General features: G+C 40.7%; 8 protein-coding genes and 1 long non-coding RNA gene across 20 annotated transcripts; 4 read left to right on the top strand and 5 right to left on the bottom strand.

Moving 5' to 3' along the window:
- Positions 1-5036: 5036 nt before the first annotated feature.
- MCUR1 (mitochondrial calcium uniporter regulator 1) lies at positions 5037-21435 on the top strand. Of its 2 annotated transcripts, XM_048308331.1 has the most exons (9): positions 5037-5394; positions 6456-6569; positions 8023-8126; positions 10233-10334; positions 12005-12046; positions 13758-13829; positions 17317-17370; positions 18550-18664; positions 19972-21435. In XM_048308331.1, exons 1-9 carry the CDS (start codon positions 5151-5153, stop codon positions 20025-20027), a joined length of 903 nt encoding a protein of 300 aa, XP_048164288.1. In that variant the 5' UTR covers positions 5037-5150; the 3' UTR covers positions 20028-21435. The 2 variants fall into 2 exon arrangements, with proteins under 2 accessions (XP_048164288.1, XP_048164293.1); XM_048308336.1 differs by lacking the exon at positions 17317-17370.
- A 1870-nt stretch (positions 21436-23305) lies between these two features.
- LOC125328094 lies at positions 23306-44149 on the top strand. Its single transcript, XR_007204533.1, has 4 exons — positions 23306-23635; positions 34392-34554; positions 35368-35479; positions 40903-44149. It is a non-coding gene; the product is annotated as an uncharacterized LOC125328094 (long non-coding RNA).
- A 19579-nt stretch (positions 44150-63728) lies between these two features.
- On the top strand, positions 63729-102802 carry RANBP9 (RAN binding protein 9). Its single transcript, XM_048308282.1, has 14 exons — positions 63729-64432; positions 72758-72869; positions 83620-83672; positions 85450-85617; positions 88690-88712; positions 90641-90825; positions 91620-91732; positions 93062-93170; positions 94572-94762; positions 96458-96605; positions 98318-98439; positions 100517-100668; positions 101348-101459; positions 101821-102802. Exons 1-14 carry the CDS (start codon positions 63973-63975, stop codon positions 101949-101951), a joined length of 2079 nt encoding a protein of 692 aa, XP_048164239.1. The 5' UTR covers positions 63729-63972; the 3' UTR covers positions 101952-102802.
- A 382-nt stretch (positions 102803-103184) lies between these two features.
- Positions 103185-107403, bottom strand: NOL7 (nucleolar protein 7). The gene is made up of 8 exons (XM_048308308.1): positions 107185-107403; positions 106619-106679; positions 106473-106528; positions 106261-106292; positions 105222-105336; positions 104465-104586; positions 104307-104384; positions 103185-103548 (listed from the first exon to the last, which is right to left on the bottom strand). Exons 1-8 carry the CDS (start codon positions 107364-107366, stop codon positions 103475-103477), a joined length of 720 nt encoding a protein of 239 aa, XP_048164265.1. The 5' UTR covers positions 107367-107403; the 3' UTR covers positions 103185-103474.
- Positions 107404-107516: 113 nt separating this feature from the next.
- Positions 107517-117041, bottom strand: SIRT5 (sirtuin 5). Of its 2 annotated transcripts, none has more exons than XM_048308295.1 (9): positions 116956-117041; positions 116284-116422; positions 114040-114173; positions 112344-112569; positions 110893-110980; positions 110451-110504; positions 109445-109568; positions 108082-108197; positions 107517-107707 (listed from the first exon to the last, which is right to left on the bottom strand). In XM_048308295.1, the coding sequence occupies exons 2-9, from the start codon at positions 116396-116398 to the stop codon at positions 107632-107634; spliced, it is 933 nt and encodes a 310-aa protein (XP_048164252.1). In that variant the 5' UTR covers positions 116399-116422; positions 116956-117041; the 3' UTR covers positions 107517-107631. The 2 variants fall into 2 exon arrangements, with proteins under 2 accessions (XP_048164252.1, XP_048164245.1); XM_048308288.1 differs by lacking the exon at positions 116956-117041 and adding an exon at positions 116665-116825 and having other exon boundaries at positions 107518-107707.
- Positions 117042-118878: 1837 nt separating this feature from the next.
- KIF13A (kinesin family member 13A) lies at positions 118879-223499 on the bottom strand. Of its 4 annotated transcripts, XM_048308269.1 has the most exons (40): positions 223350-223499; positions 223033-223123; positions 183517-183529; positions 177410-177470; positions 169953-170045; positions 169279-169459; positions 168186-168273; positions 166749-166883; positions 166124-166236; positions 161027-161138; positions 160405-160617; positions 158611-158721; positions 157450-157584; positions 156162-156292; positions 154317-154403; positions 154059-154225; positions 148699-148909; positions 143984-144146; positions 143215-143355; positions 141417-141566; positions 141101-141265; positions 140369-140542; positions 139700-139851; positions 139453-139585; positions 139216-139362; positions 138217-138255; positions 136824-136923; positions 136609-136735; positions 135520-135575; positions 134293-134417; positions 133083-133259; positions 132608-132700; positions 131625-131777; positions 131133-131210; positions 130556-130603; positions 129977-130088; positions 128885-129036; positions 128258-128341; positions 121797-122904; positions 118879-120934 (listed from the first exon to the last, which is right to left on the bottom strand). In XM_048308269.1, the coding sequence occupies exons 1-40, from the start codon at positions 223402-223404 to the stop codon at positions 120648-120650; spliced, it is 5961 nt and encodes a 1986-aa protein (XP_048164226.1). In that variant the 5' UTR covers positions 223405-223499; the 3' UTR covers positions 118879-120647. The 4 variants fall into 4 exon arrangements, with proteins under 4 accessions (XP_048164226.1, XP_048164196.1, XP_048164215.1 ...); XM_048308239.1 differs by lacking the exon at positions 128258-128341; XM_048308258.1 differs by lacking the exon at positions 128258-128341 and having other exon boundaries at positions 121905-122904.
- A 20667-nt stretch (positions 223500-244166) lies between these two features.
- On the bottom strand, positions 244167-247177 carry NHLRC1 (NHL repeat containing E3 ubiquitin protein ligase 1). The gene has a single exon (XM_048321380.1). It carries the CDS (start codon positions 247175-247177, stop codon positions 245783-245785), a length of 1395 nt encoding a protein of 464 aa, XP_048177337.1. The 3' UTR covers positions 244167-245782.
- Positions 247178-250315: 3138 nt separating this feature from the next.
- On the bottom strand, positions 250316-260341 carry TPMT (thiopurine S-methyltransferase). Of its 7 annotated transcripts, none has more exons than XM_048308226.1 (9): positions 260259-260341; positions 259637-259797; positions 258775-258867; positions 257573-257705; positions 257042-257094; positions 253058-253132; positions 252250-252335; positions 251226-251270; positions 250316-250450 (listed from the first exon to the last, which is right to left on the bottom strand). In XM_048308226.1, the coding sequence occupies exons 2-9, from the start codon at positions 259774-259776 to the stop codon at positions 250335-250337; spliced, it is 741 nt and encodes a 246-aa protein (XP_048164183.1). In that variant the 5' UTR covers positions 259777-259797; positions 260259-260341; the 3' UTR covers positions 250316-250334. The 7 variants fall into 7 exon arrangements, with proteins under 7 accessions (XP_048164183.1, XP_048164172.1, XP_048164142.1 ...); XM_048308215.1 differs by having other exon boundaries at positions 259637-259794; positions 260259-260339; XM_048308185.1 differs by lacking the exon at positions 260259-260341 and adding an exon at positions 260082-260235.
- Positions 260342-260345: 4 nt separating this feature from the next.
- Positions 260346-287960, top strand: KDM1B (lysine demethylase 1B). The gene is made up of 22 exons (XM_048308157.1): positions 260346-260424; positions 260610-260676; positions 263157-263259; positions 264106-264230; positions 266043-266132; positions 266945-267056; positions 267721-267837; positions 268816-268854; positions 269962-270166; positions 271255-271439; positions 272313-272489; positions 273398-273472; positions 274048-274185; positions 275686-275857; positions 276669-276796; positions 278223-278354; positions 278748-278822; positions 279683-279799; positions 280649-280774; positions 282267-282389; positions 284325-284477; positions 285030-287960. The coding sequence occupies exons 3-22, from the start codon at positions 263170-263172 to the stop codon at positions 285111-285113; spliced, it is 2463 nt and encodes an 820-aa protein (XP_048164114.1). The 5' UTR covers positions 260346-260424; positions 260610-260676; positions 263157-263169; the 3' UTR covers positions 285114-287960.
- The last annotated feature ends 398 nt before the right edge of the window (positions 287961-288358 follow it).

Genomic DNA, 288358 nt, shown 5'->3' with positions numbered 1-288358 from the left:
GATGGTATTTATCTGTTCATTCTACAGGAAAAAACACATCCAATGAGAACATAGCAGGATTTAATATTCTAATATAAATACCATTTCTTACTGCTGTCAACCGTAGCACTTTAATAAATATTATACCTCCTTCCTTCAAGGAATCACAGCAGGGTTATTTCTGGCAATTGAACCAGCTTCCAGGGAGATGCACTCTACTGGTGGTTTCTGCAAGGAGTTCGGTGCACGACCCCATTTTAAGATCTCTGGAATGGCTGTTCAGCGACTCAGAGGATCAAGTCAATTGGTTAAAACCCTGTGTCCCAAGGCTGAATTGGAGCGGCACTGACAAGCAGCATCAGCAGCAGTTACTGCTGCCACCTATGGGTAGGATCATTTTGGCTTTATTCCTCAGCGATCCTTTCTTCCTTCCAAGCCATGAATACCTGTTCGCGTGCGTAAACAAATAGAATGGAAGGAATCACATACTCATCACTGATTTGTCCCCTAAAAAGAAGACAAAATAACAGCGGAAGGACTTCGCCTATGCATCCTCCTGAAAAGAATCGGAGAATATTTTGAGTACTTAAAACTATTATCTGCTGTAGATAAGGAAAACAATTATATCTTTTCGTTTTCTGCCTTCAGTGTTTAGGGTGCTGCCTTCACTTTAAAACCACTGGGGCACACTCATCCCTGACATAACAGCACTGAAATTACTCGAAATGCACCTTATCATTTGCATATTTATTCGAAAGCTGTTATAGCCCTTTTCTTCCATTCAACGTGGGAAAGCATTCATGCTCTGGTGACTCTCATTCTTTTCCATCCTGGGAGGTTTTTAGCTTTTCCCACTTAGAATTAAGAACAGTTTAGGGCATTCATCACCCCTGACAGCTGTTAATCCCTCTGAACTCTATACAATTACTGGGTTAAAATATTTGAAGTAAGTACCAGTACTAGTCAATGCTATTTTTGATTGTACTTGTGGTACTTTTAGCTCATTAGTCTTTCTCTGACAGTGGCTAGTCCCAGATGCTTGAGGTGGAAAGCAAAGAACCTCAATAGCAGAGAATTAATGCAAGGGCACAGGAACCAGGCTGTTGGTATTATAGGGAACTGCATTGTAAAAACCCTTTCACAAGTGAACCACGCTCATCTGAGAACTGATTTCAGTTTTTGATCCCTCCTGACTCCTGTGGAGAAGCTTTTCACAAGCTGTACTGTTGAGCAAAAACCTTTTAATTTCCAATCTACATTTATTTACAGCCACTTTACACCAAATGTTCTTCTACCAGTAATGTTCTTTCACATAAACAGTAGTTCTTTTTTCTTTTCTTTTCTTTTTTCTGTTTTTACTCTTCCATTTTGCTTACAGACGGAAACAAGAACCCCTCTCAAGTTTTGTTTTGCTTAGTTAAACAAGCCAGTTTCTTTTTAATCACCTGTGATTGAAAGGATGCTTCGCTCCCCTTTATTATCCTGTTTACACAAGGGTCTCAGTTTGAATATGGATTCATCTTTACTGTACTGAAGTGACCAGAATGGTATTTCATACTTGAAATTACATTATACTCAAGGGTCAATGAAACTTGCCAGGTGAACCACTGAAAATATCCTACTTGATACACCTTGGGGTTACATTTGCTTTCCTTGCAGCCATAGCACATTGGTGGGTCAACTAATATGTCCCAGAGCTCACTTTACCCTCCTTCAGTTTTCACTTAAAAGTACAGAAGATGTTGTAATTAGTCCTTATTTTGCACTTTGCATTACTTTGCCATTTCTGTTACCCTAGTTTTTAAGGTCATTCACCACTTCTTCTTTCTCTGCAGATCTCACTTTTACAACCAAGGGGGTTGTAACTTCATAGATCAGTGAATGCTGTGTGCCTGCAGGGATGAAGTTTTCAGGACACGAAGCATTTGCTTCATTTATAGTCTTTAAGCAGGGTCTATCAACTTTCAAGGGGTAATGGATAGATTAAAGCCAAGCATTAAGCAACTTAGAATCATGAAATAGCAGAAAGTTTTTGTCCTGTCCTCTCCTGGCTTGCAACTGCACTGTTGATGCCTTTTCATGCAGAAACTAGTCCCCAGTGCCCAGTTACTGAAGCTACTGTACCCTACTGAAGATGCCTCCAGAACTCAGTGAATCTAACTGCTGGTTAGTACACAACAATCTTCAACATGGAGAAAACGATCAAAAATGGGATATGGAAGATCATAGAATCATGGAATGGCTTAGGTTGGAATGTCTTGGGGTGACCTTATGATGTGTATCCCATATCGCTGCCCTATGCCCAGAAATTAATTTCTGTGCCTTTCTATGCCTCTAAACTGAGCCTGAGAGGGGGAAGGAAAAAACTGAGCAAAACTTTTTCAAAGCAGTTTGCAGCTTGTTCAAGGTCACACAGATAGCAATTTGTTTCCCAGCTGCGGCAGGGGAGGGAGGAAGCACCCAGCTTGCTGCTCCTGGGACAGTTTTTTTTGGCCACTGGTTCAGCTGCTTTGTTCTCTGGAGAGAGACTGAGAGCTGAATTTTTCCTTCTCTGGAATTTCGGATTTTCCCCCTTTTCTACTGGACTGCTTGATTGCTTTAACATCAGAGCACATCGAGAGGACTTTCCACCAGGCACAGAGAGCCTGGCCCTGGGCCAAGCCCCAGCTCTGAGAAGACCAAAGGGAGGACTCTAACATTTTCCCAGGTTTTTCCTCCACAGCGAGAGATTTTATTATTTAGCATTATTTTCCTTTTCATGTGTGTCTGTTAAATAAATAGTTTTATCTCATTCACTTTCGTTCGAGGAAAATTTATTTTTCCCGAACCTGGTGGGCGAGGGATGGTTGTGCCTTCTCTCAGAGGATATATTTCTAAATTTGGCCAAACTAGAACAGGACCTTAAAGAGCATCTAGTTTCAGCTCCCCTGCCATGGGCAGGGACACCTTCCATTAGACCAGGTTGCCCAAAGCTCCATCCAACATGGCCTTGAGTACTTCCAGGGATGGGGCATCCACAGCCTCTCTAAACAACCTGTCCCAGTGCTTCGCTAGCTCTCAGTAAAGAATTTCTTACTAATATCTAATCTAAACCAACTGTCTTTCAAGTTTAAAGCCAGTCCCCCCTGTCCTGCCACTACACACCCTTGTAATTAGAGTCTCCCCATCTTTCTTGTAGGCCCCCTTTAGGTACTGGAAGCTATTACAAGCTCTCCCTGGAGCCCTCTCTTCTTCAGGGTGAACAGTCCCAATTCTTTCAGCCTGTTCTCCTGTAGAAGAGGTTCTCCAGCCCTTTGATTATGTTCGTGACTGTACTCTGGACTCACTCCAGCAGGTGCATGTCCTTCATCTGTTGGGGACCGCTTAGCTGGACACACTACTCCAGGTGGGGTTCCACAAGACCTGACCAGAGGGAGAGAATCACCTCCCTCAACCTGGCAACATGACACTGGAAAGGGAAAAAAAATGAAAATGTTGATCTCTGACACAAAGATAGAAAGTCTTTTGCCCTAGGAGATGTCTGTAGCTCGTGGTAGTGGCTTTGTTTTCATTAGAGAAGATGAAAAGGGCCACTGTGTGATAGCCAGCATGTGTGGGTGCATTTGACCCTGAATGGGCTGGCTCAGGTTGCAGTCAGAGCCTCCATCTGTACAGCACTTCTTACACACATTATCTGCCTCATGTCCAGGCACAAAAAACCAACTGCAAAATGCAAACTGGCAGATGATATAAGAGAAGATAACTTCAGTAGTCAAAGTTTTTCCCTTTCAATTGCCATAGCAAGTGCAGGGCTTTGAAAGGGATCATCGAAGAAAGTATCAAAGAAAATACACTGCACCCGTTTCTGAATCATCCATAGAATGAAAAGACAACTGCCTGCAGACTCACAAATCTCAGCAATTAGTGCCGTGCTACTGCCAGGCAGTGTGCATGGAACAACCAAGCAGATGCAGTGAACATTAGGCATATTTCTACTTTTACTTACAATGAAAACAAACACGGCTGTGCGAGTCAGCCCACTGATGTCCCTGACCATCAACAGTGCCAGTAGTTTGAGAAATGGCTGTTCATGCAGTCTGCAAGTATAATAATATCTCTCTGGTACACTGAAGTAATATTTATAATTTATTCTGTAAAAGCATCAATGGCTTCCACTGTTCTGCTTTATCACCACAGCAGCTGGAGGCAGGTGCTGCTAAAGACTTGCTGGCCTTGTGCACATGCAGTCTCAGCTGCAGTGACACTGCCATGTGCCACGGTGGGTCACCTACCTTTGCGTTTATATAGATACACCTAAATGATGCCATCTTCATACTGATTTGCTGTAATTATTGAGTCTAGCAGGAAGAAGAAAAGATGCTGCGTGCTTTTTTCTGTGAGCTTGTATCTAACAGAAAAAGTATCAACTTGCTCTGAAATAAGTGCTGCCTGGAGAAAATGGCAGTGGGATAAACCGACCTCTTCTCCTATTAATTTCTTACAAATATTGTGTCTTAACAACAGCACCTAAGGAAAAAACCTTGTTTTCCTGTATTTCCCAGAAACCTCCATTTTTGGCAGAACGAAACACACAGCACAGTTGACCCACTCTAGTGCTTAGGGCACCTGTTCAATGGTTAAGGCCCCAGACCTAGCCAGTTGCCCACCCCTGCGCATTACTCGGTTAATAACTTCAAGCCCCGAAATCTCAGTTCCACTGCACAGCGACAAGTTTTGTCTGAAATTGTTTGTCTGGTTTGGTAGTTATGGGGTTACAGTGGCCGTGCTGCACTGACGGTAGAACTAGATGATCTCAAAGGTCTCCTGCAGCCTTGACGATACTATGACCCCACGATTTTCCGATTCCATGACCGGGGGACTGCCCGTCTCCACCGGATCGAGCCCGCACCGCCCTCGCAAGCACCGCCCCGCAGAAACCCGGGCCCGCCCGCGCCGCTCTTCTCGCCGCGGCTGCCGCGTGAGCCGTAGAATCAATCGCCGTCGCTGGCGGCGTCACCTGCCGTGTTCGGCTGCGTCCCGGAGGCGGAAGCGGGACGGCGCCTGTGGCGGAAGTGAGACGCCGGGGCGGCGTGTGCTCAGCGATGGCATCCCAGTAGTGGCGACGGCGGCAGCGGCAGCGGTTTCCGTCCTTCCCCTCCCCTTTTCCGCCGTCGGGACCGGGTGGCGTGGCCATGGCCGGGGCCCAGGCGGCCGCGAGCGGCGGGGGGCGGGCGCTGCTGCTGCTGCTGTTGCGGCCGCGGCCGCGCGGCTCGGACGGCGCCTCACGTGACGGCCGCGCGCCCGCGTCCCCCGCGCGCCGCTGCCTCGGCGACTGGCGGTGCCCGCCCGCAGCGCAGCCGGGCCCCGGCGGCGGCGCCGTGTGGGGAAGGGGCGGTGGGAGCGGCAGGGGGAGCCGGCGGCGCCGCGGGGAGCGGGGTGAGCCTCTGGGAGTGAAGTGTCCTGAGAGCACAGAGAGCTCGGGCAGTGGGCATGGAGAAGGGTCTGAAGCGCAGGTCCCATGCGGAGCAGCTGAAGGAGTTGGGGCTGTTTAGTCTGGAGGAAAGGAGGCTCAGGGGGGACCTTATCGCTCTCTACAACTACTCGAAAGGAGAGGGTTGCAAAGGGCAGGTCGGCCTCTTCGAGACAACCAGCGACAGGGTAAGAGGACGTAGCCTCAAGCTGCGCCAGGGGAGGTTTAGGTTGGACATTAGGAAGAATATCTTCACAGAAAAGGTGACTGGACTCTGGAATGGGCTGCCCAGGGAGGTGGTGGAGTCACCGTCCCCAGAGGTGTTTAAGGAAAGACTGGACGTGGCACTCAGTGCCATGGTCTGGTTGACAAGGTAGTGCTCGCTCGTAGGTTGGACTCGATGATCGCAAAGGTCTTTTCCAAGCTAATTGATTCTCAGATTCTGCCTCTTGGCGACTCACCTCATGCCCCACCTCACGTTAATTCTGTCAGGGTGCTTTATACACTACATATTCCTGTGGAAACAACGCACTGTCTTAGATCGGCATTCAATGTTGAAAGTATTTTCTGCAAAAACAATAAATGGCAAATTGTGAGCGATTACTTTTTTTTTCTAAATGGCAAGTGATAAAGGTTCACTTCTTTAACAAAGAAGGGACAGAGCGTGTGGATTTAGCCCTCACAGCTTTGAAGTGCTCACAAGTCCCATCTGCTGAGGTGATTCCAGTAAAGGAACCAGATGCAGGACCCTGTCACTTGGTGGGATTTTTCCCAGAACACTGTATTCATGGAGAGCATCTTGTAAGGGCAGCAGTAGTGTAGTGTCCTGTTTTCTAGCTCTTGCACATAGAATTTATTGGTCAAATGTCTTTTGACTTCCAAGCAGGCTGTGTGGTAATCTCAACACAAAGTATTTTGTCATTAAGTGAAAAACATTCTGGGTAGTAGGGAAACTCCTGGAAAGCAAACATGTTGATAAAATAGTCTTAAGAAATAACTTTGATTTTGTTTTGGTTTTTTTTTCCAGATGTAAGCATCTCTGTGTCGTCATCTCTACAAAGCAAAGAGAATATTTCCTTACTGGGAAATAGGAGGCTTTATTTTGACACTCATGCGCTGGTATGCCTCTTGGAAGCAAATGGTAATTTGTTTGAACAAAGTAACTACTTTTAGTGTCTTTCATGAGTGGTTTTTTAGTTTACAAAGTTTGTTACTTTTCCTTGACATGTAGTGTTATATCTTGTTTCTGATGGATCTTTTGGGGCTTATCTATATACTGGGTAAGGACATACAGGGTTTTCTTTCAAAAAGGAAACAGTGAGCCTATATAACTTTGTTTGGAATTATTTATTACCATATTGGTAGTTACAAATACTAAGAAAAAAATGAAATTTTAAGAACTGAGAGCAAAAAACTCCAGAGTTTTCAAGATAGTGGTTTAAAATGTATTAATTGGATTCCTTCATATGTAGTATATTGCACCTTGAATATGCATCAGTGTGTTACAATCAGATGGAATACAGGCTACTTTGTACAGTGCAGCTTTTAGGATAGAGCATAGGATTCTCTATAAAACAGTATTATGCTAAAATATATATAGGGGAATAGATTATTTTGGATTCAATGCTGAGGTGGGAGAGGTACCCTAAAGTGAAGCTCAGTATACTGAAGAGTCTTGTAATAGCTCTCCATTCCTAAAACAGAGAGGTCCTAGTCCCCTTCCCCCTGCCAGGTGATTTCTTCTTTTTCCATGTGCCAGGAACTTCTTAGGAAACTCTCCAACCCTTTTGCTTGGTTGATATTCTGAGACACTAATTTAATGAGCTGCTGGCTCAATTGAGTGAGCACAGGTCAGAGTGTCAAAAGGAAGGATAAGTGGAGAGGGAGCCTTTTGGTGGTAGTAAACTTTTATATCAGCTCAGTTGTTGAAAGTGACTTGCTCTCAGCTGTGCTCGCTGATGCTGAACTGCTGGTTAGTTTGAAATAATCATGCTTTTGAAAGTGTTTCTTTTCATAATGATTAACTTTTGTTCGTGATATTTTTATTCCTACATTATGAGGGTGGAAAAGATGAAGGTATATTTTAGGGACAGTGTTTTACTATAGTTTCCAGTACATTCAGTTTAAAAATTTTCTGATAAGCACTCAGAAGCTGGCAGACCTAAAATCAGGGCAGTTGGCTTTGTTTTTAGTTGTTGAGTTTTGTACATCTTCAGTGGTACTGAAGTTTTATAGTATAATGAAGTAAGTATCTGCTTTTCAGAGTCAGAATTCTTGCTTGCTCGTGGAGATAACCACATGTGAGAGGTGACATTCCACAGTAACTCTAGAAAACTCCCTGTTTATCCTTGTGATAGTATAACAGTGCTGCACTACGGAAGCAGTCATCCTATGTCACAGACTTAGTTTTGGGGTGGGGAAACTTGGAGGTACTGACTGTGTTCTTTTGTTAGTGCTGGATCAAGAGGTCTGTGTTTTATTATCTTTCATAACTGACATTTGTTGTAATTTGGTGCTGAGTATCAGCAAGTGGCGTTTCTGTAAACTGTCCAGATTTGGATCTCTGTCTGAATGTCGCATTTTGTTTCGCTTAGGGTTCACTACTCAGCAGTCGGAGGTCATTGTATCTGCGTTAGTGAAAATCATGAACACCAACCTGGATATGATTTACAAGGACATGGTCACCAAAGTACAGCAGGTTAGATCAGAGGCAGTGGTGGAGTTAAAGTAAATTAAAGCCTTGTATGCCTGCTAATGAAATATGTGTTGCTATTTGTTACTGTTAGACACTGCATTTTAAAAGTTTGAAGGTGAAGAGAAAACATTCCTCTGCATCTATTGACTGGTTCATTTTGTATTGAGTTTATCAGATAGTTACCAAAGTGTTGTGACGGACCTTGAGATTTTAGTACTGTGTGTTGGTATGCGAACCACAAGTAGTTTTTTAGTTTCAACCTTACAGTATGACACAGAGTTACTGAGAAGGCTTAGGCAGGCATAAGAGGTATTCAATGCATGGATTTTAATTTCTACATGTATTCTTTTGTAGACTTGTAACAAGGAAGTACAGATCCACTCAGTTATTTACCACCCTGTTATGTGGGACTTTTTTATTTATCTCTATGTCTCACAGTGACATTTTGTTGTATTAGAATCGAGCTGAAGTACAACCGCTGGGGCTGCTCTGTGAGCCTGGGGTTCCCAGTCCCAGGTCACCTTCTGAACTCAAGTAGTAACTTGTTTCATAGTAACAAGGCTGCTGTTTCGAGACATGAGAAAACAGCAGCTGCTGTGCCTGTAGTATAATAGTCTTGGCAGAAGGGTATCTCATTAAAAAGTGGAATACTGCAAAGGTGGATTTTGTGCCACTTTCCATCTAGGGGGGTTTCAGGCCATCCTTACTAGCATTTAGATTGTAGGCAGACCAGATGTGGGAGTCCTTCATCCTCTTGTGCTGAATTTGTTCCACAGTCACTCAGAGAATGCCATGTCAAAGGGTCCTTTTCTCCCATGGTTAGCTGTATTTTACAATAAACAGTCTCAGCCTCCTTCTGTGCCTAGCTTTTTTTAATGAATGTTGTTTTTTGTTGAGTTTAATGTTGCTACTGATAGTGGAAGTTTTCTGAGACTGTTAGATTTGACCCTCAGGTGACTTTCTGCCATTAAGATGCAATGTGTAGGTTTGTATGGCAGCTCGGGAAGTGTGTGTGCCATCAACACTGGGCCACATGATAAATCTGTACTTCCTATAGTCTTTGCACAAGGGCTTCTGCAGAAAGAGAACAGAGAATTGGAAGAAAGATACGGAATGTTGTGGATGAGCTATTATCAAAGTATTACCTTGGTTAGATAAAACCTTAGGGTAAAACAGATATGCATGTGTGTGTATGTATAGACATGAAGAGGAGAAAGAATATGGAAGATTCTGGTCTCTGTTTGCTGAGTCCACTGAGGAGAAGAGAGAACAAGAGCCATCTGGAGACACTGAGGAGTAAGAAAAGAGGTGTCCATGCAGTACTCTTTCTGTAGACTTTTTGTAATGTGTCCAGACCACTGACCCATTTTTTTTAGTCTTGTGGTCAGGTAGCCTGGAGAGGCAACTTTAGATGCTACTTCGAAATAAAATGCTGCAAGGTAGAATAGCATTTTGTGACAAAACTGAAGCTAGAGTGCTGTGTCAGGTTTGTAGGGTCTTAGTCCAGAACCAAAAGCAAGGGACTACTTACTGGAGGAAGATCTTTAGTAGAGCAGGCAGTTGCTATTTGCACGTATGGGTAGTGTAGGACCTAGAACAATGTCTACAGACTTTTCCATTCTTGAAAGTTGCAGAGAATTCTTGTTTGTCTTCTGTCAGTTCAGTGTAATGGACCTAGAAGAGCAATTCAAAGCATCAGTGCGTGATTCTGAGTAGTGAGGCAGAGTGACTTCCTTGCCGGGAGAGGCAAAAAAGGAGGTAATTACAGAAGAGTATGGTTGTGCTGAGGAATTTTGGATTGAAGGCCAGCTTTCCTCATTTGGCTCAGAGACAGCTGAGCCAAAAGCAAATGTTTCCTAGGTTAATAATTGAATTATTCTGATCTGTGTTAGCACTGCCAGTTTTGTCAGACATTACCAACGTTTGAGCCTAACTTGCTTATTTTGTCACTGTCACTCTATCTTGCTTTCTGAAACTTGGATAATCAATCTGAAATTGCTGAATTAAAAATTTCCGGGTACCAAAATAGTCTTTCATATTTGTAGGCATAGATGAGAAAAAGCATGATAGTTGTGATATGTTCTGAGATTCTTCTTCCATCTTTTAAAGGAAATTGCACTTCAGCAAGTAATGTCCCATATTGGTGGTGTGAAAAAGGACATGATTATTTTGGAAAAAAGTGAATTTTCAGCACTTCGCTCAGAAAACGAGGTAAAAGTCACTGTCTTGGAAAGTGCTACTCTAGAACTTGCCTTTGTTTTTTTTTTTCCTAATGATGTAGAAAAGCATCTTGTACCTAAGGAGATGACTGGGGCTGGGATGGTTTGGTGGCCATTCACTAGTGGGGTCCCTCAGGGGTCTGTGCTGGGGCCAGTTCTGTTCAATATTTTTATTGGTTACACGGATGAGGGTACTGAGTCTTTCATTAGTTAATTTGCGGATGACACTAAGCTGGGAGCATGTGTCAATCTGCTGGAAGGTAGGAGAGCTCTGCAGAGGGACCTGGAATGGTTGGATGGGTGGGCAGAGTCCAATAGGATGAAGTTTAGTAAGTCCAAGTGCCGAGTCCTGTGTTTTGGCCACAGTAACCCCCTGCAACGTTACAGGCTGGAGGCGGTGTGGCTGGACAGTGCCCAGGTGGAAAGGGACCTGGGGGTATTGGTCAACAGCCGATTAAACATGAGCCAGCAGTGTGCCCTGGTGGCCAAGAAGGCCAAGGGCATTCTGGCCTGTGTCAAAAACAGGGTGGCCAGCAGGACCAGGAAAATCATTCTTCCCCTGTACTCGGCACTAGTGAGGCCGCACCTTGAGTGCTGTGTCCAGTTCTGGGCCCCTGAGTTCAGGAAGGACGTTGAGATGCTTGAACGTGTCCAGAGGAGGGCAACAAGGCTGGTGAGGGGCTTGGAACACAAGCCCTATGAGGAACGACTGAGGGAGCTGGGGTTGTTTAGCCTGGAGAAAAGGAGACTCAGGGGTGACCTTATCACTCTCTACAACTTCCTGAAAGGTGGTTGTAGTCAGGTGGGGGGTGGTCTCTTTCTCCAGGCAGCAGTTGATAGAACGAGAGGACACAGTCTTAAGCTGCGCCGAGGGAAATAGAGGTTGGATATTAGGAAAAAGTTTTTCATGGAAAGAGTGGTGAAGTACTGGAATTGTCTGCCTGGGGAGGTGGTGGAATCACCATCCCTGGATGTGTTTAAAAAAGATGGGATGTGGCACTCAGTGCCATGGTTTAGTTGAGGTGTTAGGGCATGGGTTGGACTCGATGATCTCAGAGGTCTCTTCCATCCTGGTGATTCTGTGATTTAATGACCTTGTTGACGGTGCAGAGCAGAGGGCACCTTCAGCAAGTCTGCAGATGATCCAAAGCTGGGAGTAGCAGCTGATACATTAGGCAGTTGTGGTGCCATTCATGGGAATATCAACAAGCTAGGAAAATGGAATGACAGCAATCAAATGAAGTTGAATGAATGGAAATGCCCAGTCCTGTCTCTGGGAATACCCTCAGCCACCAGGACAGGCTGGGGGTAACCAAAGGGAAAGCAGCTTGGCAGGAAGGGCCTGGGTGGACAGCAAGTTGACCATGAGCCAGTGATGAGTCCTTGTGGCAAAAGCAGCCAATGGCCTCCTGGGCTACATTAGGAGTGGGACACTGCTAATTTCTGCCTTGTGCTGTTGTTTGGAAGGGCACAGTACTGAGTAAACAGGCATGTGTATTCATCTATATGCATACTGAGGACATAGAATAGTGCTTGGTTTGCCTGCCTTTTCATATTATGGATTATAGTCACTGTTACTGATCATGCAAATTCAGTAGATTTCTAGATTGTGTGGTTTTATATACAGTAATAAAGTCTACAATTTTTTTTGTACTCTCACAGAAAATAAAACTTGAACTCCAACAGATGAAGAAGCAAGTCATGGTAAGATACCGTACCAATATAATTAAGAATTAACACCTGTCTAATTAGCTGGAAAAAATACAAAGTGTTCCTTTCAGAATTTTATTTTCTAAGCTGTGCTTAATTGTTATGATACATGTGATACTGAAATTGCTGTTGACAGTACAGTGTGGGCTGCAGCAAAGGCACTTTCATGCATACTTCATTTATGGGGACAGGAAACTGTGACTAGTACAAGAGGTGAACCAAAATATAACTGATGATATTTTTACTTATATGTCCTTAATTTAGATTCAGAAAGTAGCTGCTGTGTCACAGTTAAGGCTGAGGGAAGTTCTGCATTTAGGGCTGCCTGTACATTAAAGATGCAGCATACATTTAAAATTATAGTACTTACTAATTGTGGGAGTTTGATTGCTCAGTTTGGTGATTTTTTGTTTCTTTTTTCTCTGAAGGCTTACCTGTTACCTGTCCAGAATTTAAAACAGTCAACAAATGTAACAATTTAAAATGGGTTTTTAAGGCCACCAAGTTTGGGACCATTATGTTTGGTCCTGTTTGTTTGGGAGCAAATGACCATTGCACGAAAACAGGCTCTGTGTAGAAAACTTATTTTAAAATACATTTGGCATCTAATTTTTGAATTGTAACTTATTTTATGCCTTCAGTTGCATGTAAATGCGTTAGTGTAATCCACTGGTAGAGAGCATCAAGGATCTGAGTCATCTTTTCTCAAAAGCTAGATGTCTTCATAGTTTACTTTTAACTGTAAATTTAATTCTCACAAGGGCAGGTTGTTCTATGCTTGCTCAAAAAGACACAACATAAATTTTCAAGGAAAAATATTTCTATTTTTTTCTTTATCAAACTGTAACGTATTCTGTTGCAATGACAACTAATGATAAACCAATTAAAAGTTCAAAATTCAAGCATAGAAATTGAGTCTAATTATTGTTAATGCTAACCTAATGAGTTGGCATTGGCCTACTTGAGAAATGCTTACTTGGTTCTAGCAGTAGAATCTCCCAGAGCATCAGCAGTCTTTTGCTTCTCCCACATATTCATCTGATCAGCAGTTTGCTGCATGACAAACTGTCAGCTGGCTGAAATTCCTGCCAGGAGGTTGCATTAAAATGGCAGCTGTCACTGGGAAAAGCAGGAGTAGCTCACAGCTATTGATAAAGTCAAATGCAAGTGTATAACTTAATGGTAGTTTTAAGAAGTTAGGTGTATAAAAATGTAAATAAAAGTTTCCTGACTTTTAAAATGTCTGTAGCTTTTTCTGAAAACCCTAGATGTAGTCTTTGGAAACAGATTTTCTTTTACATTGGAAGGTGAGAAACTGCTTTGAAAGTTATTTTGAGCATCAAGATTGCTTTGTGGAAGAAATCCAACTTACAGGTGTAGCCAGGCATGTGTTTCTAGATATCAGAGAGAGTTACAGGGTATATGAAACATGCTCTGCATTTATAGAAGGATGTGCTCTCAGTTAAGTGCTGTTCTCAGGGTTAAAAGTATTTTCTAGTTTTTGATTTTGAGATCCAATTCATACTATAGAACATCATATTTCCCAGGCGAAGAATAGAAATACTTCTGAAAATTATATACATTAATTGGAGAGAAGCTCAATTCATGAGATACATACATAAAGATACAATATATTTGTCTAATTCTTTCTGCTTATGACTAAACAGAAAATCTTACCTGCTGCTTTATCAATTTTTTCCATTAGGATGAAATTACCAAAGTTCGTGCAGATAACAAGTTAAACCTAAACCTAGAGAAGAGCAGAGTAAAAGAACTGGTAAGTTTTGGTTACTTTCTTTTAGAAACATCTCAATACTGAGTAATCTCCAAATCTGGGTAAAAGCATCTTACCCAAAGAGCATTTTCATACTAACCTATTGCATCACTCAGCTTCAAGATGGTATTAATCCAAGTTAGTCATCCTTATGCTGGTTCATGCAAGGTGCCATGTTTGGGTATGTATGTTTTCCTTATTTTAATCTTGTTCTAATATCAGGATTAACATATTACACTTAAATATATTAGATATTTAATCTAATATGCTGACTAGCTGCCTAGAGGGTTTTCTATTTTATTAGTATATCTCTTTCTCTATTTTCACACTTAATAAACCTTTTAACTTAATTCAACATTTTGTTGAATCATCATTGAAAATATTTCATTTCCCTGTATCTAGTTTGTCAGGAAATACCTATTGTGGAACTAGTTGTAGTTTTAATTGTAAGTTATCCTCGTTCATACTGGTTTTGAGCTTTGAAATACCTGGCAGATCTGAATTGATGTAATCTTAAATTAGGATAATGTAGATGTAAAATTAGAAGATTAACAAGTTTTTGCATTATACACAGCACTCTAAACAGAGTTCTGTTCTCATAGATTTTTTTTCCAGTAGCTTTTATGATCTCAGTGAAATGGCATCTTCTAAATTGAAGGATCTTTTAATGACTTTTTCTGTATTATTATTATTTCTTACTCAGTCCTTTTTCCCAGGTGCATCATAAAGATGTAATATTTATCTTCAATCCAGGTAGTAAGAACTGTTCATGTAGATATCATTTATCTTCTGTGTGTGCCCCTAGAAGTTTTTCACAGTGATTAGTTTAGGTAACAGCTGTGTTGGTGATTCAGTATAATGACTAACAGTCTGTTAGCCTGTGGTAGATGCTTGAATAAAGTACAATTTGAGCAGGTACACTTCTTGTTTAAAGGTTAATACTTCATGCTAATGTTTTAAAAAAACATCATATGAAATGTAGTCATTGTGTATTTCATAAGATTTGCAATACTTTGGGTTTACAAAACCTATATGAAGCCACTGCAGCAGTGATAAATTAGGCAGCAGTGTTTTCTTGTATATTCATGTAGGAATCTGGGCTTTTGTCTATTGTGCAGAACACAACTTTATTTTGCCTCCCAGGAAAGGCAAACTGTGCACGTCAACTTTCTCTTTAAAAAGTTGACCAACTTTGTAGTCTGTTGTGCAACTATAATTTCATAGTTTCTATGGAGACTGCTCTTCTTTTTTTTCCTCCCTCCACCCCACCATTTAATTGCCAGCTCTGCAGTGTGTGAACAGAAAAGGAAAAAGGCAGCTGAATGGGGAGCAGGTTGTAGCACATATGCTGAGTTGGGGGAAAGACATAGTCCAGTATTTTCTATAGTAGGCACAGCATCATTGTTATATTTACTTCAATTGTAATGTGACTGTGGACTGAATACTCAGCTTTCTAAGAATAAAACTCAGGATAATTGAGGGTTACTGTGCATTCTTACTAAGTTACTTTTCAGAAGAGAAATGTCCAAAGTTTTAATTGTTTTAACTTGAAGCAATAAGTAAAATGTTCTTATCCTTCATTTTTACATGGAAAAAGTGCTGAAAGAGAATTTCACTTATGTTGGCAGTCTCATGTTTCAAACTCCAAATGCTTTATCTTTTGTTTTTTGTAGTTTATTATCTTACAGCTTTATTTCTCAGAGAATCCTACATTGCTTAGTGCACATCTTTTTATGCTGCGACTTATATCTTCAGTGTACAGATGTGATTTAAAAATGTGAAGTACAGTACAAAAATTTATATATATTCATGTGTTCATGCATCACAGTGCCTCTAAGTTTGCTGTTAAAAAACTCAAGATGTATCTGACAAAATTGAATTTTTTCTGCACTGTGAAAAAGCGGACTTCAGGCGAAATCTCCCTGTTGAATTGCAGAGGGGGAGATTTAGCCTTGTCCTTCCTTCTTTTGTTTCTATGCACTGTTTATGTTGTTGTTACAGACGTGGTGATGGCTTGCAGTAAAATGTCAATTTCACTGTCTTAAACCTAAGATTAAAATCCTTGGGTCTGACTTAGAGAGTTCTAGACACAAAACAAAACTTTAAGAAACATCCAGAAAGAAGCTCGTAGGATATAAATAATTCAGAAGATGTGTATGTGGCTAACTGCACGTATTTAAATAAAACAGACAAACTATTTCAGTCCATAAAATTATTTTAATTCTCATGGTTCTTTTGGTACTGATCAATTCATTAATGTGAGGTCCAATTCTTGCATTTCTACCCAAACATAATTTTGATTAGATTATTTTATAAATACTCTGGCATCTTGACACTTTCAAAAATGGAAATTTATATAAAATATCTGAATTTCTTTTTTTATCCTTCTCTTCATTTTGCAGAATCTAGTGACTCTTTCATTAATTGTAGACATGCTGTTATTTGTTTTTATGTAGTTTTCTACATTTGTAGCAGCCTGCTGTCTTTTAGCTTCAACTTGAGATCAGTCAAAAGTCCAAACAGAGCTCTAGATCTTTAAGGAGTGTTTTTCAGTGCTGAGGCATTTCTGTAGATTAATCTGATTTTAATGTTAAAATGAAATAAGCTTCCAGAGTGACAGAAAAATAAGGTGACTTTCCACATGGGAATGTCAATAGGTAAGGTTATTGCTGTTTAACTCAGGATTCTGAGATGGTTGCCTGATGACCTTAGTACTCTTCACTGGAGACTGGTGCTTTATCCATTGTCTATGAATAATTTAATTGCTCCAGTAGTGGGGCAGGAACCATTATAGGTGTCAAGGTAAATCAAGCCTGTTCATGAGTCAGAAAGGTAACCTGCTTTAAAGGCATGCTTCCTTATTTTGGATTTAACTTTTCCTTGAACCCAAATAGCCATAACTTAAAAATAAGCCACAACTTCTGATGATCCCCCAACAAAAGGCTTCATGTGTGATACAAATGTTCTGTTTTTGACAAATACACCATGAAATGGCAGAGGTCAGAACAATTCGAATTTTGAGTGCATACAGTGCTGGCTAAACATTTCGTTAATAACTGAGTTTGATGTGATTTAAAAGTGTTCTCCCCTTCCTGAAGGCAGCAGATGGTTGTGTCTTGGTTGTGCTTGTATGCTCAATGGATTAGTCAACTGTTCCAGAGTTACTGCTCAGAGTCATAGGTCCTTGTTTTTCAGAAATGCAAATCTGCCAGCCTTTCTTCCAGCTGCTTACTAATATATACAGTCTTTGTGAAAGGTGGGTGTCTGAAGAACTTGTTGCACTTCACATTTCTGAAGTGTGCTTTTCAGAAGGACAGCAGGTACCCTACAATGCTGTCTGCCAAGTGCTGCCAGGCAATAATCTTGTCCAGATTATGTGTTCTACGTAATTTGGAAACAGAGAAACATGCTTTTAAGTGGGAAAAAAAAAAAAAAAGGAAAAAAAGTTTAAGGACGGTATCATGTTTAACTTTTTTTTCCCCTCTTCTAGTATTCACTTAATGAAAGAAAACTACTTGAAATGAGGACAGAAATAGTGGAATTGGTAAGAACTTAGTAGCTGATTATAACACAGCAAATCTTTTTGTACTTGTGTTATGGACCTGGTATCCTTTATGGACTTGGTGATGTCCTTATGCACTTTAACTTAAGTGTCTACAGAATAAAAATTCATATATATTATTAGACCCTCTGCATGTATATATAAGCTGTTCAGTAGTCACTTTATTTTGAAACCACATGCATGTAGTATTTTCTGTAAATGAAATTCCACTCATAGCGTGAAATTAATTCTTTCCACCACATTCAGAGAGAAACTCATTGCTAGACTGATTTGCCTTCATTTTAGAGGAGGTTTTTACCAAGCACTGCTACTTCTCTTTGTTTCCTTCCTGTAGTTTAGGGAATTATCCTTATGAAGTCATCTAGCAGTAAATCATTAACTGATTCACAATGTTTCAGTAGTGCTGATCTGAAACTATCAGCAACTCAGCAGCTGTTGTTCTCAGTTTACAAGTTGGATTTTTCAGTCTCTTCTGTAGTAATTCTATCCCATATTTTTTAGCAGAAGTCCTGTCTTCTATCATAATCAAATTCTGAATTTGTAGCTGGTTTTGTGGTAAAACTCATTGCAAGACAAAGATGTGCTTTCCTACAACAGAAGACCAATTCTCAGTTTTTAAATGATCCATAAATCTCTCTGCTCCAGTATGATTTTGTCACGAGAGGCTCTTAGGCTTCTCAATAGCTCTTACAATTGAGCAGTGACTTTAGTCAGTGGGCTGAATGACAGATTGAAGTTAATGTTTATGCTGTTAGATTGAGATAAGAAGGCATCCAGTTCTGCCAGTTTCTAGATTACTTGTTAAGGAACATGTAATCACATACATTTCCTGAGTTCACCAAATTACTCAATTCCTTGGATATAAGCAGCTAAGAAGGAACTTCTTCTCTTTGAATAAGGTCTGTATTATCTCAATTGGTTAGAGCATGATGCTAATGACACCAAGGTTGTGGACTCCATCCCTGTACAGGCCATTCACTTCAGAGCTGGACTTATCTTTGTGGATCCCTTCCAACTCAGAATATTCTGAAACTTCTGTGAGAATGCAAATTAACATGCATTTAAGGAGGAAGCAAAAATACAACTTGAAGGGATGGGTTAAATTTCTAAATAAACTAGGAAGTGTTCAAATTGCATAATTTTGTGGCTTTTGCTTTTTAGCATGCACAACAAGACCGAGCTCTGACCCAAACAGACAGAAAAATAGATACAGAAGTTGCAGATCTGAAAACAATGCTCGAATCACACAAACTTGATAATATTAAATACTTAGCAGGTAAGGAATCTGGGGTTTGTCTCTGATGGTGAAACTGCCAAACACTGTTAAATGTTTGGCAAACTCTCAATTGACTCTATTCATAAAGGCCCTGATTAAAAAAAACCCAAACAAACAAAATTGAAATAGTCTTAGGCAGAATTAGCAGCCTTATTTCTGTACTTAACACACAGTTTTCTGTGATACACAACTTTATTTTGCATGGGCTTATTTCAGGTTTTTGCCCTTCTTTATACTGTTAATAATAATATGTGTGAGAAATTTAAATGTCTGCCTGTTAACAAGGACCAAAAAGTTCTTCTGTGCCTGACTTAATTTATGTAAGCAGCCTGCTTTGTGCCTTACTTCTTCATCCATCTGATGGAGATCTATGTGCAGAAAGGAACATTTCAGCTTTTCTGACTGTTCAAGGCCACATATTCTTTAAATTTGCATATTTACAGAAGTGCTTGGAGAAAATATTATGTATGTGTGCCTACTATTGCCCTAGGTAACTTTAATATTTTGACATTTTAGTACTGAGCGTGCAGTACTATTAAATGAGGTTTGCGGTAGAAAATTATTATTCTTCTGATTTAGATTTTCTGATTATTTTTTCATGGTGGGTTTTATCAAAAGTACAATCACATAAGCCTATTCATAGTACTATATTTCAGACAAATCTTTTAAAGAGAACGAGTAAAATGGAAAATAAAAGGTGCTTTATTAAAATGAGAGGAAATTCTTTTCCCTGCCATTCCTACTCAAAACCAAGTTGAACTCTAAATGGAAGAAAAAATAATTAAAAATCATTTGCATTGTGTTTGAAGTACTGCTGTTGCAAATAAAGGCAAAAATATTTTGTGTGTATATCTTGAAAGAAAAATGTGATTTCATTTAAGTAGAAATTTTAAAATTGGAAAAGCCTTGTTAAAAATGGCTTCCGTTTATTTGTTTGCTAAGTACTTGTCTGTGATTTATTAATCCTGTTACTTATTTCCTCATTTTACATCTGTAACTTGCTATATTGATCTTTTTGGAATGGTAAGCAAGTAAGGGTTTCTTTCAGCCTTTTGATAGTTTTCCAGCATTCTCTTTTGTTTTTTTCTCTCCTTATTTGTCATTTTTATACTCTTCCTACCTTGAAATGGTTTGTTCTAAATGAAAAAACTTGATTTCTCGCATGGGGGTGGGGTGGTTGTTGAACATTTAATATTGTAGTAAGAGGTGTACCTAGCTTTCTGAAGAGATGTTTGAGAGTTATTGATTTAATGTTATTTAATGTCAATATTAATGCCATTTTCCTCCCCATCTTTATTTTCTTTCAGGTTCAGTATTTACATGCCTTACTGTAGCACTGGGATTTTACCGTTTATGGATATAACAAAACATGAATTTAAAGGGACTTCTTCGTCTGAGTTTCTGAAAAAAAGAAGTTTTTAATCATTGCCTGGATTTTAGCCAAATCGTGGCTGTTTTATTTATTATTTTATAAAGCAGACTGTGTTGAGAATGTAACCAAAGACGTGCCTAGAAACAAACTGTGCACATACCTTGCATAGGTTGAACCTTACCTCTGACAGAAGCATTCTGCTGTTTCCCTCTGTTCTGAGCTGCAGGGCACCTGCTGCTGCCAAGTGTCCTGTATAGGCAAAGACTGGCATTCATGCCAGTTGAGTGGGCCTGCGTGCTGTAGAGAAAACCAATGGAATTATGTTGCTTTGCCTGCTCAGACACGCTGGCCAGACTCAGTTGCATGTATTGGAAGTATTGATGATTAGTGTAAAACTGAAGCTATGCATTCTGTGGCTTGGAGGCACTCTTGTATAAGTGGAGTTCGTGCTAATTGAATCATGTTTACTTCTCTCGCTCTAACACTTGTTCATACAGTTACTATGATCAAATATTTGTTTGGCTATTTCTGTAACACAGCTATCAGCTTGTTTTCCAGATGGCTGCCCAATCAGTTGTGTTCATGAACAAGTTCTGTGTAAAGATAGCAGTGTTCACTGCTAGTTTTGTTTGTAAGGTATTTGTAGAGATTTTTGTGACTAACTTGCCTTTGGTACACGTAAGTATCTGATACTCATTCCATATGCTAATTGCTAGACTTACCACTGTAACTGGAAGTTTGAAACACAGTAACATACACTAGTTAATTCAGAGTTAGTTGATACAAACTGTCTCAGGTGCTGCCTTCTTGATGCTTCTAGAAAGGAAAGAGATTTTCAATGATGGTTATGAATCAGGCTCTCAGGCAAGAGAACTGCAACAGTCTTCTGGGGGTTTATTGTTTCATTTTTTAAAAAATCATGTTGATTCTTCAAATGTGGAACTCCGATAGTGATTATAATAACTGAAGCAGTAGTGGACACCTGTAAAGATGTTTAATCCAGTTCTGAACAAACTCACGTGAATCAGTAAGTGCCACTGAAAGCAGTGAAGAAAGATGTCCAGTGTATCCAGGTATCTGTCATTCTTCCACTGATGAAATGACTGCTTTAGCAGCAGAGCTGCCATCTGTGTTCCTTCAGTTAAGGGAAATTTCCCTTTCCTGCTTGCTCTTAGGAGGGGCGATCAGTTTATGCACTGGTAATAAATGCTGTTAGAGCACAATAATGGCTTTGCTTGATGAGTAAAGCTTTTTGGCTACTTTGTGCCTGTACTGTAATAACTATTTAACATTTTTGTGGTTGGAAGTGCCAACTTTGATCATGTGCAAGTGCAGAGGAAGAAATGGATGCTTGTAACAATACTGGTCTGAAATAAAGAATTTTGAGTATTTCATAGAATATGATGAGTTTTCATTTTGAAAGCAACTTTTTGATTTGAAAATGGTCTCTTTGGTTGAAGGTAAGTCACTGCCCATAGCAAGTCTTTTAAGCTAAGAATTCACAAAGTCAACAGCCCTTCTAAGATGCTGAAGAGGAGTAACATAAGGAAAATTATTATTGTAGACTAACTTAACAGCCCCTCTAAATTAATTAATTTATACTCAAGAATTCCACTCTTTTGTTTAAAAATTATTTTCTATACTAAGTTACAGGTTTTGACACCTCAAATTAGGTAAGCAATAATTCAGTTTTTAGAATGACTTTGCTATTGGTCTTATCTTCCCAAGGCAGATGGTTCTATATATGTCCATGCAATCAGTACACGTTGGCCTGCAGGCTTGTGCATCTGACAAATAGTTGCTAAAATAACTATTTAAGACTAATTTTAAATATAGGATCTATCCTGCTAAAAACAGATACTGTGCAAATAAATTTCTATTTAGGGCAGGTGGAAGGAGGAAGTGAAAGATTATAGAGCACCAGCATCTTGGAATTACTGAGGTGTCAGCAAACCAGTACTTCTTGGTGAGTGTTTAAGCCAGGAATAAAGTAAATGTGTCGTTCAGGAAAAATACACTATAAATAGAACATAATTATTATCTCCTAGCCCATGAAGTCTTCAAGTGTTGTGTAAAAGCTTTTTACTCCGAGTCTGTGTGCATAGACGCAAAATCTCTCATTTCCTCTGTCTTTCTAACACTGTCTCATCATACATACCATGAGTATTTATTGGCATTCCAAAAATAAAGAAAATCCCTCCATATATTTCCAAACACAAATTTGACAGAGATTTAAACTCAAGGAATGAGCATTTTGGTACAGGTGAGAATATGTTATAGAATCACAGAATGGTTTGGGTTGGAAGGGACCATAAAAATCATCTAGTTCCAACTCCCCGCTGTGGACAGGGACACCTCTCACTAGACCAGGTTGCTCCATGCCCCATCCAACCTGGCCTTGAACACTGCCAGGGATGGGGCATCCACAGCTTCTCTGGGCAACCTGTTCTGGTGCCTCACCACCCTCACAGTAAAGAACTTCTTACTAATACCAACTCTAAACTGACCCTTTTTGAGTTTAAAGCCATCACCCTTTGTCCTGTCGCTATGTGCCTTTGTGAAAAGTCCCTCTCCAGCTTTCATTACAGAATAATTGCAGTTGCAAGGGACCCACAAGGATCGTCAAGTCCAACTCTTAGGTGAATGGTCTGGATGGGGATCAAACCCAAAACCTTGGCAGTATTAGCACCATGCTCTGACCAACTGACCTAATCCCATGTATCTGCCCATTTCTTGCCTGGCATAAAAAGAAATAAAAAAGGAATAAAAGAAAAAAAAATCCAGAAATGTTAGATCTCTCAGGCTCTCTCCTTAAGTCAATTTGCAAGCTGAAGCTGAGCTCCAGCCCTAACTTGCTTTCAAGAAAAGTCCATTTTTACTGTGAGCATGTAAGAATAAGAGTCTGTCTATACTAGCACTAGTTGTGGGTTTTTCCTGAGAATTTCCCCATTTACATAGCAAAGACGGGATATTCTTTAAGAATTTTTTTTCCAGAGAAGGAAATTGAGAATCATTCCATTTGCTGGAAAACCTAAGTTGCACCAAAACTTCTTTGTGTTTTGCAGAACAAATTGAGATCCAGAGTTCTTACAAAATTGTATTTACTTGTGATACGTTAGTGGGAGTATCCTGAGTTTGTCTATTTTGCTTTCCTTCTTGTTTTCAAGTAAAAATCTGTAAGGGAGCAGTCTCCCTTTCACTGGTATGTATTAGACAAATTGTTTGCTTCAAATATTTTATTACTATTAAATCCCATGCAGTCTAGTCCCTTCTCTATTGGAAGTGTTGCTTGCATCATTCATTTCCCAGAATGTTGTAGAGTTGTACTTAAAACCACAAGCTGACAAATGGAAACATATTTTTAATGTAGATACGAAATCTGCTTCAATTTTACTAACCACAAATGTTTTCGTTTACTAGAATAACACTTCTCCTAGTTGTGAATGTTCACTTAAATGACCTTTCCAAAAATGGTGAAATCCTAGCTCTGAGCAGCTATTAAAAGTACCTTCAAGATGTTTTGAGTCATACTGCTTTAGTGGACTTTTCTCGTCTTACTCTTGCTACCATCTGCAGGCCTTTCCTGCGCAGGAAAACTGGTGAGGTTTTTCACGTGGTTTGGGTTTTTTGGGTTTTTTCAATCAGCAAAGTTAGGTAAATTCCTGTAACTAGTTCTCTTGAACTACTGCAAGATGTGAACAAGACTTAGTCTTGCATCTCCTCATTGAGTTTTCAGGAATTAGGTAAACTACCTTTATTATGATTTCTAAAAATTATCAAAACTCTGCAGGACAATTTACTATTTAACAAAACTGCTATTTAAATTCTCTTTTCAAGGAGTAAGTACAAATAAAATTACTTTTTAATGGTTTAATATATTTTAAAATTATTTATTAGTTTGACGATGTTTTCTTTTTAATGGTTTTTCCTTTATTTATATGGACATAGAATTTAAAGGGTTTTTTGTTGTTGAGGTTTTTGTTGTTGGGTGTTGTTTATTTTTTTAATTTTAGAATAAAGATTTCTGTATAAACAATACATTTCCTTTAGTCTCTAAACAGAAAGTTCATTTACAATCAAATATGTGCCTGGAGTTTCGGGGGTCGCTTTAATAAGAAACAAATGCATACACCCATGGAGATAGATGGCCTGCTGTGACTTTGTTAGGAAAGCTTCCTTTGGCTTAGAACATATTTTTTACCCCATTGCCAAACATTTTAAAGCAGTAGTGTTGATTCTTTATTTTACACTTAAGTTCTCTGTCAGAGCAGTTGTCCCTTATCCTCAGCATGCAGTGTTGTAACTACATAAAGATCATAGAGGAAAACAGACAGTGTTTGCATAATGTTCCTTTGAAATCCGCCCGTTCCAAGGAAGAAGATTTTGGTTTCCTTGGGAGGGTGCCCAGCTGGTATCGAAAACAAAATACTGGAAATGAGTAACAAAATATTGCAGCAAATATCAACCTTGGGCCAATGTTTATCTCCGTAGTGAGGCATGTCAGTGTGGTGTAATATTTCAAATACCCCACGTCCGATATGCACGCTGTCAAACTCTTAGAAGTTCATTAGGCTCCCCATTGTATTCTGAAGTTATATCAGCTTGATTCGAGTCATGAGTAATACTACTCGTGAACTGTCTCTTCTTGTTGCATGAGTAAAAATGTAGTGAGGGAAAAAAAGAAGGGTGGTGTGTTGTTTTGATTGTGGTTTGTTTTTTTTCCCTGCGGGGAAGTGGCACATGTTCTGTGAGAACTTTAAACAGAGCTGTGTGGTACATGAATATAACAGTGGCATATTTATAGCAAGCAACTGAATTTGGTCAAATCAAGCTTGTATACAGGGCTCCAGGGTTTGCATCAGAACCGACAGAGACAGTAATAGTTGTCTTGGCAGGGGTGGGGAAGGGGAGCGGGGCAGGTTTCTCAGCATGAAGGGAAAACAGCATTTATACTGCTTACACTTTAATCTCCAGCATACTTTGGTCTTTCTCCATTGTTAGAAATCCTGTAGTCCCCTTATGCAGGACTGTTGGCAATGCATGTTATTTCATGAATAGGCAGCTATTAAATGTGTCACTTTTGACTGTGATTTTGTGCAGAGTAATTTGTGTCACTCCAAGTCATTCTCTTCTCTTTATCCAGGATCAGTTTTCTTGTGGCAAAGGTATACTATGCTGTATACACTTACAAAGTTCTCCCAGTGATGCAAGAAATGAATAAATACAAAGGCACTTCTGAAGCTCTTTTTAAAGGCTACTTACCACAACCAGGTAGTGGCAGGAGATTTTAAAAATCTTTTATATGGTGGCTTTCAAAGAAGTCAACTCCATTGCCTCATGATTTACATGCAGAGTTCCCTTGTGTTCCTCAACTCTAGCTAAGCCAAGGACCTAACCACCTCTTGTCTGAGCTACCAAGCTCTTCACTGAGCATTTGAGACCAAATAAAGTGACAGGACTGAGCCTATTCAAAGAGAATGACCTCTGCTGGTTTTCCGAAGAGACTGAGCATGCCTAGTGTGGATCTTGCATGTTTTACATTTTTGTTCAGTGGGGCTTTTTTAAGTAGTTGGTTACCTTGTCTCGTGTGTTACATTGCGTCACCACTCAGAAGGACTGAGCTCTGGGAAGCTTTTTAAGAACAAGCTCAAATTGTGTGCAAGTTGAGAGGGGGGAAGTGCAAAATACAGCTCACACTTCCAAAAGTCCATAGGAAAATTATTGCAGAGATGTTAGGTTTTTTTATTTTTTTTTAAAAATGAACCATGTTTAAAAATAAACCAAGATGATTTATTTCTTTAATCCTTCTAGCCACCTTCCAGTCTCTGCATTGCAGCATGCTCCTCTATGTGAATTGTTTCATTTTTAATAATCTGGTTGGTCATACCCAAACTACAGGTCTCAAAAAAAACTATGCTAAGATATTACTCTCTTTTTACTACAGTAAGGATGCATTCAAGACTTCAGCACATTTAACAATGTATTGTCTGGTGAGCTGCTTAAGCAGTTAACATGTCTTGTTTGCAACAGGGTCCCAGTTTGCCCTGAGGTATCAGACCACGCCTGACATGTTATAAATTTGGTGATTCATAAGGTGCAGCTAACTGGGGGGTTGGGAATGTCTAAGGAAGGTAATCCTGTTTGATAAACAGTGGTAGTCGTCAGCTAACAAAGCAAAAATATGCTCACTGTGAAACGTAAATGTTTAATAGAAACCTCATCTCAATTTACTTAAAGGCCAGATTTTTTAAAAGTATTTTCTTTCTCTGCTGTTGCCTAGCAGGAAAAAAGAAAAAAAAATCCATGGCTCTGTACTTGGGCACTCTTACCTCATTTTCCTTTGCAGTTTCTATCTTCAAATTTTCAATATGTCATTTAATAAATTATTTTGGATTTTTTATATATGCCATTTGTAGTTTCAACACTGTTCTCAAGCTTTCTTGTTCCTGCCAGGTTGTATAGAGATTTGGAGGAGGCAGGGGGTGTTTTTCAGTGTGTTCTTAATGAGGGATTTAATGTATTTCTTAGTAAAACAGTGTTCAATGCATTGAAATATGACCAAAGGCTCCCTTGCAAGCCTTTACTTGTTGACTGAATGTCTAGGTTTTGAAAGACAGGTGTCTGCTAAGGAAGGCAGAGGCCCCCCTTGAAGTGGCAGATATAACCCCTTTTCCCTCCAAGTTATTATATTTTGAAATCAAGAGCCTTTAGGCGAAGATGTGGGAAATAGGAATAACAGTTCTTTACTCTATATATATATGTATATAACCAGTCAAACAAAACAACAACAACTATGGCAGTAACAGCAATCACAAACCCAGTGCCAGCCTTCTCGGCTGTCAGGCCCTTTCCCCTCGGGTGCAGTTCCGCTCGCAGCCGGCAGGGGCGCTGGCGGCTCCCGGTGAGCAGGGCAGGTGCGATGGTTCCCCCGCGGCTGCAGGGGGCGCTCCGGAGCGAGCTCGGGAAACCCGCGGCACCGGTGCCCTGGGATCCCGGGAAGGATGGAACAAAGGCTTCACAAACCGCTGGGCAGTTGATCCCGGGCTCTCAGGAACAGCAGGCTGGAATGGCAGGGACGAACGGCAAATCCCGGGTGGCAGACGAGATGTATCCAGATGGGAAAAACCCACGGAGGCCCAGGCAGGCAGGGCGAGCAGGGCTACAGCGTAGCGAAAACTCGAAGCAGCAGCGGAGCAGGACAGCCACAGCTCGGTCTCCAGCAGGGCAGGGAAAGCGGCTTTTGGGGTCCCGGCGTTGTTTCCAGCAGGAAGAAAGAACGGCCAAAAAGAAAGAAGCAGCAGCTCCTTTCTCTGCAGCTTCTCTCTCCGGACGCTCAGAGCGAACTGTCCCCACACCCAGGTGTAGACAAAAGAGTAGCCAGGCCCGCCCCACTCCCCTTTTTGTCTTTCTTAAGTACAGCTATTTGTCCCCTAGCAACATGCATATGGGAGAAAATTCCTTTAACAGGAAAACCTAAGACTAAACTAAAACCCCAACATTATCCACCCCGAATTTTTTCCCATACTAACATGTTACATGAAACTTAACTTTTTTAACCATATAAATCTATGCATTACCCAAATTATATACAAATATACATGCTGATACTGATACAAATACAGAGCCATGGGTAGTTCACCCTAAAACAAGGTCCTCTTGAGGTAAGCATCGGGTCTCTCCATCCTTTTGCATCACCCACCAGGTAGAGAGGACTCACGATCTGGCTGTACTCGGGAATGTGCATCCTCCAGAAACCTATAGCGCCTAGGAAAGCTTGTGTTTCCTTCTTGTTGGTCGGCGGAGACATTGCTGTGATCTTATTGATGACCTCAGTGGGAATCTGACGTCGTCCATCTTGCCACTTTACTCCCAGGAACTGGATCTCTCGGGCAGGTCCCTTGACCTTGCTCTTCTTGATGGCAAAACCAGCTTGCAGGAGAATTTGAATTATTCTCTCTCCTTTCTCAAACACTTCGGTTGCGGTGTTCCCCCACACAATGATGTCATCAATGTACTGCAGATGTTCTGGAGCCTCACTCTTTTCTAGTGCAGTCTGGATCAGTCCATGACAGATGGTGGGACTGTGCTTCCACCCCTGGGGCAGTCGGTTCCAGGTGTACTGCACGCCCCTCCAGGTGAAGGCAAACTGAGGCCTGCACTCTGCTGCCAGAGGAATGGAGAAGAATGCATTGGCAATGTCAATAGTGGCGTACCACTTTGCTGCTTTGGACTCCAGCTCGTACTGGAGCTCCAACATGTCCGGCACGGCAGCGCTCAGCGGTGGAGTCACTTCATTCAGGGCACGATAGTCCACAGTCAATCTCCATTCCCCGTCAGACTTGCGCACAGGCCAGATGGGGCTGTTGAAGGGTGAGTGGGTCTTGCTGACCACCCCTTGACTCTCCAGCTCGCGGATCATCTTGTGGATGGGGATCACAGCATCTCGATTTGTCCGATACTGCCGGCGGTGCACTGTCGAGGTGGCAATTGGCACTCGTTGCTCTTCCACTTTCAGGAGCCCAACTGCAGAAGGATTCTCAGATAGTCCAGGCAGGGTGTTCAATTGCCTAATGCCCTCTGCCTCCACAGCAGCAATCCCAAATGCCCACCTGAGTCCTTTTGGGTCTTTGTAGTAGCCATTCCGGAGGAAGTCTATGCCCAGAATACACGGGGCCTCTGGGCCGGTCACAATCGGATGCTTTTGCCACTCCTTCCCAGTCAGGCTCACCTCAGCTTCCAAAAGGGTCAACTGCTGTGATCCCCCGGTCACCCCAGCGATGGATACAGGTTCTGCCCCCACATGTCCCGATGGCATTAAAGTACACTGTGCCCCAGTATCAACCAACGCATCATATTTTTGTGGCTCTGATGTGCCAGGCCATCGGATCCACACCGTCCAGAAAACTCGGTTCTCCCGTGCCTCTTCCTGGCTAGAGGCAGGGCCCCTCTAGCCCTGGTTATCATTCTTTCCCTGGGCGTACATGCTCGAGGTACCTTCAAGGGGATCCGACATATCATCCTCCCTTCTGTAATGCCTGGCAGCTCGGTCACGGGAGGCTGAGGCTACCTTCACCTTAGCGGAACCCCCTCGGTTAGTGCCTCCCTCCTTGAGTTCATGCACCCGCGCTGCCAGGGCAGAGGTGGGTTTCCCATCCCACCTTCTCATGTCTTCCCCATGCTCACACAGGAAAAACCACAGCTCAGCTCGTGGGGTGTACCCTCTCTCTCTAGCAGGGGGACGACGGGCTCTGACTTGGGGGCCTGTGACTCGCACTGGTGCCACACTGACCCTCCTCATCTCGTCCCTCATCTCCTCCCTCATCTCCTCCCTCATTTCCTTCCTCATCTCCTTCATCTCCTCTTTGAGGTCCTGGACCACAGCAGAGACATGAGCTTTCAGCGGGCCATTGATCATGCTGTCATAATGCCTGAGCCTGTTGGCAACAGAGCCCACTGTTTCTCGGGTATTGTCAGCATCAATCGTTGCAATGAAGGTGGTGTATTGCGATGGCCCTAGCCTTGCCAGGTTCCACATCATCTGTCCTGTGCACCTGACCTTATCGGGGTCATTATCATGCTGTCCATCCTTCCCAAAGAGTACCTCTAATATTGCCACCTCTCTTAGCTGTTGGATCCCTTGCTCGAGTGTCTTCCACTGCATTCTATGATGATACTCCTGCATTCTTTCTTTGTGAATGAACCTTTCTCTCACACTCATTAAGAGCCTCTCCCAAAGAGAGAGAGGCCCTGGCTCCCTCACAAATATCTGGTCCACACCTGGGTCCTGGGTCAACGATCCCAGATACCTTGCCTCACCACTGTCCAGTTGCACACTTGTGCCCATAAGGTCCCAAACCCGAAGCAGCCAGGTGGTATAAGGCTCACGCCCCCTTCGCACAATGTCGTTTCGCATAGCACGGAGACTGTCGTGCGACAGGGACTCAGTGATGACTTCTGGCTCTGGCTCTCCTGCTGGTTGTGAGGGCCCTGGTTGCCCATCATCATTAACTGGTCGTACTGATTTGGTCTTATACTTCCTCCTTTGCACAGGGGCGACTGCTGCTGGCTGTGGTTGTCCTTGTGGTTCAGCTGAAGCCTGGACGGTTGTAACATCCGTGGGTTCCACTGCTGCACCATCGGACTCACCCTCTTTGGGGCAGGGAGAGGGTTTTTCACTAGCTGAGGAGGTGTATTCCCTTAGCAATTGGCATATCTCCTGGCGCACCTGGCCCATCTCCTGGCACATCTCCTTGCGCACCTGGCCCATCTCCTGGCATATCTCCTGGCGCACCTGACCCATCTCTTGGCACATCTCCTGCATCCCTTTTGCCAGTACCCCCACCCAGTTTGGGTAGTCCATTTCTGAGGTGGACTGTTGGGCAGTATCAGTCTGTGGGGCGGGATCTCTAGTGTCTGGGGCTGTGGCAGGCTCTGGCTCTGGGGTAGGATCTCTAGTGTCTGGGGCCGTGTCAGGTTCTGGGGTAGGATCTCTAGTGTCTGGGGCCATGTCAGGCTCTGGGGCAGGATCAGGCTCTGGGGTAGGAACTCTACTCTCTGGGGCCATGTCAGGTTCTGGGGCAGGATCTCTAGTCTCTGGGGCTGGTGTCCGAGTAGATATCCAAGCCAATCTCAACTTATCCTTGAATGCTAAATAGAGTAGGCCTATCAGCAGCAGATGGTTAGTATTCAGAGGGAATTTAAACCCTTCGAAAATTGATGGGGTGGGCCCAAAGAACTGGTTGAGGGGTTGGGAGAAAACTTCCCCTGGTGTCATTTCCTCACAGAAGGTACCATTGTTAACATAACCCCAAAAACATGTGCTCAGTGTGTGATAGCTGTTTATCCATGTGCCCACATTCCGGAGGAAGTTAAAAACCCATGAATTCCTCACCTTCTCGACCCATAACGCAAGCTGGATAACAGCAATGGTAGCCTTAGTCAGAGGACCCATATTCAAATAAGGAGCTGCAAAGGGGAAGAATATAGCCACGGCTACATGCCACCCAAACCAGGGTAAACTAGACCACATAGTGCTGCCTAACAAGGTTCCAATATCCAGCACACAAAATAAAGTTATCGAGGAACTGTTATTCCTTTTTCACCTCTATCTCTTAATGCCCTCAGGCCCCACGTTGGGCGCCAAGATCTGTCTAGGTTTTGAAAGACAGGTGTCTGCTAAGGAAGGCAGAGGCCCCCCTTGAAGTGGCAGATATAACCCCTTTTCCCTCCAAGTTATTATATTTTGAAATCAAGAGCCTTTAGGCGAAGATGTGGGAAATAGGAATAACAGTTCTTTACTCTATATATATATGTATATAACCAGTCAAACAAAACAACAACAACTATGGCAGTAACAGCAATCACAAACCCAGTGCCAGCCTTCTCGGCTGTCAGGCCCTTTCCCCTCGGGTGCAGTTCCGCTCGCAGCCGGCAGGGGCGCTGGCGGCTCCCGGTGAGCAGGGCAGGTGCGATGGTTCCCCCGCGGCTGCAGGGGGCGCTCCGGAGCGAGCTCGGGAAACCCGCGGCACCGGTGCCCTGGGATCCCGGGAAGGATGGAACAAAGGCTTCACAAACCGCTGGGCAGTTGATCCCGGGCTCTCAGGAACAGCAGGCTGGAATGGCAGGGACGAACGGCAAATCCCGGGTGGCAGACGAGATGTATCCAGATGGGAAAAACCCACGGAGGCCCAGGCAGGCAGGGCGAGCAGGGCTACAGCGTAGCGAAAACTCGAAGCAGCAGCGGAGCAGGACAGCCACAGCTCGGTCTCCAGCAGGGCAGGGAAAGCGGCTTTTGGGGTCCCGGCGTTGTTTCCAGCAGGAAGAAAGAACGGCCAAAAAGAAAGAAGCAGCAGCTCCTTTCTCTGCAGCTTCTCTCTCCGGACGCTCAGAGCGAACTGTCCCCACACCCAGGTGTAGACAAAAGAGTAGCCAGGCCCGCCCCACTCCCCTTTTTGTCTTTCTTAAGTACAGCTATTTGTCCCCTAGCAACATGCATATGGGAGAAAATTCCTTTAACAGGAAAACCTAAGACTAAACTAAAACCCCAACACTGAAGTTAAAGGCTTATTTATATGGAGGTTTCATATCAGCCTTCTGATTGATGCTTGTTTAAGTTTTTGTACAAATTGTATTTCAAGTAGCAATTTAAATATTTTTGTACACTGTTAGTACATCACTACATGCAGCAAAACCACAAGACCTTGAGGTACTCAAATATCTTTGAATAAAACAAGCCACTGGATCACATATAAACAGATACAAATGTGGGGTGGGGGTAAATTGCAAGGTGCTAGAAGTCTGTGTACTGTATAAATATCTAAGATACCAAATAGATAAGACAGTAGCAACAGCGAAAGAAAACATAAGCAAAGCCAGTCTTTTCAGCCCATAAATGAAAGTTAAGGCATGCAGCTCCTCTTTGCTCTTGGACAAAACCCAGCAATGGAGACAGGCAGTGGTTTAACAACTGCCTTTGCAGCAAGTGTAGCTGCCTGTTCCTGTAACTGCTGGTAGCACTGTGTTAACCCAGAAATTTCTTTACTGTGAGGATGGTGAGGCACTGGAACAGGTTGCCCAGAAAAGCTGTGGATGCCCCATCCCTGGAAGTGCTCAAGGCCAGGTGGATGGGGCTCTGAGTAACCTGGTCTACTGAAAGGCGTCCCCATCCATGGCAGGTGTGTTGGCAACAGATGATCTTTAAGGTACCTTCCAACCCAACCACTCTGTGATTCTATTAAAATGGAGGATTATTTTGTGTACTTTCCTGCTGTCCTGGGATGAAGCACTTTATTACAAATAAGCGAAGGTTTATATAAACTGCATTAGACTTGGTGTGAAAATTGTAACTTTAACATGTGCTGGAGGTTGGCTGGTTTTTAGATCTTTTACCTATGTTGCTTTAGCATACTGTGTTTGGGTCCTGATTGCTAATGTCCAAAGGATGATTGTTCCTTGTTAGTTACCCCTTACTGAAGTAACAGCTGGGCTAAGGGATGTGGTGATTGTCTAAGTCAGAATGAGCTATAGCCGTGCTGGTGAGATTTCTGTAGAAAGATTAGAGATAGCCTATAAAAGGCCAAAACTAAGAAAAGTGAGTTGCTTCTTGAAGCACTGCCTCGGGGGAGGAATACTTGAAATATATACAGAAAATGGAAGGGAAAAGCTCAAGAAATGGTAACATTAAAGAAGACCTAGGACCAATAGCAGGAGCAAGTTAGTTGCTAAGTTACGAGGCCATTTTGGACAGCAGCTAAGGAGGCAAGGATTGTTTAACAGGTCTGTGGCGAATTTCCCATGTTCAGAGGTTATATGGAAGCATTAGCTCAGCATCAAATCATCACACACAGAGTACAGCAATTCTGTTACTGGGAAAGATACCTGCACTGCCAGGGAAAAGACTGCCTTGCTTTCCACGCCACATAGGGCTGGGAGAGCTGGGCAGCACCAGCCTTTATGCCTCACTCAGTCCCACACTCAGATGAGTCCCTCAAATTCCAGCTCCTCCTGGGATAATTATACAGGAAAATCCAGCTTTTGGGAGCAGGGAGGTAGTTCCTGACTGCTTTTCATAGCACTTCCTACCAGGTCTGCATACACTTCAAACTTCTGCCTTCTCAGAAGAGATCCCAGCCTGCCTGAGGACAAGAAACAATGGCCCTTGGCATAATCTTTTCTGCAGTGGGGATGAAATAGAGCCATTAAATGATAAAAAGAGACTCTACTCTTTTGCTGGGATCCCAAGGGCTGAAGGGCTTTTCTCCCAGAATGGATTCTAGCATTTCCAAATACAAAGGATGGTGAATTCAGTAATGAGTCCCTACCTAGCCAGCATAATAGATTCACTCTATTTAAACCTTGTCCCAAGAGACCTGTATGTGGGTTGCTTTTTTTTTTTTTTTTATTTGTGGTCTCTGCTACCACAGAGCTCGGATTGATGGAAGTAATCATCAAATATGTAACTGGCACTTGTGATGGAGATTGATAAATATGACTAAGTATAGCTCTGTATTACAGAGACTTTGTTCCTTGCAGTGATGCTGTGGACTGACACAGGCTGTTGCCAGAATCTTGATTTCATTCTTTTTGGTATGTGATAAATGTTAGTCAGCTAGACAGACTTATGAAGCCCCATTTGATCTGTATGACAATTATGATTCTTTGAGTTCTTTCCCTAGTACATCCAATTTAATTTACTGTGGATTGCTACCTCCACGCATTCAGGGAGCTGCTCAAATAATACAAAGGAAAGAATACTTGGAAATGTAAAAGGAAAATTGCACGAAAAGTATAGCTTTATCACGAGTAGATTGTGGCAGACTAATGTGGCAGCTTTCTTTGGTAATAACTGTATAACAGACTTTCTAGGCAAAAGAAACACAATGGATCTAATAGAGCTTGACTACAGACCCCACATAATCTAACTTGAAGAAGGCACAAAGATAATGCTGTTAAGAAGTTACCTCGTGATGGCAAGACAAGAGTTCTGTTCACTGCTGTTCAAGAAAGACCAATTTAAACTGTAAGTGTTCTGAAGAAGGGCTACTGGGCTGTTCAGAAATATGATTCATTTACCCTAACAAATGAAAACTGAAGTCAAGATGACACTGGGAATGCTCTCACAGGTGCTATGTTAATTGTAAACAAAAGAAAAAGGAAAGAATTATTTAAGGTGAAGGGCACAGACTTGCCAGAAGTACACTTAGCGTGGAAATTATATATTCCTGAACATCAGAGAATTCAGGATTTGGAGTCCAGTAGAAGCAGCAAGAAGAGATGTGGTTGGAAAACTTATGTGAACCAACAGTCACATTATACTGTGTCGTTCTTATGTTAGCAAAGACAGGACTCCATAGGGAACTTATCTCTGTTGTAGGTTTATATAAACACTGGAGGGAAAAGCTTTTTATTTTTTCGCTATCTGGAAACTTTTACCAGAGCTGTAATACAACATTATATCCACTGGCTCAAATGTCAGGACTATGTCAGCATTCTTTTACAGTAACTTCAGTAGATCAAAAAACACATCATGCCCTAGTGTTCAATGAGTACGAAAAATGTGATTTTTAAAGGCTTGGGTTTTTTTTTAGTCTTCTGATCTTCTACCAATGCATCTGAGATAATTTACTATAAAACTCAAGACATCTCTAGTGGGCTATTCCCCTCAGTATAACATGAGTTTGAAAGGGCATATATCTAGATTCTGAATTGTGCTACACCTTATTTTGATCTTGAAATGATCTTCTAAATTTCTTTAGAGATATTTTTTATATATATGTACATCTAATTACAGCTAAAGACAATTTGTCGTTCAATTATCCTCCCTTCCTGCTAGGTTCTCAGCAGCTGAACAAGCCCAAAGAGAGTCTTTAGCCTGGGTGCTCTCTGCCTCATCACAACTTGACAGATCCTCTCTCCTGCTCCCAGAAGTCCAAAAGTGAAAAAGGGTAAATGTGTGTGAAATGTGTGTGTGTGTATGCATGTGTGTATAAATATATATATATATATATATATATATATATATATATATACATGCATGCAGGGAAGGCAGAGAAGGACACATCTGCCCTGTTTTACATTCATTGTGTTCAGCCTTAGTATTTAAACAGAGTTACTTTTGAACACACAGCCCTGGTTTGAAAAAAGGACTTTCCCACACTGCTATGAAAGTCATTTCGTGGAGTGTCAGAATCCAAGGCTCACAAGCAATTTGGTTGTTTTACAGTCTTCTTGATCTCCCTCTATGATTTGCACATTCTGTTCCTTTTTCTACCCAAAACTGCAGACACCTCATTTCACCACAGCCTTAGTGCCTTGCCCCACTTCAGTCTGGGCACCTCCAAGGGGAAGACCTCTGCTGCTCCTCATTGCCCTGGTCCTGCGCAGCCTCTTGCTGGAGGTCTGGGGTGCAATTCCATCAGCTGGCCTCAGCCCAACTAAGGCTGATGGGAAATTGCAGGCATTTTGAGGAGAACACATGAAATAGAAGCCTTTTCTTGTGTCTTGACGACACACATAACCTCTGCTCCTTTTCCGTTCACCAACTCTAACTGCTGGTCACCATCCAGCTCTTGGATGTTGCAACACTGCATTGCAAGCCTCTGTGTTCTCACCCTTTGTTCTGAAGCCCCATTCCTGCTGGCAACACCGTGTTTTGCGTCTCGCAAAATGACACTCGTCTGCTGCTCCTCAAGGGCCGCCTATCATTCTGCCCTCCTCCACCAATAAAAGAGTTGCCATAATCGAGATTTTCAGGTGTAATGGGAAGAGGAAATTAAGTGATTTGGAAGGTGCAAGCTTTTAGTTTGCCTGTCCTGTGTTATTTACTTCTTTTTTAGTTTTCCTGAGGAGAAATAGATAAAGTCCTTTAAAGCAGGTTCTTAGTTGGCAGCTTGGTGATGGACCAGTGGGAGTATGTATTAAAGAAACTGGAATAAATAACAAAACCAAAACATAAGGTCACTATTCAAGCAAATAAGCCAGAGGGAACACTAGGAGCAGACAATGTTTATTACTCAATGTAGTCTAAAGTCCAGGCAGTGTGAGAATGCAGTCCAATGGAGCTCTCCTGAAGCTGGGAATGGAGAGGTGCACCGAGAGCAGGCCACAGAGGAGACAGCATGTTTTTCTTTGAAAAGGGTCAATAATGATTGTGCAGTAGGCTGGAAATATTTAGTCATATAAAAGGTGTCAGTGTTAGCAGCAGAATAGAAGCTTTCACACATTTCTTTATTAAAAAAAAATGAATCAGACATTAACCATTAGTGTGAGACAGCAGGTCAGTCACCATTTCTTACACAAACTATTGCAGCTGAAAATGACTGTGGGAAAACTTTCTGATTAGCCCTGTTGGGGTTTTTTGTTTTTTAACAAGAGAAAAGCAGCTGAACTTCTGAATCTAGTTTCCGGTGGAAACAAAGTTTACACAATCAGTGTTTGTCCTGTACCTAATAATTTTTGTAACCCTCTGGCAAATCAACTTGACTAAAGTTGAAAGAGTGATAGTGTTGGACATGATTATGTTTTTTAAACATTTTGTGAAGTCTGGCAGCAGGATAAGGGACAGAGTCAAGTTACTGCCCTGACTGAAGAAAAGGCTCTCAGCCTCATGTGTTGGTCGCAGCCAGCTGGCCAGGCAGCACACACGTGCCGACAGTGAGTATATTTGCAGTTCCAGACCAGCCCCAGTTTGTTGTCTCTTGGTAGTGGCAGGGTGATTGAAGGCATGAGGAGAGCTGGGATTATTGCGGTGAAGAGAAAGAGATGTGAGACAAAGGACTCAAATCTGTAGGAAATAAGGCTTCGTTAGCTGCACTGCTCAGGAACAACAAGTTTGTCTAACAATAGCTTTCTGCCCAAGCACATACGTCAGAGCCAGATTAGATTTCTATTTGCATACCTCCTTACCTTTCTCGGGAATGCCTCCAGCATAAAACTCCTCAATTTCTCTTTCTTCCTTAAGGCATGGGTCTCCTGGAAAGTAACTGCAAAAGCTGCATCTTATTTCTTAATAGATTTATTACTTTGTTTACTTAAAGTCAGATGAACTGGGTTTAATAACCACATCAAATGTTTGCTGCTTTTTTTTAATCCTCTTGGCTCTTCAGAAATAACATAACAGAGAGAGAGAGCAACGGAGCTGGGTGCAATTACATTTTGTGCATGCACACTGAGAGCAGAACCTGAAGACAGCATTGCTGTGCAATGTAAACAAGGCATAAACTTATCCTACTGAACCCTAGTAGCTAGTGATCTGAGAGGGAAAGAATCCAATGGATTTCTGAAGCATAGGGATGAGCCTGTAGTACTGACAGGAAGAACAGGATTATTTTGTTTTCTTTAGAACTGAACACATTTTATACTTACTTGTTGAAATAATAAGCCTGGAAAAAAACAAACCACAAGAAAACTTCAACAGTCACAGTACAAAAGAATGCTGTAGTATCCAAGGGAGTTTTTAATCTGCAGGGAGAGAGAACAGGAGCTGTGCTCTTCTTTCTGTCTCACGTAGTCTAAGGTCTGTATTATGCTCATTATAATGATATCAGTGTTTCAGTGTTTCTAAATTAAAGTGGCAATGCCTAGATTCCACAGGGATGTGTGTCACAGAAATACATGTGCTAGTAATTAAAACAGAGTGTTCAAATATTGCTTCATATTCAGACAAGAACCTTTTTCTGCAGTTGTGTAGTAAAAAAAAAAAAAGGAAGCTAGAGCCAAACTGAGGGCAGCATTAATACTCTGCACAGCCACTGACACAACTTTGAGACTTTGTGCACTATTGTTGCCACCAGCCACACTGAAGAAGTGTTTTCAAATACTAGATAGCATTTCAGAAAGTTTTATGGAAGTCCATTCAAAACCCAGCTCTATGTTCCCACTGCTAAGTAACCACTTAGAAAATTCACTCCAAAGAATAACTCAACACCTAGAAAGCAAATGAGATACCACTACAATGAAACAGATACTACTTTAGTAGCTCCTACCACTAGGCTACTCAGTACACAGCCATCAGTATTTTACCTTCTCAGGGGCAAGTATTTGGCGCTTCAGGGGGAAAAAAAGGCACAAAGAGGCAAACTGAGCTGCGCTGCACTTCATGGGGTAGGGGATAGTCCTTCCTGATCCCCCCATGGACAAGGGGTTTGTGAAAAGAAATACAGAGCAATTACCCTAATCACGGTCTTAGCAAATGCGATTAATGATCAAACAGTTTTCCAACGTTTTGGCAAATCCTGTCTTAGTGTTATTTGCCTCGAATTCCTCCCACCGCAACAAGCTGTGTAAGTTGACAAAATGTAAATTCAAAAAGCACTACCTTTTTTGCCCCAGGGGTGTTATAGCTTGATTATACCCAACCTACTCTTTAGTAACTGACCTAATTTCTTCTGTTGTTATAATTTTAGAAGGAAGTTTTTACAGGCTCTTTGTACATTATATGGATTAGTACTCCAAGGTATCTTGGCCAAAACAGAGGATGAAAAATAGTCTTCTGTTCCCACTGCATTGTTGGTTTAATTTAGTCAGGTATGTCTGGTGGAGGAACAGAGGAGTCACATTTTAAGGCTTGCTGATTTTGCAACACTTGCCTTTATGTGTTCTGAGGCTAAAATAAAGCTTGTGTTGCACACATAGTGTGGCTAAAGAATTAGCTCCACTCATCAGCTGAACTGCCAAGGAGTCAAACCTAATGTATAGGCACTTCACAGCCTAGCAGCTCAGATTTGCTTTCTAAACAAAACACCTCAAATGTGTCATTAAAGGGTAAAATACACCCACTGGGCAAGGCCTGCATCCCAATAATGTGGCTATGTAAGTCTTAGGCTCAGCCGAGGGGATCCTGCTAAAAGCAACACTTCGCCCAGAGCAGTAGCGAAGGGGATGGGGTTTGCCTCATACAATTTTTGCAGTAACTTGCTATAGTCTGTTGATGTTTGCTCAGTCACACCTGGTCAAACAGGTTTACATTGTCTCCTGCCACATCATCTGTTTCTTTTCTTTCTTTCTTTCTTTTTTTTTCCTGTGGTTTGGGTTTTTTTAAACTTTTTTTTAACAGTTCTGCTAGAATTGTTATCAGAAAGTATGAACATGATAAAAATAGAGTGGGCTTCAGAGGCCTGTCCTGAGTTCAGACTTAACTGCCTGAGATCACTTGCTTATGATATATGTTCATTAAGTAATTAATACATATGACTCAGTGCAGAGCAGAGCTTTGGAGTCTTCCCAGGCCTTCCCCGTACAGTTAAAGTAACTACATTTTTCTATCATGGCACGTGCCAAGTGAGAAATCAGAAAGTTGTTTTTGCATGGCACGAGCTGAAAACTTTCCCCTTGCTCTCAAGGGGAGAAAGGCTGACTTGCAGCAATTTTTAATCCAGGAATAAAAACTCTGTGGAGATGAACTCTCTTTAATAGCTGTGACAGCAGTGCTAATTTAGAGTAAAGCGTTTTTGGACCAAATAAATGGCACACCAGGGAGAGTAGGAGGTCTGGAAGGAGGCTGCAGAAAGTGTGGATGAGTAACTTAGGTTATTGTACTAATGAGATTATGTTTTGCTTCGAGATCCACTGTAGAGAGAGCCTGAGTCATTTTGTCTTGGCCTATGTCATGGGGAGGGGGAGGCTGAGATTTAATGACCAAAATAGCTGTATTGCTGCCAGGGCATGCCTTGGTTCCCTGGGCACCCCCTCACAGCTGTCCAGGAGAGTTACAGGGAACTTTTCCTTTTAGACTTCTCTATGCCACCAGCCACTGTTCTCTCACCAAGCCTCTCCAAGACCTCCCTTACCTTCACGCAGTGCCCCGCACACCCTCCAGGCTTTTTTTGTGTCTCCACTGATGCTTGGTGAGATTGCTTTTTCCTGGGATCCAGCCTGGGAAGTGTCTGAAAGCAGGGACCCCCCTGCCTCCCACCCCACTTTCCCTGGGCTGGGACTTCCCTTCCCAAAGCTGGGGCCTCCCCAAGCCCGCTGGTACAGGGGAATCTCTCTGCACTGGTGGGAGCCCCCCTCTCCAGGGAGCACAGCTTTCCTCTCCCTGCAGGCATTGGAATGCGATCAGCCCCCGCTGAGCTGGTGTTTGATTTCCCTGTTTTATCTCCAAGCACCAAGTAGAGCATTTCATATCTACAGAAATGTGTATATTATATATCCTGTTACAGTGATATAGCATAGACTGGTGTAAGTCCCTTTTATACAGCTTATCAGACTCCCTCATAGGGAATTAATTTATTGTGCTTTAATTATATTGATGTAGTTGCAGCAATACATAGTTCTCCACGTAAAAATAGGATGAGAAAAATCCCCTAGGTAATGGAAATTTTGCTGATCAGTTTTAGAAAAACCTTCACCGGCCTAACTTCTGTTTCAGGAATCCTGTGATTTTCCATATGCATTGATGATAACTTCCTTCTCCAAGTAATAGAGGAGCCACCAAGGAGAGGTGCTGTGCTGGACCTTGTTCTCATCAACAAGGAGGGTCTGATGTGGAATGTGAAGCTCAAGGGCAGCCAGGGCTGCAGTGACCATTGAATGGTGGAGTTCAAGATCCCTAGGGAAGCATGGAGGGAGCACACGGAAGCTCACTACCCTGGAATTTGGGAGAGCAGACTTGGGCCTTTTCAGGGATCTGCTTGGTAGAGTATCACGGGATAAATCTCTGGAGGGAAGAGGGGCCCAAGAAAGCTGGTTAATATCCAAGGATCACCTCCTTCAACCTCAGGAGTGACCCATCTCAAGAAAGAGGAAGTCGGCAAAAAATGCCAGGAAGCCTGCCTGAACTGATGAAAAACTTGGTCTACAAGAAGGTGTCCCTGCCCATGGAGTGGAGTTGCAACTCAATATTTAAGGTTTTTTCCAACCCAAACCATTCCGGGATCTAGCTCCATGCATGACTAAAGTAACTGCACAATTATATTCCTGTAACTCCAGCCTTCTCCACTGCTTCCCTTTCCTCGGTTATCTCCAGTCTGCCATCATTCAGACTTTGTGCTCCACTGGCACAAAGCGCAGAGCCCCGGGTGATGTTTGTTACAGATGTGTTCTGTATGGATACATTTTACAGCTCACTTGTTCTGTCAGGATTCAGGTGTGATATTGATTTAAAAATTTGAAGGAGAAGGAACTCATCTTCAAGTATATCCAAGTTTGTGTTTAGCCTTACTCATCGCTTTTAGTATTAGGCAGAACTGTCAGTAGAGTTTTTACGGGACTGGTTATACCCCAAAAATATGAGCATTCTTATGGTTTATAATAGTGGTGCCAGAGCTGCATCTACAGAGTATAAGGATCTGGGGCTCCCAACTTGCAAAATTACTTTGTTTAGTTCCCTTCTAACCCAAATTATTCCATGAGTCTATGGGCATTACCAGAACTAAGCACTGTGCAGAGGATGAAGCCCTAAATTAGAAAGCACTAAGCAGAAATTCAAGCAGACCATGGAATTGCTGGACTGGGCAAAAAAGCTGTTAGCCTTGTAAATTCATCTCATTAATTTTCTTCCTTTCTCAGTGCAGTGAAACCACAATTTCTATCCCCCATGTTATCCTGTAAAATATTTTAATGTTTGAGTCAGTGCACTCCAGGCAGTTAATAGATTCTTTCATATATTTGTGATTGCTTGACTTTCATCAATTTACATTTATTTGTTCATGGGACATTTTAATCCCTCAGTGGGGCGAAGTAAAAAATCAACAACCACTAAAACCACTTCTATCAGTTTTATCAAATTGTTCTTTAATCAATACTGGGCATTTTTTTCTTTCTTTTAGACTGCTAAAAAAAATTCAGTTTCCTAGCTAGTTTCTTCAAGTTTACCTGAAAGAGACAGGGTGGAGAGGGAAGATAGATTGCCCAAATTTCATATTTGTATTATAGCTATTCAAGTGGAATGAAAATAAGTATTTAAAAAGGAGTGGCAACAGATTTTTCAAGGATTAGTGTTTATATCACAGATAAAGCAGAAGAGGACAGACAAGGCATGATAAGAAGTAAAAATGGTCAGAAGTGGGTGTGACTGTGAAGGAGGAAGAAAATTAAAAGCTGAATGATGGTAAAAGAGACAGTCAGGGAAGGGACTTAAATCAAGGAGAAAAATGGGTAAGAATAAGTGTACTAACTTTTGTTTGTGATATAGATGAAGGGGCTATTAAGGATGTCTCCCATAAGGATAGAGGGGGAAAGAAAAGGCAGGGAACATACAAGAATGCTGTGAGTTTGAGAGAAAAGATTGCAAAGCTTGGGCATGGTCTGTCTGCCTTGAGGTAGGACTGACTTTTATTAATTCAAACAACAGGGTAGGACAAAAGAAGAACAATGCTTATAAAGAGACTAGAGGAATTGGATTAGCACTTCAGGGGGGTCCTTGGAAGTTCAGCAGCAGCTGTATGAAAGTTGGATTGGCAAAGACACTTCCCCAGGAAGACATGATGGCTAAAATGTAGGACTGGATGGATGGAGAGACCAAGATAAATGCACGTGCCACTGGTGCCAGTGTTACTGGGTACTGATACACCAGGAAAGGCAGAAGAGTGAAAGCCTGCTGAGATTTCCATGGCAAATGGAAATGGAAAAGGAAGTCTCAGCTGTCGAAAGGAAGAAGCAAAGATGGAGTTGTGAAGGCCAAGGAGAGAAAGTGTTGAGAGAAAAAAGAAAGTTGGCAGAGAGATGACAGAAGTTAGAGGCCAGGATAGGTGAAGATATAAAAAAAGACAACATCATTTAAGGAGGCAGAAGTCACGAGAGTGATTTCAATAGTGCAGTGAGAGAAGATAGCAGAATGTCAGAATGCAAGACAGAGTAGAAAAGAAGCTTGGAAGTCCTCTGTGTGTGAGTTGTGGTTTTAGTAAACCTTGGTGAGATTTGAGCCAGGGAAATGAGGGGATGTTGTGGTTATTGAGAATAGCAGTGTGCACACTACAGGAAAGTTAGTGAAGGCTCTGAAGGACAGAGGGAACAAGATGGGGAAGTGTTATGAGCATGCAAAAGAGAGGTGGTGTGAGCATCAGTATCTTCAGGAATTGGTTTATGCAGTCTTGCACTGTGAAGAGAACTCATAGGAAAAAACTTCCTAGCACAGGTAGGGAAGATGTTTTCAGAGATGTGTCCTTCCTCTATCTGAAACCTGATGGATGTACATGGATCCTTTAGCATCGAGGCTGGCTTTCAGACAAACCAGCAAGATGGAAAGGAGTAATTAATCATAAGGAGAGAGAGTTAAGGGAAAGGAGGGAAAGAATTTGGTTCAGAAATATGGAACTATCTAATTAGCCTAACTGGTATCCATCATCTACCATTTCCTACAGCATCAGCACTTCCCAGTATCCACTGTACTGAAAGTCTGTGTAATGACAAGTGGGATTCAGGTCATTGAAAGGCCAGCAGCTGTACCTGCTGACTTCTAAGCTTATCCCCATCTCTCTTTTGTCAAAGATAAGAAGCAGAAAAAGAAAAACCAGTTTTCAAAGTTGGGGTCAGCAGAGATGAGCACACCATTTGCATTTTAGTTTATTAATGTGGGCTAGCTCAGCAGGCAGTCTAGAACACTGATAAAAGATTCTGTAACCAAAAAACCAGGGTCAGTGACTGCAAATCATTTTTCCCCCTAAAGCAAATGAGGCACTGTTGGCAGGGGGAATTTGCGGGGTAGGGGGTGTATGGGGGGGGTGTCATATTTCATTTCAGTCGGGAAATACAGATGTAGGCTGAACACAAAAGGCCATATTTGATATTGATGGCCTTGATATTCCATCAAGGAAAAATTTTGTGAAAAAAGAAGTTCAGCTGGGCCCCATGGTTGTCACATCATCCTGCTCCTCATTGGTGCCTGCTGTATTGGGTCTGTGTGTTCTCCCACTGTTTTTAATCTGGTCAGCTCACAGAGCTGGCTCTATCCCTGGTTTCTGGCACAGAAAACCTCTGTTAGCCCTCTGTAGAAAGTGAGCCCTTTTACAGCTTAGATCATATAATCTCCCAAAACATAACCACTCTTCCCTTTACCCCACACTTCCATTTAGCTCAAGCACAGGTTTTTGTCCCTCCCTTCCCAAAAAGTAGCACAGAGTTAGTGAGTACTGAGCATCTCTTTGTGGCTGTATGGTTGCGGAAGCCATTGAGCACATGTGTTTGAGGGGTGCTAGCACCGAACATGCCTTACTGAGGCAGCTCAAGGAATATACAGATCTGTGCAAAATAATCAGCAGCTATGTGTTTTGCCTTGCCTGAGGCTTCTGAGCTTTCCTAGGGCTGGGATCAGAGACTTGGAGGCCTTCTGTTCTCCTCCAAATCATAGGAAACTTACTCTTTAGTTTGAGTTGGATCTCACAGCTAAACCGACGTGCTATGAAAGGAGGGTTGTCTTTTCTGTTCTGCTCAAGCTTTCTGTGCCTCCAAGTGCACCCCCATCCTGTCAGGCCCACAGTGGGATTAGACAGCTCATCTCACCTGACCCAATAATTACTTGCTGCCAAAAGCAGTGATCCCACTCCACCTCCTCCCCAGCCATGTACCCCAGCACTTCCCTTCCTGTGGCACTGAAGCTCATTTGGTATCACAGCAAGGATTTCAAGGGACCTAATCCAGTAGAAAACTAACTTTGACAGAGAGGAGAGCAGTATTTTTGCTGGATTGGCTAGAGGAACCATCTCACCACAGGATGACATGAGCACAACTTGGGGGAGTCAGGACTGCCCCATGTGGTGTCAGAGAGCTGTCAGAGAGGCTTGGGCTGTATCATCACACCATAGCCCACAGCACTGAAGAATCCATGCTTAATGCTGTTTTATGCTCCACATCCAAGAAAATTCTCCCATTCCTCTCTCCTGGACATCAGGTAAACTAGGCAAAACTGATTCATCCTTCAGCCATCCAACTTTCCAGACACAGTCCTGTTTTGAATGGGAGCAATTGACTTTCACTAATCTCTGCTTTCTTATCTCTGGAAGGTGTGTGACATCGATCTGACAGTTCAGCTCCACATCTACCAATCTCATCAATTTCTTACCTTAAATCAGAATACAAAAATTTACACACAGGCACAGTCCCCAGATTGTCACAGACAGACATGATGAAGAATCTACATATTGACCCAGAGGATGTGTTTATTTTTTCCTGATTATATTGGCTCTTGTACCAAAACAGGTATAAGCAGGTACTGAATTGAGATGAATTTACGTCTACTTTATATTGAACTGATATATGTTTCAGTTTCCAGCACGATTATAAAAATTAAAATATGTAAAATACCCCATGTGTTGTATTTTGATTTATTGACGTAAAAAAAATCAGGTGTTTTAACCCTTTGAGCAAATTTCCCTTAGAAAAGTTTTGTCACTCTCTACTCTGGCTTGCAATGACCGTACACTGATATATTCTTTTCTGGGTGTATTCCTTTTTTCTTTTCCTTCATGCTTTATCTGTTGGCACAGAGCTAAACCCAAATTTCATCAATGTGTATCCAGGGCTAAACAGCCAACTTACTGTCTTTTAACTGTTAACTTTTAATTTTGTGGATCTTGGCTCTGTAATCTCAGACAAGAAAAGTAAAAAGTATTGCTAACTCTAGTCTTTTGCAATGTATTGTGCATGAACATAATCATTTTACTTGTATCCAACATAGATCTAAGATAGAAAACCTGGCAGAATATTTGTGAAATGAGAATTCTGTCTTTCGTTATGGTAATTAAAAGCACATTTGTGAAACTAAAGATATTCTGTTGTGTTGGTTTTTATCATAATGCCATAATACCTGTACAATACAACACAACTACTTTTGTAATCCTTTGATTTGTTTTTGTCTAAACTTTACATAGTATAACGAAATCTTCTAGGTAAATAAATGTACATACAGAAACCTTACATCGTTACATAGGCTTTTAGATGTAGCACTGTATGTTCATTTGCAAAGGAAAATAGACAACTGTTCTCTAATCAACACCTTTTAACTCTGTTTATTTTCTTGGAGAGATACTCATATGTCTACAGAAATGAGCCTCCTCCTCTCCAAGGAAGTTATGCTATCACTGTGTCCCAGAGGAAAACATGGGCTATGGGGCCTTGGCAGCATGGCAAAGTGAATTTATTTCAGATCAACACAGAAATTTGCTCAGTGACTAAATGTGTGGGGTTTTTTCATAGGATGACAGGAATGTTTAAATATTGCTCTGCAGAGGCACACCTTGCTGCCTGTGGCCACCTCAGCAGGTGCTAGGTGACTTGGAGTGACTTCTACTCTCTCACTTGCAGTAGCTCAGACAGCTTTGAATGAATCACAGGATTTCAAGAATTAGCAACAAACCTCATCACATGGGCAACCCACAGCACAGGAGCTGTCAGAACAATGTGGTGACTAAAGAAGCTGATGTGATCCCTGGATGTAGAATACCTTCCGTAGGAGTAGAAAGATGATGTTACAGCAACATTAAGGGAATAGTGTGTCTTGTCCTGGTGCCCACGCTTGAGAAAAATTATGTTGACAATTTAGGCTTCACAAAAGAGTAATAAGAGTTACATGATATCTAAGCAAAGCTGATTTATGGCAAAAGACTTACAATCAGTCTCTTTATTTTATTGAAAAGGAGACGAAGAGGAAACCTGGTGATGAACAGCAGGTTGTGCAGGTTCTTACCTACAAGGGGCTCTGTCATCCTACAGACAAAAAATATAGCCACATCCTATGGCAGGTGAAAGCTAGAAATAACATAGATAGAGTAGTTCAGGGTAAAGATCAATTAACTTCATCACAGTATTGTGCTTGGATCATATTCTGGCTTAACAGCCCCAGGAGCCCTTTTAATTATGATGGCAAAGGTGTCAGGAAATGTGTGCATGAATAATTGAGATGATATGCTGTGTAAATAGGGCCAAATGAAACTTACCTCACAGAACTTGAAAGTGCTGACTGGGACATCTGCACTTGAATAGCTCTTCAGGGAGGATTGTGCAAATCAAGGGCTCTTTTGCTGCTATGGGCAGTTCAGGAGACACTGCTTATGGCCTTCTGAAAAGCATGACTGTCTTCTATTCCTTCCTGTGCCATCTCTGCCATGTTAGCCCGTAAAGCAGTAACGCATTCATCCTAAAATTCCTCCTCAGTGGATTCAGGGGTCATTCGTGTATTCAGGGAAAAATACTCCTGTGCTTCTCTCCCATCAAAATAAATGAGTTTTCAGGCTGTCAAAAGAAATACAGAGTTCAGGCTTTTTGAATGCAGTAAGTAGCCTACAGATTGTGTCTAGGTGAAAAGCCAGTGGGGATCTTTCTTTCATTTCTTTGACTTCACGCCAGTTTATTTCATGTTGTCTATTTAGATGCTAAGTGCTATAAAGTGCAAATTTGTCATTTCTATGGATGTAGTGTTTAGCACAGCTGAAGCCTGTCTTGATTGGGAGTTCTAGATGCAACCTGAATGCAGATAATAGAAATTTATAACAAGACTTGAATTAATGCTTAGTCTCCCATGCTGTATAGTTTGACATCAGTGCTGCTTTATTACTGCGAGCATTTACAGAAGTTACAGTCTTTCCAAGAGGACTCATCAAATGGCATGGTAGAAGGATTTTTTGCTTTGTCTCATAGAAGATATTTCCCGAAGTGGACTGTTCCTTTTCCATGATTATGTGCTCAAAGAAGAGCAGAAGAAATCAGCATTTGCTAATCAACAACTAATCTGAATGTAGGTAAGGACTGAAATGAAAATTTAAAACAAAAACAACTTTTAGCTTATATGGGCACTCACCAGGTCCTTGAGTGCCTGTCCTCAGCTCTCTGTACATAGCTCTAGTTGCTATCAGGTCCTGGTTGAAATTCAAATCAGTTTCAGCACTGTCACTGTTTCTTCTAATTGACTGTGTCCATCCACTTACCTGGTGGGAGAGACAGAGGAGTAAAGCAGGCAGGAAAGACCAAATGTTTTCCAACACATGCTAGGCTATTCAGAAAAATGTTAGGGATGCAGGGGCCTGAAATTGGACAAGCATTGGGATGCCCAGTGTCCTGCCATGGAGCTCTCTGTCAGGAGACAGAGACCTCTTCTTTTGTTAGTGTTAAAAGCATCAGGACCAGAGAGCAGTTGAAAACCACAGTTCAGCTGGCCATCAGTGCTGTGCAGCAGCAGAAGCACGTGGAAAAATTCTGGCTGACTCATCCCTAATTCATCTGGCATCCCAAGGAACGTGCACACTGGAGCAGGATCCCTGGCACTCCTGCAAGGGAGAGGCCTGGTACGTTGGCATGACGTGGGCAGCCACCAACCCTCTTTCAGCCAGGTAACCCCACAGTCCCCATGAGAGGGGCTGGTCTCCCTCCTGCAGCACAGGGCTGGGAGTGGAGCCCTGGGAGACTTGTGCTTCATGAGGATGCTACTGTGGGGAAAGGTCAGTGAGGGAGCTGGCCCCACACCCTGGGATAACACGTGCAATGATTTGAGGAATCCATCCCAGCCAGTTCACTACTCGGACCTGCACAGCTCTGTGTGTGTGTGTGTGATGTAAACCCTGCTTTGAGAGACTCTGCTCTTGGCATACAACCTCCTGCCAGGCTGGGTTTCCAAGTGCTTCTGGCAAAGGGCTGGCCAGGTGTTATTAAACCTTAATGATCTGTTCACACAGAACCCAAAAGGTAGGCAGCTGCAACCCAGGGCAAAGTAGTTTTTAAACCTGACCTTCAGCTTGGCAGTGTCTAAGCAACATATTCCATATTGAGGGATTTCAGTCACATGATGAGGTTATTTTGAAAGTATGACTGGCCTGAAGAGACAAGTAGCAAGTCTTGAGGGCTGTTTGAAAGAAAAACAGAAGAAACAAGGTTAATATCAGAGACTGTGATTTGCAGTTGTGTGCAAACTCAGAGAAGTTTGCAAGATAATCTTATAGAAAAGAATGATGATAAGTATGAGGAAAAAATGAAAGACATGAGAGACAAATGAAAGTAGTTGCTAATTACTTTAGCTCCATCCATGCATTCCTTCTACTGCCAGGGGCTGAAGAAGGTAACTCCTCCAGGAGCAACTGCTTCCACTAATTTTCTGAAGGGATGAATGACATTGAGAGTACTCAAAATACCAGAGCTACAAAATAAGTTTGTGGGAAATCTTTCAAACATTAGTCCTGGGATCGTGTGGTCATCCACACAGCCTGGGCAGAGCAAAGAGCTGAAGTGCATGTGTACACAGCAGTTCCCAGTACAAGGGCCTCGGGATGTCAGCTGGGTTGTGATGCCCCAAGGCACCCGTAGATCAAGAGGACTGCATGCCATAATTCTTGCCACAGTGCTTAACTTCCAGCTGAATGCTCTATTGGCGAGAGCATGGAAAAACTTCCTGAGACAGGATTCAGAAGTCACCAGCTAGTACACACACACATCAGTTACATTCAGAGTCTGCAAATGTATATCTATTTTACTTCCAGAAACTGCATAATTTCAGGCAATTATCTTTCCAGGGCTTTAGCCATTTTTGCCACTCTTGATAATAAAAAAAAAAATTAAAAAAAAAAATAAAAGAAGACATGAATAGAGACATAATTTAGAAAATGTGGCATGTTCTAATAATAAAAACTTGGCCTGGTCAAAGCAAAGTTCCTTTACTACATGATGCTTAATCTCACACATGCTTCCATGGTTATTTTCTTGTCTTGAATCCAGTTACTTCACAGTATTTCAGTTTGTTATATATATTTTCATCTTGTGTTCTGCCACTGTTCCTGAGAGCACTCTTCGTTGCACAATTGTCTGCATTATTTATTTTGAGGCAGCTTCTAGGATAAAGAATTCATCCTGGGATTTATTCACAGTTTTGACATTGGCCAGCTGGGTGACTTCTGGCCAAGTCACTGCACCTCTTCACCACTGTTTTCCCAGTAGGAAGTGTAGGGTAATAACCCTTTCTGAAATCACATGGAGTTCTACAGATGAAGTGCTGTATAGTTTACAGTCCCTGTTTACAATGATTTCGCTGATGTAGCAGACTTACGTACAGAATTTCCCTTTGTTTTGTTTTGGTTTTAGCAGATAAAAACTTGAAAACCAGCACCTGTCAAAGTGCTTATAAACCTATGACAGAACTGGCAGAAACAGACGATCACTGAATGTTTCTTTTCCTCAGCCTGTTTAAAAAAAGGCACGACAGTAATAGAGACAAGCTTTTAAATTAGATGTTTGTGACCTATTTGGAACATGTACAATTAATGCAGACTTTGCTCATTGTTTTGAATGTTTTTCTTAAGGTTTCCTCTGCAGGAACAAATACAACATTTCTTATACTTGTAACTATGTGAACCCTTGGCCTAGCCAGGCAGCGATGCTGCTGGAATTGCAGCAGCCCCAGGACATGGCAGGGAAGAGCTGCCTGAATTTGAAAGCCTCACTGTGACACTTACTTTTTGGTCCAGCCTGAGAGTTCTCTTAACTCTGTGTGGAGTTAAGGAGAGAAGATCTGTCAAATTAGGAAAGTTTCCTGTAGTGTTTCTGCCTCTTCAAAAAAGTGCCCAACAGCCAGATTAAATTTGTCTTCCAGTGACTTTCACATCCTCAGATAGAGGAGTCTCTAAAGAGATGCAAGTGCAACAGCCAAGTAATTTGGCTAGAGATGCATCAGTTAATTTAAAAAGATGTTTCCTCTTTCACTCTTTTGCATAATCTCTTTAAAAAAAAGTAAATTAGTACTAAATACATTTTCTTACAGAGCATCAACTACCTTTATAACATACACAGTCATGATCCCGTAATAGCCTTGCACAGTAATCAGAGTATCTTATCTCTGGAGTTCACTTTTGGAGTTCAACTATGTATCAAAAAAATCCCCCCAAAGGGGGATATCAGTCAGATTACTACTGGCCTGCCTTTTCTTGGTTATCTCATCTTTATTTCCTCATTTACACACGGCATAGTTCAAACACTGTGCGCCCCTTCATAGCAAAGCTCTCCATTCCTGCTTGGAGACAGAGACCTGGCTTTGATACCTGATATGTTACACACCAATGTGAAGCTTGATTTACCAGTGAGAATCCAAGGGAGTTCAAAATCCTATTAGTACAAGTGAGACTGGATGATCAGGGACTAGGACTGCTGTTTTGGAGCTGCTGGTCAGAGATTCTTACAGTATTAGAGTCGATTATTTGTCTATCATCTGAGCCCTAGTAAACAAAGGCAAAACTGTGCAGTATTATTTTGATGTTTATTTTAAGTGTATCATCTTGCAGTGCCAAAGTCAAGTCAGGCATCTGTTGATTCTGTAACTAAAGTACTGTTGGTTAAATTGCCCTCCTTACTACTTCATAATTGTGGGAGGAAAACATGTTAGTGGAAGAGAATTGTGCACCACAACAATGAATGTAAGTGTCATCTAAGACACAGGACATGAGAGAGAGGAATCAAACTGGAGTCAGCTGAGGATACCTCTTCTACCAGGCACTCAAGTTCCTCTAGGAGGATGTTATCCAACCCTTGAAACCTGCTTGGGATACTTCTTTCAGTAGAGCTACACCTACAGTGTATGCGGGGTGCAGACATTTTACCACGGTCAAACTGTATCCAGAGTGGTTACACTTTGTTGTGTTCTTGGCAGCACTGAAGGAGAATGATTTAGTGAATTTCTTTCATGTATGTGTTTGTAAGAGGCACAGTACTGGATGTTCGACATCACTAAGGAGCCAAAATAAATATACTGTGGTAATGACATTCAGGATGTGGAAGAGAATGTTCTATCACTTAATGACAAGTAAATAAATAGAATAGCAATTCTGGCCTTGTTAACTTGACAATGCTGTTAACTTCAACACAGTAGTAGACACCTGGCTCCTTCTTACCATGCTTTTAAAGTTCTATGCTAAGCACTGGACCTGTACAGTCCTTTCTTCTCAGTTAAAAATTAAAGTTTGTTCTTACAGGCTCAGAAACTATACAGAATTTTGATAAAATACATGGCTAATTCTAGTGGTACAAAGCCCTTACTACTCTTCCCACCTTCCCCTGATTTTAGGACCCATATTAAAAGGAAGGAGTTATCTTCCAGGTAGTGTTGATGCCCATCTTCAGGACAGTCCTTTAAAAGATGTTGCTGGATATGTAATCGTCAGCATTCATTTCTTCGGAAATGCAGAGAACGCTCGGTTTCCAGAGCCAGAAAGCACAAGCTCAGATAACCATCACTTGGCACTTCTCGCTGGCCAATTTTTCACTGCTGCTTTCACACACATTTGTCACTGGCGGTTCATTAACGAGGAATGGCCAGTTTCTTGTTACAGCAGGGGGGTGCCCTAAACTTTTCCTGCCCTGCTCCAACAATGTTTGCTGGGTTTGTTTTCCAGTTCACATTAATCCCACCTGAGCCAATACCAATCTGTCAGCACACACCTGACCAAGGAACATTTAAAAGATTTGTGTGGCTGCATTTACATTCTCTGTAAGTAGACATGGTTATAATACTTCCTTTTCCTGCATTTTTCACTGTGATTCAACATTCCTGTACACAAGACTGTGCCACTTTATGGATTCTGCTTCCATTCAAGTTGACAGAGAACTTGTATTAAAAGTTTGATAGAGAAGTTTCTGCCTTCTCTGCTATTAATAGTATTGCTGCTTTATATAACTTCATAATTCCCATACAGTGGATAAATTATAACAGACAAATAAGCATCTCTGCCCACAAGGAACTTTTACTTCTGCATAAAAAGAGCTTAAAAGATAGGCAGAAGGAAAGTTCAATGCAGAAAACAGACTGAGGTTTGGAGGGCAGAGAGAAAATGCTGCAAAGAAGCAGCAAGTCTGCAAAAGGTCAAATCTTATTCTAGAGATGAGGCACAGTCAACAGAACTAGGGCCAGCATTAATGTCTCATAATACATACAGAAATTCCTGGATGAGCAGTGAAAATGGAGATGTCAGGAACAGAGAAGAAAAGGCTATTTTTCTTATAAAGTGTTTAATTTTCCAAGTGTATTTCCTCTTGCCCAAGCTTTGCCTCACCTCTTCCTGTGAGCCAATGATGACATGCCACTGAGTCACTTTTCACTTCAGCTGCATTGTATCTTCAGCAGCTTTTGTCCCCACCTCTTCAGCATTTTTGCCAGTGCTACCTCCTGTTCTCCTTGCCCAGACACAAAGTTCGGGCAGGGTGGAGGGAGAGCAAGCTTGCCCATACCCACTGCCACTCCTTCTGCTGGGCCACCTGTGTGCCAGGCTGGGCAACACACACAGCTTGGCTTTGTGGTGATCAGGGTGGCACCGAACAGCTCCTATGGGACCCACAGGGGCCAGGTAAGGACCCTTGTGCTGAATTGCATCAAATAAAGGGTTTCATGCTGTAGGCAGAGGATTTGGAGAGTAAAAGCATGGTTTAAATAACATGCTGTCTCTAGAAGCCAAATATGTACTACAAGAAATCACTAAGAGCAAACACCTCCCCCTCTCCCCCAAGTTATACTATTTAAAAGGGCATAGATTAAAATTTACCATACAGTGAGTTTAACGTAAATATCTCACGCCTGTAAAAATATTGTAAGACATTATAAAGGTTTCAAAGTCAAGCATCCATAATAACTAGAAACATGATTATTTGGATGAAGCTTTGATTCTTTCTGAGTGCACTTGCATCCTGATAGTCTTAATTTGTATGATCACATATAACTTCTTTAAGAACACAGAATGCTTGATTAAGCTGGAACTGGTTCATATGTTTTTGTCAAATGTGCTGGAATGGGAGGGATGTCTCCAGGCACCTTTCTTTCTCCATTAAATGCTGACACAGCTGAAGTGAGAAGTTAGGTGAGAAGCTCAACGTACTGGTCAGTGAAGTGATTCATGCTTCTGGTACTGACACAGAGCACTCTTACTGGGAGTACTACATTTGTTCCCAGTAAATTTCACCACCAGATGGTCCATGACTGGTGCAAGCCTTGCACAGAGAAAAACTGCAGTGCTTGAAGGTTCCTGGTGCACTCCCACAGTGTGTCACTCACTGGCTAAGAGGTCTGGGTGGCCCAGAAACCTTATGTCAATCAAAAACTGAAACACATCTCTTTATGCACTAGTTTGTACCTTTCTGCAATATGGCAACAACTTTTGAAAATGTATTTTCAGGTTCTTCATTTTAGCATGGACCCTAAGGTTGTTGCAAACAAGAGAAATCTAACTTAATTAACCAAAGAGTATGATTTTCATATGGGATTTGCCTTGCTCTCACTGATGAGCAGGTTCTCCAATACAGCTTCATGCTATTGGTTAGTGTTGGAGGGGCTGGCCTCCACAGCATCGGGCCTCCTTCAGATTGCACCTTTGGAAGGGTGAGTTCAGAGCAGGGCATGAATGCTATAGGTCATATGAATTTAATATGGCACTCCAGTAAGCTCTCAAGTTGCCACAACTGTGCTGTCATCAAGCCCAGCAGCTGAGTGCAAGGCACTATACAAAAGGAGGTTTTTGCATTCACAGAGTTTGCTCAAAGTTGCTTGGCCCATCAACAAGGTAACATATTCACTAGAAGAAGTAAGGATTCTCTAACACAAGGGCACAATATATTCACTAGAAGAAATAAGGAGTCTCTAACAAGCAAGTTTATCCTAGAACAGACCATTAAAATTAAGTAAGGCACTTGTTTATCAAAAAGTTCCTTTAATTACCAAGAAGAAGCCAAATGTGACAAATCCATGACAACACTGAATTGTTATTTTACTGCAAACTTTATGTTTTAAAATAAATTCCTCTACCATGAGACCTGGGAGTACAGAGAGTATTTGCCTATTAGCAAGCATTATTATGCATTAATTACCTTAAGAAACAGAAGAGTGAAACTGAAGTTAGCAATACACCATGGAGAGCTTTCTGAGATGGAAAGGATTCACACTCTATGCTTTTCCTCAGCCTTTCTCAAAATATACCAAATATATTAAATGTGAGGGGACCTATATATACAGATTACTGTTTGTTTCTCTACAAAGCTGGAACAGCAAGAACACTGTCAGGTCAAATTAAAGGTTGCTGATTTTTATTATTTAATTGCAAATCCTTCAGCACTTTTTTGGGGGGGGGGTCAAAGTCAAGAGACTGCAGTAAGAATCCTACCTTTTATATTTTTTAAGCAAGTTTTTAATTTTTTTGTACCACAAAGCTTGCAAATATGAAAAGAAAGTATCCTAAAAACTCAGAAAACAGATGGCAAATAACCAACCACCTACCTATCTTCTCTAAATGTCTTATTTTTAAGAAAATGGGCTTTTAAGCCAACTTCATTTGTGGGTGGGCATTGACTCATGAGTTTTGAACCCTCACTGTGGCAATGTAAATCTGGATCAAAACTTAAATTCTACGTTTCAAAAAATAACAGTTGAAAAAGATTTTAAAGCAACAGAAGTGCTTGTACTCCATTTAATTTTCATACAATCCAAATTAAATATGTATTTTCAAATTCCTCAAGCATTGCTGCTAGTCAAAACACAAAAGAAACCTGTTAGTGTCTCAGTCACAGGAGATTTAATGAAGAGTTTAAGCAAGTGCCTGTCAGGAATGCTCATGGCATAGCAGGTCCGGCCATGGAGGGGAGGGGAGGGGAGGTCAGATCATCCCTCAGTTTTTCTCAGCTTTCTGATTCCTAGAAAGGAATTATTAGTGAGACACTTCAAAGGGGGGCAGTGCCATGCAGCTGTGACAAATCAGTGACAATACTGTGGTTTTTATATACTGAAGATCTTTATGTCATATTCTGTAATATCCTCACACAGATAAGTTCATAAGGTAAGATAAAAGAAGCTGTCAAGTAGATAAGATTCAGTCATTTTCAAGCTGATTAAACAATACTGTTGATGACAGAGGTTAGCATAGGTCTGGCTTGGCAAACAACAATAATTGCTGATCATCATAATAATAATAATAATATGTACAAGAACAGGAAGCTACTCTTCCTCCAAGCTTCTGAGCATACACACTGCAATCATGACAGCATACATAATGGCGAGTTAATCTTAAAAACAATCACCTGCAAAATCATGACCTTGTTTGAAATATTTTAATTGCTCTGTCATTCAAGTATTCTCCAAGGTTACTGTGACTGAACAAAGTCAGAAGAATACTTTGCATTTTGTCAGACAGTGTGCTTCATAGACACGTTTTTATACTTCTGAAATAAAAGGATCCTACAGGCTTCTTGTATATTTAACGTATTCCATAAATCATAACATAGTGATTGGACACGTACAATAAAATGCTACAATCTAAAAAGGGCAGCAGGTTTTCAGTATTTCAGATTTCAGCAGATATTCAGGATTCAATGCTAACTTGTTTCCCTGGAGCAGATGTGAAAGAAACAAACCACAGATTGGTAGGAGTGGGAGCAGCTACAGTAGCTGAAGATTATTAGAACACTGTGTTTTCACCTGACAATTTCACATCACTAAAGTCCATTTAAAATCTACTTTTGCCACTAAATTAACATGTGGAGCATTTGAATTTGTGTGTGTGACAGATGTAGAGAGGAAGAAGATAGTTTCTCATATGTAAGCATCTCTTTTACTGAAGAGCCAAGTGAGCTAAAGAAAAAAGCAAGACAAAACTCTATCTGTGTGCAATTACTGAAGCCTTACTCATCTCACTTCCTGATTCTTCTTTTTGGCCTCCTTTCCCTTAGGGCCCTCCCACCTCTATAAACACCATAACAATAATTATCACGTCAGTGGAGACTTAAACATTCTTGACATCCTAACATCTAACAAGAACAGGACATTTCACAAAGGCCTAGCCTGGCTTTCAAGAAGTGGGTCAGCTTGACACATCCCATGTGTTTCTGAAAGCCTGCAGTCTTTGAGCTTGCTCATCTATGGTAATGGGCACCCTACCAATGCACGGGCTGGAAACAAAACACTGCCTGGTTTGCCACGGGAGCTTTAAATTGTTTACCGAAAGCACATAACTCTTAAATTTCCATCCTAAACAGAGAGGATGTCTTATGGTGCCTGGTCTCACAGCAGTTTCCAAACTCGGCAGCTTTGGGACGCACCTGCCCTGCATTAGCTAAAAAGGTGCTGGAATTCCTCCAGCTGCATGCAGGAGTCAGGCTGCTGATGTGCCCAGCCAGGGTAAGACAAAAGGGAGCGCAGTGTTTCCATCCATTAGTCCAAGAAGGCTGCGTGGTGAGCTCTTCTCTTCTTTCATTTCATCTCCTCCTGTCCTTCAGCCTCACTTCACTTGGTTACATACCACAACAGGATTTTCTAGTCCTGGCTGATCTGGCCAAACAAACTCTTTTCGCATAGAAATTCTGGCCACTGTGGGGTTTTTTTCAGTCACCCTTCAAGAGTTTTTTTTTATCTTTCAACATTTAAATCATGCCAACTTGCTTCCACCCTCAGCAGAAATTCATGATGACTCAGAAATGGATCTTGTCCTGCTAGCTGAGAATCACTTCTCTAATAGTGCTATGGTTTGATATCTGTTTTCACAAAGGGAATAAACCAATGTGTCTCATCATATTTTCTGTCCTGCCCCCACATAAATTTGTGTTGTGAATAAAACACATTCTATTCAGCTTGGAGGGCATTTTATTTTTGTGCACATTTTGACATTTTAGTTAGAATACGATGCTTGTACAGTAGCCCAGGCAGAGGAGACGATAAAATCTTCTATTTATGATCTATTCCAATGAACAAATTTTCAGTTCTCCTTAAACTGACTTTTAATATTAAGTAAAAACCCCACAACTCTATGCACCAGAAAATGATCCAAAGTAATTGTTTTACAGCGTGGAAAGACGATATGGTAAAGATCTGTGAGTAGTTACTTTGGAAGAAAAGCATGAAGTTAGCTATGAATAAACTCTCTAAACTCATCAACAAAATGAAAAGAAAAAAAAAATTGGACTGCAGAGATTAAATTTGGTGAGATTTTGTATAAAGAGTGAATCATACTACTATAAAACTTGGTGTGCCTGTAGATCACAGTGTTCATGTACAGACCAGAAAAGTAAGAACAGAATAAAGAGAACAAGCCTGATCCCGCTATGTATACATGCTGATGTTCGAGTACCAAAACTAAATGAATATAGATATGTATCTGTATCTCTCCCCATATATTGTGTATATATATATAAATACTACAACTGGAGCACTGGCAAACAAGTGAGATTTCTAATTGCTCTTGCTCTAAGATAGCACAGGCATGGTTGAGTCATACAATAAAATTATTTCTATTAGAGGATTGCTCAGCTTTATCAAAGCAGGAGCACCGTGTCATGGGTGGGCAGCAATAGAGTAATACTGCAAATTGCAACTGGATTACCATTTGATTCAACAAAGTTAATAGGTGATGATGGCCTATAATTCATATGTGATTCATTTTGGCAAGTTTTCCATTTGTCAGTTCATCAAGCCTATTCTATACATAAGCAATTAAATCAGCAGGGGAAAAAACAGTCCAAAGAGAAAAGGTCTCAGCAAAAAAATCCTCCAGGTGATTTGAAGAACTATATCCTTCATACAGTTGAAATATCATTGCCTACTTCTTAGTGGTTTTCTTTTCTTGCTAGGACCAGTAATTCAGCTCAGTAGGCACAATAACAAATAACACACTGTTGATTTCCAAGCAGCTTCTAGAAGCAGGGAAAATTAATTCCAAAACAGTTACAAAGAAACTACGCACTGGAAAAACTTAACTGGGAGGAATACTAAACAAAGAACAGCAAACAGTTACCATCACTACAAACGAGAGATATTAAATTTCGGAGAAGTGGCTGGAAATGTGTCAGGCTGGCAGCCGCAGCACACGCACTGAATTCATGTGCAACTAGGAGGCTTGGTCCTACAGCAGGGACAAAGGACACATACAGAAATAGACTCCCAAGGAGAATCCTGCCTCTGTTTTTTGATGACAGCCAGAATGCTATCAGCACCACTGGCACAGATGGCCATAGCCCACTTACTCATTCTTAATGAAAACACAGAGAGCAGCCAACACAGGATCCAGGAGCTAAATTAACCTCTGCAACATCGAGGCTGTGCACAAAGCTCTGCTGTGAGAAGAAGATGCACTTGTGCCATCGGGACAACTTTATCCTTACTGGTGCTGCCTGAAGGGTGTCAGTCAGGGGTTACTCTCCCCTCTCCTCTGGCTCTGGATTCCCTAAGGAGAGTGACTGGTGTACTGACAGTGAACTGATGCCCACGCAGCATGCCTGCCTGGAGGATATGGCTCCCGGACTGCTGGAGTGATCACCTGCACCCACTTTAAAACCCATGTTCAACACATTGACTCACTGTTGATAGGCTCAACAAGAGGCCAAACAAATACCCTCAGTGCCTGGAATGCTTGGATTGCATTTTGTTTGGTTGAAATGGTCACTTAAAGTAAACATAAATGAAAACCAAGCATACAGAAGAGAATGTTTGCATTTAAATGTCGAAATTAGGCCTAAAAAAGGGGGGGCTTTGCTTTCCACAAAGCTAAATAATCTCTAGTTGATCCATCTACTGAAATAGTTTGAAAGTGTCAAAAAAAACCCCACCCCAAAAAAACCAAAGAGATTTTGGTGGACTAGTCAATGTTTTACAGTGTTTCAAAAGGCCTTTGATCAAATCTCTAAGCCAGAGAGGACTCAAGCAGCTCAACTCAACTCAACTCAAGTAATCACCGGGCAAAAAGAAAAGTACAATCATGGCTCAAAAACTGGAGATGGAAAACAAAGAGCAGAATTGAGCTGCGAGTTTCTGCGATGGCGGAAGGTTAATGCCAGCCAGCTTCAGCGCTCTGCAGCAAGTCTCATATTGCTGCTGTATTTACCACTGATCTAGAAAGAGGGCTGTATTGTGAGATTGCAACATTTGCAGCTGTCATAAGTATTTCAGCTAAGCAAGACGAGACTGTGATGATGAGGAAGTGCTAACGAAACAGAATGCACCATGTAATGGTGAATTAAGTTCAATACTGAAAACACAAAACAACACACATTGGGGAGGAACATGAGTACTGCTTCTAAATCTGACAAACTCCCATTCATTTATACTAAACCGGAAAGTAGAAACTGGGCATTTATATAAATATCTATGTGCTATCTCTAATCCTCAAAAAACTGTAGTCAGAAAACAAGTTAGTAGAACACAGGAGGAATAAATAACATACTGGTTAACACCAAGTATTAGAATACCTCTACAAAACCTCTATCTTTAGTCTATCCTTACTCAGAAAAAAAATTATGTGAATATGTTTGTCTAGGGGCATATTTTGGAGAAAAGACTTTTATAAAAAGGAGTTTTGTTACACTTGGATTATTTTTCCTTGGAAGGTGGCAAAAGATGTGATAAAAGCAACCAGAGTAGCGAAGTAGGGAATAATGTCAAGAAGTAAATGCAGAAACACCTGCATTCCTGTCTTACTGTTCAAGAAACAGGAACTTGATGGTGGCAGTCTCAAATGGGTGACATGAAGCATTTTGGCACAAATGCTGAAAGTGAGACATTACTGAGGAAGTAGATATGGCAGAAGATTTATTGACAATTACAAAAGAGTTAAGACAACATCTACACTTACGAACATAACAAATGTATCTCCTAATGTCGTATTTTTTTAAAAAATGTAAACGACTAAGCTTCATGGTTTACAACAACCTCTAGATATTAGAGAGCAAACTTATATATAGTGGGAGATAGCCTACCAGTGCCAGGGTAATAGACCCTCAGGCATGGTTCAGCATGTGTTTCAACATCCATCCTAGGCACTTCTACTCTGGTACAGTTTGCAGCTCCTCCTGATAGGGTATTTTTAGATAACTGCATTTTATCCAGCCATAAACGCTATTAGACATCACAAAACAGCCACATGTGACAGGATATTTTGGTAACTATAGGTGAGAAATGTTTAGCTTCATACAAGCCTTTGTGAGTGTCACACCTGCATTACCTCACACGCCATTTCACACATATGAAGCATAATTAACCTCCTCTATTTCCTGCTTCTGTGCCTATGCTCCAATATGCTGGCAGCTGGAAATGGCGTTGCGAAGTGATCCAACATTTCAGGTTCATAGAATCACAGAACTGTTAGGGTTGGAAGAGATCATCCAGTCCAACTTTCTTGCCAAGGCAGGGCCACCTAGAGCAGGTGACACAGGAGCATGTGTGTTTGGAATGTCTTCAGAGAGGGAGACTCCTGAATTTCTCCAGGCAGCCTGTTCCAGTGCTCTGACACCCTCAGTGTAAAGTTCTTCCTCATGTTCAGATGAAACTTCTGTTTTAGTTTATGGCCATTGCTCCTCGTCTTGTTGCTGGGCACCACTGAAAAGAATCTGGCACCATGCTCTTGACACCCACCTTTGGGATATTTACATGCATTAATGAGATCCCCTCTCACTCTTCTCCAGACTAAACAGGCCCAGCTCCCTCAGCTTTTTCTCATAAGAGAGATGCTCCAGACCCCTTATCATCTTTGTGACCTCTGCTGAACCTTATCCAGAAGCTTCTTGTTTTTCTTGTACTGAGGAGCCCACAACTGGACACAGGTTTTAGACTTGCCAGTGACATGCCCTTCTTTTTCTGATGTTTTCCAAGGCAAGCTTGCCAATCTGTAAACCATTTCTCTTTCACTGCTGCCATGTGAATATATTAGTGTGGGCAACCACTGAATAACCAATGACATTAAACACAAATAAAACCACCCTGCCACACACAAACCAAAGAAGGAAAACAGGCTCCGAAGAAAACCCCCTCAGAAAAACTGCACAGCTCCTCCTGTCTTCCTGAGCTGAGGCATTCCCAAGCTTTCCGACCTCTGGGAAATGCTCTCAGTGGCATTTCCCTTTACTAACCGTCGGGCTGGACACAAGGTATGGGCAGCAGACCTGCATCGTGCCTGTCAGGAGGCACAGCCTCCCCGGCACCACACACCAGCCTGTCTCCATCTATTTTCCCCACCCACCATCCCCAATCATCCCCAATGGCGGCAGAACCCACTGTGATGCCTCCTTCTCCTTCTTCTCCAACTTAATGTTATGACCCGCACCTGAAGGCAGGGTGACTGAGGTTCTTGTTAATAGATCACTCGGGGTGATCTGTGAGTGAAATGACACTGAATAACTGGTGTTTACATATATATATTTGTATGTACATACATATACGTGTGTAGTTTACATTCTTTTACAAGAATGGTAATTTGATCTGCCACTGCTCGTGGGTCATGCCAACTGTTATGAGCCCAGGTCATACTGGGAGGAAAGGGGTCAGCATTATGGCTGTTTAATTTCCTCAGGAGGGGACAATCCCTGTTGGACTCTGGATAGTCACCCCATTTGGTCATTAACCCACTGAGGGTTAATGTCTTTCTCCCCATTACCCCTCTGAGGGTCAGCTTGACTTTGTCCCAGAGAACACCTTTCAACAGGTCCGGGTTACAAGAAAACTTTTCAGCAGGTCTGATGTGCCCAGGTCAACACCGAGAGGAGAATTATCATTACAGTCTCATGACTGAAATGTCAGTGACAGGAGTCGAGGAAACGGCACGAAGCTGAGTCAGAGGAGTTTTCAGGTAGAGATGAGGAAAAGGTTCTTCCCCCAGAGGGTGGCTGGGCACTTGAACAGGCTCCCCAGGGAAGTGGTCACAGCACCAAGCCCGACAGAGTTCAAGAAACATTTGGACAAAACTCTCCAGCGGCATAATCTGATGCCATGATGCATAATCTGATGCCATTTCATAGTGAGGTGGCAGTCACCATGTGACTGGGTGACTGGCCCTCGGCGACAACACCCTTCAGTAACCCACTGAGGGTCAGCGTCCCTTTCCCCACTACCCTCGGGGGGTCGGTCAGACTTCCTGCTGGAGAAAAGCTTGCGACAGTCCGGGTCACGCCAGCGCGCCCTGCAACAGCTTTAGACCGTACCGATCACTCCAGCACCAGATCCAAGGGAACCCGCGGGCGTCGCCAGTTTAATTCCCCTGCAATCCCCCCTCTCCCACCTCGCGCCCCTCCCTCCGCGCCTCGCGCCCGCCGAGGGGCGGAGGCCCCGCCCTGTCGCGCGCGCGCGGAGGAGGCGGGGCCGGGCCGCGGGCTCAGCTGACTCGGGGGCGCGCGGCGGCGGGGGCGCGCCGGGGGCCGGGCGGACCGTGTGCGCGCCGGGCGCGCCCCCGACCGGAGGAGGGGCTGGGGGCCGAGCCAGCCCCGCCGCCGCGGCGCCCGCTCCCCGCCCGCCTCCCGCTTCCGCCCGGCGCCGCCGCCGCCGCCGTTCTCCCCGCCTCGCCCCCGGCCCCGCCGCGCCCCGCGACGCCCCTCGCTCCCATCGGGCACCTCCACCGGCGGCCGTCATCGCCAGCCCTCCCCCACCCCACCCCCCGTTTTCTTCCGAGACGCTCCGGTTGTGGGGGTGACCCGCGCTCCGCACGGCCGCGGGCCTGCCCGTCGCTCCGCCCCCGGGCCCGTCCGGTGACAGTCGCGACCGCCGCGGGAGGTGGCGGCGGAGGAGCAGGAGGAGGCCGGAGCCGGGATGTCCGGGCAACAGCAGCAGCAACAACAGCCGCCGCCGCAGCTCCCCTTGGCGGCCGCCGTTCCCCCGCCGGTGCCGGGGATCCCCTCCGCCGCCGCCAGCCCCGGCCCCGCTCCGGCCGCCGCGCTCCTGCTCCACCCGCCGCCGCCGCCTCCGGCCACCGCGGCGCCGCCGCCACCCGCCACCGCCACGGCCGGCAGCAGCGGGCCCGCGGCCGCGGGGGGCGGCGGTGCGGGCGCCGCGCTGGGCCTGCCGGCGGGGAGCGGCTCCAGCGCCCCGGCGCCGTTCCCGCACGGAGACCCGGCCCTGAACGAGCAGGAGAAGGAGCTGAAGCGGCGGCTGAAGAGGCTCTACCCAGCCGTGGACGAGCAGGAGACGCCGCTGCCTCGCTCCTGGAGCCCGAAGGACAAATTCAGTTACATCGGCCTCTCGCAGAACAACCTGCGGGTGCACTACAAAGGTGAGGAGGGGCGGCCCGGACCGCCGCGACACCCCTTGTCCCCCCCCGGGGCCGGGGGCTGCCCGACCCCTCCAACGGGAGTGGGCACAGGAGTAACAATAACAGGAAATAACACACGCTCCTCTCCCTCCTTCTTCCCTGTTTTCCGATCCCCTAAATTTCCCCCCGCAGCGTGGAGATAAGGGGCTTGTTTTTCCTTATTTCAGGTTTATTTTTCTCTCCTTTCCCCTCCCCCCCGTTTCTGTCGCCGTGCGGGGAAGGGGGGGGGGGGGGACACAAGGGGCCGCCCCCGCCTCCTTATGCTTCTGGAGTGGGCATTATGTAAACTCCGAGACTTCCTCCGTGGATTCAGGTATCGCCAGAACGTTTGGGTCGGAGGCAGGAGAATAAAGGACGCCTGGCGTGACGTGTCCTGTTTATGGTAATGAGCGAGAAAAAGAAGTGGCTGTTGGTTTTTTTTCCCCCTCTCGAGAAGAGCAAGGGTTAAATGGAGTTAAGAGCAGCAAGCGTTAAGCTATTGAACACGGAAATGACGGGAGGGGAAAGCACTGAGAAAAACACGGTTTATTTTTAAACTGTGAAAAAAATGACTTTAAAGTCACTGGTAATAGTCTTGCCTAACTATTGCACAGTGATTTGAGGGAAGGAACGACAATAGAACTTATATTAATAAAGGTCACTATAACTTTCTGCCTAGACGTTTCACAGTTAAAGTTACAGATTTTCAAAGAAAAGGTAAAAAACAAGAGTATGCTTTTGTATTAAAAAAAACCATCAGTGAGAGGCATTAGCAGAAAAACTTGAGTTGATTGTTAAGAAATGTCATAAAACCTGGAAACATAAGCGCACGCTCTGACCTGAAAAAACACAGACACATCTGGTGTTCTAGGCCCAAAGTCCTAAAGTAGAAGTGTTGTGGATTCAAAGCCACTTCTGAGTTGGCTGTGAAGAACTGGATCTTTTGTCAGTCTGTAGTCAAATGAACGTAGTGGGAGGGGAAAAAAACAACCGTGCAATTACCCTTTCTCAGAGTTTGCAGTGGAGAAATTCAAGGGAAATCTTGACAAACATGTTACTGTTTAATCGGAGGAGGAAAACGGCAACACAAACACATGGCAGGATTTGGCTGCCACGAAAGGATTAAATGTACTCTAGAAGACTTTTTTTTTTAATAGAGAGGTTTTATTATTATACACAAAATACTCTGTTAAAAATGCTAAGTTTAATGCACTGTATAAAAATGATAAAGGAGCTTTATGACTATAGAGGGGGTTTCTGGGAGGCACCAAGTGATTTAAGGATGTGTAATTTAATACTGAACTCTGCATTTCCTGGCTTTTGTTCAGTGTTTTGTGACCTTGTATTTTTAGAAACATTTTGTATTTTCTGGTGCTTAGTGGCAGTGGGTTGTTTGGTTTTGGTTTTGTTTTTTTTCCTTCTAAGATGATCATAGCTTAGTGGCTATCACGTCCTTCTGCTGGTTTGTTTTGCTTTGGCCAGCTTCTTTTCCTCATGAGCTAGAATTTAGAGGTCAAACCTCTCTGATCTCTCAGTGTTATTGCAGAAGTATATTTTCAAGCTTTCCTTGTGCTTTTTTCCTCACTTAACTCCTTTGCCATGGTGTTAAAAAAAAGAAAATCATTACCTCAAAGAAATTACAGAAGTCATAAAGCACAGTTAGTAGGTTCTAACCTTTACTCTAGCTCTTAAATAATGGTAAGTGCTGAAGGTTGGAGAGTTCGTAGGTTAGCCCAGAGGACTCTGGAAAGGAGAGGTGCCAATATAACATGTCTGTGATTTTCTTTTTCCTAAGTGCAGATGGGAATAAATGGCTTCTTAAGTGTCCCCTCTTTTCTTCTGGGTAATTTAATGAAGGTGGCTGTTAGGGCAACTCCATGTTTATGTTACCAGCCTGGCACCTGGAGTTGCTAACTTGGCTAAGCAGTGAATGGTATCAGCATTTCTCCAGGAGAACCGGGGGAAAGCACGCTAAACATCCCCTGCCTTTTCTGCCTCCTGGATCCTTCAGCCCTAAGAATACAATAAAAAGGAAGAAAATGAGGAGCTTCCATGAGAATAAGGGAAGACAGCAAGTAAGAATGTGCTTAAGCACTGTGGAGTAGTGTTTCTGCAAATCAGTTCTCAAAAGAAAGTGCTCACAGTATCTTCTTTTGTAATATTGGCACTTCAGTGCTTCTGAAGTTACCTAAGTAGTAGTGGAAGAATGGTGGATGTTTTTGTTGAAAGCAAATATGAATCATATATTGAGCAGGGATAAAGAACTGTTGTATTCTTGACCAAAATACTCAAGGAAAAAGATAGGGCTGTCCAAAGAAGCCAGTAACCTAAAGCAATTCTTACTATTTTCTATTACTGTGCCATGTACACTTAAATTTTCTCTTCTGCCTCTATAGATTTCTGGCTTTAGAACTGTTTTTCTTGAATAATTTGCCCCTGTTCTGTGACTGATAGGAGGCAGAAAGTGTTAACAGCAGTGCTTTGCCTTCACCTTGGATGTGTTGGGGATACTGAAAAAATGTGTGGAGAGGAGCAATAAGAGCAAAAGCTTTCAAAGTTATTTTTCATGTAGGTAGCTTCATAATTTTAATGTTCTGATGTGTTGTCAGCAGTGATACTTTTGTTTCATTGGTTTGTGAGAGGAATGATGGTCCTCTCGATGCAGTTTCTGAAGATTCCTTTCATTTTCCTGCTTACCAGTGGACAACTTGTATGGAAACATGAACTGCAGTAGATGTCTGTTTCTACGCACTGGAGCTGTGATGTTTTGTGTACTGCATTTCTGGGCCTGAAGATTTTTGCAAGCATCCTACAGAGTGCTTAAAAATGAAAACTGCCACAAAACCAGGCATTGATCAAGTGGTGGAGGTTAAAAAAAAAATAATATAGTCTAGCATCAGGATAAAAGCTCTTTAGATTTTGTTAAGGTCAACAAAACCCAAGAGTCAGTGCTTTTTTGTGTTCTTTCTCAGAATCATAGTGTTACTTGGAAGATTTACACAGGGAGGTGTTTCTGTTTAGCAGAATAGGTGGCTTTGCCAAAATCTAGGTATGAAATACATACAGTGGCATCAGTGATACTGTAAATATATGAAAGATCATACCTAGAGTATTTTTATTTTTCACATGGACAGACATACATTTTTGTGTTGCTGCCAGTTAGCTGTGCAAGCTGACAGAAAGCTAACACGGTCTTACTGCCTGTTGTTTGTGGTGTACCTTTGTATGGGAGACATTGAAAAACAGTATCAGGAAAAAAATTGATGTCATTTCACTTAATTATAATATTTACAGCTCTGAGCTGTAGGTAAGTGGTAAAGAAAGCATAAATGCATGCTACATGTAAAGCAGTTACTGCACAAAATTACATAGCTAGGAAGGCAAGACATCTTTAAAAATATTCCTACGTATTTCTAAAATATTCAGAATTAACACATGGATCCTGTTGAAAAACAGGGTTTTCATAAATGCTGTGTGTAATATGAAAGGTCCACTAGACAGACAACTTATGTTTCCAGCAGATAGTGATCTATACTGTGTAGTATGAGGAGATAAAAACACAGACGCGGTGTGGATTTGTAACCATGGAAGAAACTATATAAAGAGTTAGGTAAACAGACCAAATCACTTGTGCTAAAATCATGGAAACTCCTATAGAAATTTCATTCAAATTAGTCTTGTGACAATTGTCCAAAAAAGCTGAAGAAAGTTATGCAATTTTGAGTAAACTGCCATTGCATGAACTTTTTCTAATGTATCACAGGCCAGGAAATCTTAGCCAGACATTTATTTACAGTGCAGTTGCCTTTGAACTATCTGTAGTGCCAAACAAAAAAACCAAAAATAAACTGTTTTTCAGTGCAAACTGTGCGTTCCATTTTCTGTTGGAAAATGAAGAGGATGCTATACTAATAGTTCGGTGTTGTCACTCAGTGGTACAGGGGTGGTGTCAATTTTTTCTGGCAGAAAACACTCAGGTACATTCAGCACATTTTGCCTGTTTTGGACACCCTTGTAGCTCTGAGATGTCTTGCTTTTTTTAAACTGGGGAAAAAGTTACAGTAAAATTAGTAATTTGTGTATTTTGGGTTTTTTTTCTTAGAATTATAGAATCACTTAGTTTGGAAAAGAGCTCTAGGAACACTGAGTCTAACCACAAACTCAGTACTGCTGAGTCCACCACTAAACTGTGTCCCCAAGTGGCACATCTACAGGTTTTGTAAATACCTCCAGGGATGGTGACTCAACCACTTACCTGGGCAGCCTGTTCCATTCTTGTCTCAGTGAAACTTTCCTAATGAATTCAACAGAAGATTAGGCTTTGATTATTTTATTTTTGGCAGTGTGAGCAAGTCATTGAACCGCCTGTTGGAAATAACTGCAGTTCGGCTTATGTAAACTTCATTTAAGGATTTAAACTGGATAAACACGCTTACTTTTGTCTAGGTAGGTGCTCCCATAGATGTCTCTTGGACTATTTGAGGTATATGCATTATACGCTTAGATTTAGGTTCAAAGATTATCTTCTTTGAAAGCACAGATGGCTTCCCTGAACATGTTTTTATCTGAATTAGCTTTTTTTCAAGTAGATGGAATTTAAATTTAGATTAATTTCACTGTAATTTTGTTAAAGAAGTGACGATACTACTTTTACTAAAAATCATCAGTGTGAATTAAAAAATGAAATAAAGCATGGTCAGCTCATGGTTGTCAAGCGCTTCAAATGAAAGCCCAAGTGAAAACAGTTCTGGTAATTGAACTTCTCTATGGTTTACAGTGTAAAGTTCAAGCTTCATAGACCTGTTTTCCCTTCTCTGCCCCAGTGCATCTGTTTTCAGAGTTCTCTTTCTAATGCTGAAAATCTTTAGTGTTAAATAAGACATACTTCAAAAGTGTTCTTTTAAATACTCAACCTCTAGCTTGTGACTATGAAAGGGGTCTGTTTTGACAAAACATTGGGCAGTATTTGTGTGATCTACTTCGGGTGTTTGGAACCTCCGATTCAGAAGTTCAGAGTTGGGTGTCGAAGTTCTTTTTTATTCAGGAGCAAGGAAGTGAGAATTCAGGTTACCAAAGAATGTGGAGTAGTATAAGACATCAAGCTAATAGGCCACTCAGCTCGAGTCCCATTGGTGACAGTGGTCATGAGTGCCTATGAAAAAATCTAAAAACATGTTGGGCATAAATGGTGTATGTGTGTTTCCCCTCTTGGTTTCCAGCAGAAGGACATTCTGAACTCAAGGCAGTGTCTCAGTTAACTTTGGTTCTAGAAGCTTGCGCAGTGTCCTCTTAAACACTAACATCTATAGTATCCTTTGGTAAGAAATTTTGCAGTTCAGCTAACTGTTCAGTTAAGAGGCACTTTCTTGTTTCAAAGAGGGCTGATGAACTAGCATCTCTTGAGTCCAGACATAATTCAGTGTAGCTTGGTAGTACTGAAAGACTCAACTGCCACATTAAGACAGTGTAGAGGTATTTGGAATATTGGAAAGTAGTTAACTGCTTGATGATGAGTCTTCTCTTAGACATATTAATTGTGTGTAAGTACAAATAAAAGTAGTATGCTCAACTAGTAAAATTGATTCATAGGAGATTATGTTAAAAGGACAGCAGTTCTAAATTTAGTGTGTCTTCTGTTTTAATGGGATGAAAGTAGTTTTGGGCACTGACTTCCCCAACTGTGTTGCTTCACCACATGAAGTGTTTGGCAATACTGGTAAGGTATCCTGTTACTTCTGCCCCTATGGTGACCTCTTATTTGCAGTGTGACAGCTGTGTGTGGCTGTGTTGTGAACTGGATCAAGGAACTGATCTGCTGCTTAAAAAAATCTGGTAGGTTTCTTAAAGCCCGATCAGCTAATCAATCTGGTTCCTGGTATGTCCTTGCAAATAAATGCCTGGACTGGGGGAGGAGGTGGGAGAAGGGGAGTTTCAAGAGGAGGTGCTAAGAGTACCTTCAATAGGTATTGTTTCCAAACACTTTGATTGTGATTTCACAAAGCTAAGTCTGCTGGGTAGTAGATTTACATTTTCAATAATATTTGGCTGGTTCCTACTGCTTTAGTCTTTTCTATGTGGAAGACTTTCCCAAATAAGGAGAATGACTCAGGCTGAAACTACACAGATTGTCAAGTGCATGGAGTAACCAAGGGAACTTCTTTGCAGTCTATTTTAAAGTAAAAACCTAAAGACATTTGAAAAGAAAGTATTTTTCCTTCCCCCCACCTTCCCTCAGCACATTGTTTAATCAGACCTTTTTGAATTGAAGAGATGTCTTAGGAGTTCAATGTTCTGCCCTTTTAGCTGAAGGATTTCTACATACTTAGGCATAATAATCTGTAATAGCTAAATAGTGATCTACCAGCATTTGAAAACCAAGCAAACCCATGGAAGCTCTAACTAAGATTATGTACTTAGTTATTACACTAGTTGTCACAGCCTGAGGAAATAACTTTAAAGTAGTGAACAATAAAACAAACATATTGTGTATGGAGGAGTAAATTACTATTATTTCCTCATGTGATATATCAGAAATCAACATGTAGAAAGTAGGCAATAAGCTTAACACTGTCAAACCTGTGAGGTGATCAAAGGATCTCTCTACAAAATAATTAGTAGTACTAGTGACATACTGAAGCGAGCAATGGATTTGTACCCAGAGAAGGAAGGTGGTTGGCCACTTGCCTTTAGGTAGTAGCACACTGGGGTGAACTACTGACATCGGAAAAAACTTGGTAGGTTAAACCTAATGTCAGTGGGTGAAGAAGTTGTGGTGTGCTAGTGAAGTTTTGATTGCCGGTGTGGCCATGGTGAGAGTTCTCCCTGGCTGAGCATGTGCCATTTGTTAGGAGCTGGTGGGTGCTGGCTCTGCAGGCTGATAAGCACTGACAGTTCTATGAGCATTTGCACAAGGGAGCACTGTGCTCAGAAGTTCTGTACAGGTCAGTCCCTGACCCTCTGCCCTTAGAGGTTTTGTACTGTGGGCCAGCTGGGCATGATCTTTCTGCCTGCCTACACTGTTATTCTCCTGCAGTTTCTTCTTTGCTGTGTGACCTGACTTGCTACACCTGAGACATGGTTAATCTGAGCCTGAGCAGTAATGCTGGTGTTAATGCCCCTGGAAGGAGTGTGTTTGGATGTGGGATTTTTGCATATGCAGATCAGTTGCTATGCAGGTGCAGTAGGCCTCCCTGTCTGGACTAGAAATGACAGCTGGAGTGCTGCAGCACAAGTGATTGGTACAGCACGCTCAAAATAGGCAGTTTTTCCATCATGCTACAGATCCACATGAAGAGTAGGCATGGGATCTGCGTGAATTTTTCTTATGGCAGTGACAGCCTGTTCCTGGTTGCCATCTTACTGAATTATTTTACCTCTTGCCAGGATCCAATATACTTTTCCATCTTGTTCTTTAAATTTTTTTAAACTATGTCCAATGGCGCCATACATGACCATCACACAGAAGTTGAGGAATTTGGGTGTATCTGGGAGACACTGTGCTTGCTTGAGCAGGTTGTTGCTAAAAGAAGTCATCTGGTCAAAAGCCTGTTTCCAGGTTGCCTTTGGAAAGGGCTGTGAAGAGGATGACACATTCAGAAGGTTAGTCTTAGTGGAGTGCAGCAGCTCTTGGGTTGAGGTTGAAAATCCTGAGAGTAGACAGGAGCTGACATTGGGCGTTACTGTGGCAGAGCTAATGTATAGTGAGCCTAATAAGAAAAAGGAGTAGGAGCTGCGTGAGCTCAGTTGCAGGCTGTAAGGCTTAATGCTGTCCTGAAACAACATTCTGAACATGGAAATTAATTATGAGTAGTATGTTCTGTATAATGACTGATGTTTATTCTGGAGGATGTTAGAAATGAAGTGTCTTCAGTAACTTGTAGATTCAGAAGTACTGAGCATTAGATTAAACTCTCTTATGTCATGTTTCGGTCTATAAAAATAAGTAAGCCCTGTGGGTCTGAGAAATCATACAGTTCTTTCAAACACAGGTGGCCTTTTGTCAATCGTGTTACTTAGAGTGGTGAAACTTTTTCCTGGTTTCCCTTCAAATAGTTGTAGGACCTTTTTGGAATAGTATATCCAGAACTTCTTATAGCATGCTTAGTTGCAATGGAGGTGCTTGCAATGCAAATGTAATGTTGAAAGAAAATACTCCAGCATAAAAATCAGGTTGATTAGAATAGTGTATACTGTTTGCTCGTTGCATAAGCCTTTTGTTTTGAGTAGTTGGCGTGCATACCTTTGAGTCACCCTCTGCAATTAACTAAAATAAGTTTTTTGTCTGTTTTGAATGCTCTTGTTTTTCAGGTCATGGAAAAACTCCGAAAGATGCTGCTTCTGTTCGAGCTACACATCCTATACCTGCAGCCTGTGGCATCTACTATTTTGAAGTTAAGATTGTCAGTAAGGGAAGAGATGGGTAAGCAGAGTCCATTATTAATTAATTATTTATTGAAATAGTGCCTCACATCATCTTTCAGTCAACAGATGTCTTTGGTATCAGAACTTATTTTCATATTTTACCACTTTATATAGCTTGATTCCTTATTCTTGAGAAATTGCGCTCTTGTAGTTGATTGTTTTAAGAGAGTTGATTGAGGTATTTATTGTCCACAAATCAGTGTACACAATAAATACCAAAACATCATCTCATTTTTTTCTTGACAAAAAAGTTAGGGTTTGAATGACCAGTTTGACCCTGCTGTTACCTTTAAAGATGTTGGGTTTTGGCTATATGGATTAACAGGCTTTCATGTGATTTTTAGGGCATGTAGCAAGCCAACATACTTCCTCAGTGTAATTTTTTCATGGATGTCATATCAATTTTGAAACAGAAAGTTATTCTTAAGGCTACTTGTTGATGAACAGTAATAAGGATAAAGGGGAATATTCTGAGTAGGTGCCTGGGAATTTGTCACCTTACGGAAAGAACAAGAATTGATGAGTAAGAAGCTGCTGCTTCCCCTAATCCATCTGAATTATGAATCTGTTGAAGCACAAGTGATACATGCTTTTAAGACTGCTGAGGCAGATAGAATCTCACCTGGGAAAGTCTTGAAGTGCTAATGGGATCTTTGCTAGAGCATTTTAATTCCTTTCCATCCTTCGCTGCTTTTGGTAGAGGATGTGTGTTAATTCTGATACACTGTAGGACTGCTTTCTGATGTGCTGTAGTATGTTGGTTCTACTTCAAGGTTCTAGTCAGGACTGACTGTCCCTGTTCTAGGTACTGTACAAGCATGTTGCAGGTGCTTATGGCCTGTTGTGAAAATAAATCTTGAGAGAAAAAAACCTGTGGATGAAATTCAGTACCTTTGTCTTTTCTTTGTCTGGCTGCAGTTTGTTTCTTTCATTTTCCCAGCATCCTGTAAGCCTTCTGTAAGTCAGAAACAGTATTCAAACTTCTTTGTTTTCCTTACAGTATTGCATAGTGTTATTTTGAAAGAACAGCTTCTCAGTACTGCTGCAGCTTTGTAGGGGCATATATGAGTTTGTTGTTATTTCTGTTCTCAAAAGTTATCCCTGGGAGGAGAGTTCTTTGCTATGAAAAACTTAACATCTGTAGCTACTTTTGTCACACTGTGAAGACCTAATTATTTCTAAATTGCAAGGGTAGAAATTAGTTTTTCAAGTAACGTTCTGCTACTGATTTTAGGAACATCTTTATTTTTTTTTTTTGGGGGGGGTGTTTCTTAGTTTTTTGTTTTTGTTTTTTATTTTAGGAATATTTTCTAAAAATTACCTTGCTGCTGTGGGTTAAGGAGAGGGTCGTATTGTGACTTGCTAGTGGTGTGTCTCTTCTTGAAGTAGGTTTCTGCCTACTTAGTTTGGAAGCTAGCTTTTTTGAAGTGATGGTTTTCAAAAAGTGCCACATGGGTGCATGTGTCATTTTACATAGCTCCTCTAACACTTCACCTTAGATACTTTGTGTTGGATTTTAGTATTTTTTAATTCAGTAGACCACTTAAGGCAATCCTGCAAAAGTGGGAAAACATCAGTGAGTAAAGTTTTTCCAAGGTTTTGTGTTTAAATGGTTACTTGTGAGATGTGCATAGCTAGGACTTGTGAAGTTGCCTGCTGAGTTTGCTTAAAAAATGGAGGTGTACTTTTTTCAGTTAATACTGCCTCATCCTTGCTTCGGCCTTGTGAGCTTTATTTAATGTGACTTTATGAAACATTAGCTGCATAATGAGCTGAGATGTTAATTTTTTTCATTATGTAAGATAGTATGGTAGCTGTACACAGAGCCAAAGCCAAATGTAGCTTGGCTGATAAAGACCAGGAGTCAACATGTGGAACCTCACTGGATGTTAAATGTGTATCTCTAGACCCTGTTTTCAGGATGATGCAGGATGAATCTCTTAAAGTTCACTGTTACCTTGCATTCAAACTAATAAATTTTTTCATAATAAGTAAACTGGGGAATTTAATGCAGAGAAATAGGACTATAGAAACTAGTTTGTGTCTATTTGGATTTATTAGTTCTTTTTCACCACCTGTTGTGTTTCACCTGGCTTGCTCCAGGTACATTTTTACCTTTTTTTTTTCCTTCTTGTCATCTGGTAATGGCAACAGAGTTCAGGAATACTGTGTCTATAGAAGACCAGCATGTAATTAATAGGGTCAGCTAGCTAAAATGCCTTACTTGCAAAATCAGTGTTCTCAAGGTCTAAGCCTAGTTGTGGAAGTAGTACAGCTGAATTTTGTGGTAGTGTTTAAAATAAATCCTAGACTACCCAAGGCAATTCAGATACCTATCTGTAGGCTGAAGTACAGCTTCCGACTTTCATAAATGTCAATGGATAATTTAGTGGCGTTTGTTTGGATTTCCCTTTGGTAGTAGCCTTTACTACTTCTATTTATTTTTTTAAATAAACTCAGCTTAAAGTATTTGGTCCATGTACTATATTGTACATATATATGTACATATATAGTATGTCTAACAGCATTCTTACTTGTGTGCTGTACTTAGCATGACTTGCCTGAAATCATCAAAAATCCTTTACTAAAAACCTACTCTAGGAGATTCATTTTTCATGCTACTGTAGCACTTGAAGGTGCTGCTCCTGGAATCTGATCTTGCATATCTGAAAGTAGCAGGGCAAAAATTATTCTTCTCTGAAGAAGCACAGCTGGTTTTTTTGTTTAGGGCATGGATATAGCATGGCTTCTTGTGGCTGTCTGAGTACAGCATTGGTTTTGTCACTCTAATGACCTAGGTCATTAAATTCTTTAATATATCTAGCTGGGTAACTGGCTTGAGTAGAAATTTGAAAGTGTGTAATATGTTAATTTTGCAGAAGTTCATGACCAAGTTTGAGGGCATTATGAACACACTGAAGAAAGTGTGAAAAAAACGATGTTTACTACGAAGGAAGAACTGGATATGGAAATTGGTGTTGCAGAGCAGATGAAGAGCAAAGTTGCTTTTTGATACCTCCATATGGTGTGATAGGGTCAATAACTGATGGTACTGGATGAGAAAAAGGGAAGTGAGAATTAAGTTCAGTAAAAGTAGTAAGGTCAAAATACCATTCAAACAAAAACTGTCTTGGTATTTGTAGCGTGTTTGGCACAAGGAGTCCTAACGTGCTGCTACAGTACAGACACGTGAAATAATTATCCTTTTTTTTTTTAATTTTTGCTAAAAGTTCTAGCCAGTTGTCCTATTGCCTTGTAAATATTTCCTGTTCTTTATTTCTTCAGTTTTCTTTCTTAGTTTCATGTTGTCTTTCATAGTCGAAGAGCCTCTATTTATTTATATTCTCCTTTTATACTCTCTTTTGCTTTGCTTTGTTTGGTTCATGTGGAGCATTGTGGATGGTGATGTGAGCGATTGGAGCCAGTAACAGTAGAAGAGTAATGGGTGTAAGTATAGGAAACAGAACCAAGGTTAGAAAGCATGGTAGGAAGGGGACTATTAACTAATAGTAAGTTATATCTGCATCTCTACTGAAATGTCCAGTTAACTTAAAAATAAATTAAAAAACTGACCATGAGAAGAAGCAGTCTCTAAACACTCATTGAGTTCATGTCCCTTCTCCCAGTTTGTGACTGTGTCAGCTTCATGGTAAACCTGATTGGATAATTCATTTTCTAAAAGTTGACCTCCAGAGTGAGTTAGTTTTCATCCAGGTTTGTTCCCCACTATGGCTGTTTGTATTGCTTCATAAATGGCTATAACAACAGAAGAGTAGGAAACCTGGAGCAGAAAGCAGAATCTGGACCAAGGGGACTGGGAATGCTACTTTTGGTCGTGGTACGAGCTTATACCCATTAATTTTAGTTTAAAAAGCTGTTTGGGTTTTTAAATCTTTCACCAGGAGACACCTGTTTCTTTCCCAGGGAAAATGAACTTGTGAGAAGAATACTTTAGTCCTCAGTGTCTTGAATTTCTGTCTGTTCTTTTTCATTGATTTGTAAATACAATTAATAAGAATGGGCAAATGATAGTAATGCCACATACTTCTAGACAGTCATCAGTGCTTTTAGAACAGCTGAGGAAGATGTATCTCTAGACCCTGTAAAAACAAAATCACAGAAACACAGAATGGTTTGGGTTGGAAGGGACCTTAAAGATCATCCAGTTCCAACCCCACCACCAAGGGCAGGGACGCCTTCCACTAGACCAGGTTGCTCAACACTCCCTCCAACCTGGCCTGGAATGCTTCCTTTTTTTTTTTTTAAAGAAGAATGAAAACAAGCATTGGTAGTGGTAAGCCATCTAGGAGAAACAGTGAAAACTAAGTTTAGAAAGGCTGTATTCTTTTAGCAGATAGCACTAAGCTTACACTTCTTCGAGCAGGGTTGTTTAGTCTGTGCTGTGGTGGTACTGATGCAGATCTTTTTGGCCAGGCTTTATAGTACGTGTGAGTTTTGCTAAATGTTCTGCACTAAAATGAAATGTTAGTACAGCAATTCATGCAGGTAATCAGTATGTTTTTGGTAAAGCAGTGTTAATAAGGCTTTAGACACTTGTTATACTATGGCTGTTTTTTAACACTGGGTATGCAATCAGTCATCTGTTGTTTTGGCAATATCTTGTAGTACATGTTGTGTATGTGATGAAGTAGGTGGTGAAATAAAAAAGGAAAAACTATCCAAAACAAAAATACCATGAGAATTAAGTCTGAGTGTTCATGACACCTGTGCCTGTGGTGGAGCCTGAACTGTTTTAGAGTGTTTGAGTGGTGTTTGTGAAATATAAATGCTTTGTTGTCTTCTAGAGGATGTATGTGTAGTTCTTCAAACACAAACTATACTTTTTTATTACAAGTTGTTTGTGTTGCAGTAAGTTAGCTTTTCCTTCAGCATCCAGTATACCCATTTTCTTGTTCAACAAAAGCATAAACCAATAAACAAAATATATAACATAGTTGCTGGTTGTTTTGTATGTTACTAACGTACTGTAAAAACTTTATTCAGTCCTAAGACCTATTTTTATAGTTTTAATACGTCTTTGGCAGCTATTTGTTACAAGAACAGGCATTTGTTAAAACAACATGCAAAACTTCACTCAGTCTCTATTTACATATAAGTAGGCCTTGCAGCATTATTAGCAGAGTACTTGTGTATAGAGTAGAATCTGATAAGGTCTGAAATATCCTTCTTTCATTAGTGTCTTCATTTGAATTGTAGCAGCTGCAAGAAGAGATCAGGTCATGAATCAGCAAGTGTATCTTTTCTTAAACTATAGCAGTAATTCATTTTTTACCTGAGTGTATGATACCAGACACTGACAGAAAGAAACATTAACTAAATGTGTAATACAATTGTTTGAGGTTTGTGTTTAACTGGTCAGAAGTATTGGAACTGTGACAAAAGTTTTATTTCTTTGTTGGTGCAAGCTAGAAATTAAAATTGTAATTTAAAAATCTATTTCTTACAATATTTAATGCCTTGGTCTCAGCTTCTTGCAAAATCTTCTACTTCTTTCTTCTGAAGTTCATTCACATAAATATAGTGTATAGATGATAACTTTACAGTAGCCTGCATTTACATTATATTATTTTCTTTGCAACTATTCTTTTCTGACACTGTGGTCCCCAGAAAGGCTCTAGTGCTTGGGGACAAGTGTCACAAGATGAAATGGTGCAACCTCAAAGTGGGAGTGAGGTCAGTAAATGAGAATCTTTCTAGGAACATTAGAGGAATCACAAGCAAAATGTTACAGGAGTAACAGTTTCAAGCAGTATGCAAAATGACTGCCTGATTTATTTTTGGTCTTTTCCTCTCTTTGCAGAACTGCATTAATCTGAAACCTGGGTTTATCATGTTCAAAGTACTGTTTCCTTGGAAATACTCTATAAAATTAAACTTGTTTTCAATTTGAAATGAAAGACTCAAAGTGTCTATGGCATATTTTGAAACATTTAAATAGATTAACATCTCATTTCTTATTGTGATTGTGCAGACAATAAGGATCTTGAATTGGCACGTTTCTACAAAATTTTAATGCAGAGTAACTATATTAAAGATAAATGTAGGTACCTTTTTACTGTGCCTTATTTCTGGCCTCCTAGTGTCAGCGAGCACAGTGTAGAAAACTATCGGAGAACGTTATTCAAACTTTTTATGTCATTGCAGGTCAGTTGCCATATAGAAATTCATTGAGTCTTCAAGTTCCTGCAGATGATACAGTTTTTTCTATTTGTCCTTTTTCCAAGATACAAACATAATGATAAACTATACCTGTCATATAGCTTAAATTTTTTTTCAGTGTTAATTCTACTTTTCTTAAAAGTCAATGCATTCAAAACAGTAGGGTGTTTTCAGTTGCCTTATTTATGGCTATACACACCTGGTAGTGCTTTGTCTTAGGTTCCCTACAGATATTATGGTAACTTAGGTTTTAACACTGTATGGTTGAAGTTGCTTTCTTTAAATGTATAGCATGTAGGGAGTAAGACACCATGTTGATTACTTGCTTTCTGCAGCACCAAAAGAGGTTTTTTTGAAGCATCATGCAGCAGTTCCCCAGGTTATAATGTCTTCAGTGGCATGTGTAGGCACAATGGAAGTCAGAAGGAATCTGACTTTTTGCAGATAGCAGGTGAAATTTCTGTAGTAGGGAGGCTATTAAATAATATGTCAATATCTGCTAAATTATTTTAGTTGTCTTTATAAATACAGTATGGAATTTCTGGTGTTTTGTTTCTTTTTTTTTTTTTTTTTTTTGCTAGAGAAGTGGTTATTTAGTACTTAAATTTGTCTTTAGCCTTTTGGAGGTATCCGTGATTTGGTATAGTTTTTGAGATTCTGTATTCCTTTTTATGGAATGAGCAGGATCGGAGATAATTAACCTGAGTTCCAATTTTTATCAACTTTATATTGAAAGATCTTCTATATACCTTCAACATAGTGGCTAAAAGATCTAATGGAACAGTTACAAGTAAAAATCAGAGTTGTGTCTCTTTCTCGGTTTTTAATTTCTCCATCTTCTAGCATCTGCAGTTCTGTGCCATCTCTTACTGCTGTTTTTTCCTGCTGTTTGGCTCTGGCTGTTTTTATTTCTCACAATTAGTCTATTTGGGCATCCAAGTAGAAACTTTAGGCTCCAGCAAAAATGTAAACTTAGCTCTTTGACTAGAAAAATTCTTGAGGAGACAATACTTATTGTGAGCTTTCTCCTTCTTAAACATTTCTCTGCAAAGAAGCCTAGGCTTTTTAGTATGGGATACAGGGAAGAAGTTGGTATTATAGTGCCTTTATTTTTTGAAATTTTCTCTTTTGCTTTTTGGTAAAAAAATTGGTAAAAAGTTTTTAAATTCTGTAGTTTTGTGGTATTCGTCAAGTTTCTATATGTCTTGTGAAATGTAAACTAGAAAATGTGCTGAGATACTTAAATTGTAACCTATATCTTAATTGAACTGGACTGGAACAAGAATAAATACCATTTGAAATGAGGAAACTTTGCAAAATGCACTTGCTTTCTTGGTCCTTAATACCAATTTGGCTGGACTTTAAATTGTTTTCCAGCTATAGTTTCTTATTTCAGTCTCTCATGGGTTGATTTCATGCCTTCCATGAGTGGTTGTTGGTTATTTTGTGAGCTCCTATACGAGTTGAGCATATTAATGAGGTGATGAGTAGCAGCCAGTGGGACTGAAATTGCTCAGAAAGAGGGGCTGCTTAATGCAGCAGGCCCCAGGCCACTTTGTTCCATTTGCCTAGATAAATGATCCTCCCTCTGGAGCAGCAAGGGATGTGTGTGGGTACGGAGCTGAGGTGGAGGACAGTCCTCAGGTACTGAGGGAGGCAGCATCAGAACCACACCATTGTTTGCCCTCTCTGGTCTCTCAAACCACTCTGTGTCAGGTCCATTTTTGGAAGGTGCAACAGGATGGACTGAGGGTGCTGCTTCGTGGTGCTGACACCCCTGCTTCCCAAGGACAGAGCTCTTCTGGCCTGACATAGCTACAGACAGGAAGAACAGGCCCACTTAGACTCTCTCCTAGACCAAGTCTATTGATATGACAGGACAGCAAGAAGTGTATCATGAACTGACTTAGAATACTCTGGGCCTGCATTGCACCTGGGCTGCTTGTTGTGCTGCCCATCATTTTTGTCGTAAACTAAGGGAGGAAAACTTAAATACATAGCTCTGCCACTCTTCTGATCCTGAGGTGCATGAAATGTGAACTTTCAGCAGTAAGCAGGAGGACAGTTTATGTACTTCCTCCCACTGAAGCAAGTCTTTTTGCAGACCCTGACTCTTGACCTAAACAAGGGTTAAGTGTCGTAAAAAAACAAACAAAAAGGTTGATTTGAGTCTGTGAAGGTTACAGGTGTGAGGAAAAGGTAAGAAAGTTACATGTTGGAGTTTGGCATAAATACAACTCCTGTTAATAAATTTTAGAGCATTTAAAGCCTGTCTTAGTACAGTTTTACCCCTCAGTTTAGTGACTAATCTAGTTGAACATGAGATCAGCTATCTATCAACTATAAAAAATAATAAATTAGCTTAATTGATGGGCCTTTAATTTCACTCGGTTCAAACCATAAGTTGTAGATATTCCTTTTGCCTTGTGAAAGATATCTATAGTAAATTTATTAATTATTTGGAATGTTAGTAATCTAACTTTAGTTTCTATTAGTAGCAATTATCCTTCACGAAATGGTGTTAACGTTTTGAGTAGGTTTAAATGAATCCCAGGGAAAAATACCTGTTGTTGAACATCCATATTCTTACTGAGATGGTGTCAGTGCCTAGTGCTTTCTAGTCATTGCCAGTGGGTAAATATTCCTTGTTCCCAGCTGTATTAAGTAGAGTGTGTCTGTTTTTACAGCTGTTACTGAGTTAAAGAGGAGGCTTGGAAGTTAGGATATCTGAGGAAGAAGACAGTGGTGATATGACAATGTTGCCTAGACAATTATTTTCTATCTAACATTTTACATTTTTGTGTAACCTTAGTCTTGTTACTCTAAAAATACTGCATCAAAACCTTGATTGGGATGAAGAGTTTTTAATATGACTTGCATTCAAAGGCTTTTTGCAGTCAGTGGAGTTCAAATTATCTAAAATGGTTTTTAGAAGTAAACATCCTTTATTTAATGAACAAGAGATTTTCAGTCTTTACATGAGTATCCTTCGTGTGTCACACCCCAGACTATGCTAATAACAAATCTGCTTTTATTATTTAAGACAAAATCAAGGGGTTTCCACTTGTTGCTTTGATTTATAATTGTTTCATTGAATCTGCTGCTGCAGTGGTGCCTAATTTTGCTGCAGCGAAGACTAATCCTTTTGTTTGTTGCCCTTTGCTTCAGCTCTTCAGTATTTTTAAATGTAAAATCTGCTATATATGGTTCTGAGGCTCCATTTCATACTGGTATGTTTGAGGGAGAGGAAGATGGTATTATCATACATTAGAAATTATCAGAGGAGGGCTTTGTAAGAATGAAGTATAGAAGCAGGTAAGATAACTGTTGGAAGTGATCATAGAAAAAGCAGAAAGCCCTGTTACACAGTTAAGCATATCACTTCTGAGATGTCCTGCTCAGTTTCATTCTATGTCAAAAGCATTTTAAATAGCAGATGAACCTACACTTCCAAGTGGAATAGTTGCTTAAAAATTGCATTTTATTAGATGGAAATACAAAGGTCATGTTTGTTGACTTAAGCTATTTTCAGATTGCCACAGGTGAATATTTTATTTTCATACAGTTTATTTTTTCATAGCAAATTCATGTTAACTAATGTTAACTGTGTCAAAATATTTTGAATGATTTGATAACTAGGAAGTGTAGGTTTGAGTGATTTTTGGATGCTTGTTTTAGTTGATGGGAGGGTTGCTTTATTTTGGGCAAGGGACAATGGTGAAAGCCTAGCTTTTAATTTTGCTGTTTCTCTTTTTGTATTCCTGTTGTCTTGGTAATGGCATTAGTTTTGCTTAAGAAACAAGCAAAATTGATTTTGCTGACTTCTAATAGTGTTATTTGGGTGTGAGGAAATTCTTCATTTCACCTTTCCAGTATTTGCTATTAAATTGTTAGTAATTGTACTGGACACTGACTTCATTAAAACCACCTTTTGTAAAGCTGGCTTTTGGACTTTATTTCAGGTTACTGGTTGGTATAGTACAAATATTTCCCTCTCCTTAGTTTGCCATCAGATTACCAACAGCTGAGTGCCATTGCTGGTAAATTTCTCAAGTTAACATTCTGCTCTACAATCCAGGCCTTTAATGTTTCAGTGTGATCTTTTCGTACGTGCTGTTCAAGGATGCCTTTTGCTGCTAAAATAATGCAGTGTTGCATGTATTTTATAAAACTACTCATTCCAGTTTGTCTGCAAAACATCATTAGGTATGTTGAAGATGATGAAATTGGTATGTGTGTGGCCGTACCCCTACTTTCAAAATAAGATGTGACCTTTCGCTTTCTTTGTTCATGCTTTAAACATTATAGCTACATTATTCTCCATTGATAACCCAGGATGCCAAAAAGAGAAGTTGTCCTTACCTCCTGCAGAGACAGGATCTGTCCATATTAAACCATATATGCTGGGAATTCCTTTTCAGCTTCCTTGTTCTTATGCCACTATTAAGTGGCCTCTCAGCAGCTTAATTGGTATATGATTAATCAGCATAGTGTTTCTTGGCAATGTTCCACATACATACGTATTTTTGTAAGAGATAGATACATTTCTTTTGTTCTTTCATTTTTAGTTACATGGGAATTGGGCTTTCTGCACAGGGTGTGAACATGAACAGACTACCAGGTAAGTTTCAGTTACTTACATTGATTTTAAAATATGATTCACCTTCAGTAAGCAAGAGAGTGTAGCATGACACCTCTGTGTTGTATCTGTTACTGGAGTTATGTAACACTTGCAGCTGAAAAGTTTAACTTTTACTGTACGTTTGTGCCTGTGCTACATCCATCAGCTCTTACTGTTATTTATAACATCATGCAGCTACTTTTTAGAAAACAAATACATTTTAAAATTTTCATCATGGTTCCTGATAAAAATGAAGCTGTAGATTCCTGTGCTCTGTAAACTGGATTTCAATGAGCTACTATGATAAAGACTTCTGTCAAACATGGAAAGAACTCTCCTTCTGTCACTTTCTGTACCTTTACCTTTCCAACCTTAATAGTAAGAGTGTGTAGCCTAGTTTTACATGTTGGCTGTTCCATTGACCTGCATGATCAGGGACGCTGTCTAGTTAACAATTGTCTGATTGTAGTATTGTCTGATTGTAGTATCTCTGAATAGTACTTAAGGAAGTTTTGTGTGTGTATACATAAAATACTGGGTTTTTAACAGATCTTTAAATGTGTAAAAATTATCCACCCAAAACAAACCAGTTGGCTTCCTTGAAATTACCAAAATACAAAACTATGTTGAATTGACCTTTGAGTATCTGCATTCTCTTACTTTTGAATTTTAACTTTCTTAACCAAATGCTCTGGTAGAGATTCATATGATGACTGCAAGTCCCTGTTATACTGTGAGCCCACCTCAGGCTGATGAATTATTAGTGGGTGGCATTAAGTTTATTTTGAATATGATTTAGGATGCTGTAATTGTCAAAGATACTACTAATCAATGTAACTGCAATAATTTGGGGTAGTCTTTAATTTACTGAGAGATGCTTAATGTGGTACTAGCTGAAGCTACTGATGATAAAGATTAAGGGTCTAAATGTGGAAGATACTTTCAAATTAACCTACTAGGCAGCAGCTTGACAGAAGAGGTTCAGTATTAAATTGCAGGGAGTGTAGATAGGTATTTATAAATGAGCACAGACCAAAATTGCTTGCTGTGAATTTCATTGAGTAGTGTAACAGTATGAAGCTTCTTTAAGATTCTACAGCTTCTTCACCTGCAAAATCAGCACCATATTTGCATGCATAATGATTTCCTCTTGGCTGTGATTTTCACCTGTATTGCTAATTTTTTTTCCTTTTATTTAAAATTTATTTTCAGTTTTTGGGGTAGCATAGCTAGTGACACTTTAGTCTGGAGATTCTGTTATTATGCAGAGGCTGCTTGCTGCTGAATAGTCATTGAGAATAATCAGGAGTAGAAATATGTTTCCCCAGAGATGCATGTTTGGTTTTTAGCCAGGAAGAATCTGATTATGACATATGGTAGCAATAGTTTTGCAAAATGAAAGGGAGAACAGGAGAATCTTCACTGCTTTGCTGGGACATGTCAGATCTGTATATAGCTTTTTGAATTTCAGCATTGTAGCTGATTATATTTTTGGTGTTGGTAATTTTGTATGTTTGCTTAAAGAGAAAAATGTGTTTTCTGAATTTGCATTACCTGTTATATACTACAAATGGAATTACTTATTCAGCCATTTTGATAAAAGAAGTTGTCATTTTAAGAATTATACAGGTTTCCTAGATAAGAAATATTAGAAAGCAGAAAGCTGAGCATAGTAATTAACTGTATTAACCTGGTTAGAATATACCAACTTAGTGCAGTCTTTAATTTATTTCATAATAAAGGAAATGAATAAATTGCAAATGCTTTTGTTCTCTAGGTTGGGATAAACATTCATATGGTTACCATGGAGACGATGGACATTCATTCTGTTCCTCTGGAACGGGACAACCTTACGGCCCAACGTTTACTACGGGCGATGTCATTGGTTGTTGTGTCAACCTTATCAATAACACCTGCTTCTACACCAAGAATGGACACAGCCTGGGTATGGAGAAATGCTGCCTTTCACGACAGCATTATGTCTTTTAGTCTGTTGTAAATAGGAGACCCTCTTCACATCGGAAGCAAAGGGCTTGAATAGTTCTTTTGATAGTTTGATAGTCTATGAAGTAATTAAAGAACTAGGAAAAATAACTTCTGTGCCATTTGCACCAACATTCCTTGTGAATTTGGGAGGATTCATCCTATAGCATCTCCTTCCACAGGATCTGCGTTAATGAACTCCACTACTAATTCCGCAAATAATGCTTGAAGTAATAGCTAATAAGAGAACTGAAGATAAGGAGAATGGGTATAGCTAAAATTTATTGCTGCCCTAGGGGAACACCCAGCCTTGACTAAAACCTTACTTTGGATGCATATTACTTTGAACATATGTTGGAGAAGAGTATCTTTTGGATTCCCAGTCTGGAGTCATTCATAGTTGGGCTAAAGCCATAAATTATACAAGTTGAGCTAAAATTAAGTCCAATAAACTCGTACAGTAAATTGTAGTATTATGCAACATTGCGAGACAATTTCTGAGTTTGGAGATGTCAGGAGTGGGTGGAGTTAAAAATTTTTATGGAATATCTATTTTAGTTACTTAATGCAATTTAATGAGCAAAGATACATAGCGTAAAGAAAGAAGAAAAAAATTACGTCCTGCATTAATGAAGGAGTGGGAGCTTGGGAAGAAATCTTGGAATTGTGCTGAGGGGAGCAGGAACTTTGAAGGGATAAAGCTCAAAGAAGAATAAGTTTGTTGTGATGGGTAGAAATGCGATAAGGAAAGGAGAGGGTAGCATGAAATGAAGTAAGATATTGAGGTAGGTGTTCTCGAAGTTGCTGTTCTGTTTTCTTACATTGGCAAACACAAAGGAGGTTTGGCAAAATGGGGAAGGATGTTGTTTAAATTCTTTTCCCAGTCTCCCTGAACAAGACTGACATTTTGTTTGCTCAGGCCCTGAGCAAACACATCTGACTTTGGAGTTTTCCTGCCTCTGGTTGCAGCAAGAGTTAGGAGTCTCCTGAGGTCAATTCCAAGTAATCACTTCTGTGATTCTATTCTATGATGATTTAATGTTCCTTCTAAATTGAATGAGTCTGTATATCTGGACTCAATACCTTGAGACCTACGGCAGTGAGACTCGAACCATGCACTGTGTAGTTGTTTCTTTTGGCATCCTGTTGCAGGATAGATCCAGGTGGAAGATACTGGCTTGTGTTTGCCCTAATCTTTAACTGGGTTAAAGCTGAGAAAAGCAATCTTATCTTATTCCCTTTTTGAAACATTCACAATGTGCCTGCAGGTAGGTTGGTTCATTTGATCAGCTAAAGAGACACGAGTGTTCTCACTACTCTTATGGTCACATGAAAGCGGCAAAGAGCTACGAAGGCAAGAGCAGAACCCTCCTTTTCAGTGGAAAACTTAAAGCAGACTGGATTAGGCCAGCTGTGAAACAACAGTGCAAATGATTAAAATCTTGTTTTAGAGGAGACCAAAATGGCATAGGTGAGGAGAGGCTAAAAAAATGTCATCTGTCATAGACTGAGTCTGACAAACACTTTATGGATTTCAGAAGGAAACCTGACAGCTGTCCTGCTGTCATGGGCTTTGCTAGCTTGAGTTTCTGACAGAGGAAAATTGATTCTGTGTTCAGTGGAAAAAGAAATCAGAAATTTTGTCTGTCTCACTGAGTTGTTGCTGCTGCTAGTTGTCCAGCATTCCTGTATATTCATGATTTGGAGGACATTTATGTTTCTTCTCTGGGCCACATATATGGTCTAGAATATAGGAAGTCTCTGTCTTAGCCTGGGATTTGATGCTGCAAAAAGGGCTAAGCAATTCTCAAGCGAGTTTGAAATCCTGGGTTGAGAAAAAGCCAAAACAAACCCTCCTAAAACCCCCAGTGCCTACATATCACGTAGTCGTCATTGATTTGTTATGCCTACAGCCTCCATTTTGGAAAAGAGCAAGTTGGATGTCAAAATTGCCAAATAGAAAAATTTTATAGCTCAGAATAAGTTAGGGTAAGAGCAGGGAATAAATAAAATGATAGCTTTGGGTTATGATGGGAGAAAACAAAGGAAACAGATTCACTCAGTATGTCATCCTTCTGTCTCAAAAGACGTGGGTAAGGAATCCAGATGCTCTTGAGGTTTGAAATCCTGGTGAAAAATGGAGATGGAAAACAGGGATGGAATTTAGGACAAAAGGTTAAAAGCTTTGTTTTCATCTTAAATTTGAGAAGGTGGTGATACAAAATAAATTGAAGTTTGAAGGGATAAGTCGATTTGAATAATTCTGCATTTAAAAAAAAATGCTTGCAACAATAAAGGAAATTCTGAACTACTGTTATTATTTGGCTGTCAGAATCATCAGAAACGTCAGATTACTGATGTTTATTTTTCAACTGAAAGCTCTCCTATCCCCTGAAATTGCCCAAAGTTCCTGAAGTGTATAGAGGTCATATTTTTCTCTAATCCTGAGACAGCAAAATCATTCCCTTGGTTTTACGGGTAGATGGATGCTTGTAATTATGTAACAAGATATTAAGCTGTTCTGTTTGAAAACCAAAGCATGTTGGCGTGGATTAGAGTGAAACATTTGCAGGCTGGTTTGGAGTATTATAGACATGTGCTGCTTGTGTAAAGATTGTGAGTATTTACAAAGAAAAGTAATAGCAAACACCATTAAATCTTGATGTTGCAGCACTGTGACATGCAAGTGAAAAAGTATTTTCAGATATCCTTACTTTTCTTTTTAAATTTAATATGTAGCTAGAACTTTCATACTTTTTAATCTGCATATCTGTATGGTTTGCTAAATCTTATGACCTATTTTGAAAAAATTAAGGGCAATTTAAGTATTTTTGAATGACAATTACTTTTTGCGAAATACTGCAGTTTATTATTTAAAAACATGAATTGTGCTTAAGCATCGTGGATTTCACCATACTTAACTCATTTCTGAGATTGATTGGGTGAGTTTTCTGAACATACAATGATACATTTAAGAAAATAAGGCTAGAATCCAGACACATGGAAATTAATCTTAATTTTCTCTTTATTACAGGCATCGCTTTCACAGATTTACCGGTAAGATAAGTGCATTTTCAGAGTTTCCCTTTGTGTCATAAACAGATGTTTCAGATCAAACTAGCATTTTCCTTATGCTTGTTGGAATTACAGTGATAATCTTTGTAGCCAATTTAATATCAGATATTCTTATCGTCATTTCAGTGGTGATTTGTTAATTGAAGGAGAAAGTGTTTTGGTTTTACACCAATCCTTACAAGAGGTTTTCCTTTTCAGGTTTTTAACAGGCAGTTCTAGTGAAAGTTTCAGCAGAAAGTAATAAATGCAAATAGTTATTACATACTTGGCACATTCAAGCCTTACATACAATGTCAGAGCTGTATTAAACACCAACATGGTAGATGGCTGCTTGAGACATGGTTGCTGTAACTCGTTCTTGATGCCTGATTTTCACAATCTTTGCTTCATAAAATCAAATGTATCGAATTACTTTTTTCTTTTTAAAGCTGCACATATCTGAAGTCTTGCAGCTTTTGAGCCAATTAAACTGTGCTTTCCTTAAAACTGGCGTCTGTTCCCTATACTGCTGATACAGGCGTGATACTGCACTCCAGTTCATTTCTGATTTAATCTGTTTAAAGTGCGGTGTGTGATGCACATCCATCTGGCCAGCCACTCCCTTTCTGTGGCCTTAAGAGGCAAGGACAGATATTAAGGAAAAATGAAGTCAGTAACCCAAGGAGTCTCTTAGTCCTACCACAGGGTTGAGTGTTTTGTGTAGGAAACCACTGCCCATGTCCTGGATTTTTGGGATGCTAGCAGGGCTCCTTGCTAGCACATGGTGCCAGCTCAGGAAAACTGACACTATAATCTGAAGTGTGAAGCTAAACCCCTTGTTGGAATCAATGGTTTTCATCTCATTAAAAGATTTGAGACTTGCAGTTTATTGATTATTTTAGACTAGATAACAGTATGAGCATGTTTCTTTGGAAAAGCAAACAGTGTATGTGTGAAAATAGAGGCAAGATTGGCTTGGGCATGGTTTGAGCAACCAGAGTATTTTTCATTTCACTGGCTTTGCTGGGCTTCAGAGTTCCTACTGACCTGCATGTGATAACTTCTTACTGATAGCTTTAATTTATTTAGCATATGGTTCTGTAGATGAACATACCATTTTACCATACCACCATTGTCTGCAGTGTAATTATGATGTAGGCATATTTATTAAATTAATGTTAAAAAAATTTTTATACTAGCTCCCCCACCCCCCCAAATGACCCCAGCAACAAAACCCCATTCATGCAACTGATTGCCTTGCCATGGCTGAGGTGTTCATTGCACTTAAGAAAATTACTTTTATCCCAACAGGCAGATTTTACCTTTCTCATACTTGGCATATTTCAAATATGCATGGAGAAAATAAAATAAAACTGAGACAACAATAAGTGCTATAATGTATTTTCCTAGATACAAGTCCAGGAATTCATGAGAACTTCAATGCACTGTTACAGTTCTTGTTAGGCACTATACTTGGATTTTGAGGATATTGAGTTTTCTGTCCTGTCAGTTCTTACCACTAAAAGTCAGTGACATTTTAAGTATTTCACCCCAAAAGGAAAATGGCCCACTTTGTAAGTTTAATTTCTGTTCCGTTTTTAAAAGAAAAAACCAGGCCTTTAAAAACCATCGAAAATTGTTACTTAGTATTTTGTGAAATTGAACGCAAATGTTGTAATGTTTAGCACAGTTTAAAAAGTGTATTTTCTGACTAGAATGTCAGTAAGATTTTCTTCTTTCAAACTAAGAAAACTTTTTGACCACTGGGAATAAAATTAGTCAGTCATTGCATTGTTGTATTGGCAGAAGCTGCTTTTACTGCTGGAGCACACTACTAGAAGCAGTGGGGATATTACTAGAGATTTAAAAATCCCCACAACAGTGGGGATTTTAGGATAAGTGTCAAAAACTAATTAAAATATTTTTTGCAGCCAAACTTGTACCCTACAGTAGGGCTTCAAACACCAGGAGAGGTTGTGGATGCTAATTTTGGACAACACCCATTTGTATTTGATATTGAAGACTATATGCGAGAGTGGAGAACCAAAATTCAAGCACAGATTGACAGATTTCCAATAGGAGATCGGGAAGGAGAGTGGCAAACAATGATTCAGAAGTAAGACTTGTAATATTAATTTTTTTAGAAGTTGTTAATTGCATGTTTTCAGAGATCTTTAAAACATTCTTTCTATTGTCTCACGCAAAAAGTGATAGATACTATTAAAAAATAGTACAAGTAATTTTGTTACCAGGTTTGATAACTGTGCAAATGGGAACATGAATGCATTTTGTGGCAGAGTTGTCTGTGTCATTAATAATTTGGACTTTATAATGATGAGTGTAAGACTTCTGTTCTGATTTGATATGGACTGGGGAGTTTTTAAGAAAGTTGCCGTGGTTGTAATGGGCAGTTTGAATACTCTGGGCTGTGGAAATTTCCCTTTGTGTTCTCAGCCTTCAACATGCCAGGTTAAGTTGTGTCCCATTAGTGTTTCTTGGAAAAATGGTGGTTGTGACTTTGCATTTTTTATTTTTTCAGTGAAAACAAAACTTTACTGTGCAGCAAATTCACTTCAGTGTGGGTAATGAGAAAAAAAACCCCAACTTAATTAGCAGTTGATACTTGAACTGACCCTGCCTTTGGGTGATGAATAATTGCTACTAAAATTCATCACAATAAAGTTACACGTTTATTATTTTTTTAATGGTTATTTTGTACAGTGTTTTAAAGAATATTCTGGTTCTTAGCTGAATTACTTTTGTCTGACTTGTACAGAAATCTCTGCATTTCAAGTACAATTTTTCAATTCAGTCACCTCTTTTTAGCAAAGGGTTTTTGCATTCAGGAGTTCTTGGTTTCTTACCTGTATTTAATGAGTATTTCTGAGTTTTGTTATTGTTTATTTTTAGAATGGTATCATCTTACTTAGTTCACCATGGATACTGTGCAACAGCAGAGGCATTCGCCAGATCCACAGACCAGACTGTGCTAGAAGAATTAGCTTCCATTAAGAACAGACAAAGTAAGGCCGGAAAGCACATTGCATCCCTTTTTTCCTCCCTTAAACAAATATTACATGAAGCCTTCTCTTGAGCAGCACTGTAGAATTTGCTTGCAGCACTACTCCATAGCACAGTTCTTTGCTGTCATCTAATGTTACACATGTATGAGCAGCTGGGTACAAAAAAATCTGTGTAGTAATACTTTGTAACTTGTTTGATGTAGCAGATGTGCTAAATTACCTGTTGTCTTTTCTCTTGAATGGAAAGTTGCGATATGTCTGAAACAAATGTGTGTAATGTCTCTGAGTGTTTGTGAGAGCTAATGGTCAGTCACAAACAGGAATATAAAACTTAGTCTTGACGAACATTTATATTTTTATCTGAACTGTGAAAAGGGATTGAGTTTAGAGAATGTTTTATAAGTTAAATGAAACTTGAGTTTTCCTGCTTACAGATGTGATGGGGAAGAGGACATGGAGAAGTAACAGCAGTTCAGTTCTAACTTGCCATGCATGCCAGTGCTGTTTGGCAGCCTGATTGAACAGTGCCTTCCCCTTCCATTTAAATCCCTGACCATAAGCATTTGTGTTACTGTATGACATACAACATGGAGAAACTGCTCTGGTTGTAAAACAACACATTTGTTGGGCTATTTTTCATTTGGATCAGTTTCTCTGCTGGTGGAGAGAGCTGGGAGGCTGTTTGCAGCTTGAGCCAAGTTACAGCCGCAGAAGCATCAATTAAAGCAGGGACAGTTGTGAAAGGTTTTACTCAACTGTAACCTGATTGGAAGTATGTGTGGTAGGTGAGAGAGACTAAATTTTTGTTTTTCTTAGTCAAAACTGAACCTGTAGGAGTGGGATGTAATTTGGATGCTCTTGAGTGACAGCAGTTTGGTATGTGCTTATTCATAAAGTTGTGAAAACGAGAAATAAATCACAGAAGAGTGTGTGCAATCTTATTCTAGCTCTAAATGCACAATCTGACTACAAAGCCGTTGGATGCTGGCAGTAAATAAAAATACTGAGTTCTCATTTAGATACATGTAGGTGGAGTGCAGTTCTTAAATTTTCCTGTTGAACATTTTAAGGAAGCATGATCTTTCTTTACACTAACTATTTTTAAGAGGAAAAAAAATCTTGTTGACTGATGGTTGCAGTGTCTTTTAATCGTTAATGTACGTGTATTAATCCATAAGCTGTCCGTTTACCTGATGTTGGTTTTGCTGAACAGAAATTCAGAAATTGGTTTTGGCAGGATGAATGGAGAACCCATTGAAACAACATAACAGCTGTATCCAAGTTTACTAGAAAAAAATCCTAATCTCTTATTTGTTTTTTGGTGAACAGGAATTCAGAAATTGGTTTTAGCAGGAAGAATGGGAGAAGCCATTGAAACAACACAACAGTTGTATCCAAGTTTACTAGAAAGAAATCCTAATCTCTTATTTGCATTAAAGTGAGTCTTCAAATTATACAGATGTGTGTTTATAGATGGCACAGTACCTTCTGAGACAAGACAGTTACTCATTTAAAGCTTTCACAAAAGTTTATACAAAGTTAAGCAGCGCTTTTTAGAAAATGTGTATATTTCACTTTTTTATGCTCTTCTTATTTGCTACATGTTTAACTAGGTTTTGTCATCAAGGTCCTGGTTTGCAGCATAATTCACATCTCCCTGTAGACTTGTTCTCTAGAACTAAGTTCTGTAGTTTTTTAAAATGAATTTTAATCCATTTGGGTGTCAAGTAAAACTTAAAATGGAAACTGATACAGTACCACATTCAAGAAGGTTAAGAATTCTGTTGGCATAAGTTAGTCTGTTCCTCCAAAGGGGTGACTGACTTTAAAGATCAGTTTAAATGACCTGTTTCATTCCATGCCACTTTACTAGAAACCTCTGGCTAAAACTGTGGAAATTCCATAATCCCAAAGAGTTCTCTTGGCTTCCCAGGCACACAATAGTCACCTTTATTCTGGAAATTTTACTTGCCAACTGCGCTGTTCTCCAGAATTTTGTATCACATTGCAGTGTTTGAATGTGGAAAAATGTGTTATCTCCTCTAAGAACAAAGCACTTTAATTTTATGTTCAGTTAAGTAACTTGGAATGTGTTTGAAGTCTGTCATGCTCAAGTGCTGAACAGAATTCACGTGATAGTACTCCAGACTTAGCACAGAATTCACAAAATGCGAACATTTTGATGAAAGACTTCACTCAATAGCGTCAATTGTATGTTATCTTTCTCTCAATCTGTCTTTCTAAATTTTGCCTGTTCTATTGAGGCTACTGAAGCCTAAAGCATAAAGCAGGAGTTCTGAGCTTCCTTAAAGTCCATAGTAAAACCTCCTTATCTAAAATGAAATTGACAAAGAGCAACAGCCTCTAAAGGGAAGGTTTGTATGGGAGTTTGCTTTTCAAGTTGTTTTCTAGTGCAGATGTTTAATGTTAAGAGTTACCCTTTAATGCTTAGTTTTGCAGACAGTCAAACTCTGTTCTCATTTACTTTGAGAGAAATGACAGACATGATAACATAACAACATATCTTTCTCAAGAAATAACCTTGCCCCTGCCAATAAAACAGAACAAGGAAATATGGTCTAAATCTCTAAACTTTGAGGACTTAGTGACAAAGGCTGTCCTCCAAGGATAATATTCCTGTTCTCTTCCCTCACAAATTTGTAATTGTGTATTTTTGGTGGAATGCTCCAGAGCTTATTGACGATTGGGTTACTGACATCCAGCATTTTGTTGAGTCAGACTTGCTCTGTATTTAACACTAAAATAAAATCATTGCTATCGTTGGTAATTTGAAATGTGTAAATGGTTTTATTAGCTTAACTTTTTGCCTTTTGTTTAGGGTGCGCCAGTTCATAGAGATGGTGAATGGGACAGACAGTGAAGTGCGGTGTTTGGGAGGCCACAGTCCAAAATCTCAAGATAGTTACCCTGTTAGCCCACGGTCATTCAGTAGTCCTAGCATGAGTCCCAGCCATGGAATGAATATTCACAATTTGGCAACAGGCAAAGGGAGCAGCACACACTTTACTGGTAAGTTCACGTGGAGGATCGACCACATAGGTTGGGCATACCACACCATGTGGATTTTTTTTGGTTGGTTTGTGGGGTGTGGGTTTTTTTTTTTTTTTTTTTTTTTTTTGGTTTTTTTTTTTTAAACTTAAGATTTTATGGTGGATGCTTTGTGTAACAGTATAATTTTAATGATTAAAATACGTGATTTCCAGTCACTGGGCAGACCAAAAGTTTCATCACATAATTTTTGCACGTGCTTTACTTCTTGCAAAATAGATTGCTACCAGTTTCTAAGAAGTGCTTCCCTCTGGGAGATGGAAGGTTGTGACATAAATTTCTGTTGTCCTTTTGATGATAATTTATGACTTGGGCAAGATGGTTTAAATCCATTAAGTAGTGTATATGATCCATTTCCTGTGGTGTCGATGGAGAAGTCAGAATACCTGTGGTTGAGCAGGAAACACCAGAAGCTGGGTGTATGGTTGGGTAAAAGACATCCTGCTGGCAGCCACATTTCAGTCTGCTCAGTTGAAACATTTCTTAGAGCATTTAGATAATGGGAAATCTTCCCTGGGAAGCCATGAATGTTCAGAGCTGCCCCAAGCTTATGGGAAGGTGCCTTCCAAAGCGCCCCTGCTGAGAGGAAGCTGAGCACGTTAAAATGGTAAAACTCTTAAGGTAGCAGAGACCATCAGCTTTCACTTCTGTTTAATTTCCAAATCCAAACTAGAGCTGATTGGGGGTGCTTCATTTATTTTTTTTTTCCTCTGGAATGGAGTGGAAAGCCAGTGTAGCCTGGCCATTGTAATTCCTGCTGCCCGTGGAAGGACAACAGCAGCTTCGCGTTTCTTTCTGCTGTGTCAAGAGAGTGCCATCACATGTGCCAGTGGAGAGCCACTCACATTTTCTGGTTGTTCTTCAGGTGGTTATTGGGATGTATTGTAGAAAGTACCTGTAACTCTTCTAATTTTGAAAATAGAGGCAGGTTGATGAATGTATTATTAGAATTGATGTTTGGGATTTTGTAAATGGCAGCAGCTGTTTTCTTTATAATAAGCCCTTCCTGTGACCTGTTTTATTTTAGAACATACTAGGGAGCTCTTGGTTTGATGGAACTGGCAATTACATGTTTGCGTCAAATAGTAGTTTTCCTATTATATTTTAGAAGGGTCAGAAGAGATTTTAGCTAGGCATTGTAATTTCACAATATGGTATAATTTTATTTAGCAAAGCACAGTATTAACAATTAAAATAATTACATGGTGAAGGAGGGAGGTTGTGTGTAAGTATAGCAACATGCAAAGTATTCAGCACTGAATTCTACTGCACATTTATCACAAGAATTCCATGATCAGGAATTAGTAATGTTTGCTTCCATTCATAATGATTACAGTGGCCTAGAAAAGATTTTGAATGCATCCATTCTAAAAAGCTCTTCTACATTGGTGCAGTTTTCTGTGTTACCAGTGTATTAGTACAGCTGGAAAAACCTTCTCGTGTCTGTGTTCATACCTGGTAAATAATGCTTAACTTCTGTACTCCAGAAGCCTTAAAGGTTCAAATACCTGAAACATGGAGGTAAAGTACTTGAGTTTGTGTGACAAATTCAGCATACTTGTTCCTGGTCAGTAAACACTATACTTACATCATTTTTCCTACAAACTTACCTGTAAGTACTGCTTCATGGCTACAATGGTTAAAACTTTCTTTCAGGGTTTGAAAGTAGTTGCAGTAATGGAGTAATATCAAATAAAGCGCATCAGTCTTACTGTCACAGTAAGCACACAACCACCAGCTTGAATGTACCAGAGCTCAACAACATAAATGTATCAAGATCACAGCAGGTTAACAGCTATTCCAGGTAAATAAACTTTAGATGCCTCTAAATTACATTAAGGCTTGTGTTGTCCACATGTTTGCATTGCAGGGAAGAGTTTTCAGCGGGATTTGATGTGGTTGATTTTTTTTCTCCAAAGGACATTGAAACACGGTGTAAGGGGCCAACAGCTTGTGATAACTCTGGTTGTTTTGACAGTTCAGGCACAATAGACCTTTTTCTCCTTTTGGGTTAAAGAAATGAAATGGACAAAAGTAAATTATGTTGCTTATAGCTATGGTCAGTTTTGAAGTTGCATAGTGAAGGTTAATTAGCTCTTTGGCACTTAGGATTTTAATTTGAGCCACTGACACTGATTTGAGTATGTTGCACGTAGGTAATGAAAAGTTTTCCAGATACTGTCCATTTGTGGCAGTATCTGCAAAGTAAACACAATTGAGATGCATGTGAAGTGTGCATTCTCTTTCACTGTATACACCAGGATTGTTTGCCTATGCCAGTCACTGTCACAAGTGCAAACACGTTCAATTCAGTGAATGAAAATAAATCTATTAATCAGGGTTAATATGGTTATTCATAACCAGTAAATATCAGATAGCTCTAGGTTGTGTGGATGCAGCAGAACCTAATTTGGTGTGAAATGCAACAGCACTGAGCTGCATTGTCCAAAATGGATTCCCAAAACTACCGCATAGGATGTGATGATGTGGTGGTGATGACCAAAACTATTTTAGTTGGATGGTGATAATTGGGGTAAAAAGGTAAGAGTAACAATTTACCTTTTAGCTTTTCAGAGTTTCTGTTTGCATCAGCAATTGCCTCTGCCAAAAGGCTGGCAGTGTCCAGGCAACTTGGAGATTTTTCACGGAGCAAGGCAGTTCCTTGGCTGTGCTGTTGTCCAGTCAGAGAGGCCTTTTGGTTTCCTTCCTCAAAGGAAGCTGAGTATTTTAGGTTGCTTAGAAGCAAGATATGAAACTTCTAAATTGAATCTGTTTGGTCTTGACAGAGGTTTAAGGTTGCTGTTCTCCATGACGGAATAGAACAAGCTGGGATGCAACTGTCAGCAAAGCTCAGTCCCCAAAGCTGTGCTGGCATTTTCTAAAAGCACTTCTGTGAGCTGCTGCAAGCAAAGGGTGGTGAGGAGTTGAATGCTCTGCATTTGCCACTGAGTGTCTCTTCAGTGTTCTGGTTTACTCAGCATTTGCTTTGGGGTTTTCTTTTTTTGCTTTTCCTCTGTCGTTCCACAGAGTAAATAGGAGAAGGCATTTTTTGAAATAATTAGGTACCTAAATATGGTATTTTCAAAGTAGGATGTATATTGATTTAACTATATTTTTAATGTATAAATATTAATTATATGTTTTTTTTAAAGTGAGAGTAGTATATTTTCTCAATGCATTTTCTTCAGCTCTGTGTACATACAGTTATATAAATAAGGTAAGAACTTTTTGGTGTGTATTTAGAAAGTGTTATATTCCTTACTCCTGAATAATGGGGGACATCTTTAGTTTTTCAGTATCTGAAAATACTATTTTACTGACTACTAATGTTGAGACAGCCTTAAAAATTTCCATGGTGCTCTGGTATCACCAGTTACTATCGAAAAAAAGTGTGGTCTAGCTCGGTAATATTTAACAGCACCTTTTCAGTAGCTGAGGAAGTACTGTGATGAAGTTGTAAAGATAACCGAAGTACTTAAATATGAGTAAAACATGTATTTATTACTTTCTTTTCAGCAATGATGTAGACATGGAAACAGATCACTACTCCAATGGGGTTGCTGAGACTTCATCCAATGGCTTCCTAAATGGTAGTTCTAAACATGATCACGAAATGGAAGAATGTGACACAGAAATGGGTCTGCAGTGATATTTCTTACATTTTTATTAAGTGATGGCAACAAGGTTATGTTTTTACTTGCAATGCTTCCCAACTTGAAAATTAGGGTTATTAGCTCAAATCTTAATTTTTTTGTTTGTTTTGTTATTACTAGATGTAAATTTTAAAACCACTGATTTAGGTAGTCCAATATCAGTGTGAGAACAGGGGAAATGGGTAACTCATGGCTACCGAAAATAGCATCAATATCTAAGGAAGTACCTTTGAGAAGAAACACCCTGTTGGGTAGCAGCCTGTGTTTGAGTTGGCAGATTGCCTCTTCCCATTCATGGTTCTCATGGCATCTTTGTGCTTCACAGTAAGCGTAGAAATTCTAAATCTCTTATATTGAAGAATGCAAAGTGCTAATACTTAATGCTTGAGAGCTGTATTTGGGAAATGTAAAAAATGAAAAATTAAGTTTTTTCCCATGTTTTCCACCAAAAACCCCACCAATTTATATAGTTGGGGGCTAAAAATTAACTTTGTTTTACTTAATTTGCTTTACACTCTGTCATGGCTGTTGATGTTGGTAACAAATGAGTATTTAAATCCCCTCTGCTTGCCCTTTGTGCAGCTGCAGAATTGCTATTCAAACAATTGATTTAAGCAGATGTCAGTTAATGTGTAGTTTAAATGAAATGTGAAACTGGAGACCTTCAGAATGCAGCAGTGCGTGCAGAGGTCTGTGAGCGCTTCCCAGTTCCGGGGCATGTGCTGCTGCTGCTGCTGATGCCACAGCTTTGCTGGGAAATACAGGTAACTGTTGAACAGCAAATGTCATTCTCTTAACAGCCCTGCAAGGAGGAATGCAAGTTGCTATTTTCCCTGCATTATGCTCTGAAACTGAGACCTTATTTCTGTGACAGAAAACCCAAAACTGGTCCTCGCTCTCTTGCAGCCTCTTCTGCAGAGACTTGCTATGACAGACATGCAGCAGCTGCACAGGGCACAGAGGTGTTTGTGGTTTTTTAATGTAGTTGTCTGCTGCCTTTGGAAAGGGATGTCCTAGATTAGGCTGAGCTAGGGACAAGTACCACTACCTGAAGACTTGTGGGTGCTTCATCTACACTGTTTACACCCCCCAGTTTCAGTCTGGTGGTTTCTCGCTTCTTGAAATACTTATATATTCTCCTTAGTACTGTGTATGTAAGGTTAAGTAGGCAGGTATTTTCCAGAGGTGATACACTTATATCTAAGGGGAAAAAAAGTGGCCAGTTAAAATTCCTTTTTTGAAATAGTGGTCAAAATACATCACTAAATAGCAGTGTTAAAGTCAGAAACAAGAGTGGATTTGTAATTGAACAGTCTATCAAAATGCTCATTTTAATACTTGATTCCATTGATGAAAAAAGACAAGAAATGGATAAATGCCTTTTTTTAATGTGGTGCTTTAGGTGTAAATTTTAAAAGGCAGAATTTTCAAAGAAGCCAAGTGTTTTATTATTCATAAGCTGCATCAATCTCTTTTAAAATCACTAGTATTGGGGAGTATTGTAGAAAATAGTGAAGAAATCAGTTGTAGTGTTCTGCTTGATTACGAAAGGAGCCTGAAATATCCAAATTATTAACATGTGTTCTACAAGAAATATGAACAGTCTAAATGATTGTCTTGTAGCAGAATCCATCATGGCTGTTCAGGAAGTTCAGCATTTTTTACCCTCTATTAGCAGTTCCCAATTCCACATATCCTTAGAAATGCAGTGCCCAAGCATTAAAAAAGAACTGTATGGACTTTCATTGTTGTTTTTTAAACTCCCTTAAAATTTTAGGGTAAAATCTGGTTTATCTTCTAGTTAGTTTAAAATTACCCCTTGCAAGATGAACAGCATGTGCTGACAGCCTTTGCCGTTAGTGAACTGGGTCTCTTAAATGTTTACAAGGAGCACTTCGGCAGTGCTCAGTTCAGGAGTACGTGGGGCCAAGGTCTCTGGCCTGACCTGCTCTGTCTCTGGGCAGGCAGCTGTGTTTGAGTGAAACCAGTGCAGAGTCCCTAGATCCATAGGCTGTTACCCTCGACTCTGTCAGTGGTGATGATGACGCTATCGTTTCTTTAGAAGTAGATTCAAGTCAGTTAAGACGCCAGCTATGTGGTGGCAGCCAAGCAGCCATTGAAAGGATGATCCATTTTGGAAGAGAATTGCAAGCAATGAGTGAGCAGCTAAGAAGAGAATGTGGCAAAAACACAGTGAACAAGAAAATGCTCAAGGTATGTTTAACCTTCTTGTAAAGGTGAATAACTGTGCTGCCCAGAAGGAATGCCCGACAGCATGCTGTGCTGGAATACTGTTCTGCTTTAACTTCTGCCATTTTTTGTGTGTCTCAGAGCAGTATTCTGGTCAGCTGTGGTGTAGCACTGTCTTCTTTCTTGTCTGTGTAGCACATGCACAAGGAAGATAATTTAGTGCTGTTACACAATTAAACACAGAAATTAATTTAGCACTTCCCTTTCTCTCATTTCTGACCACATAACTTGGCCTCTTGAATTGAAGTGCTGTTTTTGTCTCTAATGATAAATGAACCGCAAGGGGATTGGTAGAGATGCCCAAAATGTGCTGTCATTAGTATTCTGCATGTTAATTAGTTTGCCTTGATTTGAGACTGCTTTGGAAAAGAATTCCCTGGCCAAAGACTGCATGCAGTTTTCAGTCTGTTTTCTCTTACCCCATCACTTAGTAAAATAATGCTACCTTTTGCCTTGCTCTTGGGGAAAAAACACTAAATGGAACAAGTCCTGTCACAATTTCTGTTTCAAAATACTTTTTGTATCAATGGACACTGACAGTCGTCACCTTTGTGATTCTGAATCAAAATAGTTGAATAAAATGGTCCTTCTTTCCACTAGTAGCTTATAGCTGTGAGATATAATAAAAGCCATCTTCCCGCAGGATGCATTCAGTTTACTTGCATATTCCGATCCCTGGAGCAGCCCTGTTGGGAACCAGCTTGACCCGATACAAAGAGAACCAGTGTGCTCTGTACTGAATAGTGCAATACTAGGTAAGTGCGGCCTGCTGGCTGCCCAGGGTGCTCGGGGTGCCTCCCCCTTGTCTCACACAGGTGGCCCAGCTGCTCCTCTGTAAGGAAGGATAGCAGTGTAGGGTACGTTCTTCTGGGAAGAAAGGGATTGTTTTGGGGGGTACATAAAATAACAGGTACTTTTCTGCTGTTATATTCAGAACAAAAATGGGCCTGTTCAATAATGGTGCTGTGCACAGTCACTTTGTTGCTCCTGCTTTGTGTCTTGCTCTTAGAGCAAACTTCGCAAATGAATGATTTAAGTAGGCTTAAATGTCAAGTTTTCAGTGCATTATTGTGAAATGATTCAGGTTTTTTATCTGCCACTGTGATTCTTTTTCAGAGACTCACAATCTGCCAAAGCAACCCCCGCTTGCCCTAGCCATGGGACAGGCGTCACAGTGTCTAGGATTGATGGCCCGGTCAGGAATTGGATCCTGTGCGTTCGCCACAGTGGAAGACTACCTACACTAGCTATGCATTTTGAAGGTCTGAAAGGTGTTGTGGCATATTCAACATGGAAAGTAGACCAGCTCTGCTGACTGGAATTTGGAATTTTAATTATGTACTAAGGACAAGTCTGTCGCTTTATGTTGCTTCCTAGTTTACAGCATGATGCAAATGATTTCTAACTTAGTGTTAGGAGAAAATTTCCATCTTTAAACCTCTTAGACAACTAAGAGTTGAAAATATCACTGGTAACGTCAGACATCCAAATTGACAAGTACCAATCCTTTGAACGATTGTCCAAAACAAACCAAAAATCCTGCTACCTTGTGGTGGGACGGAAGAATAGAAAACATGGATGTATTAGCATGTGGGTGATGTAAACGTCAAGCAGGATGACTTGCCAACCTCCACCCCCATTGTTACATAGTTCAATCAGTGTAATTTGCAAAATGCAAATGGTTTGGATATATAGTGTTGATGGGAAGAAATGATATTTTTTAATGTGTACTGTAAAACTTGAATTACTCAGGAGCTGAGTGAATATGTTTGTTGCTACTTACAATCCCAACCTGTTGATCTTAGTAGTTTTTTGTTTTAACATGGTCTTTTCAACTTTGTTTCCTTGTTTAACTACAGACAGCTTCTGTTGTGTAGGCTCACCAGTTTAACTGTTGTATTATAACAGTATTACATGTCAACACAGTGTGGTTATGACCTATTTATATAAAAACCAAATATTTAGTCAATTTACAGTCTTAATTTAATCTTTGTACACCTTGCATTTTTAAAAGTGCTTAAATAGTACTATATTGCAATAAAATGTAGTGATATCATAATTAACCAGCCATTAAAAACTTACATCTACATCCACAGTAGCATGGACTTGGATGCTACATTTTCTTGTTCTAGAGTTCCATCCTAGCAGCAGCCCTTGCGGCGAGCAGAGTGGCTCATCCCTCAAGTTGGGGTTGCCACTTGCCTGCAGGAACTGGGCTGGTGGAAGTGAAAGGTTTGCCATGTTCTTGCCACACAGTGAGTCTAGCTAACAGTGCAGGAAGCTTACTCAGGACTCCCTGCAGATGGGGAAAAAGCCCTACTGCTTGACAAGTAATCATAAGGCTGGAGCAAAAGTGTCCTGCTGTGGGAGCCGATTTAATGATTCTGCTGTTAGGGCACAGCCTTTCCTTAGAGATGCAAGTCACTGAAGCAGCAGGAAGAATTGCCTGCTGTAAGGAATGCAGCATCCACAACAGTAGGTAAAACATTGCTCATCTTTATTCTCTGCATGGGCATTGCCTCATGGAGGCAGCTCAGCAAGCCTGGTCCTAGCACCAGCTGTTCTACCACACTGGCCTGGCTGCTCTGTAGCTCCCCCAAGAACTTCACGGAGGGGAGAGAACAGGGAAGTCTGATCAGGTACAGCTTGGTACCTTCTGATGGCTGGAGCTCAAAGCAAAGTGACAGTGAAGGGGAGAAAAGGCACCTCCGTTGTGTAGAGATCAACTGTCAGTAAAAGTCCTTGGCAGCATCTTCTGAAAAAGCTGTCTTCAGACTCCATTTTTAATCTGTGTTGCCAGCCAACGTTTCTTAAACCTTGCTGCTTTTTCCTTTTTATCTTGCCCTTAAGAAAAAAAAAATAGCTGTTAAGTTACCATTTTTCTTAGCCCATGTGCTGGAGAAGCAGCTTGACTGCTGCAGCATTTTGGAACAGAACCACCACCTCAAACACTGATAAACTTCCTAAGGTATTCTGTATGCCCCAGGTCCGTTCCACTGGCCAGGAGTACCAGCTTGCACCAGGCCCCTTCAGGTGGGGGGCACAGTGGTGCTTTCAGTGATGGAGCACAGATGGAAAGCAGCCCTGCTTGCTAAGGATCAGTAACTTTTGCCTCTGGTCTTCAGGAGTCTCACAGACTGTTGCAGGTGTGAGACTGTCCCCATCCATTATGGAAATCAGGAGAAATGGGTGCTGTTTCCCTGTGCTCACATAGATGTTGTGGGATCTCAGTATCCCTGCTTTTAAGTGTGAGATGCATCTGAAATGCCTTCCAACAGCTCAGAGACTGGAGGCTGAAACAACAGCTACTGAAGTATTTATTTCACTGAGCAGCCCCAGCTCTAGGACAATAGCTGTTTCTTAACATACCAAAAACAAAGTCATTTTTTTTTCAGCTTGTGTCTCATACACTGTCTCTGGGGGTGTGCTCATGACACCACTGAGGTTGCAGTTCCCTGCTGCCCTTCCCTTACCTGTCTACGTGCTTGGAGTTAAGAGGATCATGAGCCACGATGCTCTAGCATGGAAACCATGCTTTTATTCAAGGGTACTTTTAACCACATACCCATAAAATAGTACCTACTCCGACTTTCTATACTCACCCCAAGACTTGTCCACAAACTGAACTGCGGCTTTTTTCACTGGATCTTTCTTGTTTGCAAGGGAAAAAAATTCATTTGCTGAAATGGAGACAAGTGTTAATCTTGGAGTTTAAGCCAGACAAGACTCAATACAGACCCAGCCACGAAGAAGTGCTTACCCTGTACACGGTTGGTGTGTGGCCCATAGAGCTGAGCATTTAGAAAGTCTCTGGCAAGCTGCTGGTGGAGGCCTGTTGCACTGTGGTCTTTTAAGCACACAGCCATGTAGTTTCCTTTTGTCCTAGTCAAAGAGAGATTTACATCCCTGTAGTGTGGTTACAGAACCCAGAACAACACACACTGCTGTCAAGCTTTGCTGCTTGAGCACAGCAGCACCCAGTGCTGGTTTCCAATACTCAGATGAGCTCTGTGGCAGTATTAAAAAAATAAAAAACTGGATCAATACTCTCAAGCTGTTGTCATATGCCTTTGTGTGCCCCAAGTAGTTTCCTGGGAGTCTGGAGCTCATCCTACCAGAAGCTAGGGCAATTCCTCTCTAGGGCCATCAGAGACAAAGCAATAAAGAGGAGAGAGAAAAATAGATTTAAATGCAGGAATTCAGGGCTCAACCACCCCACCTGTACCAGCACACAACACAATGTGTACTGCTGTGCTTACGACTGCCCAGTTATCTCATAGCAGTTATACATACAGCATATATAAAAATTATTTCTGTTATGTATTTTATATATATATGCACACATATGTAAGTATGCTAAACCAGAAGACATTAAAGGTGCTTTTAGCACATAAATACGCTTTCAATCAGAGGAAGGACAGGCGGAACATGAAGTGCAGAAGAGGGTACAGCCATGCAGTGACAGAACAGCTGCTGTAATGCCCCTTCCCACACAAGGCAAAATCATCTCCTCCTACCTGGCACCCTTGTTCCTCTTGCCTTTCTTCTCCTGCACTTCAGCTTGGCCTTGCCCTTGGGCCTGGCCTTGTGCCAGCTGTGCAGCCCCATCTTCAAGTTCTTCACCTAGAGTAACTTGTAAACAGAATTTCCCAAACATTACAAATCAAAACCAGTCAGTGAAACAGGAACAGGACTTAAGCAGCATTCTTCAGAAGCACTGACTAGGAAGAACAGCTGTAAGAGGGAGGGGAAGAAAAACGCTCAGAGGAGCAATCCAAAATATTGCTACCCAGGTTTTCTCTTCCTTGGCATCAACAAAATGGGATTGATCATGCGACAAAAATTCAATGCAACACAACAGCTATGGGTAACCCATAGAGGGAAATCCAGCTCTGGCTTTAGTCTTGCTTCATTCTCAGCTCATCTTTTTGTTAAGCCAATACAATAGATCTTTTTTAAATAAAAGCAAGAAAAAGTAGCAGTTACACCATCCAGCAGCATGTGAGGTTTGGATGAGAGAACTGTTTAAATAAAAGATTTTTTTGTGAAGTACTTCAAAGTACAGATGAAGCAAGAACAGGAGTCATAAACACTCTAGACACTTGATTTTGTAATTCTGAGTTTGAAAATACTTAATATTTTACAGATGCTATTAAACTGTAGTTTGATATATAAAGTATTGAGGCAATTTAACAACTCTACCCAAGAATAGCATGTATAACTTAAACAAGGGCTAAATACTAATCCACCTTTGCTAATCCTTGCTTTTTCTGCTATAGCACCTGCCCGTGATTTCCTTGAACACTTGAGGCTATTTAACTGAAATCACCACACAGCAAATGACTTCTGTAAAAGGCGCAAGAATTAGATCAAATGTGACTTTAGATTTTTCCTCAGATATTTCTTATCCTTGGAAAAAGACAGTCTGGCCAGTCTGTTCATGTTTAAGACTTGGAAAAGGTCTCTTTACCAGAGCTCCCATTGCAGCTCTGGCACAGGAATGAACTCCTGAAATACCAGATGTGCACGTCGTTAGCAAAGCAAGCTGTAGCATACCTGGGTCATCTGCCGCAGCATGCTCTGCGGGCCTGGGGAGCAAAGAGAACGCAACGGGTTACTCTTCAATTCCCACTCCCTTCGTTTACTAGAGCCATGAAAGCCCCTGTTTCCAGCCCGGCCTCCCAGGCCAGGACCCGAAGGGTCCCCACGGGTGGTAGATGCGGAGACGGGATCCCAACACCCACTGCCGCCTCCGCTGGCCCCCTCACCGTGCGGACGCATCCTGCAGCTCCTGCAGCACCGCCTCGGGCAGCAGCCTGCGCTTCTGCGGAGGAGAGGGGAGTCAGGCGGGCACGGACGCCGCCGGCACACACGCCCCGTGCCCGCCCGCAGCCCGGCGCGGGTAGCGCGATACCTTCTGCTCCGCGAACAGCTCCTGGTGCCGCCGCCGCTTCTCCTTCTGCAGCTCCCGGTGCCTGCGGGGAGGCGGGAGCCACTGTCAGCATTCCATGGGGCGAGAGGGGGGATTAGGAGCGGGTAAAGGGGGTGAGCGAGGGCTTGGAAAAGCAAAGGACGTGGTGAGAGGGGGCCACGGTGGTGGGATAAGGGAGAAGGGATAGGAAGGGTGACTGGGATTTAGAGGAGTGAAGGGGGGGGGGGTAAAAGGGGTTAAGGGCGGGATAAGGGGGCAGAAGGGGCCTGGGAGGCGTAAGAAGCGTGGTGGGGTAAGAAGGGAGGTAAGGGAGGGGAAAAGGAAGTAACAAGGGGAAATAAGCAGGGATAAGGGCGGGAAGGGGAGGGTAAGAGGAGGCAAGAGGCGTGAACGGGGGTAAAAAGGCAGGTAAGACGAGGGTAAGAGGGGTGGAGGGGAGATTAGAGAGGTAAGCGAGGGGATAAGGGGGACAAGAGTGGGGCTAAGAGGAGGGAAGCGCTGGTGTGAGACCCGCGGCTCAGGAGCAGGAGGCCCCGGCGTGTCCGCACCTCCGGGCCGCCTCCCCCACGAGCTGCCGCTCGGCCTCGGCCGCCTCCCTCGCCACGCCGAAGGGCACCTCCTCCGGGGCCTCGTCCGCCTCGTCCTCCGAGGAGGGGGCCGGGCTGGGGAGCGCGGCGGGAGCCCCGCGCTTGCCCGCGGCCGCCGTCTTCGCCTTCTGTCGCCGCGCCATGGCCGCGGGCCCTGCGCCGCCCACCCGCCCCGGAACCGCTCCCGCCTTCCGCCGGGGAATGCCGAGCGCCGGGACACCCCCACCCTTGCGTGTCTCGCCCCGCCCCGCCCCGCGGGATGCGCGCACAGACACAGGACATCGGGGGTGGCCCCCGCCGCCGCCCCTTTATTGCCATGGGGACGAGTCCCGCCGCCGCCTCCGCCCCGCCCACCCCGCGCTGGGCCCCGCCGGGCCGCTCCCGGCGATCCGGAGGCGATCCCGCGGCTCAGGAGATGATCTCCGTCTCGTGTCGCGCCAGCGCCGGCGGCAGCGTGGTCCCGCAGGGGCCCGGGAAGTGGAACCTGGAAGGAAGCAGCAGGTTTAGGGCGCGGGCAGCCACCGGCGCATCCCGCTGCTCGCTGCTTTGTTACCTGGCGAGTCTGGCAGGGGGACGGGAGGGAGGGAGGGAAGAAAAGGAGGAGAGAGGGGTTTAGGCCTGGTGGGGCGCAGGGATAGACTTCAGCCTCACCCTTAAAACAGTCCGGTTTGTGTCTTCAGTGAAACTTAGTTCCACCATGGAAGAAGAATCATCTTTTCTTACTTACTAACAGAAACTTAGTATTTCTGAAGTGCTGGGGAGAAAACTAGACCGTATTGGTCTAACCGCAGCGTTTCAGCAGTTGGACGCAAAAGGCAGGATGGAGGGCACTGACGGCTGGTTCCTGAGCAGCGTTACCTGAACCTGTTCGTGGCAGGAGTGGGCTCCATGTTGAACTCCGCGACTGGGACTCCTCTGGCAGAGACCTGCGGGGCAAACATGGCCGCGGGATACACCACGGACGAGGTCCCGACCTGCAGCCAATGGGACAAAAGTCGCAAGTGTAGCAGGACAGCGCCTAAACAGAGCAAACCAACCCAGCCCCAAGGTGAGGGTCCTTCTCACAAGAGAGAAATGCAGGTGCACTAAAGCCTGGGAGATCCCCAGAGAAACGAAACCAAATCAGTAGCTATTTAACATAGCGTAGCAATCAGGAATTGTTTTGCTGATGCAGCCCAAAAAAAACCAGTTTGTAACTGTAGATGAAAAAAAATCCCAGAAACAAAAGGGCACACTTTGTCTTCAGGAAAAACAAAAACCCAGTGAAACGTTCCTTCTATTACTTGAGATCATTCTATAAAGGGAACGCAATATTCTGAGCAAGTGTTTTGGTTAGGGATCTGGAACCTACATGGCATGTAAACCACCTCTCAAAAAAGCAGTATATAACTTTTTTTTAAACTTAAGTATCAAAATAATTGTATTTTTCACTGTTTGAGAAATTAGAACCATAGAATGGTTTGGGTTGCAAGGGACTTTAAAGATCGTCTCCTTCCAACCCCTCTGCCACAAGCAGGAACACTTCCCACTAGACCAAGTTGCTCAGAGCCCCGTCCAACCTGGCCTTAGACACTGCAAGGGATGGGGCATCCACAGCTTCTCTGGGCAACCTGTTCCAGTGCCTCACCACCCTTACGGTAAAGAACTTTTTCCTATATGTAATCTAAACTCAGTCTCTTTCAGTTTAAAGCCATCACCCCTTGTTCCTGATGAAGAGTCCCTCTGGCTTCCTTGCAGGCCTCGTTAGGTACTGGAAGGCTGCTCTAAGGTCTCCCAACAGCCTTCCCTTCTCCAGGGTGAACAGCCCCAACTCTCTCAGGCTCTCTTCATAGGGGAGGTGCTCCAGTCCTCTTACCAACTTCATGACCCTCCTCTGGACTTGCTCCAACAGTTCCATGACATTCTTATGTTGGGGGCACCAGAACTGTACACAGTATTCCGGTGGGATCTTGCAGGAGCAGAGTAGAGGGGGAGTGAAATTCAACAACTAAACAACATTGTCCAATCCCTAACACCTGTGCACCTGTTAACTTCTGAGCAGTCTGTGTACATTTTCAAACTGCAAGGTCTTTTAATGTTTTACACTGGATGCCAGAGAGTCCCTCTGGGCTTTTAGGTCCCCCAGGGAAGCACAGATGCATCTGCGTTACCCAGGAGGTGCCACCTCCTTAGCGTGGCCTCCCTGCCGGCTGAGAGGACAGGTAAGGAAAGCGCCACTCACTACCAAGCAGAGGTCACAAATATCCAGCTCCTTCTCCACTGCTGTGAGCACGCCGGGATCCAGGGCCTCACCAAACCACACGACGTGGGGACGCAGGAGCCCGTTGCAGCCGTCCTCCTCACACCTGTTCAAACACCACAAAGGGACAGCGTCACGCTGCTGACAGAGGCGCTTCATGCGGCAGAATGGCAACACAGGTTTCATTCCCGCTTGGGCATGGCTTACCTGCCCTCACTCTTTCTCCCTTCTCCTTCATAGCCCTCCCCACACCTTCCTCTACCACATGCTGGACAGAAGGCAGCTCATTCCATGCTACACATGTGCTGGAAGTACACATGTGCCGCCTGGCCACATGGAAGGGGTTGCTGAACAGTTGTTCAGCACAGATACTTAACTGTGTCTTCCCCTTACTGAGCTCCTGAAATGCATGAAAATTAAAACCTCGGCCTCCATCAGCTTTAACAAAGTGGCTAATAGGGTTTTAAGGATGAAATGAACCAAAAGACAGAAGCATCGTGTTAGCCTCTTTCCCTTAGGAGCCAGATGAAAAATGTGGTGGTTTTTTGCATCTGCAGCTAGCTAAGGCAAAGCTTCGGGCAGGGTAAAAAAGCACCGTGCACTTTCAGTGCCTGACGGACCCCAGCACAGTATCCCAGAATAACATTGAGTGGCACCTGCAAAGTAACAAAACATTTACTGCTGCAGCACTCACTTTCTTGCTGCAATTCTCCTACTACTTCACTTACTACAAACCCCACAAATTTAGGCACGTTTCATCTTAGTGCTGAAGTACACAAATGTGCAATGCCTTTAGCACCATGGTAACTTCTCCTACACACTCCTTGTCTGATGTCCCTGTAACTTCAGACTCAGTTTTCCGCGGCAAAGTCTCACATATTTCTCTCCTGTGGAATGTCCTTCCAAAATGACATGAACAGTAACATGAAGCTCCGAGATGCACAAAGCATGAAGAGGTAACAGTCCAAACAAAGTCGTTCATACGTACTGAGGAAGGTCTTCAACTGGAATTGCAGCATCTTCTGTGTCAGGATCTGGAGCTCTGAAGTTACAAAATGGAAATACATATCCAGCTCTACAAAATGCACTTTATATATTAATAAAAACTTAGCATTCTCTAAAAATGTTAGTATTCTCTAACACACACCCTCCAATCAAGGAATCTGCAACTTGAGCCAACTTCAACACCTACTACAATCCTGAAATACCACACACAAGGCAGGCAGGAATTTGTCCAGAATTATCCTGGAGCTGAGCGACAGTAGTAAGCTGTCCAAGACTGTCAAAGGCACAACAATTATTTATGCAACTATCTAAAGCTCTGGTGAAATGCAAAGGGAAAAAAATCCCTAAAAATCTGTTTGCATATACCTGGTTCATCCCCCTGCCCACTTCCTTTTTTTAGTGGTGAAAGAAAGAGGATGGATTACCCCTTCCCAGCCAACGCGGGGCAGATCGGGCTCTTGTAATTGGCAGCTACATTTCCACAGCTGGTGCACCGAGTTTTAAATAAACTACCTGGAACACACAAAGAGGAAACATTGGGGATGAGGCGATGGCTCTGAGGTGTGGCTGTGCAGGCAAGTGGTTGTGTTTATCCTGGGCAGCCTTCATTTCCAGACCTTGAAGGCTGCACTTTGTGGGTAACTCACTACAGGAACGTAACAGCAAAGACAGTCCCACAGTGTCACCTTGTTCTGCCTAAGGACATGAGTAATACACAGTCCTGTAATATACCTTGGAGGAAAATCATAAAGTATCACTGAGGGAGATGATTTCTGTTTATTGCTTTTCCTCTTACAAAAAAATTAAATATGCTGGTTAACACCATTTTGTATCATGCAAAACTCCCCACTCCCAAGAGTTCTGTAGCATTACTAACATGCTGTCAAGATGTGCAATATTACCAACAGTATAAAATTGTGTCCGTTTTGCACAGAATACAGATAACCAAAATTAAACTGTTGCCAAGACTTCATCATTGGGTCCACAACTGCAAAACAGCTTGTGCAGGTTTCCTGTGTCCAAATCACAAAAGTAGCAGTGGGAAATGCCATTTAAACCTTTAGTGATACTTGAGTTAAAAAGCATCACAGTGCTTGAGGGTCTTTGTCCTGGGAGACTTCCACCCTGCGGCAGGGCCTGAGGAGTGGAGAAATGTGTGGGGCACCTCCGAGGATGGAGAAAAGTTTCCCCACCCTCTTTCTCTCCACACCAGTACATTTCCTCAGATCCAAAAGCCCCGCTGACCCCCAGGTGCCTTGTTCTCCTCTGGCACTTTGTGGGAGTGAGGAATGCCTCTGACTACAGGGAAGAGAGGGGGAGGGCCACTGGGTGCAGGAAAGAAAGGTAAGGGAATTTCAATTGTTTCCAGTCCCTTTGTCCTCCTGTAGCCAAGGACTGCAGAGGTGGGGACAGGACAGAATGGGGCAGAGGGAAGCACCAGGGGTCAGGCCAGGCTTGCCAATACACCCTTTATTGGTGGCAGTCTGACACCACCACTACCACAATGAAGTCCTTAGGGTTTCTTTTCCCCTTTTCTATGTGAAATCAGCCAGGTGTCACAGCCACGTGAATTCGAGTGGATCTGCAGAAAACTGTGCAAGTGAGAAGGGAGAACCAGTTCCTGTGTACTGTCAGAATCCATTAAAAACAGGAAGATGAGATTCTGTGATTCTAAAGATGAAGAATAAAGAGAGGCTACAAAGTACCTGAAACAACTTCTGAAAGAGAACAGGGTGTTACTGTAAATAACTTTATGCAAGTTATTATAATTTTAAAGACAAAGTTCTTTTCTCTCTGTACTTATCCTGCTTTCCCTTCTTCCCACTCCCCACCCCGGGTTTCCTGGCCTGTGGCAGAGAGGTGAGCCAGCTCTTACCGTGAATTTCTAAGAGATGCTTGGTGCCTGCCTTCCTGTGCAGCTCATCGATGTTCTGCGTGATGACCACCACGCTCCTTCCTTGCTTGCTCAGACGCTTCTCGCACTCGGCAATGGCGATGTGTGCGGGATTGGGATGTTTACTCAGCATCACTTCCCGCCGGTAGTGGTAGAATTCCCACACACGGGAAGGGTTTCGTGCAAAAGCCCCCGGAGTAGCCAGCTCCTGCAAAACACGTAACAGGTCATCCTACAACAAAAGAAGAATCCCCTCCCCAGATGAAGCCTGCTGGATCTCTGCCATGTACACTGCTGCCAGCATCACAAAGTTATCGAAAGCAGATTATTTATAACCAGATGCAGTTAATAAGAATATTGCTCCACAGCCCTTACAGGGGTGACAAGTCAAAATGTCAGATCAAAAGAGGAAATAACTTACAGCAATAGTATGGTGCGTGGCTTTACTCTACACTCCAACCATATTCTGTGCTGCCCTGCCAAACTATTAGGAACTTAGCACAAAGCAAGATGAGATATTCCAATACACACAATTTTCTGGCACCCATAACTCTGTTTTCCACAGCAGCCATAAAACTCAGCATCAAGTGAATGTATTTCCTTCGCTAGCAATTTCTGTTCTGCCTTAAGTGTAACACAAGCCAAATTACACCCACTGTCAAAACCGAAGTCTAATGTCTTGCCTTTGGTGTGCAGGTAAAATTGAAGCCGCTTTTCACAGTAACTCTGATTTTGCCTTATCTGTCTCAAAAACAAGGAGCGGCTCAGTTCCAGTGCCTCAATGCACAATTCTGCTGACACAGAAACACTGAATACAAGTTTCTGATGCAGCAGGACCAGGCATTTATACACACACGTTTTATTTGAATTGATGGTCACTGAAAGAAAAAAACCTCATCTTTAGATCCAAACCAGCTTAAAAAACTCATCTCTCTGACCCTTTTTTAACTTCATCAAATCTTTCAGGAATGCTGTAATTAGAAACCACAAAGCAAGCAGGTGTGATTGCAGAATTTGGGGTAGCAGGTACTGACACCATAACAGCTGCTTGGAAGACCTGCAGCCCCAGGAAGAATGAGACTCACAAGGCCCCTGTACAGCTCACACTGTTTGTGATTTCAGCTGCACTCCCCGTGTCTGCTCCCACCTCCTCTCCCACCCCAGTGGCTCTCAGTGCTCACAAGATCATTCCAGCAAGAGAGACAGAGCTTGTGGGAGAGTTAAAGAACCTGCCTCCAAATAAAACAAGTCCTAAAGCCTTTTTACAGGGTGTTATGAGACACCAAGATTAAAAGAAAACAACCAGCCTCTATCATCAATTCTTCCTTCGTTATTTTGAAAAAAGGCTCTTCAGAGTTTAAAACAGGAAAGGCCCCACAAGGTAGGAAAACAGTGACGGTGTCAAAAGATGAGCAAACAGCTGAACTGCAGGAAAACAAGGATGGTAGAAAGACCCAGAGCTGCCTGCAAGAATGCTGTTTTTCCCAAGCAACTGATAAACTGAAGGACAGAAGCAGATCCCCAAGTGGATGAGGAAGAGCTGCAGAGGCAGCGGTGGAGAGAGCTTTGTCCCTGCTGCACTGCCATGGGAGAACTTCCACCCTCTTCCCCCAGCTGTTCCTGACCCTCCACACTCACCTAAGTGATGGACAGAGAGGCACAGGCCACCAGTACCTACCTGGGCTTGCCACTTTCTCCAGAAGCCTCCAGCCCCTCTGAAGGTGGGGACGCCGCTCTCAGCACTGACCCCAGCTCCGGTGATGATGGCGATGTGCTTGGCTTTGGCAAACACCTCTCGGAAATCAGCCATGTCTGTGCCAGGGCAGGAGAACAAGGAGCTGTTCAGGCACTCACACTGTGACCTAAGAGGCCACGTACACATCCAGAAACGGCTTCTACACACAACTCCCATGACTTTAATTTCAGAACACCAACTGGTTCCTGAGCTTCTCTACGTTGGAATTTAAAGGGCAATTCTTGGAGATCCTCAAAATATGTGTATGAGCAAGCTCAGTAGGGTAACCTGTGCTCAACATGATTATAGTCAATATTTGAAAGGCAGAGCATTTAACTAAAACCCCACACTAGATACTACCCCGATAACAACTGTTGGCACCACCGCCCAGGAACAGGTTGCTTCCTAATTGTGAGGTAAGATCCTGAGATGAAAAAATATATGTTTGTTTTGTTGTTGTTTTTGGGGTTTTTTTCCACAAAGTATCACCTTCAAAATTAGGGTAATTTGGGAAAACGTATTTTCTTTTGAGGCATTTTGCCCGTTTTCTAGTTTTGCAACTGTATTTTATATTTTTTAATGTGTTATTCCCTCCATTTTTTGCTGCATGGTAAAGTAGTTTGGGAAAAAGATGGGAAATTTCCTTTGCCTTTTTATGTGAGTCAAAACAAGATTAAAAAGGAACAGGTTAGCTGCAGAGAGACAAAAAAACATCTCTTGCGGTTTACCTCAGATAGGAATTTTAAAGTAACACAGGTTAGAATCACAAAATGGCTGAGGTGAGAAGGGACCTCTGGAGATTGCCTTGTTCAAACCTCCCCCCCCCCCCCCCCATTTAGGAGGGTCATCCAGAACAGACTGCCCTGGACAATGTCCTGTGGGGTGGGTTTTGATGTCTCCATGGATAGAGGCTCCATAAGCTTCCTGCACAACTCAATCCATTGTCTGACCACCCTCACAGCAGACAAACACCAGGGGGTGGTTTTATGCATTGAGAAGATGCCCTGGAGTCTTCATTGCTACAAGGGCTCATCGCTGGCCTAAGGTAAACCTGGTGCCCAGCAGATCCCCAGGGACATTCCTGCCCAGCGGATGGATCCCCAGCTGCTCACCCCAGCCTGTCCTAGGGCCTGGGGCTATTTCTCCCCTGGGGCAGGACCCTCTGGAGTATCAACCACTCCTCCCGGCTTTGTATTATCTGGAAACTTGCCAAGGATAGGCTCTGGTGCATCATCCAGATCATTAATGAAGGTGTTAAACAATACTGGCCTCAGTACAGACTCCTACAGTACCCCATTAGTGAGCAGCTTCCAGCTGAACTTTGAGCTGCTCACCACAACCCTAATCCTCACAATTTACTAGGTGGTCTTTAAAATAAAAAGCAAAACAACCCCCCCCCCCCCACACACAAATAAAGCCCACCCAAAGGAAGGTAAATTCCTGTAAGGAGAGACAGTCACTGGAGAAGTCCCAAGGCACCTAGCACAGAGCCACAGGACTGGGCAGAGAACGCTGCTATTCTGATACCCCACCTGCTGTTGCAAACCAAACCTCACAAGCCCTGAATGTGTAAAGCTCAGGCCCAAAGCCCTCCCAGCCTGGTCTCTGGCAGCAGCCAAACACTGATGCTCAAGGCAGCAGAAAAAGCAAATTTGCCTCGGCTACCCGACTATTGGGGGGTTGGTGTTGTACCCGTGTGCAGTTTTCAAGACACACTCTCAAATCAAAAAACAAAACCAAAATACCCCCCCAAACAAGCAGAAAGAGGACAGCTACAACTGCTAGTCTGAACAGGGCTCCTGGGGTTACCCAGCTCCTGAGCTGTTACGAGTGCTGGAGGCCCATTCTTGTACAAAGAAACAAGGAATTAGTTTTATTACTCATTAGGATTATGAAAGGGAAATGCAATTAACAATTGCATACTTCTGTGCATAAATTATAAACATTAGAAACACGTTTCTGTTGGAGCCATGCTGACTGCAACTATGCAAGTGTTTTTGGAACTATACAGAACACAGACATGGAAAGGTAATTTTACTAGCCGGGGGACAAAAAAGGGAACTCCACAGTGTTTTAAATGTTTTGACTTAAGCCATGGATTTCATCTAGCACACGAAACCTTCTAGCACTTAAAATCCACCTTAAAAACCTGTCCGGGGTGCTAAAGCAAACAAGTACACGTCTTACTTGAACTAGGACGAGCCATTTCCAAGCAAAACTTCTGTTTCTTTGAAGACGAGGCCTTAAGTCCACAATGCGCTTGGGAAACCAACCTTCTAGCGGTAACTTGAAAGAGACACATCAGGATCCCTCGGAAGTGTTTCACCTGGGGAGAAATAAACCAAACATCAGCGGCCCAGCGAGGGTGCGTATTTCTGCCAGCTTCCTGTGAGGGGCTCTCCTCAGAGAACCAGGTGCAGGGGTTCGCCACGGCTTCCTGCACCTGCAGAACAGGGAATCACCCCCACCCCGAGACCCTCGGCCCGGCATCACCGCTTTTGTTCAGAACCGGGGAGAATCAGCCCTGCTCCAAAGGCACCGAGCCATTTCGTCCGACACTCAACTTACGCGACGCTTCCGAATCGCGCTGCTAACCCGAGGCACCTCCCAGGACACGGCTGCCCGCCGGCATTTTAAGAAGAAGGGGCAAAACCAAGCGACTGAGCCACGGCCCGCAGCGAGCCTACGTGCGGGGGGACAGCGCGGGCGGGCGGAGCCCCGACGAGGGGGAGGTGGCGGAGGCGGTGGCCACCGCCTCCGCCACCTCCCCCTCGTCGGGGCTCCGCCCGCCCGCGCGGTTGCCTGGCCCTCACGCAAATCGCGGGGCCGCGAGTTCGCGGCCCGCCCGCCGCCACTCACCCCGTGCGGCCTCGCACGTCCCGCCCCGCGATGCCGGCAAGGGCCGGGCCTCGGCGCCGCCCCGCCCTCCCGCGGAGAAGGAGCCGCGGTGTTAAGGCGGGGTGGATGCGTGGATGAGCTGGAGTGATGCGCAAATAGGTCAGGAAAGCTGGATGGCTTTGCAGCGTCATCCCTCTCCGCGGTCCACCCTCAAGGCGTTCGCAGTTTACGCGTTCACGGATGAAAACTGCGCTGGTCTTGGACAGCACACGATTTCCACTTTTTTTTTTTTTTTTAACGAGAAAAGCTGCTTTTAGCATGTTTTGCTGCAGAAAGAAGGCAGCGCTTGCTTTCATCCAGCCACCTCCTCTGCACCCTTCCCCAACAACCCTAAATCGTTACGGTCCTTTTCAGTCAGAGATTTTGACACTTTTTTTTCTCCCTCCCTCTGGATTCTGTAAATTACCAGCTAGGCAGATGAAGAGGCCCCCAAAACATGTACCCGCAGAGGGGAAAGGCAAGTCCCACCGTGCTCTTTCCAGCCCACCAGCAGCCTGTCCAGCCCCGGGGGCAGCTCCCGTCTCCCGCTCCTGATGGCACAGGACGCGTTACCTGAGCGAGTTCACCTGAGGGCAGGAGAGGGAACACCCAGAGGCTGGCAGCCGACGCTTCTCTCATTACACTGCTCCATGGCACTTGTTATTGTTTACAGAGTAGCAGCATTTTGTACTCTGCCTCCAGCTGCAAACTCGAAGGAAGCCTTTGGTGGGGGAACCTTGAGACAGTGAGTGGTGCTGACTAAACGCTTGTGCTGGTGCTTGCTGGGCTGTGCCAGCTGCTCCCTCAGTACTCCGTGCCTCCATACAGGCTTGCATGCTCGGAAAAACAGCACATTATAAACTCAGAAAACAAGGTGAAGGCCAGCGTGATCTCAGCATTCCTACCACCCTGATGGTCAAAATCCAGTAATTCTGTGAGGACTGAGGAAACAAACAGGATGGCAGGTTTGTTGATTGAGGGATTGGCTTTGCATACTGTTATTCAGTATAATGATTGATGTTTGTTTGGTTTTTTTAAATTGAGATCTTGCTACAGACTGTATACCGTGCTTATTAGGCAGTGTATTTTAGTGGCTAGTTAATATTAAAAACAACAAAAAAAGGAATTCGCAGTTGCACTATCACCATGATTTTCTTCCACTTTGAATCCAAAGTTCAAGACAGCAAATTCCTAGTCTAACCTTGCTAACAGGAAAAAAAGGTTCTGTTTATGTACTAGAGTTTTGAGGAGCACATCAACCAAAGAGCTTTCATTTTCCTATCACATCACTGGACTCATTATATGTGCTCCTTCTAACATTACATCAACCCAGGGAAGGGCATGTTAACATGCAAGGTTTGCAAAAGTAGAGTTTTTTAATAACAAGGGAACTCACGGTAGCACAGGTTATGTGAAACGGGTGCAGAAGGACACGAGGCTGGCTTGCTTTGGTCTCTTTGGCACGTACAGCTTGCCTACTCCAACAGCCCAATTATCCCAGTGTTTCTGAAGCAATCAATCATGCATTCTGTATTCTCAGTGGTCTGAAACAATGAAGAGCCCAGCTGATGCTGACTGATGCTAACCTGGTGTAAATACTGAATGTTTGCCATAAGAAAACGGCCACATTGATTTTCAAAATTGTTTGTAGTGGCCCTGGACAACTATGTTAATGCAAATGTGTAAGTGGATTTGCTAAAAGGTTTATAAAAAGATTAAAATTAAAGTGACGTCTAAACTTAACTTCAAGACAGTGGGGTGTTTGGTGTTGATATCTGGCAGTGTTCTACAATCATCTGTGCCTGATAAAATAATTCTGTATAATATTTTTTCTGTCACAGTAGTTTCCTCCAGCAGCAGTGTCATTAATGCAGTGAGAGCAACACTAGGTGGACACCAGAAGCATGAACTGTTCTGTAAAGATATGCATTTCACCAAAATCAATTTGCACATAAGAATCCTGTCTTAGAAGAGACAAAAACCATGGCAAAGGCAAGTGCACTGCACTTCACAGCCCCTCCTTTCATTGCCTCCCCCCAGCACATTGCCCTCCCAGCTGCCAACCGTGCTGCAGGCAGCTGAGGCCTTTACATATTTAGCAATGATCCTCTCTTGTCTGTCTTCCAGGAACTTGTCCCATCTCCCCTTGACCCACATGACACTCTTCTCTGGCAGGCGTTCCCCAGCTCCGCTCCTCCTCCTGGGAGGGACGGGCAAAGGAGAAGGTGAGGAACACGCATCCACAGCGGGGGGCTGCTATTCTCCTCTGAGGCTCAGTGGTAACATGGGTTAATACCATCTGGTCTTCCACTCCAGCCACACTGTCCTTCAGCATTTTTACCAAGTCCTTTGCCTCTGAGCAGCACCAGCTAGAAACAGCTCCCTCTTTGAGCATGAAGCCTAATTGTACCAAACACAAGCAAAACATTTTTTTCTTAGATCCCAAGTAAACAGTCTGTATTCTAACACACAATAGGTCTGCACCAATTAAATACAGTATGGCAGTATATAAATTACAGTTCTTTACAGTAAATAGTAAAATACGAGAGTCCGCTTACTGTACACAACAATCAAAGAAAGAACAGCAGCTTTTCAGTAAGGTCCCAGGTATCTCAATCATTCACTTGCTAAGGAACAAAGAAAAGATACAGCAGGCCATTCACTTCACTCATTTTTTACCATGTTGCTTTACAAATATCCAGAATGCTTGTACAGGCATCTACAGTATCTACATGTGGAACAACCTTCTTAGGAATTCATGAGCACCAGACATAAATCCCTCCATCATTCCCATTATTAAAATAAACTTTACAGATTAGAATTACTTTAGCAGGTTCTATTTCATCTTGATAATAACCAACAAGTAACAAGTGCAAAGTTTGCAGTCATGATGCATTTACTGCTTCTTTATTTCTCATTTCTCTCCCCACCCCCACACCCAAAAAACCCAAAACCCTCTAAAAAACCAAAAATGTTGTCCTCTCACATCCTTGCAGTAATACTGTTTCTGCAGTCAAACTGCCCGGCTGGCTCACGCTAACATGTGAAATGCCAGACTCATTGCTTCAGGCATCGTCAGTCATTCCAATGCCAAGTCAGCACAGTGGCAGGCCTCTAGGAAGACAAAACATACGAAGCAGTTGGATATTTCAGTGTGCTTAAACATGGAACATAAGGCTGCACGGTGCCCAGTGACTGAAAGAAACATGGCACCAAGTTACCAGTTAAAACATTTACAATAGAAAGATATAAACAGCAAATATGTCAGTCTAAAACAAGTTCTTTGGTAATTAAGAACAGCAAACCGTAGCGGTTGGGGTTTTTTTTTCCAAATACGGATTTACATCCTGGTTTTTCCTCAATAAAATATCTTTTGTTGTTTAAAATATATCTCCCAAGTTGTTGCGTAACAAATAGTCCAGTACCTCAGTTATCTACAGATCAGCTTTAACTGTGTTTTAGTGTGCAGCCGTATCTGCCCACTGGCAGACAAACTATAGGTACACATTCATATATATATAATATATATATTATTTATAAAAAATTAGAGAATTAAGTCAAGGACTCTAGAGAATACACATTCCGTATGGACAGGTTAAAATGTACAATAGCTTCAAAAATCCGTAAAGTTTTCTACACAGTGATGCGTGTAGTAAGTGCAAAAATACTGCAGTTTAGTTAATCCAAGATTTCCTGTTTTCCTGTTTCCTAGAAAAAGCAGAAGCCGCTGCATCTCCTGAATGGCAGAGGACATCTCCTCCTGTCTTGGGAGTGACTGATGAGCTTTGAAGCACAGAACTCTTCCGTTTCTCTGAAGTGGAAGATGCCTGAGACCGGGAAGTGCTACTTGATTTCCTCACGGGAGCTGGTGCTTTGCTGAGGCGCCCTGGACGAACGAAAACACCGTGTCGAGGTTTGCAGTGGAAGTACTCTCTGCCTTTCACAATTCCATCGTGCTTCCCTTCAAGGGAAAGAAATGCACAGGATTAAATGCTGGTACTGCCATGAGCACATACAACTGAGGCCCTGAAGTGTGAATAGCTTTGATTATCTGTCAAATAGTCAAGATTGTTCCTGCTGAGTGAGGAGCCAGATGCTCACCATACACTAGGGAGAACAAAACCTGGAAAGAAGGGCTTGAAATGAGATCGAAAAGATTATTTTCTAAAATATTGCTTTGTTAACTAACAGTTTAGAAAGTCAAGCACGTGTTCATTTTGCAAAATAAACTGTCCTCAAAACAAATTGCTTGCAAAGCTTAAATTTTAGCTGGAGACAAACTTCTGGCATAAGTGATATTATCTATTAAACTACTAAAAACATCTTAGAAACAGCATTTCCATAGAAGTCTCTTAACGCTTGCAGAGCACTGACTTTTTCTGACCCCTCCAAAGTGAAGATAAAGAAAACCTGTGCTCTGGAATTCATCTTTCCCCAGTGGAAAACAATAATAAATCTCTAAAAGCCACGGACAGCAAACCTATCTGGCAAGTGATGCATACTGTTAGCATTGTTCATGAATGTGCGCACACTGATTTTAAAAAAATCTGCCAATTTTAGGCTTTGCTTGTTTCTCTGATCTGTAAAAACATATGGGTACCAATGGGGAACTACCACAACATGCAAAAGCAGGGCTTTCAGACAGTTAAAAAGGAATCAGAGCATCCCTATAACCAAGAAGATGAGAACTGGGTGTACCAGACACCAAGCTTCATGAAGCTGGAGGTACTTCCCAGGACTGAATGGGAAGGAATGATTGTACTGAGACTTTAAAAATTGGTCACACTAGCTGCATAGATAACCCAGAACACATTTAGTCTTACCCAGCTGAACACTGAGTTCAACTCCAACCCAGATTCCAGCTGAAAAATCCACCGTTCCAACGTATCTTACTGTGCCCATCTTATTACTTCCAACACAGACTTGCTCACCCACGGCCACCCAGCTCGGCAAGACATGGCCTTGATCTGCAGGAGCACCTTCTTCACAATCGGAACCATCCAAGTGGTCCTTCGTAATATAATCCTCCACAGAAGCATCGGGGTAAGTCTCAGGGTCTGAAGTGTCTTTCACCAGTCCAGAACCAAAAGGGCTTTCCACAGCATCCGCAAGCCGGTCACCTGCTGCTGCTGCAGAGCTCTGCTGGCCTGTGCACGTGCTCTGCCCCTTGCTCTGTCCCTTGCTAGGGCCTTGGGGTGACTCCAAGGCGCTCACTCCATTAGAGGACAGAAGGGAACACGACTGTGGAGCTGCTGAATGGTCAAAGTCCTTCCCATCTTCAACGCCCATGAACTCAGTAAAGGAGTGATCTTCCAGAACATCCGTCGTGTGCTCAACTGTCACCTCACGTGCTGAAAATTCAATGGTGTTTTTGCCATCCAAGGAACTCAGAGCTGAGAGGGATGCAGCTCTGGGTAACTGCTGAGAGTCTCTGTCAGTGGCACTGAACAACAGTGGTACTTGCTCCGTTAAGGCACTGTTTTCTTTCAGTGGTAACACAGGTAACTTCTCTCTCGCTAACTCCTTCTCTAACTCTCGACATTCCTTGTTCGAAGAAGATCTTAAATCATGTGCAAGGGATGATCCTGAGGGATCACTAGAGTCCAGCTCCTTGGTGTGACTGGCTAGCTGGTCTGTGCTATCACTACAGGGAACAAGCATGTCAGACAGGGTGGCGTTAGAGGCACTGTGGGAAAAGTAGCCACTAGTGATGCTGCTAGTGGTGGGGCTGCGGGATACCTCTTTCTCAAGAACACGTGAGCTCATGAAGTCTGATTTAGAGGAAAACCACTCCCTGTTCTCCAAGCTAGCATTGTAAATACTGAAGTCAGCAAACTCCTCCGGTACATAAGGCCGGAAATTTTGAAAACTTTGTGGACTTATCAGTTTCTTATTAATGGCCTCCAACTCACTGTCTTCCTCCTCAGAGTCCTGCAAATGAAGAGAGGAATTAGGATTAGGAACCTGTGACAGCAAGGTTTTCAAAATAAATTAACCATCCTTGATTTTCTTCCTTTCTGAGCATGGAGAAATATATACCTTTAATATTCTTTAACTGAAGAATGGAAGACACCATGGAAAAGAGTTGCTGGGAACGTATCCTATCTACACTGAGCTATTCAATTTTGAGAAATTCTAAACAGTTCAGAAAATATAAAGCAATAAAAGGAAAGTTGTATGTTTCCATCCACAAACTTTTTTTCTGCCATGATTTAGACTAATTAAACCTACTGAAGGTACTGTATAGAGCTAATTCACCAGCTAACAAGATAAACATAAATTTGAATGGAAAAAGGCCTTACAGAGTCCCTGCTACAATATAGATTATTAAAAACTTTGGGATTGTTAAAAACTTTGCACAATGGGATTTTCTGTTAACCTGATATCAGTGAGGCTAAATAATTTTGCTTACCCCTGGCTATCCCACCTGAACATGTTCAGGATGTTAGAATATATAAGCAAAAAGATCAAGTATTATAGTGAACCTTCAAGGAAGCATTTGTACCCATACATGTACATGTTTGGAGGGAAATAAGTGATGCTAATCAACCTGGCAGAATTTGGAGGTGCCTCCCTGAATTTCCTCTTGGTGATGAGTGGGGATGCACCATGACCAGACCACAGATGTGGCTTTCACAGAGTCCATCTGAAGCTTAGGACTTCAGTCTGTAAAGGTGCATCTGAGAAAGAATCCAGCAACATGGTAGGGCTGCTCCCCCAAGATAAAATACTGCAGGCAGGACTCCATATGGATGCTTTTTTAAGTACTTCCTTTTTTATATACATATATGTCTTCATTTATACATATATATGTGGGTATAAACATATGTATATGCAGACATATATATTAAGAATGGTTAGTTTACAGCAAATTTCTACTAGAAATAATTGTATTTTAGGAAAAATGAAAACTGCTGAAGTACTTTAAAGAAACTTAAGCACCTATTCTTTCTCAGTTCCTTTATCTGCATCACAGATTTCAAATACTAATCAAGGCAGATCTGTGTGGTATCTGAAGTAGCTGGATGCTTGCAGACACCTTAATTCACCAATGTCAAAGGAAAAGCAGAACAGTTAACCAGATGACCATGGAGTGCCAACACATCAGGATAAGCATCCTCTTGAAAGTGTTTCCTACACTTCATAACAGCCAAGACTGCTCAAATAACTGTGTAACAAAACTTCAAAAGCCCAGACAGGAAACAGATTTGCTCAGTTTGCCCATGTCAGAATAACCACAGAATTGTTTGGATTGGAAAGCACTCCTTGAGATCAATTAGCCCAATCGCCCTCTGCTCAAGCCAGGTCAGCCAGGGCAGGCTGTCCAAGACAGTGTCCAGTTGGGCGGGTTTTGAGAACTCTGTAACCTTCCTGCACAACTCATTCCAGTGTTTGACTCCCCTCACAGTAGACAAAATGTTTTCTTGTTCCATCTTGTGATTAGATGGAATAATCTCAGGTGTTTTGATTTGCTTCATGTTCTGTCACTGGGCACTGCTGAAAAGTCTGCCTTGGCCCATCAGGTGTTTTTATACATTGGTAAGATGCCCCTGTGACTGGTCTCCTTAAAACCAAACAGCTCCAGATATTCCAGCCTCTCCCCATAGGTCAGACAGCCCTTATCTGTCACAAGGTCTCATTTCTGTTCCTATCATGTTCAAACTCATGAATAAAAACAGAATTCAGTACCACCCACACAGAGTTGCCTCTTAAGATGACTCAAGATTATCAATAATATTAATTTTTTGTTGGCACAGCTATCAATATCTGAACAGGATGTCTCTACTTGTCTAAGTATATCTGACAAATCCAACCACATTTCAGATTATTAATACTTGCTCAAGTAAAGGCTTGGCATCCTTTGCTGACTAATTTTTACAGCATGGTTTCAGAGTTATTTCTCATACAGAATTTGGATGAAGGCTTTAGTCTGCAATTATTTATTTCTCTGAAGAGGAGCAACAGTGTTAGAAATGTCATTATTGAGTATTATTTACACTACTGAAAATCTTGCTACTTACATCTGAAATCCACAGCTCCTTTAGAAGTGAAGGAAAAAATTAATACCTGCTTTCCTGAGACTAAGAATACCCTTCCAAGCACTAAAGCCTTATGCAAAGCATCTTTTTTGCATATTGCAGGATACCAGTTGCACATCTCTGAGGGATGTGTTCTTAATCATTCGGCATATTTCTTTCCTTTTGCCCTTTTTACTTATGCAAAACAAAGTTTTGTTCTATGCAGAACCCTATAGTTTGGGGTTTTTTTTAAAAATACTAAGATTTTATCAAATATACTTTTTCAAGTTGAAGATTATATATGAACTCCAAACTAATAAACATTTAATGAAGGAAGTATTTCTAGTCGATACTAGCTAAATGTCCCCTTGAGACCAAAAGGTATTTTTATAACAGAGTTTTTTGTGTCTCCTTTGAAACTTGCAGGATTCCTCATTTGACTGAAAAAAACCCACATTGGTGGTGTCCCTGTTCAGAATCAGACTGGTTAAGAGGCTGTAACTGAGAAACGGCTGTGCAGACACACTGACATTGGTGACTTGATTAGGAAAGGTCAAACAAGTAACCACAGTGTTGGTCATGTGCCATTTCAGGGTTATCTGTCATCACAAGTACAAAAGCTAAGGTACAGAGAACCAATCTTCTTACTAGGACATGGGCTATGAAGAATGCTGCGAATAGGTTCTGAGACACCACCTTGTGACGGACAAAAGATGCCCCTGGTGGGGACAAGACATACTTCTTTTCAGAGCTCCTCTTAAGTTTCCTGATTGGGAAATTCCAGAAACAAAGCAATTTCAGAGTTCTTCAAATTTCTGTGGATGTGAGATGTTGGGGAAAAAAAGAAAGAAGGTGCCTTTGTACAGCTCAGGCTATTGGTATAAATAAAGATAAAATCTTTGCAAAACTGCTCAAGAAACTTCAGCAACTTCCCTGGGATGTAACAGAATGACTATAATGGAAAGCAGATTTAAGAACTGGTAACAGAAAGGCCATGACAGCAAGAACTAAGGAGACAAGACTATACATCAAGTCCTAGCAGTAAAGAAGCAAAATAAGCAAGAGCACAGAGCAGCTTCCCTACACCTGCTTTGTAACAAAGATACTGTGTCATTAGAAGTTAAAGCATCCGAGCTTTCAAATCCCTAAATTACACCTCTCAAGTAACCTTAACAACTTAGTTCCCATTTTACTAACTTAAAAATCAGTAATACTTACCTAGTGGTTGCATCACTGGTGCCTCAATTTTTATTGCATGCTAGGAGGCTTTCCTCTTAGCCAACCCCACCTTGGACATGTTAATTACTGGCAGTATTTAAATACACTTAATATGAAAACATTCAATCTGACCTTAACATAAGCCACTGTATTCCTGTATTATATAGAACAGGCCCCTATATCATGCTGTTTTGATATAGCTGCATTATCAAGCACGTGTAAGTACTCTCTGAAATTTCAGGTTGAATGCTCTATTTCAGGCCAACTGAATAAAAATATTTTTTGTTAACTGCTTTTTTTTTTCCCCCCCTTCGACAGATGTGTTTTGAATATTGGAATACTCCAGCCTAGTTAAAACATAAGACTCACTGCAGCTCTGAAAAATGGGGTAGTCTAGGAAGCCTACATCCTACAAAGGCTTCTTTCCTAAAGTGATAAAACGCTCCAGAAGCACCATTTGCTAAACACAACACCACAGGCTGGCAGGACTCTGCAAAGTAGGCACGTCAACCTCCTCCCCACTAGCGGCTGCTACTTCTTGCCTGTCTCCCCAGGACCCACTCAATGGTCTAACAGGTCATCAGAGAGAGGAGTAGATCCAAATGAACTATAACTCCATGGCAGTCAAGCCATTAACTGGGTGGATCAGTTCCCTTGATCTGACTTCCTATGCAACCAAACAAAAAGTTGTGTTGATACAAGGGAGAAGCCAGCAGGAGCAAGCAGTGGAGAACTGAAAGAACTGCTCTTTCCATGGTTGGCTACAGCAGGTTTACAGTGTTCAGTGAATTAGCTCCCTTCTAGTTGGAAAGCTTGGTGGCAGGATATTGCCTTTTTCTAGCTCTGAAAGCTTCTGCATATCTGTGGAAAGCAGCACAGGCAAGTGCCTGGGTTAATTCAGGGCATGCATGGGGTGGGACTTTGTTTTCACTCAAGGGATTTAAACTGCCCTCAAGTTGCTACGGAAAGTTTTGTAACAACTTACTTTCCAAGGGATGTTTTTTCAACCCACTAGATTTTTTCTTCCAAATACCTTCATGCTATTTGTATCAGTGACTCAGTGCGAGTCAGCACGTCAGCTACCTTACGGAAAATTAACATGATCAAGAGTAAAACAGCTGCCACCCAAACCCAGGAGCCAAGCTTCAAATATACACAGCACTCGGGATACCTTGGTCTAACAACCTACAAAACAGCATTAGAAATCCGGAACAGTTTTTTAATGGCTTGGCTATATGGTAGGAATGAAAATAACTTTTGAATAGGAAGAATCCATCACTGGCATTTTGTGGAAAGGTGGCCTATAACACTTACAGGAAATAATTTGAAGGTTCTGAATTTTAAATCTATAGCTCTGATTAAAGCAAGTATTTGCAGCCATGTTCCACAGCCCCAAAACCAAAACCATCATACAGCAGAAATGATGATACACTTTTGTTGAAGCAGCAGTGAGAAAAGGATTTAGCAGATGAAGATTAAAACAAAATCCCTCCACCTCAATTTCCACCTGAATTATGATGAAGACAGGCTGCAGGTTAATTAAGAGCGGCAGTCTTATTTTAGTCATATTACTTCCACGCCAGGCAATTATAAGCTTTTTAAAGTGTACCCACACCTAAATGCACAGTTACTTACACCAAATGGGATCATTCCATTTACTCTGGGGTATAGTCACAAAATCTAGGTAACATACAAGGTATATTAGAGTGATAACAGCATGGCTCACTAACCAATCCTTTACTTGATCATTTGTGCCCTGTAAACACTACAGCCTCCCCTCTCCCCCCACCCCACAAGACGAATGACATATAAACATTAAAACCCAAAACAAAAACACAAAACCCCAGTGGAGTTAGTTCCAATGACAGAGTGCATTTGCAAGCCAGACAAGCCACTGTTTTAACCATAACCTACAATCACTCACAAGTGGTTATATCCACATCATGACTTCTTTTTCCTGCTGCAGTAGCATGAGTGCCTCAAGCCCACCACCAAATGGCTCTGAGCCCACCACCAGGCCTCAAGACAGACACTGGTACAAAACTTACAATCTTCTCCTCAGGCATGCTGCTGGCACTGCTTCCTGCAGGCACAGAACAGCCAGCACAGTGCACCTGAGATGGAGGCATGCTCTGCAAAGGTTGAGACACACAACACATCACACAAACCACAGCTCTGACCACAGTGCTAAATGGGTGCCAAGTTAGAAAGGTGTGAGACGAGATGAAGGTGAAACACCCATGCTGGCCACATAGGCATCAAAATTCAAGTTAATGGGTAGGGAAACTCATGCGCTCCTCCCAGAGTTCGAGGGTGAGGAATAAAGGCCAGAATTATAACCACCCCAGAATAGTTTCACAGAATTATGTTTGATCTATGAAAAAAACCACACCAACATCTTACTGAAGAATTAAAAAAAAAGGTAGGTTACTGCTACTTTAGAACAGAAGTATCCTATAGAGGAGAATACTTACCAAGAAGTAAAAAAACCCCAAAACCCACAAACCCAGTATTCAGGTAAAAAGCAAACAGCAAAACTCCACCACATATAAAGAGTGGCCTGAATAATTTTACCAGAGAATTACAAAATTCTGTTGCAACAGATGCAAATGATTTGCCAAGTACACAAAATCACTCCATCGCCTTTAAAAAAGCAGGTGGTTTTCAAAGATTACCTCTTGACTAAGCAGAGGTCGGCTTTCAAGTGGGGTCTTCCTTTTATGTTCCTCTTTCACTGGCATTAAGGGCTTGAAAAACTTTGGTGGCTGGGGAGAAAATGCTTTAAAAGGGCTGGCCATTAAAGCATGGGAATTCTCTGCTACAACACCTAGGTAAAAAAGCAAAAATAGTGTATTTCAGTTCTTCATATCCTGACTGCAAAAGCATATTTCAAAATAACTTGCTGGCTACAGAGAAATGTCCATGTTTTAGTATTTAACCACTGGCCTAGGCATGAAATAATGCAGAGTTCAGTGAGATCCTCAGAGAAATCTGGAAATAGAAGGAAAGCAGAAAACAGCAGTATCTGCCCCCTCCATTCTGAGGCTCCAACATTTCTCCTTTTCATCTTGGTCATAAAAACAGTGGGAAGTATCCTTGAAACTCTTTTTTTCCTGTGCCTCACCTGACTTCTGCCCACAACACTGCAAATCTGCCCTGTAACCAAGCCAGCCATCCTGCACAGCCAGGATGATCAAAAAGGAAATTATAAGCAAGGAAGTGATGAATAAGCCCTCAGTCCCACTTTACTGCAGTGGTATTTCTACCTGCACCACCTGGTCAAAAAGAGCATGCTGCAATGTGACCTAAAGGAAATAAGGCACCTGTGACACACCGACACAGAGGCACAGCCAATATCCACATATCATGTAAAGAACCTGTCTAAGGACACTTCCCACTTTAAAAAAAGCACCTTTATTTTAAAATTCATAAAATAACAGCAGCTGCCATTTGTTCTTTTGTGTGACTGTCATTTTTTGTTTTGTTTTGGGTGGGTTTTTTTCTTTTTTTTTCCTCTACAGTTTTGATTTATATTTAGCACATTCTTCTGCCCTCCTCTTGGTTTTTTGGATACCCTCAACTTTACACCCTTTTCTGGATGTCTTATGCATTTCTCCCTTTCTCCCCTATTTCCGGATTACATTTAGCTCCTGAAGTAGAAGCTGGATAACGCATTTTGTAGGAAAAGAGCATTGGGAACTTAATTTTCAATTTAATGCAGTAAATAAAAATCCACCAGCACTGTCATTACATATATGAAGTCTCACCACTGCCATCTTTGCTCTTGCGAGGTGACTCCCTGGGTAAAGTACCATAGCATGATACGTCTTGATAACTGGAACAACAGTCAGATATATCTAGGTGACTTTCAGACCAACCCTAAAAAACCAAAAATACATATATCTGCGTGATGATGCAGGCAAATGTGGAAAAAATAATAGCTAAACTTAGGTGTTTGTTTTTTTTAAAAGTCAACCAAACCCCACAAACCAAAGGTATGTCAATTACTGACTTCAGACAATTTTCCTGTTGCACAAAAATGGATTGTTTAAAAGCTAATTAGCTGGTAAGTAAGTATTTAAAGTTTTGCTCTCTTTCTTAAATATCAGTTTATATAATTCCAATATGAAAAGCAGAGAAGAACAATAAGGTTTAATGCAAAATTTTATGTAATTGGTGCAGAACTTTGAAGATATATTATGTAAATCAACTGCTTTAAATACTATTAAAGGGAAAAATATTTCTATTTTCCTTTTTTTCCCCCCCCTCAATTTTCAAACACATCTTGCTTCTGGTGGGGGTGGGAAATCTGGGAATGTGAGCTGTTTGCTGCTATGTTTCCATACCTTGTCATCTTCATCGCAGGCAGAAAGATCCAGCCGGCTACAGGACACCTACGGAACACCAACAGATAGAATGACAAAATGCCTGCCTTTTATTTATGAAATACAATACTTTGAGGAAACACTGTGATCGTTTAGTCCTAATAACTCTTTTGTTCCCTCTTTTCAGACCAGACTATGTAAAAAGACATCTACATTTCTGCTGTATGAGTGGGTGAGAGGAGATCACATAAAATGCACACAAAATGGAAACTACCCCTTTACACTGTGAAAAAAGTTAAAAGGGACTTGAAGATAATAGTAATCTGAATCAGGGCAGTTGTCATTGTGAACTACTTCCTAAATGGATATCCTTATAAAAGGAGAAGAGTTTCAACCAACTCTCCCATTTCCCTGTTAATTTTGTTATCTCCTAGGACGGTGGGGAGCGGTTTCACTTCGTGACCGCTTTCCATAGGCTGGTTAGTCCCAGCACAGAGTAATCATCACCGTATCTCGTTGTGCAAGCATTACATCAGCACACAGAGAGCAGCCCCCTGCCCCATCAGGGCTAATGCATTGGATGATGAAGGGTCCTTACGTTGTGCACATTCGGAGTGCTGATGCTCCTGCGGATGTTCCTGGCTTTGGTGGAGAGAGCCTCTTTGACGGTGACTGCCTGTGTAAAGAGAACAAAACACTAACAGCAATGCCATGGTCTCCTCAGGAGAACTGAGCTAGCAGGATAGGGACTTTTTTTCAGTGGAGCTAACAGCAGCAATCAGGGCCTGCATTCACAAATCTTAACTTGCACACACAACCACCAAAGCTTCTGTCTGCAATTCATTCTTTGCCCTTTGCCTGTTCAGGTTCTGAGTACTACAGCATTGCCAGCTTTAGTTACTACATCCACCGCCACTGGGAATTTCCATTTCACAGAAGTAACTTAGTCTTACATTTATCTGTCCAACGATCTCAAAAAAAAAACCCCAACTAAAAAAGAAAAGTAACACAGTATTTTTAAAAGATCAATCATCTCTTCTTGAATTCTCATAATCTAGCACAAAGGCTGCAAGAAATGCTTTTTCCTTGCCTGTCTTAGTCGTTCAAGGCTCAGAATGTTCTCCACTTGCAGCACACCACGTGTGTATTTCTCAATGTAGGTTTCGCCATCCGATGTGCCCTCGTTCTCACTCCTTGCAGCCATCAGTGCTAAGGTCTCACGATCCTCAATTTCTTCTGTAGCCTAAAGTAGAAGTTACACCATTGAAGGTTTCAAAAAGTAAAGCCAATTGTGTTAGTTCACTTTTTCAGACCAGTTCAATCCAGAAATTAACTTGAATTGGGCATCTCAAACTTAGCAGCAAACCTAATTACAATGATGCAGGGCTTTTCAATAGAGATGCAAATGATGCTGAAGAGATCAAGCTTAGGAGAAGTTCTGAGCATTTGCTGTAGTAAATGCACTTCCAGAAATAATGCATATATAACCTGAAACTGTGTATGTTAAGGCTCAACTAATGACAACTTCCTAGGCAAGGAAATATAATTTCCTTCCCAAATCTTAAAATATTCTGTGATTTCCCTAGAGTTTAAAATTTAAGTAGTACTGCAACAAGGTGACAATTACATGGTGACAAGACTATTTATGTTTTCATTTGTCCAGTTTGTTTACCTTTAAAATAAATCTTATAGTACATTTACAACTTGTATGAGTTTTTTCTATAAAAAGTAATTTATATTCCTGTGAACTCAGCTTCCCAGCTATTCTGTTTCACAGACCTGAACATTCCTCGGAGTACCCCCTATATTTTCCCTGTAGACACTAATGGGCTTTCAAAAATAACTCTGCTACAAAAACTCAGTTAAACACAGTGGAAAGAGAAAATAAATCCCCACAGTTTTCAACTGTTTAAAGATAAACATGATCTCACACTGAACTTCAGTATATCCACTTTGGCAAGCTGCCTCATATCAGCAAAGCACGACATTTACTTTCTAATCAGTATCACCCACTGCAGTAGGTCAATTCCATTGGTTTCTGTGAATTTGCCAGAGAAACACAGTATAATTTACCTTTGGTATATTGGATACTATTTCATATGTCACTCCACAGGCATAATATATATTTTTCAAGGATATTCTCCTTTTCAGGCTCTGGGTAAAACTCTAGAAACAAAGTAATTTTCAGTTACTGTTTTGATAATTATTATTTATGACATCCTAAGAAATAAAAAGGTGCAATGCCAAATCTGATTACAAAGGCAATCAGAATCATAATTTATTAAGTTACTTTTTCTAGCATTTATGACATTTTAAGCACTCTTTACAGCACTGTGCTTGGTATACAACACTACTAAGTTCAATCAGTTGAAAAATGGACAGCTCAAAGAAATATACCAGTACACAGCTTCACTGCAACCTATAAAAACCTAGTTTTCATTTACCTCTTGTAAGACTCATAAAATTAAGCAAGCAGCTAAGAAAGCACACTCATTAAATTAAGAATATGAAACAAAACAAGGAATAAAAGAATATATGGACTTTCTACCTGCTTGTTATAAATGTTGGCTGCAATCCTTTTGCGTAATACCAGTTCCATTGCAGCAGGGTGACTGAGCTGCACAGTAGTCTTCACTATTAAGTAAATTCTCTCATTTTGAGGAGTTACCCTATTCAGGTGCACTGAATCATGGACAGAAGAGTCCCAGGCAGCAGTGGCTGAAACCTATGCAGACAAATTAAGTGGAGGAAGGAAAGGGAAATCAAAGATTTTATTAGTCTAACAACAGGTATCATTTGCAATGATTTAACCTGAAGTAAAACAATTCCTTAATGAGAGAAAAATCAGCATCATTGAACAAAGTGGAGTCAAACCTCCTTTTCATAACAAGGAATTTATCAGAAGAAGCAAAAAAGAGGTGTTAAGACAGTGGGGCAAACAATCATGACCACAATCCCTGCACTGTGCAAACCCTGCCCCCCAAAAAAAAGTCTTCACACAGCTGGAGACAGAAAGGAAAGCAGAAGCAAGACTGGATAAAGCAATACAAATCCTACTGCTACTATATTAAAAGTATATTAATTTCAATGTAAAATCTTCCATCTATGTTGGATTAGGTTATAACAGCTCCCAACAGAATAAACTTGCATCTGTTCTGGAGAATGGGGTTTTTTTCCTTCCGTTTCCCTTCTCCCCAACTCTGCTGTCCCATTTATTCTGGAAACGTCTCAAACAATGGCCTGAGTAGGCGCATAGACACAGAACATGGAAGGAGTCAGTTAAGAAATTCCAAAATGGATTCAGAACCATTAATTTCCAACAATTCCCAAGCCATATATTTAAAAAACAGTAATTTTGTGCTACAAATGAAAAAAGTTTTATTTAAGTATTAAGCTTTGCCTAGTGTGCACAATAAATCAAGTAGTTTTTTCTGAAGAACTAAGAGTCTGCAAGAGGAATGATGAAGGTGTGAGGAAAGCAGGAAAAGAGATTTTTAGTCAGACAGTTGAATTATTCTTTTGCCAAGAGCTAAGACTTGTTATCTCTGAATTAAGGCAAAAGAGCTAACAAGTTATATTCTCTTCAATTCTAAATAAATAGGCCAGAAAATAAAGGCAGCACTAGATACAGATGGTACTTCTAAGACAAAAGGGTAGTAATAATAATAATTAAATACATAGAAGTAGGAAATAAAACATAAGAAGAAAGCATTAACACAAGCTGCAGTTGTCAAGAAGGAGGCTTGCTAAAAATTTACCTCATCATCACTGTGTTTTATGATCGGTAGATAAAAGAATGGGCTCCCATGCTCCTTTGGTAGTATTGAGTTAACTCCTGAGGCATGGGGACCTATAAGTTGTTCACTGGCACTGAGGTCATCAGCTAATGAAACAAATGTACAAAGAATGAAATAGTTTTATATCAAAGGGTATGAATATACAGAGGCAAAGTTGTAATGCAAAGTCCTAATAAAGGCCTAGCCATAATTCATAATACATTTAATCCTACTTTATCTTATTACTATGCAGCATTTTGAAGATTATTTCAGCATACAAAAGAAATTGAGAATAGCAGTTCTGGCTGCATAAGGCTTTTAGCTAAACAAAAAAACAAACAAAAGGTGTGCAATGACACAGTCAACCTGTTTAAATATCCTATTTGATCTTTTGCCAGCTAATCTCTACTGATAGTAAAAAAAAAAACCAACCAAGATAAAAACATTCCTTGTGAGCACAGATGAAGGAGGAGGGTATTGCATTTTCCAAAAGCATACACTAAAGCAGGTATTGATGCATTGCCTATATAAATATGTGTAGTAGCTCACTTCACTGCTGGATGTGATACGGACTGTGGATCCTCTTCTGCTCTATGTTCAGGTTTATAATTAGACTTGCTTCTTAAACAGTCCTTAAATGTGGAGCTACCTCTTCTCTTGTTACTTACACTGTGTATCTGTGTCTTAAGAATATATATATCAATATTCTTCTCATATTTACAACTAAATGCCTTCAAAGGGAGAACACTTAGATTCTCTAAAAAATGCTCATTATAGCCCTAATACAGTCTTCATTAAATGAGCTGTTTAAGACTCCAGAGATATGTCAGTGGAAGGAGCTCTGAAAGCACTGGGAGATTCTCCATCAGTGTTTTAATGACATGTGAATTTGTACATCAAAATGCTTACAGGATTTCCTCATCTGCTGTTTGATTCAAACTAAGCTTGCTTTCTTACGCTATTTGCTGTTGTACAGTCTATCACCGTACTCTTGTGTTCCCTGACTTTCTAAAATAGTTGTGCTTAATTATGCCAACATACACAACCAGAAGAAAAAGCACTTTACAAGCCATATCAGACAGTGTCATTGCCAGGACTTGTTTATTTCTTACACCTTTCAGGTTCATTCTTCCATTTAACAATTTATTGACCCAAACTAATCCCCCATTTCCCCCTCCACAAGTTTCTTAATCTGTTTTTACAACATACCATTCAGATCAAGGAAGAGGACAGGTATATGTGTTTCCATTCCCGCAGGTGGAATCCTGAAACAAAACAAACTGCTGGCAACAAAGAAGGCAAATTCATACCTAAGCTTATTTGGGCAAACAGATCATCTTACAATATTCATTAATTGTAACCAATGGCTAAAGCTGGCAGCATTTTGATGGCTCCTCTGAATGCCTGTGTGGCACAGACAGCATTTTGTTTATCTACACGCAGAGCTAAATGTAGAGCTTTGCCAAAACTCAATTCACACCACAGAGCACGTGGCAGTTGCTGTGAGGACCAGAGTTTTAAACATCCTGTTCTGTTCCTTGTGAAGTTAACTGGTTGTAGTCATCTCATATATAAAGGTCAGCAACCCTTCAAACAATTGGATATGTAACTACTGTCAGTCTTTATATCCATAAACACACTTTTAGTTATATGATCACAGCACGCTTCAGGTGGGTAAGGGGAAAAATGGTGAGAAAAGAGTATTGCTACATTATTCCCCAAATACTATTGGAGACATTAGTGTGCACTTAATTAGAGGAGTATTTCTTGTCCATACTTTCCCAAACCCCAACACATTGCATTCCTCATTTTTGCATGTCAGGTCCAAAGATCATAGTTAAAACACAGATTTAAATGAAGCTAAAGAGAAATATATTGCAAATTCAGAAGAAACAGAGAACATCCTTTGAAATTAGAGTTTCTTCCCTCTCCACCCTTTATCAGTGACATTATCACGTTTTCTACCATCTATCTTTCAATCACTCCTTTTATGAAAGGAATCAAACTACTGGATAATCTTCTCAGTTGTATAAAGTTGTAAAATACTATATTATATTCAAAGGTGATTTTCAAACCTTGAAAGCTATTCCAAAGCTACTCTATGTAATATGTTTGCTAAGCAAATCTTTCTTACATTCAGAACAGCACCTGACTTTCTAAGCCTTCTCCCAGCTGAAAGCAGTTTGTAGTATTACAGGAAAATACAGAAAAGTCCAAAATATCCTTAGATTTGTACCTTGCAGCATACAAAGTTTATGGACAAAAAGCTGACAACTCCAGTGGCTTTTCTGAACGTACCAATTTGCGGGGGCACCGGGAATTCCACTGCCTGGTGCTGGAACAAACACTGCATTCCTCTCTTCTGTCAGCCCTACCCACTGCTCCACCAGCCGGGCTTCCCGTTCTATATCATCCTCAGATTTTTCTACAGTGGAAGAGATTAGGATTACACACGAGACACACTTTTTGTGGTATAGGGCATAAAGTTCTTATGACAGAGACTTCAAGCAAACCTTGTTTGTTGCTGATCTTTTGGATCTGCTCATCTAAGTATTCTCTGCGTTTTATTAATGCATCAGACCACCTTTCTCGCACACAGTTTAAATCTTCTTCCTAACATGGAAACAGAGAAGAAAGTCACTAGACTATGTGGGTAAGAATAAAGGGCAGTGAATTTTGTGGTAATTTAATCAGAATTTATATTAAATGGCTTGCACGATGCAGAAAACTTTTTTCCCCCAAATGACATGCACACTGATTAAGTGCCTCATCACCCATGAATGGAAGTTTATTTGCTTTCAGGTCTCAGATTCCAACAGGAGAAAAGAAAATGTGACTGCCTCTGCTGCTGAACAGATTACACACCATGAGCTAATTACTCACAGAAGTGGCAATCAAACTTTTGAATAGCATATGGAAGAGGAAAACCCGGTATCATCAGTTGATCATAAGTTCTCCTGAAGATTAGACAGGTCAGTACACCCTCAAACCTGCACAAAATTCCATTGCTAGCAGCTGCTATCAGTGCAATTGAAAGATTTCTCATGCAAACAAAACCCATCATGCAATCATGCTTTGTGGTATCACAGAAAATCTGGTTGGTTCTTCTCTGTGATATGTCAGGAAGCGCATAAACAGCCCGCAAGAAGTTAGTACCTTTAAATTATATTTTTGAGATTGATAGGAAACCTAACACATCATTTTAAGGGATGTCAGCATTCTCACCTAACTGGTTTTACTTCTGTAAGACTGCCTATTAGAAAGAAGTCTTCTATGTAGAAATCTGAAATTTATTTTACTTTGGGGGGGATTTCCTCTTCTGCTCTTTGTCACCTTTTAAAATGAGTCTTCTGTTATACTGCCTAAATTGCGACTTATCACACAGAAAAACAGGGTCAAAGCTGGGTTTTGTGCAAATAAAACAAAATTGCTTCACTGAAGCTTCTGTATCTACCCCCCATTCACATCCTCCACTCTCTCTCACTCAAGCATTTCAGGAAACTGCACAACTTAAAAGGTTATGATATTTTCTTTAGAAAACAAACAAAATATCCTATGCTGCATAATTTCCCTGGAAAGGATGCCTGCAGCTGCTGGCTCTTTCCCCTGTGATATTCATAGGAAACTGCTTTCATTCTAAATTAAAGTTTCAAAGCTTTTATTCCCATAGCAATTCATGTAGCCAGTTAGGAGAGCTGACTGCAGAGTACTAGAGAAGAGAGGACACTGTAAGAGTATGAAGTCACAAGGTAAACTGAAATAGCAGTGTTTTATAGCCCAGGTAGCCTCTAAAATGCACAGCACGTGTGTATTTCAAAGCCGCTTTTGCTTGTTCATTTGAGAGTTGCTGGCCATTAGCATTAGCTGTGCCCCATGCCGCAGGATTGACAGCAACAGCAGCAATACCTGGTAACTATCCATATCACCACCATCATCCTCCTCCTTCTGGTAGGAGAAAATACATTTTGTAAAACACAAAAACCCATGCATTTAGCTCAACAGAAATTCACAAAAATAATCCAAAACATGAATACAAATATTTCTGCCACAAACTTGTAAAATGTTAAAATCACAACACTCAAATAACTAGTCTTATTAATAGGTAGAAAGATTTTTTTTTCATTACAGACTGTAGCAGCTCAGCCATGATTTGTGTATTAGTGAATATGTTTATTAAAAAAAAAAAGATAATTTAAAACCCCCCAGAATCCAGTGCCAGAAAAACAACTGAGCAAGCAGATCACTAATCTTAAGTTTTACAGTTTCATCTGTATCCAAGTATAGAATTATTTGTGGAACTGAATGCAAAAATTCTGACAAAAGGCACCTTGCTTCCCTGGGTGGCCCATTCCACTTGTTCTTTGCCATCACTGTTAAAATCATGCTTTATTTCCAATATGAATTTATGTGGTATCAGCTGAAATAATTTATGCTTAAGGACTATACTGGGTATGTGGAATACCCCTTTCAAATTCAGTGATGACTGTTTTTGATTCTTATCAAATAACAACTTGGTGGTTTTTGAAAAGCTAAATAGTATCTCACTACATTTTCTCTACTAAATTTCTTTTTTTTCTGTTTTTTCCCTCCTCAACTTTCACCATCCCTAGAAGGTAGAGAAACTAATACACTAGGAATCTAGTATTAATCCCCTCTACACACAAAAGTAAAAACAATTTCCATATTCCTTCTGTCCTGCCACACTTGGTACTTTATCACTCATCCATTGAGTTATAAGCAAAAAAAGAAGCAGATTTAGCACCACATGCTCACGTTACATGTATTAACCTCAAACACATGTAAAACTGCAAATCACGTACCAGTGTGCTAAGGTCCCTTTTGGAATTATGTCAGGCTGGGTCTAGAACAGCAGAACCACATCAAAATGAGAAATTACTGCCTTACCTGGTAGCTGTCCAAGCCCCTTTGCAGTTTGGTTGATCTGGCAGTCACCCCACCTACAGAGACTGAAAGAATTGCTTCTACCATGAGAGGCAACGTTCCCGAATGCTGCACAGGTTTCACTGTCACCTGAACTCTGCGAGAATGACCCTAAGCAGGAAATTGAGGTAGAGAGAAACTAAGAATAAAATTTAAAAATCAATTTAAGCATGAATAAGATGGCAAGCAAAAGATATGTACCTGCCTAAGCTGGAAAATTCCCCCTGTGTTTACATCTTTTGCCTGATGGAGTTCAACTGCAGTGTATTCACCCATCTCATTCAATTCTTGTATGGAAATCCACATTTCTATTCTTCGAGTTACTTCATTCCATCTAAAAAGACATCCCCATAAAAACTCATGGTTGCCTCAAAGTATTTTGTGCAGCACAGGTATTAAAAAACTTTTAGAAAGTTGATGGATGCGTTCATTTGTAATTTATTTGTACCTGTCTCTCAGTGTCCTAGTTTTTGCATGAAGAGAATCAACTTCCCAAACAGAGTTGCCATTGCCAGTACATCTGTGACCCCACACCTCAATAGCAAGAGCTCCTTCTGAAATGAACTCCAAAAACTCCTCTGTGACATTCACCACGTAGTCCTGGCAATGAGAAAAAACAATCACATTCAACCATATTAAATAAGTGCATCTCCTCAACTTGCTTATAAGGACACACCAAACAACTAAACTTCCTGCCTGATAAAATCATACAGTATGCATCACAAAGCTCGACTCTGGACAAGAAAGTTGTAAAACCTCATCATCTCAGTAATTCATGCTTCTGCATAAGTGATGTCACAGCTCCAGTGACCTCTTTTAAGCTACTGAGCTTGCCAAACAAGTATATAATCAGTCATTATATAAACAGTATCTTTCTCCACACATTAAAGATGACATCTGAATTTAAAAGACCACTAATTAAAAGATCTTTTCCTTTTGCTACATTTTGAAGAAGTGATGAACTGAAATATTATGGCATTCTTAAGCATAGTCAAAAGTCATTAGTTATATGACTTAACTCTCTCCTTCCCCCAGCAAAATAAGGCTCAGACTCTGAACAGTTTCTCTCAAACGTATGATCCTCCTGGTAACACTATTTCAAAATAAAAATACTTACCTTACAGTGAGAGAAGGTCACTGTAAAACGAGCATCTTTACTCTGAGGTGAAGGCACATCTGGATCTACCACTGGTGCTGCCACTGTTGACTCGCACTGATCCCAAAATGTGTATTGACAAAAGACAAAGTTGGAGAGATAAGGTGGCAGTCCAGTTGCTTCTTTTATTTTTACCTGAGGAGACAAAACAGATGTTGTCACGAATATGATTGTTTCTTCTTCAACTGAAAATTAAAGACCAACAGCCAAGAAGAAATTTAAAGGGCAGTAAGGACATTCCCATTTAGGAAATCTTATTTTGCATATACATAAATGTAGATGTAAGGACCTCACCCATGTACATGTTTCGTTTGACGAAGCTGATAAGCTCAAGTGGAGAATGAAATGCTTTATCACAGAAGAAATTGAATCCATACACCACCCATAGATACTACATTGGGCGATCAAACTACAGGGTATAGTTACAGGGAACTGTTTCCCCTTCTGTGTCTGCAAATAGTCCTTGTAACACCAGTACTTATGATGCAGATGTACATCTACTAGAAACTAATACAAATTAAATCAGCCGCTGACAACCACTGTCTGGCCTACCCTGAGCTGGAACAAGAGAAGTCTCTCCTTTTGGAGACTTTTCAGCAAGCCATAGTCTACATAGCCTAGTACTTTATATCAGGCTGACTACATAGTTACAGAGGCCTGAAACCATGAACTTCATCAGGTGTTCTCACTCACCCTGCAGGAGAGCTTTTTTGCTCTCTGAATAATTTCTCCGTTGTTATCCATGACTTCTAGACTCCCACTCTCACTGGAGTTCTCAGACGAGTCATCTCCTTCTACCACACGTTCTGGGACAGAGCCAGTGACACGCATTACTTCAACATGCAGCCGCCCTGCAACCTGAAGGCAATTACAAAGAGAACATACATGGCAGTTTGAAATTCACTGGGAAACAGCAGGCACCGTTTGCTTGTTAAACCCCTGGTGCACAGGGATCCTTCCAGCACAAGGAGCCCTGCAGGAGTGCTCAGTGTTCCCAGCCCGGCCCTACCTCGCCCTGCTGGCTGATGATGGGCACGGCGTACTGCAGCTTCACATCGTAGAAAAGGCACTCCAGAAACACGTTGGCAACGCCGATCAAGTTGTGGTTCTCCTGTGCTTCATAGAAAGGATCACCTCTCTTGCCAATCAGCCTCCTTATCTGTTTTAGAGATATTGAAAGAGATGTCACAAAACCATCAGCATGGGAACAGGAGATCAAATAACCTCACAGCATTAAAAGATCATGGCACAAAAATGACTTCACTACCCATCTTTTCTGTTCCTTCCTGTTACACAAGCAGAAAGAGACTGGAATCATAGTACAAATTTGAAATAAAATCTTTGAGATGAGACATTATACAATCCTTTCTTTACTAAGGGATATAATAATATGATGACCTGCATATTTCAGCAATGTCAAGGCAAAGCAGACTTTACTGTGAGCAATCACAGGAGCCATTGATTTCAAGATATTTCATGTTTTCTGCTCTGTTTATACTTCTTAAACAAGAGGTCAAACCATCCTCAGGTTGTGCTGGTCTGGCTGCTGACTACCACTACAAGGGCAAAGGAAAGGTGCAGGATGACTCCTACTTAAGCCTACACGTGTTCTTATGACTCCCATAGAACTGAGATCGCACCTGCAGCATTCCCCATACAGCCACAAATAATTCATGCAGATTCCTAGCATGATAGGCACTCCTCAGTGAATTTGTCAGTTCCTTCACCACTTCTTCTCTTTTGTCTTCCAACACATGCATTTGACCTACGTGTTTCTATGTAGCACATAGAACACATGCATTATGGACAACATAGGTCATGGAAAGGATGATCCTGGCTCAGGCAGACATAATGTATTCAAATATGTGCTATCAGTTCTTACTAAAGTCAGCAGCAAAATCATCGTTGTCTTCAATGGGCACAGATGAAGTGCTTGACCTCCCCTGTGTTATGATTTTAGAGATTCCCATTGTCCAGTCCAAAGCATGTAACAAAGGTACAAGAGTTGTTCAAACATATTTGAGAATGATTCTGGATACAAGTAATTTAGGTGCTTCCTATCACCCACAAGACAGTAAGATATACTTCCTATGCACTTCTACCTGGATACTTAGATGGTGTCTTCTGGAACACCAAATGTCACGTCTCTTTCCAGTAAACAAGCAAGTTTTTGACAAATCTCATGCTTATGTGCCAAGGCTAATGTGCTACTTAAATTCTCACAAAACACCACTTGGTTTTGATGGAAATACTGAGGTAGACTAAGTATCTTCAATTGATTTCTTCACTGCTTTAAGGCTAGAGAATATACAAATGCAATTAAAGAATATTTCATAGTTTAAAATCAAGTTTTATCCCACTAATATGTTCTGTGCCGTAAGTGTATCTAAGCAGCATCCTGGTTAGCTTTAACACTGACTGCAATTTAATAATTTTATTTCTAATGCAGCTTGCTGCTTCCATTCAGAGCTGGTGGTCATCTGCATGCCAGGTAAACATATGCTCCTAGTGGCACTGTGAGTCACTGCCTCAGCACAATTTTATCTGACCTCAGCACACTTAACATCTGAGAACACAAGTGAGATAGGACATACCTGTGTTTTATTATGCATGGACATTTTGAATATTTAGTATTAGTCATACTGGTTTTGTTCTGGGTTTTAGTTTGTTCGTTTTGGTTTTTAAAAGTAAAACATAGTACCCTAACCTTTCATATACAAAGTCATTGCACTTGCTCTCTACAATATATTAAAAGGGGTTTAAAGAAAAACTCAATCTTTGATCCATTTTGAAAATATGTAAGATACCTCAGGAACTTTCTCCTTCCATTCTTGATACAGGTCTCTCATGTCAATCAATTTGTTCTCTAGTTTCTCAATAGTCCACACCTGAGTACCTTTTCCTTTTCTTCTCACTTGAATTGCAGGCTCGCTTACTATTGCACCCCTCTAAATCAGAAGAAAAAAACCATCAGTGTAGGAAAGGTGCATTTAAGTGGTTTAACTCTTCACTCAAATTGCATTCCTAGAAAGGAATAAAATACAGAACATGCAGCTTCTCTTTGCATGCCAGTCATGCTGCTTCCGTCCTCAGAAAATGCATGGCCTAAACATCTCTGAGGATCCAGATCCCTTCATCCTTCTCAAACAATGACCATTCCCACAGGAACATTAACACACTCAATCAAAGCCCTTAGGACAAGCATATTATCCTAATTGCTATTATATTTACAGCAGCACTGTAAAACCCTTTAAGACATGAAATTGTAGGAAACTGTAACAAAACCCATTAATTTCTGCACACATAACTAGAACGCAGGTTCTGCAGCAACAGAACAAATGTCTGTTCATAATCTGCACGCACATATGGTGATCATACACTTGAAAACAGCATGAGGCATACTTAATGCTCTGCCATTTTTACTTAATTACTCACTTTCAATATATTAGTCAGGTAGTACTTCTATTTTGCCTATGCATAATCTAACAAAAGTAACATTTTATGGGCTCAAGATGGATGAATGCTACATAGTTTAGTCACAAAGCTACATTTTCCAGCATTCTTTGTTATCATTACCTTTTTGTTGGCACTGAGGTTTTCAGCAGGGATCTGAAGTGTTACTTGATAATCTGTTAGCTTACTCATTTCTTCTGCTAAGAAGTTTGCTTCTCTCACCAGAGTATTTGCCTTTACTATTTGCTCTCGAAGTTTAGCGAGGCTCTGTCGAAACAATTCATCCCTGTGGTGCAGTAGGTAACATAAAAAATACACAGAAACCTATTTCTATTATTGGAAAGCTGCAAATAGAGGTGCTAACAAAGAATTTTCTGAAACAAGTTTAAGAGGAAATGCTGCGTAGCACTGTGTCAAGGAACACAAAACACTCAGACAATTTTATTGAGGAAAAGCAGTGATCACATATTAAACAAACGAATTACTGTTGAGGCACGTCTAGTACGGTGATGTCCAAATAAAAGGACACAGTAATATGGGAGCTGGTACAGTGATGATTTCTTTAAAGCCCCGAGGGCATTTCGCATTTTCAAGAAATGAAATAATTGCAGCTGGTTTTGTCTTTAATCTGGAGTCCTGTTCCACAGAATCTACCAGTCCCAACATGTGAGACTTCATCTTGATAAAACCTGCTCTTCCTGCGATCATGATGTTAGAACCTGCAATCACTGCAGGCCACAGCTTTGTATCACACCAAGGGCTTTGCAGTGTTACAGACCACAGACCACCCTCCACTTACTCAAGCGTACACATTAAAAAAATAGAAATAAAAAAACCTTAAATCCTATTTACCCAAGGTATCTTTTAAGTAACAGATGAATGAGCACAGGTTAAAGCCTGTGCACTCAGTTTCTGGACAAATTCCAAAGAAGTTTCTCAGGCCTGTCTGAGCAAATCTACTCTAATGTAACACCTGGCAAACCTGCTATGACACATACTATACATACACCTGTGTACTAGGATATGTCCTCACCTGAGATTCTCATTTTTCAGTTACCTTTTAAAATTATCACGATTATCCTCTGAGCAAAGCTCATTCTGCCTTTCTTTGTAATCTCAACAGAATTTACTGTGTCTCATCACCTTTATAAAAGTCATCATCAAACTTCAGATATTTCAGTCACCAGCTCTCCCCTGTATGATTTTTTCAGCCTCTCTATGCAAAGTCCTACTGAAATATGGTACATGTTGAGCACATACACTTCTCATTTCTACGAAACACCTTACATTATACACAGTTGTAGGAGGAACAAGGGCTTTCCTATGAATACAGTCAAAGTCTGCCTGCTGCTAACATGCCTCTCAGTCACCAACAGAATTCCATTTGAGTGGTTATCTTTTTCCAAAAAATCCCAAAGAATGGCTAATTCAAATTGCACTCTGACAGTCCTCTGATACCACGACCACAGTTGTAAACAACCAGCAGTGTTAGCAAGCAGCCCTGAATTTTGGTGCCTTCAACATGCTAAAACATGCAGCTTTCTCCCTCTCTCCCACATCCAGCCTAGGTTTGCAACAGTGGTAGGTTTTATTGGATCTTAAATAGCTGCTACTACCAATGGATTTTTAGGAACTTCCTGCATATCTCCTCCCAGCATTACATGGAAAAATCCTTTCCCTCTGCCTCTTGCTTCTGTTATCCAGGCTATTGAAATTAAATAAGCAATTCCAGACCATGCAAGTGACACATTCCACAGACAGCTATAATTTTGGACTCACACAGAAAATTAAGGTAGTCAAGAATTAATCAAAAGAAAGTATTTGATACTGAGAGTGCACTACACCTACAGCCACTGCAAGACAACTGCCTAACTTGAGAAACAGAAGGCAGCTTTGATCTGCATGTAAGTGCTGTAAGAGCCATTGGATCCAGCTACAGCCAGCCGCTTCCTTAATCTGGGACACCAACATCTGGAATGCTTTTTGGGAGTCTCCCACACCAATCTTAGCTAGATTCTTGAGAAAGGAATGTTTTAAGACTGTAAGAAGAACTTAAAAGTAACTCAACCAATTATTATGGGCAGTTCTTACAACAGTTGTGTTTTTCCAGATACAGCTGTGCCAGAACCTTTCCAGAAAGTTAAACAAAAAAAAAAAGTTTCAGATAGTATTTATTAGTTCTTACCACATGAAACATATGACAAGCTCCACTAGGGTATTAACTTGAGCAAATCTCACTGAACATGAAATCCTGAAACAATCACTTAAGCCAGACAAGGAGAAACAACTGACACTCACAAGGTATCATTGCAAGTCTGTGGGGATCCCAATGCCAGACACAGGATATGCTGGACTGAACCCCTGGTCCAGTACACCACCACCACAACAAATAAAATTTGTTCAAAGTTACAATGGGTTAACTTTATGCCAACAGGATTTAACACCAGGCCAGGTATCATCTGTCCTTCCACAGTCAGCAGAAAGCTGGAATAACCTCTGTGCAATGTGTTCCAGCTGATCTGACAGATATGTGCCCACATCTGATACCTATCAAATTAATTTTGCTGGCTGATCCAGTAGAGCTCAGCTTCATTTGCAATGGCAACAGAGAGACAGCTAAAACTGCACCAACCAAATCCCCTGCAATCCAGACTCTTGGAACTTTTGCACATTTTTCACATCCAGTCTTCCCATTCTTCCCTGGATTTCTTGCCCTCTGGCCAGCTGGCTGGTAAACATCCTCTCAGCAACATGTTGCCATGCTTTTACAGCAGAAAACACTCAAAGATTTTTTTTTTTCTGGTTTCTTATTTAAGAAGATTCTTTTTTTTTCCTCTTCTTTCAGCAGCCAAAACCTCTTCTAGAACTATAAATAAATAAAAAGTATACCTAAGAGGATCTTCTGGAGGACAGGAAACTGATAATGAGTTCTTCCAGAAAACTGCTTATTTAATGGCAGTTCCACTAAAACATTATCAGACACCTCATGGATCACTCCAAAGAGAAACCATTCTCCTCTTTTTTACAATGCAGCAAAATACAGGCTTCAAGCAGTTCAACAGTTATATTATACAGAGTAAAGCATTCACCCATGGAATTCAGAGGCAAAACTTCTTGCTCAAAGCACAGGTTCTCCTCAGAAACATCTAAAAATGACTGAGAAGTAAAAGCTGACAGAACACTTAGCCTTGGTATCACTCCAGATTCTCTTTTTTTACGTTATTACATGGTTACAGGGGTTAATTTTAAGCAAATCAATTACCATTTTTTCTTCTCAGCTCTCAAGGACAGGCATGCTTTTGGCTACCTCCTTTTCCCTTCTGCTGCATCTTTTTAGAGGTACTGCCTCCCTTGCCAGTAAGCCCCATTCTCTTCTCTGCTACTTCAGTGCATTATCAATGATTTCTTGATGGCTTTGCTGTGCTCAAAGCAGTTCTGAATAGAAAGAGCTCCAGCTAACATGTTTCTCACTCTGCACTTCTTGTGCAGCTCTAAAAGAACCTGCAAATCCCAGCCACGACTCTGCAACATTTTTACATTCAGTTCCAAATGATTCTGTTTTTAGCTTTTACAGGGGCAAACAATTATTTTAATTAATGTTGAATCATAGAACTACTTCTCTCTACACTTGCCATGAAAAACATTCTAGTCATTGCTGGTCAACAGTTAGCTATTTGTTTAGGTTTTTTTCCCAGGCTAAACTGGGCAGAAATTACAAAACAAAATCTTGCACAAAAACTAAACCAAGATCTGTTCTGTTCTAACACTCCCAACTTGAAAGCTGCAAAACAATCTTGACTATCTTGGTTTAGATCCCTCTTGTAAACGGATTTGGTTTTTTAATGGTGAAGAATAAAGCAAAAATAATTACATAGAAAAGAGCACTCAAACTCACTACATATAGAAAAAATCACTGAGTGAGTAAGGAAGCTTCTGTTTTAAAGGAAACAGATGAAAGAAATTTACAAGAAACCTGTTAGACCATCTAAGTATTCTTCCTGCTGAATTAGACCCATGACAGAATACTCACTGGTATTCATAAAACTTAAATCATCTTGGTTGCTGCCCCTTAAACTTTTCTCCATGAAGCTGGCATCCTTCTCTCCTCAATGATACCAAGAGCAAGCTTCTCTCATTGTCAAAATGTAAACACACTGCTCACATCTTCCTAGATTTTAACTCTTCCTGCAAACCTCAAGATGGTCTTCCACCAAGGCTGCATTCAGGTGCCATGCTATTCCTTTGCAAAGAGGCCAGTTTACCTCATGTCAAGCCTTTAACTTCCTAAGCAGCTCAGCCAGAGCAATTCTCTTCTAAAGCAGGGCTTACAATTAGAAACACATACATATAATATATACGGATCCCCATTCTCTCTATTTTTTATGGTTTTTTATTGCAAAATGTGATGCTCTCATGGTATACTTGCAAAACACAATAGTCCTTACTGGACTCCTTAGTCTTAGTTGAAAAATTTACCTTTCTGCACTATTCTTTCCTTTTTTCCAAGAACTAAAACAGTAATTGCTAAACCACACATTTCATAAGCAGTTTTCAAATTTAAAAACAAAAAAGAAAAAAATAAAAAACCCCACCAAAACCCGACCTATAATACTGCTCAAAAAAAAAGCTAAATTTTTATGTCTTTTGTGAGTTAAATCTTGCACACGTTACACATCAGAACTCAACCCTAAACAAAATGTTAACACTTTGGTGGAAGCGCAGATCTTGTTCTGCACATCAACTCCACAAAAAGTATTAATGGTTCTGGATGGCAGGTTCAAGCCCCATCTTCCACCCTTTGTAATTCTTACTGTTTGTTTTAACTCCAGTATTCTCACCTCTCCTCTGTCCAGAGATTCACTTTCTGCTGTGCAGCCTGAGCAGTGTAGGAGAGACTGTCACTGCCGTGCTGGTGCTGCCTTTCTGGGGAGAGCTGCTGCCGCAGCAGCTCCAGCTCGCGTTCGTACATCACCCGCTGCTCCTCCAGAGCGCTCCGCTTCTCCTCCAAGTACTGCTTCTCCAAGATCTGGACCACATTTTGTACTGGGTCTAAAAAGAAGGGGGGAAAAAAAAAAATCCAGGAAATGTGAGAAAACACCATTTCAACATTACAGAACACCCGTTATTTAGTTGTTAACAGCAATCAACATACCCCAGAGTCATTGCAAACACAAATTGCACCCCGAAACAAAAGCCAAATTATTAAATATTGCATTAAATAGATAAATCAAAAAAAACAACCAAACCAAAACTCAAATGGCATGCAAAAGGCTAGAACAATGGTTAAGACCCTCGTCCATTGTGTATTTATGTGCTGTATAGTTATAATATATTCCAGAATCCCAGTAGGAAAAAAAGAATAGATGGAAAAGGAAACTAATTAATAAGAAAACAAAGCAAAACACAAGGGAAGATGATGTTAACCAGAGGAGGAAACGACTTAAGGAAGTAAAAAGCAATTTACTTTCTCTGTTTTGGCAGAGAATGAAACATGTTGGAGAGCTGCAGATGAAAACTGAGACAAACAAATGGCCTGACTGGTCACACATCACACTGCACTAATGTGTTGCACACCACTGAGGCAGACAAAATATGTCCTGGGGGGGACTTCTGCATTTAGCTTTACAAACCACTTTTCATCTCGGTATCAACACAGAACAAATATCCGCTTGGATATTCTATCCTGACAAAACTGCTTGTGTCAATCAGCTAGGGATAAATCTGAAGTGCATTCAAATTAATGAAACATTACTCTGTCTGTTGCTGGGGTTAGGTCCAATGCCAGCCTGTGCCTCTGAAAGAGCCATTTAAGAGAGTAAGCTCTATGTACTACCACTATATATACCTGCTTCATTAACACATCTCTAAAAGCTCAAATACAGCAAAAAAAGTGGTTTGCAAGAAGACCAATCTAGATGACTGAGTGACAGCACACCACAGCACCGACTGATGATTCTGTACACCACAAGAGGAAGGGAGAGGAGTTCCAAAGTTGGAGTGGTGGACTGTTAGGGGAAGCAGTACTGCAGCTCTAGGACATGCCAGGATTTTCAAATGCAAAAAATGTCAGCTCTAAAATAACTGTTTGTGATATCTCGTCCATTTCATTAATATACTAAAAAAAAAAAAAAAGTAAAAAGTGCTTGTATAACTTTTACGGATGCCAGTCTGTCACAAAGGAGGGAGAAAAATAAACCTAGATTTAATTACACTGTTCCACTTCGGAACTAGAGGTGTGCCACTCAAAAAAACTCACAAAACCAAAAAACCAAATCTGTGTGATTTAGTTATAAACCATCTTCCCTTGCTTTTTGCAAACACTTCAGCAAGTTGCTTCTGTGGCCCTGGCCTTATTCATGGAAGAAATCACTGGCTTCACACAAAGGCATCATAAATACCATCACAATGGTAATTATAAAGCATAAAGTTAAAAACCAGTCAGTATAAATAGCAACCAAATAGCAAACTAGTGATGCATAAGAGAGTCTTAAAATAACCAGAAATATTACTTTTTAGTACATTACATTCTCAGAAAGAAGTTAGCTATTATTAGCTTTTAAACAGACAGTGCAACAAAAACCCCTGACTGAACCAAATTCTAAAATTCTGGACTGCAAACCAAGTTATTCATCTTCATCTCCACCATCATTATCCTCCTAACTCCTCCAGATAATACCAGAACTACCTTAAAATACATAGGCTTTGCTGCATAATCCCCAAACCGATTTTAGTTATAGATAAGAATGTTTGAGAAAATCAAGTATCATGCAGATGATAGAGAAGAGACATGGAAGAAATTAAAATCCCTCCATTGTGTTTGCAAACACAGGAAATGAATCTAAGGCTGACTCATTAAGATGAGACTTTCCTAAACTGCTCAAAGAACAGCTGTGAGTTCAAGGAGCAGATTTCTTTTAACAAAAGTGATCTTCTCAGCCACCTAGATTTACAGGATCACAACCATCACAGGATCAAATTACACCACAATAAATATTTGGAACAAGATGCAAGAACCTAGTATAAAACTTTCCAATTGCAACATAATCCTGTACTGCTTGGGAAAAAAAAAGAAAAAAAGGTGGGTTATACTTGTATTGTAATGCAAAACGCAAATTCACAGTTTTAAAAAACTTTTTAATTCTGCTTTTGAAAGAGTTTACAAAGAAAACCCTAAACCTGTCACAAGAAAAAAGTAAAATACGGTGTGAGTTATAAACTATCTAGGCAGAATTTGAAGAAATAAACAGTCAAGATTTTTTACAATTCAAAAGAACTATAATAGTGTTTAAATTAAAGCACTGTGTTCTAAAATTTTAGCTTCCTCATGCAAAGTCAAATAAATTAAGAAAGATTCTACCCAGTGCCTGCCAAATACACAGCAAATTCCATACAGTGTTAAAAGTTGCAAGTCCCAGTCCTTTACACATTTATGTGACAAGAGTTCAATGACCCTGAAAAAAATATTCATATGCAGTTAATCTCCTGCAAAATCATAGACTATTAACACTGAGCAAAAAGATGTATTTTCTTCATAGGATGAACAGCATTTATTACCTTGCTACAGTGTCACTTAATTCACATCTGGAATCTGTTAATCCAGTCACACTGATGCTGAATAAATTCCCTAATATTTCTTGCGGGTATATTTTTCTAAGCAAGGTGGGAGAGGGTTATGACAGAGGCTGCTTTTGCTAAGTTTTATGAAAATCCTCTCCCTGAGCTGTAACAGTTTTGTTTGCTAAAATGAGGAACTGCCTGACCTAATCACATTGTTTATTTAACCACTGCACAGTATACAGGAATAAAGTAAACTTCTTTGATGCATTCTGTGTTTGACCAGCATCACAAAAAAGCAGTACAAAGCTGATCTGACAGAATCCCACAAAGAAAGTTAACACACTTTGAAGGAAGGAAAGAATCTGGATGTTTTCTTTACAGCAGTTTTCAAAGTCACACATTTTCCTCAGAGCTTCTTTGGAGCCGGATGGAGTCTGCGACACTCTTGTACTGGTTACATGCCATAAAAACAAATGTGTTTGCACCAGAAGCCAGGCTATTTATTTAAAGAGGATTATAATTCTCAAACAAATCCAGGGGAGGGGGGAACCCAAAAGCCAAAACAAAGGAAAACCAAACCCTCTTGCTTTGGGCTGTATCTATGCAAGCTTATAAAACAATTATCTAATCAAATTTTTTAAATACCTGTTCATTCCCCCCTTAGGGCTTCTCCAGAGAATATGTATAATAGAATTAACAGTCTTCAGTCTTTTAGTTATTTCTTCTTCCTTACTCATATTTATTTTTCACTTTAAGGAAGAATAAATAAATGGTACTGTAACAAAGCTGCTTTACTTCTTACACAACAAACTGGAAGCCTGTCAGAAAAAAGGTACTTTAGCTATACCATTGAGAAAGGGCTGCTAGGTTCTGTTCATCTAACTTCAAATCAAAAGACCAGGCTATGATCCTCACAGTCACTTGTTTTGTCAGCATTTTATTATCACTTACTACTCCAATTTACTTAAGCAACAGCTATGTGGGAGTGAACAGAAGCAGCACAAATTGGGATATGACACTTCTGAAACTGTGTGATGTGTATGACTGCAAACGTTTGTTCTGCAGTAGGGAAGAATGAGCTTTAAGGAACAGCAAGGTCTAACTGCTCTTCACCAAGACACAGAAAGCAACCAGCCAAAACAAAAACTGGCCTGGACCACAATCAGAAAGGCTTGCTGAACTAGAATGTAAAGACACTGGAATGTTGTGAAGAATTGTTTCAATCAGCTGGATAACAACACATGGAAAACCAAAAAATGTGACCCCCTGTTCAAAGAACACTGACTCATTGTAGACTGATACAGTTCTGTCAAATCTCCAGTTAGTAACAAGCAGATCAAGCATCAATTAATGCTTTCAGACTTTTCCAGCAGCCTCATGCACGAGCCAATTGAGTTCAAAACCTTTGTCCCAGTTTTGGCACAGATATTGGATGGTTTGAGGCCTTAAAATGGGCAACAGAATCTTCACAAGGGATGACAACACTGAAGACCACCAGGATGGCAGATTCATCTGAAATTCATCTCCTGGTATGAATGAGTGAACCATAATGAGAATATTTCTGTTATCAAACAGCAATGTCATACCAATTTAAGTGACCTGACCCTGTAACTCACACAAACAATTTCATTTAAAATCAAACAGTAAAAAATCTGCAAAGCATTGCTGCATTGAACATATGAAACCATCATGCTGTACATTGTACAATGGCAAAACAGACAAAGTAAAAGAATAAGAGGAGATGAAATAAAAAGTAAATGCTGTATTTCAACATGCAAACCACAGCAAACAATGGAAATACTATGAAGATATGAAGAAAGGAGAACAGAAAGCAATGAAACGCCATCTACTGTGTCTTCGTGGTCAGGGACCAAACCCCAAGGTATTTGCCTCTCAGATTTTGTGCATTAAAACACCTGTACAAAGCATTCAGTAGTTTACCAAGTTTTTCAGCACTTCTTCACACGCTACTGTATCATATGAACTATGACCTGCCTTCTGGAAATCATGAAAAAGCCATATTGTTTCATATACATCATACCATTATTTTATCTATATTATATCTTACTGTGTTGTTCCAAAAAAGCATCACAATTTGTTTTAACAAAGATGAAATGAAATATTGAGAGTGATCAATTATTGAAAAACAAGCTGGCATTTGCTTTTGGTTTGCTATCATTTCAATGTTTTTCTAATAAGGTTAAAATGGTGTCAGTAATATTTGATACAAAAAGAAGGATGAAGCTAACTGAGCCATACATGGTGCACCCTTTTTTTCTGCAGTAACTTGCAAAACCAAGAACTTAGTAAATGATGATTTGACAGGCTTATGGTTACAATTCAGCTGCACTATAAAGGAGAGCAGACATACCGAAAAAATTGTGTCAGGGCACAAACCAACTACTAATTGTGTGTGTCTATTTATACTTAGGTGCACATATTTTTTTACATATATATATAGAGTTATATATGTTTCATATCTATATATGCACAACTTAACATTTTTTCTGTAAAATATCTTATCCTGAAAATCCTCCAAAGGCCCCTTGAACAAGTACTGCTTGTTTTACCCAGCCATTGAGCTCCAGGCTGAATTTGTTACACAATCCAAAGGAACATTTTTATCTGGTGGTTGCCTTACCATTACTATTCAGTGTCTTCATAATAACTTCCATTTGTGCAAACTCGTAGTTGTAGTCTGGTTCTGAAGAAGCTTCACTAGCTGCATCCAGATCATGCTCTCCTAAGGAAGTTTCTTTCTCAAGGTCTTTCAGCCAATCTCGACGTTTCCTCTTTGGTAAATTGATTCTGAGTAAAAATGGAAATGCAGTTTATACAAAAAGCTTATAAAAAAATAGGCTGAATGTAAAGTGGGTGGAATATAAACATCAACTATTACCTAAAGAAGTGGTTGTTTCCCCATAATATTCTATCTCCATGCCATAACTGAGTCACAGAACATACCAGTGCACCATTTACACAGGATCTGAAAGAAGAAAATACAACTCCAGTGAAATCCTGAAAATAGAAGACTGAAGAGCTGCTATTTCTCCCATCTACTGGCAGTCATTTGTATCATATGGTAATAAACTTGCTAGGTTCTCATGAAAGGAACAATGGAAAGTTACTGGTCTGATTTCTATTGTCAGAATTAGCACCTTTCCCCTCTGCTTCTGGCTGGTAAAACTCTTCAGTAAACATACAGATAAGGGTGATTTGGTTGCAAAGTTTTCTTCAAATGCCTGTTTCTCAAACAGGGGTCACTGCTTGTTTCTTATAAACATTCTAAACTTGACTGTATGCAAATCCTACATAGACAGAGCTCTCCAAGACACAACTTAGTCAACACAGTTGTAAAACACGCTGTTAATATATTCAGCATTCAAGTGCAAGAAAAGATTCTTAGATCCAAGTTTTATTTTTTCAACAAATGAAGTCTCTATTATTAACAAGGGTCTATTTTTGTGAACATCTGGTATACTGCTGTATTTCTTTGTAGGTTTCTTTGTATTTAAGTTTCAATCACAAAATGGGAAAAATTGAGCTGTTGAACTTCTGCATGTGTGAGTCACAAAGCAGACCATTTTATTTGAAAGGGGAAAAAACTTCAGTAAAATGAAAAAGGCCTTTTTAGATGCAGTGTTCTCATTTCAGCTGTCTCTCTCACATAAGTCAATACAAACATGTAAGCATTTCATTTTAAATCAGATCTTTATTTAACTTTTTTCAATGAAATTCTGGTAGTTAAATTTCTGTTGATGCTATTATCTTAAAAACAGTTACTTAAGCATTGCAGATCAGGCATGAGTAAAACAAAATATGTTTTTTCCACTGACATGTGCCCTTGTTCCTGCCAGTCAAAATGACTGATTTCCAGTACAGTAACACTACCTCCAAAAGCCTGAATCCCATCTGTTTGAAATTTTGTACTGTAGGCTGCAGAAGAAAAATACAAATGCATTTTACTAAAGGAAGAATAGAAGAAATTGGATTTTTTAAGTGTCTCTCAAACTTTAGTTTCTCATTCTGATACTAATTATACTATTTAGATACTCAAGTTTCAGACTAGCAGCATGACTATTAACAAGGACAAAGGTACTGCTTATCACACGCCATTGGAGATCAAGTGACAAAGACATTTACAATTCCACCCAAGGAGCCACAGTGCCCCTGGAATGAAAAATAATTAAAATATGGAAGTAGAAACAAAAGGTGAAGCGTGACTTTACACTGCATATTAACTAGACACAACAGTAATCAAGGATTTAGAAAAGAATTCAGATCTTTAAAGCACCTCTTCCTCACAAATTATTCAACTTTACAACAGGAACTACTCACGAGGCACCATTTATTCTCTGCCATCAAGACTCAGGCTACTATCCCATCACACAGGCCAGGACAGCCAGCGGCACCTCAGGGATCTTGTTACTACCCAAGATCCAGACAGGCAATGGCTCCTCACTCCTACCAAACACCTTCTTTAGATGGCTTATTCCAAGCCAAACCACTGACAGCCTGTTGCCCTGCAGAGCGAGTGGGTGGGTGTTCACATGTGCAGGGAAATCTTAGTTTTAAACACTGAATTTCCCTCTAAGTATCTGTTTAAGTCAACTGTATTGAAAATACTCATTGATGAGAACATAAGAGACTTCTGTCTGTGTAAAATAAAAAGGCATGAAAGTCATCTTCTGTCAAAGAAAAGCAAATTTTCATTTCAATGCAAAGTGCTGCTGATCTTCCTTACCTGGCATTTTCTTTTGGTGTGAGTGTAACTTCTCCATCTAAAGCAATATCAATCTCACAGTGTTCTGGTTGGATTCCTATACCAAAGAGCTGTATATCCTGAGAGGTATCTGCACCAACTCTTGTGTGATCCTAGAAAAGAAGCTGTTACTAAGAGACAAGCAAACTACCACTGTTTATATAACTAAGAAAATATTAGCTGAAGTGCTGAGACTGCACAGTTTGTGTGTCTGTCAAGCAGAAATGGTGCCACAGCAGATCTGAAGACTGCAACAGTCACACACAAACTGTTGTTCTGCCCTGAACTTCATCTTCATAGTTTTAGCTAAAGCAGAATTAAGCAGTTGACACACAAATTCTAATTTAAAAGTATTTATGCCTGCATACAAGCATTAAACACAAAAACCAGAAGAAAACCAGCCATGTCATATAGGCATAATTAAGAGAACAGCATGGATAGTAAAACAAGGTGCAGAGTTCTCTGCTTTTCAGAAAACAGCTATACAGCAGCTCAACTAAACGTACTATTCTCTACATAATTCCAAGTCATATTTTAAGTTCTGCTGAAATAGTTTATTTTGTTAGTGTTTGAGAGGCTGTGTTTTATTTGCTACTGTTCAAATGCAGAAGCCCTCCTTCAGCTACCAAAGCAGAAGAGTAGCTATAAAAATAGACAGAATTGTCTTTCATGTATTATCGACAAGCAGTTCACATTTTCCCGCAAACTTACGAGGTTTGTATTTGACCCGACTTCACTCTGACATGGGAAATGCTAAACAGAATGGTACAAAAGCTAACGACACTGGGAAAATACATTTCTGTAAATTTTTAACAGTGCTTCTCTTAACCTCCTCTCTCATAAGCTTCCTTGTCACTGAAGACTATGTTACTCTTACTGATTACAACTAAACATCATCTCTTTATGATTAACTCTTTGCATATTTAAAGCAATCCCCAGCTCCCTAACAAAAAGAAGCATCTAACATGAAGCTCTTGCTTGAAGTTCAGGCCAGAAGGCAACCCTATGGACATCCTGCCTGGAAAAGCTAGAACTGATCTCAACACTGGTACACACTGAGCATTTCTCCCACTGTTGGCAATCACAAGATCAATTTGGAAAACAGTGAAGCTGAACTGCAAAGGGTGCAAAAGCCTAAACAGTAAGAGGAGGCCTATCCTATTTTGCTGCTGCAAAAAAAATCTTCATCCCCTCTGAGTAGCAAATTAGAGCCAGAAATTCAAACCAAGTGTCCTTCTGTTCTGTGTAAATATCCACTTCACAGCCTTACCTTTAAATAGTAAACCAAAAGCTCGTTGAGTGCAGGGTCCGCATTCAGGTTCACCAGGTAACACTTGTCATCCCCAACCTTGATACCTGACGACTCGAGGGAGATTCCCATGCTCTCCAGCTGTCTTTGCCTCTCCTGCAAGCACAAAAATAGGTTAATCCTGCCTGCTGCAATATGTAGGGACAAACACAGAGGAACTACAGCTGAAGATGTACATGCTGAGTACGCATTCTGTGCATCACCACCAGACACTGGTCAGGTACCATAGGGTCAGTAGAATTTAATTTTACACACCAGCCATAAAAGTTAGTAATTCTCAAACACCTGCCTCCCCAAAGTGGAGCTTACTTACGCCATCCTATTAAATTTATTAAACTTACCAACACAGCTCTGTTGAGTTTATTAAACCAACTTGTAAGTAACACAATGTGGCTTTGAGTCTTTATGTTAGCAAAAACTGAATGTCAGTTCCAATTACTTCAAAGATAATCATAGTCATAGTTGATTTAGAAAATAGCAGGCCACAGTTTAGGCTTATTCTTTTGCAGTTTTGTTATTAATTCAGATAAAGCACTTACTTGATTCCGTGTGTCTTTTTTTTGCTACAGTTTGGGTGTTGGGGTTTTTTGTTTGGCTGGTTAGGTTTAGGTTTTCCCCTTGCCTTTTTTTTTTTTTTTTTTTAAGTACAATAATAATAATAATAATGGAACACTAGTGACTACATGTACACATTTTCCTTTTTTGCTTAGAAAACATTAAAAGCGAAAGCAAAAAATACCACCCACAATTCTGATTCTTTTGTAATTCTTCACTTTCTTAGTAACTTCAAAGGAAGCATGTTCAAGGTCCCATTGTGGTCTTATAAATAAATGAGCTTTATTTTGATATTTTGATACTTTATTTTAAAATAAAATATTAGCTTTTATCAATGATATCATGACACAGCTAGACTTATGCTAATAAAATTTAGACTTTAAAAAAAACTCCAAGAAACAAACACACAAACCCACCCCAAAACCAGAAACAAGGGGAAAAGACAAAAATTCAGAGACATTTCAAACAGGTGGTAGGGAAAACAGCATAGTTCACTAAAGCTCATGAAGTTCAGCTGACTAGTACTACATGAGTATCTGGCCTTCCTCCTGAAAATTTCTGAAGTACCTGTGCAATTTCTTCTGTTTTCCTTAGCTTTTCTTCCCAGGTGACTGTCAGCTCTTTTATTAGTTTTTCAGATTCTTCCAATTTTTCCTTCAGTTCTGGTGCCTTCATGGCCTAAAAGGTAGAAATTAACAAAAATCCTCAGCTATTCTTACCACGGCTTGCACAAGGAAATTGAACACATCAACATAATATCAAATGCAACAAGTATAGATTTATACTTTATCTCCAGGTTTTTTACGGTAGAAGTTGAAGAAATAGGTTGCTTGCAAAGGAAGAGGAAGAACAACATATAAATGGTCCAGATCTGAAATAGCTGAAGACTGACATAGCTCCAGAGCTAATGGAAAGAAGAAAAACCTCTGGGCCTGGCCACTCAAACTTCACTGTCTGTATAAAAATATGTCAGTATTTTAAAACTTTTAATTCCTATCTGTCTGAAGTTCAAGTGCACATTCTTTTTTCCAACAGTAGTTTCAAATACAGATTCCTCTAGACATTTAAGCTTCCATTCTATCTTGTTCTTGTTCTTCTATTCTATTTTGTAAGTGTTCCTAGAGTTGCATTAAAGCCTTCAGATGGACCCTGTTGATTATATTCAAAGGAAGGCATGTTCTGGAGCTAACACAGGCTTCTCATTTCACAACAGGAAATAAAAGCAAAGGGCTTAAATATGTCCAGTGCCAAGTAACAATTTAATAGGCTGGCCTATAACCCTATATAACTGTTTTTAACAGAAGGTAGAAGAAAAAACACTTAACAAAATAATTAGTAAGACTTTGGACACCTTCCTACTGATTGTGTTCAGCCACAGCCTGCCAACACAATTAACAACATGCTATAATAATATTTTCCGAATTAAAATAAGGGCTTAGAACAGGTTTTTATTTATGAAAAAAGTCAGTGCTTCTTTTCCTTAAAGATTTTCCCATTTCAGTCTATGAGGAAGTGTTCATATGAGTAACACTGTACCTTAAATGAAGATGAAATTCAAACACCACACAAATTTACCCTCAAACACAGTCCTGTTCCTTTTCTACCAGTATTTTGTGTCTTGCCTGAAAAGATCAAAAATATTTTCCTATTTGTTAAGTGCCTAATTTGTCCAGATATCGTGGATACCAAATAAACTATCCTACCTGAATACTTTATTCTTCAATTAGAAGTATAAATCTAATATAAGCATCAATCACACAGTGACATCTAGTAAGGCAGTGAAGCAAATTGTTGATGGTTTTCAGTGTTGCATTTTTGACAATTTTTAATAGATTTTCTCAAATGTCAGAGAGAAATGTTCCCTAAATTTTGTTGTCCAATAACAGATTTATGACTTCTCACACTTTTCCATTTGATGTTAATATAGTCCATCAATGCAAAAAAAAAAAAATTCTGCTAATATTCTAACTAATTCTAACTAATTAGTTATTCTAACTAATAAGTGGGTCTACACAAAGAAGATGTAATCTAGCCCTTATCTGTGCTGTATCAATTATTGCTTGGCCTGAAGTTCCTCAAGAATTGACAAGGGTCACCATCAGTACTATGTTGTCCTCATTTAAAAATTGTTAAAGATAAGCATTTGGATTCAGGAAAAAAGGGTAATTTTTTTTTTTTTTAGGAAGGAAGGAAGGAAGGAAGGAAGGAAGGGAGGAAGGGAGGGAGGGAGGGAGGGAGGGAGGGAGGGAGGGAGGGAGGGAGACTCTTCCTTTCCACATTTTGTAAAAAAGCTAGTCTTCCACACAGAACATGGTATTTCCTTGGGAAACTCATTTTACATTGTACTGTGAATAAGGTTACCTCAGCTTGTGAGAGCTGTTCTTTCAGTTTTTCAACTTCTTCACGTAATTCTCTGATGACCCTAGCATTTGGATCTTCATTCACCACAGCATGATTAACTATCCTTTTGGCTCTGTCTGCATATCTCAGAGTTGAGAGTGTTTCTTCGTAGTTGTCTGCTGCTGGGCTAATTGTGGCTATCATGGCGGTTTGGCTGTTTCCTCCCAAGTTGTCCTGTAGTGCAGCCACCGAAAGTTCGAGGGTTAAAAATTGTTCTGAGACTACAGAGTGTCTTCACAAAGAGACTTAAAATACTTACTAAAGGCACTGAAAGTACTATTTAGGCACTGAAATGTACTCTGGATATAAACTAATCTGTATATTTCATAAACATTTCTAGCTACCTCTACCACATTTGATTCCACTACAACTGAAAATAGTCAAGCAGGATTTTACAAAGAATTAACACAAGATACACTTAGCTGTCCATAGTACTTGGAATACCACAGCTACAAGAGTTCCTTCACTCATCTCTTTAAAGAAAGATGAGACGTCCATGTACACAGAGGCATACTACAGTGATGCTACAAATGACAAAAAAGCTGACATCTTGTGAACATAGTGAATAGAAAATATAAATTACCTTGAGAAGCCAAGTGAGTACAGAGTCTCTGTAAGGCACAAACTTGTTTTTCCCCTTCCCTGCTGCTTGGTCAGCAAGTGATGATATAACCAAGCCCAATGTTGACAGTGATCTATAAATGCAAAACAGCCAAACAGCTTAAACACATATTCCAAATGCAGATTTAGTAAAACATAGAAAAAGAGATTGCTCTGCAGAGCTTCACATCCAATTTTGAAAATATCATAGAATAATTTAAGCTGGAAATGACCGCCAGAGATCAGCTAGCCCATTGCCCTGCTCCAAACAAGGCAGTGTGTTTCTTTAAAGTTACACATTTGGAGGAAAAAAATTGGTATCAACAGTGTTTCATCTCAGTTGGTACTAAGACCATACTTCAGAAAGACTATATTGAAATACTTAGAAGAGTTTGAAAAATGTAAAATAGATTGCTTCAGTATATGAAAAATCACTGTCCTTGATTAGACATCTACCTTTTCTCAGAGGATAAAAATCTTCCTGATTTGGACACCGTCTCATGACAGTGTTGCAAGTCAGTGTTGGCAGCATGGCAAGAACCCCTGTCTCTGGGAACGATGTTTTAAGAATGCTGACTCAAATGCCAGCTAAAACAGAACAGTTCTCCAGCCATAAGGACGCACCCTCAGAACAAATCCAGCTATGGCCCAGGAGAATTCATCTGCCTGGTGAACCAGTGACCAGCCAGCCATCACAAAGCCATAGAAGGCTGCTGATCAGAAGAGGCAGATTAGGAGGTCCCTTGACAAATGGGTTGGGTTATAATTGAGGTAGAGCCTCAGCAGCTTCTTCTGGGGGCATAGACCAAACAATCTCCCAGTTACAAAAGTGCTGCCCAAGTATGAAAGAGAAAAGCTCCCAAAGTGCTTAGCAGACACCTGCATCCCAAACAACACTCAAAAGCTGGGAAGAAAATAGCCAACTTGTTCATTTTGGTACATGTACAACTTCTACCAACAGGGGTAACTGTGTCAGCAATCCATGCAAAGTATATATGCACTATATTATGCAATTCTTATACAACCCTGTGCAAATTTTAAGTGACATCAGGGCTCTTGGGGTGAGTATGTTTAAGATAACGAACTTGTTGAGGAGCCCGAGAACATTAAACAGATGCCTAAAGGGTTTTAAAACAGACATTGCTGAAGCCCAAGAGAATTCTGGGTCTATCACACTCATGCTCAAATATCCATCTACTCTCTATAAGTACCAAGGAAAAAGCTTCAGCAGCACTGCAATTAGATAGTCAAATAAATCTTTAATTGTACTGTTCCACTCCACCCTCTAGTGTTTTCTTTTCAAAGAAGTAATACTATTGTGGTTTATAGGCAGCATTTGCACAGTATTTATAACAGAGCCTCAGTGCTGCTTGAAACCACCACAGGTTCAGAAATAACACTTAGAAAATGACGAAATGTTGCAGAAGATATCCTAGGATAAGTTAACAAGAACCATTATGTGTGCTGCAAAAGGTGTCCCATATTGCATACAAAGATAGCACAGACCTCGGAGCAAAATTAAAAGAAATTTAAGGAGAGGATAGGTAACCTGAACTCCCAAGAGAGCACTCTATTTTGTAAATTTGCCTGTAGGACACCTTTCTAATTCACCTCCGAAAAATTCAGAGCAAAAAATAGAAAGTCAACTTTAGTTTTGCAGCCTAAAGAAAAGCCTAATAACTTCTGAATGTTTGTGAGGAGAGGATAGAAAAAGGAGAACTAGTTCTTGCTTCCAGTCTCTGACCTCCACAGAGAGAGATGACAGCACGCTAAACATGCAAGAGCAAACAGTAGGATGCTCCATGCTGCTCTATAGCAACCTCCTCCAGCACAACTGAAAAGCACCACCAGCATACTACCAATGGAGTCCAAGGAGTATAAAGCTAAAAAACTACCCTGGACTACTTTCCTCTGATTCCTCTTTCCCTCTTTAAATGAGGGGAAGTGTAAAAACTAAAGCCAAACCCTGAGGGAGAGGGAAGAAATGGACAGTCAGAAGGAAAGTAGGAAGAACAGGGATTCAAAAAGACCTGTGACTGGAAACTATTTCCCAACTGGGGAATAACCAATTTCAGTTATGGGTACTGCATTTTAATGAAAAGGAAATGATAAGGTACAGTTTATTAACATGGGATTAAAAATGTGATAATATTACTGCTCCTTATAAATACTGATCTTATTTTAAGAGTAACTGTTAACATCTGCAATAAAAGCCAGCTGGAATCATGTATGTAGTTTGCTTGAGATTTCATAATACAAAGCTGTTTAAAGACTTTAAGGGAAGCAGCAAAAGAAATGGCTGCCCAACAAAATTACAGGACTCATCAGCTGCTTTGCTTTATGCTGAATGACGCATCAGAGATCTGTCATTACTCTGATCCTATCTCACGGTACTTATATAATGAATCAACCAGAAGGCCTAAGCCCGCAGCACACAGCAGACTGAGTCAGTCCAGAAGCAGCAGAGTGGACTTGCTGCAAGATTCCAGAAAAATGCCATTTCTGCATGCTGTCTGCTCCCCTTGTCCCTGTTCCTCAGGCACGACCAGGTTGTCCTTGCTAGTGGGCAGTGGGAAGCTTGCACACTCCCACCCATGGGCCTGAGCCAGCAGCACTTGAAAGGGAATGGCGCTTCCCCATCACACGGGAACAACTCTGTCCCTAAGTGACACTCATTCAAGCCACTTCTGTACAATTTAGAACCAAATTCTTCAGTGAGCAAAGCTCACTTTTCTATTAGTTAACTCTGAATACTAAAACCCTCCTTCAAATCAGCTTGGAGCCAGACCTGTCCCAACTGACTCCTTGCCCCTGCCTACATCTTCTTTTTGCATTCCAAAGTTAAAATGACAACAGCTATGACTTTACTAATCAGGGATAAAATTGCAGACTGCTCATAGAAAGTATTTTTTTTTTGTACCCAGTAATTGACAGATTGTTTACTCTGCTTCCTCCTACTACTGTGTTCTAGAAGTTCTTTGACTACACCGCAGAGTTGTTAAGCACCTCCTTTTCTACACTACGTATGGGAACTAGCCCATTCTGGGAAGGAACAAGCACATCCAGTTTTCCTATGAGGTATGGCAAGTCTCCCAAAAACCTCCTTTACCACGGCAAATCTACATCATCTCTGAGAAAAAAAACCCAGAAGCCATCTCCATTACAACGTGAGGAAGATGTTGACACAAAATGACACAACTCTCATTTGCTTCAGTAAGTGGGAGAGCAGCCCCCCACTGCAACATGCTGTCCCCAAAACAATAAAGAATGTTTTCAACAGGAAAAGTTGTGGGACCAAGGTGGCATCTACCACAGCTCTAGCCAGTTTTCATCAGAAATAAATGGTACAGACACGAAACAGGCACATTATTTCCACATTCTTCTTCAAGCAATAAAACATAAAACAAGCAGCAAGTTTACTTGCCAGCAGCTCCATTTTTTATCTCATTAAATGTAACGCATTCTACCAATACATGTTACTGGGGTTTTTTATAAAAGAAATATAATAAGAAAAAGAGAGGACATAGTAAGGTATATGGTTTAAATATACTGTATCACTCCAGAAAAATCATTACCTTTCCCTAAGGAGTCAGTTGCATTGCACCCTAAAAGAAGACTGCACACAGTATTCTCCGAAGAACTAGTCTGATTAAACATGTACCATCAATTTTGAGGCTTAAAAAAGTCAGACTTCATTAAAGTTCCAACAGCAAAACTCTTAAGAGAAGACACCAAGCACAGCACTAAGAATTCTCTTTCGCCTATCAGTTCCAAAAGAGATTCCAAATAGAGAATGTTAAATAAATGGACTAAGTAATACAGAGTTATATCATATAAGAATTTAATTGAATGGAAAATGTAGAGCTGTCCAGTTTTCTTTTTAAAATACCTTTTACAGAAATGTTTGGTGTTTTTATTTGAAGTTCTGTATTGTCAAAGAGGTTCAGCATGGACAAAACAACCCTCTCCTACTGCATTGATACCATACCAGTTTAACACTGAATAAATATCCTAAAAGAAAAAAAAAAATTTAAGTCTTTCCGTATCTATAGTTACGTTTGCAATTTGTTAATAGCTGTTGGGAGAGTTGGAATTTGAATTCTATCCCAAAAAATAGAAAGAAACATTTAATTTCACCTTTTTTATGCAAAACACAAATACAGTTTCTAGTAAAACCAATCTGAATTTAACTAGGAACCTGTGGGGTAAAGTTACAGTATCTGCCATTAGCCAAAGACAGCCACATCATTTTGTTTCATAAGAACTATGCCAATGTGGGTACCAATGTGATGCATTAAACATAAAGTAGATTAGAAACTAAGCTAGAAAGAGCAAACATGTTCAAATCACTAAGAGGTAAATTTAAATCACTGTAAGTATGTATGCTGTTCATACACATATTGTGCTGTCATTGTTAACTTAAAATACCAAAACATTTTGCAACATTTTAAAATAAATGAGAAAAGCAGTCGCTTTTAATGTAACAGTTAGACTCTTTCTTTCCCAAAAAATTAGTATATTTGAGACAGTAATAGTGTGCTAAATTCTTGCTTTTGGACAACAACACAGTAATTATGGCTAAAAACGTGCTTTGAAACTTGTCACTGCTTGAGCACAAATGCCCAAGGCAATGCTAAACCAACAGAGTCTCATTCTGAACCGATTTTCTTAAACTGTGCATTATACCCTTACATATTTTAATTCATGTTGGAACAAAGCCATTCAACTCTGCAACTTTGCATTCTTCCTTGAGCAGATGATGAGACAAACACATGAGCCTGGGGACAGGGTGTATACATGAATCACAAAAGGTATATGCTTAATTAAAGAGCACTGCTGTCACTTTTTCCAGATAAAATTCATATAGCCCTCATCTGAGTCAAGTATGAATCAGGATCCCTATCCCAATGTCAGGAAACACATGCTGCTCAGCACAGAGCAGCTGAAAGAGCCGTATTGAACTGCTTCTGATGAAGCTCATTTGAGCTGACCTGTGACAAGCACACCAAGAGGAGGCCAAGGAACTAACAGTGATTCCTTCAAGATTAGGCTTTGCAGCCTGCGTACGCCAATGTCTTACTTGTTTATGTTGCTGCCTTCCTTCAGGCGCTCTCCTGCAGCTCCTGTTTTGGACACTCTCTCGCTCCCAGCCAAATCCACCAGGCTGACCTTGCTGACCTTCTCTCCAGAATTCTGCACAGATGGGACATGGGAGAACAACAGCTAAGGAACACTGGCATGAAGCACCAACATGCCTGACACTGGCAACCACAAAACACTGTTCTTCGTAATAATGTGGGTTAAAGTATCACATTCAAGACATGAGAGAAGAAGGAATTGTCAGAAGTCTTATAGCTCTTTAAAAGTCACCCATCTATTTTCTGGTAAAGGCCTGAAGCACTAAGGAACTAGAATCAGCCACGTGGTAACATCAATCACCTTACGGCAGAGTAGGCCATTAAAACACATTAACTCCAGCAACTGTTAAGACCTAAGAAGGTTTCATGGTGCCAATATAATCTTAAAAAGTGATCCAACTGTTTATCTGGCGTGCTTCCTCACTCTTCCAGGGTTCTCTTAATCTTGATTACTGGACCCCATGGCATCAAAAGTCAAAGCACAGCTAAACAGAGCATGTACGTGGAAGAGGAAGGAAGAAGAATCATCCACCACGACTTCATAAATTAATCAACAGAAACACATACACCAGAATGCAGGTCATAGAGTGTCTGAGTCACTATAATGTTGAACACAGCATGAGAGCGGCTGCTTTCTTCATTCATGTTGGTTGCAGCAACTGTTCGTGATTTGTTTCCCTCTGACATCAGTGACTCAATATCCTAGAGCAAAAAGAGTAAAAAGTAATGCTAGGATAAAAGTAAAGTATTGTGCTTGCTGAACAAAATCCCTGTCTAGGTGGAAGGGTGTGTACGTGTGGGAGAGAGGAACAAGGGAAGGTAGAAGTAATGGGAAAATTCTTTGCACATTTTGAGATGTATTGGTACAGAGGGCATGTGAGTCCACAGAACAATGTTAAATCATATCTCTGTTTTAAGGGCTGCACTTAAAAGCCCAGCAACTACAGTCAATGCACCTTCTCCTTATCTCTTGCTGAAATATGTTGGTGACATCCACATTACAAATCATTTTGTTTAATGCCAGGAATCCGGCCAGCACAGATTCATTTACACAAGTGAACACAGGGCATCTCCTTACCGAACTGCACTAATGCTATCTTCACTTAACTGGCTCAAAAAGTTACCTCACTTCAACCTCTACCTTCCCACATGTGTAGAACAAAGATGACTATGCAGAGCCTGATATATGTGCTTGCTGAGTCTTCCAAAACAATTTCAGAAGTCATCAGCCAAAGCTTAAGCATGAACAACACTTACTAGAAGTTGCACAAAGGAGTTGTGCTCTCAAAGTAAGCAATTTACCATAAAGGCTGCAAAAGTAGTTTTTATAACTGTATAATATACACAGATGCTGCAGAAAAATAAAAAACCCCATAAAAAAGCAAAACATAACACTAAACAAAGAATTAATATTTTTTAAAAAAACACTTTCAAATCAATTTCCTCATAAAAAGAAGTCCTACATGATTCATAAAACTGCACTGCTTTAATTATTTCCATGGTGCCTGTAGTGGTTCATTGGCTTCCACAATACTAATTTAGTTGAATGTGTTCTGGTAAATCAAGTGGGCTTAGATGCTGTTGTGATTTAAGTTATGAATCACCTATATACACACCTATATAAAATAGAATGTAGTATTCAACAACAAAGTCAAATTCATGCTGGAAGACTAATATCCTTATTTTAGAATCCTCCTATTTCCTGTGTTAAGCAAACATTGTGTTCATGGCATATAGCACATACAGTGAAAACTGCAAATTAATGAGATACCACTAGTATATTTGTAACTAACATAAAGGCAAAACTAGTGCTTCCACACGAAATAAATATTCCTGAAGAATTAGAGAGGATCCTTGCAAGTGCCAGAGACCATAATCACTCATGAACCAAAATATCTGGACAGACATTAGTTTACCTCTTCTGAGATTCCTACTGCTTGTGTTTTATTTCTAAATAACACTGCTTGTGTTTTATTTATAAACTTGTCTCTGGTTTAGATTTACCTCAAAGTTTGTAACAGCCAGCTGAGACAGGCCATCGACATATGGACCCAGCACCTTGTGCTCTCGAACCTTGAGGGACTGCCGACTCCTGTGGGATAAAGTACACTGTATGCACAATCTACTAATTAGCACCGATATCCAAAAATTACTGTAATATGAAATAAGTACCTTTTATATAGCAGAAGTCAATTTATGTATTTTTAAATATTAACAGGAAGAAGAAAGTATTCCAGAATTCATAACTCAAACCATAAAGATTCAAACCAATTGAACCAGTTCTGATCTATATACATCAATTATTTTTAATGCATCCTCCCACCCCTGTATTTGTGGCTGGAACAAAACCTGAAATGCCTTAACTGGCAGAAAGAATGCTCAGCAAAAATAGGAAACTAAGAATCCTCCCCCCCTGCAATATGCTAAATCTTCAATTCTTCTCGCATTACACTTTATTGACACATACCCAGTCTCAAATCTACCTTTTTAACTAACTTGCCTACTTATTCACCTTCTGCAGTTATGTTCAAGAATTGAAATATAAGCCACATTTATCAATGCTCAGCTGAAAAAGTCCTATCAAAGTATTTCCTGTATACACAACTCCAAGCCAGAGCACCTAACCAGTATTTCTGTGTAGACAAAACAGGAGAAAGAATTCCTAAGTATATTCTAAGGTGTCACCCTTCCACATTCAAAAAGTTCAACATCTAAATCATAAGGACCAAGGTGTGAATAAGCTACAAATTTCTTCTAGCTGATGAAAATTCCTACACAAACACTGCCTGGATCACCTGGCTAAAACACCCCAGAATTTACTTGTATGTGGTCTTGCTTTCTAGTCGTAAAGTACTTCATACAGTATTTTGTTTGCATCAGTACGATGGTATCCTAATGTTTAAATTGATCACACCAGTTACTATTTCATATACAAACTTCATATGAATATTCTCTTTTTTTCTGGTGTTTGATACCTAATTCTCTCTAAGGAAGTAATACAAACACACATTTCGAAAAAACCTTCTCAGGAACTTCCACATTTTTAGAGTTTTAGACAAAAATTCAGAAAGCTGTGAGGGAAAGTAAAGCTACTCACCCTTTTGGGTCAAGTAGATCTCTGACTTTCTCATTGTAGATTTCCATATAGGACACTTCAACTTTAAAAGTATGAGATTCATTTTCTTCTACAGAGATTCTCTGAAATAAAGCACAACAGAGCCGTGGGATCAGACCCAGTTGCTCTGCATTGCCCATCATGGAAAAGGATTTTCCTGAACCTAAAGGAAAAAAAGGAGAAAATGCTTTAGAATATATTTTCTGAATTACTCATTTGTTTAAAAAGCACATTTTAATTCTCTTTTTATTGCTCCAGAAGCATGTATCAGAAAAGCATGACATGCTATTCCAGACAGATGGCTTATTCTTTGGACACAGAAGAGGTAAACAAAAAGAGAAATTATCCAGAAGGTTTCTTTCAGCTGGGACATTACTTGGGACCCCTTGGAACACACTTAAACACTAGAAACTGAATGAGCCTTCTGTAGGAACTACTCCTTTCAGGCTTTGAAAGAGGCCCCAACAGGTAGCAACCACGATCATACTGACAGAGCTCCTTTTAAGAAATTCACTTGTCACTGGCTGTGCTAAATGTATAGGTAATATAATGATATTTCAAAATACAATTTTTAAGTGTTATCTACCTTAATATTTATGTTTTGTTGTTCTTACTTCCCATGTGCACAAAGCGTTCTTCCCCTTTAGGGCACTCACCTGTCTGTCCATAAGCAAAAATACAAGCGTTATATCCCTGAAAGGCCTTTTCAAGAATTCCTTCTCCAAGGCACTTGAACACCACTTCTTGACCTAGAAAGTAATTCGTTTTGTTTATTTTGAATTGTATAACATAATAAAACTGACTGAAAACAAGAATAAAAAAGGCTTGCACATTATTTTTTACTAATGAGAGCACTGATGAATGAGCACATTCATCATGTACAACAGTGTTAAGATTAAAACTATTGCCTGATTGTAGTGTAACAGCTGCCCGTGTTTAAATATATTGCTGACTATCTTGTGAAGGGAGCAGTTCTTCAGAAATTGTCATATAAGTTGAATGCTTAGAAAATAACGTGGATGTCTAAATTTTTTATTATTTCAGTGTAGTTTCTGCAATTAATATGCATTATTTAATCACAACCTATACCCAAAAGAATTCTGTAACAAAATTTCAATTAAACCCATTGGTGACTGGGACATTAGGGGCACACAGGAATACAAGTAGTCGTTCTCTTGGGAACTGGCCTCAAGTTTCACCATTAGCTATTACAATTTACCCTGTGGCAAGGTGATGTTGGATCCAAGATAAAAGCATTCCAATGACATTCAGGGAGAAAATGCATATTAGGAGGCTGTGAGACTTCAACAGAGCTGTTTGAGGACACATTCTGCCAAATCCATAAAATTTGAAATGTCAGACACAGAATTTGATAGTCTGAAAATTGTCTCCCTGAGCAGGCAGATTTTAGATGCACTTCAATCTTTCAGATGTAGCAGATGAAAATAGTAGTTGATTTTGTTTTGTTTTCAAAATAGGAAAGCCCAGAATTTGTACACCACGAAGAGGGTCAATGTGTTGTATGCTTTGAGTTCTGATCAGACAATTACACCAGCTGTATGTACACCCAAAACAAAAAGAGCTGAGCTAAGGACAGGATTTGTACACCTTGTGTATGGTTTTAAACTTACATTCTCTGCCTGGTGACTTTCTGAACAGCTGTGATCAGCTGCCTCTCTCATCTTGGTATGGGAGTTTCAGCAATTGTCAGTTAGGAGAAATTATTTCTTACACTGGATGCAGCAGTGACTTCTGTAGTCTCAAAATGGCATATACTAGCATCAAAAATATTCTAGCTACACAATTATTTATGAGAACATCTACATTCCGAAGCCCAGAAAATTCCTGCAGAACCACCTCTGGAATGACTGCAGAATGTTTTAGAGGCATGTAAACAGGACAAAAAAGTACATTACTTTTATTTTCCTTTAATTAGAACCTAATTTCTTCTCTCCTGTAAGGAAAAAACAACTGCAGTGATGCACTATCAAATGGTCTTTGTGTATCTTTCTAGCTGAATTTCTAAAATTCCCAAGTGTCACTGGACTTGGATTAACACAGCTCAGAAATGCTAAATATAGGAACTAAAACCAGAGGAAAATCTGCTGTATTCTGGAGTAACTCTATTTCCTTCACCATGCACATTCAGTCACTTCTCATTCAATGAGGGGTCATTTGGCCATTTTATAGTAGCTATGCTGAGAGAGCACCGTTCAACAAGCTGGAAATAGAGAATGTTCAACTACTAATGAATGAAATATATCAGCAGAAGATTTTACCAAGAATCTAGAATAAACAAAAATTTGCTTTCTAACCAGCTCCTGAGGGAGCCACTTACTATCTTGCTTGCTGAGCATGAACGTAAAAACAAGCAAAGACTGAAGATGAGTATAAGTATTATAATATATATACATTACACAGTGATTTTGAGCATAGGATAAAACCATTTGTCAGAAGAGGAAAAAACTTCTATCACCCACTTCTGACCAAGCAATAAACCAGTAACCTCCTCCATGTTTCATAAGGGAAAAAAAGCAAATACCAAAGTGTTTTAGAACTGTGCATGGTCATAATGACCATAGGATGACCTACAGATTCTTTTACTGCTAAATATCAAGGAAGGAATCCACTTTAAATCTCACCAGCAAAGTCGGTTTTATTTTTCAGGAAATACATAATTTTCAAACTGTCATCACAAACAGAAAATCAATCAGACACTGATATATAACTCTAAAATGATATTTTTATTACATACTTCAAGAGCTCAGCAATACCAACATAGACAAATGGGTCATTAAAGAGTGTTGCTTATAGTAATCAGTTAAATGATCATGGGATAAAGTAAGATCTCGTTTTAAGTGCACTCACAGAAAGGAACACAAAATGTTGAACTTCAATAACGGATATTTTATTAATTTGCAAATGCAGGGCACTGAGGGTAGCAGTATATCATCCATGATATTTTTCTATTTTTCATTAAGAAACCTCACTGCTTCCCCCATGAATTTTATTAGTGGGTCTGCAAACTGATTACAAACTCTGTATTATACAGAATTATGTCCATATGCGCTTACAGTCAAAAGAAATAATGCAGATCCAGTGCCTACACTGCTGCATTTCTGTTTTGCTAAATAAATCTGTACTGCCTGCAATTCATACTTTTTCTTTTCTTCCACAGATGGCTGGCATTTAAAGAGGTAAGCAGGGGTTTTAACTTATTACTTAATTTTCATCAAATGGGAGAAATTTAAAAAAAAAAAAATTTGCTTAACAGGAGGATTTCCACTACACTAACCCTTATTGTCATTAAGATTGGAATTCTCAATCTTCCAGCTGGCTAAGACAACACAGCATCTTACAGAGGCAATTAAAGGCCAGAAACATCCATCCTCTCTCCCACCTTCTGCTCAGAACAGGGGCAAGCTGGGGGCAGCATGCCCAAGGCTGCCAGGGTGCCACAGGTAAGTAAATGAGCTGCCAGTTCTCACAGGCCAGGATCTCCCCCCTGCTCATCCTTTTGAGGAAAGGGAAGCAAAGTCTGGTGAATTCTTCTTGCAGACCAGGAACAGCTTCAATGTTAAGTCAAAACTACAAATAGACAAGACACCTGTGTCTGCTCAAAATCCACAACTCACTATCTCTCATGAGGGTAGAAGGGCAGAGTTCTTTAAGCCAATTGCCTGGTTTGCTTCCTTTTAAAAAAGAAAGTGCTGCAGTCAGCATACATACTTCCTATAAAATTACAGCTTAGCTCAAAGTCAGGTGTATGGCCTTTCAGGACAACATAGGCTGTAGAAACACACAACTGAGATTTCAGGCCAAACATGATGCAGGTTAGGGAGTTATGAAAAATCCACGGGCAAGTTGATACAGTCTGGGGTCCCAGGAATGGACCTGCTTAAGTGCTGCAGTAGTTATTTATGCCATCTCTTGAGTCCTTCCAAAACTGAAGGGTTTCTTCTCTTCCTTTTAAAAATCCACTTCAAAAGGCTCTTACTGTTGTCCAGGCTTGTAAAAAGAATTCTTTGTTCTCACCTTTGAGAATTTCTCAATATCCTCCTCTTCACCAAAATGCTGAGCAGTTATTTGTCTCTGTGAGCTTTTCAAGGCAAGCAGGTGTGTCCTTTTTCCATGAACTGACTCTTCACCCATTCAAGTCAAGAAGAGATGGTAATAAGCTGGTTTGCTTATTCTCAAAACACCTCTACTGCAGCCTATAGACAAAGCTCATCCCTCTTTCAGATCAAGGCAAACTCATTCCGTCCTACAACCAAATTCCCCTCACTCCTCAAAAACTACTTCATTGACTTCTCTTCCACCCCTTTCCAATGAGAGATCCATATTTTCACCAAACACTCAACTATGTCTTTCAAAAAAAAAAAAAAAATCATCAGAAAAAAGGTGCGGAAGTTAGCATGTGATGATCAGCATAAACCATTCCTTGCTTGGAATGACACAGACACAAACTTTTCAGAAATGCACGGCATCAGTATTCAGTGCAAAAAAACAAACAAAAAGCCTCCCACACTGAAAGAGTGTAGGCTTAGATGGGATACATGGAAAAAATTATTTACTATGAGGGTGACGAGGCGCTGGCACAGGTGGCCCAGAGAAGCTGTGGAGACCCCATTCCTGGAAGTGTTCCAGGACAGGTTGGACAGGGTCTCTCTAACACAGGATATCAAGTTGTTAAGAGCCCCCTCATCTTGGGAGACAGAGATCAGAGCACCAGTTCCACAAAGTCTTGTGAAGAGTTTAATTCTCTTCCGTACTCCAGACACCCTGCTGTCTTTATGAGAGATAGTCTTGCAAGGACAGCTTCAAAGATGCCCTCTAGAAGTTTTTTGTCACACAAAGGTTTCCTTAACTATTTCTGTTGGTGGTATCACTGGATCATTTAGAGTTTTAGAATGCAGTTTCCATTTCAACAGAAAAAAAATTGCTAAAAAAGCAATTCTGCTGCCAACAGCAACAGTACACCTAGGTTTTCAAGTCCTGGAAAGATAAGGTAGGTACTTCCTGAACTTGAGCACAGAAAGTAAATTAGTATGAAGAAAATAAGCCTGGATGTTCAGCCAGATAAGGTGAAGATCTCTCACAACAGAAAGAGATGGCTAAATACCATTTCAGGGTCAGCCCTGCATCCCCAGAGCCTGAGAATTAAGTTTATCCAAACAGGAACCTTGCTCTTCAGTGAGCAGTATTAGTAAGTGATGGTAGTACCATAGATTAATCAATAAAGTGAGAAATAAAGCCAGTCTGACCATGTGTGATAGTTTTAAAGAGCCTGTAACAAATGTGCATTTCCAGGAGTAGAAAAACTTTGGGTTTGTGGGCATTTAAAAAAACAACAAGGAAGAGTTATCCACATATGTTGCCTGTGGTGCACACCATTCTGTGTGTTCTCATGTCCCATCCATCAATCAGCAAAATCTTTAATACAGTGTGATATACACAACTATATATTTATTCAACACAATGCCAGATGAGCACATTTTGATTTTGCACAGAGAGCAATGACTGATACGGTAGCCTAGTACTTGCTAAACCTTTCACTGTATCATCTCCCACTGTATCTCTGTGATACAGGTAAAAGGGTTTTTCAAGAAACTAAATTTGTCACACATGCCTTTTTAAGAATTTTACTTCAGCTTAAATTTTCGAGCACTCTGGACTTAGCTTTCAAGCTTTACACGTGTTTCCTTTTAATTCTGCAACTAATCCCTGCTCTTGCCAGTGACATTAAACTTACACATCCACAGAGAGCTACTTTGGGCAAGGAGTGTTTAATGCACCTAGCTTCCAGATCAGGATTCCTTCTGTAGTCCAGCATCCACAAGATACCAGTTTAGCTCAAAAGGTCAGGTGGCCAGATGGCTTGTTTGGACTCTAAGATTATACCAAAGACTGTTACAGAATTAACAGTCTCTGGATGTAAGACAAGATGTATATTTGCAAAGTGCCTAGGACAATGGAGGTTTGTTCCATGAGGCAAAGAAGCTATCAGAAATCCCAACCAAATCCAGTTAACATAATTTTTTTTTTTTCTTAACAAAAAAGCACAGTCATTGAGGCCAAGCTGTGAAACAGACTTGAGGAGTCTTAATATTAATAATATATAAAAAATGAAATATTGCCATATCAGCATTTGGTTTGTCAGACCTAAACCAAGAAATGCTACCATTGTATAGGAAGCATCAGCTCATGCATAAGCAGGTGAACAAGCCAACAACCCAGTAACTTAAGCCTGAAACACTTTGGGTTTGGTTTTCAATTACTTTTATTTTGATATTGTATCAAATTCATTATGTTCTAAAACATAAGGGCTGGCAGCCACAGGACAGCTTCAAGACCATACAACAAACACAACAACAAAATCAGTGAAACCATTGTTTTTTGTATGCAACTCTTTAAGCTCACATTCTTAGCATATTTCTGAAAAGAAAAAAAAAACCACCACCAAAGCCTCCCACACAGCCTTCCACCAAGAAAAAAAAACCCAGCAAACAACACAACCTTCCCCACTCCCCCCACCCCCACTCCCCACCACCCCGCAGCAAAACAACAAAAAAACCCAAAGCCAACATAAAAAACAGTTTTGATTTTCTTTTTTCCCAGGCAGGAATATTAACTGTAACAGGCAAAAAAACACCTCATAACTTTCCGGCCAGTAAGAAAATGGAAGAGATGCAAGGCACAGTTTTCTAGAAACCAATCCAACAAGAGGGTAATCTACATACAGATAATAAAACTTCAGTTCTCAGATAAAACAAATCCAATTACAACTTCTGAAACATGCTAGGGAGATCTAGCTTTGACTCAAATGAAAAATAAATACATCTAGAGCCCCACTGAATTCACCTGGAGGTGGGTACAACTGAGACAAAAACAAGTTTAACAGGTTAGGAGTGTTTCTCAGATCTATCCCTTCTCTGCCAGTGGGCTAATGCCACACCGTACCTAACAGGCGTAACTCCCACGTGCACACTGGAGGCACACAGGGTGAAGATATGGGTGCACACCATCATCTCCTTCCTTTTAAAGGAAACAGGGCTGTGCAGGCACATAACAAGGTGCTGTGGGTTCCAAAGGCTCTCCCAGACTGAACTAAAAATACTGTGCAGCGCATCTGTTCAGTGCAAACACAGCTCTTGAAAGCTCAACCAGTGAAAAACTTTTTTCCTGAAGTAGCCTCTCTTTGCTCAGGCAATTAAGAAATATAGCAGAATCTATAACCAAGTGCAATCCTCAAGGTTTGGCATTTCATACCAGAGGCTACAGTAGTCAGGGATATATTTTAACACATGTATATGGCAATTCATTTATGAGATCACTGATCTCAAACTTTGAGGTAATGAACCCTATTATCCTTCAAGATTTCTTATGGGCCATAAAACTTCATAATATGACTATCTAAACTGAATGCTTGGGGTTTTTTCCTTTCCATGGACCACAGTCATGAAATCCCAGTGTTCAGAGCTCTCTCTACCAAAACAAGTCCTCTTATAAAATATCAATATACTAATAGACAAATCCAGTTATGAGAAAACTGCTAGGATTACACTCTTGCGTGGATTATCCAGCTTTTAGGAGGAAGGAGTCACAAAGCTGATCGCTCAAAATACATTAGGGATCTGAACAGTCAGACTATGAATCACTTGAAAGACCTGAGATAACCACACCGTCTGAGGAGAACACGCTTTATTCCCCTTTCATGCACAGAGATGCAGAGCACTAAAAACAGACATGTTCATCACTAACATCAGTCAGAAGTAATTGCTGCTGCAGAAATGAAATTTTAAGTGACAGCAACAATCACAAAAGGCTCTTCCAGGTAATAAAAAAAGGAACACTACGGCTTAGATGTAAAAGCATCCCTCCTGAACAGTGCCCCAGGCACCCTAAAACTGCATTCCTTCTCAGCTGAGGGGCTAGCACTCAGATGACTCAATCCCTGTAAAAGTGTAAGTCTGCCTCTGTGAAGAAGTCACTTGAGCATCACAGTGCAAAAAAAAAAAAAAACCAACCCCAAACCAACTCCACAAAACAAAGGCCCAAACTCCCATAAGTTCTCAAATTATTTATACTGTCCAATGTATAGAAAATAGTTTACCTGCATATTTTGTGGTGTTTGATTCATCCATGGACCAGAAGCAGTGATCAAAGGCAAACACCTGTAGAAGCACATAAAAAGACAAATTAGGAACTCTAGCTACAAGACATTTCTTTTAAAGCAGTACATATCCATGACAGTGTAATTGCATCTAGGCTCTACTATTTCTGCAGATCCTAAATCAAGACTGTAAAAAGGCTTCATCAGCAGGAACACTTTTGTGTAATCCTGAGAGTTACAAAGCTCAATACTTCTGTTCTATCTGTATGACACACTATACAGATTACTCCTTACTCTATCCCCTAATACAGATTTCAAAACACAGACAAAACCTAATAATTAACTCCACACTTCTCTAGGCACTGACAAATGTTTCTGCCAACAGTAACAAAACAGCACCCCAAGGACTCAGTATACAGAATTGGGTCAGATGACTATTTAGCAGACATCAGCACAAACGCACAGAAAAGTCCATCCACATGGGATGGACTTCTGATACTCAATGAAGAGCATTACTATCTACTGTCCACATTTGCCTTAAGGAGCAAATAAATAGTATCAGACTGCCTGCCTAAACTAAGAGCACAGTACTGCATCTCAGTATAGGAAGCTCGGAAACTACAAATAGAAGACATAGTCCTATTAGAGAAACAAGCTATCAGAGCTTGCTCTTAATGAAAAGATTTAATATCACTTCAGTCAAGAGTTCCAGTGAGCTAGAAATTGAACGAGATTCAATATTGTGCTCAGAGAGCTTGCAAACCCGGAACAGTGTCCTGTAAAACCACTTAACACATCGAGATTTGATCCAAGTTTCTTTCCCTGCACATTTGAGATATTTAACATTGGTTTTTTACAGCTTTAGATTGCTACAAACAGCTTAAGCTGCAGTGTATTTTCCACATTTTGCCATAATAAACTGACTCTGGATTAGTTAACAGTATAGATTCTGGTTTTGTTATTTGGTTTGGGTTTTTTGGGGGGAGCACAAGAGGTGGGGAAAATCTCAAACCACCTTTTTAATAAAACTTTGCCTGGGTCAAGATTTTCTTTGCCTGGTCATCCAACAGGTAATCTTTGTGAGACAAAACATGCATGTCAGTGTAGGACAAGAGCCACAGGCTCTGATAGCCAAAACATGTAAATTGCCTAGAGACAAATCCTGAGGTGAGGAAGAAGATGGATCATTTTCTTTTGGCTTTTGGGGATGAAGAACATCTTGAAGTCCCTGCTATTCAGAGTTGCTACACAATGTAATCTACTGATATGTTGTAATCTAACCCTTCCCAAGATGTCTATTGCTGCAAATATTCCAGAAGGTAACATCAGGTTAGGACAGTAACCTTACCTCCTGCCCTTTCCTCCAGCTTAATGCAAAACACATGAAATGGCCTGAGAGAAGACTTAATACAGAGACAACACTTAGTCCGTAAGACTGAGGAGTTCTGGAATTCCCTTCTGAAGAAAAAACAAACTCATAATAATAATTTAACAGGGAGGCCTGAGTCACTGCAGCACAAATAGAATCAGACATTATCATGAATCAGGATGTTCCCTGATGTGACTGAGTCAAAGATGTCGTTTGGCCACTAAACTGCAAGTAAAATGCAGCAGTTACTTCACCTTCAGACATTCACACAAGCAGGGAGCATTTTAAGTTACTTTTTGTGCATTTGATCATCAAATATAGGCATAAAACCATGTCATCAGTAAGAACACTAACCCTTTTCCTAACTTCTGTAGTCCAAGAACTACAGTTTCTCTTCTCATATTCCAATTGTATGGAGATTTTCCTCAGGGGACTTGGTAACAATACCTAGTCTCTCCAACGCTCCAATGGCAAGCAATTAAATCACAAGAAAAATCCCCATACCCTTCTGTAAGGATCCAAAACTGCCCATTCTCCCCCCCATAAAACTAAGTGTTATCTGCAGTGGATCACACAGACCATTTAAAAAGGTTACCCAGCTATACTTGCTCATGCATAATGACTTAAATGTCAATACAGCAGTACTGTAGGCCAATTTAATCTATTGTCCTACACTTTTTCCCCTTGGTTAACACAGAAAATGATGACACGATCATTTAATGACTTCTAATTTAAACACAGATCTTGCAAAGACACTCTTAAAACTAAAATATGTGCTTGCAGCCAAGTGTTTCTCTTAGAAAAGCAGATTTTATTGGGATATTTTTTAAATGGTAAAAATTGGTCAGACTGGTTTTCAAAAGGTCAAAAATGATTATGCAATAGGAAGAGAAAAATTCTGTCTCAAGATAAAACAAATGTAAATATAGCCTTTTAGTTTGTTTTCATACTAAACATAAAAAGCCAGAGCATGGACTTGGTCTATTTATAAAATCTCTTCTGGAAAATTGCCAAATCCTTCTAACAGAAGTAACAAGATTACTTTAAAAAGAAAGTGTCAGGCAAAAAGGCAGAAACTGCTGGGGCATGCACTACCTGCAAAACATGCAGAGCAGCTGCAGCAAAACTCCCCTTTCCATTAGAACAGGCAGGTGAACACTTAAATGTTACTTTGATTAGTGATGACAAAACAGCAACCTTGAACACTCCCAGCCACCATACTTTAAGGATTCACCCAAGCAAAACAATTGTATGGACAACTGAGACCTTTGGGAAAACAGATTGCAAACGCAGGAATTAACTGAGTAAAAATAAGGCACACAGGAGCAAGATACACGGTCCCAATTAGCAAGGCTCTTCAACATGTACATCAGGAAGGCATTTTATGGGTAATATCTGTAGGCCAGTATCCTACCGAAAGAGTAACCCTTGTACAGAAAAGATGACAAAAAAGATAACTATTTTATATTTTTCTGATGCCCAGTGCAGGAACGGCAGGACAAGCAATCCCAAATTGAGCATGGAAGCATACTTGGGGTCAAGACACAGAACCTATGCCATGAAGACAAAACTAAGTATTCTAAGTATTATCTAATGTGCTCCCTCTTCTTTCTCCTCTCTTCACTGATTATTATTCCTTAAAATGGAAGTGGTGGGTATTACATTTTTTTCTGATAGAAGTGTGCAGAATAATTATTTTTTCTTATTAATTTTTTCTCCCCAGAATCCATTTTTCTGAAGAAGGTATTAACCCCTGTAAATATGACTATCAAAGCCATGAGAAGTTCTGTTAATGTTCAAGTCTCAAACTCAATGGCCAATATTCAAACTGGGCATTACCAGACACTGAAAATGCCTTTTTAGCAAAAATCTTTACCAACTTGTACCAAAGCTGTATCTACCAACTATATCAAAACTACTGAAACGTATTTGAACAGAGATATCTGTGACACAAACACAACTTTTTAAACTTCAAGCATCCTATGTGACTTAGTTTTTAACTACATTTTGGAAGGTGTGCAATAGTATTCTTTACTCTCATTAATAATGTTCTGGGCTTTTAAACAAGAGAGCGAATTAAACAAGCCTTAAAATTTTCTTATTTTCTGCAAGATTCTGTATCTCATACTCATCCTAGCATCTAAAAGAAAAAGCTAGATAAAAGGAAGCTGCCAGAAACCTGCCACAGTAAGGTAGAAGGTTATAAACCAAAGATTTTGAATGAAGGGATGAACTGGGTACGTTCAGGACAATTACATAAAAATGGAAATTAATGAGAAAGAACTAGCTGGGAACTGTTGGATCCTGGTACTACTGTATCCAGAGTCATTGTAAGCGTGTACATTACAAAATGTTAAGTAGGCCATTTCTAGGTTACAGGGAACTATACTTGGGAGTGTTAGCAACTATTAGAAATTGTACAAAATATTTGTTCTGGTAACCACAACATTTAAGAAAAACAAAAGATACTAGGCTTTGATTGCTTCAGCAAACACCTGCAGCAGTTTAGGAGAGCAGCTGGTTATTCTGCTAAGGAGACAACTGGAGGTTATGGCTTCTTCAACAAGGCAAACTGGGATGCAGGCCCATGCATCCATCTCTTATGTCAGTGAAAAATCTGGAGTTTTGTCTCAAATTCATCTGTACCTGTGGCTTTAAAATGAAATTGCAGATTTTAATTAGATTTTAAACTATAGGAGCCATTGTGCCTGCTGCTGCAGTAGTATCTCACAGAATCTGAAAAGACAGCCAAAGGGGTGTTCACATTTTAAAAAGGCAAAACAACATTCTGCAGAACTTGTTTTCATTAAGGTTCCTAATCAGTGGCTTGAAGAATTAATAATTTTAAGGGTTTATGCATTCAAGTTACAGGTAATGAGTACCATATCCAATATTAACTGCTTGCCAGTTCAAGCCAAATTACATAATTAGTTTAAAAAGGAGTTTAATTTCACATTCATTATTCTTTTGAAGTCTAATCCTCAGTATAAGCCAGGCAGAATCTGGGGCTTCCAGCATTTAGCATGCATTACCCAGATTGAACATAATCCCTAAGACATTGTCCGTGCAGCTATAAAATGTTGCAAATGTATGGCCAATGTTTAATAGCCATTTCCATCTGATCAAGAGATGGCCAATTAACCACAATTTGCTTTCATTGAGAAGCAGTCAGTCTGACAGGTTGGGTGACTTATGGGACTACCTGGTTGCTAAAAAGAAAAGGAAGGGAGAACTGAGGAGGAGAAGCTTTCATTCACCAGGCAGCTGTTCCTACATCCCTCTTACAACTGCTGATGGAGATAAGTAATAAAGGACATACACAAGGAACTGGCAGACAGAGTCTACACCAGTAAGTTTAATGTAAGTGGAAGCAATTAAAGAATTGAAAAAAAAAAAAAAGTTGGTCACTGTATGACAAACACAAGACCTACGACAGGGCTGAAGAAGTGGGGAGAAAAAATCCAAAGGGACCTGGGGACACAGCTCACAGATCTCAGCTCAGAACAACGGTTTTACCTTGTCACAAAATTGCACTTAAATGCTTAAATGTTTGTAGAAATAGCAAAATAGCACCCTAATATCCTTATACACATCTTCCTATCACAGCTTCTGAGCTACCAACTTGAACTGGGAAAACAATTTATCCATGACTGATGATAAACTAGCATACTAAAGATAAAGAGACTTCCAATATTTACAAACTTTATTTAAGAATTTTTAATTCGAAAATCAACTGTGTGCAGTACCCTAAAAACCGTGTAAATCAAGAAATGTTGTATCACATCTTTACAAACCCAGCAATGCCTATTTTCCACCGATGGTACTAATCTTCTTCTGTCTCAATCTGATAAACATTTCACATAACATCATAAATTTCAGCACTATAGCTTAAGGATATTAATGACCATCCAACTATACCTAACAATAATGTGACATTTACGCACAAGAGTGCAGCTGTTCTGGTTTTATCAAGGAAATAAAGGCCATACATAAGCTTTTACATAATGCCCAGAATATCTTTATCTGCCTATAATGGACACAAATGAGGTACTACAGGAAATGAGGGTTCTTGTAAAACCATTTTTTTTTGGTGGAATTACAACAACAGAAAGAAGGAGGGTTTTCCTCCTTTTACAAAAATGTTTAACAACGATCAAACTCTCTTTTATTAAATATATCAAGTGACAGAAGAACTTCATTAAATGTCCCAATAGGTAGATATCACTTGGTCTCCCACCCTTCCTCTGCACTACAAACAGAGACAGTCTTTACCAAGTGAATTCTGGTGCACTTTGGCAACTATTACACTAATTAGTAATTCCTGGCTATCATCAAGTGCAAACAAAAATGGTTTATTTATTACTAGGTGTTTTTTGTCGCCTTTTAAAAACAGTGTTTTAGCTTTTAAGCAGAACTGTTGTAATGAAATGTTTTACACACAACACTTATTCAGTCTTCCAAATGGTTTTACGACTGCATTAAAATTTCGGCTTGTCCTGGTCACAGCTTTAACAAGCCATCTGCCTTGCCTGCATGTCAGTTGGATTAAAATACATTCTTCTAAAATTATGAAGCTTTTAACTTGGAAGTCTGAAGAACAGATTTTTTTTTTTTTAATATGTTTTCCTTTATCCAAGCTGTTTTGATCACATACTACAATGTGATCAAATGCCCAATACTGCTGCACTGGTCAATATTTTCAAGCAGATAAAAATGTAAAAAGAGACAAAATACTTACCTTAGGTGGTTTTCTGGATGATTGGCAAAAAAACCCAGCAATGGTGATGAGAAGCATGAATACACCATTCACATAAAGAGAAGGGAGCAAATAAAAAAAAAAAAAAAAGAAACAAAGTCAGTGTATGTCATTACTATAATCTGAACTTCTTTTTAAATTCACAATGTATTTAAGAGTAATCATATCAGAAGATATTTAAATAACACACCACATATTTTTAACCAATAATTATTTAATTACTAATACAGTACCACACGAAAAGGGAAGCGTCAGATTCTTTACAAAAATCTAACAGAACTGCATTCCAGAAGGAAGACAAGTATCTGTTTTGTCATGAAAGACGAAACACAGCCCATCTCTGGTGGCTAATAAACCAAGCCTGCAAACTGGCAGACCAAGGTGCCAGGATGAAGCCCCATTGACTTCAGCAGTGCTACACAAGCATGTCCAAGGTAAGAGTCAAGCAAATGTTTCTTGCAGAGATTATAGAAGGAAGAAAAAGAAACCTGTGTAGGCTGTGTTCTCCCCAGCCACAGAAAGCCCACACAGCACATAAGAAACCAATGCAAAAACACCATCACCCTTCACACCAAACTCCAACAAGTGCTATCAGAAATAGTACAGGGATGACAAACCCCCAGTCTAAAGACACTAGCTCAGAGTACTTCAAATTGTCCTTAAATGCTTTTATGCTTTTGCTGGGAGGCATATGGCCACATTATAAATTAAATCAACTTGGGTTTTTCTGGTGGGATTGGTTTCAAGCGAGATCGCTGCCCTGTCTCACTATGCAGCCCTATGCGCGCTGATGCCAAAGCAAGAGAGGAGGTGAACATACAGTGCAGAACTAGACTGACTTAGGCCATTCCTCAAAGCTACAACCTTAGGCATGTGTTTAAATTATATATTGAAATAAGAAATTTCCACTCACTCTTCACATCAAGGGAAAAAAAGCATGGATGAAGGAAAGAAAGAAAATGTGGATGAAGAGGAAAAACACAACGAGAAAGGTCTACAGACAAACAACACAAGCAGAGAATGCAGTATGGTATATAAGATAAGATACACATGAAAAGTTTAGCAATACATGTGCTACACAAAATTCAAAGATATAAAGAGGCTACACTCTCAGAGCAGAAACACCTGGGACCAAGCCATGCTTTCATTCACCAGCGTGTACACACCAACCCCACCAACTTGGGAGAAGGGCAGGGAAGACACAAAACACTTTGAGCAGTTTTCTTAGCAACCCACAATACAAGGGCTCAGCAAAAAATTCTGAAGGGATGCGAATCCACAAACACATCTTATGCAATCTTTTCTGCCTACTCTCAGTTCGGACCTCAGATGACACATCTGCCTGAAACAGAAGTTACAGAGCTGGGACACAGGACTGGTGTAATGCAAACATCATTTGCCTCCCAGCCAAACCACTCACTGCAGCTTTACCCTTTCATTAGTGGTGACTACACAGCTCCGTCCATGACTAGCTCATGAACAGGTGGTTCAGAACTTGTGCAGAATGCACTTATCTAATTGAAAAATACATTTAGCTCTACCCTAAATATTACCATTTTAATCCATTTTCAGATGCGATGCAATTACAACTATCAGCTTGTCTAGACAGAGTCCCAGCACCACCTCTAAACTTCCAAGAGAAGTTCCTATTGAAAGAAGTCATCCAAGTTTTTTTGGAAAGCTTTTAAATACACTCATACCTTGAAAAATAATTCAGGATTATATCAGCTTTACTAGAGAATTCCTGAGAGACTGCTGTACAGGTTCAGCAGAAGTCCTAAACAGTTTAGTTGGAAATAAAGTCCAACAGAAAGCTTATCAACTGCTTTTTCTTCCTGAGATCGTTCTTATAAGCCCTAAATGGAAAAGGTACAGAACACCACTGAAGTAAAAAAATGGTTTGACACATAATTCTTAAGACATTTACTTAAGCAGTGTAAGCCACTACCTTCTGGAAGTCTCCTCTAACTTTACTTTGATGTCTGTTTCAAGAAAAGTGTAATAGTCACTGTTTAAACCCCTGGTGGATGGCAGAGCTTCCCAGCATTATCACTGATCTCTGGGATTTCAAAGCACAAGGAGCTGCAGCTTCCTATCATATGTCACATCCAACTGCTCCAAACTCTTAATACCAACTTCAGCAACTCCCAGTAACTCCCCGCATCACCAACAGCAATATGATCAAAGGCCTCTGGAATAAGTCAGCTATATTAACTCACAGGATAGATTTTGAAGCTATTTGGATATTCCAGCTAATCAACTCAGTGTAACCATCATTCTCGCAGTGATTCAGATGGAAACACTCCAAAATACTTCAATCAAAGAACTCAAACTAATAACTAAAGAATTGTTTACAGTTTACCAGAAATCACATCTGTGGCAGCTTAAAGATGTGCTATAAAAGCCTGCATTAGCCTAACCAAATTTTACATACTTTTTTTTTGTTTGCTTTGCTGCCTTTTTTTAAATACGTGCTTTCTTGCTTCTTTGCTTTTCCAGAAACCAGCAGTCTTCAGCTTCATAGATAATTGAAGTTGTCTCAATTTTTAGCAAACAGTGACCATACAGATGTGGTCATTCAGTGTCACAGCTGGGGCTGGAGAGGCAAGGACACACACACACAACACACATATGGACAACAGACCAAAGATACAACATCTAAAATGTTTATTTCCAGGTATTTTTAATTCCAGGTCGAGTCATGCATGGTGACAATGACAAGATACAGGTATGCCTTTTGAGTGATAACAAAATCTCCTCTAAAGCAGACAGCTGGCATACACTTCAGGAAATTATCAAAGTTACCTAACCTTGAAATGCATCTGCACAATAGTGGATTTTGGTTTAACCTGATGGGCATCTTCAATCTGTATAATCAGACAGAAGACTGACTTTTTCTCACATGCCTGGAATTCAAAACCCAAGCACATACCACCAAGAGTCTGAAAAATATTCTCACAGGTCAGAGGAAAAGTATGAATTTCATGACCACAAAGCCCACTGAATTTCTGGATTTCCTCTTGCCTTTGTCCTTAAGCCATCATGACTTTAGTAAAGTATCACTAGAATGATTTTTTAACTTTACTGAACAGTGTGTCTGCTGTGGGTATCTACTCAGGCTTTTTGTTTCACAACAGTACTAAGCCTCTCCTGCCCTGCTTGGCTAACACACATCAAGATCTCAGAGTGCTTAGCTACCTCAAACTTTAAGCTAGATAAAGAAAGGTTACAGAAAGGTTTGTGCTAATGTCAATTCTTTTTTCTGTTATCTCTTGCTGAAACTGAACTCAATCTTTCCAACATTTGCCCAGAGAAGTGACTCAAAAAATGTCAGTTCTCATGCTCTGTGTTAGCACATGAATGAGAAGTCTTCCTGACTGCACTCATATTTTCTCTCTAACACCTCAACCCATTGCCTGTGACAGCACACCATGAGAGGAGTGCATTTTGCTAGTAATTTAACAGCAGCAAAGGTTCTTTCTTCATTTTTTTTAACTACCTACATTCTCTCGTAGGAGTCTCCTTTTGTCACACAAAAAGTTGATACAAGATGACATCGCATATTCTGATTAGAAAACTAGTCCCATGCAACAGGAAGCAACAGAAGACACCCTTGCACTACGAGCATCCAGAAATATGCTATATTGTCACCTTAAAGACTTGGTAACTTTCAAAACAAGACCTTTTTTGTTCCTTAGTGAGTGTTTTCAGCATTCCCAACCAAATGTTGCTCCCACCAGAAGGAAAGACATTTCATACATCAAAAAAACCTTGAAAGAATTATTTTTTTCTCTCCATTTCATATAATGAAGCTTCATCACCCCACCCACCCCCAACCCCCAGTTAAGAAAGTCACTCTCAGTAGGGACAAGGTACATTTTAAAATGAGAAGGTAGGTGTAAAACCAGGTACTCCACATTAAAGGAGACAGAGGAACAAAGTGTCTCTGAGAAATAGGTCTTAGATTCTTTGGAACATCCACACAGCCCAATTTATCTCCAATTCAACTGTTGTAAGCAGCCAAGTAGGTCACAATTATACTACAATTATTTCACTTTTTGGAAAGTATTTGGGGTTTTTTTCTCTTTCTTTTTCTTTTCTTTTTTTCTCACATTAGTTAATCAAGATGAAGCAACCATAACCAGCTATTTTAAATAACCACACATAGTATCTATGAATGAATGAACCAGATGACTCTGCAGCTCTTGTAAGCTGACTACACCGAAAGTCAAGGTCTAAGACACTGAGTTTGAAAAAACTTTTTGCTCTCATCACATGTGCAACCACAGCAAATTCATGGTACTCACTGACTTCCCAAATATTTAATTGCTTACATTCAGTGGTTACATAGTCATTGATGTACTCTTCAGGGTCACTGGTCAAAAGAATTATTACAAGCAACTATTAATATACAAGAAAATGGAGAAAAGCCTTCGGGTTTTTTTCAACTCATCAGCTAAAACAGTCTTTCCTCTGTAAGCATAAAGATGGTCAAATTGCAAAGATCATCCTGATAAAAATAATATTTCTTAAATTTCACTGCTCCAGCATCTCTGGATTCTAAAGACCAGCTGTTCAAAACAAATATTATAGTATTTTTGAGTGGGTTTAAATTTGGTTTAGTTTTTTAAAATCCAGCTGCCTTACAGCTCAGGCTGAGCATGTCACCAGCAGCATGCACTTGCCTCACTCAAAGGCAGAGCGCAAGGGAGCAAACCTGTGGAAGGACCATCATACGGAGTGTGCCTCTCTATCCAGGACAGAAGTAACTGCACTGTTTGTTTATCCACGTGTGTGCAGCTTCCAGAGTGGCAACAGCAGAGACAGCAAGCACTCAGCACTCCTAACTGCAAACAGCGTAAATTATGTAGAAGCAGAGAGATTGTGTTTCTCCTATCTTTCACAGTAAGGTCATGCAGCTCTAAGACCCTTCCTTGGCTCCTGGTTTATCACTGCAGGCTGTTACCTGCAGGCTTGATACCAAGCACCTTAAAAAGCCTGGCTTTATATTACTGATGAACACTGTACTAAACTACCTAGATAAAGATCACAGTCTGCCACAGCAGCAGTTTCAGGTGATTATACACTGCAAGCTGCTGGTAGTAGACCACTTTCTCTACAAAGAACACAGAAAAAGGACATTTATTTGTCCATTTCTCCCATGAATTTTCTAAACACAGAATAGAGTAAATGGCAGGGACAATGCCCTTAAAGGGAATAACATTCCACCTCTGTGCTTGTCTGGGGTATCTCCTGTACAGCTGATTAATGAAGCTGGCATCATGATTCAATACTGGGATTCTTGGAAGAGTTACTTTACATACTGTGTGAGCACACATACATACCCAAATAGAAATAATTAGTTATTTTATATTCTTGCATAAGGTGAGCAGCACATGCCCTGATTAATCCTCCTACCCAGCAAAAGCCTGTTCTATAGACAAAATAATCCTTTGAAGAACAGCAAAAAACCCCAAACATTTTAACAAGTAAAGCAATTTGAGCAAGTGCCTGCATAATAAGGTGGTAGCTGATCATAATCAGAAGCACCATGAGAAACAGATGCATACTCTAGTAATAAGTTGTTCTCACACGCTTTACGGAAACCTACCACATGCAAAGAGAGAAAAGTCGGACACTGAAATCAGAATGACAAATACTGCAGTGCAAGTTAAACAAAACAGACATTACAGTAGCAGAGTAACTTCCATGGCACTAAAGAAACAAAGACGCCTGGCTATTTCACCATAACAGGGGTCCACTGAAGTTCAGTCACTACAGCAATGAAACCAACCAGGTTATGAAACCAACCCAAGCTCATTAAAGTAAGTGAAAGGCATTCTATTCTGACATTTACAAGATGGAAGACAAAGTGACAGCTGTCCAGGAACATCATGTTGCTAATTTACCTTCACTCCCAAATTCTGAGTATTTTTACTGCCCAAGGCATTATTATTCCAATGCCAACAATTTGTTGATGTGAAGTTCAAGTGTTTCTAATTTTTACACAGAAGCCTTGATGTCATGTAAAAACAACTTCTGTTGACAGCCCGAAAGAGGACTGATACCTGCCCTACATGCAACAGCACTTCACACACAGCAACTGGCTTAGGAGAGCAGTCACCATCCATCAGCAGAAAGATTAGTTTATTACTCTGCTAGAAAACTCACTAAAAAACTAAAACCTGAATACTCTTCCACATAAAGTAAATTGGGGTTTTTAAAACCCATTTCAGTTAATTTTAGCTTTACAGAAAAGGCAAACACTAGCTAAAATTTCACTCTGCTCTGAGAGTCAAGAGCTTTAATGCAATCCTGCTGAGACTCCATCTAGAACCCAAGTTAAATGATCTGTTTTCCCCAAGTCTTTAATCATACTAATTCAAAACTTATCCAAGACTCTAGTTATCGTAATGAAAACCTGCTACACCAATTACAAGTATAGCATAACTACAATCACAAGGATATCAAGCTTGCTCTTTCTAACATCCAGCTATAGCCTCATGACAAAAATGCAAAGGAATGAAAGTCTACCTAATGTTCCCAGGTGCATTAGCAAGTAGTCCTGTACCTTTTAAAACCAATTCTTTTCCCCTCCTTTTCAAAAAATGGAATGTGCAAGAATCTAAACGAGTAGATTTTTACCACCTAATCAGGTTTAAGTAATCAAGGAAATGAGGGAGGGGGGAAAAAAATCTGATCTCAGAACCCAAGATCTATTAGCCCTTAAGGGTAGTCTCCAGTGAATGATTCTTAGCCTGAATGTGATGAAACTGCTGTCAGAGCAAACATGCTATAGTTCTGGAAAGTATGTGGAAAAACATTCTAGGAGTGTTAATAAAATTGCAGTGGCATTTATTAGGCACCTATTATTCTTATCCTGTTGCATTTATTATCAGTTCCCTTGAGGAGAAAACACCCCAAGTATTAACCAGCATTTCAACTCTGCACAAACTCTGTGGGGACTCTAACACCCAGCCCATCACTGGAGTTAGCTACTCACAGCTATTAACTACATCCTAAGTTTCCCACGTCAATGGAAAATGCTCCCTTTCAACACTACTACTCCTTTAACATTGCTTCAGAAATGCTGCTTGTAAGAACCATCAAAACACCGGTGAAGATACACACCCCTTGTGGAGGTAGTGCTCAAAGCTTTGGAAAAATATACTGCTATTTTATCACTATATACAGTATTTAATCCAAGATAGATCACTTCCAAGGGCATGTGAAGGAAATTTAATAAGCAACACAGCATTTCATAAATTAAATTTAACTTTGTTAGTTTGCTGGTTCAAAACTCAGGCATTACAATTTGCTGAAAGGACATAAACAGAGCCATTAACAGCTTCACTGACAAGGCTGAAGACAGAAGATCTCTTGTCAGTGGAAAGACTGTGTACCAGAAAGAACTAAAGCATAGGTGTAAATCAACTAACTGGATCTGAACTTTGGTTGTAACACCTTACTTTCCTCAACAAATGGAAAAAAAGGAAAAAAACCCCACTCTTTTTGCTGCAAGATAAGCATATTTTTCATACTCAATCAGGACAAGGATATTTTTCAAAAGTTACTGCATGTGCACCAGTCCTGACCATGTATTCTGACTGGACTACAGACAATAACCCCCAGGTTTCACTGTCACATTCCTTTATCATAACAGGGAAAACTATCATTCAATTGTCATCTACTTTATTTTAATAATGAGATTTCAAGAGAGATGCTAACTGGGTTTGACACTTCATCCTTTCACACAGCTCTGCAAACCTATGTTAGCACTCTTCAAACAACTGCAGTATGAAAAAGTTGTCTGAGATTCAGCAAAACTCACAAATTACTGGTTTTTGTTTCATCCTACCATGTGTTTTTATTGACATGACTATTAAATGAACTTATCAGATGGAAAATACCATTCATTAATTTATAATCAAAATTAAAATGTAGGCTTGATGATACACTTTAGCATAGCAAATTCACCAAAACCATTTTACAAAAGAAGTCTATCTCAGCTGGCTGCAACACCAGCTCTTTTGGTAACTTTGAGATGAAATTATTTGCTTTAACAGACAGCATTAACAACTGCTACCATTTATCAGAAAGTGGACATAATGCAGAGAAAGATGATGATGGTGATTCACGGGATAAATAAAGTTTATTGTGTGGAACAATATACCAAGAATGTGAACTCAAATCAACTCTACATAAATAGTGAATAAGATCTCCTGAGCTGTTGCAGGACCGACATCTAAAGTACTGAGGCGATTTTATTCTTATATAGCACTCATGCAAGTGACATCTCTAGAAAGCCCTCCACAGAGCTCTGCAAAGCTTAGGAATCAACCCAGCATGTGCCATGAAATGAACCACACAAGTCACCCAAAGGCTAGAAAAATTCTTGATGGTGTGTGCTCCAAGTTTATCAGTTAACAAAACAGGCAGGTAACCACCTCCACAGAGAGGTGACATCAAGCACTAAGTTACTGAATCTATCAAGGAAAGGTAAGAACCTGAAAGCATTTCTACAATCTGAGAATAGATCATTCCCAGCAGAGATGGGTGGCAATTGCTACGGCACTCAGAGGTTTTTTTTTTCATCTGAGGACCTCTGACAGAGATTAGATGTCTTTCTAGTATATACCAGAAAGGTAAAAGAGAACATTCTACACAAGAGATGTGAGAAAAAAAGTATTTAACAGGCTCCCCTTCTCCAGTGAGCCGTGAATTTGTGACAATTCGTATAAATACTACGTTACTTTGAGCCACAAGCATTTCCTTTTTTTACAGCAAAGCTTGCAGGCCAGACCCCTCTACCAGGCATTATGTGATGTATATAACATGTACTTGGTGGAAATGACAACCACCTCCTTGCCAGGTGCCACATGGCAAATCACAAATTACAGGAGCGACAGACACACCACTACAACGAGCACTGTGGAAAAAAAAGCCAAGACCCCTAAGTCTTCCTAGACTGAAAAATGAAGTACACACTGCTTTTATACAACAAAAAAAGGAAATATTTCAACTTGTAGCAACAATACAAGTCTAATATCTTTGAAGGGCTAAGAAAACAAGGATCGTCTTATGACTGAAATATATTAACAGATAACAAATTAAAAGACCCAAATGATATCTGAATCCAATATTAAGCAAATTCTTTTGCTAGATCTAATTGAATTCTAAATGGTTGAATTCATGTTCTTTAAGAAGTCTGGCCTGATATGTTGGAGAATAATCAAATCACAAGAAAAAAATATTTAAATACTAGGAACTGAAGTATTTTTCCTGTGAGGAGAGGCTGAGAAAGCTGGCACTGTTCAGGCTGGAGAAGAGAAGGCTCGAGGGGAATCTCATCAAGGTATATAAATACCTGAGGGAGGGTGCAAAGAGGAGGGAGCCAGGCTCTCTTCAGTGGTGCCCAGAGACAGGACGAGAGGCACACACTGAAACAAAGGAGATTCCATTTTTTCCACAGTGAATGTGACCAAGTGCTGGCACAGGTTGACCACGGAGGTTGTAGACTCCTCTTCTTAGAAATACTCAAAAGCTGTCTGGACACAGTCCTGCTGATATTGCTCTAGGTGGCCCTGCTTGAGCAGGGGGGTTGAACCAGATGGCCTCCAACCTCAACACTCTTGTGAAAAAAGCTAAAATCACTTTTTAAAGACGTTGTGGTACACAGCAGTAGCATGAACATTACATATATAAATATAAAAAATATATTAACATATAAATGTATAAAATATGATCTGCAAGGCTTGAGACTCAGGAACTTTTAACAATTACTATAATCCCAGACTTGTGTCAATTTTTAAAAAGTCAATTTAAAAAAAAAAAACACCTCTAAAAATCCTTAGATCATGTGCTCCCACACCAACCCATATACAGTAGCTTCACAGAAAAAATAAATCCAGTGTAATATAAAATTTGCGGCAGCTCAGCAACCTTCAGTGGGGTTTCATAGCTGGCTTTTATGACCAAATTTTTTCCACATCTCCAAAAAATACGGCCAGTCTTCTGTGAAGACTGTTATTCACTGTGCTCATCAATTGAATGATGCCAGGCAAGGCTGGGCATTCAGGTTTCACCTCTTGATTTTCAGGGAACAAGCTGGGACAGTACTACTTTTAACATCACTGTAGCAAATTCTCTAGTTCCAAGCAGATGGTCACAGTCATTTCTAAGAAAGTGATGGTGGCAGCTGCAGTGGAAACGAAATGCCTAAAGACAAACTCTGAAAAAATACTCAACAAGACTGAGAAGGGATGAGGTACAAATTTGAATAAAACTTAAAAAGATTTGCATGTGCAAGTCAGCAATGTAAACGGGTAAAACAGTCAAAACTGATTTACTGCTGACTTCACATAGAGACTCCACTATAGAGGGAAGACAGTTATAGCTTTGAAGTGCCTCAGCGGAGAATGAGTCCATAGCTCTATGCAAGCATTTGTAGTGCTTAATTCAAAAACAGAAGAGCAGCATAATTTATTTGTTTTGTTACAATAGACTTCATTTTTACAACACGCAAAAGGGTGGGCCTCTGTCCCATAAAAATTTCAATTCATTTGAAAACAAACAGCACTACTACAGCATAGGTCAAGAGTAAAATTCCTGATTAAGTATTACAAGCAGTTTTCAATATAAAAAATAGTGATTTCAAAGAGTAAATGTGAACTCACAGGACCACAAGCACAGCAAGAATGCAGTTTACAAGATAGTGGAAGAGAAACAGAAGCCATCTCAGACCTTACAGACATTGATGGCTTTTAGAAAGTCTAGAAAGAGGTCACAATATAATGGTACACAAGTCATTAATGTGACCAGTTAATTAAGAACAAAAATGGATTTTCAGTATTTCCTGAAAAGACAGAAACCAAAAAATTATTTATGTCTGTTCTTACAGTTAAAGAGTGAGTTTACATCTGCCGATACACATTAGCTGGCTGAACAAAGCAATAAAACAGAGAGCAAGAATCTCCAGGTCATACGGTCTGTAATTGTCACAGGCAGCAATGCTGTAAAGTCTTTTGAGATTGAGTTGCTTCTCATGAGGCAGAACAGCATTGACTTTGAATTATTCTGACTCATTCTCCTGCTGTCCAGAAAGCTTTCCCATATTTTGATAGTGAATAAATTTAATCTCATTAATTTTGTTCTTGTACCAACACTGTCCTGTAATTTAACCCTTCAGTCGAACTTGGCTTTCTACACGTGCTCTCATACGTTGCACTTCCCTTGCAGCTCTAAACACACGTCTACATAGGGAGGTTTTGCAGTTCTCGTCCTCTTCAAATCAGTTTGAATTCATATTTCTTAAGCATAGTGAATCTGAAATATAGAGAATACAACAAAAGTCCGAGATATTACCAAGTCCAATACTACCAAGAGTCTCTTAGAAGGGCATAGCTCCTATGTTGCATTCATACTGAGCTGTTTATGAAGGAACAGCTGCATTTTAAAAATTTGGAAAATATGGAAAGAAAAAAAATCTTTCTGCACAGAAAGCTTAACTCTTTCCAGCCCCTGCTATATTCCTTCAGTACTCTTGAAGAACTATTGCCTAACTCTCCTGTGAATTGCAAAGGAAGAATCATGACACATTAGAGACCAGAAAGGAGGTGAGAACCATAGAAATTGCTTTATTTTCAAAACCTGAAGAACTACTTTAGCTAGCAAATTCTTTCTGAGAATATCTCAGAGAAAGGAAAACTTTGAAAACAGAGATTGTGTCTTTAATTAGGTTGCAGGTGAGATAGTTTTATCTCTGCAGGAGATGAGGGAGGAGAAAAAACAGGTAAGGTTTTAAGTGTGTATGCTGTTTCAGGTCTGAGGCAGAATGAGTAAGCTTCAGACTAAGACACTGGCAACAGCTGCTCTAAGAATACCTCCCTGTAATTGTAAGAGGCAAAGCCAGTTTAAGAAGTTTCTGCTCTTCTTGAACTCCTTGTTCTTAGCTCCATGCCACAGCCTCTCACATTCAGCTATGCTTCTGCCAGAAAAATGCAAGGCAATGGGAGGGTTGGGGGGAACATTGCTTTGATCATTCTTTATTTGAAAAACTATCTTAGTTTTACAGAACCAGAAACCAGCTGTCCCAATGCAGGGAATGTATGCAGCAAACATCAATGTGTAATTGGGAACATGAACCTGGGGAAAGAAGGGTGAAGCTGTACTGACTGCTAGACCACTGCCATATCACAGAAGGGGCAGATCCTGCCTTTGACAGCCATCAGGTCCTTTAATCAAGCCACCTGATGAACACAGCAGAAAACTCAGCAGCAGCCTAGTGCAGCTGCAGAACACAGGTGTTCTAACCAGCCATGGATGGTGAGAAGCTACAGATGGAATTGACTGGTTTAACCTTAATGGCCTTCAGTGGCTGGGTTTTTATATATTAATTTACCTGACAATTTTTTAATCAGAATTTTAAAAGCTGACATCCTGTGGCAAAGTCTCACTTTAATTACAGACTTATCTTTGTACTTGCTCTGAATCCACCTCCTGATAATTTAAATCTCATAGTTCTTGTAAGGCAATGGGCAGTAAATCCTTCCTCCTGCTGTTCATGGATGTACAGATCTCAAAACATATCCCTTTTCCCTCCCCAGCCGTCTTCTTCTAGATTAAAGACTTCTTGCTTTATTACTAGTTCCTCATGTAGAAGTGGTCTGTAAGCTCACCACCCTTACTGCCTTTCTCTATCTCTTCCTAGTTCCAGCAGACCTTTTTGAGACAGGAGGGCCAGAATAAAACATAACAGTCAAGAGCACTTTGCAGCTGTACAGAGACATGAAACTTCCTCCCTCATTCCCTGCTCTTTCCTGACATGCTTTCCCAGTAGGTCACAACAGTCTCTTGCCATTTTTCACCCACTTGCTGAGCACTGAGCTGAGGTTTCCCTTGAATGTGCACAACTCCAAAGTGATTCACCTGGCAACAGGGAGCCCAGAAACCATGGCTGGGTACATAAGGTCAGAAGAGCTTTGTGTTTCACAATGAGTTTCATGTACCCTTTTATCATTCAGCCACAACCCACCTGAAGGTCCTCCCACAGCTTTCTGTGGCTGCCACACTCCAGCAGCAGTCGCCGCAACACCGTCTTGCCAATATATTCCATCACAGCCATATTCACGCCTTCTCCCGTTCATTTACAAAAGAAGAAATACCAGAGCAAGCAGAGACCACTTCAGGACTCCACACAAGATGTTTGGGGGTGAAAGAAAGGATTTTGGCTGGACAAGTGGCTCATGCCTACTGAGTCTGTTACCTCTATTAAGTGGGAGAAGCTAAAACTCACAAGTCCATGGGTTGTGGCTGGCTTCTTTTCCTCCAAAACACTTGAAGCACGAATATCAGATGCCCTGATAGCTTAAAATAACTCACTGGGACTGTAAAATTATTTTCAGTATTGAAACTTCCAGAAGTCTTTATAAAAACAGGCTAAGGAAACTTGCAGGAAGAGCATGTCCCTTCCAAAGGGAACAAAATCGTGTGCAAAACCTTGGCTAAACTATACACCCAATACCATTCATATAGGAATTGCTGAAATGAAATGTACAAAATAAGTCTGAGTCTTAAAAATGTTATAAATATTTTTGCTAGACACTAGTTTTTTGAACTAAGTGTTGATAAGTTAACTATTCTTGGTTAGCTTCTCCCAATTATCTGAAATGATGATGCCATTACTAGCATACCATTTACTGTTGTTTCAGAAGATACAGATTAAAAGAATGCAGCAATTATAAAAGAAAATGACACAAAAGTCCAGAATCAAAATGACAGTACTGAGGTTTGACATATCCTTCAAAAGCAAATTATCCTTCTACCTTAGGTCCTGTATGCACAACCAAATCTAAAGCTTGGGACATGAAGCAATACTCAGTACTCTTTTTTTTTTTTTTCTTTAAATATATTACAAATAAATTATGTGGCATCATCCAATTCAAAAGCTGCATCCAAGAAACAGTACTCCAGAAAAAAAAAGCAAGGTTAGAGACAGCACATTTAAGGGACTAAAAATATTAGCTTTATTTGCAATTTTCTTCTCAACAGGTTGCAATGGAAAATTATACAAACATCTCAGCTTTTCTACCCCTCACCTTCCAAATACTGAGGATCAAGATAAGCGAAACACACAAAAGCTTCCTTCACATACAGCTTTCCACATTTGTTATTATAGTATAAACTGAGTGGCTACATTCTGGGATTGCAATTTGGTTTTTATTTAATGTACGTTGTGCTACCTCTGACAAAAACGGATGTTCTTTGCTTGCCCTTCTGAACACACGTGTATCTTCTTCTCTGTGCAACACCTGTAGCTAACTAGTCAACAGAAAAGCAGAAATGCAATTATTTCATATTTAGTGTGTCTAAACAACCTCTTTGTAGGCAATGAAACCTACCCTGAACAAACAGAACCAAACCTCAAAGGCTCAATACAACATTTTCTTTAGTTATGCATCAGTTGTATAAAAATTACTGTCAAGCTCAGACAAAAATAAGTTAACTGCACAACATAATGATATATAAAATTAGTAACCTTTTAATAGAAGCCTAGCTTTTCCAAGTGGCACTTTTTTAGACTAATCTGCATAAGATATTTATGGTAATTAGTGACTGAGAATCTAACTCTTGACTCTTGGGCAGTTACAAATAGATACAATTTCTGTGCAGTGCTGCAGAAAGTATCACGAGTTTTCTAAATCCTGTCTCACTGAAAAAAAAAATCCTCAGGAAAATAACATCGTATACATTAAATCAAATGCAAACCAGCTTGTCAAGAAAAGGCAACATTATCAAGTTCTACCCACGAGGAAAGGAGGGAAGGGAAGAGGGAGTGAAGGCAGGCAAATGGAAGAGAAAGATTCTTTTCCCCTTATAGAAGAAAATTATGATCAGCTTTCGTCAGGTAGAAGAAAGAAATATTCCTTTAGGCAGCTGACAAAAAAACCCCGAACAATTAAAACAAAAAAATTGTTTTTCTCCTTTTCACCTTGACATATTTTATTACAACTACAGATAAGTGGTATTATTTACCTGACAGTTTGATTATTTTCGATTATTTTCTGCTCCTCCTTTTCTACTCTCCTCAAATGAAATTGTTTGGTTGTTTTGGGGTTGTTGTTTTTTTTGGGGTTTTTTTGGTTGGTTGGTTTTTTTTAAACACTGTGCTAATGAACTGGAGTAAACCTAATAAAACCGAAGAACACTGAAACAAAAAATCTGAAATACTGCCAACATTAATTCTGGCCCATATTCTCAACAGAATCTCACTGAGCTAAAAATCATTAATGCCTTGGACATTTTGGATTAAACTCCACTATACCAGAGCAAACTCACAAACTGCAGCCTCACAGTTTCAGTTTTCTGTCTATTCTTTGACCATTTTTCCATGGATACTTTTCAGATCTTGTTTTAACTCCCACGTGTTTTAATACTTGTTGTAGCAACATGATAATGAAATGTATACAAGTCATTGTAATCACATAACTCTTCCAAAAATACAAAGACAGGATTTATTCCGTTGCAGAGGAGTCATATCCTCAACCTCCAAGCCAAACTTTATGTTAGGCACTAGGTATACAGCTTGGAAATAAAATTGTATAATGGAAATACTGAGAAGCTCTTTGCCATAGCATCACTGGCAATAAAAATACCCAAGATTACAAACAATATAATCATGTGAGCATTCCAGGCCAGCCTATAAATAGAATTCAGAAAGAACTGGCCTTCCACAAATATAGTGCCTCAGTTCAATGTGTATCTGCTAAAAATACCAAATATGTTCAGTAACATAAGTCCGTCTGAATTTTGTGAATTAAATACCTATTTACACATCCTATCTCTTTTATTTAATTGATGATAATTCATGATCGACTACTCTGATAGACTTCTGACTGAACAAGTGTACACTTTGTATGTGAGTGTTATCAGCATTTGATTTATCCAGGAATATGCATATATTTTTGGATAAATCAATACTTTCCTTGATAGTACAGAAATACCATGACTAAGAGGCTGTCTTGATCAACAACAAGATTAGAGTTTATGATTCGGTAATTAATTAGCATTCCAGCCACAAAGCAAAAAGACATGATATTATGCAGAGATTCTTAGGGATAAGATGCTCATCTGCGTCTAACCTAAACAGATTACACAAGTATACATTCAGAAAAAATTATTTTTTTGTACAAAAAACATACTATTTTAATATCGTTAATTATTTTTCCAGAAAGAACAAGAGCACAACAGATTCATATTAATGGTTACACCACGCACTTATACAATAGAGGGAGTGGACACATTCCTCAGGTAGCAGATCAGTAGTACGCAGCATTTCAGAAACAATCAGAACTTCCTGAGAGATAATGGAAAAGATAATTCATGTATTACTCAGGATAGGCTTATTCGTTTTGCTTTGCCAAAAAAGGAAGGTGTTGGACACTTAGGGAAGAAAATGACAATTTATGTGAAAGCAATAATGACTTAAAAGTTTATCAATGGCTGTAAATGTCAATTTTAAGAGTTCATATGAATATAGTTGAAGAAAAAATACTAGTCTAGCGTCTCTGCAGCATGTCTCACACCCCCCTTATTCTCTATACCTCACCAGCTTTTGTAACATTAGCTCACACATCAAACACTTCATTCACTGTAACAAACCAGTGACAATAAAGTCAAATGAAGAAGAATGAAAAAAAAATTGGATTTAAACACATCCCAAACTATCTTCGCTTGTTGCGGCACTTATCAAGCTGTCCACGCCAAGCACTTTAAACTTCCGCAGACCTGTTAGTGATCTGGGCTTGGCACAGAAGCAGGCGTAGCAAGGAGTGCTCTGACTGCCAGCCCCCTTCCCTGTAAGGCCCAGAGCAAGGCCTGGCTGGTGGCTCAGAAACCTGCTCTGGAGAGATTCCCAGCAAAACACCAGCACCTGAGCAGCAACACACTGAGCTGCTACAGACTCCAGGGAGTGACCCAGACCCAGAGCTGAGGACCAGAGTTAACCAGCAAGACATCCAACCAGCACTGCACATGCACCACAGTGCCAAGGAGTGTGGGAACTCCTGCAGAGTCTCCTCCTGTTCTTATCTCTCTCACCTCCAAGCAGCAATCACTGATCTGGCTCCTGACCATTCTATGGTTTTGAATGCAAGCTGCACAGGCAGAAGAGTTTACTGTTTAGAAAACTAGACGCAACCCTCAGCAAACAGCTTCTAGAGCATTAAGGAGAAAAAAAGACGGGGGGGGCAGGTGTAGGAAACCATAACACTTGTTTCCCGTTCTTCAGTCAGAAGTAAGTTTCATTTATTTACCACATAACATTGAAAATTTAAATTTATTAGACAAGTTATTAAGTGTAAACTGAGAAAAAAACTCCAACATAACCACAAAAAACATGGAAATCTCTTTAGATCAGTAACAATGCTGAGACAGTGCCAAAAAATTTTGCAGCATCCTGGCACATTTTTATAATCTTCTGTTTAGTTGCAGTTACAGACCTGCTTCAGAACCCCGAATATTTATACAGATACTAGGAATAAATAGAAAATACTCCCAGATAGAATAGGAAAATACAGCATTCTCAGTGTTAAAGAAAACTAATTAAGTCTCTGTGATGGACAAAGAAATGTAAACACTAAATGGTTCTTTTGTGACAGAACTACGCACAGCTTTTAATAGAGTATAAGCCAGTTATCCTTGTAACTACATCAGCTGATTACTGATTCTAATTAAAGGAAATAAATAATAGGAATTTCAAAGTAGAGATTTTATTCCTGACTAGCAGGACAGATCTGTGCCATTACCAAAAAGTGCTCTGAAATACAGAGAATGTATGTGAGACAGTTTCAGTTTCCAAGTTGCATGTTGAAACAGGAATGTGCTCTTTTGTTCTATTTTTTTCCCCTCATTTAATCATAATGAAATCACTTGCGACATTACAACGGTTTCCAAAGCAACAGTCCAGTCAGATGTGATGAACAGAAGATAAGGGTGTGTGGGGAGAGCTCTGTAACCCACCGGTGATCTTGGTGGGAAACCCAGCATTCTGCAAAATTCATTCTGAAATTCCTATTCTGCAAGAATATCTTCATATAACAGGATCAACACTAAAGAAATACAAGGTGAGAGAATTGGGTTTTTCCCAAAATACCTGAAAAGAATGTGTAAATCAGCTGATCTGTTCCATGGGGAAAATACATTATATATAAAAACCAAGCAGAAAAAAGCAGTAGCCCGGCACTTACAGTTGCAATAATGCCAATGATAATCCAATGGCAAGCTAGACTCATCACCCTTCAGTATTTGGCTACAAGATTTCCCAAGAACTTAAAGAAATAATGCTTTATGAATCCAGAGCAGAAAGGGTAAGGTGCAAGTAATAACCTTAGATCAAGTCAGGTGTATATGCCAACGAGACGCTGTCAGAAACATGAGAAACAGAGGATTGTGCCTTGAAAGGCAGGAACTTCAGCATGAGAAATGCAGCATGAATTCATCCAGAGATACACTTAGTCATATTTCTATAGACAAATTACCTCTAGGGGTTTCATGAAGTGTCTGCAATCTTTCAAAACAGAGTGCTTGAAATGCCATGGATTAACCAACTCATGTGTCTGTGTCCCGGGGCATGTTATGTGTATATACTGCATATTAATGCTCAACCCACAGCACAAACAACACCAAAACTGCACACTCAGCATCATTTAAATATGTGAGGCACAGGAGACGAGCTCTTCCTTCTTACACTGTATTAATACTTCGTAGATAATTAATATTTTTCCAAAAGATTCTCCTCAGAAAATCAGCGGTAAAAATGTTGTAATATCAAAGCGCGTGCCTCTCTCCTGAAGGAACAGCCTTAAAGAAGCATTTGAAGGGACAATTACCAACAAAAGCAATTGTTTCCTTACTGGTATTTTCTAACTATTGGCATGAAAATTAACCAGGAATCTTGCCTCAAAAGCAACCCAGTCCTTGAACTATCCTTCCAGACCTTTTGTTCCCATAAGTTTGACACTTCAAGTCAAACATAACACTAAATTACAGTAAAAGGGAAGCTCTGTGGAAATGCAGCAAACCTGTACAAACAAGTGATACAGCTCAAGAATATTTACTATGCTAATCAGAGGCCTGGAAAAAAACAACCCCAGAGACTGTTAATTTCTCCGTTTAAAAGGTAGAGAAACAAACAACAGAGAATTTCAGGAAAAGGTCTAAGTTCTGAATAGTACAATGAGTACAGGTACACAGCATTATTTCTGCTTCTAAAGGTACTTCCAACACAGACACCTGTCTATAAAACCACAGGACCACAAATGTGTCTGCATCAGATCCCAAAACAGCAAGACCTTTAATTGAAAGTTTTATCTATTTCATGCTTTGGGACAAACAACAGCAATGGACAAACAGCACCCCTGGTAAACTGGCTACTAGTTTTCCAAAGGAAAAAATTCATCCAATGTAAACCTGTTGCTACTGCAGTATGAGTAGCTATCTCCTAGTTAAGATTTCAGAGGGACACATAAGCAAATAACTCCAAGAGAGATTTTGGAAACATGTTTTTTAATTGGGGGAGGCAGTAGCAGGAAAAATGATACAGGAAAATCTGGGTGAAGTGGTTGTTTCCAACAAACTCAGCAGCTTAAAGCTAGATTTTGGAAAAGTAAAAATCTCAATAAGCTTGTCTTGGACCATTTTAAGGATTGTCTCAAGAAAGTTTTTCTTCAGAAAAACTCGTCACTCAATAGCAACTCTTCCAAAAACACACCTCACACATGAAGAAAAAGGGGAAAAAGGAAAAAAAAAAGTATACCCTATGCACTATACACTGACTATACTCCAGCAATCCGTGAGTGCCGATCGCACTTTCATAGTCAGACCTGAGCTGTCCGTCACAGTAAAATATACCCCAGATTTTCTTGAATGAAAGATTATTGTTCTTACGCATCTTAATTTGGTATCAAAACCTGGCAGTCTGGCACACAAACACAAAACCAAAGTTAAAATTCTATTCCTTGATAGTAACTCTTCTCCAGAAGGGAGGCACATCATGGCAAAATTCAACTGAATGTCTCTGGTGCCCAACAGCAGCAGACACACCTACACCCAGCCTCCCTTCACTCTATTTTCATTGCCAACAGCAACACTAGATTAACAGTGGAAGAAGTGCTAAGAATTCTCAAATACCTCAGCCTTAGAAATATTCTTCCAGTATATCACACCATTAACCAACTTATGTGAACAACTGTAATTCAAAGCTGTCCCAAAGACACACTCACTTCATTTTACCTGTAGGATTGTGTGAGATGCTAGAGATTCTGCCTGCTGCCTACAGTAAGGGGAGGCTTGGTGATCCTGGCAGGGAACAATGAAAAAGCCCCCCTCTGCCCTCCAGGTTTGCTCATTTGTTTGCTTTACCCACGTCCTGCAAAGAGCTCCACAGTCAAAGCAATTATTTAATGGTTTCTTCTCCTTCATGCCATAACTTAGAGAATAGCTAAGTCTGGAAAAAACTTTAAAAAAACCCCAAACAACACACAAGCAGATGTATTTCTTCAGAGAACAAGTTTCAAATGTTTTTGCATTCACAGGAAGTCAAAACAGACAAGTTACTTTTGTGAACTTTTTTTTTTCAAACTAATTCCTGAAGAGCTTTTAGAAGTCATCTATTCTTCATTACTGTAAATTACTTCCATAATCTCAGAAAATTGTGATAAGGGATTTACAGCAATTTTCCCGTTCCAATAGCAAGCAGTGCCTTCTGACCCAATTCCAACTAAATCACTCATCTAAGCTTCAATTTGTATCACAGGATTTTTCTTCCAGTGCTAAACACTGACCATTCCATTTACAACCTCCCGCAGCCCCTATGTGAAACCTTGCTTCTGTTCTGCACCTCTGCCACAAGCTGAGGAAAAAGAAAACATTTCCCAGCAATTCTGTCTCCACCTTTTCCTCCAAATCCAAGACATCGACGATTCTAATTTACTGTAACTGCACATACTCACTATCTGATCCATAAACCTTGTTTCTTTACAAATACATTACCTCCCTTCCTTTTTGAAGTAAGTTTATTATTATTTAAAAAGGTGCTTTTCTTCACAGCAGTTCATAATAATGAAGTTCAGAGAAATTTCACATCACCTCAAGACTTGGTCTTACAGATACTCAATACGTCTTAATAAATACTAGCAAATACATTACTTGGGATCTCTATTTAACACTCCATGTTTACAACAGAGCAGCCATTTATCTTTGCACTGTGATGGAAACTTTACTGCCATCTGTGCTGACTCCAGCTGGTATAGGACTAATATAAAATTCTGTTAGTTGCTTTGAGCTGCTTGTTCAGCTGGCAATAATAAAAGTCAAGCTCATTAATAGCAGTCTTGCATAGCAAAGTTTCTGTTTACCTCAGAGAGACAACTAGGCATCTCCATGAACCTTTTCACCATTAAAAAAAGAAGATTACTCTATTTACTTGGCACCTGTTTTTAATAACAATCACAAAAAGCCTTGCAATTACATGCTGGAGTGTTTTTTAAAATATGTCTATCGACTGAGCCAAAATTACTTTAAGAAAAAGAAAAGCTGCTCCATCAAGGCAATATGCTGTTTCCTGTATACAAACTGAAATAAATTTCTAAAGTCAGAGACCTCTCTAATGCTATCAGAGGATGTTGAAGAATGAGCATCTCTGAAGCAAGTGTTCAGGAAACAGTTTTTTTATCACTCAACCATCACTTAATTGCACACTGATTCAGACTTTACATGTCATTTTATAATTTAAACAGACGAGACAAACTACTGGATTGCTCAAGCAATCTGTCATCTTAAATACGCACTGGAGAATTTTACGCTCCTCTGCTTGCAAATTGCAGAATTTTGGAACTACAATCTGGCAGACAGTAAGGATGAAATTTAACAACTATTTTAGTGGGCTTTCCATTCTCCCTTCTCTTTGAACTCACAGCAATGTTACTGTAGGCATCCGTAAGCACCAACACCAAGGAAACACAACTTGAACAGTTTAATTTATCTTATTAAATGTACAAATGCAGTAGAAATTCTCTTGTGAACTGTTACCAGCTTTTGACTCTACCATGCTCATTCCAAACTTTTCTTTCTCATCTACACATTTTTTAAGAAAACCTCTTGACACAGCTCATAATGCATAACATTCTTTTATCCTTTGTCCTCCTACAGCTTCTGTCCAAAGCTGTACTTGTCTCAGTGGTCAACCTTCTGCCTGCAGGTGACTCCAATTTTTCATACTTAGAAGTCATCTCTGATTCGTATCCTTCATTAAACTGCTGAGCCCAAACACACAGGGCAGACAAATACCAAAGGAAAAGCTATTTTTAAAAGAAGGTGGTCCCAGCTGATAGACATGGGCAATGAAAAGAAGTTAATTACCACCTTTGATGGTTAGCAAAATATGTTATCACATAATTTTTCTCAAACCTAGGAAATCCCATACTGTGACTCAGATGAAACTGTTCACTTCTTAAAGATTTTCTTACTATAATTCTCATGATTGACCAATATCCCACACCACCCGCAACCTGAGACACAGTACTAAAGAAAGAAAAATTTGCAGGTGTAGTTCTTAGTGACGGCCTTGAAGACTGAAGATTGTTTTCTGTGATACCAGAAACTCAGAAGATGGTAGCCACCATCCCAGCTTTGTCCAAGCGGCAGGAGGTCAAGGTATTCCACATTTCAGAAAGGAGGCTGACTTGTCTCACCCACCACACAATCCAGAAACAGGAGAAGCACTAGGTGATCAAATGCAAAAGGAAAGACCTATCTTGTTTCCTCAAGTTAGCAGATATATTCCTTCTTTCCTTTAGCAGTTTCTTCCAATAATTAAGTAACTCTGCAATTCTGGCCTGCCCTCCCCCACCCCAAACCCTTCACTGGACTTGAGCTCTCAGCTATTAATCTTTAGTTCATTAAGAAACCTTCTGTTCCTTGTATGATGTATCTATGAAGTTATCCATCTAACATTAGCAATAGTAAAATAGCTATTTTTTAATATTCTTATTTAAAACCTAAGGATCACAGCTGAAAAAAATTAACTGATATCAACAGAAATACAAAGAACCTTATTGTCAAGAGAACTGTGTAACACTGACATTACTTCTCAGGGCACAGTATTAAACAGCTGAAGGGTAGTAACTTCGGACGTCACCTCACCTTATGTGCAAGGCACTACCTGATCACACTCTTGAGTTCAAGGTCAGTTGTTCATCCAGTCCAAGTTAATGGTCTACAGTTCCACTCACTTTTCTGTGGAAAAGCCCTGGAACTTTCAGCAGTAAGTTATGCAGCACTTCATTTCAGAAAGCCACAAGTAAGAAGGTGCATGGGAGAGATTTAACTACTAAGCCAAAGTAATCTGGCCTCTCATAAACTTGTTGAATTTCAGCACTCATTCATATCTTGACCTTTTAAACTCCTAATGTTCAATATGAAAAACCATCCACAATACATTTTTCTTCTTCGGAAACTACTTCAGGTTGGATCTGCCATATGCAGAATTATTAGATTACAACAGACATTTTAATCATTTTACCTCTCAAAAAGAAAACCCACAGATCATAATCTGATTTGACCTGTTAATTACTTGTAATTGATGGTATCTCTACTGAATGAAGACAGCTGGAACACTTTGTTCAGGAAAATTTGGAACATGATGAAAAATAACCTTCTGACAGCAAGAACATGCTCAGAACTGATTAATCCTCACCTGTCTTTGAGCTCCCAGAGAATTAAGTGCTCAGAAAAGGCAATTCTGGCAAAGGGATGGAAAATAGGAGCTATCTGATGTCTACTTTAAAAACATTATATCATTATACCAAATATCATGTAAAAAAAACCTAAACCCAAACTAAAACCAGTAATATACTGTTTTACAATCTTTTAAAACCAAAACTTGTATACAACCTACAGAGATTTACTTACTACTACATTTGCTTACTAAAGTATCTGTATTCTTCTTCTGGTTTTTCACTTGTAAACTTTAAAACTCTGAAAAGAAGTATTCAAGCTTTTGCAGCCCTTGTTACAAAAAAACCCCAAACAAAACAAAACCCAGTTCAAATGTAACTATTAAAAATCTATTTTAATTTTGAATTCAAGCCTGTCCCATTCCCCAAAACCCCAGCATTTCATACAAGCACGCCCAGCCCAACTACTTCTGTAACTCCTGTCACATGCTTCACCAAACTTCTGATCATGAATTTATTCCACATGTTGCTCTCCACATAAACACTGCAATGTTCTTGAAACAAGTCCTAGCGGGTTTTGCTCTGAAAAATGTCTACCTGGGATCAACAACTTCTCTCTCCACAGAACTTGCCCAGTGAATTTGCAGTGGCACACTGACTTGGGTGGCAAAATTACTCTTCCCATATTCAAAGCCACTACAAGAAAGATGGATACATCTACTCCTTTCCAACACAGCAACTGGTGTTAACCTCCAAGAGATACAGTGATGGACAGTACAGACACAATCAACTGACAACAGGAAATAGGAAGGTAAAGAATCTAGCCTCTAAAATTCCACAGGGCTATAATCATTAACAAAAATTTAATTTTGCATCTTTTCAGGTCCTATAATAGTTTAAAGACCATATTGATAAAGTCAACAACTTTGCTACCTAGTTCTTGACATGGTTTACTCAAAGACTGACAGTCATCATAATCACCTTCCCAAACTGATTTCCTACACTATGCAACTCTCACATTCACTGATAGCAGACATCATCACAGGACCTCTGACTGGCAGTCTGCACAGTGTGCTGCTGGCAGAAAATACTTTTTTCCTTAAACAATTTGTTTCTCTCTACACACACTTTGACATTTAAAAACACATATTTAAACAACATGCAGTATTTTCAATGGAATTTTACTCAAATAGCCCAAAGTCTATATACAGCTCAAATATTTTAAAGATATGATAATCCTTCTTTCTTAAAAACTTGCTCATTCTTCTTTAACTCCTACTCATCAGCTTGCAGCTAACAATATCCCATCAAAATGTTTTTCGAGCTGCGATCTCAGACTGCAGAGACAGGTTTATCTTTTTATGAACATTTGTTTACAAAGAGTGGAACACTACTGTATTATCATACTGAAAGGCAGAAGTTTTTTGAAATGTCTTCCCACTGCCATTACCTATGAGAATTTTATCCATGTTGAAGATTTATTGTGCAGGAAAAAAACCCCAAACACTGAGTCCAGCCAGGTTTTTTTAACTCAGGGCATAAAACAAAGCAAAAAAGTGGCAAAGAGACAAGTCAATGCCTAAAAATAGAGAAGGTGCATGGACACTTTAATGCAGTGGAGAACACCTGATTAGGTACCAAAAAAAGAGCACAGCCCCAGCATGGATACCATGATCAAAGAAGCACTCCGGGTTAAGAGAAGGAGAGTTTGAGAACATGAGAGTCTGTACCACCCTGCAGAAATTCACTGAGGCCTTTCCATTCAGCAGCAGCATACTAAGCACAGCTGCATTATGAAAAAAGTTATTCCATTATAAGATTTGCCTTACTGCAGCAGAAAAAAACCCAACAAAAACCAAAAAACAACCAAACTCTAAATTAGACGTCTTAAAATCAAATCAAGCTGTCAGCCCTGACATGTTTCAGAACAGGAGAACGATATTTACCAATTAGCACACAAAAAACATAAATACAAAGCAGTTAATAATAGGATAAAAAAATCCCAATCCCTGTCAGCGAGTACTTACTATAAGGGAAGTTACTGAGAGGACTGGGAGCCAGAAAGCAGACAAAAAAGCTGAAGCATGAACACACACACACACACACACACACACAACCATAACAACTGCAGACTACTAAATGTAATCAAAGCTCCCAACTTAGAGCAGGCCGCAGAGTGCTTCTGGGAGTCGCTAACAGCATTCAAACTCTCTTCTGAAGCACCATCATTTCTGGAGATAACACTTTACATGGTATCTTTAAAGAGCATGGGAGAATGCAGGTAGAAGGTCAGGAGAATAAGGGGTAGAAGAAGAAGGAAGTTAAACTTAAGAAGAACAGAGAAAGGCATAAACTTTATCTACGGATCTGCTTGCACAGAAATTATGAGGTTTAGTACTCAGATTAGCAATGTATATTTAAAGAGCCTGTAGGGTGATAAGTCAGGCCTGGCTACTGGGCCCAGCCCCCTGCATGCTGACCCAAAGACTGCAGAGAGTCTGTGGCCTGTGCTGGCATCCACTCAGAGGCAGTTAAGAAGGGAGCTCTGAGATTCTGCACTGGGATATGGAGTGTTCACAAGTGATGCTGTACCACAGTTACACAATGGAAAGTCTCTTTCATAGAAAGAGAGAACAGTGAAAAATGTATTCCTTCCTGATGATTATTTTTTTCCTGGTCCTGCAAATAACTGTGCTTTAAACTTAACATTCATATCAATCAGTAAGGTCAACAGGTATATTTAAATCAATATATGAGTGTTACCCCACTTTTTGGCAAAGTATTTCAACTACTCAGTTTCTAGTATTCAACAGACTACTTTAAATATTACTTAAGACACAGCTTTATAGTTCCATTTAGTACCATCTGTGTTGCAATGACAATCAGTTCTATTACTCAAGATGGGAGTAGGCTGAACCACTATGGACAACAGAAAATCTCAGATAACAGAGTGTACCCTCAGAAACAGGTGACAGGTATTCCCAAACACCGAATCAACCCCATGGTGTCCATTAGTTATCTCTATATAGCCAGTCCTCACACCTGAGTTTTAGGGACCCCCATCAGCTTTGCCTCATTACCTGAACACATGCTCATCCTGCACTGCATGTGAACTAGGAGAGCAGTAGTGGAGGCCTACACCCACCTACCTGTTGCCCTTTCCTGTCCCTGGCACTGCTCTTGACTCCAACACTGCCACAAACACCAGGAACAGCATGGGCAGCACAGGCTAATGAAGCTTTGCTAGACACACAGACTGTGGGAGTCCAGCACTCAGTCTCTCGATCTGACTCTGCACGGGAGGACGTGAGGCCCCACAAAGCTTATCAGCTTCCACGACACCAAGCTGCAATTCTTCTGTTTCAGGAGCTGCAACTCAGCTAATTATCTCTGCCATAAATAACCCACGGCCTCAATGATCTCCCCAGGGATCTGCCTGCATAGTGAATAGCATTACACAAAACAAGAAGAACTAAAGCAGAATTACATGTGGTCTCTCAAAAAGTTGACAAAAATCCTTAGAAGAGAATGAGAAGCCACATATTAAGGAACAAGAAAGACTCTTAGCAAGTAGGTTGGTCCGAAACACCCTGAAAAGTCATATGAAAGGGCACATAGGTTCTGAACTGATAAGCATTACATTAATTAGGGAGCAGCATTAATGAGGTCAACAGTTCTGGGTTAATAACACTAAGATAAGAATGTGAAGGAGCAAAGTAGGTGAGGAGCAATACTGCAAACAAAACTCAGGTTTGACAAATACAGCATTAATTCTAAAATTATTTTAAAAGTTTATCACACTGATTCTTCAGTGTAGCTTTCCCATTTCGACCATCATCACTAATATTTTAAGTCAGAGCAACCCTCAGTTCTCTATTTTCAATGTAATAAGGAGTCAGCTGTTTCCTTTTTTTGCCTAAATAGCCATTCTACTCAAAAAAATGGCTAAGACATGTTGTTTGATTATTAATTCCATACCAGCTTAATTTATTGTCATCTACTACACCTGCAAACTGAGACATGAAACTAATAAAGCATGCTACAAGAGAAGCTGCAGCTAGGGCAGATATCCCATTTCAAATACTATTAGATTAACAGTACTTTAGGAGAAAAAACTACAAAAAAACCCACCCCAACCAAAAATGCCACAGGACACCAACACAAAGCAGCCTTTGCTCCTTCTGTTAAGAGGAAAAGTTCTGCAGGGAATCTATAACTTTTCTTCTATTTTGAATGCAAAGTAGAACAATAATTGCAAAAGTATTTCAAATACAAAGTATTTCCACCATGACTTGGAAAAAAATGCAAGTTTCCTAGTCAAATCAAACACTTTGAGCTCGCTGAACTCTGACATTGTTCCTTACGTCTACTAGTCAACAGACTGTCAGACTCTTACCACATCCAAATGTTTCTTGAAATTAATGAAGTTAGCTGGTTTTAGTTTTCTTTTCCTACACAACAACTGCTTGTTGTCAGTATTTCTATTTCCATCCCTTGGTACACACTGCTAATGAAAAATTCCTCACTCAAAATTCAGTTCTGCAATTCCATTTTATAACATCCCATTTCAAAGTCCACAAAGACCCAGCATTTACTTTCCCTTTTCCATCTGAGCAAAGGCAAGCTCACTTGTCTCTCTTTTTTGAACCATGATGAAGATGCCAATACCTTGAGAAAAACATTTGAACCATGAGATCCTTCAGAAGTCATTCTACAACAACCTTCTTGACAAAGGATGACAGATTAAGATCAATTTGGCTTGGCAAGATTTTAATAAAACTAGTTTTACACCTTGGTCATGCGTGTACAAGAATGTTTTCAAAGTCTGTCTGATCTATCTTGCACAGGAGCCATGGATTTGTTCCTCATTTAGGTAAGAAATTCGGAAATAGTAACCAACAGTACAGGTCAGACCGCACACCAGAAGAACCATAACTCAGAAAACACACGTGTTGCAAAACACTAAGGGCATTCAGCCCACTCAACATTGCCAAGCTGCATTTCTGGGTTTAAACTAGCCCAAAGTTGCAAGAGGACATCCTGAAAGTCCAAACAGAGGTACAATGCATTCCTTGGAGTACACACAAAACTTTTATCTGTGAGGGTAGATGGTAGCAATGACAGAAAGCTTGCACATCATTAGCATTTCTGACAAAAAGAGTGCCGCTGTCACATTCACGTCTGCAAAGCTGAAACTTCAAAAACTACTTGAGAGGATGCAGCCGGCCCCAAGGAGTAAATAGAGGAGAGATTAGACTGATGTCTATCCAGGTTCAGTACTCGTCCACCACACCCTGCTGAGAACTTGAAAATAGAACTGACAAGAGCTAACTTCTAACTTTCACCATGGGGAAGACAAACATCTCCCTCCTTCAGTACCCAGCAATTCTGACAGTGAAGAGGAATCCAATCATGGAACTGCAATGCTAAGAGACACAGAACATCTACTAGATTTAGTAAAAGATTCAAGTTACTGTTCCACTGAAAGGGACCTTAGGAGAACACTTAAATGCTCCATCTTCAAACACACTTTCATCATCCTTTTGATGGACACACAAGTTATTTCCCACTAGATTATTTCACAGTCAATTTACAAAGGTTCTCATTCATGACATTTAATGTAATAAACAGTAAAAATTCAGTGTTAAAATATGGGTTACAACCATGCTATAAAACATGCCATGAACTTAGCTACAATGTTATAAACACCTCAAACAATAAACATTCTAAGGACTTGGAAGCTCTCGAGAAGGAAGCTACAGAGCAAGCTGTCCAGTGTTCAATGGTCTGTTTACAGTAACTGATTTTCCTTTTTGTTTTCAACTTGGATCTCAACCAGAACACCCATGAAGACTAGTACCATCCCAGAGAATGCCAGTTTTTCAGGATGAAAAGAAGCTTTTTTTGGGGAGGGGGAGGGGGGGGATGTGGGAGAGGTTGATTTTCTCCAACATATACTTTAAGGAGAGTCATCATGTTGTTGGGTGAACATTTCTTCACCTCTCTTTTGCCTTTCACTGTCCTGGTTCCCAAGTATCCTTTCACTATATTCCACCACATCAGCAGCAAATCCATTAACAAGCCATCTCTTGGGTTACCTTATGTGTCAGTTTCTCTGCAGACACTGAAGCAGCATTTCTCAAGGGCACTCCTATCAAAAATGCAGGTACAAGGATTAGATTTAGAACTATTAGAGAACTAAGGAAGAATTAGAACTATTCAAAAGTTCCTTCTTTTTAAATGTAACCGGCACTATGGAAAGTATTAGCTTGCCTTCCAGAGAGCTTGTTTCAGAATAGCATATCTGCTGTGACCCAGGAAGAAGCTCCAAAACAGCAAAACATGACTGCTGGGATGCTGTTCCATTACACACTTAGAACAAAACTTCCAGAACCCCATTTTTGTCTCAATGTAATAAAACAGCAAAGTGCAGGAGGTCTGCAAATACATTCTGCTCTTACTCCCTTACATAGCTGCACAGTTCTCTTCGAAGAAAATATATTCAAACTCAACTACTTGTTGCTGAGCATTCAGAGGATACATAAGTAATGTATTAATGTGTTCAGCTACATACAGTGAAAAAATGAACATTTGTCTGTTTTACCAAATGGCCAATTTTATTTCAGTCTGGTTTCGCTAGATAAAATTCTCTGAGAGCATATCTGAAGTCTAAAAGAAATTGAGAACTATCTCAAAATAGGGAATGACAACACAGTATGACAGGAAGGAAAAAAACACCAAAACTCATCAAAATGTTTAGAACTTGCATCATTCAGGGAGGTGGCACTACTGAGCCAAAACAAGTCTGGAGCACTGCAGACTCACATCCCACTGCATATCTAAAAAACTCACACTGACAGATGCTGACAAAGAAACTTTCCAAACCAGACTAGGACACGCCACTCATTCAGGGCCATAAAGCAGCTTCACCACAAGAAGACCTCCACCAGCTCTGTGCCTCCACGGGAATGCTCTGTTGATTTACCTTTTGCTAAAGCTTATCAACTGTAAAACAAACCTGGGCTTTTGAATCAAAAAGTAAAACTGAACTTAAAGTAAATATTCAACAAGAATAAGAACTCTGAAGTGCCAGTAACCATACAAGTCAATTTGTTTGGCAGATAAATTACCCCTTCCACCTCACATGATCCTTTTTGCTTCAACTCTGAAAGAATCAAGTTTGTGAAAGGACACCTCAGCTACACTGGACATGATTTTAATCATTAAGTCAGACAGAAAGTGGAAACCACATGAGAAGAAGTATCAAATCCTCCAGTTTCTTATCTAAGATCTGCTGTTCCTTGTCATCATGTAAGAATTATTAAGCAAAACAGACAGCTCCACATACTAGCATTTAACACTAGAAAAATTATTGCAGAAGCTCGACAGATTCAGAATTTTGAAGCCTTACACTAGAAGAAAATTTATTCTTGACTAGAGGCTTTTGTACACTATTTACTTGGGATTGACACTTATGTTTAAAAAGAGACTGTGGAATAAATTAAGAAAATGTAAGCTCAATAAATAAAATATGATGTGTATTTTTTTCATTGCATTTGTAAACCTAAAATATTCTCTAATACAAAAAAATTTCAGAGGAAAATATTCAAGTGTTGACATTTTCAGCAAAGTGTTTTTAAAACAAAGCATCAAGTTACTTTATAGAAAGTTTACAGTTCACAATGCACCCTGGCACTTTTTTAAACATATGGAACAGTACTTCCTAAGTACATGCAGAGATAAGCATGCCATTCCAGCCACAGCAGCTGCTTTGATTCATGTTTATGAAATGCTTAAAATTCTTGGAATATACATACACAGTGCAAAAAGAAGATGCGGTGACACCGTGAATCTCCAAGTCAGTCAGTACTAGCCTGCTGTCTATGCTGTTACTGAACATGAAGAGGCAGCAGCACAGGCTTAGTAGAGACTAGTTTTTAAGAAACAGGTAAGTGCAGGACCTGTTGCTAGTCCACAGTGAGCCTCTCTGCACCCATTTGCAGCATCATCATTAACCATGCTAGTTACCATGCACTAACACAAGCACCCAGAAATGTTTCAGGCAACACCTTTCTTCTGCTGTGCTGACTGATGTACCTCAAAACAAGCACTGTACCATTAATAAGCACCAAAACAAATTCATGGCTTAATCTGTCAAAACAGTAGTTGCAGTATAAATTTCTGCCATGAGTTATAACACTTAAATAACAAATATGTCACTACAGGATGATAAGCCATTAGGGACTTCATGAGGGGCTTCATGAGGGGACTACACAGATTTCCCTATAGTGATCCAAGTGAAATGAGACAGAACATTCAAATTACCTCCTCTTGAAAAAGTTTCACCTTACAAGCCACTAGCTTCAGATCATCCAAAGGTGATGTAGGAATATTTGGTAAGCATGCACGTGCTTGAGAATGTCTCTATTTAGGATGTAACAGAATGCCAAATTAAGGGTATGGCTGATTACTAAAGAATATACTAGCTTAGGATATGGTTATGAGTTTATAAATGTTTTGATGGCTGGCAGGTGGGTTTTTAAACCATTATTTTTATATTAGAAGGCAACTATCAAAAATAAAGGCCAGAATTACAGACAATAACACTAACCAAGCACAACAGCATTAGAAAGCCACTTACTCACTTTTCACCCAAAATGAGAAATTACATAAAGGGACACTCTCCTCTGGCATTGAGAACAGCTTGTGTAACTCCTGCTCTTCACCAACATGGATATCTTGAGCTCAAGTCATCGATTTTCAACTCCCGTCAGCAAGGCATTTTTCTGTTTGACCTTCATATTCTAAGATAACTAACTGAGCTCCTCCATCACGCCCCAGCAAACACCCACATCAAGCTTCACACATAAGAACCACAAAGACACATACAATCACCCCAAGCTCCCTCAAACCTTGAACTCTGATGACCAATTTTGGATCAACCTACGAAGTCAGGTACTAGCTAGACGAGCCTATGGACCTTGTACTGTCTCTGGTAACACACAGCAACACTACTTCCAGGCAAGGACACAACTGTTTTAGTTAATTTGGTGCTTTGGGTCATAAGTTAACTCAAGAGTTGAGTCCTGTGTGGTGCACATCATTGCACAGCATGGGCCTTTTCGTTGTCGGCTGTACTCACTGTCTCCAGCCAACACTTTCACACTTCCTTAAAGAGCCTTCTCCACTCTACCATCAGTAACAGACATTCTCCCAAAATACCAAACAACCAGAGAAATTACTCAGTTAAGCAACAGCATCTGCACAGCACTGCTGCAGCAGTTGGCATCTCGCTACAGCGGGCAGTAATTGTTTCCATTAATAGATTCAAACCATGCCCAGGGCGGACCAAATAAGCAAAGGCACTGCACTACTTTCCCATCATTAAGGACAGTCTGTCCATGCAGGGAACACTGGCAGCGCAACCAGAGGCAGCCACCACTACTCAGTCTGCACCAGAGGAACAGAGGAGCTCAAATCTGATAAAGTCTCAAACAATAGCAACAAGTGCATTCGTCAATTTAAAGATTTAGCTGTAATCTTATTAGTAGAAGTACCACCACCATGTTGAATGCCTGAACAGCAGCTGCCTGCCTGCATATGCTGCCCTGCAGGCCTGATCAGACCAAGAATGGATTCGCTTGGTCCCTGAAATTTTGTGCCAAGATTCACACTCCAGCTCTGCTCGGCACACAGACCTGCACAGAAGGGCAGCTGGTGTGCACTGCTGCTCCCTGAGCTCAGGTTCTGCAGCACCAGGACTTCTTAAGCACTTCCTGAAGTATCTTCAATCTAACCCACACCTGGGTCACAATATGTTTACAAGCATCATTTAACTCTAAGTTTTTTAACTATTAAAGTAACAGCAAATTAGAAGTCTTACCACGTGCACATTTAATAAACCTACTAGATGCACAACAGAGCAGAGAATCTTGTTTTCAAAACAAGACAGTTGTCTCTACACTAAGGTGATAAGGAGGTGCAAATAAAACTTTTCCTTTAGTCCTGACATCCCCCAAAAAAAGGACAAAAAAAAAATCTCCATTTTAAGAGAGCTACAATTTTTTAAAATTCATAATTCATTTCAATAGACAACACATTCAAGGTGTATTGACTAGTAATCCAGAGCTCAAAACCACCCCTGGCTGCAGAAATAAACATGTGCATACGTACCTGTACCTTCTAAACACAGAAACTAAGCATATCTAACGGTCTACTGATCTTTTTACACATATTTTCATATCCCACAACTTAGGTTCTTCCAACATGGCAAAACAGAAAAATTGGACAGGTTTGAAGCTAAATCTCATTTGACTGTGTTCAACTCAGAAATATTTGAACATAACACTCAGTAGTCCAAAAGCAGAGAACGGCTACAAAGCAATGATTGCCTAAACATGGTCATTCTAAGAACAGTTTTCCTTCTCCTCAAACACTTTATCTATTTTTGTTCTGAAATTTTGCCAGCTAAGTACTACAGGCTGCTTACCCAGAATCCCAACAGCCTCCAACAGTAGTTTCCTCTAGCAATCACATTTAAAGACCGAATCACAAGGTCCTAACAGCAGTCTGGATTTTGCAAGCATGGTAAAATAATGGATGTTGCATTTACTCACAGTTCAGGTCACCTCATGAAGAACCAAGAACCATGTCACACAGTATTTTGGACTACAAGTTCGTGTCTTGTGTTCCAAATTACATGGAATTTTAGAACAACAGTTTCAAGGAACTGCATCTAGTGTCACATCTGAGGCATGAATGGATTAGAGCAATGCAAAAGTAGGTCCCAAAATTACATTTTCCAATTACACATTTCATAATTCAAATCCATCTCCTCTGCCAAGGTTCAAAGCTAACAGTTCACATCCTGAACACTGATGTCTAACAGGAAAGTTAGACAGGTCAAAGTCAGATTACTTTTACAACTTGCTGCAAAGATAAAAGTTGCCGCATTCTACTATTTTATGATCCACCTCTGACAGGTGATAATTTGAAGTTCACACATCAAAGACGTGATCTTGTCAGTCATTCCTTCAGATACTGAACCAATTAGCAGCTGTCCTGTTTCAGCTTCCAGAAGTTTCAGTTTGAAAAAATTACCATTATCACAAAGGCCTCCAACCGTGCTCTTCTCTCATCTCAGATGCTACTCAAAGCAATGTACCAAAAATGATGAAGTACCGCAACCACCAAGGGAAGGACCGTGTACTAAAGACCATCCAAAACTATGTTTTCTCCAAAGCAGAAGGAGCAACAGCTGTTTTCTGGAAACAAGAGTTTTAGGACAAGCTGCCTAGGGATGAAATCTGTGCTTCAGATATTAATCTTTGAAACTATTATGACCTACAAAAACTAGATAGGCACACACATCTGTTCCCAGCTATTTATTTTATTAAAGAGCTTAAACCTATGCAAAAAAAAAAAGCCCCAAAAAACAAACAACAAAAAAAGCCCCCATATATTCTGCAATCTTTAATAATTTAGCACTATAAGAAGAGGTTTTTTTTAAGTAGAATTGGGATTTGGTGCTACTTGTCTTATCAAAATGAGGATGGAAGAGGACAGAACAAACAAGTCATAACATGCTGGGGTTTTTTTAAAGAGTTAAGACAGGCAAGACAGACACTTTCAGAAAAAAGTGAGATTTTGAGTTCAGCTCTACAATCTGAAGACTTCTTTCTTATTTTCTGCTCTGAGATTTTTATTAAGGCAAAGTGTGCAACAGGCTACTGTGCTCTAATGGAATGAATTGCCCAATAAATGAATTTGTGTTTCAGTTAAAACTACAGATGAAACAGCATTTCAGTTCTAGTGTCTCCATGGTTCCTTGTTTATTTCTGTCAAGACAAATATTTTGCTTACTAAAGGAAAAATCATGTCATGAAGAACTGTTATCAGGGAGCCAAAATAAAACTTGTCAGATCCTATGTGTTAAAAAGGGTAGCTGAAAGGAAAGGAAGGAAGGAAAGAAGGAAAGCATATTTTAACAATCAGAAACAGAGGAGGAACCAATGCAGCAAGACCTCATTTGTCCTACTGAAAAATAACATCCATAATGTAAAGTCAGGTCTTTAGTACACATAGAGATGTGAAATCTCCATTGTAAAAAATTATTCATTTTGCAAGATTGTCTGTGACTCTATACTCTAATTATCTTATAGTTACATTTTAATATGGCACCTTGTTGCCAACAACCAAATACAAACATTTATAGCAGGACAGAAGGATTCAATTGACTTTGAAACACAATAACCATTTCTGAAAGACTGTAAGTTAGAATAGGGGGTTTTTTTTCTGTGAAGAGAGAGAGTACTTTGAGAAAGGAAATTCAGGTTGAAGACCAAAAAAAAAAAAAAAATCAGAGTTCCCACAAATTTTCTCCTTGGGAAAAAATGGAAATCTATATTGGTTTGGGAAGGAAATGGCTGAGAGACAGGAGAGGTAACTAAAAGAACACACAAGCACACTTCAACAGATATAAAGGAAACTACTGCTACCAGTATAAGCAAAACAAGGGTTAAAGGTATGAAGTCCAACAACGAACTTCCAGAAACTTTGCCAGCATCAGAGATTATACCTGATAGCAGCTAATGAAAACCGTTCCTTTTTGAACTCTGTCTCCTACTATTTCAGTTGATAAAGATTTTTCTGTGCCTTTCAGACTCAGACTGTTCAGTTTTACTATGTTCTGGTTTTCCTCCTTCATTAGTTTAGAACACTGGAAGTCATGTGCCTGTGGGCAACAGCAGGCCTGCTGCTTATAAAAAGACAGAACACTTGCATTCAATAACAATTACTATTTTGTAGCTGTGTTTGTTACGGTGTGAGTGCTGTGTGGTCTAGCAGTTAGGAGGTGCAGTCAGAATCCTGCTCTAATTTATGGTTGTAACTTTACCTCTAATACAACAATGAAAGTTGGACAAATGACAGCACTGTCTGGGATTTTAGGCCTTTTACATCACTTGTAAAACTAGCATTACTTGCCCATCTAAAATCCTTCAGAACTATACTTAATAATGCCTAGAAACTAATAATGCAACTGAATTTAAATTTAATTCAAAAACTCCTTACAGCATAGGCAAAGCTAGTAAAATCTGATTTTCCTAACCTTGGATGTTCTTCCGAGAGCAAATTTTATAATTTTATAATTAGTAAAGAGTTACCTAATTTTACTTCAGAAAATTCTGTCAGTACCTTTTAAACTATAACTGAGAGAACAAAGCAAATAAAGAGCATGGTCCTGAATTCTACTCCCTACACCCTATAGTCTCTTGGCTTCAGCTGAATTTAAAAAAGCAGCCCTGGAAACCAAATTTGCTTTAGAAGGCTACTTATTCCAAAATGCAGCACAAACTTGTACTTCCATTCAGCCAGAAAAAGGGAAATTTCCATATAAAAAGATAAAATGTATAAAGGGAAAGGTAAGATTAAACAAAATATTAAAATAATGCATAGACTAGAGAAAGACCAATTAATCACCCTAACAAATTAAATCATTTTTGCAATGACATGGTTGCTCTGAAGGAAAAATCCAGTTAAGCTATATAAAAACAAGCTACACAAAGAAAACCAAAAATCCGTTTGACATCTCTAACCCTGCCAAGGCATCAATCCAAGTACAAGCAGCAGCTACTCAGCAGTTCAGAGCCAGTTTATACAGACATTTTATGGTGGGTACACATAGAAGAACAGAATCCATTTCTCATCATGAGAAATTAAACTATTTATATTGAGTAAAATATATAAACCAGCAGTTTAGCACTGAAGGAAATGTAAGGATGTTCATGAGGCGCAAAAAGCCCATTAGGCATCTTGACAGATTACATGCAAGGTCTGCCATTAAGCCGGCACCCCAACTATCTGTTTGCACTAATGAGAGCTACTTCTGATCAGTATTTCTGACAGTTCTTTCCAATAACACATCTGGCAGTTGTTTCAAACACACAAGTTAGCAGCCAGCCAAATTCCAGCCTCACACTGTGCTGCAAGCAGGACAGCTATCCCTTGCCAACACAGCTGCCGACGGTGTGGTCGCACACAAGCGTCACAGCTCACCCATAAGGCTCTTGACGTAGAAACAGAAGCCAGTTACCACCAAGAGAATTTATATATTTTATAGATATTAAAGCCTGATAAACACAAGACACATAAGCTCTCAAAAGACAGTCACTGCACAGTCTCACTGAATACCTGTGGGCAAATGTGCACAAGCAAAATTCCCACATTACGGGCTCATCATTAAACTACCTGGCCCTTAGTCTCTCAAGTCTATTGAAATAGTGATTTTTAAATCTAAATTCTGGTTTTGCTTTATAAACTCTATGTGTATTTTATGTTTCATGCCTGTCAATTCCACTCACTCTGAAGAGTTCGTTATTCTTTTTATAGCACTGTTGTGATAGAAGCTATATATACATTTCAATAAACTCCTGTTTATTGATAAAAACCCCCATACATTCTAAAACAGAATAGTTTTTTAAAACCCCCAAAATTTCCATTTCACAGATGAGATGCTAAGACCCAGAGATACAGCACAACTTATAGAAGATCACACAAAGATCTATGAAAGAAGCAGGAAACAAGCACAGATCTTTCAAGATGCAGGCCAGCACTTTAGCCACAACAATGGTTCTGAAGACAATGCCAGCTAGATTTAAAATAAATTGGTGTGATTACACCTATATTCTAGTATGTGGCTTAACGTGAGAAGCACCTTCACACCCTAGACATGCAAAAATAGAAAAGGTCTCAACTTTTTTTGCTGGAAAGCAATAAAAGTATGACACTCTGCCTTTGCAAAAAAAAAAAAGAATATTCTCACACTGAAGTTTTTTTCATAATTATTAACGAACTGAATCAAAAATATTTTTTAAAAAGACTTAAGTACTAGAAAGGTGCTAGGCTGAAAATCTCCATACCCATTCAAATGATTTCTCAATCCTTGGCATTAAATGCATTTAATAGGTCAACTGAACTTGAGCAGTCAACAGGTAACCGAGCAGATAAGAATACAACATAACTATTCCCCTTGCACCTCCCCATCTTTCCCCACACTCCCTCAAAGGAAAGAAATCTTTTCCTGTTCTGATCTATTTTTACAGTCTAGTGCATTGGTATTTTGGATTATTTCCAAGGGTATTCTTTACTGGGGCATCACAACTAAATGCCAGATTTCAAAATTATTTTAGCATATTCTCATAGGCTACTTCACAGAACAACACTGAATTAATAAAGGATCTAGCAATTACAGCCTTTTCAAATGCAAATAGGTTAAAAACTAGTAAACAAAGTTATATATAAAAAAACATCCATCACTAGCATAAAAATCAGATTCCGTTTCTTGTTCCCCCACAGGTTACACCAAGTTGTTAACAGCCTACACTCAAGGGAAATTTCTGAAAACAGCACACACGGTCTAAGTCATTACCTACTCCACACTTTATTTTTTGAGCAGTCAATCAAGAATCAACTTCTGAACCTGGGAGACTAACAGAGATCTTCTGTCTCCACATTGGGTACCTCCGACTCCCCCAGGAAGCCAGGTAAAGAACCGATCCTTATTTCCCATGGATGCAAGCCCAACGCAGCAGCCCTGCTCAGCTCTCGCCTCTCGCCCTCTCCCTCCCACCGCAGCCCCGAAAAGCACCGAGCGACACCCTGGGGACCCCACCGCTGCCCTGACAAAGGCAGGCGAGGCGTCTGCGAGAGCGAGGCGGAGGAACCGGGGCTGGGCTTTCACTCGGGGCACGGCGACTCGGGGTTTTACCTTTCTCCCTGCTTGGCGTTGGAAGGCGGCGGGTGAAGCACAGTCTGGTTCCCTTCCATCTCCACGATGCACTTGGTATTCAGGTCCAGCTCTGCAAGGCGACACGGCGGGGGGCTGTAGCCAAGGCGAGCGAGCGCACCCTCCTTCTCCCGGCCCGCCGGGGCAGCTCGGCCCCCCCCGGCTCCCCCAGGAGCGAGGGGACAGGGCGGCGGGGGGCAGGCGAGGGGGCTCGTCCTCCCGCCAGCCCGGGCAGAACGCGGGGGGACGCCGCGCCCCGGTGCCGCCCCCGCCCCGAGGTGCCCCCAGACCCCGGTTACCTCTCCTGCTCATGGGCCGGACCCTGACGGCAACTTTCACCTTGGTGTCCGACATCTTCCCCGCTCCCGGGAGCGGCGGGCGGGCGGCCCCGCTCAGCGCCGGCGGCGGCAGCGACACGGCGGAGCACCAGCGTCCATGCCGGGCCGGGCGCGAGGGCGGAGGGCCGGGGCAGGCGGGGAAGGCGACAGAGGGAGGGAGGGAGGGAGGGAGGGAAGGAGAGGAGGAGGAGGAGGGTCCGGCGCCGGGGAGGGCGGTGGTGGCGCAGCCCCAGCCGCCTCCTTGCTCAGCCGCGGTCCGCGCCGGCGCTGGCTGCCGATGGGCTCCTTCGCAGAACCGCTGCCGCCGCCGCCGCCTCCCTGCCAATCCCCACCGCCATCTTCCGCCGCCGCCGCCGCCGCCGCCGCCTCCTCCTCCCGCCGCGCCGCCGGGCGTGCGGGCGCCCAGGCAAGCGGCGAGAGGGCGGGGAAAGGCGGTGGCGGCGCCGCCGGAAAGCGACGGAAACATCCGAGCGCCTTCGGCACCGGGGGCGTGGGGAGGCTCCCTCTCCCCCCGCCCATCCTCGGCCAGCCGCTGCTTCCCAGGGAGCACGCGCGGAGGGATGCGCGTTGCGCGGGAAGGCGACGCTGGCGGGAGCGGGATGCTACGGGAGTGGGCTGCGTCCGGGGGCCCTGCCCGACAGCCACCTGCCTCGTGCAGGTGTACGCCGCCACCACAGAGACACCGGCTTGCCCGACTATACACCATGTTGCCTTGTGGCAAGGAAAGGGAAAGCCACAATCTGCCGCGGAAAAAAATGTCTTGGCGCCAGGGGATGTTTTTTGACAAAATATGCCCAACGTTCCATTAGAAAACAACGACCTGCCTGGCGCGGTTCTGGCACAGTATGGATTACCTGGGTGCAACGTGCGTGGAGGCCTGGAAGCGGTGCAGCACCTCGAGGTGATGGAGGAAGGAGCCCGGCCCGGGCTCCAGCCTGCACGTCACCTCCTTGACTATGAAGGGCTACCTGCAAAGAGCCGGGACCACTCGCGCTGTCCCGCTGTTCCAGACAGCGATGGGCCACCACTGACGAGTGCCAGCTCAAACGCTGCAGGACAGGGTAGTGTGCATTTACCAGTGGCCAGTTCAGTATTGGGGGAAAGTGTGACAAACAGTGGTGCTTTATGCAGCAGCCGAGAGCTCCAAGGATGGCTGAGCTTCCAGTGGGCAAGCCAAGAAAGATTTTCAGTTTAAAATGCAATTGGCCTCTTTTCGAAGTGTCCTTTAAAACCTTTTCTCCCCAGAAGTGTTTCCTTAGCTTCAGCAAAAGATCTTCCAAAGAATCAATCCTTATTATCGATGCAGCTAACTGGCAGGAATCCCAGTGCAAAACAGCGATGTCTGTAACATTTTCTTTATGGAAGACAGGCTCAAACCCAAATGGGATTATTCTGTCTACTCTGGGGCTAAACCACTGTAGGGAGAATGGGCTAAACAACCAATGATGAATAGATAGCTGCACTGAGAAAGAGCAGACCTTTCAAACAGAGGTGGAAACAATGGAGGGAGGCTTAGAAGATCAACCCCTTCCCGGCTGCCAGCACATCAACCAGAAGAGCCCTGCAAAGTGACTGAGAGGAATGTTTCTGGAGGAGGCCTGGCTGCCCCAAATGGCCACAACTTGCAGGAATGCTGAAAGGAAACGAGACACGTACTTAGCACAGCAAAAGCGAAAAGTTACCAAATAGAGCTGGGCATCTGGAGAACGTCAGCAGAAGTAGCTGATGCACATGGACTTCTTGCCTGTAGAAGCAGGCATAAGGAATGAAGTTCATTATGAAATGCAACATAAGCGTGTGGCCCAACGAGTAAAGAAAAGGAGTGATGCTGACATGAGACATCCTATTTACTGCTGTAGACTAAGAACCCAGGTCAAAGTAAGTGCTGGCTCAAGACAAGGCATGAGGTCTGAAACGGCTGTGCAAAAAGGGAGTTGTTCTGTGAAACTTGGACACTGCTGGGAAAGAGAAGACAGCCAACAGATGGAAGGGAAAATACTCCCTTCCATCTCAATTTTCCACCTCTTAGTGGAAAAACTACATCATTGCAAGATTAAATAAAAACAATTACATTAGCTGAAGTGAAACTAAAGGGAGTCTTCATGAGATTGACTATAATTTTGGCTGTGGGAAGAGTCTTGGGAAGAAATTTTTACGAATGTCTGATATAGGCATGTGAATTTTGTTCCACCACTTGCAGGTACAGAAAGCTAGCCATGCAAAACTGTTTGAAAAGGCAGATGCGACCTAGTTTGTTCTAACTCAGACTGTAACTGTTCACTTCTTGTGAAATTCTGATTTATTCTAGTGTTATATAGTTGAGAACGGGATTTTTACTCTTTCATTCACATCCATGTACCCTGAGAAACAGCTGCCAAAAATGTTGTCTTGGTTCCACCAGGTTTTTCTGCCCTCTCGAGAAAGGGCTTTTGGCAACATTTGTGCCATGACCTGACCACACCTATTGAGCAGCATGCTTACAGTAGAACATATTTCTGGTCTCACTTACACCTTTGCCATTAGGGCAGAATAGGAATAGGGTCATATTATAGAGGCCCCATGAGATCATTAGGTAGTTCAAAGAGCAATCTGTGAATTCAGGCCGACACGACATTTCTCTTCTGGCATTGTATCTCCCCATTGAATACCATATGGAACCCTTTACATCTCTGTCTTTGCTACTGGTAGCAACTGTGGATGAATGTCTCTCACCTGTCAGAATTTGTTAGCTTGATCAGTTTACATGCCCCGTGGGAACTGGCAAGGGATACTGATGGGTCACTAACCCATCAGAATTAGCTGCCAGCTATCCCAGACATGCTGATGGATGGATGGTAGATACTGGATGAGAAATGACAGCTTACTGCTTCAGCAATGAGGAAAGATGAGAGCTGGAGAAAGTGGAGACTGATGGTGGGTGAGGGGAACTCATATGGAAACATGGGAACAAAATCATCTGGAGCAATCCTTCCCTGATTTCCCTTTCCTCTCCCTGTTTTCCTCCACCCACTATTTTATTCTGGCTCTGTACTACCGCAGTCAACAGGAATTTTGGAGTTTTACTATGGCCAGGCTTGAATCTTTGTCTGTTTCTTGTTTTCCATCTGTTTCATTCTTCTTTCTTGCCTTAGAGCATTTCTGTACATTTGCCCATTGATCCACAGTTCAGCAAAGAGCATAAAGAAAACATTGCTGCTTCCTTTGGTCTGGTGGGAAGTTCCAAATGCTCCTCATCTTCCCAAGGCATAATACAGGTAATGGGATTTGATGTGAAGGCATGCCTATGTCTTCCCATATATTCTGAGCAGGAGGATCAATTGCTCTGCTTCATGGCATGGAAATGGGGGAGCGATGGTGTGAATCCAAGTTGATGCCTGAAGCCCTGTTGGTGTTCCAGTGACCTCCCTTCTCAGCAAAGGGCAAAGAGAAATGTCATGGAGCCTGCCAAGAATATCCATCTTGTCAGCAGCATCCCCAGCACATACCTTACTGTGCCTGACTGATGCATGCTGTCACTGGCACATCTGACTTCATCTTGTGTCACAGGAGCCAGAGAGGAGGAGGAGCTGGCAGTGGTGAGAGCATGGGAAAGTAGTTCTATTCTTTTGCTGTTGAAAGTGATAAAGACAAAGTGTTTAATTTTATAGCACCTGAAATCCAAGAGATGCTTACAATGAAGGTTTTACTACAAAATTTAACCCAAGGAGTGTATTTTATAAGACTGACCAAAATAAAAGTTTTATTTGTGTTTCCAAAATTTTACTGAGTATTTTTTAAAAATTGAATTAACAGAGAAAACAAACTCTATTTTGAACCCAAACATATTCCAGCGTCATCCAGTCAGAAAGAGGTAAAATGAACAAACACTGTATAATAAAACCAACAGATATTTTTAAGGTTAATAATCTCATATATTGCACTTAAGTTAGGAAAAAAACAGGAAGAAACCATAGCTCTAATCAAATAATTGATAAATCATTCACTTTTCATGTTGGTGAAAAAGAAGAATGGATAATAATTAGTGCATTTTTTAAAAATAGCATTTAGCACATAGGAAGGAGGCATGGTCATTATGGAAGGGAGAAATATTTCATATTGGAGGGGTGGGATAAAATACGACTATATTTGTGACAGGACACAAATGAGTGTCCTGTTATGCAGACAAACTTGAATTTTTCATTTAATAAGATGCATTTAGAAAGCACCTGGGGAAGCAAATGTCTGCCCATAATTGTAAACCAGGAACCAAATTTCTGTCACATCACTAGGTTTTGCAAGTAACCCTGCTGGACAGATGCACAGAATTTACAAAAGAGTGTGAGGGCAGGATTTTAGCCAGTGACCTGTCTGAAGGCACTTTTCAGGCTGCTTTTCCACTTCCTTCTTGCTCCAAATTCATGCTGGACTTTAGTCAGGCTGGATGGTTGCCACCTCTGTCTTATCAAAGATCTGTTTTGACTTTCTCCAAAGCTGTGCAGGAGGCATGAAAATTGTTCTCTATGTCCAGCATATTTATGGCAACACTCTGGGCCCAGAAAGGGGCTGCAGTGACAAATGCTCTTCTGACACTCAGAAAAAAATTAAGCAGTTTGAATTGCCAGCATTAAGAACAAATGCAGAATATATGCACCTAAACATTATCCTGCCTGACAGGTGCTGCTCAAAGCTCCACAAGGTATATAGCTTTGAACAGGCCCTGCAGTTTAAACCTACCTCAGCTCTGTACAGAGTTGGCTGTCAGTGATGAACTGACTAAATCTGTTCTTACGGGCTAATTTACAAATGGTTTGAATTACCTGTTTGGCTTTACCTGGCTGGGGTGATGACCTCTGCTAGACCCTACCTCTGCCTCCATGCCCACCCTGGCTGCTCGACAGTAGATCTCACACTGGGATCCGAGGTGAACAATTACAACAAATGAATGTCCCCAGGACAGGCGCAGTCACATCTCCATCAAGCTGAAACATTCCTTGCTGTGGGGGGAAAAATATTGCATGCAATTTCACTGATCAGATCTGGTGTTTTCTCCCTGCCTCTGACACAATATTGCAACAGGCTTTTATAAACTTCATCCCAAGATCAGCGCAGTAAAGGATACTAACCCACCTCTAAGAGGAGCTGCCCAATTTTAGCTACATTTAACTCCATGACCATTCTGCTGAGGATAATCTCTTTGCTCCACTCATTGAAGAAGGGGGGCCTGTTCCCCATCTCCTATCACTTAGACCAGGGAAATCGTTTCAAATTACTGTGGGAACTTTAATGGTCATTACTACCTAGAGATGAGAAGCCCTAGTAATAGAAATAAGTGAGCTTAGAAGCAGAGTAATGCAACTGTAGCAAAGAAACTGATAGGAAGTAAAAAAATGGGGAAAGGTAGCAAGGAAACTGATGGAAAAAAGAAAATTTCTTTATGTTGCTCAGATACATTTCCCTACACTCCAAAGGTGTAACTAAAGCTTTTACTGAACCTTACTGACATCTTCGGAGGGATTTGGTTTATGGCAGGGAATTTAACATCCCTGCAATTGTACTTGAGATATGAGCAACAGTTGTGTCTTCCTGTGACAGCTAGTCGTGTTTTATGTAGCTCACATTCCTTAGTTGTCCAGGAAAGAAATGGTGGATTTATTTATATTTTTGTTGCTATTGATGTTATTTATCTGTATGCCATCCATTTTTCACTTCAGGAAACACTCCACCCCCAAATCAAATAGCTTCCTAAATTTGTTTCTACCAGGGAGAGCTGTGGGTCTTCATCCTGGACTCAACCAAGTAATACCTGAATGAAAACCTATGTAGTTCAGTTATCACTTCAGTTATTTCCTACAGTGAAAGAAGAGGTACAGATGACATCATAAAAAGCATGGCTGAGATTCCACGTGAAAAACTCAGTACAGCATTTAGGAGGAGGAGTTCAAAACAGAACAGACCCATTAAAGGGTTACTGGGAGAACTGTGGAATGGTGAACATTATCAAAGAAGAGCAGACTAAAAATGTTCCGTTTGTTTAGTCTAGCAAAATGAAGACTGAGAAGGGATATGGCTGTTTATGCTTCCTTTCAGGCCAGTCAAAAGCACGGTGCTACTGAAGTTCCAGGAAAAACACTAGGACAAGAACAAATGGGTGTAAACTCTCTTTTATATAGCCTTTTAATGCTGGGCTACATTAGGACGAGCACTGCCAGCAGGTCAAGGGAGGTGATCCTACCCCAGCCCTCGTGAGGCCACACCTGGAATGCTGTGTCCAATTTGGGGCTCCCCAGTACAAGAGGGACATGGACATAATGGAGACAGTCTAGTGAAGGGCCACAAGGAAGGGTGTGGAGAATCTCCTAAGAAAGGCTGAGATGACTGGGGCTATTTGGCATGGAGGAGAGAAGACTCAAGGGGAGGAATCTTATCATCATATCGATTCATCTGAAGGGGGGGTGCAAAGAAGAGGGAGCCAGGCCCTCTTCAGTGGTGCCCAGTGACAGGCCAGGAGGCAATAAGCACACACTGAAACACAGGAGGTACCCTCTGGACACCAGGAAACACTTTTTCACTGTGAAGGTGTCTGACTACTGGCACAGGTTGTCCACAGAGGTTGTAGAAACTTAATCCTTAGAAATACTCAAAAGCAATCTGGACATGGTCCTGTACAACCAGGTGGCCCTGTTTGGGAAGGGGAGTTGTACCAGATGGGCTCCAAAGGTCCCTGCCAACCTCAATCCTTCTGTGTTTCTGTCTCAGGCTGGAAATGAATTGACTTCTACCCCCAGAGGAATGAATGGCTTCTTACACAGAAGACCAGAGAACTAAATTAAGCTAATTTTAAGGGTGAGCTTGATTGGGTTAGGTGATGTATAGCAGGGAACATTTCCTGCTGACCCTATCAGATATGTGCCACCATACAACCTTTAAACATCAGGGTGATGATAATAGGTTATGGTAGTGGAAAGGGAAGGGAAAGGAAACAGTTTTGTACTGTTAAAAAGTAAGATCACAAGGTCCCAAAGGAACTGACATCACCTATCTGTAGTTAACATAACTATTAAGTTATGAAAAGGGATCGATGTTAAATTAATAGAGATTTTCCCTTTTTTTTTCTTTCAATTTTCTACTATCTATTACTAGAAATCAAATGCTTTGCCTGAGAAAAAATTAACTGCACAGCTGGTTTGTAAAGTTATTTACAATTTAAATCAGTAGGCAGGCCTCAGTGAACTGAAGGAAAGGACAACCCTGCCATTATTCCCCCTACTCAGAAAGCTCTCGCCCCTCTTCATCTTTATGATTAGGAATGTCTGGTATGCAAGCATCACTCCAGCACATCCATGCAGTTCTCTTGTGACTGCAAGTCCCAAATTGAGATTAAGGGCACTTGTGAGCAGGGAGTTGGCTCACAAACATTGTCCAGAGCATCAGTAATTATTATGCATTTGCTAAGTGCAGGTGTGTGCCTTTCCACAGGTAGGAAAAGTGAGTCTGCAGCCTCTAAGTGTCTTCAGTTAGCAAACAGATACTACATGCAGTCTGTCAAACACACAGCAGTGCTCAGACTCTGTCTTCAGAAGTGAGCTTTATGCTCAGTAGGGATGAGTGGGAAAGCTGTAAATATAAACACCCCGATTAGTGGCAGCAGCCTCTTGGAACAAAAGAGCAGCATTCCTGTTAACCCTTCTGCACTTAGTCACAGTCCTGTTGTTGGTTTACTCTCTGCTTTGAGAGAGAAGCTGAACTTTGCTGGCTACCATGGGAGAGACTTGGAACTGGGGCCCTGCCCCTGGGAGGAAGAAGAGGGTGGGGAGGGAGGAGTACATGCACCAAGCTTGCTTACTGAGTAAGCTGAGCTATTAACCATGCTGGCCAAGCCAAAATTTCTCCTTGCGCAATTACTTTTTAGCGATGCCTGCAAATAAGCGCTGTAGCCAAATGTGCTATCTTTCCAAAGTGTGGAGAAGGAAAGAAGCTCTTGATTGAAAGAGATTAGAAAGGAGAATAGTACACACTGGCACGTCAGCAAGTAAGGAAGCTGAGTGAGGCAAAGCCTTGAGAGAGGAGGTGGAATTGTGTTTGTTGAAACAGATGGAAGTCAGCTCAGCACAGATCTTGGATCTGTCTGCTGTCTATTGAAGTCATTAGGAAGATTTCACATTAAATTGAGCAGGTTTCATCAGTTCCTGTAGAAGGTAGAAACAAGTGCTGAAGGTGCTAATTAAGGTGCATAATAAGACTCATGATCTTCTATTTAGAAAACAAAACACCACATCACTTCTCCTCCCAGTTCTCTCCAGTCTGAAGAAAACATACCCAATATAATAATCTCATAACCCACCACTACCAAAATTATCAACAACAGATCATACTCTCATTTTTCTATTAAAGACTGTCAAAGAGTACAACCACTGGGTATCCTTTGTTGTCATTTCACTTCAAGTTTTGTCCTCTTTAACACATGGAAAAAGGCTTGCTCTTTGCAGGTTAAAAAAAAAAATAAATTGAGGAGCAGATAGCCTAAGGAAGCTTCCAAGCTTCTCGTAGTTTGTCTACACCAGCATTTGATATGAAAACTCAGACCAGTTATAGCAGTCATACACGAAATCCTATACAGGGTCCTGGTCACTGGGACCAGCCTGGTGCTATCACAGAGAACTGAAAAAACCCCAACAAACCAGTGACTTGTAAGTTAGTGACTTCTGATTTAATTTTTCCCACAGTCACTAATACAAATGGAGCTGCACAGGAGGAGCTGGGGTAGAAGGATTCCTGAAACTGTTAGTCCACATACAGTTTAAATTGTACAGTTCTTCACCCTCTTCTCTCCTGCAATAAAGCTTGTGTTGCCTGTCTCCCAAAGGCATTCCCTGAATGACTTAAGTCCTTTCCCACCATTCATATTGTGATCTGAAGTTTCCTCTCTTTAATCTGACAGCAAAGATGAAAGGCTGTTTTAGAAAAGAAACACAGCAAAACCAAAACATGGACAGAACCTCTGATGGAATTAACCTTTCTTCTGAAATCAAAGTGGTGAGGACACACATATACACCACAGTTTGACTGAACAACAGCTAATGAGAAATACAGTTCTGAAACACACTAAACCAACTGGGAAGAACGGGTAAGGGTTGTGCAAAAGTCACAAATAGGAACAATGTGACTGAAATTCAGAAATCAAAAATTTAGCCTTATCATCAAGAACACTGACTTGAGGTTTAAGTCAAGTCAAGCAAAAGGGTGAAAGTCCATTGCTTGATAGAGATGTCTGGTAATAATTCTTGCGTGGCTTTGATTTCTCCAGTGAAAGAAATACATGAAAGACAAGATTTACTTCTGCCTTCAAGGTACACTTTTTAAAATGTTTCGTTCGGGTTTTTTTTTAATTTCAGTAACACTGACACAGTGGAAATATGTGAAATATAGTATCAGCTGCATTTTAATGATAACACCAGCCAAGTACTGAACAGCTTTATGAATATCACAAAATAAATTACAAAAAGCTCCAATGCTGGGCCTGGGGTAACTTCAATTCCACTTTGCCATACTAGGGAAGAAACGATGCACTTTTCAATTGGTCTTTAAAAGGTACCCATCCTTCTTGCGAAATTAAACTAACAGTGGCTAACTACCCTGCAGCCTTAGAACTCCTTTCACACAGTCTTCTTGGGACAAGAACCTACAGTGTCATCTCTACTGCAGTGTAAACACCATAACTTTTCTAACCTGCTGGCTAAGACTAAAAGCCTCCTCTGTAGGATCTGCAAGACATGTACAGGTATAAGGTCTCCACTGAAGCTGGTCCAGAGTGGGTCTTGCCCCAGCTCGCTGGTTACTGAGCAACTGCACATGCCAAAAGGGATCAGATCCACTCAGTCTAAAGGACTGTCGGGAACCAAGCAAGGGTTCTTCAGTTCGTTATGAAAGGATAAATAAAAAAAGCTAAACTATCACAGTAACTTTCTTTCACAAAAGATTTCTGATGTTGAAAGTCGTAATTGCTTATAATATATTCTAAACAGGCACAGGATTTTCAGCACATAAAACCCCAAAGTAGCATTCCCAGAAATTGTCATCGTAAAGTCTGCTGCAAAGACTTCTCCAGGGCAAACCTCTGCTCTAGCCTGAATCTCCCTGACTTCAAGCCCAGTCCTGCAGCATTTATTTATGTGGACAATTCCATTTGCAGTACTCATGACTGCACAGATAAACTATTCATGACAGAGCAAGCCTCAACTCAAACAAGTCAGTTCAAGTAATATTAGGAACAGAAAAAGACTAATACATGTATTTTAAATACTTCTGGCTCCATAATATCATGCTGCAAGTTGAGGGGAAGTTGGCAGAGAACTCACTCAAGAGCCCTATTTCCTACCTAATTAAGGACAATGACAGATAAGGGAGCCAGGCACATCCTTTTCATATTAAAGTGATTATATATATTTTAATACTTAATCTGACTCTTTTTCATAGATTTCTTATAAAGCATATTTTAATGACATTATATTTCTTCTCATGGTAGTGGCTTAGTCTGTCATAGTAGAAGATACAATTGTTCTTTGTTTCTTACTTTTAGTACAGATCAGCAATTACTAAATACTGGTTAATACTGGTTAAATTCCATAGCCATATTATTCATGAAATCATGCTAGGTGAGCATCAAATGGGTTTTACCTTTCATCTATTTATATTTGGAAAAATCCCCAGTAAGAGTTACCTCCTGTGATTATGTTAGGTGTACAGTTCTTTCAAGATCTTTTTTTTTGTACTAGCAAGCTTTGATAATTTTATCGGGTTTTTTTGGTTGGTTGGTTTTCTTAGTATCTGCAGAGTTTTCTCAAAGTAAATTCTTTCTTTTTCCCAGCAATAATTTTATATCTTTAATGCTATGTCTTGCTTAAAATTGTCTAGCTTTTATTCATTACAAGGCACATAACCATATTTAAAGTATTTAAAATTTTTATGGAATCTTGTGACAAGCAATAGTTTCCTGATTTAAAAAACAATATATTCCATGAAAGCAGGATTTGTTCTCTCACCTCAACTCTCTGCCTATATAATAATGCTCACCTGCAAACAAAGAATAAAAATTGCCTACATTAAGAGGGATATTTAGAAAAATGCTACGTATGTATTTATTAAATTACTTGGAGCATACTTATCTAAAATGACTAGTTTGCTCCAAATCTTTATTTCCCCACAGAATTTTGCTACAAACTAAGAGATAATAAATGCTAAAAGTAACAGATAGCTCTCCTCAGGGTAGCCATCTGAAAAGTGTCTAATTGTAGCTGGAAAATCTGTTCTAATGCAGGTTATTCCTCTGCCAGAGGTAAATACTAATTTAAATTTAAATACTAATTTCAGCCCTTATCATCTTGTCCATTTTCCAGGCTGAAATGCTTCACCTCTTAAGAATGCATTCCCTTTACTGGAATGATGGGTGTGCTCTGTGCTCTGACTTGGTGGAGTTCACCCTCTGCTTAAGCCACAGACACCTTTCATTAATTTTTTTCTCCTTTTCAGAGTTGATCTCGTCTCCTCCTTTCTATCCTCAATGTGAAATTTGAGCATTTCAAAACTGAAACCACGCACTTTTGTGGAGCACACTGGAAGCAATTATCTAGGAATACACTGCGGTTTGGAAAAGTATTAATTTCCATGATTTGTAGGAAACACCAAAGGAATTAGTAACAAGAAGATCATCAGTATAGTGTCAAAACTTCTTCCGAACTTCCTCAGGAAGGCACCTCCCAGACAAGAGGTGATTAAACACAGACTCTCGCTGCTTTATTAAGGTAACCTTGTAATGGGAACTCTCAGATCTAGCCTGAAGTCTGCCAAAGGCTTCCCTTGATTCTCAGCTCTCGTCTGCAGCTGCAGGGCCAAGACATTTGTACTGTGTTTGCCTCACAGAGAGGCTGGAATGCCAAATTCAGGAATATCTGTAAATCTCTTGGAAAACAGTAGTGAGAAAAAGGTATAAGTGCAGTGCATCTTCTGCTCCCTGAGAACCTCTCCAGTATTAGAGAGCTTTGAAGCTGCCCAGGAGAGTCCGACATGTTACACGAAGGAGGCACTTTAGGGAAAGCCTGGATGTTTATGTAACAGTATCAAATAGGCGCTTGCTGTTCTCCGAACGATCTGTCAGTTTTCCTGAGATGCCTGAATGAAGAGCGAGGTTTAGAACTCACTTGAAAAATGTGTATTTTTGCTTTACTCCTGTGGAGGCACGCTGTGACTCACAGGTGACATGTAAACTGTAAAACGAGCCTCTCAGAAGAATCAGGGAAAAAAACCCCAGACATTGAAGAGAAAGAAAAGAAAACTAATTCCTCCTGTGCAACAGCACTGTGACCCGTGGTCCCAGGGAAGAAAGCTGCTTTTTGACCTCCATCAACCCCTCCAGAATTGAAAGGTCTCCTATATTCAAGGCCATCATCTTGAAGGACCTGCTCTATAAAATTCTTAGTTGTTTGGGGGCTGGACATTACAGGACATCCCCTCTTCCCCTGAAATCAGTCCATGTTAAAAAATGCTACGGTGATGTTACATCCATGCTTTGGAAAAATATAAAGATCAAACTGATGTGCACAGCAATGTGACTGGAGGGAATGGACAGGTGCTCAAATGGACAACGGCCAAAATGAAGCAAATTTTACATGTTTTCACCCTTTCTCCCTTATTCATCAATCTGAAAAAAAGGTTATATTCTTTATTTAAGGTTATTTTCTTCACAAGCAAAACAAAAATTATGTATGTTACAGAACATCATCTCAATATGCATTTCTGAAACTCCTCTGACTCCTTTAATTCTGTAACACTGTAAACATAACCTGATGTATTTATATGCAACCTGAGACCAGTGCTCAAAAATAAACCAAATAGGAATTGCAGTGTGTGTGTGTGTGTGTGTGCACAACAGACATAGCAATCTCTACTAGGGGCTGAAGACATGACACTAAAGGAATACTATCCATTATATGTATTTGGTTTTAATCCAATGGCTAGAGCACGAGGTATAAAGAATTATGCAAAGGTGGTGAATTTTAAAATAATAAATAATTAAATGCAATTAAAATAAATGCAAAAGTAATTATCACTGAAGCAGCTAGACACAGTCTTATGTTGCTTTCTAAATGGAATGGCCACCACTCTTTTCCAAAGGTAAGCATACATCTAGCTATCCCCATTCCAAGCACAACCAGTCAGACTCCAAACCTAAGGTTATCAGTTCAAGTATGGGCCCTTCAATATTTGCCATCCCTCTCTCAGAACACAAGATTTTGTGTCAAAAGAAAGATTTCAGCTTTACTGCTGCATACTCCCTTACACACCGAAGAACTCAGAATTTTTAATACTTGGTTTTATACAGTTCATTATGGCTTCTCAATTTAGGCACCTGCATCAAATGAATTAAGGCAAAATGTAATGGTTCCTTTGATGCAGTGTTGTACAACACTAAGCACCAAGCTGCAGAGTAAAAGGAAAACAGTTGCATTCTTCACAGAAAAAGTCTGCATCTTCTTTCAGTAGCTAGGTAAAGCAGAAACTGCAGGAGATGGCACACAGAAAAAAAAATAAAATTCTATTAGGTAGAATAAAGTCCCAAAGTTTATTTTGCTTACAAACCCAAAAATCAAGTGATTTCTAGTTACCCAAGGAGACAGGAGCAGAATGGACAGCAATGGGAGTTTTTGTAGATTTTAAAACAGCGTGAGTAAAATGTTTAAAAATCAGCATTTCAACTGCTGGAAAGTTGCCTACATGGCCGTAGGTCTTAGGAAATTGTCCTGGGTTGCAGTGTATTCTATTACCATCCCCATCAGCTGTTGAAATCAGGTGGGGCAGTGTTTCCTTGCCTCCTCCCCCCAGACTATCTTTCTGTTAATTGCCCATCATTGTCCTGCCACATGACTCAGAGATAACTCCCTCCAGACTATCTTCTGTTAATGAGCCTAATCAACACTTTGCCTCATGACTTGTTACCCCATTGTGAGATGCTCCACCCAGAGGGAGGAACCAAGCATCCCATCGTGGATATAAGCTGAGGCTGAACACCAGAGACACTGGCTTCCCACTGGATTTCCAGAGGGCAGGAGCTACACAGCCACCATTGGACTTCCTGAGGAAGAGCAGACTGTTTTACTACAGGATCACTGCTTCAGAGGACTGCAGCCACCATTCTACCAGACTGCTACCACCACCCTGCCTAACAGGGTGTCAGGTTGTACCTTGACTCTGTCAGTTTGACAGTGTTTTCTTTTACCTTTTTTTTTTCTTTTCCCCTTTTCTTTAATTTCCATTAAATTGTTATTCTGACTTGGTGCCTCCCACTGGTTTGTTTTCAAACTAGCACATAATTTGGCGCCCAACGTGGGGCAGCTCTGAGAGAAAGTCAGAATTACAATTTTGTGTTAACGGAAACCTATTCACCATGGTGCTCAGCTTGTCTACATGGGTACTGTATCTTGCTCTCTATATTTTTCCTCACATGGGGAACTACCTGCCTGTAGTATTACTCCTGTTAAAACCAGGGAATGGTATGAGAATTGCTTTAATGGTTTATTATGTCTACAGCATAATAACCTGTGAGGCGATGAATACCATTCGGAGTATATACTCAGTTTTGTTTGGCTGTCCTAGTCTGGGCTCTTATGTCTGGGATCTCCTCAACAATCGCACCCAGCCCCTGGTGGGAGGAGTAGAGAGTGGTTTCTTCCAGCCTTTCAGGCCAGGCACAGCAGTTTTTGAAAATATTGAATTCCCTCTGGATGTCAAAGACGGCATAAACTTGCTGTCAGTTCTGCTTTGTCTTCTCTGTACAGCCTGCACCACGTTCACCATGCTTAGAATCAGAGCTATGGCACAGCATCCTCAGGATGAGGGAGGGAAAAAGAGCAGAACAACAAACACCATGCCTATGCAGACTGACACAGAGGAGAAAGGAACCAAATGCAAAGCAACAGCGTCCATGTCTACGCAGACTGTCACCGAGGAGAAAGAACCCAGATGCAAGACAACAGCGTCCATGTCTACGCAGACTGACACAGAGGAGAAAGAAACCAAATGCAAAACAACAGCGTCCATGTCCACGCAGACTGACACAGAGGAGAAAGAACCCAGACGCAAGACAACAGCGTCCATGTCCACGCAGACTGACACAGAGGAGAAGGGAACCAAAAGCACTGTCAGCGTCCCCATGCAAACCATCACTGAACCAGAACAGCCTAAACCAATTGCAGTTGCCCCCGTGCAGAAGAAGAAATCAAAAAGCAAATCAGTCCGCATAGTGACTGACGAGGATGCAGCAGGACCTTCGCACCCAGCAGAAGAGGCAGAGCCAGAGATCATCACTCGGTCGCTATCCCTGGGTGAGCTGCGTGACCTGCGGAGGGAATTCACCCGCCAGACAAACGAGTCTATCCTGACCTGGCTGCTCCGCATCTGGGACGCTGCAGCCAATGACACCATTCTGGACGGAAGTGAGGCCAGGCAACTGGGATCTCTGTCCCGGGATGTGGTCATTGACCAGGGGATCGGGAGAACCCAAGAAACCCTCAGCCTCTGGCGGCGACTGCTTACAAGTGTAAGGGACAGGTACCTTTGTAAAGAAGACCTCCAGGTGCACCAAGGAAAATGGAGCACAATGGAACAAGGTATCCGGTGCCTGAGGGAATTGGCTGTGCTGGAGATCATTTTCTCAGAAGATGAGAGATTTCCTAAGAGCCCAGATGGTGTCCAGTGCACGTCACAGATGTGGTTGAGGTTCGCACGCCTTGGACCAGAGATATACTCCCGTTATCTGGCAACGCCGCAATGGAGGGAAGGCGAGGACAGGGTGGGCGTCTTGGTGAACAAACTGAGGATTTACGAGGACACCGTCACAGCCCCGTTTCGCACCCATGTCTCATCCGTGGAAACAAGTCTTTTGGCTGAGCAAGTCCGGAGCTTGATTGAAGAAGGCCATCAGAAATTGAAAAAGGAACTTAAGGAAGAGATTTACCAGATCTCACCAGAACCAACAAGAGTCTCTGCCATTAGGAGCCGGCGACCCCCAACCAGGGAGAGAGGATACACTCCACGAGGTAACCTCTGGTTTTTCCTTCAGGAACATGGAGAAGACATGAGTAAGTGGGATGGAAAACCCACCTCCTCCTTAGCAGCTCGGGTACGTGAACTAAAAAGAGGGACAACTACCACAAGAAGCGCATCTAGAGTCAATATTGCTCCGGTCTCTCGCACACAGAACTCCAGACGGTACCGGAATGATAATATGACCGATCCTCTTGAAGGGACCTCAGGAACGTGTTCACCGGAAGGGAGCAACATGCAACATGACCAGGAATAGAGGGGCCCTGCCTCTAGCCAGGTAGAGGAAAGGGAGAATCGGGTCTTTTGGACTGTGTGGGTCCGATGGCCTGGCACATCTGACCCACAAAGATACACGGCTTTGGTTGACACCGGTGCTCAATGTACTCTGATGCCATCAAGGTATGTGGGAGCAGAACCCATTTCTATTTCTGGGGTGACAGGAGGATCCCAGCAGCTGACTGTACTGGAAGCTGAAGTGAGTTTAACTGGGAACGAGTGGCAGAAACACCCCATCGTGACTGGCCCGGAGGCCCCGTGCATTCTCGGCATAGACTATCTCAGAAATGGATATTTCAAGGACCCAAAAGGACATCGTTGGGCTTTTGGGATAGCTGCTGTGGAGACAGAAGATATCAGACAACTGAGTACATTGCCTGGCCTCTCAGACGACCCCTCTGCCGTGGGACTGCTAAGAGTTGCAGAACAACAGGTGCCAATTGCCACAGCAACAGTGCACCGCCGGCAATACTGCACCGACAGAGACTCTGTGGTTCCCATCCATGAGATGATTCGCAAACTGGAGAGCCAAGGGGTGGTCAGCAAGGTCCATTCACCTTTCAACAGCCCTATATGGCCAGTGCGTAAGTCCAGTGGAGAATGAGGGCTGACGGTGGACTACCGTGGCCTGAATGAGGTCACGCCACCATTGAGCGCCGCTGTGCCGGACATGTTGGAACTTCAGTACGAGCTGGAGTCCAAAGCAGCGAAGTGGTATGCCACTATTGACATTGCCAATGCCTTCTTCTCCATTCCTTTGGCAGCAGAATGCAGGCCCCAGTTTGCTTTTACCTGGAAGGGTGTGCAATACACCTGGAACCGACTGCCCCAGGGGTGGAAGCACAGTCCCACCATTTGCCATGGACTGATCCAGACTGCATTGGAAAAGGGTGAGGCTCCAGAACATCTGCAATACATCGATGACATCATCGTGTGGGGAAACACAGCAAAGGAAGTGTTTGAGAAAGGAGAGAAAATCATCCAGATTCTCCTGGAAGCTGGCTTTGCCATCAAAAGGAGCAAAGTCAAGGGACCTGCCCAAGAGATCCAGTTCCTGGGAGTAAAGTGGCAAGATGGACGACGTCAGATTCCCACCGAGGTCATCAATAAGATCACTGCGATGTCTCCACCGACCAACAAGAAGGAAACACAAGCTTTCCTAGGCGCCATAGGTTTCTGGAGGATGCACATTCCCGAGTACAGCCAGATCGTGAGCCCTCTCTACCTGGTTACCCGCAAGAAGAATGATTTCCACTGGGGCCCTGAACAGCAGCAAGCCTTTGCCCAGATCAAGCAGGAAATCGCTCATGCGGTAGCCCTTGGCCCAGTCAGGACAGGACCAGAGGTGAAGAATGTGCTCTACTCTGCAGCCGGGAACAATGGTCTGTCCTGGAGCCTCTGGCAGAAGGTGCCTGGTGAGACTCGTGGCCGACCACTGGGATTCTGGAGCCGAAGCTACCGAGGGTCTGAAGCTAACTACACTCCCACAGAGAAGGAAATCTTGGCAGCCTATGAAGGAGTCCAAGCTGCCTCTGAGGTAATCGGCACTGAAGCACAGTTGCTTCTGGCACCCCGACTACCGGTGCTGGGTTGGATGTTCAAGGGAAAGGTTCCTTCCACGCATCATGCCACCGACACCACATGGAGCAAGTGGATCGCCCTCATCACACAGCGTGCCCGTATTGGAAACCCGAATCGCCCTGGGATTCTAGAAATTATAACAAACTGGCCTGAAGGTGAGACTTTTGGATTATCTTCTGAAGAAGAGGAAGAGCAAGTGACTCGTGCTGAGGAAGCCCCACCATATAATGAGCTACCGGAGACTGAAAGACGTTATGCCCTCTTCACTGATGGTTCCTGCCGAATTGTAGGCGCTAATCGAAAGTGGAAAGCTGCAGTATGGAGCCCCACACGACGAGTTGCACAAGCTACCGAGGGACAAGGTGGATCGAGTCAGGTTGCAGAGCTTAAAGCCGTCCAGCTGGCTTTGGATATCGCTGAACGAGAGAAGTGGCCGAGGCTCTATCTCTACACCGACTCATGGATGGTAGCTAATGCTCTGTGGGGATGGCTGGATCGCTGGAGAAAGGCCAACTGGCAGCGCAGAGGGAAGCCCATCTGGGCCGCTGAGATTTAGCAGGACATCGCCGCCCGAGTAGAGAAGCTGACCGTGAAGGTTCGACACGTGGATGCGCATGTACCCAAGAGTCGGGCTAATGAAGAGCATCGCAACAACGAGCAGGTAGACCGAGCTGCCAAGGTGAAAGTATCACAGGTGGATCTGGACTGGCAGCACAAGGGAGAATTATTCCTAGCTCGTTGGGCCCATGATGCCTCTGGTCATCAGGGGAGAGATGCAACATACCGATGGGCCCGTGACCGAGGGGTGGACCTTTCCATGGACAGCATCTCACAGGTCATCCACAGTTGTGAGACCTGTGCTGCAATCAAACAGGCCAAGCGGGTGAAGCCTCTGTGGTATGGTGGACGATGGTCAAAGTACAGGTATGGTGAAGCCTGGCAAGTTGACTACATCACCCTTCCCCAAACCCGCCAAGGCAAGCACTACGTGTTGACCATGGTTGAAGCAACCACTGGATGGCTGGAGACCTACCCTGTGCCTCATGCTACAGCCCGGAACACCATCCTGGGCCTGGAAAAGCAAGTCTTGTGGAGACATGGCACCCCTGATAGGATCGAGTCAGACAACGGGACTCATTTTAAGAACAGCCTCATCAACACCTGGGCCAGAGAACACGGTATCGAATGGATATATCATATTCCTTATCATGCACCAGCTGCTGGAAAAGTTGAACGCTGCAATGGACTACTTAAAACTACCCTAAAGGCACTTGGTGGGGGGACCTTCAAAAATTGGGAAGTGAACTTAGCGAAGGCCACCTGGATAGTCAATACCCGAGGGTCCATCAATCGAGCTGGTCCTGCCGAGTCTGAACCCTTGCACACAGTGGATGGAGATAGAGTCCCTGCGGTACACCTGAGAGGTATTTTAGGAAAGACTGTTTGGATTAATCCCACCTCAGGCAAAGACAAACCCATCCGTGGGATTGTCTTTGCTCAAGGACCTGGTTGCACTTGGTGGGTAATGCAGAAAGATGGGGAAACCCGTTGTGTACCACAAGGAGACCTAATCTTAGGTGAGAACAGTGTGTAGGTTTCACTGTGTATATATATATATATATATATATGTATGTGTGTTTTAGAGTTTAAGAAGGTATTGATTTGGGATAATGTAGATGGTAATAGAATAAGGGGTGGATAACGTCCTGGGTTGCAGTGTATTCTATTACCATCCCCATCAGCTGTTGAAATCAGGTGGGGCAGTGTTTCCTTGCCTCCTCCCCCCAGACTATCTTTCTGTTAATTGCCCATCATTGTCCTGCCACATGACTCAGAGATAACTCCCTCCAGACTATCTTCTGTTAATGAGCCTAATCAACACTTTGCCTCATGACTCGTTACCCCATTGTGAGATGCTCCACCCAGAGGGAGGAACCAAGCATCCCATCGTGGATATAAGCTGAGGCTGAACACCAGAGACACTGGCTTCCCACTGGATTTCCAGAGGGCAGGAGCTACACAGCTACCATTGGACTTCCTGAGGAAGAGCAGACTGTTTTACTACAGGATCACTGCTTCAGAGGACTGCAGCCACCATTCTACCAGACTGCTACCACCACCCTGCCTAACAGGGTGTCAGGTTGTACCTTGACTCTGTCAGTTTGACAGTGTTTTCTTTTACCTTTTTTTTTTCTTTTCCCCTTTTCTTTAATTTCCATTAAATTGTTATTCTGACTTGGTGCCTCCCACTGGTTTGTTTTCAAACTAGCACAGAAATCCATGAGTCCAGTAGCAAAAACAAGCTCCTAGGGCACACAAAGGTTTGAGGAGATGAAAGCTCACAGCCCATGGTTCTGAGGAAGTGCTACTGTGACAAAGTATTAATTATGTATGAATACAGCACTGATGGCATTGCATGCATTTTTAACACACAGCAGTCCCCCAAAGGAAGTGTTATCTAATTGGTCCTATCAAAGTCAGGCATCTCCTTGGCATCTCGAAAGAAATATATAATCCAGGGGTCTGCTTCTCTGAGTAAATTTCCTTCCTGACCTCCCAACTAGGCTCCTGCTCAGGGCCATACACCTCCTACTGCAGAACAGCCAAGAAGGATTCCTGGTTCTTCCAAAGGCACTCACTGCCTTTGACCTGGCAGTGGAGAAGGCTGAAAAATACCAACTGTGCAGATCCATATAATTTTCAATAGCAACAAATGGCCCTACAACAACTTCTGCAGGATATCACCAAACAGAAGAAGAAAACATCTACAGGGCAACTGCAATACAGAAATGGTGTTGCAACAAGGAAACACGTGATGAGAAGTTGTGAGGAATTGTCACTAAATTATTAAAATATAGGAATAAGCAAATCACACTTTATTGACAGGTCACTGTTCAATTAACCTTTACAAATAGCTGCAATTAATAGATTTGTTTTGTTTATATAAATGTTGACATGAGACAGATTAACACATTGGCTGAATTAGAGGGCTGAACTGCTCCAATTTAATGCAAGTATTTGGTAAATCACTGGTGCTGTAACACATGCAGTTATTAAATGCCCTGAAGTCAGACCAAAAGCCAGATAAAAAATTTACTGACAGATTGCCTGTGAATTTCAAATTACCTTAGTTAATATTAATGATTTCAATTACTAAAACAAAGAAATTACCCAAAAAGTTTTCTGCCATTTTAATCTACTCGTCTCTACCTCAGATAGCATTTACATTTATATCTAACTTCATTTTAATGCTGAACCATCTAAGTAATCATTTTAGCAGCAGGTAAATGACTAAAAATGCAGCAGTGACTTCTAGTGGGGGTATTAAATCCTTCTCAAAATATCTCATATATACCATAATTTCCACTGTGCAATAAGGCAACAGGACTTGCGTCCACAGTAAAACTGTGAGAATATAAGTGAGAATATAATATTACTGTGAGTAAAACAAGAGAATATAAACTGATCTAAATCTCCTGTGTGTTCACAATCAACAAAACCTCATTTGGAAGCTAGGAAAAAAAATGATGCTTATGTCCCCCTTTCTCTATTACTTCTCACTAACATTTCAATTTGCAGTTGAATCCTGGAGTTTGAGGTGTAAAAGCACCATATTAATGACAAAACAGGGGCAGACAGTGCTGAAAACTTCCTACCTGTAGCATTAGCAGCACAGCCAACTCAAACTTACACATGCAGGAGTATTTGTGGTCTAAACGTGAATAGAATACTTCAAGGGGCTTTTAGGGAAAGCAGCCCACTCTGTGTAACCACACACCAGATTAACTCTGGGTAAAGACACAGACTTGAGCATTTTAGAGGAAGACAAAGTGCTCCAGTATAACCTTAATAAAGGTAGGAATAAACTAGCCAAGAGTGCTCCTCGAAGTACATTTTCCTGGTACGGAAAAAACAGGCTTTGAACATGAATTCACTTCTCATAACTCACTCATCAGTGGTAGCTCCTCCATCACAACGATTTTAGCTGGATTTAGGCAACCTTGAGCGGAGGCTTCCAATTCTCCTATCATTCTGTCAAGGCAATCTCTTTCCTTGTGCACAATTCCTGGAAACAGTTCTGTCAGGAGTGTATCTATACTTAAGAATAGTGAAAACTATGTGCTGGGCCACATAAATAAATGACACATTACTTTCACAGGTGCTGGTCTTTGATTACTCGTCAAAAAGAACAAAAAACATTTGGTTATCAAGACATGGAATAGTTTTTAAATGCCAAATGATTTGTTTGGTTGATTCATTGTTGGCTACAGGCAGCAACAGCCAGGTCCTCTCCAACAGGTAGGCAAGAGATGCGATGCAAGTTTTGCAGGAAGCACGGCGTGTTGCTCAGAGAGTAATTTCACTCAAAGCCCAAAATCTGCCTCCTCCCTTCACACCTACAAACACCAGAACTCTCCATGCTTTATGGCCAAAAGCAGCTTGCAGTAAGCATCTAACCCCATTCAGGTAGAGCTATATACTTTTACTGAATGATCACCGCTGTCTAAAACAACAAGGGAATCATTTGCCATGTAAGTCAGTCCGACAGGATAAGAAAGTCCATGGCTAATTAGAGGATTAAAGATGGGAAATTCCTCAGGTTTCCCTAAGCATATGACAGCCAGGCTACAGACATCCGTTACTAGAACACGACCTTCTTTGTCAAAGGCCACAGCAGTAGCATATATTCTGGAGGAGAAAACGAGGTTCAGACCGAAGCTGTCCATCTGGCCGATGAGATCCATCTCGGCACTGAATATCTTCACGCGGGTGCTGTCCTTGCTCGGCCCTCGAGCTTTTAGGTGCTCTATTACCACGACAGCACCCGAGGTCTGGCAGACTGCAACCGCTCTGGGGCTGACAAGCCGGGACCGGATCATCTGACACTTCTTTAATTCCCCCCTTTGGAAGTCGGCCGTCAAGCGGTAGAGCGCGCCTGCCTCCGAGTCGGTCAGGATTACTTCGCTCTTGGGGGTGGCATCTAAGCCCCAGGGCAAAGAGAAGCCTTCCCGGACAGCCAGGACTCCCCTTCCCTCAAAATCGAAGGCCTTCACGGAGCAGTCCCCGCCGTCGGTGACCACCACGTGTCCGTCCGACGTGACCGTCACATCGAGGGGATACTTGATGTCGTTGCCCGCGTCCCCCCGCTCCCCGAAACGCCGCAGGCAGAACCCGCTCGGCCCGAAGACGTGGATCCTTTTCTTGCCGTCGTGTGCCACTGCCAGGCGGCCCGACCCGGGGCAGGCCGCCACCCCAGTGGGGTTCACCAGCGACCCCCAGCCCCCCAGGCACAGCCGCAGACCGAGCCCCGCGGGAGCCGGCGCCGCCGCCCCTCCGCCGCTCCTGCTCAGGGCCGAGGCGAGGCCGCCGCCGCCGGGGCCCAGAAGCTCCAGCAGCTGCAGCAGAGGCCGGCAGTCGCTGGTCTCGGCGGGGCCGCAGAGCCGCCGGCAGAAGGGACACTCCAGCCTCCGGCGCTCGGCGCCGGCCAGGGCCCCCACGCAGCCCCGGCAGAGGACGTGCCCGCAGGGCAGGTTGAGCGGCCGCCGCTGCCCGTCGGGGCCGTACGGCTCGAAGCACACCCGGCACTCCAGCAGGCTCAGCTCCGCCTCGTCCTCCGCCGCCATGCCCGCCTGAGGAGAGCGAACGGAGCCCCCGCGCCGGCCCCGATCCCCCGGGCCCAGCGGGGCGGGCGCTGAGCGCGGCTGAGGCGGCCGCGCGCCCCCTGCGGGCCAGCGGGGGCGGAGCAGCGCTGCCGCCGGGACGGCGCTGGGGCCCTGCGGCCCGGGCCGCCCTTCCCGCTGGGACCGCGGAGCGTCCCTGTAACCCGCCACAGCACTCGCAGATCCACCAGTGTTCATATCGCCACCAGAACACTCAAATAACCACCGCAGTGTTCAAATATCCACAAGGACGTTCAAATACCCGCCGGAATATTAATATATCCGCCAGATTCTTACAGACATCCCGTTACCAAATTACCATACCACTACTAGCTGTATTTATGCCCCTACCAGAGTAAGGAATTAAGCCACAGTTTCACAGAATCGTGGGACCGCTGGATGGTTTCGGTTGGAAGGGACCTTGAAGGTTATGTAGTTCCAATCCCCCTCCCATGGGTAGGGATGATCAGGATAGACCAGGTTGCTCAAAGCCCCATCCAACCTGGCCTTGAACACTTCCAGGGACAGGGCATCCACAGCTACTCTGGGCAACCTGTTCTACTCTCATCACCCTTGCACCAAGGAATTTCTTCTTAATATATCACCTAAACCTACCCTCTGCCAGTTTTCACTTTGTCCTGCCACTACATGCCCTTGTAAAAAGTCTCTCAGTTCTCCTGCAGGCCCTTCAGGTACTGAAGGCTGGTCTAAGGTCTCCCCAGAGCCTTCTCCAGGCTGAACTATCCCAACTCTCAGCCTGTCTTCATAGGGGATGCACTCCATCCCGCTGAGCATCTTTATTTCTTTGGATTTTCCCTGCCATTCTGGCAAACTTTAGAAAATATTTACATTCATCTCTAGTAGACACATTTCTCAGACAGGTAAGTACACATATCTTGTAAGGTGCATAAACAGCATGTGCTCATTCTGCTAGGTGTATTTACAGGGCATTCTCAGAGTAATTGCAGGGTACACACAAAGAGCCATCTTACACATCCTAAAATGGCTGGTTTGGTATGTGGCATTGCTCTTGCCAGGCTGTCGCATGCCTGGGAGTCCTGTGCAGGACACCACAGAGCACGCGGCAGCTTCGTGCCAAGCGCCTGGCCTTTTGCAGCTATCACGTATCTGGAAGTCTGAGATAAACTTCAGCAGCTCTCATGTTGCATCCAGACAAAACTTTCTGTATTGAAAGGAAGGAGATGCTTTAACCTGGTAGCTGCAGTACTGGCCAGGGGTGAAAACAAACAAAAACAGCAGCTCCCAGCTTGCACTGGCCCACTGGCTACATCCCTTCTTCTCTCTGTCAACCCAACCTTGAAACACGAGTATCTACAGGCAATACTGAGTGTTCCAATGGGTTGTGGGCGTGGGGACTGCTGTGCTAAAACCAGGAGACCCATTTGCAGCTCTAGGACGATGGCACTCTAAAAAGCCCTATGACTTTTACTCGCCTTCTATTCTCAACAAATTATGATACACTACATTTCAATCATATCTTTCCTTTCAAAATAAGCTGCAAAGGGGAGAAATTCCCGTCCTCTGTCACTCTTAAAGTAGAGGAGTTTTTCCTCCTATTCAGACAGAACGTTCTGTGTTTCAGTTCGTGCCTGTGGCCCCTTGTCCTGCCCCTGGGCAACACTGAAAATATGGTCCCATCCTCTTGTCCACTCCCCTAAAAGATATTTGTAAGCATTGATGAGTCCCTGCTCAGTTGCCTCCCCTCCAGGATAAACAATCCTAGCTCTCTCAGCCTTTCCTCATAAGCAAGATGCTCCAGTCCCCCAGCCATCTTTATAGTCCTCTGCTGGACCTACTCCATGTTGAGGTCTCTCTTGTACTGACGAGTCCAGAACTGGACACAGCACTCCAGAGGTGGCCTCACCAGGGCTGCGTAGAGGAGCACGATCACCTCCCTCGATCTGCTGACCACACTCTTCCTAATGCACCCAAGGATACCACTGACCTTTTTGGCCAGAAGGGCACACTGCTGGCTAACTTGTTGACCACCAGGACTCCCAGGTCCTTCTCTGCAGAGCTGCCTTCCAGCAGGTCAGCCCCCAGCCTGTGCTGGTGCCCTGGGTTTTTCTTCCCCAGGTTCAGGACCCTGCACTTGCCTTCATTGAACTTCACTAGGTTCCTCTCTGCCTGGCTCCTGTGCCTGTCCAGGTCTTGCAGCATGGCAGCACAGCACTTTGGTGTGTCACTCCCCCTAGTTTTGTATCATCAGCAAATTTACTGCAGGTACACGCTGTCCCTTCATTCAGATCACTGATTAATAAGGTGAACAAGACTGGACCCAGTACTGACCCCTGGGAACACTGCTTGCTACAGCCTCCAACTAGACTGATCACAACGCTGAGCTCTGCCCCTCAGCCAGTTCTCAATCTACCTCGCTGCCCACTAACCCAGCCCATTTCCCTTAGTGAATCCATGTTGGCTACTTCTGATAACCTTCTTTTCCTCCACTTGCTTAGAGATGACATCCAGGAGGGGTTGTTCCAAGGATAAAGGTGATGTTGACTGGTCTATAGTTTCCTAGGTCCTCCTTCTTGCACTTTTTTGAAGACTGGAGTGACATTGGTTTTCCTCCAGTCCTCAGGCACCCGTCCCATACTCCATGGCCTTTCAGAGATGATGGAGAATGGCTTAGCAATAACATCTGCAGCTCTCTCAGCACTCTTTGAACTCTCTTACCCAAAGTAAGGCACTGTTGGTTCACCTGACAATAGCTGCACTCTCAGATGAGGGAGCAGCACACTTGTGAACAACTGCCAGGACGTTTTCTACCCATACTCTCCCCTTTACTGTCATCCAGTCTACTTCCCTCCAGCCTTTCTTGCTGGATGGTAATTTCCTCTTGGCAGCTGCTGCCTTGCCTTGCCCACTCACTGCCAGCTCTTCACTTGACATGTATTCACAGGGACAAGAGAGAACCAACTTGCAGCAGCTTCCCACCTCTCTCTGCCCAGCCTGGTGCAAGGCCAGTGCCCCAGAAAACAGTGTCTGAACTGCAGCTGACACGCTCCCATGGCTGCTAGCTGACGAGGCCAACCTGCAGAGTGCCAGGCAGACAGCATTGATCAGCAATGGCTGAAAAGGTACAAGAACATTTCTTTCTCACAGCTCTCATGATTTGAATTGACATGGATGAATAAGGTATACCTTAGTAATGGTTGTTTGTTCACGGAGTTTAAGAAAAGCTGTTCACATCTCAAGGCAGTAAAGGCAGCTGTGTAGGAGAGCTGACTTTGTAAGCAAAATGGACAAAAAGCCTGCTTCAAGAAGGCCCATTTTAAAATGTGAGACGTCAGTAAAAGCAAGATGGGAGGCAAGTTATTTTAATTCATTTTAATCAAGCTACAAACTTGAGTTTATATAGCACCTCCAGAAAATAATCTAGTCCCCATTGCCTGTGTCTCTCTGAGAAATCATCGACTTTTTCAAGACACTTAATCTCACAGCAGTTGCCTGAAAAGGAGGTAAGAATAACAAATTAGTGAATGATTAGTCAAAGAAAAATGCAAAGTGTCCAGAAAAAAAAAAAATCTTATCCACAGATTTCCTCATAGTCCCTAACACAGTGATATAAATGCACTGGGGGAAACCTAATCTCTCTCTTTTGCACTGGGATGCAACAGTCTATGCAAATGACTCACTGCACAGAAACACTGCTGGAGTCTCAGAAAGTTGTAAATTTACAAGTAAGATATTACAGCACATCATGAGGAACGCCTAAAATTAAATTCCTGACACAGCTCCAAATTTCATTACTTTGATAGATATGAGTTGTACATTTTTAGCATTTTCTTTGAGTGCCATGTTACTTTCCTTCTTTGTCACAAAAGTACAGCAGAAACGGTAGCACTGGTAGGACTTGTATTAAAGCCAGGGCAACTGGTTGAGGTGCAGGCGAAGGCAAAATGGTCAAACAGGACTCTGAGACTGCAGCTACAGGATTATTGAGTGCAGTATGAATCCTGGGAGAATAAAAAGGTACCAAAGGGAGACAAGAAACTTTGTCTCTTGGGTTTTCTTCATATCTTTTGAAGAACTGAGAACTTTCCTTGACAGCAAAATCCCTGTGGCTAAATGGTAATAATTTTTCCCAGCATTTTCCCATGACTCTAGCCTTTAGATAAGAAGCAAATGACTGTATCACTCGTCACAGGGCAAGATAGAGGCATCTAAACATCTTTATGTGCTTTGGAAAAAATTCCTAAGGGTTAGCTGAAATTTTACTCACCAAACAAACTTTGAATTTCAGATTCAGGAACATAAAATGGTGGGCCTGAAAGAAAAGGGATTAAATTAATCAGAGATGAGACATGGGAAGAAGACAAAATTTACATTGCAGTAGGAGAGCCAACCCCTTCACTCACAGCACCTGGCCTGTAATTGGGCCCCAGGGTGTAGCACCACCAGCAGGAACCATAAAACACGTCCAGGAACTCGTGGCACCTTGGTGGGCCAGACAGCTTTAGGTGTTGCTGCTGCTTCATCTCCAGCTGCAGCAGGGAATCATGAATGTGACGTGGCTATGACCACTCTCAGTGTGCTGTGTGAATCCAGTCCACAATCTCTTTATACTACAATGGCATGATTAAGGCTAAAAGCTGAACAATGTCAGAGGGAAAGCAATGAATTAAACTTGTTGCTTGTGATAGCAAGACCTATTTTTGGGGGGGTTAATTACGCTGAAGGGCCCAAAAGCAGAAAAAAAAAATCCTTCTTTTGTGAGTTAATATTAACTAAAAAAATCTCTCACTTCAGTACATAATATAAAAACTATAAAAGGAAAAAATACCTTACGACTTTACAGAATTTCATGTCTTCTAAGTAGATTCAGAGTGTGGTAGTGGCTGAGAGAGAGGCACAAGATTGGCAACACATTGGGTTGCAAATACTGGATAAACAGCATGAAGCTGATGTTCTTGGGAGTGTTACAAGCTCCCGAGGCCAGACAGGATGTTACTAAGTGCTCTGACTTCCAGCTTCATTGTAACAGCCACACTTAGAGTTTTCTTTCATTGTTAATATACCATGACTGTCCTCAACTCACCCTTAGCATTTCTGAATGCTAGAGAAAACCCAAATATAGTCTCAAGCTTGGTCAATATCTAAACATTTTAACACACAGTTATACTGGTGCCACCAGCTAACAAAGCTATGCAGATAAGAATCTTGGGGAAGATACTAATACATCTACTATATCTTTATACAATTTGTATTAAAGCAAAATCACAACATGAACAGTACAAAGTTCTCACCTTTATGTTTGTTTGGATCATATGAAACCGTAACAAGGAGATAAGAAGAATTTTTCTCCACTAGGTTGATCATCAAACTGGCATAGCTAAAAGGAAAAAATTATGCTGTATTATTTTTGTAAAGCATTTAAGCATATCATTCAAATATTCAACAAAATGCATTTCTATGCAGACAGAATTTGAACTGAACTGCACAGAGACTAAGCAAAACAGTTTAAATTTCAGGAGCACAAAATTCATGCTACACATGAAAAACATCAAATAAAGGTTATATTTATTCCTCATAAACAAGCATTTATCCTTTTTTTGCACATTCAGATCAAGATTAATAGATAAACCAAGTATTCACCTGCCACAGTCTAGAATACAGTACACATTATATTACTGATCTTTTAAAATTATTGTGAATTGAAGACTATGTATCTAATCAAACAATCCTGGGAGCAGGTTCAAACTAAATTTGGGCTGGCTATAGGAAAGAACAAAAATTTGGAATGAAGAGGAGTGAGGGGAAAAAGAACAAAGAGAGAAGAAGTAGATGGGATGAAAAGGAAATAATAGAATTCAGATGAGACTTGAAGCTCTGCTTCTTCTGGGTTGGAACAAACCACATATTTTCCCACTGAGAGGCAGGGCGGCTTCCTGAAGGAAGAGTACAGCACTGTGAGACTGCAGCAGATGCTTGTGGTAGAGAAGAACTTGGGTAGGCTGGTTCTTTAAATAAAAAAGGACTCATCAACAAGTCACAGGATCAAAAACCTGTCACTGATACATCAGAGAAAAGATAGTAACAATGCAATTTACTAACCGTTGTCTGTCACATGGATTCACAGCTACAAGAGCTCCTCTGTCCCAAACCCCATCAAACTTGCCAACTATTGAGCTGTAACGAGATAAGGAAAAGGGTTAGAAATAGTAAAAAGGCACCTTCATCTTTATTCAGATACTTTTGTAAAGTCACAAGGATTCTGCAGCTAGTGGTGCAGATCCCCCACCACCTTTTTTATGGTGCAGCACTTTCATAATCCAAACCAATGGGATCTGGAATTTAAGAAGCCCTCCTGGTTCTCAGTCCTGCTGCAATAACAAAGAGGTGCAGGAATTGGTCAGTGCTTCCCCATCAGGGGGTGCTGAGACACGGCAGGGAGGAAGAAATGTAGTTTTAACATATTCAGCTACAAGTCTGGGTGTTCAGTAACCACATCCTGCTGTCTAACATGCACTCAGCACATCAACAGTTCTTGACCACCGTCTAAAACCCATGCATTATTTCAGATGCAGGCTAAAGAAGGTGCCTTGTTGCTTACTATCATTGAGCTCAGCACATTCAGTAACTTTAGACACCTGAATTCCCAGCTACATGCCCAGGACGGTTAGCTTCAGCTTGCCATTTGTTTAATGCTAGAAAAGCTAAGTTACTGCTGCTTGCCTCAGTGTAATTGTGCTGCAGACACTAGTTTTGCTTCTGGATATGCTGGCAGATGGCTTCAATGACCACCCAAAGCCTGCAAGTGGGCAAGACTATCAAGAAATGCCTTTATTAATGGATGGTAAGAGCAGCCAGAGTGACACAAAAGACAAGAATATTCAGGGGATAAGAAAGAGCCTTGTTTTTGGTAATTATTAAAAGAGGAGGTTAGACAGTGAGGTAGTAATGAAGTAAATTGCGTAATTTTAAAGAAAGTTTGAATACGTTTACTTAGAAAAATGTGGCATGAATGGTGCAATAACCTTCTGCCTACTGGGCAGATGTCAGAGTCCAATTGCATCACCTCTGTCTTCATTTCTGTACAGGTTTTGGCTAGGGTAGGGCTACCTTTCTTCATAATAGCTTGCATAGGGCTGTGTTGGATTTGGGCTTGAAATCATGTTGATAACACGCTGATGACTGAGCTATTGCGGAGCAGCACTTACACAGCACCAACACCTTTTCTGCTCCTCACACCGTGACACCAGTGAGTAGGCTGGAGAGTACAAGAATGAACAAGAAGTTGGGCGGGGACACAGCAGGCACAGCTGACCCCAGCTGAGCAAAGGAATATTCCAGACCATCTGGCTCCATTCTCAGCAATAAAACTGGGTGGGAGGTTGGTGGATGGGGGCACTGCTTGGGGACTGGCTAGGTGTCAGTTGCTTGGTGGGCAACTGCATTCATTTGCACCACTTGTCTTTCTTGGGTTTTATTTTCCTCTCTCTTTGGTTGTTCTTTTTTGTGTGGTTTTTTTTCCTTGCAATTTTTTGAAATTTCTTTTTAATTATCAAACTGTTTTCATCTCCACGCACATGTTTCTTTCTCACTTTTACCCTTTTGATTGTCCCCCATCATCTCATGATGGGGGGAATAGGCAAGCAGCTGTGTGGTGCTTAGTTCTATCACCTTAGCCAGAGTTAAACCATGAGAACTTCTCTCTGCCCACTGCTATTTTCATTGCAATGGCATTGCTAAATCTCTGGCATCTAACCTACAAGCTGATCTTGTATTTCCCACTCTACTGCGATGAGACATGATAACACTTTCAAGTGCTGACTTCTTTTAAAGTTTGCCAAGTCTAAGCATCTAATTTAAATAACCAGCCTTCTAACTGAAAGGAGATTTTAGAAGAGACAGTTAAACAAGCCATGGACATGCAGGGCACAGAGGAAAGTTTAGTGGGGCAGGTGACAAACTTGATCTTCTGAGGCTTGGAGGCAGTTCTCTCTGCATAGCTGAGTCTGCTGAAACCTTAGGCAAGCCACTGAGGTTTTCTGCACTTGGTTTTTCTTTCCAGCTTTAATCTGGTCTAACTGGAATGGTGGCAGTGGCTCCATACAGGCATTTAATGTACTTTACTCCCCAGTGATTTCATCAGGGCCTACAGACATCCCAGGCTGCAGGCAAGCTGATGCTGTGGCCTTGTCCCAGTCCTGGTCTCCTGGCTGCCCAGATCTCAGGACCTGCTGAGTGTCTGGGTGCTCTTTTCCCCTTTGCACATCCAATTTCCTTCACAACACAATGAAGCCATGAGGAAAAGGTCAAAAAAGGCACACAGCTGTCTTTCATCCTGATGTAGAATCAGGATGAAGCTAAGGTATTAGGAAACGCTTCCCTTGGGTGTACCTTTCGTTGTATCACACTGCTGTGCATTTATACGGCATTCAGCATGGGTTAGGTACTACCACAACTAACAAAATTTAACGTGTAAATCAGAAATTCACGTATCTGCAGAAAACCCACTGGATTTATGAATAAACTTGTGAATTTCTATCTCTGCATATGTTTAATAGTTTCGGTTAAAGCAATTTTTTATTTTTTTGAAGTCTTGCAGCCATAATTAGGAGGTACAATGATTGTGTAATACAACTGTTTTACATATGTCCCAGAATTCCCAGAAAGAGCAGTAATTCCTGTTACTCTTTAACTAGCAAGAGTCTTTGAAATGTCCCATTCTGACAAAGGTCAGGAGCACACCTGAGTTTTCTTCTAATGAATGCTAGGCTAATGGAGATCAAAGGGACCTGTTAGTAGGCCAGGCTCAGCAAGAGAGAAATAAGTTTAATTTCCATAATTACTGGGTAATTAATCAAATTGTCTGTACACAGAAACTAGAAGTGTATGTGCATTTCTAGTCACAGGTATCTGCTGACTGCTGTTGGAAATACAGTTCATTCTGCATCCAGAATGTCTGTCTACCAATTTATTTTGTGGATGGAAAACTATGTACTAGATCCAGTGATATGCACTGAAATTGTCACCAATTATCTAATTTTGTTTATTTCAAAGTATTATTCCACCATGTTGTGATGGAAGTTACAGGTTTCACCACGTGACTTGCTACAAAACTTATGACTGAATTTTTTTAAAATTTCTGAGAAGCTTAAGCAATCCCTGGGCAACTTGTCAACTCCCAGCAAGAAGGATTTACAGAGATCTACAGTGTAGCAAGCAGCTACACTGGAGGGGCAAGGAGGGGAAGAAACCAGGCAGTATCTACAAAGTCACATTCATACACAGCCCATCTTTTCAACACTTTGCAAGACCAGTTACATATATACACTATTCAAACCAACTGGAGTCAGCTGCAGCAGCAGAAGTCTTAGTCATGGTCTATTGTCTGAAAGACTTTGGACTCTAGTAATGAGTAGTCTTTTTTCCAGTGTTTTGGCAGATTGAAAAAAAAAGATCATATACTAAACACCACGTTCTGGTGTCCTGAACTACCTATTGCACCTGTATACATACTAGTTCTGGAAAGCCTATTGAAGTAAATGTTAAGACTCTAGCTCCTTTTTACTGAAGAGCCATGGAACAAATTCTTGTGCCTGACAGTTATTTGTAGGAAGAGCAAACAAACACAAAAAACCAAAACCTTGTAATCTAGAGAAAATCACATCTGAGTAAGAACTGCAAGAGGAGGGAACTATAGTGCTAAGACACCCCTGGATATATTCTCTTTACTTTTACTAAGCTACTCTGAGTAAGGGATTGTACTAGAGTTTTGCTTCGTAGAATTCATCAGTAATGTTCAAGGTAATTTGGTTTTACTGTAAAAGCAAAAATGTTTTTTGATAACTTTCACAGAATGGCTTGGAATAAGAAGCCCATTTAAAGATAATTAGTTGTCATCCTTAATGATCAGCAATGGAATTAAGCTTTTGTTGGAGATTGGCTATTCATATTTCTCATACAAATTAATACAAGTTTTCTTGAGAGTAACTGACAAATCTTTGTCTGATTCAAAGAAAATAATAGTATTGGACAGTATTAATACACGTTCAATTATAGAGAATTGTAAAACATGATGAGTATTCCTACCTGGACAAATCATAAATACTGCAGCAGTAGAGGGAAATGTTGCCAGAGGTACTCTACAATAAAAAGCAAGGGAAACAATCCATCAGCTAACTATCTTTAAATACACACTCATAAGTATATAAGTATGTATCTTAAAATATACCCATATACTATTAAAAATGCAATTTTAAAAATACATTTACATGTAACGGGGAAAAACAGTGAGAAACATTTTTAGTTTTAGTTTACTGAGGTAACTCTTCTGGTCCCCTCCAGAGAGGTTCTAAACTACCAAGGCATGCAACTGCCCAGTTTTAAAACACATTCCTTCTACATTCAGGTGCTTCACTGTCATAAGGTCAAAGCAGTAAGTTTAGAAGAATAACTTCTCAGCCCAAATATACAACTCAGAGCTTCCTTTTAGACCTCCTCGGAAGAGGTGAATGATTACCAGTAAAACAGAGGCGTAAAAGCAGAATGACTTGTTTGCTCGGTTATGCCTGCATTGCATGATTAACCACACCACATCATTTGACAACACATGAGACATACCTGGAACATTTTTGCTCCTGAAATCTCAGGGACTGGCTCCTCACAGTAAGGCAGACTGTGTTCTGAAAAAAATTCCTTCACCGCTTGCTCGCTGACTTCCACACCAACAACACTGTGTCCCATGTCTGCCAGCCTGCACACAAGAGAGGGCCCAAGTTTACATGAGGCCCACAGGTTGGGCAAAATGTGTATCTCCCATGTATCATTTATTCATTAGGGAAATCCTAGTTTTAGGATGCCCTGATATGTCTAATCCTGACTTTCTGAAGCATTCAGATTATATTGAACACCTCCCTTCCATAATCTGATCTTAAATTAGCACCACTCAGCATGCAGTTGACAAGGACTTACATGCTTTATTTAGATTCAATAAATTATGCATTTATTCCTACGAACTCGATGAAAACAGGTGATCGCACTGAGAAACTGTCCATTTCTGAAAGGTGCTGTGCTCTGAACTGAGCTGACTGAGGCACACTGTCCACCCAGCTGTCTCTGTGGCTTGGCAGGAACAGGCAACGAAGGAGGTGTGGTAACCTCCGCGCTGCTGCAGCTCAGCAAAACACCAGTGTGTGTCAAAGCCCACAGTCAGCCTAGAAAGTAGTTACTGTGATAAAACCTGATAGCTGGATTACTTGAGGATGCAGTTCAGTTTTTGGTTTGTGCTCCCTCCCTCCAAGAAAGAACACTGGCTTATATAGGCCCTGATTATAAATACAACACTACCACCACCGGCCCCCCACTCCCCCCAAAAAAGGGTAAAAGTAAAATAAGAAGTATAAAAAAAGAGGAAGTTAAATTTAGTCCAAATCATTTAAATTTCCAGATTGGCATGCCATATGGTCTCTTGAAAATGTTATGTGGCACAACCGACCTCACTGTGGACAATTTAAGCTGGCATTGCTACCAAAAGCAGCAGTGGTAAGGGCATAGCTTCAGTCACTCTATCCATCTAAATTCAGCATTCCCCAAGCTGAACTTGGGACAATCAAGAGGACTTTCAGGTCAGACCTTATCCATTCAATTCATGCTACTATACAAAACACCAGCTTCCGCCTCCCTTCAGCTTCCAGTGACGCTGCTTTCCTACCAGTGGAGATGCAGCACATTTCCACTGGCCAATATAAACTTGGGAATTTCCCCTCTCCCTTCCTCCCTCCCCACATCAAATAAGGTTTTTGCTCTTATTATCTGTGTTTTACCATTTCATCTCTACTGCTTTACCACAAAGTGGGAAAAATATCCTCAGTCCACTCCTGCCATTTAAAAGAACATCCAGATACTTCTGGAGGAGCCTGCAGAAAAACAAGACATGTCTTACTTTGCAAGTATTTGTGCTGGCTCATGAAAAGCCAAGTGCTACACACTATGCCAGGTAGCATGAAAACTCCATAATGGCACATATATTATTAGCTCAACCTGCTTCATGCCATTAGAAATAAACACATAAAATAAAAACATTCACCTTCTGTTTGCACAGCAAGAAAGTCAATTTCATGACATTCAGAAATTAACACATTTCTGTTTGTTCTGTTTTCTGTTTATCTTTGCAAGTAAACAACCCAACCAACCCACCACTAACAGGGCCATAACAGAGATTTTAAACAGAACTATTATTAACCTTCTGTATCAATCAAATCACTTCTACAAGTCTTGAAAGACTATATAATCAGGTTTGCTCTCTTAGGTCCTTGTCTTTTAGCGCATGATAGTTGCTCTGATGCCCTCTGCACACTGTTTCAAGCCCCAGTTTCATAACATGAACAACAGTGCAAAGCTTCTCCATCAGAAAATTTAAGATTTTCTAGTCAAACTACCCAAGATTTAAAACTTCATTCAAGAGTAAAAGCTCTATATTAATTTCAATACTTTCTTTTCTCTGTCCTTTGACAAATGTAGGTCACAAAAATATCTATATTTATTTTTGTTTCAAGCTGTGCCCATGTAAGATAATTTCCCTTTGGCAAATGTTCCATTTTCAATTAAGAGTTTCTCGAATGAGCCAAGTAACTCATCTAATGGCATTTCTTAAAACAGCTTAGGCAGAAGACTGAAGTCACGTACGGATGCCCTTGTTCCTTGTGAAACCCGATGTTACCCATTTCCCATTTTTGTAGCCATTCCTCCTCTGTCACCACTCTCTCTTTCTGTGACCCAATATCAGAGCCTTCCAGGAGCCCGGATGCATCCGCTGAATGGTCCATGTCTCCAGGGAGTGCTTGCTGCTGTGAAAAAAAGAGAGAAAAATTACCACCACCCAATGCATAGTTTGGAACTGGCTCTTACTTCCTCGAGTCGGACAAAAATTTAGTAGATCTCAGGAGATCACAATCTGGTGACAGTTGCAATGCAGCTGTACCGAACGCGACGGAGCACTCGGCACACTCTTGCTACCGATAGCTTCGGCCAGAGCCCCTTTCCCGGGACGAAGGCGGCGGAACGCGCCCTGTCCAGCACTACGGGACCGCCGGTGGCCTCCCTGTTCGCACCCATCGGGAAGCCCCCCTACCCAGGTAATGAAGGGGGGAGATGCCGACACGTCTCTCACGTGAAACCCGCGGGCAGAAGGCGGGGGCAAGCGGCTGCTCGGGGCCGGGGGACCCGCGAGGTGACCCGTGGCGCCTCAGCACCGCCCCCCTTGCCGCCCCCCTCGGCACCCCCGCCCGGACAGCGGCAGCGGCGGTACCTGCGCGGCCGCGGGTCCCGCGAGGGCGGCGGGGCCTGGGCGGTGCCTCCCCGCCCTCCCCCTCGCTACGCACCGCGGAGAGCGGAAGCGGCGGCAGGAGGAGGCGGGCTGAGGGTGCACGGCACCGGAGAGGAGGAGGAGGATGGCGGTGGGGATGGCGGCGGCGGTGAGTGACTCCTTCCCCCAGCTGCAGCGCCCACCGCGGGGCCGCCTGCTCCTCCCCGGAACGGCGGGGCAGGTGCCAGCGCTGCCCCCGTCCTCACCTCCCCGCTTGTCTCTTACTTCCCCCTTGTTTCCCTCCCTCCCTCTCTCCCTTCCTTCCCCCTTCTCCACCCTTTTTCCCCGCTGCAGCTCTAGCAGGAGGCGGCGCGGACACGCGTGAATGTGGTCTCCGGCCCCCGAGTGACGCGGCCCCGAGGTGAGTGCCAGGCGCCAGCCTCAGTGCCTGCCCCGCCGCCGGCCGGCACCCGCGGGACCGCCTCCGCCTGGCTCCGGGGGCTGCCCTGCTCCGGGGGCTGCCCTGCTCCGGGGGCTGCCCTGCTCCGGGGGCTGCCCCTCGGGACCCCCGCCCGCCGCCAGCTGTCACAGCCGCGGCCGGCGGGGCTGGGCGGCTCCGCTTTACTCGGGCTGAGTTTTAGAGGTGTGTGCACTCCCCGTGTTAATCAGGCTGCTCTCGCTTCCTCTCCGCCTCTGACTGTGCGTCCGTGGGGTTTCTTTCCTTTTTACATTTTTTTTTCCTTCCCAAAGACAAACTTGCTGCCAACTGTGCAGGTAAACTCCACAAAGCTTTCCAGTGTAGGCCACACATTACAGACGGATGAAACATTATCGAATGTGACAGCGCATTATGCATCTCTCTCTCCTTTTAAAGGGCTTATTTTCTCAGCCAGTAAGATGCCTACAGGATAGGATGCAAAGTCATGTAAAGCTTAGTAGAGTAAGCCACATTTGCTTGTTCTCTAAAAATCTGTGGGGTTTTTGGGGGGTGGTTTTTGGTTTGGGAGGGAAGTGGGGACAAAGTATCATACAACTGATCTTTTTCTCCCTTTCACCCCACCTCCCTCTTACCCCCCCATAGTGCTTACAGCAAAAACATGTCTCTGATTCCGTACAACTGACCTCCGCCTTTCAAAATGGGAGGCCTCTCTGAATCTGAAATATTTTTACCAAACTTCCTAATGATTGGTAACTGGCACTTTTTCTATCCCTGGATATGCAATGAAAAGTTTGCATGTTCTTTTACCTTCTTGGATAAAAGGGCCCCATAGTAGCAGCAGACTGTGATCACCTGATGGTCACCAAAATGAGTCACCTGGTGCCTTGCTCAGCACTCCTTGCTCAGTTGGAAGCCTCTGACTGTAAGGACCGTGGCATCTCGGGACGATTATTTACCGTCAGAAGCCAAGGTGATCCAGAGAGATACTGTTGTGCCACTGATCCATAAAGAAGGCTATAGGGGGGAAAAAGCCACCATTTTCTGGGGCGTTATGCAGCAGTTTAGGGAAATCTTATGTAAATGAAACTGCTTGGTTTTCTTTACTCTCCAACCTTATCCACCCCCATACAGTGGTAAGTTACAGTGAAGTGATGCTAAAATTTTTTTTTTTAAGGTAATAGAGATTGACTTAATAATTTTTTTCCTACCTCTGGCTGGAGGGGATACATGCAAGAAACAAAGTTGAGTTTTGTATTGGGTCATTTGAACTAATTTTTCACTTATGTGGATATCCTCATGTGATTTCCTCTCACAAACAATTTCTTCTGTCTTGAGAGGAGAATGAACCAGTTTACTTGACGTGAATCAGCTTAATATGAATTTTGTAAAATTCCCGCTCTCTTCCTGTTACCTTTACCTTTAGCAGAATTTCTGAGCGAAGATACTGCTGCCTTGTCCATCACTGATAGCTTGAATAAGGACACTGCAGCCTGAAACAGGGAGAATTGAGAAGTCTCATATATATATAAAAAAAAAACCTCTTCCAAAAACATAATTACAAACTGATCCCTATTACAAGAAGATAACATTCATGATGCAGTGCTGTAGTACTAGGGGTTTATTTCCACTTTTTTTCTGTATGTTGTAGAGCACTCTTAGATTTACTTCTTCCTCTGGGCTTTGTGCTTTACTCCCTGTGAAAAGAATACCTTCAATAATCCCATTTTAAATATGCTTTCATATTTCTGCATTATAATTTCTCACACTCCGTGGTTTCCAGTTTACATGGTTAACTGCAGTCCATTCTGTGCTCCTACCAATGCAGTCAAAGACAGCTACAGAGCACTCTCATGCCGTAAATCTTTTTTGTCCTGTTGAATACTTAACAGCAAACTTTGTAATATTCCAATCACTTATAGCTGCACTATAACATCAGTCTAGACTTCGAATTCTGATGTATTTTCATAGGAGGGTGTGCAAGTCTTGGAAATGGTTGTTCATCTGGTATTAAATGTCTCTTCAGTACACTGTTCGGAAAAGTGCTTTACAGTGCAAATCTCTTGCTGCCAATAAATCAGTAGTTAGCAGGACGAGTGTTACTCTGAGTGGTATTTGAATGCTTGCATCAGCATTGAGCTGATGTCTGTTCACTTTGCCAACCCAAATTCCAGTCCAGGTCTTCACGTAATGCAAATCAGATTACTGAAATCCAGGATATGCTGATCTGGAACAGCCTGTCAAGATGTACTCAGGGATCTAATCTTAACCACGAATTTGGTTTAAAATAGTAGTATTGTTCCTTTCCTGAAATGCCTCACTCCCATTTTCCTCTCGAATTAACAGTGAAGCTGAACAGATTCTTACCTAGGTAACTCTGTCAAAAGTAGTAGTATGAGTGGCTGTGATTAACTCTGCAAAGACAAGCAATTTAAATTAATTAACTATTGCCTACCTTTTTTCAGATCTAACAATACAATGTCAACGGGAAGGGTACGAACGAAAAAAAAGGCATGTTCTTTGGATCAGTCTCCAGACAGCCTTCCTGTGAGGAGTTCTGGAAGACAGGTAGATATAATAATTTAAAACCACATGGACTTCTACTTCGCTATTTTTTTATTTTTTGTTGACATTTGTAAAGAAAGTGGGCTTTGTTGTGGGTAAGTTAGATCTTAAAGTACTTATTCACAGAGAGGGAGAATGAGTTAATTCTGTGAATAAGCAGGTCAAGTGTCTCATTTTTCAAACAATATTCAGAAAAGATAAATACTCAATATAACCTGTAAGTATGTAATGTGTTAAAAATACAATCATAGATTTCTGTACAGTCAAAGTTTTCTGCCCATCCAGACAGAGGCCTAAAACAACATAATACACAGTGCCTTTGAGGCCCAGAAGAGACATTTGGTATACAGTTTTGTATCCAAAAAAATGCCCTAAGCCTACTCTAGTATTTTATTTGAGGCACAGATAGGATTGCCACTAATTAATGTCTATAAGTATTATCAAAGAGGAGATTTTCCAAAGGAGAAATAAAATGAATGCATGAGGCTTGACTCATGAACACCTGATGGAGCTTAAAATACTATTTAAACTGTATGCTTTGCTTATAATTTCTTCAGTGGCATCAATTAGACTAAGGCAAGACATTTTTAGATATAAATGATATTTCCAGTCTTGCTGTAGGTTTGGGTTTTTCTTTTCGTGGCCTTTTTTTTTTTAGTAGAAGAAACTGACCTAATTTGACAGCTGTTTCATGCTGCAGCTATTTCACAATGGCTACAAAGATTTTCATTAGGATCGTTTTAACTACGGGATGGGATGCCACTCATAAGCTGCAAAACTGTCTGAATGCCACTTTGTAGAAGGTGCATTTGTGTCATTTATGGTCAGATTCCAGCTATTCTTTATTAGGTGAAGAAGAAAGCGGCTGAAGCAGCAGATGATGATGATGAAGCGTCAGAGAAGAAATACAGAAAGTGTGAAAAAGCTGGATGCACTGCAACATGTCCTGTTTGCTTTGCCAGTGCAGCTGAAAGGTTTGTTCCTTTTTATTTGCACTTTTCTTGGACTTTCTAAATCTGCAGCTGAAGTTTAGGATTCTAACTATATTCTGAAAAATTCCTTCATTTCTAAATGTAGAACGAGAATTGAAAGATACTGCTAATATGAGTCTTATGATGCCAGGAAAATGTTCCAAGTTATTCCTGTTGTGGATAACTTTCTCCTGTGCAAGCTGCTAATTTGGATACAGAATATCTTTGGGATATGCTTATTTATGTTATTAATGGTGCCCTTGCGTCTGTGAAAGTGAGAGCATATTAGTGTAATTTGAGAAAGCTAAACTTGCTTTCAAGATGGAAAATGAAACCATCATTTACTGTAGAAAGTCTTTACCACTTTCATTGGAATGCTTTGCAGTCTGAGGTGAGATTCTAGCCTTGAAATTTGAGGTTTTAGGAGAGCCAGTCATATTTATCTGAACTCTTTGTTCTTGTACGCTTTCTCTGCACTTTCACAAGTACTTTTGCATTGTGACCCTGGTGGTTTTGAATGCATGATACTGGCAAGGTATATCTATAATAGGCAACATGTTAGATCTCATTATGAAGCAGGCACACTCTAGTTAAGTAGCACTCCTCCCTCCCTGATAATTGAGACAAACTTTCCTTCTTTACAGCATTGAAAAATAAATGAAACTAATTAGGTGCTTCATTTAGTTATATCCGTGGATTGTTCTTTGGTGGCAGGAAGTCAATGTATTCTGGATGTTGTCATAGAGAAGCCAAGTGTTTTGGCAGTTGCCTGAGAGACTTGTCTGGGAAGTGAGCACCTGTGAGATCAGCATTGGTGATATTACAGTTTTTATTTAGGAAACAAAGCATACTGCTTACTCATCTTCTTGAATTGTTATTCTAATATTTTGATTTTCACCTTTCCCACTCCCCCAAGTACATACTTTCAATTTTATTTGAGATGAGCTCATTTCATGGCTATTTGAGTTAATATCTTAGGTCACTGCTTTTTACCTTGTGCATTTATCTTGAACAATTTCATTGAGTTTCATGAGAGTATTCTAAGCGAAGAACAATTGCTTTGTCTGATGAATGCAATATTTGTAATGGATATTTCTTTTTGAGAGTAGTAAAGAACAAATGCCCAGAATGCGTAACTGCTTCCTTAGGGTTTTGTTTCACTGGGTTAAAATCACAAGTTGTTCATGAGAAAAAAATAGGCAACATCTGTTTTGTGTTCAGTTTTGCCTTTATAGTTTTGTCAGTTGTTCTGGGAACAGAACATTGTAATGACTTATGAATCAATTGATCACGTGTACAAGAAAAACCGTAATTTAAATCATCCCTCCCGACTCTGCACTAATATTGGAAAAAAATGCAACAAAGTAAAGGAACTTTAAGTTTTTGTGGAGAGGAGCTTTGTCATCTTATACGTTTGCAAAACGCTTAATGTGTCACAGCACATATTCACTGTTTCATGTTCAGGAAATGCCTGCTTAAAGGGTACTAAAGACAGGCTCAGTTGACCATTGTTAGAGGGAGGCTGCTGGAAGCCAGACCAACTATAAAACTGCACATTGTGTACACTTTGCCTCCTTTGCATCTGGTGTTGCTTAGTTTGGAAACTGGAAATGTTTGAGACAATTGAAGTGACCTTATTGTTATTTGTATGGTTGTAGTGCCTTGTGTAAGTCAGCCTTCGTGAATGTAACATAAAGCCCTGGCTTGTTCTGAATATTTTGTTCACATTCTAGAATGTGCTATTGTCAATAGAATGATTTTTTTTTCCCCCCCTAAATGTACTGTAAAACTATTTCTATGTCTCCTGCATTACAGATGTGCGAAAAATGGGTATACGTCTAGATGGTATCATCTGTCCTGTGGGGAACACTTCTGCAATGAATGTTTTGACCACTATTACCGAAGGTAGATTTACCAATTAAGGTTATGTCCTTTCAGAGCTTATGAAAATTTGGCAGCTGTTACAACTGTTGAAACAGAAACAACAATAACAAACGTACATAAACGTAATACAAAGAGTTGTCCTCTGTCCTTGCTTTAGCCAGACTGAGGCTTAGACAGTGATGCTAAAACTGCAGCTGTTGCATGGACTAATCAACTTAAACAGAGCAGCGTGAACAAAACTGGTTAGTTTAGGCAGGCCGGTTTGTGTGTGCAATTATTCTGAAGCTTTCGTCTTTTTTAAAAACAACGTCAGAGAATTTTAAATTATGAGAACAATTATGAGTAAATGTGTTTTCCTTTATAAGATAAATTCTCTTTACACTGTGCATTCGGGAGACCTTGCCTCTCTAAAGCAGAGCAATAAAAAGCAGCTAGAAATCAGTAAGGAGATCTAACTCTTGCGGTTCAGTCACCATGAAGACTCTTGTCAGGTTGACAGTGCTTTCAACTCCAAGCTTCTTCCCCTTTGAGTGGGAATTACATCCAGCTCTGCCAAGAATTTTGTGTGCTTATGTGCTCAGCAGTACCCATCACTCAGTCCAGGCCTTAGATACCAGGAAGTGTGTTCTTAAGCAAGAGGCCATAATGGTCACGATGCAATTTATTGCTGTCGTAAGAACCATGACTCTCTCCTTTTAACAGCAAAAATACAGTACTCTCTACACTTATTTCTCTGTCCTTAAATAAAATGTTTAATTTTAGAGTAACTGCTATTGCTTGAGGTGAACTAGATATTCAATTTTATGACTTCTTGCTGTTTTCTTTCTTCTTAGCCATAAAGATGGTTATGATAAATATACTGCCTGGAAAAGGATTTGGACAAGTAATGGTAAAAGTGAGCCCAGTCCAAAAGCCTTTATGGCTGATCAACAGCTTCCTTACTGGGTAAGGTGAAAGGTGATTTATTTAATAGGAATGTGATGTTCTGATGTGTTTCTGATATTCTGCTGTTCAAGCAGACAGTTAGCTGAGTTTTTGTGGGTTTGTTTCTAGTATTAGGATTATGGAAAAGCTCTAGATAAAAATTCTGATCAGCTCCTCCACTGTTGGAGACTCTCTCCACACCCCACAAAGACCAATCTGTTACTTTTCAGTGAAGTAGTTGCTGTGATTTTCAGGTAGAGTAAGATTTGGCAGGGAAAGTATGAAAGACTTTGAAATCAGATTTTGTATTTCCCTGGTAAAGAGAGAAGAAGAAAGATAGGAATGGAATGATGTTTGGTGGTGGTGTTTTGTTTTTTCTTGAAGTGGTGAAGAATATATTTTTGAAGTAATGCTTGCAAAGTCCACTGAAGACCATAGTAATGGGGCATTGAATTAATTTTGGCCTTAGGTTCTGTGCAGAAATTCAGTTTTGCAGGAGATGGGTACAAGATTTCTGTAGATCAAACAGTATTTATGGCCTGATGATTGCAAAATAATGTATCTAACAATTATATTTTACAACTTTCTCACGTCTCACTTCTTTCTAATTGGCTATTTAAGTTGCATTAATCTCCTCTGTAATCATGAGCAACAAGTAAAAACATGTTTGTTTTTTGACTTGCAGGTGCAGTGTACAAAGCCAGAATGTGGTAAATGGCGTCAGCTGACAAAGGAAATCCAGCTGACACCACAAATAGCAAAAACCTACAGATGTGGTATGAAACTGAACAATTCCACCAAGGTACCACACAACAGTTTTGCTCATATTGAAACTTAACAAGTTGGTATTTCTTGTTTGTAGAAATTAATTTCTTCTTGTTTGCTGCTCAGTGTCTCTAATGTCAAAATGATGGTCGGATGGCCTGGAGAACTGCACAGTGACAGGCCTACATGCTGCTTGGACTTCTTGTTTTCTGACAGGAAATGTCAAGAAAGAAGTATCTGAAATATCTTTGTCTGCAGAGGCAATTGTAAAATCCTTCAGCTATGGAAAGGTTATCAGAATGTACAAAATAGACATACCCCAAAATGTTCATTTCAGTTTTGTTTGACCTTTCTTCGTTATTGAGGAAAGCATTTGAAAAGCTCCATGAGCTTTTCCTAATTGCTATCAAGTCTGTCACGGGGCTTTATATGAAAAGTTTCAACTTTGGTATGAAGATAACTCCTGAAATTTGAAAGAGTCCTTAAAGTGCTATAGAATATATTTGGCACTTACGAAAAAACACAACATGAAAATAGTGACCATATGAAAACCTGAAGGGTCAGCATTTAGTTTTGAAACTCAGTGATAAAGAGACTCTTAAAATAAATAAGAAACTCTCTTTTATAGTCTAGACTAGAAGAGTTGCTCTGGAAAAATGTGGGATATTTCCAGAATTTTTCTATAAAATTCTGTATTTTTTTCTTAATTTGTTTCAGTGTTCCACCCCATTTTATAGAATAGAATGTATATTTTAATGTCTGATCATTAGAAACTAACTTAACAAATGAAAAACATCTTTTAGAGTGCTTTTGCTGTATGATGTGTTGTGGTTTTAACCTACACATTTCTCTACTTTTTTTTTTTTAAACAATCATGTCTACTACAGAAGGCTAACACTAAGCACTTCTTTTTGTTTAATTTAGAGAATTATGCCATAGAATATTACTTTGCTTTATACATAATTTTTTCCACACAGCTTAAGGAAAGCTCTCATACCATTCACTTGTCTTTCAGACTGAGGGCTCAGACCAGTGTTCCATGCCTGAGGACTTGGTGAGTCGTAGCTGTTCCTCCTCATTTGTCCTAGAATATGAAAGCAATCTTAAAGCACAGCGTCTTTCTTTCCTTTTTTATTTTGGTTCTTTGGCCAATTAATGTCAGTATTTACGCATTTTGCTCAGGAAACTGTCAGACACTATTTGCAACAGAGCCTAGGGCTTTTTACGTTCTCATCTTTTTCCTCTTTTCCCTTGCCATACCAAGTAGCTTTCAAGTGGTTCGTGGTGTCCTTCAGTCATGACTCAAAGTTTACTCCCAATTCTCATTTTTTGGTCAGGCAAAATATTACTCAGTTCCCAGCTTTGAAGTAGAATTCCCCATCTTAAAATTTCCTTGTCTTTCAGGTGGTTTCTATCTTTAGTCAGACTAGTCTCCTTTTTTTGAAGGCTGCAAAAGAACACCTAAGCATGTTTTCCCTCTCCTCTCCCTCATACTACAAAATGTACATACAAGATGTATGTTGGTGTTTCAAGGGGTTTGTGATCGTGCCACCCTGCGTTTCAGATTTCATATAAACTTACGCTCAATAAGCCAATGTTCACAAGTGTACCTGAGGTACCTCTATCACAGGGAACATGTTCAAGCTTATTGTTGACTCTTGTAGAAGCTTTGTGGCTTTGTTTCTCTAATGCATGTTTGACTTCTAAATTAAGGGTGAATCATCAGCGCTTCTTAGGGTTCTACAAGGTCTTTGATGGGAACAGCAGAATCTAAATTAAACTGATAAGTTAGCGTAGACTTTTCTAACCTCAGACTTCTGGATGCGTAAGTGACTGTAAATGTTTTATAAAGGGCCTGATAAGCATAGATGTGTTATTATGGCATGTCTCATTTGTTTACTTTCCATATGGTGTGGAGTTTGTCAAGTTTCAGCTCCATATCTGAGGAAGAGATCAATACTACAGGTTTTCTGTGTCAGGCTAAGGAAGGGGAAAGAGGGAGAGAAAATGTCTTGATGACTTGCAATTCTGAGATTGATACTTCTAGTGCTTTTTGGTCTCAGTTTTGGAGGGAGGGGGGAAATTGGTTCATTTTCCAACATTTTTAAAGTACTGACATGTTCTCTTCTCCCCTCTTTCATTCACTTCTCCGCTTGGCCAGAGAGTGGCCGAAGTTTCAGACCATTGGTGGTACTCCATGCTCATACTCCCTCCTTTGCTGAAAGACAGTGTGGCAGCTCCCTTTCTAGCTGCATATTATCCAGACTGCGTGGGCATGAGTCCATCCTGTACCAGCACTAATCGGTTACCTGGTGAATCCAACCTTGTGAAGTTAGAGCACTTAAAGAGTGTGCCTAATGTGACTGGTAAGGGCCATCTGCAGGGCTCTGTTGCTTAAAAAGGTGTGATAAATTTTGCCTTATAACCGAGTTTATAAGGCACGTAATCCTCCTGATTCATAACACTGGTTCTGTTCTCAGCACTAATACACAGTCTCTGTGTGACTGCCTCTGTAGTTTGGTGCCATTCGCTTGTTTGTAAGATAAAGGTAATATATTTCTTACAGCTTTTCTTTAGGGAGTAAGCACAGACTGCAGAGGCTTTCTGTGTACCACTGTCATTTGTGTATAGAAATGGGAAATTACCATGTAGGTACTTAAAGACTGTTTGCATTCTTAAGGAAATGAAGATTTATCAAAAAACCCCAGGATTCTACTAGTTTTGATATTGTGGATCTTTGGGGCTTTGAAGAAAAGAATTTGATTTCTTAAGGCACTCAGATTCTGTTTAGGTTATATTTTTTTGCTAATGACAGCCTGGGAGTGCAGATCTGCAGAATAGGTCAGGTATAGAAAAGGTAATTCAGGATTGTCATACTGACCTCTCAGAGAGTGCTTTGATGAAATTTCAGCTTCTGTGTTGTCTTAGCAGGCTTTGTTCTCCTTAGGTGCTGAAAATAAATCTGTTCATGTGTTCAACAGATGTTATAGCTGCTTAACAGAAAACTTCATTACACAGAGCTACCAATACTGAACATGGAAGATGACTACTTTTAATTATTACCCCCTCTGGGCAGTATAGGGAGTTGAAGAAGAAAGGAGTTCAGAGTACTGCCTGAGTCTGTACAGTGATGCTAGCCCTCAAGACTTGAATTTAGATTCTACTCCTTGTTGGAATCCTGATGGCATTGAAGTGCCATGAAACATTACTGATTCTTTGACAAAAATTCAGCTCTGATAGGTCCAAGGTGTACTCATCAGGCAGCAGGACAATAATTAATGCAAGCCTAGGGGGCAGGAGAGAGGGATAGCCATATAAATGGAATAATGCTGGAGGTGCCTAGAGGCTGGAAAGCTTCCTTACTTGTTATCTGTGTGAGGTCAGTGGATCGCTTTAGAGGGAGAGGGATGTGATATGATGGAGTATGATTAATTCCTGGTGTGTCTTTATTCAGTTGCAGGCATGAACAAGTATTTTCAGCCTTTTTACCAGCCCAATGAATGTGGGAAAGCACTTTGTGTGAGGCCAGATGTCATGGAACTGGATGAGCTCTATGAGTTCCCAGAATATTCACGAGACCCTACCATGTACCTGGCGTTGAGAAACTTGATTTTGGCTTTGTGGTACACAAACTGCAAGGTAAGAGATGCTGATAGTTAATTTGCTTGTTTAAAAATAATAGCAGCTGTTCTGGGATGTGGACTCACTTCCTGGATGACTCCTTATGCACCAGAAAAATTGCTCCCATGCTTTTGGAAATCCATTCTAAGATTGACTGGGTTTTGGGGAGTTTGTTGGGGTTGAGAGTTTTTGGTTTGGTTTGGTTTTTCTTTTTTTAGATTTAATACATAGGAGCTTTTTCTGCAGTAAAAATCAAAAGTTTTTAAATTATTAAAGCTCTACACTGCCTACCCAGCTATTAACTTTTAAAAGGGATGCTTGAACACATCTAAACAGTGTTTTGTGGGTGCTTTATGATATTTTTTTTTTTACCTGATTGTTGGACAGGGAAGTGATTGTCCTTTTACTTAGGCTAACCCTATGGCACTGCCTTTGATAGAACTGCTGAAGTTTCACATACCAAAGCTTTCTGATATGGATGTCTGCATTATGTGGAGGTTTTGGATATTAATCTCTTTTTCCCTTAGAAGGCAATTTTGGAATGGATTTTACTGGAATACCATTGTGAGCATTGCCACTTTGTAGATTAATTTTGCAAACAGGAATCCATTTCAATACCATTCCTGTAGTAATGGAACACACCATGAAGTTTGTGAAAGTCTCTCGTAGACTCATTTGGTTTTATTCCATGTTAATCTTCCTTAATAAATGTTACCATACTGTGTAAAGCTAGCTAACAAGAATTTTCCACAAAAACTCTTTTAAAATGCTCTCAGAAGGCTGAGTCATGATTTTTTACCATTTGGCCTACAGTTTAAATATGATGTAAACATATGAAAAAAAGGAATATTAGAAAATCAACAGTTTCTATTCTTTCTTTGTCCTTTGCAGGAGGCTCTTACCCCTCAAAAATGTATCCATCATATCATTGTTCGGGGGCTTGTGCGGATTCGCTGTGTACAGGAAATGGAGAGGATCCTGTATTTTATGACAAGGAAAGGGTTAATTAATACAGGGATTTTGTCAGTCAGTCCTGACCAATACCTTCTTCCTAAGGAATACCACAATGTAAGTTGCTGTAGTAATCCCTACATTGTTAGTGCTATAAAACTACATGGTCCCTACAATAATTATTTTGGTTCTGGATTTTTTTTTCTCATTTACATAAATGGATGGAATGATAGGTAAAATTACATCTAAAAGCTAACATGTGGCAAGTTTTTCACATTGTTGTCATATGCCTTCAATGGGTATGGAAACAACATCAATTAGACTCCTTCCAAAAAAGATTTTTTCCCACTAGAATCTATGGAATTCATTCTCATGGATTTGTGCTTCCCATGTGCTGTTCAGATGGATGGGAACTGTGTGAAAAAAATACACGTTCTGTGGTTTACTCCTATAATACACCTCTGCTTCCATAGTGAGGAAACTGCTATTCCATGTTGGTTTGCAAGACCTGTGATTAAAAGGGAACATGTTTATGACTAGCAAGTTGTTAGGTAGCACCCAAAACTTACTAATGTGTTCTCTAAGAGAATACCTCCTAGAAATTGTAAGTCATGTTTGGAAAGTGTATTTGTAGATGTTTTTAATTTATAAAATAGTTTTTACTGATCAACCCAACCTATGATTGAAATCTTTACAAGGTATGTATGTTTCTTGTCTGATAAATTCAGTTAGATTCCGACTTTTGTTACTGATAACTTCAGCTCTTTCTGTGACAAGAAACTGAGGCATCTTCTTTTGAAGTCCTTAAAAACTTAAACTATTTTCAAAGCTACCACTGATCTTGTTTCTATATTAAATGCACTGTCATCTTTAAAAGTTATCACAGATTACTTTAGAGGGCAAGAAAACCTAGACTTCGGAAACTTACAGACATTTTTACCTTTTGCAAAAAGAAAAATGAGAGTGAAATGACAATTTCTGTTTTATTTCTAACTATTTTTATTAAATATTTTAATATTTTTTAGAAATCTGTCATTATTGTTGGGGCTGGTTCAGCAGGATTAGCAGCAGCCCGACAACTGCACAACTTTGGAATTAAGGTAAGAAGCTTTAGAGTACATTACTTAAAAAAATCAGACTTCCCCTGCTTTGAAAAGTGTTGTTCATCAAAAAGAAAAAGCCTCCATTCTTGTTACAAACGTGTACGTGTAGTACATCCTAATTAATTTGTAAAATCTGGGGTTTTACTGAGTAAATCTGCTGTTTAAAAGCAGTGTTTGTTTGTATCTAAAATTAAACAAAGCATGCAGCATATATTTTCTACAGACACTGCACCCAGATCATTGTGTTTAATAGCCTCTAGCATGCATTAAACTCCAATTTTGAGATTTCCTAAATAAATCTTCAGCTTTTTAAAAAAGAAAGCTTATTTTTGTTTCTAAAGTAACAGTTATATTTGTATATATAGATCCCAAAGTGTAACCTTTGAAAGATGATTTAAATGCATAAATAAACTACAAATGATCCAGAAATGAAAAGAAAGTGTTAAGATTGTTAACATTGCTGGATTGCTCAGGGATTTTTTTGTGTTTTGTCATCTCCTTTGCTCTGGAGATGAACAGATGTGCTTAATAGAATTTTATCTTACAATTTACTAAGCTGCATTTTGCCACAGGTCTTTGTCTTAGAAGCTAAAGACAGAATTGGTGGCCGAGTGTGGGATGATAAGACATTCACAGGTGTCACTGTTGGAAGAGGTGCACAGATCGTCAATGGATGTGTCAACAACCCAATGGCACTAATGTGTGAGCAAGTGGGTTCCTGCAGTGGTCATGATTATCACTAGTGAAAAACTGTTGTTAAAGCCAGGCTCAGATGGCTGGGTAAGGGTGGGAGTCCTTTTCTTGTGACATGATTAAAATCCTGTTCTGCATTGTAAGTAAATTCCATGTTGCTATTATATATTTGATAACAGTTGGGAACAGAGAAGAGCTGTAGAATGGTTTCAGGCACATTATGTAAAGAAAAACAAGGTGGCTCCAGCTTCAGAACCAGAAGAAACCACTGTTTTCCTCTTTTCTAGAGACAGTAACATAAAAGGTCCCCAGCAGACTTTTTTAGGGCTGAGAAAGGCTTTACTGTGGGAGGCTACTGCTTCTGTGATGGATTTGCCTTTGCTGCCTCTCAGTATTTCTAGTTAAATTTTGCACAAGCTAAGATTAACATTTCTAGTTTTTTTAGTTGTTAGATTTCTAACAACTAAATTGCTACTGATGCAAACATGCTGTGGTTCAATTTCTGTAAAAATTCTTGTTACTTGCTGGTTTAGTTTAGGTTTTTTTTGAGGTAGGGATCTGAATTTCTCCAAGTGGAACCTGAGTGTGGATTTTGCTCAGACACACATGTAAATCCAGCCCATGCCATTTAATTGTTTAGTATAGTGCCATTAAGAAATTCTAGGTTTTTTTTATCTAGGTGTTTTTAAAAGTAATGTTTTATTTATGAGAAGGGGAACAATGACTTCTGGATACACTTCAGATACTCATCCCTTTGTGGCCATTTAATGTAAATTTTCATTGAAAGTACAACTGTGTCTTAAGATCTGCAGTGGTGACCAACAGCCTAGAGAGATGTGAGGATATGTGAAAAACACTGGAGCATGCCCTAAGTAAAAAGGCCCTAGGAAGAAATTAGCACTATGTTTGTGCTATTTTCTCTGGATTAACTCTGTAGAACACAAAAACATCTTCATTTAAATTGAGCTCTGTTGTGGTTTTGATGCAGGTTGGACAAGCAAAGCAAGGTACTAGGTTTAATTTCAAATACTTTGGTTGTTAATAACATTTATGGTAACTGGGAAACAATATCCTGTCAATTCCTGAGTTCAGGGAACTGTTTGGGCCTCAGACACCAGAAAGTTGTATAAAGTAACTGATTTTAATTGTGACTTAGAAAATGAATTGAGGTGGAAATAAAGGAGACTGGTTCATCATGTTTGATTACCACACTCTCTATTTCTGTACTAGCCCTTGCCTGACAGGAAAGTTGCAGAGGAGATTTCTTTGAATCCCCAGTAAAGGAAAGGACAGAAAAGTGGGAAAAAACTAATTTGTGGACAATTAACAGATAGAAGGATTGTTGGTATTCCAGTTTGAAGAGAACAGGAGTTAACTCTGACTAAAGTTGTTGATGTTTTTAAAATGGTATCACTTAAATCTGAGGCATTTACCACCTTATGTTAAGTAACTTTGAGCAGGCTGGGTGCCGTAGATTTTTCATACTTAAAAAAGCAATAAAATGTCTTTTTCTTAAGCTTGGCATAAAAATGCACAAACTAGGGGAGAAATGTGACTTGATCCAGGAAGGTGGAAGGATAACAGATCCCACTATTGATAAACGTATGGACTTTCATTTCAATGCCATCCTAGATGTCGTCTCTGAGTGGAGAAAAGATAAAACCCAACATCAAGATGTTCCTCTTGGTGGTGAGTGAGAGATTTATTGCAAAGTGAAGATGTTGGCTATGTTCATAAAGTTCTATATTAAATTGGCTCTTACATCAGACATTTTTTAAAGTGTATGGCTGTCCATCTGACCTTAAATCCAATAGGTATTTCTGATATTCTGTCTTGTTTTCATGAGGTAGCTTTTTTCAGTATAGCTAGTGTCACTAGCAGCTCAAAAGACTTGCATCTGGCTGAAGCAGGCCATAGCTAGCCTTAGCCTTACACTTTTTGACTAACCTGCCTAAAAATGCCTGATCAAAGCCGCCTGCTGGCAAGAACAGTCCTGTCTCCATTGGTAACGCCTCCCACCACAGTTACAGCTTGTAAACTCAACAGCAAAAAATAAATTTGCTCAGAAATGTCTGCCTCCCAAATCTCTTTAGCATGGATTCTGTAAGACAGAATTAACAACTCCTACGTTCTTCAGTGAACCCTAGATAAAATTTCTCAGTTCTTTGATTTTGTAAAAATTAATCAGGATTTATTTGCAAGGATTCTCCATTATCTTAAAGTGTATTTTACCTGAAATATCTTCAACTGTATATTGATGATAGCTAAACAATTAATTTCTCTCCTGTCTCACTCAGAAACCTGTGAGTAAACAACAAAGTTGTACTCTATCACTGGAAAGATCTTGTGGTTTTTTTTTTTTCCTATGAGAAGAAAAACATCTTGGTACAAACTAGCACTAAGCTTGAATATCTTGTGATCCAGGGAACAGCATGTTGAAATGCAGTAGGACTTCTGACAAACTGTGATATATTCTAATTTTAAATGTGTTCTTTCACAGAAAAAATACAAGAGATCTATAAAGCCTTTATTCAGGAGTCTGGTATCCAGTTCAGTGAGCTGGAAGAAAAAGTACTACAGTTCCATCTCAGTAATTTGGAGTATGCCTGTGGCAGCAATCTCTCTCAGGTGAGTTTTGACAGCTGTGTTCTGAAGTGGTTGAGCTCCACAGAAGATAGGGTTAGAAGTAACCTTGAGAAATCACCTGATCCATTCTATGGCCCTAGAGGAAGAATCAGCTATCCTGACTATTCCTACACCCCTGACCTGTTCTTTGCAAGCACTGAGACACTGACTCCAACACTGCCTTATTTAATCTGATGGGAGTTCCTGATGCGTTTCCAGTGAGATGCTCTTTAAGCAGAAGTTGAGTAGATGGTTAGAAGGGAGCAGGGCATCTTGCTGAGATGCTGGGTGAGAGTTAACTCCTCCTCAGATGTTGGGTGTGACTTCTGCTTCTCAGTTCTGTTTAAGAACTGAGGTATTTCTCTACCCCGCTATGTGTCTTGAGAATAAATGCATTTAACTTCTGAAGTGTTCTAACCCCCTGATGGTGAGGCCCAGTTCACCACTCTTGGCTACCTCATACTTGGCTGCCATCAAGACTTCAGTATTAACCAAGCAGCTCCAGGAAATACCAAAGTATCATATTATTGGCAGTGCATTATTTACTCAGTCCTGTTGCTACATTTAAAGACATTTAGTGTCAACTGTACTACAGCAGTGGGACAGCTGACTGATACATGCAGATGTACAAATCTGAACTGAGAAGTGCACAAGAACGTAACAAAAATCTGCAAGACAATGCTATGCCAGAGCAGTCACTGGAAAATATTTTGATAGGTCAAGTTTTCATACTCCACGAGCACCCAGGAGAATTAAGAAAGATGCAAAATCTACCTTACCTTCAATTTTAGAATCAAAATATGATTGAATTTATGCAACTGCAGTGATAGGAATTGGCATCTGAATAGTAGTTTGAGAATTGTTTCAGATTTTTCACTGCTAAGTGGTAATTGCTTAGTGCAAATACCACTGTTTTATTAACTATAAAGTTGCAGGGGTTGGGGGACAAGGTCAGTGAAAGGTATCATGGAAAAACCTTACAAAGTGACAGAAAAATTCCATTGAGTTGGGGTTTTTTTTGTATCTCATTTTCCCCTTTATGTTGGGAAATAAGGTATTTCCATTTTTATATGAAGTCCTAAGGCTGTAAAATCTGATCATTTTGCTAGATATGGACAACTGAAATAAATACACTGCAATTCACGTGGATTTTTGTACTACTTGCCTTGTTTTCTCTCCTAAGCAGAACCATAAATTCCCTGCTAGTGACGAACCCATATTAAGACTTTTCTTAATCCAGCAATTGATATATTATATACTAGCACTAGGTAAATAAGAATTTTGATTTTGTCAGCATTGCCATAAATTCTGGTAATACACTTTTTCCAGTTGCAAAGGGGGCTAGGGTGGCTTCTTCTAAGCTGTGGAACTTTTCATAGGACCCATGTCCCATCACCAGTAGAAACAGGCAATTATGTTCTGTCCACAGGTATCTGCACGCTCATGGGACCACAATGAATTTTTTGCCCAGTTTGCTGGAGATCACACTCTTCTAACTGTGGGATATTCCACTGTGATTGATAAGTTGGCAGAAGGGCTGGACATCCGGCTGAATTTCCCAGTGAGTCTGGAAAATGTTGATGCACTGCCTGTCTTGGATTGCTTTGAAACATCCAGTCATATATTTGTATTCTTTTGGACCAGGCAAATCTGTGCCTGTGATTGTTTCAATTTTTCTTTAAAAAAACCAAAGAGGACAATTTCAGCATTTCTGAAATTCTCTTTGAGGACTATCAGTACTTAAATATTATGATATGATGATTTTATATGTTTAGAATCACGATGATTTTTCTTTTTCAGCTTCATGGAGGCTATTTTTCATCTTTCAGGATTTCTCTGAAAATCTGTGTTATCACTTTCTAGTTTGGTGACTGGTGCTGTATTAGCTGTTCTTGCTGGAATTTGCATTGCATATGTACATTTTGTAGTACAGCCTTTCAATGTCTTTCAATAGGTACAGAGTATTGACTATTCTGGTGAAGAAGTGCAGGTCACTACTGCAGATGGAACAGTGTGGACAACACAGAAGGTACCAAGTATGCTTCAAGACTAAGAATTTCAGAGAACACACAGTACTTTTTGTCTTTTCTTTCTCTCAGAAGGCAATTTAGTCCAATTTCTCCCCATTCAAAGATGAATACTCATGTATTTTAGTTGTCTGTATTTGTGTGTCCTAGAGCCTAATTTTTTGTGAGGATGCTTGAGATTTGAGTATGAGTTGATTTGAAGAACTAAGGACTATAAAGGGTAGTACTAAAAATGTGAAGCAAATAGATTTTTATCTGGTCTTTGAAATGACATTTGTTACCTGGTTCCATTCCCTGCTCAGCTTTACCCCATTTAGCATGTGTATCTGCCCTGTTAAAATTTCAGACTTTGACAATCCCTATTTCTCGGTCTCTCTTATTCCCTGTATCCTCACCTTCTTCTTGCTGAGTAATTTAGCTTTTAGTAATTTTTAAAATTATATATCAACTTGATAAAGATTGGAGTGACATCAACAGTGTTACTGAGTATTTTAAAGAGAAGGAATCTCTGATTAAAACCAAACCACTGACCGACTATCTATCTCTCCTTTCAAACAGTTTTGTTAATCTGAGAGCTATTGACTACCATTTACTGGAAGTGTTGGTAGCATGGTTAGCCACTGTGATACAAGCAGTTCAACAGACTATGACTTAAAATCAGTGAACTGTGGGATCTGTTCTCACCTGAATGTAAGGCATGTGTTTCCCATTAATGGGAACTAAAACCAGAAATCTAGAAATGTCTGGTATGTTACTATGCTGCATCCTACAAGAATAATCCAAGACAGTTAGGAGGATGCTATGAGGTTAAAGTGCTGTGTTCAGGTTTTGGTACTGTTGTGATTGTAGCTGTTTCTTTCAGGTATTAGTGACTGTACCACTGGCCCTTCTTCAGAAAAATGCCATTCAGTTTAATCCTCCACTGTCAGAAAAAAAAATTAAAGCCATTAATAGTTTGGGAGCAGGAGTCATTGAGAAAGTAAGTGATTTCATAGTATCTTTAATTTTCTTTTCATAGAAACATTGGCTCTTTTGTCCCTGCTGCTTTTGCAGTGTATTTCTCAGGATTTATGATGCATTTCATTTTACTTGTATACAGTAGCCCAGGAGAGCAAAATGCTATCGGGGATCACATGTATTTCTGCTTCTTAGATTTTACAACTTAATGGCATTTTTAAAGAAACTGTTTGCAGAAGAATTTCATAGCTTAGACATTTTGTGCCTAATTTTGATCAAGGCTTCATGATGGTCTTGAATCTTTCAGAATTCCAATAATCTGTTTATTTCAGGTCATTTTAACCTAGTAAATTCATAAACTATTTGCAAAGAATACTGAAAGTTGTGTATTTGACCAGTGTAAAATCTCCTACCCTTTCCCAATACAAAAACACAGCCTCTCCTGAAAAGCTCCCTAGTAAGATGTGTGCTTAGAAGAAAACAGTAACAAAGTAATGCCAGAAACAGGATTATAGCACTGTTGAAATTAACAGACAAGATTAAGAAACTCCAAATACAGGATGGAGATTGTTTATGTTATACATTAGGTTTGCAAAAAAAATCTGCTGAATTTCTTGAGCATTTTACACAATTGCTTCCATTGTGGATTTGATATTCTGTGCATTTGAAATTTGAGATCAGCATTTTTTTTTCTTTGCCTGTCCACCTTGGAGGACAGGTCCATATATTCTCTGTTGGGACCTACTAATAGGAACAGCTGTGTGTCTAAATGAGTGGTAGCAGGAAAATGTATTAGAAGAACATATACCATATCCTGTTATGAGTTTTGTGGTATGAAATGCTTAAATTCCATTCTTCTATATCTTTCTAGATTGCCTTGCAGTTTCCATATAGATTTTGGGACAGTAAAATTCAAGGGGCTGATTTTTTTGGTCATGTTCCACCCAATTCCAGCCAACGTGGGCTCTTTAGTGTCTTCTATGACATGGATCCAGAGGTATGATATATACCAACTGTATTTTTTCTTGGCCCTTCACAAATTCAGTTTGAAATCTAGGTGCAGTAATTACTCAACAACAAAATTTTTCTTCTTCCCTGCCCCCCGCTCTTCCCCCGTCCCCCCCATCTGCAACTATTAAAAGCAGTGGAAGCAGCGTCATTTACCAAGAAAAACTTGATCAATATTTTGTTGTAATAAATGGGAATGTTTTCCACTGTTTGGATACAGAATAATACACAAACAAGTACATTCTCTATATCTACTGAAAAAGAGGCTGTAATACCTTACTATTGAACTACTAATGTGGGAAAAAGGCTACTAGTCACTTCCAGTTTAGGGCTTCTGTTCCCTTATTAAATCCACTAAAAATCCCGTTAAAAAGACCAACTACTAACTTACTAACGCTCACTGGCTTGCAGTAGTCTGAATATCTATGTGGAATAGCAGAGGAAAAGACAAGCATCAAGTTCTGCATGAAACTGAGACCTGTAGGGTCAGTCTCATACTCATGAATTTCAAAGCAGATTCAAACCAGTGGACTCACATCATGTTTCTCTTCCCTGCCAGTTCCAGGCAGACACGTGACACATTTGTGTTATACCTCTTCGTACTTTTGCAACAACTGCTGCCTTCTATTTGGCAGCAATTAAAAAGCCATTTTGTGACCTGATGTCTTACTCCAGAAGGAAACCATCCTGTGACGTTTGTGCTCTGTTACTGCCTGATCTGTACCTGTATACAACTTTAAGTGAGTTGTGTCCAGTACTCTTAAGCTCATGCTGCAAGAGGCTCAGTGTGCTGGTGCTGTCCAGAGACCTTACACATAATTCTTAGCTTGACAGCTATTCTCTGCTAGTTTTCAAATTCAGCAACAGAAGAATTACTGCCTTACATAAACAAGAGAGGCAGAGTTCTATAAAGGCACTGAGAACCTGGTGTGCTCTTCCCTACTCACCACTTCACCTCTAAAACTTCTGCATGGTAGCAAATGTCTTGAAGTGGAAGAAAATACCAGTAGAAGTGATCTTTCATTTCTTGGTCCAAAATCTGCTGGTAAGAGCCTAGTACTGGTCTAATCAAAAACATATCTAACTAGTATTTAAATAGACTCTCTCTGTCACCACATTTTGAAAATGGAGTACAGCTGAGGTGGAAGTTTGGCACAGAACTGAAGCTTCAGAGGGTGCACAAAGAATAACACTAACAATGTAATTTTTTTTTTTTTTTTGGTACAGCCTTTAAGCAGGTAGATAGGAAGTTTTCAGTAAATTCAGCAAGTTGTAAAAGGGGCTGACTGTAACAGATCTGTGAACAAGACATCAGAAGATGTAGTAATTTGAGCATAAATACTGTAGAATATGCACCCTTTATTGCAAGGAATCAAACCCACTTTTCTATAGAACAATAGTTGCTTTGCAGCTCAAAATATCTTTGCAATACCAATTAAGAGAGACTTTTTATGAAATACTTAATAAGGTCCTGTTTTTAGGGCAAAGAAAGCATTTTAATGTCAGTGGTCACTGGAGATGCTGTGACAACCATTAAGAATTTAGATGATCAACAAGTACTGCAACAGTGTATGACTGTACTCCGAGAGCTGTTTAAGGAGCAGGTAAGAGAAGCCTCTTTTATTAAGAGATGAATTAACTTGTCACCAGAATAAAGCTTTCAAATGTAGTACTTCATGATGTATAGGCAAACCTTTGACATTTAAAACTACTTTTCTTTTCTTGTCAGTTTCAGGGAATAGGTTTTCTTTGAGACATACTAAAATCACAATTTTTGATCTCTTGTGTGAAAAATGTATATTGAAAGATGTCTCAGAAGGACAGTAGTAATTAACTGGAAGATACAAATGAACTATCATCCTTCAAAGTGCTTTTAAAAAGCAAAATTGATTAAAATCAGTACTTTAGGCACGTAACACAAAACAGACTTTTTACTTGGCTGTCATTTTTTTTCTATCATGACCACTTCTAATACGTGATAAGATCTTTCAGCTAGACGAATTTGGTTGATTTCTGCCTTCTCCCCTCCAAAGGCAACTGAAATTACAACACCCCAAAACAATCCAATCGAATCAGTTTCTCTTCTACTAACAACCCTTTCTCAGCTGTCTTGGGATGGAGGTACAGGCAAAATGATCTAGCAAAGGCCCTACATCCCAAATGTAAAAAAAACCCACTAGATAAAAATTTCTACCTGTTTTCCTTCCCCCAGATCATCATTAGGATAAAAACTGAAAATCAGAGAAATCTGGGGCAAGCAGAACACTAGCACTCAGCAATGTTACTTGCATTCCATTCTAGAGACAATAATGCCTCAATTAATTTACTTAAGAGCAGTTAGATCCCCAGGAATGACTGTGTTAATAATGTTCAGGGGTGATCTCTCAAGTTTTACTGAAGGTTCAAATGTTAGGATTAATGATCTTGGAAGAACTTCAGTATCTGAAGACTCAACTATTCCTAGAAACATACCTTTGGCAATGGCTTTATTGTTACTAGAATGACATGCAGTGGAAGTTCACATACTTGTATTTTGATCTCATGAAAATGTAGCAAATGGGTCTTTGGTTTCAGTGCCACTCTGGTCCAGAAGAGTGATTGTCATGGCTATCTCCACGGTTAACAGCAGCCGTGAACTCAGTCACCTGAGGACGATGCAGCAGGATTTTCAAAGACAAGCTGGCTTCAGGGGTGTACCAGAGCTACTTCTGGGACATTCATACAACTTGTCATACTTGGCTGGTCCTTGTCTTGATTGCTTGAGCTTGAGTCTCTCATGTGCTGCCTGAATGGGTCTATTTGTCAATAACAGACATTGTGCAAGAGGCAACCAGAGCTGCTTCTGTTTACTTGTCATGAGCTCCTCCAGAGTAAGACCACAGCTGTAGCTGACTAACCCTTCATTCAAGTGTAATTCAGGCTCTCTTTGGTAAAAATCTGTGGAATTTGCTGCAATGTGACAAAGAATACACAGTATTACTGTCATGGCTCAGCCAGACCCTGACTTCCTGGTTTTTGTTTTCTCCCTGAACCTAGTTTACAAGACAGCTCATTTTCTAATAGATAAGTAATTTTATTTCTCCATTGGAATAAAATTATCTCCAAAATGAAAACTGAATTTTGAGATTTAAGAAGCTAGATGTAGCAAGCATTATGCCTAACCAATACAAAAATTGCTTACTTATACATACAAACATGTTGAACAGTATCAGTATTGTATTTGTTTACAAGAGTATGCATATATGTATTTTGAGGGGAATTTTCTTTCTCGTGTACTTTTAGGTGTATTACAATATGCAGATTTGTTGAATTCAGAATAGTGTAGCTGTGATGTTTCAGGCATCAGGCGATCTAGCAAACGGAATTATCTTTGTAGTTAGTACTATAATAAAAAAATAGGAATTTAATTCTGGAATGCGACCTTAATCTGTATCTTAATAATACAAAATACTCTAAAGATTACAAGAAACCATTTGAGAAAAAGCTGTGCAATTCTGAACTTCTCTTTGCAGTGTTTAACTCCTATTTTGATTATGCAGGAGGTTCCTGACCCAGTGAAGTTTTTTGTTACTCGATGGAGCAATGACCCTTGGCTGCAGATGGCGTACAGTTTTGTGAAAACAGGGGGCAGCGGTGAAGCTTACGACATCATAGCTGAAGACATACAAGGAAAAGTTTTTTTTGCTGGTGAGGTAAGTATCTTTGTTACTGTTGATTAAGGTTACTGGGAGCAGTTTCTTATGGAAGATCGTCTCTTGCTAAGCAACACCATTAACCTAGAGGTAGTATATAAATATTCTGTTATGTAAAGATGCTGATGATTCTTGATGCAGAACCTTCTCTATTCATATTATTACTGGGCATGGGAAGTCTGCCAAATACTTCAGGTCAGGAGTAAAATGCATTTTTAGTCAAATTTTCTTTCTGTTACTCCACCTGTGGGTAACATAACAAATGCACCATGATGGTGTAGGTGCACTCTGTACTGGAGCAGAACTTAACCTGCCCCACTAAAGTGCAGATAGCAGAACAGACTGCTACTTCTGTAGCTGACTTGCTTGCAAATTTTGATGTTCCTAAAAATCTCAAGTATTTCCTTTGATGCTCTAAGGAGTTTTCCACAGCTTTTAAAAATGTAGGTATATGCTTAAGGAAAACAAAACTGATCTTGTAAACTAAAATTCTATGCCATTGGTTTTAGAAACAATTGACTTTTTTTTCTTTTTTTTTTTTTTTTAATGCAGGCCACAAATAGGCACTTTCCCCAGACCGTTACAGGAGCTTACTTGAGTGGGGTTCGAGAAGCAAGCAAGATAGCAGCATTTTAAGTACCTAAATTTTGTGTTTATAGATATATTTTTAATTGATTTCTGTGGGTAAAACAATCTTCAAGTTTCCTATTGCTGCCTTTTTCCTATGTGGTACTTGCATAGTATATGGTACCTGAAGATAAAATCTTCACCTTCCTTTTCCTCTTTCTCCCCCACCCTATTTTAAGCCCTGATGATACATATTGTTGGGGGCTTTTTTCCAGCTAAGGTATTACTAGCAGGAGTGACATTGGAATCACTGGCCACAGCTTAACTAAGAGAACTTTTGTCAACAGTCCTCTTCTGTATGGCTCAAGTCATGCTATTGTGAACCTTCATTTCAGAAGGTCAGATTAAAACAATACTAAGTTAACATACAGCATTAAAAATGCTGGCAGTTAGTAACGTTATGGGAATTTTCTACTAACTGTGCTTCTCAGGTTGATTATGCTCACAGGAGTTCAAACTGGCTTCCAAGAGCCTGAATAGCCTAGAAAAATTCTAGGATTAATATAGGAAGGAACTCAACTATCACTTTTCCCACTTGCAATCAATAACCTTTTCTATAATATTTTTTCATATTCTTAGCTTCCACTAAGTGGGCTTTGGAATATGAAGTTTGTTCCTTTAAATAAGAGAGCTGGAACAGTTTACAGTGCAATCATAGAAAGGTTATTGTAGCTAATCAAAACTTGAAAAATTAACTTTTACATTACTTTTAAAAACTTTGAAATATTATCTCTGCTACTTATTCAGAGAAATTCTTTTTACAATAATAGGCTAAGAGTTTAGATTTGCTCATTGCTTCTGTAGAAATAGGACAGCTTAAAAATACTACATTGCTATGATTATTTTGAAAACAAACTTCCAGATTCATTTGGGCTGAGTAGAGGAAGTATCTGCTGATATGACTGTACAGTCAGGAGTGCAGGACTGTAAGTTCTTAATAGCTCATTCAACTTTTATATTAAAAAATAAATGAAGATGAATGAGGAAAAATATTAACACTCATGAAGGGCTGAAACAAGGTGGCTTGCACTTTGACTTGAAGTTTATTTTTTTTCTTTTATTATGAAAGTATTATTAAAAACAACTTGAGAGAGTAATTCAGTAAGGGCTAGACATCTATCTAGTAGCTTTTCCATGGGACAGGGAGGAAAAATATTTTTCAACAGAAATAAGAGAGATGCAACTGGGATATCTATTGTAATACTGTTCCACTATATTGGTATTAATGAAAAAAAACTTAAATCCACTTTTAGATCTCTTTCCTCACACCTTCTCTATAACTTGGCTGCATAGATGTCAAGATTCTGAAACAAACTTAAGCACTTAACTCTATCCTGCCCCATTCTCATGTATAGGCTTTTCTCTTTTATTAATCCCTTCATTTAAGAATGACACAGCAAACATTTTTGAAAGCATTTATAGTGTTTATTTCCTTAAAGGTACATCCTTGGAAATAAACAAGAAAAATCATGGAATGTTAAGGGGTTGGAATGGACCTTAACAATTGTCTAGTCCCAACCCGCCCTGCCATGGGCAGGGACACCTCACACTAGACCAGGTCTCAAGGCCTTATCCATCCTGGCTTTGAACACCACCAGGGTCCTACTGAATAAATGCAATTCTTCTTTTCAAATATGTAATATTTTGTTTTTAGAGTAGGTATGATATTGTTAAAAACCCTTTATTTAATCTCTAATTTACAAGTTGAAGATGTTTATATGACTAGATGTTTTTCAGATATATATTCTGTTCTGCTTCTTAATGCTGAGTTATATAGACTAATAGGAAGAGTGTAACTGTTCATAATTTTCCTCTACATAAATGCTGGTATGTACAGTTTTAAAGTATTTCCAATTATTAAATTGCAATTTAAAGGCCATAAGAAGCAAGACAAAGCCTTCTCGTGATAAAAAATAATCAGGACCTCAAATTTTGCTTTTGGCAGTCATTTGCACTTTGTTAATTTCATATATTACAGGCCAACTTATGGCATAACTAGGAAAGATTGATAGCTATGTATGTTTGAGTTCCAAGTTTCTTCCCCTCTTTAACATATATGACAAATTATTAGGAGAGGAGCTTCTGGTGGTGGGAAAAAAAGCTTATTACTACACACCCAAAACAAACACACCCAATGGCGCTGCTTCAGATGACCTTGCTTAAAAACCTTCAGTTAGCTTAGTAACATATACAAACATGTCACATGTCAGGTAGGAATGATCTGGAAAGTTTAGCTCAGCATCCATTTCGCCAGTCCAAAGTTTGTATGAACATGCTTGATGTAATTCTGTTATTGGTACTTGGGATTTTCAATTTACCTACAACTTTGCAGCTAGATAAAAGCTGTATTCTAGAGAAGAGAGATGGACATGAAGAAATACTATCACATTTGGCTTTAGATGATGCACACTTACAGCATTAGAAAAACTGATAACATGATAAATTTACCGATGGCCTAGTCTTTTAATTATTTGTATATTGTTTTGGTACCAGGGCTCTTAAACTGTGTTGTGCTGCACTGACGTTTGAGGAATAAATAAAATAAGTATGTTTCATTTTAATTTACGTTCACTTGAAATATGTAAGAACATCAGGCTGGTTCTGAGACTTCATTCTTTAATGTTGCCCAAAATTTTTTTAATATCTATGTTAAAATTTATTTCAAGCATGTATGTATTTTTTCTTTTGTGTTTAATTTATTCCCTCAAATAAAGAACTGGGGAATGTTTTCTTTTAGTAGGTTTGTCTAAATGTTATTAAAAAGATTGGAATGCAGAGCATGATCTGTTGTTACACTTCAGTTCTTCTGTGTGACTATGTTATGGCAGCAGAATAAAACTGCAAAGTATTCACAGGCTCCCCCTGTTTTGGTTGGTTGGTTTTTTTCTTTAAATTTAACTAGTGGCTAAGCCTACTTTATTACATTTTATATTAAGATTTCATTTTAGTATATTCTTACAGCTAGACAGTTCCTCAGAAGTGCTGCTTTACAGCTTTCTCTGAGCTCTCAGTCCTAACTGTGGTGTTCTTTGGGCAATACTGTAGTCACTGTCTTTTGCCTCCAAGTTTTAAAAAGCAATTCATAAGCTTGTGTTAGATTATTTTCCTTAGGCCAGAGGAAATTTAAGCTAGTGATAATTGTTTAGAAGCATAACCCATAATTTTAAAATATCACCAACTAACCATTTAATGCTTTTCATGGAATAAGTGTAGTGTGAACACTATAAGCACCTGCAAGCCTGACTACTTACTCA

Source organism: Corvus hawaiiensis, chromosome 1, assembly GCF_020740725.1.
Source record: "Corvus hawaiiensis isolate bCorHaw1 chromosome 1, bCorHaw1.pri.cur, whole genome shotgun sequence".
NCBI classification, from domain to species: domain Eukaryota; kingdom Metazoa; phylum Chordata; class Aves; order Passeriformes; family Corvidae; genus Corvus; species Corvus hawaiiensis.
This window is presented reverse-complemented; position numbering and strand designations above follow the sequence as displayed.

What these genes read in the sequence shown, in the direction of transcription:
- MCUR1 (XM_048308331.1), top strand. Translation starts at nt 5,151, where the DNA reads ATGGCCGGGGCCCAGGCGGCCGCGAGCGGCGGGGGGCGGGCGCTGCTG. An exon ending in CACTTCGCTCAGAAAACGAG is followed by an intron (nt 10,335 to 12,004) that starts GTAAAAGTCACT and finishes GTACTCTCACAG; the next exon opens with AAAATAAAACTTGAACTCCA. An exon ending in AGAGCAGAGTAAAAGAACTG is followed by an intron (nt 13,830 to 17,316) that starts GTAAGTTTTGGT and finishes CCCCTCTTCTAG; the next exon opens with TATTCACTTAATGAAAGAAA.
- NOL7 (XM_048308308.1), bottom strand. Translation starts at nt 107,366, where the DNA reads ATGGCGCGGCGACAGAAGGCGAAGACGGCGGCCGCGGGCAAGCGCGGG. An exon ending in CTGCAGGATGCGTCCGCACG is followed by an intron (nt 106,293 to 106,472) that starts GTGAGGGGGCCA and finishes TTTGCTCCCCAG; the next exon opens with GCCCGCAGAGCATGCTGCGG. An exon ending in GTTTGTGGACAAGTCTTGGG is followed by an intron (nt 103,549 to 104,306) that starts GTGAGTATAGAA and finishes TTTTTTCTTAAG; the next exon opens with GGCAAGATAAAAAGGAAAAA.
- SIRT5 (XM_048308295.1), bottom strand. Translation starts at nt 116,398, where the DNA reads ATGTGTCTCTTTCAAGTTACCGCTAGAAGGTTGGTTTCCCAAGCGCAT. An exon ending in CCCGCGTTGGCTGGGAAGGG is followed by an intron (nt 110,505 to 110,892) that starts GTAATCCATCCT and finishes TTGTAACTTCAG; the next exon opens with AGCTCCAGATCCTGACACAG. An exon ending in CCAGTTGAAGACCTTCCTCA is followed by an intron (nt 109,569 to 110,450) that starts GTACGTATGAAC and finishes GTGTTTGAACAG; the next exon opens with GTGTGAGGAGGACGGCTGCA.
- TPMT (XM_048308226.1), bottom strand. Translation starts at nt 259,776, where the DNA reads ATGGACCATTCAGCGGATGCATCCGGGCTCCTGGAAGGCTCTGATATT. An exon ending in AAAGCAGTAGAGATGAAATG is followed by an intron (nt 257,706 to 258,774) that starts GTAAAACACAGA and finishes TCTTGTGTGCAG; the next exon opens with GCTGGCAGACATGGGACACA. An exon ending in AGTATTTATGATTTGTCCAG is followed by an intron (nt 253,133 to 257,041) that starts GTAGGAATACTC and finishes ATCTCGTTACAG; the next exon opens with CTCAATAGTTGGCAAGTTTG.
- KIF13A (XM_048308269.1), bottom strand. Translation starts at nt 223,404, where the DNA reads ATGTCGGACACCAAGGTGAAAGTTGCCGTCAGGGTCCGGCCCATGAGC. An exon ending in TTTTGCTTATGGACAGACAG is followed by an intron (nt 169,460 to 169,952) that starts GTGAGTGCCCTA and finishes TTTTTCCTTTAG; the next exon opens with GTTCAGGAAAATCCTTTTCC. An exon ending in TGGCTGTTACAAACTTTGAG is followed by an intron (nt 166,884 to 168,185) that starts GTAAATCTAAAC and finishes TTTTTGCTCTAG; the next exon opens with GATATTGAGTCACTGATGTC.
- RANBP9 (XM_048308282.1), top strand. Translation starts at nt 63,973, where the DNA reads ATGTCCGGGCAACAGCAGCAGCAACAACAGCCGCCGCCGCAGCTCCCC. An exon ending in CCTGCGGGTGCACTACAAAG is followed by an intron (nt 64,433 to 72,757) that starts GTGAGGAGGGGC and finishes CTTGTTTTTCAG; the next exon opens with GTCATGGAAAAACTCCGAAA. An exon ending in AGAATGTGACACAGAAATGG is followed by an intron (nt 98,440 to 100,516) that starts GTCTGCAGTGAT and finishes TCGTTTCTTTAG; the next exon opens with AAGTAGATTCAAGTCAGTTA.
- NHLRC1 (XM_048321380.1), bottom strand. Translation starts at nt 247,177, where the DNA reads ATGAACACTGGTGGATCTGCGAGTGCTGTGGCGGGTTACAGGGACGCT.
- KDM1B (XM_048308157.1), top strand. Translation starts at nt 263,170, where the DNA reads ATGTCAACGGGAAGGGTACGAACGAAAAAAAAGGCATGTTCTTTGGAT. An exon ending in TTTGACCACTATTACCGAAG is followed by an intron (nt 266,133 to 266,944) that starts GTAGATTTACCA and finishes CTTTCTTCTTAG; the next exon opens with CCATAAAGATGGTTATGATA. An exon ending in AACTGAACAATTCCACCAAG is followed by an intron (nt 267,838 to 268,815) that starts GTACCACACAAC and finishes CTTGTCTTTCAG; the next exon opens with ACTGAGGGCTCAGACCAGTG.